General features: G+C 37.6%; 3 protein-coding genes and 1 pseudogene across 8 annotated transcripts; 2 read left to right on the forward strand and 2 right to left on the reverse strand.

Annotated features, from left to right (window-relative positions):
- The first annotated feature begins 3353 nt into the window (after positions 1 to 3353).
- LOC127511046 (sodium- and chloride-dependent GABA transporter 2-like) lies at positions 3354 to 51000 on the forward strand. 3 transcript variants are annotated; one of them, XM_051891374.1, is made up of 19 exons: positions 4045 to 4341; positions 4418 to 4478; positions 15969 to 16095; positions 23079 to 23208; positions 23562 to 23781; positions 24575 to 24709; positions 26271 to 26411; positions 27850 to 27958; positions 28545 to 28607; positions 29476 to 29605; positions 32235 to 32369; positions 41080 to 41183; positions 41286 to 41410; positions 42571 to 42683; positions 42873 to 43004; positions 43130 to 43232; positions 45572 to 45672; positions 46232 to 46375; positions 49076 to 51000. In XM_051891374.1, exons 5-19 carry the CDS (start codon positions 23583 to 23585, stop codon positions 49235 to 49237), a joined length of 1896 nt encoding a protein of 631 aa, XP_051747334.1. In that variant the 5' UTR covers positions 4045 to 4341; positions 4418 to 4478; positions 15969 to 16095; positions 23079 to 23208; positions 23562 to 23582; the 3' UTR covers positions 49238 to 51000. The 3 variants fall into 3 exon arrangements, 2 of the variants coding, with proteins under 2 accessions (XP_051747334.1, XP_051747335.1); XR_007929825.1 differs by lacking the exon at positions 49076 to 51000 and having other exon boundaries at positions 3354 to 4341; positions 44637 to 45672; positions 46232 to 46280; XM_051891375.1 differs by lacking the exons at positions 4045 to 4341; positions 4418 to 4478 and having other exon boundaries at positions 15689 to 16095.
- LOC127511410 (zinc finger and SCAN domain-containing protein 29-like) lies at positions 9069 to 12514 on the reverse strand (annotated as a pseudogene).
- A 10595-nt stretch (positions 51001 to 61595) lies between the features above and the next one.
- On the forward strand, positions 61596 to 87655 carry slc6a1l (solute carrier family 6 member 1, like). The gene is made up of 16 exons (XM_051891108.1): positions 61596 to 61781; positions 61861 to 61919; positions 63512 to 63896; positions 65769 to 65900; positions 67628 to 67728; positions 69033 to 69142; positions 69655 to 69787; positions 70656 to 70790; positions 74365 to 74468; positions 74639 to 74763; positions 75966 to 76078; positions 77023 to 77154; positions 77268 to 77370; positions 78080 to 78180; positions 78591 to 78758; positions 79297 to 87655. Exons 3-16 carry the CDS (start codon positions 63659 to 63661, stop codon positions 79399 to 79401), a joined length of 1800 nt encoding a protein of 599 aa, XP_051747068.1. The 5' UTR covers positions 61596 to 61781; positions 61861 to 61919; positions 63512 to 63658; the 3' UTR covers positions 79402 to 87655.
- iqsec3a (IQ motif and Sec7 domain ArfGEF 3a) lies at positions 81412 to 239481 on the reverse strand. Of its 4 annotated transcripts, none has more exons than XM_051891104.1 (14): positions 238493 to 239477; positions 206172 to 206249; positions 171202 to 171661; positions 160106 to 161325; positions 145080 to 145241; positions 125805 to 125927; positions 123055 to 123221; positions 113167 to 113306; positions 106017 to 106142; positions 104500 to 104599; positions 101651 to 101812; positions 97948 to 98040; positions 95426 to 95472; positions 81412 to 88727 (listed from the first exon to the last, which is right to left on the reverse strand). In XM_051891104.1, exons 1-14 carry the CDS (start codon positions 238993 to 238995, stop codon positions 88260 to 88262), a joined length of 3849 nt encoding a protein of 1282 aa, XP_051747064.1. In that variant the 5' UTR covers positions 238996 to 239477; the 3' UTR covers positions 81412 to 88259. The 4 variants fall into 4 exon arrangements, with proteins under 4 accessions (XP_051747064.1, XP_051747067.1, XP_051747065.1 ...); XM_051891105.1 differs by having other exon boundaries at positions 88517 to 88710; positions 238493 to 239478; XM_051891106.1 differs by lacking the exon at positions 81412 to 88727 and adding an exon at positions 94235 to 94423 and having other exon boundaries at positions 238493 to 239481.
- Between the last annotated feature and the right edge of the window lie 29964 nt (positions 239482 to 269445).

Genomic DNA, 269445 nt, shown 5'->3' on the forward strand with positions numbered 1-269445 from the left:
GTTTTCCCATGACTGACAGCGCTAGTCAAAGCATTTGTCAGTTGCGTCTTGTTCCGTGTTCACGACAGTTCAGTCTTTTCAATGTAAAAGTCTTCGCTACTGACTGACACACTCATAAAGACAGTCTTTGCTGGCATCTAATGGTGTAATAATGTAACTTCTGTTGCTGTTCATGGTCAGGGACTATTTTTTTCCGGCGGAAGGAAGGCTTTAATGAAAGTTTACTTCATGAAAGTTGCATTGTTACATATTTTTGGCTTTAATATTTGTATTGTGTGGTAACCGTTTTATAAAAGCAATAAGGTACTCGAGGCTAGTGCTGTATCGTGAATAAGTCATAGCTGAAGGGGTTGCACCTAACAACGCCCTTCAGCCGTGACTTATTCACGATACAGCACAGCCTCTTGTACCTTATTGCTTACACTAAGCTGTTGGTCTGGACGGCGAGACAGATTCATGGAAAATAGCGTTGCTCTTGACAGTTGCTGGAAATAAGGCAATTGAAGTATACAATACTTTTACGTTCGCGGCCGCTGCCGACAGAGAAAAATATGATGAAGTCATGAAGAAATTTGACGAGCACTGCTCACCAAAGAAAAATGAAACATATGAGAGGTATGTGTTTCGCTCACGCTTTCAATCACAGGTTGAAGGTTTTGACTCATTTTTGACTGATTTGAAACTAAAGGCAAAAACATGCAACTTCAGCACCTTAACTGAATCAATGACCAGAGATCAAATTGTTTTTGGAATTCATGACAAGAAAATTAGAGAAAGACCGCTCAGAGAAACGGAGCTGACATTAGACGGTGCTGTCAAGATTTGTCATGCGAGCGAACTTGCTTTGTTGCATTCTAGAACTTTCAGTGATAAAGAGGGCACCATTGTTGCTAACAGTCCAGTAGTCGGCGCTGTTACTCATAAAATGAAAAGACAGCGTCAAAAAGCTGCACCAAAGGCAGTCGCAGATTCATTCTGCTGTAAAAGATGTGGCTCAAAGCATCAGCCTAAATAATGCCCAGCATATGGAAAGCAATGTGCAAAATGCAAAGACATGAACCACTTCGCTAAGCAGTGTTTTTTCAAAGAATAAAACAAAGCATCAACAAATGTGCATGTTGTGGAAGAGACAGAATTGTCAGACACTTTCTTTGTGGGCATGATCAATGGTGACACAGAAAGTATTCAGCAAGAATACAAAACAAATGAAAGAAATGACTCTGATGTGAACTGTGTGTCTAAAGATAAATGGATTGCATCACTACAAGTCAATGGAGTTATTGTGCCGCTTAAACTTGATACAGGAGCGAAGGCCAATCTCATAAGCACAAGTGACTTAAAGGAAATGAAAATCAAGCCCCGGATAAACAGAAACCCTGTGTCACCCAAAACCTACAACGGACAGGAAATAAAGACTCAAGGTGTGTGCAGACTCAGAGTATGTGTCAAGAAAAAAACTCATCACCTGCTCTTTGTTGTAGTCCCAGATGATCATCAGTCTCTCCTTGGTGACAAAGCCTGCGAGGAATTAGGACTGGTAAAAAGAGTGTACTGCATCAATAGTCATGATGTAACAGTAACACAACAGGAAACTACAGATAACTTTGTTCGCAGATTTGATGATGTTTTCAAAGGACTGGGAGCTCTACCATTCATTTACCAAATTCAGCTCAAAGAAGATGCTCACCCTGTAGTACATGCTCCAAGAAGGGTTTCCGCGCCACTGAAAGAAAAACAAAAAAAGGAACTTGATAAAATGACAGCTCTAGGAGTAATTAAGAAAGTGGAGGAGCCTACAGACTGGGTAAACTCAATGGTCTGTGTTAAAAAGAAAAATGGTGATCTGAGAGTATGCATGGATCCACGAAACTTGAATGCAAACATAAAAAGGGAGCACTACCAGATTCCAAAGCGTGAGGAGATCACAAGTGAAATGAATGGTGCACGGTTCTTCAGCAAGTTGGATGCTTCGCAGGGATTCTGGCAATTGAAGCTTCATGAAGACAGTACCAAATACTGCACGTTCAATACACCTTTTGGACGGTATTCATTTCTACGTCTACCATTTGGAATAATTTCAGCCTCAGAAATCTTTCATTGTGCCATGGAGCACATCATAGAAGGACTGGACATAGTGGTTTGGGGATCTTCATTGCAGGAACACAATCAGAGACTTTTCCAGCTACTTCAAAGAGTTCGGAAATATGGACTTAAGTTAAACAGAGCTAAATGTCTGTTTGGTGTTACTGAAATTACCTTTCTAGGTGACAAGTTATCTGGACGTGGTGTTGAACCTGACAGAAGCAAAATTCAGGCAATTCTGGATATGCCGAGTCCAGTGGACAAAAAAGGTGTGCTGAGGATAATGGGAATGGTAAACTTCATCAGTAAATTCATTCCAAACCTCTCCGCAAAAACGGCAAGCCTCAGAGAACTGTTGAATCACAGAAACTAGTTCAAGTGGACAAGTAAATATGAGCAAGAATGGAAAATGCTCAAGTCAACACTGACAAAAGAACCAGTTCTCACCTACTTTGACTCCTCTAAGAGTATCAAAATCTCTACGGACGCGTCAAAGGATGGTCTAGGTGCAGCCTTACTCCAAGCAGATGCTGACGGCTGGAAACCGATAGCCTATGTCTCTAGGATGATGACTCAATCTGAGTGCAGAAATGCTCAGATCGAAAAAGAATGCCTCGGACTTGTCTTTGGATTTGAGAAATTTCACAGCTATGTCTATGGTTTACCATCATTCATTGCAGAAACAGATCATAAGCCTTCAATTGCAATCATCAGAAAAAATCTGAATGAGATGTCTCCACGCATTCAGTGTCTAATGATGAGACTGCAACGGTATGACTTTGAATTAGTCTACACTCCAGGGAAATACATAGTCCTAGCTGATGATGATCTCGTGCACCATTAACACGCAAATCTTCAGATGTGAGTTCCACGGAAGATGATGTGAAAGTGCATGTAAATCTTGTTGTTGAATCTCTTCCAGTGTCTGATCAGAAGCTCAAGCAAATAGCTGAGGAGACAGCGAAAGATCCAGTTCTCCAGGCTGTAATTGAAAATCTGAACAATGACTGGGTCAAAAGTTCCTGCTCACAATTTTACAATGTCAGAGCTGAGCTCAGTGTGGCAGATGGTATTCTTCTGAGAGGAGACAGAATTGTTGTTCCACAAGTGCTGAGAGAAGAGATGCTTTCCAGGATACATGAAGGACATCTTGGAATGGAGAAATGTAAAAGGAGATTCACGACTTTGCTGCTCATTATGATTTCAAACACGTGACTTCGAGTCCCCATCATGCTCAGTCTTACGGGAAGGCAGAGAAAGGAGTGCATATTGTGAAGCGGTTACTCAAGAAAGCATCAGAAGGCAAGTCAGATCCATATCTAGCTCTTCTGAGCTATCGAGCTATCCTTTGGAACCTTTGGAACATGGTGCATCTCCTGCAGAGCTCCTAATGAATCGTGAAATAAGAACAATGCTTCCCTACAGGATTGACACAAAACAAGACCTGATCAGTGCGACAATTAGGCAGAAACAGAAAGCTCTCCAAAACAGACAAAAGACAAACTATGACAAACAAACCAAAATGCTGAAAGTGCTATCAAGGGATGACATTGTGAGAGTGGAAGATACCAACTGCTGGGACAAGAAAGCTGTTGTTTTGGAAGAAGTGAGTCCAAGATCATATGTCATCAGAACAGAGAGTGGTCAGATTCTTAAGAGAAATCGCAGAAGTCTCCTTAAGACACAAGAAACAAGCCAAACACTGACTGACAAGAAAGAAGAAGTTCTGGTCTCACCTGGAGATGTAGCACCACCAAGCATTCAGTCCTCTTCGTCTTCTTCCACTTCCCTGGACAATGATCATTCTGCAGAAACAAATGACCTTTCTATACTAAGAAGATCATCATGTATCATAAAACCTGATCGACTTAATTTGTAAATGACTCTGCTCAGTTACATTTGAAATGTACTAAACAAAGGCATTGTTTTGAAATTTCTGTTTAGTGTTAAATGGATAATTTTGTGTTATATTGCCTCTGTTGTTTTATGCACTTCAATTTATATTTTCTAAAGGAAAGAGGATGTGGTGATTAGTTGTTGTTATCAATTGTTGTTCTTATTATTGTCCTCTAGATGGCAGTAGTACCAAACATACAATTGGCAGATACCCAAGAGCATAGAGCTAGAACAAGAAAGTAATAGAGAGGTCAGCACATGTGAAAGTTCGGTGCTGAAGAAATAAACAGGCTACACGCCAGTTCATTAATTATTTTTCAGAGTGTTTATTTAATGAACACCAAATCTGCAGCCCATTCACAGGTAGGAACGCATTGTCTGGGGCGTCTGTCCTTCCGGTATTGGGTGGGTTGATTAAATCAACATAGTTTGTGTTCAGTTTACAGCGTGCACGTTGATTTCTCTCTGGTTTGTCGTGACTGGGATTCCTCGCACCCTAGGTATGTAGCTTCCTTGTGTTTGTGTATCATGGGTTTTATACAATATTTGTTTAATTATGTGTGTGTTATTTCAGACGTGTGGTATATACCGTTGAATTAGCGAGGAGGATTGTTGCCGGGGCTACCAGTCTCTCATTTGTTCACTGACCTGCGGAGTACTGCTGTTTTGCTGCTGGCTCGACGTAGATAATAGTGAAGTTTAGTTGATGGACATCTTTCATGATTATTTTGTTTGTTTTATTTAGTATTGATATTATTTTTATCTTTGTGTATTTATTGATTTCAATGTATATTTTGTTTTGTTAGTTTTGCCTTTTGTTAGGAGATGAGGGTCCAAGAGCAAGGGGGCGGGGTTGACTCATGGGTTATTTTGTGAAGTGCTGTGTATGTGCACTGGTGTGTGATTTGATAGGGTTATTTATTTATTTTTGTTTTACTTAATGAGTGTGCTGGTGTTTGAGTCTCCCCCTGCTGGTCACCCTCAGTCCTAGAGTGAATTGTTTTTGTTTTGGGTCCTACCCTTGTGGTGATGTTTTTTTTTTTTTTGATTATTTTGAGTACGTGAAGTGTTTAAGGAAATTGTACTAGTCAGTGCTGAACTAATCTTTTAGGGTGCTTTCACATCTGTAGTTTGGTTCATTTGTTCCGAACCAAGGGCAAACAATTATACATTGTAGCATTTTTCAGCTTTTTTGGTTCCTTTTCACACCACACTGATTGCTTTGGTCGAACCAAAATGCAGTCACATGACAACATCTACATCACTCATTGGCCATGGCGTATTTCCTAAACTGCTTTTCGATTGGTCAGAATTTACTTGCGGGAAAAATCCAACAGAAGAGGAAAAGCCAGCAAATAACAAGGAGACAACACAACTATGGAGAGACAACTGCGCGGGCTGGTTTTGTCCCTGGCCATTATCTATTACATTGTTTGTATACACCACAATATGCAAACAATACAATTCTATAATGAAGCGTGGAAACGGCTTGAAAATAACGTTCTAATGCACTGCAAACGACGAGAGCGCATCGCAAGTCACTTCAAGCGGAGGCGTGCATTAATTCTTCTTAACTCTGACATGCTCATCTTCTGAAAATATTACTAACGATCTATCAGGTAATGTCATGCCCTCTCTTTCTCTTTGAAATAGTTTTCTGTGAGTTCTCATTAACATTCTCACTATGCTGTGTTGGTGCCTGGAAGTCCTTAAATTTGATGTTGTGTGGTAACCTTACCCATGTTTCTGCTTGCTTGTCAAAAAACGGTTTGATACTGATCCATATTACAGGCCTATGTTAAAGCATTTCGAAATTAATAGCAAAAATGACATTGCCCTAATTCATATAACAATATTAATGATATCAGTTTACATATGATAATAACAATGTAAAATAAGAGAGAATTTCCTGAAAGTTGTCATAATGACAGGAGGATTTGGACATGCCCACAAAGTGATAGTTGGTGGCCCCACATCAACGCCACCTGGACAGACGAAGACTGGCTGGAAAACTTCCGAATGCGAAGAGGCAGCTTCAGACTACTTTGTGACATCCTCCGGCCTTGGCTGACCCGACCAAAACACTAAATATAGACAGGCAGTGCCTGTAGAGGCTCGAGTTGCAATTTGTGTTTGGAGGTTAGCCACAAACCTGGTCTGTCTCACAACTGTTTGGTGTTGGGTTATCAACATGTTGCACTATCACCCAGGAGGTTGTGACTGCCATAAATGTGGTAATGAAGCCTCTGTATATCAAGCATCCCTCAGCAGCAGAGTTCTGGCAGATAATACAGGGTTTTCGAGACAAATGGAGATTCCCTCAGGTGGCAGGTGCGATAGATGGAACCCATATTAAGATCAGAGCTCCACCTGACAACTCATCTTGTTATTACAACCAGAAGGGAGACTATTCCATCATTCTGCAAGGTGTGGTGGACCATAGGATGACATTTTGGGATATTAATGTTGGGCGACCAGGCAAGATACACGATGCCCGTTTTTTCTCCCTATCGTCATTGTATGAATGTGGCAGTGCAGGCACTCTTTTACCTCATTGGACAAGCATTTGAGGGGGTGGATGTGCCTCTTTTTCTTACCCTCTACTAACTTGGCTCATGTAAGGTTTCATAGAAGGAGGAGCAGTAACACCACAGCAGCTCAACTTCAACCACAGATTAAGCCAAGTCCGTATGACCGTTGAGCGTGCCTTTGGGTGCCTCAAAGGACGCTGGCATTGCCGCCTTAAATAAAATGAGGCCCACATAACTTTTGTAAGCTGCATTGTGTCTGCTTGCTGTGTGCTGCATAATTTCTGCGAGGTACAGGAGGAGGAATTTCTGGAGGGAGAAAGAGTTGCAGAGGAAGAGGGACCTGTATGAGCAGGGGCATGCACAGCAGCAACACAACGTTAGAAATGTACTGTGTAGCTACCTTGCTACAATATGAATGACCAAAGCCTGCAAATACTCTGTGTTCAGTATTCAGTATGTTTAAAAAAAAAAAAAAAAAAAGTTATGCTGTCTTATCTCTTGATGAGTTCATCTTCAGTTATTCATATGTGCTAGTATAGGGAACCACCATATACTAAACTTATTTTGTCTGATTTAAAATGGATGGAATGGAAACACTTTTGCTTTCAAATGTACAGGTGCTGGTCATATAATTAGAATATCGTAAAAAAAGTTCATTTTTTTTATTGTAAATTATTTTTAATAAAATGAAACTTTCATAATCTAGATTCCCTACATGTAAAGTAAAACATTTCAAAAGGTTTTTTTTTTTTTTTTTTAATTTGTTGATTAGAGCGTACAGCTAATGAAAGTCCAAAATCCAGTATCTCAAAATATTAGAATATTTACATTTGAGTTTCATTAAATGACCATCCCTACAGTATAACCGGAATTTATCTTTTGTTCTTTGAAACCACACTAATGGGGAAGACTGCTGACTTGGCAATGGTCCGGGAGACAATCATTGACACCCTCCACAAAGAGAGTAAGTCACAGAAGGTCATTACTGAATGGGGTGGCTGTTTACAGAGTGATGTATCAAAGCATATTAAATGCAAAGTTGACTGGAAGGAAGAAATTGGGTAGGCAAAGGTGCACAAGCAACAGGGATGACTGCAAGCTTGAGAATACTGTCAAGTAAAGCCGATTCAAACACTTGGGAGAGCTTCACAATGAGTAGAATGAAGCCGGAGTCAGCGCATCAAGAGTCACCACACTCAGACATCTTCAGGAAAAGGACTACCAAGCCACTTCTGAACCAGAGACAACGTCAGAAGCATCTTACCTGGGCTAAGGAGAAAAAGAACTGGACAGTGAACAGTGGTCGAAAGTCCTCTTTTCAGATAAAAGTAAATTTTGCATTTCATGTTGAAATCATGGTCCCAGAGTCTGAAGGAAGACTGGAGAGGCACAGAATCCAAGCTGCTTGAAGTCTAGTGTGAAGTTTCTGAAGTCAATAATGATTTGGGGGGCCGTGACGTCTGCTGGTGTTGGTCCATTGTGTTTTATCAAGTGCAAAGTCAATGCAGCCATCTTCCAGGAGATTTTGGAGCACTTTATGCTTCCATCTGCTGACAAGCTTTATGGAGATGCTGATTTCCTTTTCCAGCAGGACTTTAGCACCTGCCCACAGTGCAAAAACCACTTCCAAGTGGTTTGCTGACCATGATATTACTGTGCTTTATTGGCCAGCCAATATGCCTGACCTGAATCTATGGGATATTTTCAAGAGAAAGATGAGAAACAGTCAATCCAACAATATACAGATGATCTGAAGGCTCAATAGTGCCTCAGCAGTGCCACAGGCTGATCACTTCCATGCCACACTTCACTGATGCAGTAATTTGTGCTAGGAGCAAGTCATTTGCTGTAATATGTCCTGCCGATCAAGTATTGAGTGCACAAAAGAACATACTTTAAAATACTTGAACTTTTCTGTTTTGCAAATCCATTTTTTGATTGATCTTAGGAAATATTCTAATATTTTGAAATACTGGATTTTGGACTTTCATGAGCTATACGCTCTAATCATCAAAATTTAAAAAAAAAAACTTTTGAAATGTTTTACTTTACATGTAGGGAATCTAGAATATATGAAAGTTTCATTTTTAAAAATAATTTATAATAAAAAAAATGAACTTTTTGATGATATTCTAATTATATGACCAGCACCTGTATTATTTTCCGTTTAATTTGTAACAAATGTAAAGTTGACACATCTGAACATCTTTTTCTCCATTTTGAAAGTAAAATGTATTTTTTTTTTTTCAACAGTGCTATGTACATTGTCTGAAATTACAATAAAAGTAAAGGTTTTTGAAAAGAAAACCTTGAAAATTAGGTAACATAGTGCTTGTAATTTGAACCTTGATCTCCCATGCGAAAGACACGGAAGCTAAAGGCACTACACCATTATTTCAGTGCGTAAGTGGTGGTCTTAGGGAGCTTTGCCTCCAGCTAGTCCTTCAACTGCCTGCTAACAGTTGCTAGGCCAATGGACTAGCCATGTTACACTTGTAAACACAATCACAGTTCTTATAAAAAATATAAAAGAACATTCTTAACACCAAACTTGCCTGTTTAACTTCAGACAAATGTAACTTTGCCATAAATGTTGGCTACAAAAACCATTATGATTAGAAAATAAACATGTTTTACAGTTAAACAACATTTAAGCTATTTATTTAAAAAAAATGCTAAATATTAAATTAAGTACAATGTGTGTTGTGCCAAAAAAACAAACGGTCCTCTTTTTACTTTATATTATATATCCTCCTTGTGTAGTCCAGAAGTTAAAAAAAATAAATAGTGAAAATGAGGTAGCATATTTCTGGGAAATGTAAACACACACAGGGTAGTCATTTCTGCTTAAGTATATTCTTCAGAACACTAAACAGAAAACAATTTCTTCCATAATTCAAAAAACAAAATGACTGTGCACATTAAAGGCCTACACAAACAAAGCCTTTCCTAGATTGCAAAAACTAAACAAAAAAAACTACATGTTGTAGTAGTGTGTACTATTGATGTCATGTATAATGGATGAAGTGCTAGGATGTTCATCTTGGGTGGATGGAGATTCTGATTGCTGGTGGTTATGTGGATTATTCATTAGCAGCAGGGCAGTTGGCAGAAACAGGTGGGACAAGGACCAAGCACTAGGTATTGATGTTGGTGGGGGTGTCGTGGTTCAGGCTGGCATTGTTGAGGAATGAGGTGGAGGCTGACCAGGATTCAGCGCACTTGCTAGAATGCCCATTAGTTGCAGAAACGTCTGGTTAGTGGCCTGTTGCTGTGCCTGCATCACCTGGAATCTTCTCTCCTCAGCCTCCTGTTGTGCCTTCAATATTCTCTCAAAACAGGCAGCCTCTTGAGCCACCTGGCTCTGTTCAGCTCTATGCAAGCTCAGCTCAGCTCTCTGTCAGCATCATTCTGTTGTCCATCATGTATGCCTGGGTGTCAACATCAGCTTTGCAAGACTTTCTTTCTTTTTTGAGCTTTGGCTCCAGGAATGGGCAGTCTCCCTCCTATGATGCCTACTTCATTGGCACTGCTCTCTGTACTTGGATCATCAGACACTCCTGCATCTGCAACAACGTTTGTGACATCTGCATGAGATGATATGTTGCTTGAATCTCCCACTGTTTATTGAAAAACACAATTTCTTTGTCATTTTAATGCAGATAAAAATATATTTCAATGCATATTGCAATGTAAACAATGCAGTGTGTGTGTGTGAAACAAAGAATATCACATAAAAATAAATGACTGCTTCTGGTTAATGTGAAGTAACATAAATTGCCATTATATTTGGCATGGCAAAGTATAATCTATGCCTAAAGTTACACCATAACTTCTGAAATAAGTGCTTTGTATTGGTAAGTGCAAAAACGAAATAAACTCACCGTCAACATCGGTATCAGATGCGGTAGCTTGGTCAACTGTGTTAGCATCAGTAGCATCATTGGAAGCGGACGATGTTGAACTTTCATGGGACTCAACAACATCCACCGGATCGACGTCTGGTTTTGTCCCAAGTATATTATCGAGGTCATCATATCAGGGGAACTTGTCTTTCTCCTTACCCGAGCTGCCTGTTTTATTAAGTGCATCACGCACTTGGATGTACTGCTGGCGGAGCTTCTTTGCCTTAACCCGGCACTGTTCCACAGATCTATCAAACCCCCTTTCCCTGTGTTGTTTGCTAAACAATGAGAAGATTGTGCTGTTCTTGTGAATTTTCTAAAGTTGGGACCTACAGTGCGTACGGAAAGTATTCAGACCCCCTTAAATTTTTCACTCTTTGTTATATTGCAGCCATAATGTGCACACAGCACCCCATATTGACAGAAAAACACGGAATTGTTGACATTTTTGCAGATTTATTTAAAAAGAAAGGACCATGTGATATTTCAGTTTAAGTATTCAGACCCTTTGCTCAGTATTTAGTAGAAGCACCCTTTTGATCTAATACAGCCATGAGTCTTTTTAGGAAAGATGCAAGTTTTTCACACCTGGATTTGGGGATCCTCTGCCATTCCTCCTTGCAGATCCTCTCCAGTTCTGTCAGGTTGGATGGTAAACGTTGGTGGACAGCCATTTTAGGGTCTCTCCAGAGATGCTCAATTGGGTTTAAGTCAGGGCTCTGGCTGGGCCATTCAAGAACAGTCACGGAGTTGTTGTGAAGCCACCCCTTCGTTATTTTAGCTGTGTGCTTAGGGTCATTGTCTTGTTGGAAGGTAAACCTTCGGCCCAGTCTGAGGTCCTGAGCACTCTGGAGAAGGTTTTCGTCCAGGATATCCCTGTACTTGGCCGCATTCATCTTTCCCTCGATTGCAACCAGTCGTCCTGTCCCTGCAGCTGAAAAACACCCCCATAGCATGATGCTGCCACCACCATGCTTCACTGTTGAGACTGTATTGGACAGGTGATGAGCAGTGCCTGGTTTTCTCCGCACATACCGCTTAGAATTAAGGCCAAAATGTTCTATCTTGGTCTCATCAGACCAGAGAATCTTATTTCTCACCATCTTAGCAAACTCCATGCTGGCTTTCATGTGTCTTGCACTGAGGAGAGGCTTCCGTCGGGCCACTCTGCCATAAAGCCCCGACTGGTGGAGGTTCTGCAGTGATGGTTGACTTTCTACAACTTTCTCCCATCTCCCGACTGCATCTCTGGAGCTCAGCCACAGTGATCTTTGGGTTCTTCTTTACCTCTCTCACCAAGGCTCTTCTCCCCCGATAGCTCAGTTTGGCCGGACGGCCAGCTCTAGGAAGGGTTCTGGTCGTCCCAAACGTATTCCATTTAAGGATTATGGAGGCCACTGTGCTCTTAGGAACCTTAAGTGCAGCAGAAATTTTTTTGTAACCTTGGCCAGATCTGTGTCTTGCCACAATTCTGTCTCTGAGCTCTTCAGGCAGTTCCTTTGACCTCATGATTCTCATTTGCTCTGACATGCACTGTGAGCTGTAAGGTCTTATATAGACAGGTGTGTGGCTTTCCTAATCAAGTCCAATCAGTATAATCAAACACAGCTGGACTCAAATGAAGGTGTAGAACCATCTCAAGGATGATCAGAAGAAATGGACAGCACCTGAGTTAAATATATGAGTGTCACAGCAAAGGGTCTGAATACTTAGGACCATGTGATATTTCAGTTTTTCTTTTTTAATAAATCTGCAAAAATGTCAACAATTCTGTGTTTTTCTGTCAATATGGGGTGCTGTGTGTACATTAATGAGAAAAAAAAAAAAAGAACTTAAATGATTTTAGCAAATGGCTGCAATATAACAAAGAGTGAAAAATTTAAGGGGGTCTGAATACTTTCCGTACCCACTGTAATATGGTTATCAGACCAAATTTCTATGAGGCTCTGCACCTCCTCACAACTCCAAGTTTGTCCGCGAGCTGCCATGCTAAAGTGCAAACTGTCAACAAACACTTCCTCATCCCATAATGCACAGCGCAGCTGACTATGGCAGCCGGTTTTGTCCAAAAATGATCAGTACTTTTTGCAATTGGGTCTGTTTGAGGTCAGATCACGTTCTCATCACAAACGAACCGCTCCAGAGTTCGCTTAGTACGCTTGTTTGGTCCACTTTTGGTGCGCACCCGAGTGCGATTGCTGCTTTCACACCTGCCCAAACGAACCGCACCAAAGGGGAAAACGAACTCTAGTACAATTCAACCGAATTAAATGAGGCAGGTGTGAAAGCACCCTTAAATGCATTAATTTTTTTGTTTGTTTCAGAGGAGTGTTTTTGAATTATTAACTATTCTTGTCATTAAATAAAAATGTATATTTTTTCATCCACGTCTCCTGTCCTGTAAGGGAAAAATCTGTGAAGCCTGTTTAGTGGGTTCATTGAGTCCTGGGTTGGGAGTTCCCAGGTGGTGAAGTCATTTTACTGTGATCTTTTTGTAATTCCTCTCTTTCTGCCACATTTGGTGGCGTCGGCAGGGTTCCCATACTTGAGACAGAGACGTGGGTGTTTATTTTGTATGTGAATTGTCTTTTTTGGGTGGTTTCTTTTTCTCTTTTCTAGAAGAACAGCAAAACAGCAGTACCCAGTGGGATTCAGTCTCCTGGTTTTCGTGCCTTCTCTAGGTGGGTCTTTGTTTTGGGTAAGTGGTAAGTAGTAAAATTATGGAGGAGGAACTCAATGAGCTTAGGGAGTTGGTTGCGCAGTTGCGAGCTGACAATGAAAAGTTGCGTCAGGAGCGCGCTTTCGTTGCTTCACCTGGGTTGAGCATAGACCCCGGTGACGCAAGTGCTTTGCCTGTAGCCCCCCCGGTCCAATCTGTTGGTGCTAATGCCGGTCCGGCTGAACGATTTTTTTTGTACCAAGGGACAGGAAGTGCCCTAAATTCAATGGCCGATCAGGCATTGGCATTAGCAAGTGGATTGAGGAGGCTCAGGCCTGTATTCGAATTCGTCATTTATCTATTCCGGATCAGGCTTTCTTTCTATTTGATCACCTGGAGGGGGAGGCATGAGAGGAGATTCGTTACCGTTCTGTTAGCGAGCATAGTGACCCAGAGAAAATCTTTGCCGCATTGTGCGAGGTATACGGGTGTTCTGAGTCCCATATGGCCTTGCAGGAGGCTTTCTTTTCGAGGAAGCAACAGCAAGGGGAGACCCTGTTAGAGTTTTCCCTTGCATTGATGAGTCTTATGGAAAAGGTCAAACAACATTCGGCCAACAACATACCGTTCTGGGAAGAGCAATCGTAATGCCGATGCCCTTTCCAGACAGCCTCCATTGAATACCGAGGAGGTCCTTGGGGTGCTCCCATTTACTGCAGTTCCTGGTATAGTAAGGCAAGCAGTAGAGGCACAGTTGGCCTCTTCAGCTTCCCAAACCCTGGTTGTTCAATCTGCGGTGACCACTCTTCCCAGTTGCCCATTGGCGGATATTAAGGGCTTGCAGGCATCTGATCCAGTAATTGGGAAAATACTCCCATTCTGAAGTTCCTAGCTCTCAGGAGCGTAAATTGCTGTCAAAAGATTCGGTGACCCTTCTCCGCCAATGGGATCGTCTGGTTGAACAGGAAGACGTTTTGTATCGGCGTGTTTTCCGGCCAGATGGGAGGGAAGAGATTCTTCAGTTAATCTTGCCCTCTGTTTTGAAAGGTGAGGTTTTAAGAGGATTGCATCAGGAACATGGACACCAAGGGGTCGAGCGGACCACTGAACTGGTAAAGCAGAGGTGTTATTGGCCAGGAATGGCGAGGGACGTGGCCCTTTGGTGCCAAGAGTGTGAGCGGTGTCAGCTCAGTAAAGACGTACAATCAAGGGCCTCTAGCAGCCAGGGATTTCTGATCAGCCCTGTGAAGTCGATGTAGCTGGTCAACCTCAACCGGGGTTAGTGTCTACAGCACCTCCATTGGAGGAGGGTGTGTTACGGTGCTCACAGCGGGCCACGGCTGGCAAACACTCTAATGTCTATCGCCTCCCACGATCACTTGGGGAGAACACAGTGGGGACTGCAACTCAAGCTAGGTCTACCTCCAATTCTGTCTCTGTAATTTTTAGGCCCTGGGATTAAAGCATATTAGTTTAGGATGTATCTTCGGGGCGACAATACAAGAACAGGGGATAGAATGTAGGGATTGTAAGGAACCCTGCATCGGCCCAAAAACGGAATCCGACGGCCCGGGCGAAGGTTAACGCGTGTATGCCTTTTCAGCGCATCTGTGAAGTTCACTTAATTTCACTCGTTTAATCTGACTCCAATTTTAAATGATTATTCTTCTCAGGTTTTGTTCCCAATTGGAAATTAATCATTTGTTATGTATTAATTTTGATTTTTGATTATTCTGGGTATCTCATAATTTCAATTATTCGTTCATTATGGTCTCATCATCGCTTAGAGAAATTCACATCGGCCGACTGCGTTCTCACGGACATAAATTCGCCAGTTTATGATCTAGTCAGAGGATGCAGAGTTAACTAATGCATTTGAGTCGAACCGCCACATGCTTGTTCATACAAAAATATTTCTTAGTCACGATACTGCAACTTGCTAATTCAATAACAGACAAACTCAAAAAGCCCCATGATGTGCCAATATGCTCCTTTCATGGGGCTCTCTGGCTTGGCCTGTCCTGACGCAGATTTACGGAAATGACGGACTCCATAATCTACTGGTCATAATGATTTCAGAAGAATCCAGAGCAAATCAAATATAACATTTTATTTGTCAAGTAAAAATGTATCATGTCAATTTCATAGTTGGACAATTAGAAGCCAATTCAGAAATAATAAATGCATAACATCAACTGAAATGCACATGCACACAGTGGTGGATTAGTGTTTGAAGACACTTGTCCACCACTGTGTGGGGGCTTCTGGCTACAGAAAATCCCCCCTGACTGCTTTGCACTTTACCTTATATACCAAGACCAGAACAAAAGGATTGTAAATTTTTATTACACCAACACCTGTTTTGGGGGGAGAGGAGTGGGTTTTCAGAAGTGACACCACCCAAAAGGAGGACAGAATTCTCCTTAGTTTTTAATCTTCTTCATAATACCAGTGACTGTTGTGAAATTGAGACCATTTTACCAGTTGCACTGAGACATTTAAAATGATATCAAACATGAAAGGAATAAACAACAGATACACCAGATACATTATATTTCTTGGAGAACTTTCAGTGACTTGAGTCAGGGGGAAAGGAAGGAGGGTGTGTGTGTTTTGGGGGGAGGGCTATAGCATCCTGTAGATGTGTGAGGGCAAGGCGTTGTCCTATGCTCTTTCTTTGAGATCTTCTCTCTAGATAAGCTTTATTGCTTTATTGCAGGGTGCTTGATCTCAGTTTTTGTCTTAGCAGGAAAATCAAGTCTTACAGGATGCACTGATACCATTTTTTAAGGACCGAGTACCGATACTTTTTTTCCTAGTACTTGCCAATACCGATGCCTATACATTTATTAATTTCTCTCTTTTTTTTTTTTTTTATGTTTTTTTTTGATGCAGTTTTCCAAGCACAACACAGTGAGACTAATGCATGTAGGACAGCTGGAATGTTATCCAGCTGGAAGTAGCCATCAGAAGATGGTAATGTGGTCATAAAGGGATGGACATGGTCAGCAACAATACTCAGGTAGGCTGTGGTGTTTAAATGATCCTCAATTGTTACTTTCTGGTTGCAGTTTGGCCATTTCCGGTGAACTGTTAGCAGTCATTCTGTACTCGCTGTACATCGACACAAAACCATCATCAATGGTTGCCTTTTTTAATGTTGCATTTATATTTTAGAGCAGTTATCACACTTCCCTAATTTGCAATAAACAAGTTTTATTGATTGCAATAAAGATGAAGCTAATGGGAACGTTTGAATAAGAAACATGGCGTCTGTATTTGGACACGCACACGCAACATTTTTCCAGCACTTCAAATGTTATTTTTAAATGTGATGACCAAAAATATTTGTTCACCCATCTGAGACTGTCCCTATTTGTAAAACCAAACGTTTCAAGATGTAAAAAATCCAACATTTGATAAAAAAAAAACACTATCATTTAAAAATAAAGAGCACATTAATTACCACTATAACCAGCAGATGGCGGCAGAGGAGCATTTATTGGCTCATATTAGACATTTCCTGTAATAGTTTTTCCACAGGTTTCACTTTTGAATAAATATTAAACATTATAAAATTTATAGGTTTAAAAATAAATGTTGTCAAGGTGAAGTATAAAGTACTCACAAAGTCTCATGAAAAACAATAACTTTTCTTGTGCTAGAATTGCACAGAAAACTGCGCTCTCCCTCCCTTACTGAAGCTGTTAGTCAGTGCAGCACAAGCTCTCATTTTGTTTAATGAATCCAAGTGCACAATAAATCCTTAAGTTACAGTGTGTTAACGGTGTGTTTTTTTTTTTTTTTTTTTTTTTTTTTTTTTTTTACAAGTGTGAATACAGATGGTCGACTTGAATTTTGCTGAGGAGGAACACTGAGTGACGCATCTTTTTAATGTTGTCTTACGTTTGAATAACTAGCCTAAATTAATGCTAAGCCTGACTATTTAAGTGACTGTATTCTGATTATAAACTAAGTATTACACTATTGATATTGTTAAAGCTACCTCAGTACATTGAATATACCGACACACCAACAAGTGACATTTCACCGGAAGTTTTCCAGCGGAAGTTCTAAAGAACGCTCCGTGAATATGGTCCATTGGTACTAAAGCAAAGAATATACACTAACAAGAAGCGTCACTCAATAGAACGTTCCATTGCAACACCGGCGCGCAGCAGCAGCCCTGCGTTTCCGCCATTTTGGGGTGAAAGCGAGTCGGCAGTCCACTAGTTTCTATGGTAATAACTGCTTTGTTAAAAAAAAAAAAGTACATTAAAGCTGAAATCCAACCTGAATGATGACAACACAGAATAAAATACTATCACTGGTGATAATCAAATCCTTTTTACAGTTCATTTTACACACATTGTGTTTAAGTCTTCCACTTTTTTCACAAATACTTTGCTCTCTAGAAACCCAGTCCGTTTTGGGTTAAAATTCTTTGAAGTTCTAGAAGTTGTAGAAGTATTAGCATTATAAACACTGAATTAATACAACATATGAAATTGAATTAAGGACATGCATCAGAAAAATTGGGAATGTTGGACAATAAATATGAATATAACAGCTTGATTTAGCAGTGTTGTCTAATGTCCGTTAAAGCAAAAGTGTCCAAAAGTGGGAATTATGCGATAACGGACACAATCAATAAGATGCATCATGTATTATAAGATCATTATGTTTGTAGCGTGATCCATTAAAACGTACAATATATATATATATTTCAATTCAGAGATACTATTATTACTATTACTCCACTAGGTCTAAAATATATTGTTCGCTGCAAACATGATGATCTTAAATTTATTAATTATTAATTTACTATTAATAAATACAGTTGCATAAAATAGACATACTCAATAAAGTAGGCTAACTACGTTACCTCAGATGGTTGAATGGTTGGATTCCACAACTGGTAAAATAAAACATATAAGACAATACAACATTTACTGTAGGAGCCATACAATTTACTGGTGACAATTAAAAAAAAAAACTGTTCTATTGCGCTTCTGATTTGGCAGTGAAATTCGCCGATTTTGGGTGCGTAAGATGTGAAGGATTCTATGGTCCAGTTAGTATTTTCACCCCATAATGGCCGCTGCGCTACCGGCGCGCCATCTAGTGGCTGTTGCCCAAAAAGTATCAAAGTGTCGCCTCTTGGGTTCTAAGCTCTTTGACTAAAGGGCCTAAAGTGTGCCAAGAAAATATCCTCCACACCATCACACCACCAGCACCTGTTCACATCAGACCAAAGTGCTTTCTAAGATGTGAAAGATGGGGTTAGACATCAACCAGAGTTATTTTTTGGGAACAAAATTATTATCATTATTATTATTAGGCTATAAATAACACTCATTAGCATCCATATTGACTACACATCGTTTTATTAATAGGCCTATAAATGATGCATAAACAATAATCAGAACGATAAAAAGAGATAAAACATACAAGATAAAAACATACAACCATACTGATAGAGCAAGCAATAATATCGGACAGCTTGTCTAAGATTATTTCTATGAGTAAGTAACCTGTTGTAAAGCACCGCTCATTCGACGCGTCTGTTTCAGCACTTTTCAGACACGCGAGCGCGCTCACCTCACGATAAGGTGCACGAGCGCCAGGCAACGCACCTTATCGTGAGGTGAGCTACGAGTCGTCCTAACCATAACTCTGCTTCTAATAACGTACTGGTTCTATGACTGACGGACGCGCATAACCTTCAGGAACATTTCTCTGTTCTTGCTCAGCTGTATCTGCCAGTTTATGCCTCGCTCTTCTTGGCTCTGCTGCCGCCATGTTTACAACACCTGGCCCCGCCTTGACGCATTAAAATAAAGCATTAAATATAAAGCATTAAAAATATATGTTTAAATTATATGTTAAAACTATAGGAAACAGCAAGTGTAGCCTAAATTATATTTTTGAATTTGAATGATCATTTTGCTCCAAACATTGCATATATATAGTATGGAAAATGTAAATTTAAATACATTGCCATTTTACACATTGCATTGCCATATTGCATATTACAATTTAAATTGAATATTGCTACACATGTGCTTCCATATGTCTGAGCCACATTCCCGACACATTCGCATTAAATATAAATATGAAACCAAATACGTTTTCTTTAATGGCTTCAACATGTATAGTATACAGAGAAATTGAAATTAAAATGATTGATATGATTTGACCAGCAGCTGATTGGACAGATGTGACCCAAATGTCACATCTTTCCAATCACATTTTATTTAATAAATAAATATAATAATAAAATAATATAATAATAAAATAAATAAATAAATAAAATAATAATAATAAAAAAAAAGTTTCAATGAGGGCCTTTTTTCACGCTTAAGTAAATTTGAAATAATACTAATAACAATAATAATAGTCGGCCCAATCTGGGCCCCTGCACACTGCAGCCCAATCTGCGCCTCACTGCTGCATTCGCATTCGTTTCTATAGAGTTGGCATGAACGCGTTCCTCAGTTCATTTTATGCCCGACTGACAATCAACACTGCTCAAACATTCTAAACCTCTACCAAACCAGTCGAAACAAACATCACAATATTCATAACTTGACAAGATGGACACATCGAGAGATTTATCCTGAATGGACCTTTGCCTGCTCTTTAAGTTAAAAAAAAAACGTACCATCGGCTGGCTGTCCGACACTCTCCATATGAAAGAGCACGATTCACACCTCTATTGTTCTGCACCCCCAAGATGAAGCTACTGAACTGCCTCTCCCAACCCCCCAGACTATCTGTTATAGGAGAGGAGCGTCTCTGACTACTAAAAACAGAGAACTCGCAATTCAGACTTAAATCGCTATTAGACATTAGGCTAGCATTATTGTTGATTATGAACAGTGTTGGGCACATTACTTTAAAAAAGTAATTAGTTACTAGTTACTTCTCACAAATAGTAGCTAACTGAGTTAGTAACCGAGTTACATCATTATAAAAGTAACTAATTACCGGGGAAGTAACTATTGCGTTACTTTTTCATTTTTCCCCCCCAAATATGTCAAATAACTTGGATGCCCCCAATATTAAATATGTTGAATGAATGAAATGGACACTAAATAGAATAAATTATTAATATAGAACATTGTACACTAATCTACACTATTTTTTATTTTGCTGTGGGACAATGTGAGACACCTATATTATTGTAAATATTATCATTATAGTGGATCCGACTCGACTCATGATCCGCTCTTGCTCACGACATGACATTTCTCTACTGTACTGTAATAAACTCAGCCGCCACTAGGGGACGCTGGTGAGCTTTCTTGTTGTGGGCTTGCACTTACGCTGCCACCACTTTTAATTTTAACCCGGTAAGGTCCGGGGGAGGACTCAATGCACACTCACGAGCCAATTTATCAACAAAGAATATAAATTTTATTAACAATAATATCAGCCTTGTGGCATAGTCACATTTTTGGTATCCTGATTACAGGCTGCACTGGTTATTTAATTTCAGTCTACAGTGCACACACTCTAAAAAAGAAACCCAATACACGTTCAAACCTCACAGCAACCAATAAATAAATAGTGTAAGATACCATATACACAGCACACTTCATTAGGAACCTCTAAGCATAAATCCCTTGTTCTCTACGTGATAACCAGTACAAACAATCAGTACACAGCATTTAAAGGGACATAAGCACACGCGACTGAGCATAAAGACAATACACAAATAGATAAATGAATAAAACAGTTTCGGACTTCCCTGTCCGTGTCCGACAACACCCTGCCGTCACTGCGAAGACACAAACTTCCCCTCCGCGGAACTATTAGAGGAAGTTTTCCCAAGATGAAGCCTGCCGGTGTCCACCTATGTTCCTTTCCTCTCTAACTAGATGTTACCCACTATCTACCTCCGGGCCAAGAAGTGGTACCCCGGTTTTCTTCGGCGCCGGTGGTGCTAGCCAGCCACGAACGCCACAAAACGACCCCTTTTTCCCCCGTGGACCCTGCAGGCTCCAATACAGCTCAAACGTGTCTTCAACAAATCATTCTCAGAAAGACCCCCTATTATTCTTCCCCTCCCCCTTTTTAAAACCATCCAAAATGTATCTATTGTCCACAGGTGTGCTCACCCAACATGTCACTCCTTCCATGTTTGTCGCTATGGGTGACGTCACACAGCGTCCATTCAATATGAATCATTACAGTATTATAGCCTACGCGTTGGTAGCCATTAAAGAAAACGTATTAGTTTCATATTTATGTTTAAATAGACCTATTATAATGATTTTATTATTATTATTATTATTTCATCTATTTGATTATGAAAAGTGAACAGCATGAGTAAGATAGGATACATCATAAGATGCGCAATATATCGGGAGACATGGAGTGGGTCAGACATGATTTTGACCACTTCATTAAGTCTTGTTTTGTAGAAAGTCTTTCTTTAAAGTGAATTTCGTTTTGTAAAAAAAATTTATCTTAATTTTAATCAGTGTTTCATCTACCAATTGCCTGGATTTAATAAATAAGAAGCAAATATAATCATGCATGGAGGCGCCGGCGCGATCACTTGCACATGAACTGGAGCGCGTATAGGCTGCTTGCTTCACAGACATGAGAAATATATCTATAGAAAGCTTGAAATGTCTACTTTTAAACGAAATAATTCAAAACGAAAAAAGGGCACTCTCTGATTATGTAATCCGAATGAGAGTATTCTCTCTCTAAGCGCGTCCATTATGCGGAGATGATGAGAGTCAGCAATGTCAATTTCATCTTCTCAGCCGAGACTGATTCAGAAAACATTAGTTTATTAATAAACAACTAAAATGTCTCCTTGCTGTTTTTTGTCACATTCATTATCATTATTTTTGCCGGTTCTTTATGGCAAACTTTATGCGTGCGCTTGAGTGCTATATGCTAGCAATTACTTAAACGCTCATTATTATGGTTTATTCTCTCCAGTATTTAAGAAATAAAATTAATATAAATATTATTAGTCAATGGCTTAAATGAACAATTAGTCGAACGTTATTTCACATATTTTCGATGTTTGCCTTACAGACATGAGAAATATGTGCAGTGAAAGCTTGAAATGTCTACTTTTAAATGAACCAATTCATATCGAAATCAAATATGCAACTGTCTGATTATGTAATCCATATATGAAAGTTGCATTTCTCTGTAAAGGCGCATCCACTGTTCTGTGCAGTCAACGTCCTCAACTTCATCTTTACAGCCGACACTGACTCAGAAAACATTAATAAAAAATTAAAATGTCTATTTTTTCCCTACACATTCATAATCATTAGGCTACTTTTGCTGGTGCTTTAGCGCGCAGACTAAATTAGTAGTAGTATTGTGTATTTCCCTCATCTAAAATGTAAAGATTGATATATTTTTTTCTGACGTCTGGACTATATTTTCAGGTGTTTTGAAAAATATAAACAGATGATTCAATATATTAGTAATGAATAGGCTTCATATGAGAATTAATATTTCAAGTTCAGATTTCAAATGTCAAGCCCATAACGGTGGAATTGCGCAAACAAGTTTATTTATTTATTTGCTAGTAGGTATTTTAATATCAGAAACATGAATAAACCTTATATGACTGTAAACACTGAACAGTTGTGATCTTTGGTTGAGATAAATGATAAATGAGCGCATGGCAGCCTTTGAATCAGCGCAAGCCTACAGCGAACGAATTTAGCAGCTGTTGAAATTTGTATATCAATACATATATATTAATGTTTGTCTTTTTTAGGCTGCAGTGCATTTAAATTTAATTTGTGGTAATAAATCTGAGAGGGCACGTGCCTCCTCGGTTTGACTATATATAACAGTGACCTTATATAACCTTATATAACATAACTGTTGCGTTTTTATTATTGTTGATTTATGACTACAGCTCTAACGTTACTTACATTTCAAAATGTAAGTAATTGTCTGTGCTATAGACAGCAGATATGCTGGCAAGAAGCAAGTTTCACATATCTTGTACTCCAGATTGTAATGCTACAGGACACCCCTGCACGTCACGCCCTCTCCCTCTCCTTATTGCGTGCAGCACTCAAGAATACTGCACTCTGCACTGACACTCTGTGCATGCATGTTAGGGAACGGTCCACAAACTTCGGTAAGTCCAAGGATTTTTTTGTCTGGATTTTTAATTATTATCCATTTTAAACTGTTTCTGTTATGTATCATTTCTCTTTGGAGAGTGAGATTCATTTAATAATTCCATGTAAACATTCATTCACTGTTATTTCTTGAAAAACAGTTTATATATACAAGTACAAAATATTAAATTTGAAAATATTAAGTTGTAAATGTTAGTTCCATTACTGAATGTAAGTATGCTTATATGATCATTAGTTCAAAGCAAAAAAACAAAGAATACTTTGCAAAAACTTATCCACAAAAAAGCAGGCTCACTGTTCTGCATGCTGATGTACTTTTAATAACTCATAATAAACTGAATGCTTACAGAGAGGTAAATAGAAAAGGGCCATGGAGGAGACTAGAGATGGAGGCATTGCTGATGGGGAAGCTATGGAGCCTGAGGCTCAGAAAGGGAGCACAGAAAGCATACCCGAGGTCAGGGAGAAATGGGCCAACAAGACTGAGTTCCTGCTTTCCATGGCTGGGGAGATTATCGGCCTGGGGAACGTGTGGCGCTTCCCTTACCTGTGCTACAAAAATGGAGGCGGTAAGAGAAAGTTTGTGGTAGAGTGAAGGTTGTGAAGTAGGGCTGTTGAAGAAGTGTATCATGGAAATAAAAAGAGGCGTTTTGAAAGCCTGCACCATGAGATGGATATGACCTTTAAATTCCAGCACATCAGAGCTGAAGCCCATGCTTCATAAGATAATCAATAGACCTCTGTGTTCTTCAGCAATGCTCAGAACGAATTTTTGTTACACATCATGGACTGTTCCCCCCGAGCACATGCTGATACGACCCCATACCCCTTTTTTGGTTTATTTTTATTTTTTGCTTTTTATTGGTGCTTACAAACATCACTATTACAGTGTTTAAACCCAATATTCTTACTCAATAAATTAAACATTTGTGCTATGAATATTATTATTATATTTGTATATTCATACATATATTTTAGCCACCTAGATTGCAGCTCTGCACACTCTGGGCTTCTCTCAACTAATTAATAAAAAGAAACAATCAACAAAAAAATAAATACAATTTAACAGTATTCTTATTAATAAAAACAATTGTGTAAATAAGTAGGCAAAAGTGATATTAGTTAAAAAAACTAATCTAATGTTTTTTAAGATCTTGATAAACAAATGATGTCAAAGTTAATGAGTTTTCTTCCATTTACCCTTAAGCTCCTTATTCACATGTGATCCAGAGAAGCTACAGTTTGGTGAACATTGTATATTTGATGACATTTGGGATGTTCTGTTACAACCATTAAAGATAATGGCAACAAGACTTTTGAGCCTATTTAGGGCAAATAACTAACTCATTTTTGTCTCTCCAGGTGTTTTCTTCATTCCTTATTTCATCTTTCTCTTCTTTTGTGGAATCCCAGTATTCTTCCTTGAGACAGCGTTAGGTCAATACACCAGTGAAGGGGGCATCACTGCTTGGAGAAAAATCTGCCCCATGTTTGAAGGTGACTTATGCTTCCATAAATGGATCTACAAAATAAAGTACATGTCTTTAAAGGGTTAGTTTACCCCAAAATGAAAATTCTGTCATTAATTACTCACCCTCATGTCGTTCCACACCCGTAAGTCTTTTGTTCATCTTCGGAACACAAATGAAGATCTTTTTGATGACAGAATGCTGTCAGATTTCATTACTTTGACTGCCTTTGCAACTACCACTTTGATGCTTCAAAGAGATCGGAAAACTAATCCATATGAATCGAGCGGTTTAGTCCAAATTTTCTGAAGAAAATCAATGGCTTGTTATGATCTGGCTTGGCAAACCTCTTCCAGAAGCTCAGACATGCTGCGTAACACATAAGAATGAACCTCATTGGTTACACAGCACGTTTGAGCTTCCGGAAGAGGTTTGTTCTTGTGCGTTATTCAGGTTCGGTTGAGCTTCTGCTTATGTTCGCTGATCAGTGTTTACATGCGAGTAAAAGCCTAAATGAAATCGACAAATTGGAAGTTACAAATGCAGTCAATGGAGGGAAATCTGACAGCATTCTGTCATCAAAAAGATCTTCATTTGTGTTCTGAAGATGAACAAAAGTCTTACGGGTGTGGAACGACATGAGGATGAGTAATTAATGACAGAATTTTCATTTTGGGTTAAACTAATCATTACTTCCAGGAATTAAAGGATTAGTTCACTTTCAAATGAAAATTACCCCAAGCTTTACTCACCCTCAAGCCATCATGACTTTCTTCTTTCTGATGAACACAATCGGAGATATATTAATAAATATTCTGACGCATTCAAGCTTTATAATGGCAGTGAGAGGTACCAACGAGTATGAAGCTGAAGAAAGGCCTCCATCCACATCCATCCATCATAAACGTGTACTCCACATGGCTCTGGGGGGGCCTTAATAAAGGCCTTCTTAAGCGAAGCGATGCGTTTGTGAAAAAAAAAAACAAAAATCCATATTTAATAAGTTATGAAGTAAAATATCTAGCTTCCGCCAGACCTCCTTCTGTATTCAACTTACAAAGAAAATGTAAAACTCTCGCAGTTCAAAAAGCTTATGCTACGTCCTATCCGTTCTCTATTCAACTTACGGAAAAAGCTTAACTGATGCAACGGCAGTTAAATTTTTTTTCCATAAGTTGAATACAGAAGGCGGTTAAATATGGATTTTTTTTTTTTTTTTTTTTTTTTTTTTTTACATAAACACATCGCTTCGCTTCAGAAGGCCTTTATTAACCCCCCGGAGCCGTATGGAGTACATTTATGATAGATGGATGTGGATGGAAGCACTTTCCTCAGCTACATACTCGTTGGTCCCGCTCACTGCTATTATAAAGCTTGGATGCGTCAGGATATTTATTGATATATCTCCGATTGTGTTCATCAGAAAGAAGAAAGTCATATACACCTAAGATGGCTTGAGGGTGAGTAAAGCTTGGGGTAATTTTCATTTGAAAGTGAACTAATAATTTAAATGAAGTTAATTTATGGTGAAGAGTGTGTATTATTTTGCACATGTGGATTTTCTCACACAAACTAGTTTTTGTTCACAGGTGTAGGTGTTGCGTCCCAAGTTATAGTGATTTATCTAAATATATATTACATTGTGGTCCTGGCCTGGGCTCTGTTTTATCTATTCAACTGTTTCTGGAGCACTCTACCTTGGACTTCCTGTGACAACTATTGGAACACAGGTGTGGTTCATTGTATTATGTAATGCATTTATAAACTCTATTCATGTGGGCTTAAGACATTTGAATAACTGTCAAGCAGTTTCAGGCTTGCCCAATGGCACACAAATATTTCAGCTTTGAATACAACAATATCAACTGCTTTTTGCTTCATGCTGCAGAATTTTCAAACTTTTGGTTTGTAGCTCGTCCCGCACAGTTTGTGCTCTCATGAATGATACTTCACATTGTGTGGTTCGTTGAGGAAAATTAGCACTTTTCTAAATTTGTGTGTGTGTGTGTATATATATATATATATAAAGATGCAATTATGTAATAATTATGTAATACATTTAAATTTAAACAATTATGTAATAAATGTGCAATTATGAAATAAGTCACATTGTAAGACAAAGTCACATTTCAAGAAATAAAGTCACAACTATGAGAAATAATGTTTCAATCATGAGAAATAAAGTCACAATTACAAGAAATAGTCACAATTATGTGAAAGTTGTAATTGTGAGATAAAAAGTTGCAATTGCAAAAAATAAAGTCACATTGTAAGATGAAGTTGCAGTTGTGAGACTTGAAGTCACATTGTAAGATAAAGTTTTCAATTACAAGAAATAGTTAAAATAGTTAAAGTTACAACTATGAGAAATAATGTTGCAATTACAAGAAAGTGTCGCAATTACAAGAAAAAATTCACAATCATAATAGTCACAGTTACATGAAATAAAGTTGTAATTGTGGGATAAAAAATGCAATTACAAAAAAATAAAGTCTTAATGAAAAATAGTTACAATTACAAGAAATAGTCACAATTTCGAGAAGTAAAATTGCAATTGTCAGACATATTGTCACAATTACAAGAAATAAAATTGCAATGAGTAATGAAGTTGCTATTATGAGAAATACATTTACAGTTGAGATATAAAGTCACAGTTACAAGAAATAAAGTTACAATTACAAGAACTAAAGCCGCAGTTATGTGAAATAAAGTTACAATTCTGTGGTATAAAATCGTAATTACAAGAAATAAAGAAATCACGGTTTCACTTTATTTTGATGGTCCCTTTAACACATTCTGTTGACTATAAGTAATGTTGCACCTACAAGTCTACTAACTCTCATTAGAGTGTTAATAGAGTATTAGTAGACTGGTAGGGTTAGGGTTAGAAAAAGTTGACATGTATTGCAAATTTACTTATAGCATGTATGTTGGGGAACCATCACAATACAGAGTTAGCAGATATTAAGCAGACAGTTTACTAATACTCTAATAACAGTTAGTTGACTTGTAGTTGCAAAGTTACTTATAGTCAACAGAATGTTCAGAAGGGACCATCAAAATAAAGTGTTACTGAAATCACAATTACTTATTACTGATTTATTACAATTACATATTACTGACCCATATAAATTTAGAGTAAATTTTGATCTCCCATTTTATCAACAGTGAACTGCCAAAATATAAGTGCTACATACACAGGTGTGCACAGACCTGATGCTGACTGGTCATTCCTGTACAATAAGACGGATCAATTTGGTGACAACTACAGCATGAGGTAACCTCACTTAACAACAGAGTACAAAATAAAACCTTGCACTGCCTGTTGTTCTCCCAGATGTTTGCATGGTCATGGAAGATGTTCTTTGGATTCAGGCTTTAGATGACTGAAAACACACTTGTAGTTAATACTCCCTAAACAAAGTCCCTTTTGTAATGCATTTAGAAAGAATTATTTATTCTTTGTTTGGACTTGCCTAACAGGTAAATGAAAAGAACCCACAGATAGATCCAGGTGTATTTGAATATGGCCTAGAGAGTTTTAACATTTCACTGAAACCAATATTGTATGTTTTGTACTTGATAATATAAAGCTCTTTGTGTTTTTCTGTTAATGCGCTGCTGAAAGAAAATAGCTTAAAATTTGGAGACCAACTAGATCATCCTAAACCAGTAAATAACAGAAAACCAAATTAGGCTGGGTTAAGATGTTTTTGTCAGCAGAGGGTTTTTTAAAATAGAAATATTTTTTAGTGTAGATAACTTATCTTAATTCAGAAACAGAAACAGTTGTTTTTGTTTGAAAAGACTGCCCTTGAAAAACTTTGGTGAACTCAACTCTCTTTATGTCTTTCTTTCATCAGTTTCCAAAATGAATCCGAATGGCCACCTTTTAAAGTGACCTCCTCCGAACAAGAGTACTGGCTGTAAGATAAATAATTTCCTACCTAAACATTTCAAATACTGTATATGCATTACTGCCACAAATTTCTTTGGCTCTCAGCAACCTATATCTATCTTTGGGATTTATGCATTTAATTGTAAGCTATTATTTAAACATTACTTAATGAAATTAATATCCTACATTCATAGTACATAATAATATACTACATATTTTTTGTAATGATATTGTATCTTTTTAAGGAGGAAATTATTATTTAATTATTTTTATTATGAAACCTATATAATCATTTTGTTATTTTTTATTTTATTTTATTTTTTAACAAAACCAAAAATAAAATAAAAATAACATTATACAATTATTTATATTTATTACCAGTTTCAGGTAGCAATAACTCCTTATGGAAATAACTACATATTTTTCATTTTAACAATGTGAAACTTGCTTTAGTGTCAGTCAGTTACTTTTGAAACTTTTTGGTAATGTCAGAAAATTCACATAATTTACTGTTAGTTCTCTCCCAAGTCCTGGACTATGAGAGAGATAACCCCTACCCTTATAAAGGGTGGGAAAAAATGAAAAACATCTAACATCTGTGAGACAAAGACATTTAGTGTTTCATCATGCAGACACGGGATATTGAGAAATCTGGGCTGAAGCACAGAGCCAGAGAACTCAATGAAAACAACATGTTTATAGTTTGTGCAGTTTCCTAAACTAACCCCCACAAAACTAAATCACGGGAAAGATACATCTATATCTAGCAGATTTGTATTTAATGCCCTAGGTTTATCCTAAAACTAGAAATCTAAAACTTTGAGTCTTGACATGCATGGAAATAAAATGAAAATGTTTTGTTTATAATCTGTGTGTGTGTATCTGTGTACCCTCAGCCATCGTATGTTGCGGATGACAGACAGTGGTGGTTTGGGGAGCGTAAATGCTGATCTTGCCATGTGTCTTCTGTTGGCTTGGGTCATCTGTTATTTCTGCATTTTTAAAGGAGTAAAGACCACAGGCAAGGTCAGCTGATGCTCATGTGTGTCCAACTGTTTGCTAATGAAATAATCAAGAAAAAACATTTAGAAAACATGTCATATTTTGTGCTCATCATAAACAAAAACTATGAAAAGCCATAGACTTACATTGAAGAAGCTGAAACTTATCTAGGGACCAAAAGCTATGGAGTGTTTTGAGCAACCATTCATAACACACTAGCAATCACTTAATCACTGATAACACACTTACAACCAAATAGTAGCATGCTAACAGTCATTCAAATCATTTTAGCAACAGCATAGCAACCACTCAAACCACCCAATGATGTATACTATAGTATCAAACTAAAAACAGCCCAAAATACCTCAACAACCACATAAAAACACCCTAGAAACCCCTCAGAACAACCTACAGTAGCAACCACATAGCAGCATGCTATAAAAAAAAAAAAAAAAAAAACAGAACACCTTAGCAAACAACTCGCAACCACCTAATACAGTGGGTACGGAAAGTATTCAGACCCCCTTAAATTTTTCACTCTTTGTTATATTGCAGCCATTTGCTAAAATCATTTAAGTTCATTTTTTTCCTCATTAATGTGCACACAGCACCCCATATTGACAGAAAAACACAGAATTGTTGACATTTTTGCAGATTTATTAAAAAAGAAAAACTGAAATATCACATGGTCCTAAGTATTCAGACCCTTTGCTCAGTATTTAGTAGAAGCACCCTTTTGATCTAATACAGTCATGAGTCTTTTTGGGAAAGATGCAACAAGTTTTTCACACCTGGATTTGGGGATCCTCTGCCATTCCTCCTTGCAGATCCTCTCCAGTTCTGTCAGGTTGGATGGTAAACGTTGGTGGACAGCCATTTTTAGGTCTCTCCAGAGATGCTCAATTGGGTTTAAGTCAGGGCTCTGGCTGGGCCATTCAAGAACAGTCACGGAGTTGTTGTGAAGCCACTCCTTCGTTATTTTAGCTGTGTGCTTAGGGTCATTGTCTTGTTGGAAGGTAAACCTTCGGCCCAGTCTGAGGTCCTGAGCACTCTGGAGAAGGTTTTCGTCCAGGATATCCCTGTACTTGGCCGCATTCATCGTTCCCTCGATTGCAACCAGTCGTCCTGTCCCTGCAGCTGAAAAACACCCCCACAGCATGATGCTGCCACCACCATGTTTCACTGTTGGGACTGTATTGGACAGGTGATGAGCAGTGCCTGGTTTTCTCCACACATACCGCTTAGAATTAAGGCCAAAATGTTCTATCTTGGTCTCATCAGACCAGAGAATCTTATTTCTCACCATCTTGGAGTCCTTCAGGTGTTTTTTTTAGCAAACTCCATGCGGGCTTTCATGTGTCTTGCACTGAGGAGAGGCTTCCGTAGGGCCACTCTGCCATAAAGCCCCGACTGGTGGAGGGCTGCAGTGATGGTTGACTTTCTATAACTTTCTCCCATCTCCCGACTGCATCTCTGGAGCTCAACCACAGTGATCTTTGGGTTCTTCTTTACCTCTCTCACCAAGGCTCTTCTCCCCCGATAGCTCAGTTTGGCCGGACGGCCAGCTCTAGGAAGGGTTCTGGTCGTCCCAAACGTCTTCCATTTAAGGATTATGGAGGCCACTGTGCTCTTAGGAACCTTAAGTGCAGCAGAATTTTTTTTGTAACCTTGGGCAGATCTGTGCCTTGCCACAATTCTGTCTCTGAGCTCTTCAGGCAGTTCCTTTGACCTCATGATTCTCATTTGCTCTGACATGCACTGTGAGCTGTGAGGTCTTATATAGACAGGTGTGTGGCTTTCCTAATCAAGTCCAATCAGTATAATCAAACACAGCTGGACTCAAATGAAGGTGTAGAACCATCTCAAGGATGATCAGAAGAAATGGACAGCACCTGAGTTAAATATATGAGTGTCACAGCAAAGGGTCTGAATACTTAGGACCATGTGATATTTCAGTTTTTCTTTTTTAATAAATCTGCAAAAATGTCAACAATTCTGTGTTTTTCTGTCAATATGGGGTGCTGTGTGTACATTAATGAGAAAAAAAAATGAACTTAAATGATTTTAGCAAATGGCTGCAATATAACAAAGAGTGAAAAATTTAAGGGGGTCTGAATACTTTCCGTACCCACTGTATCTTAGAATGCACATACTGAAACAACATTCTAGATAGCAGATAGATATTTCCAAGATGTCTTTTAAAGAGTGTGTTTCATCTGGAAAGCCTCTGTTGTGGACAAACATCTGATAAAAATCACAAGTAAGCTGTTTTACATACATTTTAAATCATAAACATTTTCTAAATTACCAATAACATCTGACAGGAAATGTTTTAGAGATGTATTGCAGATTGCACTCTGAAAAATACATTTTCACAGCATGTCTCTGCAATGTAGGTGTGCTATCAGGTTAAAACCTCAGTATAAACTCAGTATACCTTAGAAATGGCAAAGCAATGTATTGGCAATCACCCACAAAGGCAGCCTCAAGCTGCAACAACGGCCGTGCCCAGTGTAGACACGGTGTTAGATTCATAGCTGATCTTTAAATGAATTTAGCACTGCAGAAAGATCACTAGAAGATCATACAATGAGATTAGAGTATTATAGAAAAGTCTCTTAATTAACTTGATATGTGTGTCAATGTTTCATAGGTTGTGTACTTCACTGCTACATTCCCCTACTTAATGCTGTTCATCCTTTGCATCAGAGGAGTGACTCTGCCAGGGGCTGCAACTGGGATTTCTTATTACCTGTATCCTGACATCAGTAAACTCTCCAGTCCTGATGTAAGTGGATCACAATTTCTGCATCCCAATTCACATGCTATCCACCCTAAATAGTATCTGAGATTAGAATTAGTATATGTCCCATACTATGATATGTTGAAATTAGTATCCCAAAGACACCCGGATGGTTTTCGAAGTGCAGATCCATGCACACTCTAATGCAGGACTTGGCAACTCCATTTTCCTTCAGAGTTTAGCTCCAACCCTGATCAAACTCACCTGTCTGTAGCTTTCTTGTAATCCTGAAGACCTTGCTTAACTTGTTCAGGTATGTTTGATTAGAGTTGGAGCTAAGCTCTTCAGGAAAATTGGTTTTGAGGGCCAGAGTTGCCCACCCCTGCTCTAACTTGAAGCAAGCTGGTCTCAACTACAACACTGATTGATACATTTGGCCATTAACTATTAAATGCATCTTTATGCAAAATAAACAGGAACAGAATTCTGTGCATAAAAGACCCACAACTGGCAGATCAATGTGTCATCATCTTTATTTGGTAGGAAGAAATTTGTTGAGTAGTGTAAATGAAATGAGGAGTCTGTATGAAGATGTTTATTGTGACAAGATGACTGACAGCTGGATGGACGTAGCTATGCGACAAAGCGCTCCCAATTTTATGACGTGTAGTATGTCCCAAAACTTGCCTACTCTTGCCTTTTCTTCTGCTACACACAATTTCAATGCACATTGGAAAAATGTGGCTGAGGCGGCATTTCTGCAAAATTATATTGCATTGGTTCTTGCACATTTCACAGCACTTTCAAAATTAAATGTCCAGTAAGTGGCGCTAAAATTGCATTCTCTTTGGAGCTAAACTCTACCTAGGAAGCTGATTGAGATGCAGCCCTAACTTCTTGCAGAGTTTGATTTCAACACACCTGTCCTGTAACCCTGTTTAGTGCTCCTGAAGATCTTAATTGGCGGCTTCAGGTGTGTTTAATTAGGGTTGGAGCTGAACTTTGCATGAAGGTAGATCTCCAGGAAGAGGATTGAGCACCCTACTATACGTCATACTGCCAGACCAGTGTTTCCCCACACTGTTCCTGGAGGCAACTCAACAATACACAATTTTGGACATCTCCCTTATCTGACACATTCATTTCAGCTCTTGAGCTGTGTTCGAAGTCACCCCATACCCTCATTCACTATTCCCTACATTATTCCACTAATATAGTCCACTTGAAGGAGTGAAGTGTTTATACACTGAACAAAATTATAAACGCAACACTTTTGGTTTTGCCCCCATTTTTCATGAGCTGAACTCAAAGATCTAAGACTTTTTCTATGTACACAAAAGGCCTATTTCTCTCAAATATTGTTCACAAATCTGTCTAAATCTGTGTTAGTGAGCATTTCTCCTTTGCCGAGATATCCATCCATCTCACAGGTGTGGCATATCAAGATGCTGATTAGACAGCATGATTATTGCACAGGTGTGCCTTAGGCTGGCCACAATAAAAGGCCACTCTAAAATGTGCAGTTTTATCACACAGCACAATGCCACAGATGTCGCAAGTTTTGAGGGAGCGTGCAATTGGCATGCTGACTGCAGGAATGTCCACCAGAGCTGTTGTCCGTGAATTGAATGTTCATTTCTCTACCATAAGTCGTCTCCAAAGGCGTTTCAGAGAATTTGGCAGTACATCCAACTGGCCTCACAACCGCAGACCTCGTGTAACCACACCAGCCCAAGACCTCCACATCCAGCATCTTCACCTCCAAGATCTTCTGAGACCAGCCACCAGCCATGGGGTTATGATATGGGCAGGCGTATATTATGGACAACGAACACAAGTGCATTGTATTGATGGCATTTTGAATGCACAGAGATACCGTGACAAGATCCTGAGGCCCACTGTTGTGCCATTCATCCACGACTATCACCTCATGTTGCAGCATGATAATGCACGGCCCCATGTTGCAAGGATCTGTACACAATTCCTGGAAGCTGAAAACATCCCAGTTCTTGCATGGCAAGCATACTCACCGGACATGTCACCCATTGAGCATGTTTGGGATGCTCTGGATCAGCGTATACAACAGCGTGTTCCAGTTCCTGCCAATATCCAGCAACTTCGCACAGCCATTAGCCGCTTTTTCCACTGTCAGGCCAGTGCGAGCCGGGGCTTTCAACGTGCCAGGCTAGGCTAATAGTCCCGGACTTGTAGCACCGAGCCCAAAATCACACTGCATTTTCACTGTCGTAAACACAAACCGTGTGCCACACAAAACACAACACATGCGGACAGAAGTACACACGGCTCAAGCGTACTCAAAACTGTACACTTACACAATGACACCAGAGAGCACAGAGCGAACTCGGAACTGTAAACACTCCTATTGTCACTGTGACAATAGGTCAGAGCTCTGTCACCAAACCAAGAATAAACTGACCAAAGTGACAGAACTCTGACACAAAAGTGAAATTGTATAGATAAATTTGTCATATGCAGTCATGTGCCTTTCATGGAACAGTACACTGCTATGTTGACTTGTAAGACAGTGAATATTTCATTGATGTATCATGTGTAGAAAAGTCCAAATGTGTAAATCTGGCCCATGAGGGTGGTTTGGTTGGATCAGAATCCATGGAATTCATTCAGTGCAAATGACCTATTAATGGTTTTAAGAACTTCTTGACTGTGATGATTTTATAATGGTTTCAAACAGGGAGGTTTAATTCTGTGAGCCTCAGGCAAAGTCTGTATACAGAACTAGAAGGGAAAACAGATGCGCATGAGACCAAAATATGTAACTTTGTTTTCTGAAAGAGTTTCTACAGTAGTAACAGATTTACAGTAGTAATTCTTTTCTCAATGCAAGTGACAACATTATTATTATGAATAATTATTATCTTAGAGAGGGATTTTCTTTGCTTTCACCGCAACACAAAATAAAGTTTGATGAGAAAATGAAGCAAAAAAGCGATGGAATGCGTGGGAGGTGTGCTTTTGGTTGTGGAGGGGAGCCATGTTTGTCTCGTGGGGTTTGTCCTGGATATGCAGTACAGTAGGGAGGTGTAAAAGAATATGTTTGTTGAATTTAGACTGAAGGCATTTGGAAAAGTGAAGTAGGGAAGCAGCAGACAACAAATATTGGATTGTGGGTTATGTAACAGTCAAAGAGTTGTTTTAGGTTGTCCTCCATTCAGTATTACTTCTGCCACTCGCAACAGTTATGCCTGGTGGACAATGGAAATGAAGAAGCAGAGTCCATGCTCATTTTTGAGTGTAAAATGAATTTTTGTTCATTCTATTTAATGTTTTAGCAGTTGGGCACAAATATTAATTTTAGGAATAAGAATAGGATTAGAACACACACACAAAAGAATAATGAAAAGATTATCAAGTATATAACCATTCTTTACATTGTTTCAAAAATAATAATTACAATAATATAGTTGTCAGGGGTACATCCCAGGAATGATGATGCATGACGCAGAATGAATGATGAAATAGACTTTAGTAAAACACAAAGGGTAATAACACTACACATAAACCATAAACGTTAGTGCGGAACAAAAAACTAAGGGCTTAAATACACAAGGGAAGATCATTAACAGAACAGGGAACAGGTGAGACAGAAACCATGACAACTAATAATTAACTAGAACACAGGCAAAACAAAGACAAAGAAAACCATGACTAGAAATTAAACAATAGCTCAATAAAACTAACAAAGACATGACTGTGACAATAGCAAGAATAAGAACACTTTATTTTACAGTATATTTGTTACAAGTTATGGTAACACTTTACAATATGGGTGCACTAATACTGTATGCATTAATTCATGTTTAACTAATGCACAGATAATCACATGTTAATGTATGACTCATGAAGAACTAAACCATTAATGAATGATTCCTGCATCAGCAACTAATAAAGAGTCTATATGCTTAATAGATTAAGTAATATATGAATTGCTAATAATTAAATGTCATAATGTATTGATTCTTTAATAACATAGTATTAACTAATAGTGTAAATTAACGTGTTAATTACCACAATTGCTCAAAGCCATGTACTTCAACTTCCAGTTGTCTAGTTTAATTAATCATTAGCTAATGATTTGCAAAGGTATCATTATGTTATGATTTTACTTGTTGAGGCACATGACTAGTAACTAATTGTTTAGTAATATGTCATTATGGTTATGGGTTTTGACATCCCCTGTAAAGGTCTGTGGGGCAGTTGCACATGCAGTGAATGTAATGTCAGGGAATGCGTTTGAAGGATGGGTAAGTTGGACTGCACACAAATATCAGCACACCAGAATCTGAACTACTGACAGCTGTTAGACCAGATTTAAAATGGACGCAACCATTATCGTAGCTTGCTGCATCAGCTGTCTACACTGGATATGACAGACCATTGCAAGTCCATTTGTCCTTTGTAACAGAAGTAGCGCAAGAGCTTGGAGTACATCAAAAATAGAATGTAGCATCAGTTTTCTGTCAGGGTGTTTTGTCGTGTAGCATCGCGCCACATCCAGTGATTATAATGGGTACTATTGACTTTGTACAGTCTAGACCAGGGGCAGTTTCTTCTTTAGGGCGATAGAGTGACACACCAACAAAGTGTGAAAGGGACGGATTTTTTCAATCACATTCTACCACAGAGTTATGCTAGCTGTCACTGTTCTATACTGTTTATTCTGCCTCTGGATATATAGTCCAGTCAGCATCAAGTCACGTTCTGTGAAGTATCACCCCTTTTTGGGCCCAGAGTGTTCTTATAGACCTCCATACTAATACGTTTTTTCTTTTTTTTTTTTTTTTTCAAACTGCAGGCACTGCAATATAATCTCTTTGGGTTCCGGGAGGGCTAGCACTAACGTGCTTTTGTCATTATACGTAACCTTAACTTGTGCAGCGATTGATGGGAACAAACATATCTCTATTAATAATCTTTAAACTGAAGTTACATCCATTACTTTCCAAATATTTCCATTTTGCTGTTAGGAGTGGACGAGACTTCTGCAAGCACTAACTTCTGCGAAGGAGCGCGCCAAACAGACGGAGTGCAATAGAATAGGAGCGCAATAATTCTGACTAAAATATACTTTTGCTAAAATATTTGTTGTTGAATATTTGTTGTTGTTGCCATATGTAGAATTTTAAACCTACAAGTAAGTGTATTTTTTATCATAGCAGTAACTGTATATTATTAGTATATTAGAATATTAGTGCACTGGTTTTGTAAAGTGTTGTATAGTCAAGGCTACGGTTTTCCCAGTAGTAACGTATGGCTGTGAGAGTTAGATCATAAGGAAGGCTGAGCGTGGAAGAATTGATGCTTTTGAACTGTGGTGCTGGAGAAGACTTTTGAGAGTCCCTTGGACTGCAAGGAGATCAAATCAGTCAGTCCTAAAGGAAATCAACCCTGACTGTTCATTAGAAGGACAGGTACTGAAGCTAAAGCTCAAATACTTCGGCCACCTAATGAGAAGAGGGGACTCATTAGAAAAGACCTTGATGCTAGGATTGATTGAAGGCAAAAGGAGAAGGGGAAGGCAGAGGAGGAGATGGTTAGATAGCATCACAGAAGCAATACACATTAATTTGGGCAGACTCAAGGAGATTGTGGAAGACAGGGAGGCCTGGCATGCTGTACTTCATGGGGTCGCAAAGAGTCGGGCACGACTGGGTGACTAAACAACAACAATTGTAAAGTGTTACGAGAATATTTTGTTTAATATCTTTATTTCCACAAATTATTATCATTAACAACAACAACAACACCTAAAAATATGTATGTTCTAGTCCGTTTTTTGTTTGACCCAGTACACACATTTCATATCCATTTAGCAATTGTCCTCAATCAAAAAGTTCAGTGGTTTTTAGAACGGGGTGCCGCGCCCCCCTTCAAAGCTTTTTTTGGAAGAAGATCAGGGTAACACTTTACAATAAGGTTCATTAGTTACCTACATTAGTTAACATGAACTAATAATGAACTGCACTTATAGAGCATTTATTAACCTTTGTTAATGTTAATTTCAACATTTACTAATACATTATTAAAATCTTGTTAACATTAGTTAATGCACTGTGAACTAACATGAACAAACAATGAACAGCTGTATTTTCATTAACTAACATTAACGAAGATTGGTAAATACAGTAGCAAATGTATTGCTCATGGTTAGTTCATGTTAGTTAACACATTAACTAATGTTTAACTAATGAACCTTATTGTAAAGTGTTACCAAGATCAGGATACACCAGAATCACAGCCAGATTTCAGAGTTCTTCTACCTTCGAAATTACAGTCTCATCCCTGTTTTGGATCTCAAAGAGAACACAATGAGCATAAAGAAGGCATTAAAGATGATGTCTTCCTTTGAAACTTCATCCACTGGTGTCACTGTAGGACAGAATAATGTTATGAAAATGAATGATTAGTTAAAAACTTTTGAATATTTAGCAATATTTGCTGTTTTATTTTCCTTCTTTTTTTCCCCCTTGCCTCCTCAGAGACAATGCAGACACACTGGAAGTGTGTATAAATATATAGGCGGAGAGGGTATCGTGTATACAGTCTTGGAAAAGTTAATAAACACTAGCATTACGAAACTGAATTGGAGGATGTCAACCCTGTAACCCTGCTTATAGTAACCAGATGTGCAGCAGACTAGAGGCCCATTCAAGGAGTTCCTTGCTCAAACTGGTGCAAACAAAACTGGATATCTACAGTAAATGTCTGATGTAAATATCATAAAGAAATGTCTGGGTCAAATTTCACCCCAAAATCTAAATTAAAAACAATAAATTATATTTTGCGTACATAAAATTAAGCTTAATTACCAAGTACACAGCCCCTTCCACATTCTTATTACTATAATGGGGGGAAAAAAAAGAAAAAAAAAAGGAGCAAAAAAATCTCAGTCCAATTCTAAACATATCCTGACCCAAAATGTACCCTAACAATACTACTGCAAGGGCTTTTTCCCCTTTGTATTAGAATTATACAGTATATTTATTTCTTCTTTTGGTTTTGGGATTAAACTGGGAAGAAAAATCTTCCTGCTTGATTAATTTACTTAATTAAAATGAGCTAATGCAACATGGTTCTTGATAATTTCATCACAAACTTTATGTCACTGCATGCACATCCATTTAAATTTGAAAAAAAAGGATTGTCATGGGACTACACGACTCATTTTACTGAAATTGGGCAGTTCCCAGCACACTTTTAATAGAACTTGATGGGTAGAATAAATGTTTTGTGTTTTTGAGTGAGGGAAAAATGAGCTCTGGTATTGTTTATTGACACATATATAATTACATTGAGGTTACTTAAGTGCAGTTTAATTTCCATATATTATGTGTTACTTGGTTATAACTATAACTGTAGTGTTATTCGATATTACATTTAAAGTTTATAGATTTTAAATGTACTGAAGTGCAACTTCATTAAACACATGAAATACAAGTTTGAACAGAAATGACATTAAAGTATATTTTAGTCTATACCATAAATGTTTTTTTCAGTACATTTGGCAGCACATTTTAACCATATTTCAAAGACAACAGAATAATGAAATTGCAAGATGTTAGAACCAAGAACCAAGATGTTTATGTCTTTCTTTCTTCAGTCGAAAAGAAATTAATGTTTTTGAGGAAAACATTCCTGGCTTTTTCTCCATATAATGAACTTCAACAGGGTACAACAGGTTGAAGGTCCAAATTGCAGTTTCAATGCAGCTTCAAAGGGCTCTACAGGATCCCAGTTGAGGAATAAGGGTCTTAACTAACGAAATGATCATTATTTTCTAAAAAAAAAAAAAAATTATATACTTTTTAACCACAAATGGTCATCTTGCGTGGCGCATCGCAGAGCTAGTGCATTACGCAATCACGTTGGAAAAGTCACGCGTGACGTAGGCGGAAGTACCGAGCAACAAAGTAAATGTGCAAAGACTAAGTCAAACAGCCTTTACAAAAAAAGGTAAATCAACAATGTCGGACGATTTTGAAGCTGGAGGAGAAAATGAGATGATTTTCGCCCTACCGTGATACTTCAAGTATCTGAAAGCATACTGGTTACCTGATGGAGGGAACGGAGATGTTATGTCGACTGACAAATCGGGGACCCCAATCCCCTCTGAGTTTGAGAAAAATGGCCAATGGAATTGGCAAGTGGAATTTGCATGCCGAACCACTCAAATGTTTGACCCAAGTATAGCACATAGCGCCCAGGGGAATTTCACTGCACTTAACTGTGCACTGCGAAACCCGCTGAATGCACCCTCTCCACCAGAAAGGACGATCTCCATAGCACTCGTCTTTCTTTTGTTGCTTTGGTGATTGGAAAAGTGATCGCTGTGCAACTACTCAACTCCGAAGCAAAAATATGCATGAGTGGATGCGTGTCACCATCTTATATACCCGTATGTACAGGGGAGTGGCTCGCCAATTCCATTGCCTGTTTTTCTAAAACTCAGAGGTGATTGGGGCTCCCAAAAGTGAGACCCCATTTGTCAGTTGACATAACGTTGTAAATCTGTGACTGACAGATGGGGAACAGTACATTCAGTTCACACTATATTCTTTAAAGTGTATTATTTCCACAAAAATGACACTTTTAAAGTATGCTAAAGTGTACTACTTTTTCTACAAAGGGCAGCTAAATTGGAAGAAAAAAAATGTTGATTTGTGTGTAAATCATGTAAATTTGTTTGAACTTATGTTCTTCATGTCTTTTTCTGTAGGTATGGTGTGATGCAGGCACTCAGGTGTTTTTCTCATATGCTGTGTGTCAAGGAGTCCTCACAGCGCTGGCCAGTTATAACAAATACAACAATGACTGCTATAAGTCAGTAACCTTCTGCATTAATGTTCAGCACCCCACCCATTTTACTCCCTGATACATATAACAGTCATCATTTATCACTTTTCTGTATTCTGTGTTCCACAGGGACTGTATAGCACTCTGTCTTTTGAACAGCTGCACTAGCATCTTTGCTGGGTTTGTGGTCTTTTCTATTCTGGGGTTCATGGCCCATCAGCTAGATCTACCAATGGAAGATATTGTATCATCAGGTAGATATTGTTATTACGAGACTATATTAGCTGTCGAGATATAATACAGTATGTGTATGGAGCCCCTAATGGGACATGGTGATGGAAGAAAATGTGAAATGTGAGGAAAAATTTTATTTAAATGTTTTTGTGTTCATTTACAAAACGTTTGTGTTCTCTCAAAAGAAAAAAAATGTATTGTATTCCCCAGAGAAACTTGCCATTCTCTCACAAAACATTTGTGTTCCCTGAGAAACTTCACTTTATGGAGCCCCTAAAGGGACATGGTGATGAAAAAAAATATGAGCTGGGAAGAAGAAATATATGTCAATGTTTTTGCGTTCTCTCTCAAATGTTTTGCGTTCTTCTGAGAAACTTTGGCTTCACTCACAACACTTTTGAGTTCTTTGTGAGCGAACACAAAAGTTTCTTGGGGGAACACAAACGTTTCTCAGGGGAAGCAAAGGTTTTGCGAGTGAACAATATATATGTATATGTATATATATATATATATATGTATATATATATATATATATATGTATATATATATATATATATATATATATATATATATATATATATATATATCACCATGTCCCTTTAAGGACTCTGTACTGTTCACTCGCAAAAGTACTGAAATGTACATAATATTCTCACCTCATATCTTTTCCATCACAAAACTTTCAAATGTTTACAGTGCAATGGGGTGTATCAAAGGGCACAGTGACTTTTATGCCCCTATGCATATTTTGAGGAAAAAAAAAAAAAAGGGAAAAAAAGTATTTACTGATTGTAGTGGGAAAGACCTGCACAAATCTCAGATCTGAACCTCACTGAACACTGCAAGCGAGGCCCTGTAGTGTATTATGGTCTCTTGCTATGTTGCTGATGGCCACAAGAGAGCATCTCAGACCAACACTTGTGGCTTGTATAGTCTGAATATTATTTAAGACACAAAATATTGATGTCATTTATTAATAAAATTAGCTAAAAAAAAAAAAAAAAAAAATTAGATAAAAAATAAATCAATTGGAAAATTTGAATTTTTTTTTTTTTTTAATAATTTGATGATTTTTTTTTTTTTTTAAATAAAGCATGCATTAATAGTCAATGTTATGTAACATTAATTTAAAAAAAGATTTTTTTTTTTATTTTTTATTATTATGATTATTTTATTGCAGGTGTTGGATTAGCTTTCATAGCATATCCTCGAGCCCTCTCTCTGTTACCTGGACCTCAGTTCTGGTCTGTTCTTTTCTTTCTTATGGTACTCCTGCTGGGCCTTGACAGTCAGGTACAGTTATTCAACATCACTTATGCACGTATATTATATATAACTTATGATATTTTATATAATACCTCATACATGCGGTCAACCATAAAGAATAAATATATATATATATATATTTTTTTTTTTTTTTTTTTTTTTTGAGTCTTTATGGTTGACCGCATGTATGAGGTATTATATTTATGTCTTTTAAAGTTTGTGTGTGTGGAGAGTTTAGCCACAGCTCTCACAGACCTGTTTCCTGGAGTTCTAAGAAAGCGGCGAGAAGTTTTGGTGTTGGGAATAGCCATCATCTGCTTCTTACTGGGACTGCCATTCATCACAAAGGTATAAAGAAGACAGACAGACAGATAGATAGATAGATAGATAGATAGATAGATAGATAGATAGATAGATATTATTTAGATGATAGGTTTAGATATTATCTAACTTTTATTTATGCAATATTTTAGGGAGGAATCCATCTGTTCACTGTGATGGACACCTACGGCCCAAGTGGAATTAACTTGCTCTTTATCGCCTGCTTTGAGACGATTGTTGTCGCATGGGTCTATGGTATGAGACATTAACACTTTCCTGTGAAATTCCTAGTATCTGACATACAGTACAATACACTAAAGTATGAAAATCTTTTTTTATTATTCTTATTGAACATCTTATTTCTCTACATCACATTATGGAAGTAAAATGGTTTGTAAATGCTGTTTCACAAAAAACAACATTCTTTACATTATACAGTTGCAAGAAAAAGTATGTGAACCACTTGCAGAATTTGTGAAAATGTGAAAAATTTTAACAAAATAAGAGAGATCATACAAAATGCATGTTATTTTTCATTTAGTACTGTCCCGAGTAAGATATTTTACATAAAAGATGTTTGCATATAATCCATAAGACAAAAAATAGCTGAATTTATTAAAATGACCCCATTCAAAAGTTTGTGAACCATTGATTCTTACCTGAATGATCTACGACTGTTTTTTTTTTTGTTTTGTGATGGTTGTTCATAAGTCTCTTGTTTGTTCTGAGCAGTTAAACTGAGCTCTGTTCTTCAGAAAAATCCTCCAGGTCCTGCAGATTCTTCAGTTTTCAAGGATTTTTTGCATATTTGAACCCTTTACAGCAGTGACTGAATGATTTTGATATCCATCTTTTCACACTGAGGACAATTGAGGGACACAAACACAACTAATAAAAAAGGTTCAAACATTCACTGATACTCCAGAAGGAAACACGATGCATTAAGAGTCAGGGGGTGAAAACTTTTGAACAGGATGAAGATGTACAAATTTTTCTTATTTCGTTTAAATATCTTTTTTTTTTTTCCATTTAGTACTGCCCTTCGAAAGCAACAGAAGATGCTTACATGTTTCCCAGAAGACAAATTAAGTATAATTTACCTTGATCTTCAAATTCAAAGTTTTCACCCCCAGGCTCTTAATGCATTGTGTTTCCTTCTGGAGCATCAGTGAATGTTTGAACCTTTTTTATTAGTTTTGTAATGATCTCTCTTATTTTGTTAAAATTATTCACATTTTCACAGATTCTACAAGCGGTTCACATACTTTTTCTTGCAACTGTATATCAAAAATAACTTTTCTAAACTTGCAGCAAATGCATAATTATCATGTACTAAATAATTATTACTATGTAATTACATTGCAATATGACTACTCATTATGTGTGACATTTGTGAGTGTTTATTGAACATTCACATATTCCTAAACTAGTTTACAGAGTAGTTTAAGTTGAGTAAGCATATCTTTTAGCCCTATGCTAAATAAAACAAATAAAACTCTCTCTGCAATTTAAAGACCCCACCCCCACAACCCACAAACAAACACACAAATACACACGTTGGGTTTCCATGTTTTATCAGGACTTTCCATAGACATAATGATTTTTATACTGTATAAACTGTATATCGTATATCCCCTAACCCTAACATACCCCTTAAAGCCCAGGACACACCAAGCCGATGTCAAAGAACAAGCAGTGACAAACGACGAATGCTGACTGTGTTGTCGTCTCTCGTTGGCTGCGTCTCAGCCAAAAAGCTGCACTTGAACATACCAAAAGTACTAAAGGTGACTCTCAACTAGCACATGCGCTCTGTGCCTGCGTGTAATAAATATCTGTCTATATCAGCAGGTATCACTAGTCTATTTTCATCATTCAATAAGGGAAACCGAAACTAGGACTGCAGATATACAAACCATAAATAAATCAGCGCTTGCTTATCATTTTGAATATAAATCACGCTGATCACTTTCTTCATTCCAGTTGGCTCATGTTATTATGAAAATATTTGTGCATTCAAACGTAAGATGAATAAATGATTGATGATTAAAATTATAACAGCCTTCTGTCTGTACGTTTTTTTCTTCTTTGCTCGCTTTCAGCACTTTCGCTTTTATTCTCGTGCACTGACTCGTTCGCTAAGCTGAACAGCCAATCAGAGTTCTCTCTCTCACTGATGGCCTGACGCTGATTTAACATGCTGAATTGGCCCAAAAAACCCTGACAGTGTCAGATTCAATGGTGTGGGATACCCCGAAAAAACTAAGCTGACAAACGTTCAAGAATGGCCCGACATTGCCCGACGGCCTACCGTCTGCTTGGTGTGTCCCGGCCTTAAACCTACCCATCACAGAAGACTTTCTGCATTTTATAAGCTGTTTTCCTCATGGGGACCAAAAAATATCACCACAAGGATTTTGGATATTTCCATCTTTGTGGAGACATTTTGTCCTCATAATGTAGGGTTTAACAGGACTACACACACACACACACTCCCACACTCAAAACTAATACTGTGCAATAACTGCAATAAGAAATCTTCAAAATGGGTATAAGATAAACAAGAAAAAAAAAGTCACAAGACTGGTTTTCAGGTGCAAACCGTTTCTACGACAACATTGAAGATATGATAGGATACGCACCATTCCCTGTGCTGAAGTACTGCTGGCTCTTCATTACCCCTCTCATCTGTGCCGTGAGTTCACATTTTGTCTCTAGCACTGTCACACTGTAACTGTTTTGGTTTATTGTCCAATCTGCGTAGTTTTCTCATTAGTTTACCATTGATTATTTCACGTTTTATTGGCCATCCAGCTATGCATCAATTCCTTCAATACATCAATATGTGCAGTATGTCTGTCCCAGTTTGAAGCTTCCAGTCGTCTGTCTCTTTTATTTTTATTGATCTGTTTTACACACTTTAAAATGACTAGTGGCAATCTATAACTACTTAAAATTTAGATTTACCCATTTCGCAGACACTTTTATCGAAAGCTATTTTCAAATGAAAAAAATATAATGATTGAGTGATCATTTTGAAGCTGGTATTGCAGAGCTCAGGTTGTTCAAGGTCTTTAAGGTACATTAACTTTATAGTATGTTCAGGATGTTAATATATATTTTGTGCAGTTTATACTATGCACATATATATTCTTATTGTAAAACATATTTCGTTAACCATTGTGAAATAAGTTCTTTATTGAATCCAGTATAAATTTTGAAAGTACAGGAATTTATTTATTTTTTCCCCTCAGGCTACTCTGCTGTATAGCCTGTTGGGTAGTAAATCTGTGTCTTCAGTTCAGTCTGTGCCAGACTGGAGTTACAAGTTTGCACCTCTGCTCACAGTCATTCCTATGATCTGCATCCCAATCTTCCTGTTCGTCTCTTTAAGAAGGGTAAGAGAAACCCATCAATTAATCAACCCATTCGTTCATTATCCAGTCATGCATTCATTCATCTTTCCATGTATCTTAGTCAATTCCATCTGTCACAGCATCTGCTTTCCATTCTTTAGTACTGATATTGACTTTTTCAACACATTCTTACTCCCAAATCGTCACTTATGGAACTTATGGACTCTTTGCCGTCCCTTATTTATGCAGGGTACTCCGTTGCTTTGATTGAGAAACCTATTAACATATTAACATTTATAAAATGGTTAGTTCCTATTCTTGATTCTGATTGGTCAATAGCTGTGTTTTATTCACGATAAAACACGGCTATGACCGCTTCACCCAACGGTTCTGTGTATCACTAAACAACACCCTTAGCAACCACTCTTAGCAACGTAAACTGTTTGTTCTCAGTTGATATTGAATATTGAAGCTAACTATATTATGTAGACCTAGAAGATGTGAGAAAGAGATTGATTGAGTGAGTTTATTACCTGCATTCAGATTAAGCATTTTCCTTCAGGTCAGTCCTATGTTCATAATAAAAAATCTGTTTAAATGTCCGATGTATTATCTTGTCCTTTTAACAGTTAAGGGGTTTTCCCATGAGTGACAGCACTAGTCAAGACATTTGTCAGTTGCGTCTTGTTCCGTGTTCACAACAATTCAGTCTTTTCAATGTAAAAGTCTTCGCTACTGACTGACACACTCATAAAGACAGTTTTTGCAGCCATCTAATGGCGTAATAATGTAACTTCTGTTGCTGTTCATGGTCAGGGACTATTTTTTTTCCGGCGGAAGGAAGGCTTTTAGTGAAAGTTTACTTCATGAAATTTGCATTGATACATATTTTTGGCTTTAATATTTGTGTTGTGTGGTAACCGTTTTATAAAAGCAATAAGGTACTCGAGGCTAGTGAATTGCTTACATATGTACATGACATATGTAAATCATTTTCAATTTAAACATCCACAATAATGTTTTTATTTACATTACACTATTTAGACATTTTTGAGCACGTAACCCAACCCTACCCCTAAACCTAACCCTTTGCATATTAAATAATATAAAACACAGGATATAACTGTCAGGGTTATGTTACGTTTCATTGTGTTTTTGTTCATTTTCCATGTTTGGTTCTTGTTTCTATAGTTACTAAGTTCTCTTTTTTTGTCACCTAGGTTACTAATTAATCCCACATGTATCTAGTTAAGTTCACTGTGAATAAGTACTCCCTGCTTTGTTCATTAGTTTGTCGGTTCTTGTTGTTATTATGGGTGGTACGAGTTTCTGTCCCTTGTGTATTCTCTGCGATTATTAGTGTTTATCTTGGATTACCTGCGTCATGCAACTTCTTAGTACCACCATATACGTGACAATTACAGGCAGATACAACTACTGTCACAATTTATATTCCAAGTGTTTTGAGGCCAAACAATTGATTTGTGTGAGAAACAGACCCACAAGCTATATGATCGTCTCCATCCGTCATAAAGCTCAGATCCTGTGCATACATTCAAAAATTGCCGAGAAGCATTACGTCAGCTTTGATTGTGAAATACCATTGGCTCTCATGTGTCTCGTGACCGATTGTGTCATGCTAAAGTTTGGTATCTTTTGAATGAGATATAACTGTGTGTGTTCTCGGAGCAGGATCACTTTCAGCAATTAAATCCTTATGTATTCTTTACATAAAGATATCTTCTGAAGACTTGGAATGCAGCACAAGTTGTTTGTACTACTTTTATACTATCTTTTGGTCAGTCTTTGTAATAAATACCTCTGACTGTACAATTATTTGCCTGTTACATGTTTTATATTGTTGATAGGTGGTAGATTTAGAGTAGAGGTGGAGTTAGGTGCTCCAAAATATCTATAAAAGTATAAATATTTATACAATCATTTCTACTTTTACAAATGCATACAAAGAATTAAATGTTTCTTGATCTGACACATAAGGAAAAAGTACACTATATGTTTAAAAATGTGACGAGCTGGGAGTGAGAATGTGTTGTTCTACTATGTTGTTTTACCATTTAACACATAATGGTGCGTGCAGATATATTAAAATAAAATTTATAAATAAAATACCAGGATTTAATATCTAGGTCAAGGTTAAGGTCAAGTTTATTTATGTAGCCCTTTAAAACAACATAAATGCTGACCAAAGACAAAACATCCTACCTAATACTCAACAGTGATCACCTACTTTTTCAGCTGTCTTGGTTCTGATAGTATTTTCCCCCATTCATTTCTCAATAGGGAAATTATCATTAGGTGATTGAACAGGTTCATTAGTTCATTAGTTTATATTTCCTTGGTAAAAGAGACTTTTCTGATTGGTGGATCTTTCTTCAGAATTGTGGGTAATGTAGTCCTTCATGTGAATTGGGCTAATGAACATGATTTTATAAAAATGCACTAAAAATCACATTGACTTATGGTTTCTACAGAAGCTTAAATTATCACTATCCTCAGAAATAATGGTAATTTATGTATATATATATATATATATATATATATATATTATATATTATACATAGTGTACTTAATTGTTAATAATCGCTTTATTTATTAAGAAAATGAATGGGATTTTTACTTTGGGAACCCTACTGATGTGAACTATAACAACCCATAACTTCAAACACACATTTAATGTAATTTAAAGAAATTAATGTAACAGTCTCCTTTCTATCCCCTCAGGGTCAAGACATCATCACCCCCTCTAGTGACCTGAAGCAGCTCCGACCAAACAGTCCACGCCTCACACTGTTTAATCGTGTAATCATTAAACCACAGAGAACTCGACACATTCAGGAAGATGGAGCAGAGAAAGCAAACACAGAACACAGTAGTGGAGTTTGAGAAGGCAGAATGATGATTTTATTTTAGGTTATTATAGATAGAACTTTAGATACTATAAAAAGCGATAACCTATTAGTCATATTTAATAAAATTAGTTAATTTAAATATAAACTATAAATTAGATTACCTTACAAACCATTTTATTACAGTATATTAGGTTGTTAATAAATATCACTCAGGATGTCAAATGAACACAATTAGGTTCAGCTGGAAATATGACTGTTAATATGCATAATTAAGGGTATTTAGTTTGTTTTATTATTTATGCTGATGTTCTCAGGAGAACTAGAACTGTTTTTATGAGTTCAAATTTAGGGTTACTGCAGCTGAGGCAATTTAAAACCATTAAATATATATTTTGGGTTGGGGGGTGGGGTTGAAGAAACACTAAAACATAGTATCCTTTGGGGTTTGACTATTGAAGCAAAATGACTATATTTCAAGCTTCAAAATTACCATTTTATGCAGTAAACTTTTTAGTTATTAGCAACTTTATATATGAAATTTCATATGACATAATAGCATGGATCTCAGAATTAATTTTAGTCTAAATATGTTAATTTGCCTGGTTTACATCTGTTTACATTGTTATCTTGTTTTTCTATTTTAAAAATTGTAATTTGTATTTTAGTTTTAACCATTTGTCAAAAAAAGAAGTCTCTGTAATTAAATTGGTGACTGAAACACTAAAACTTTTCTATCCCATTTCTATAAGGAATGTAATATTTGACATATTTGAAATATTTCCTTTAATTTAAATTTATTTCATTCTGTCGCACTAAACATACTATTATTTCCATTTTTTTTTTTTTTTTTTTTTACTTTAATGGACAAATAGGCTAATTTGTTTGGGAGGAGTACAGAGACGGCCGTAAGGTCGTCAGGACACTTTATGCTTTCCGTAGTCTGCTGAACCCATCATTCATAGCAGACCACAAGATTTTTGTGTTGATTGTAGCCAAAGAAGTGGATGCAACTAAAATTCCCATGTTTTGAATATCATATATTGAATATCAAGATTGGTTAAATACAGGGACTTGTCTAAGAAAAAACACGCAACATGTCGTCCTTGTCATCACAGAATCTGACCAATGAGAATGAAGTGTGTCGTCACCAAGGCTTTCGCAGCCGATTTTGAGCAACTGTAGCGCCTGACCTACGCGGCTGGTCTTGTTTTGCTCTCGCGGTACTTTGATGGCACATGTGATCGTAAGGCGGCTGCAGCACTGATCAAAGTTGGACAAATGTTCTAACCAGAATGCATTGATTTTGCCAGGCGGCAGCTGAACCAGAGATCGTATTATTATGGGGAGATAAGAGGGTCTGTATCTCTTACCATTGGAGAAAGCATAACGGCTAACTTAATCACATGCGGCACCTCTCAGCCTATCGTGTCGCCGTTCAAAACTCCTTCCTGCGTACCGCCAATGCGTACCGCCAGTTAGCATTAGCCGTTACGCTTTTTTGGCTAAAGGTTGCAGGCTTGCCTTCCAGTGGCTTTGGCTGAACTTCGTGGCACTGCATGAAGTCGAACAAGCCTAAAAGCGGCTGCACGAGCACTGATGACGAAAGCTGTTCCATGATTGGCCGGATTCACGTATATTTACTCTCACACCTTCAGTTCCACTAATGCTCACAAATCTGTATAGATCCCACTTCATTGGTATTTAAATAGTATAGGCTTATATTATGTTGAACTTTATTCTTGTGTAAACAGACACTGTATTAAACAGTAGCCTACATAAAATATTGAATGAAAAATATCTCTGAAACATTTGTGTATTTGAGAAATATTGCATTTATTTCACTTCAGCTGTGTTAAAGCAGCGTTTCCCAACTGGGGTGCCATCTGTCAAGAGCATGATTTCATTCCTGTGCTTCATTTCCAGTGCGTACACATAAAGCCACCTCTTTTTCATGGCTTATTGCCCTTATGGTCAAATACATACGAAAATATTGTCACAATGTCCATCTTGCTTCATATTCATATAAACACATCAGTTATGTCCTATGTAGTGCTGTCAACGTTAATGCGTTAATGCATGTGATTAATGTTTTTCAGTTTAACACTATTTAACACGATTGACCAGCAACCGTTTTTTCTGACATCCTGTGGCTAGCGTCACATTATATGATCACGCTCTTCTTTTAGTTATTTTGTCATAACATTCAGTGTAACACATGTGGAAATAGTTTTTGAGGCAATTATTTTAGTATACTATGATGTCATAATGCTTGCAGTGCTATTATTAGTATATACACACAAATACATGACTTGTTTTTCACTTTGAAAAACTGTACTTTTAAGAGTATTTTACTGTAAAATTGTCCCATTATGAAATGTCCCATTAGATCTATTATGATTTTTAAGTAAGGGTAATTCCTTTTGTTTACTGTAGCAGTTTTACAGTTTTTTTTTACCATCAAAGTTACGATAATTTTTTACAGTGTACACAATAGTTAAAGACACCTAATATACAGTTGGAACGATAAGACTATAAATTGCACTGATCGCTCTGGATCATTGTCCGAATCCTCTGTAATCTCTGAGTATTGTGCACCTAATGCAATTTTTATGACCTAAATCTGCAGTGAACAATTCGTTTTGTTTAAACTACACTTGGGGGCATCATTCTCTTTCCACATAGCATACATTTTCTACAAAAGCACTGATCTCAAAGTGCAGCAAGAAATTGAAATTCCACTCAATGAGGCTCTTAGGAGGGACAGTTTGCTGAAGGTGCAAAATTGCTGCAGGGATTGTGGCAAATCACACCACACTGTCATCTGAGCATCTCTCATTCCCGCCTTCTTGTCTCTCAAATACACACGCTCTCTTTCTCTCCGCAGGTCCTGTGATGTAGATTTATGTCCCCTGTCACAGTATTAAAAGATGAAATTCCTCAATGTTACCCTGCTATCTGTGCATGCCAGGGACCCATGCAGCTCAATAACTTCTATACTTCTAACTTCAATAACATCTGCAGGCGTGAACTGCATTGCCACACATGCACAATGAGAAGCTCTACACAACCTCTAACAAAAAAAAAATCTTATTCTTAATGAGTATTTTTGTCTATAATTAGACAAGAATTAGTTAAAATATCTAAAAATCCTTGAAACGAGATAAACATACTAGACACAGACCCATTGGAAATACTGGTACATGTCTCTACTGTAGGTACATACAGTATACCTATATTCAATTCACTGCATTTCAGCTGAAATGAACACCAGTGGGAGTAAAACACCAATTTTTTTTTCCCCTTTTCTTTTTTTCAAAAAAATAATGATTACAGGACCAGATTATTGATTAATAGACTTATTTTCGCAGTTCCTTGTGCAATCCTACTATGTTATTGTTACGGCATTTGTGGTAAGCAGCCCTCACAAACAGAAAAATACTAGAATAAATCTTTAATAGAGATCGCTGGAGATCAAAATAAATGCAAACAACACCGAACCAAAACCTGTGAGAACACAAGGCTGAAATACACAAGGGACGCTAATTAACAGAAAGTGAAACAGGTGTGCAATCAGTACTACTCAGTACTTACTAATCAGTAACCAAGGGAACTAACAAGGGAATACAGACGGGTAAACAGACAGAGGCCCAGTTTCACAGACAGGGCTTAGATTAAGCCAGGATTAAGCCTTATTTCAATTAGGGTATTTAAGTAGCTTTTATAAACATAGCCTAGAAAAAAACATTACTGGTGTGCATCTTGAGACAAAACAATGACTCTGCCATATTTTAAGATATGTCAGTGCAAGTCACTTTCAGTTAAAACAGCTCAAACATGCATTTTAGTCTAGGACTAGCTTAAGCCTTGTCTGTGAAACCGGGTGAGGGAAAACCAAAACTAAAACACAAACAAACTGAACATAAACCTGACAGTTATGACCTCAAAACACTTTTACCATAGTCTATGATTTGTAAAATAATATACATTTTTATGTTTACATCACATAATCAGCTCCATATGGTTTTTCTTACATACTTATCTTGCTCAGTATAGCTCACCTGGTACAGCAGAGGTCTCCAAACTTGGTCCTGGAGGGCCACTGTCCTGCAGAGTTTAGCTCCAACCAGCTCCAACACACCTGCTTGAAAGTTTCTTCTAGTGCAGTGGTTCCCAATCCTGGTCCTGTCTCCTTTCTCTGACACACTCTTTTCAGGTCTTGGAGTCTCTACTAATGAGCTGAAGACCTGGATCAGGTGTGTTTGATTAAGGAGACATGCAAAATGTGCAGTGTTGGGGTGCCTCCAGGACCAGGATTGGGAACCACGGTTCTAGTGAGTTAATTGTTGTTGGAGCTAAACTTTGCAGGACAGCGGCCCTTCACGACCGAGTTTGGAGACCTCTGTTGTCAGGATCCTCCTCTGACAGTCTTGTCAGTTTTGTCCTTGTTTAATGTATCCTTGTTTGTCTTGTGCTTGAGCACATGGGTCTGTCTTTGTGTTGGCCATATGCTCCTCTCATCCCGCCTTCTTGTTTTCAGTCTAATTGTGTTCACCTGTTCCTCATGTGATCTGCTCCCTTTATATTGTGCTCTTTTCCCTCATTCTCCATTTTTGCTTTCTCCATTTTTGTTTCTCCATTTTTGTCGCCTGTTGGTTACCTAATGTCACCTGTTGGAGTTTGGGTTCGTTGCCGCTGTTGCCTTTGCCTTGCTTAGTTGGGGACACGTGATATTCAACAATGTTTTCGATCTGCCTGCATTGACACCATTGTATGCGAATAGAACTGAGCTGAACAATGACATCACTGTTTTCTCCAGTGCTGATATATAGATAAATTACCTAAATTAATATCTATTGATTTTTACAATGGAATGAATCAATACTGAATTTAAGCTAAACAATGACACCATTTTCTTTAAGAGCTGCTGTGCAGCCAAAATTATTTAGCAGTTATCACTGTAAAGCTGCTTTGACACAATCTGCATTGTAAAAAGCACTATATTAAAGGTGACTTGACTTGACTTGACATGTCTTTGCATGTGTTCTTTGTGTGCGTTGTGTTTTGCCAAGCCTAGTTTTGAATTTATTCTCTTGATAGTTTTTGCTCAAGTCAAGTTTCAGTTTTTTGTTCTATTTTTACCTATATTTATTTTTTGAGGATCTCTCTAGTTTTTGCTTTTGTTTCTCTAGTTTAAGTTCCTACTTTTCTCTTTAGTTTTCTTGCAAAGTTGCAGTCTAGTTTTATATTCTTTTGTTTTAGGTCTTGTCATTTATTCCTAGAATTTATTTCTTTTGTTCATCTCTTGTTTACTGGTCAAGGTTACTTTTTGAATTTCTATGTCTTTTATTTCTTCTGTTTCCTTTTCTATTGCAGTTATAGAGTTAGTTTGCATTTTTTCCTAGTCATAGTTTTGACAGTTTTTATTGTGCTCTTGTTTCTGTTATCTCTTTGTCTTGTCTCGAGTCTGTCTAGTTTTTGTCTTGTGTTGGTTCCTGCCCTGCTCCCTGTATCCTCCCTGATAGCTTGCGTTCCTGACCTGGCAGCCTACTCTGGTTCTTCAGTTACATCTCCCAACCTCATCCAAACCTCTGGTTCCTTGAGCTGCTGCCTCGCTGCAGTTGAGTTTGGAGCTATTTCATCTCTGACCAGCCTGTTCTCCTTCCTATTGTTTGGACTGTGTTCCTGCCTCACCTGTCTTGTGTCTTTTGTTAATAAATATCACCCCCACTCATTCTGTGTCTGAGTCCTCCCTTCTCAAAAACTTGACAACTGTGTTACAGAATTGCACTTGCGGTGTGGAGCGCCTGGGTACAAGCCCTGTGAAACACAAGTCACAAAAAAGAGCTCAAAAACTTGTAGAAGCAAGCTGAAATAGCATGGTTGCTTCAGTAAACTCGTTTTTACCTCACGTTTGCTTTTGTTAACACCATCTGTTAGGTTTAGGGCAGGGTTTGGTGTATGTACATTAATTTCAAATGCTATAGAGCATTAACTTTTTTGTGTTAATCACTGGACATTTCATTTCTGAACTGTCATGATATGTAATAAAACATTGCCAGATTGACATTCATCTACATCAGATAAACCTTTTAGGACATTTCACTTTGAAGGTTTTGTGCAACCTGCAAGAAGAAACTTAATTTTCCAACTATCATTCTGCAGAAATGGTGCAACATGCACATTCTTCTCTGTTTTCAGAGAATGCATCTTTAATAAAAGTGTATTTGTTCTGATGGCGGCGCTCTGACATGTCTGGAGCGGTCGAATGTGGAATCTACGTATGCATATCTATGGCTTTCCACACTACAACGTAACACATGAGTTCTGGGGGGAAAAAAAGAAAAAAAAAAATCTTACAATTTTAAGTTAATTTTTTGTACTTCTCAAACCTTTCAGACCAAATAAGAACTTGGGCCAAGAGGTAAAGCTGTGATGTTTAGATCCCTATTTGTCAGTAGTCTTTCTGTCCCACAAATCAGAGTTCAGAAATCAGTGTCTCTCTCTTTATTCTCAGGGAAGTGAACAGAACACAAAAAGTTTAAAGTGTGAATGCAATTGTAACAAATATAAAGGCAAATAGAATCGTCACAGTGGCCGTTTCATGCATTACATGAAGAGAACAAGCAAACTGAACATGTAGTGCACCATGTTTGTTAGTAAAGTTTCCTGTTTTGTCGTCACCATGAGCCACGGAGGTTCATTGTGGGGTGTAATTAGCCTTTATTGATTTGAGGGCAGCATACAACAAAGTGATGAAAACCAACTCTGACAACTCCAATTCTGTGCCTGTCGCTTAACGATTGCAGGCAATGACAAACCTAATGTGAGTAACCTCTGATTTACTGTTGACATTGTGGCTGCATTTGGATATAAGTCTTTTCATTCCCAAGAAAATTGACGAACAGTGCGTCATCCAAAATATCTATTGCCACTCGCATTTGCTTTGTTAAATTGTCTACTGGCAATGAAATTTCCTAAGTCATGCTTGTCTTGGCAGCCATTGTTAATAGAGATATAGAAACTACTAAAATATGCCCTTGAAGTGTCTTGGCTAGCTCTATGATATATGAATATTCAATTACAAATACATTGATGTAACAGTCTTGATAGCTTTTCCCTGTCCTCACACAATGCATAATGCTCCCATTTTTAAGCCAACCAGAAGAACCTCTTTAACCTGTAAAGATTTTATGTTCATATGCAGGCAGTTTGACGTAAAATCGTAGTGGTTAGCAATATTATATATAAGATATATTATAGTGCAATAATGGGCTAATAGAAAAAAAATTCTCACACCAAAAGATTTCAGACTCATGCAGTTCTTTTAAAGTTCAAAACACACATTACCTTCTCATTTTAATGGTTATTCGATGAAAATCACTTGGCCTTTAATCCATCGACTGTATGAGCCATTTTTTACTGTCATGACCTAAAAAAATGGAACACATTTTTACACATTCCAAAACCATATGCCATTTGCCCAGTGAGTGATTGTAGAGGGTTGTGCTTCACACAACATAGACACAAACGAAGTGGCTAAGGTTCATAGCAGTGTTCTTGGTTAGTTTCCCAGTTATTACTCATAGAAGAGGTGCTTTTGTGAAGCTAACTTCTTTTATGAGAGCTGTCCAATTCTGTTAACAGGACACATGGAAATCTGAGGTTACTCACTCAGCATTAGATCGAGACTGGAAAGAGAACAGATAGTCCTGCATAGGGGAGAGTGGGGTAAGATGAACCAGTGGGTAAGCTGACCCACCCCCTGTATCTTGGCAACCGTATAATTTTATTGTCATGTGACCATATATTTTAGAACCACTCATCATTTCTGCCAGACTGTGAAAAGGAGAAGCACATGGGAGGAGTGGGAGTTGCTTATTTACTTTAAAAACTGTTTTTGGCTTGTCAAAGTAAAATTTTAACATAACAGATGTAATGGCTATTTCATCAAAGCAAATTTGTCCAGGTCTAAAAATATTTATGATGCATAATGGTGATTTAGCAATGTATAAAACCATGCAAGTCATTTAGCTAAATATTATTCTGAATTGGTAAGCTTTTCCTAAAATGGTAGCTATGGGGCAAAGTGAGCCAAATGCAGTGGAATAAATTGAGCCAGCATTTAACTTACCCCACCATAAGGCGCTCATTTTTTTAAGTTAAATCTGAAGTATAAACTGATGTCATTTCAATGTAATATTACACAACTGGTTTAGTTTATCTTTATTTTCGAGTTTATTTGATAGGAACAGTGTACAAGTACACCAAATCATTCTCTGATACGAACCAGAGGATGTTTAATCATATAAATCTTTCCACCTGTAGTCTCTAATGGCCTAGCATGGTCGACATTGCAGAAAAACTATCATGTCAAGAACCTTTTGACTAACCTTGTGACATTTATTCATTCTTATTTAGTTTTTATTTAATTTTACTCAACAAACTCTCTGTTTAGTCTGTTTATGGGAAGGTTACAACTTTGATGTTCAACACATTGTTTCAGATATGCAAACAATTAAACATACTGAAATTTCAACTTCATTTGGTTGGTTTTATGTTGTTTAAGTTAGCTTTAAAAAAAGAAATATGAATATTTGTAAAAGGAAATGTGATTATTAAATTAGTTTTTAAAATAGGTACATTATCTTTAAAATTTCACATGGGTTGGATTCAGATTCAGTTAGATGGTCAGTTTACACCTACCTACTGACTCGGATCAACCTACCTCTAACCTGGGGTAAATTGAGCCACGGGAACACTTTTTTATAAGGAGCTATATTTTTAGAACCCTTTGTCATAGATGTATTCTGATCACTTAAAATTTCATTGTACTTCTGCCTCATTTTCCCTTATCTTGAGGACCACATAAGTAAAAAATAGCTCATCTTACCCCACTACTGCAAAATTAAGTTTTTGGTTAATGTTGCTGTGTCAGGTTAATTGCTTAAACAAACAAATCAATGTTTTGTTGCAAATTTAATTTAATTTAATTATGTGAAAAAAATTGCATATAGCATAAAATATTTGTGAATAAATCACTGTTTTCATACCATGTGTTCAAGAGATAGAGAAAAAAGTTGCTTCCTGGGAAACTGGCGCAAAGTATCGATAATAAAAATGGAGGTTGCTGAAACCAGGGAAACCACTGTGGCTCTTTATTCTTACATAATAAATTATTTGCGCTTCAGAGCACACAGATGAAATGCAATATGACATTGTTTGGAAGCGGATGTCTGATGTTTGGGAATGCAATCGTGTGAAACAGTTCTAGGAGGTAATTATACCAAATCATTTTGATTACAAACTTTGGTTCAGGCATTTCAGAATGACTAAAACAACATTTCATATGGTGTGCAAAAAGATTGATCCGCTGGTTAGTCCAGTTATGCTGTTCCACCATCCCCCAGTTCTGACATAAACATTTATTGCCATTGCGCTGTATAAGTTAGCAACATGCGCCAAATGAGTTGTGGGGGAAACATTTGGCGCCAGCAAAACCAGTTTTCTGAGCAATTTTTCTAAAACAATTATCCAATCACATGACCTGTTGAGGCAGTCACATCCAAATGTTTGTTTCCAATGTAGTTTATGTGCATGTCTTCTTATGTCTTCAGTCCCTGATCAGTGTCCTGACTACTGAACTAGGGAGCTGATTGAGATGCACGCATTGTCTGTAGGGAGTAAGGCTAAGAATAGGGTTAAGAGTATTATAACATAAAACTATTTTAAATTTGTGGAAAATTATACTCATCTACTGTAAATTTTGATCACTCACAAAACTGCATAATTCCCTTATACAAAATACACTAATAGAAAGCAATATTCCCAAAGCATAAAGCTATTATCACCATACATTACCCCAATGTTCCCATTGAGAGGTGCTGTAAGGTTTGGACCTGATGCTTAGCAATTCTTGTTTTATCAGACAACACAACAGAATCCAACAGACACGATTGTTTGGTGTCTAACATGGCTTCAGGCAAACTCCAGCTTGGATGCAGGATGTTTCTTCTTTCCACCCAGCCAGATTTATAAGGTGTGCATCTCACACACTGTCATATTTCATCTTGCCAGAGTTGCTATATAGGGTATTATGACCTCTCTTGCTAGAAATGGACCAGATATGGACTGACAGTTCTGGACAGATTCACAGTTTCCCCAGATTTTCCCACATTTTAAATAAGACTATTGCTCAACAAAACTTTAACTCTAGATTTAAGCTTTGGTGGTAACTCATCTCATCCCCTTTGTGCTATCATGTTTGTGTTTTTTTTTTTTTTTGCCCATCACCCAACATCAGTGCATGACCTCACTGATGCGCTTGTGTCTGAATGGGATCAAATCCCTGCAGCCATGTTCCACCAACTACTGTAGTGGAAAGTCTTCCCAGAAGAGTGTTGGAAGCTGTTGTTGCAGCAAAGGAAGGACACACTTTTTATTAATGCACATGATTTTATAATTAAATGTGCAACAAGCAAATAAAAGTGTGGTGTCTGGGTATCCGCATACTCTTGCCCGTGATCTTTGGCCCTTCAGGAGCAGGATTGGGCACCCCTCCTCTAAACCAATCAAAAGGAACAATGCCACAACAGGGATTGTGCATCCCAAGGATGTAGAGGAAAACTCAGGGTTTGTCTAAGAGCCACTCATCGTCATGCGACCAAGAGCAAAGCACTCTGACTTGGGCATCAGTCAATGAGAATTTCAGACATGGTGGCAGTTGTCTTTTAGAAAATCCAATTTCTCCTTGATTTCAAACTCACATGGCACTTTCCACACCCTCGAAATGCATTGTACATATTCCTTATAACGCTCATTCAGAGTATTCTTTACTGTTTAACCCCTGGTTTCACAGACAAGGCTTATGCTAGTCCTAGACTAAAATGCATGTTTGAGCTGTTTTAACTGAAAGCAACTTGCACTGACATGTCTTAAAATTTGTCAGTGCCATTGTTTTGTCTAAAGATACACATCAGTAATGTTTTTTTTTTTTCTAGGGTATGTTTATAAAAGCAACTTAAATACCCTAATTGAAATAAGGCCTAATCTTGGCTTAGTCTAAGCCCTGTCTGTAAAACCGGGCCTAAGTGTCCTATAAAAGAGACTAATTGGGACAGATGTGTTGCTACAGCAAATTATACTTTTACACCTTACTCAAAAGACTTATCATCTTACTTTAAAATAAAAGAGTTCATTATCAATATTATTATTTGGTAATGTGAGATTTAGTAGATGTAGATGCAGCTTATTACTCAATGTATTGCTATGTAATTACTATGTTATTACTACAACAGTGCATCTTGGAATTTTACATTATTGTCTTCATTAATATTTTATTTAACATCTTTAAGCAAATGTATCCTCCTCTAATAAGTTTTTGTAAACCACACATGATATGGTCATGCATTTAAACTGTTGCATTCAGACTGTCCGACCCTATAGGTCGTTTTTCAAGCACCTTATTACGACCTATATTTACGTTTTAAAGTCATGCACTAGCTGGCATAAAAATAATGACAATGTCGTGTCGTGTCATGAAATGATGCATGACTGTCGTTAACAATCAAAATGCGTGTTCATTTAAATGCAATGTGTGGACTTTTTACACCATTTGTCCTATTTCCATTTAGCAAAACTCTTTTTTTTTTTTTTTTAATCAACGACTACACCCACCCCACCCACTCCTCCCACCCCTAAACCTAACCTTAGTTATTTATAGTGAATATACACTTTATGAGCACATGCGTTCCCTGGGATCGAACCCACGATCGCATGATCACATGATTGCATATTGTTATATATTGCAATGCTCTGCCAATTGAGCTACGCGAAAACCGAAATATGACGCAGATAAAAGGGAAGTGTCCTGTTGTCGATAGGGGCGCAACTTTAGCAAACGCTCCTATGGGTCGTATTTCATGAATTAAAATAAAAGTGTCCTGTTGTCGATAGGGGCACAACTTCAGTAAACGCTCCTATGGGTCGTATTTCAGGGAAGTGACAAATGACCTATATAGGCGTATTGGTTGCATTACATTATAGGCCTATCAAATATTTATTGATTTTCAAATCTATTTTACTCACCTTAATATCTTTTACAAGACAACTATTTACCACCCTATAAATGTATCAGTCATACATAGGGGCCTTAACTGATAAAGTCATGCCTTAGAGGTCATTTTTTTGAGAGACATCATGCTGTCTGTATTTTAGGCACTATGCCTGCTTCATTTTCAAATCCTTACAAGCTCTTTCAATGTTAGAACGGAGCACTTTTCTAAGAGGATATCCCATGGCAACCAAACTGGCACAAGAATCGTTGCACACAAAAAAACACACACTGACACACAACTAATACACACACACACGCACAAAATACTGGAACACGGCAATCGACTCTTATTTGGTAGCCTCGGGCTCTCAGGGTGGTAAAGTGATAATCCTATCAAACAACAGGTCGAAGTTTATTATCTGCAGCTCAATACCAGCCACAGGAACACCAGGGCATAGAAGGCTCCCCCCAGATACATAGAGAGAGAGAGAGAAAGGGAAACTTTTTGCCCTAGCCGGGACACTGGGTCAGTTTCTTTTGGTTCTGTTGTGAATGAAGGCACTGGATAGTTGGCACTGTCTAACAGACTTGTGGATACGTTTCAGTTCACCTCTAGCTGGTGGCATCTCCACTCACCTGACTGCAAAATAAAGACTTCTCAGAGGTATAGTTTTTTCCCTTCTGTTATAGTGTGGTAAAAGTTTAATGAGCTGGGAACTCTATTGTCTATTGATGCAAACCTTGTGCAATAAGATGTATTCAATTTCCTCTGTAGCTTGTAGCCACTTAAAAGCTGTTGAAGGATGCAGAGGAAATGTTGGAGATATTTCAAATACACTGAGAGCCTGAAGCAAACTTGACTCACATTGAATTGCTTACTGTGAATTACCATGGTTTAATGATACTGTTTCCAAATGCATAATGACTGTTCTTTAAACGAAAACAATGAGGCATCTGAGGGTGGTTTTGTTATGTATTGGCATGCAGGTTGGAGACTTTCAAGGCAGTTAATCACAAATAAAGTTGATGAATTCAACACATTAGTAGGACATGGATAAGAATTAGTATCTCCATTAAGTCAATCTGATAATCAGCACGTCTGTCAGGAAAGTTAATGATTCTCTTGAACTGCCCTTTCTCTGTAGAAGGAATATGGTTTAATTGGCTTTAAAGTCAAATTACAAGGTTGAGTAGAACAAGGGCATTTTATACAGATGCTCTATAGCTAAAACACATGCAAAAAACAAAGACATACAAAAACATGTAGTTTTTAATTCTGTAACTTGTATTGATCACAAAGCAGTTGTGTTGCCAGTATATGAAATTGTAAATATTAAACTAATCAACCTATACACCCTTATGTAATCCTTGTACAAAACTATGAGTCTTTATTTTATTGTGTACATGAAAACATACATAGACTATTATTCTACACTATAAAAATTGTGAATTTACAGTATATTTGTGGGTAATATTTCCTACACTTTTACAATTGTAATTTTTGACAACTGTCATCACAGTGAAGAATAGCGAGACATGATGATTAATGTAGCACCACTGTGCTGTGGAATCACAATGATTATCCATGTCTTCATTGCAATTATCTCATATATTTAAACATTAACTTTAATAGTGTGATAACATAACTAAGTTATAACCCCATTTTTTTTATTTTTATAAAACATTATACTATTTCTTTACTATAATGTACAACAACATTACCACTTGCAGTGATCAATGGTTCACTGCAGAAAAAAAAAAAAAAAAAAAAAAGATCTAGCCCGCATAGATTGCACAGTAAAATTCTGAATGCTGTACAACGTGTGCAGAATTAAAATGCCTAATATTCACCCATTGAGCGTTTTGCTGTCCATTGGTCATGCCTTAACTTTGCAATTTCTAGTATTGCATTAGTATTGCATTCTTCTCTTGAGCATTTAATAATTATTGACTTTTCAGTCTGAGTTAAATCTCTTTTTTGGCTCATTTTGCCTGTAAAAGAAAACCTGCCTAATAATTATGCACACCTGAATATAAGGGGTTTTTCATTTCCGTGAACAATTATATATCCCTTGAATGAAAAATCATTAAATACAAAATGAATAGTAGTTATTAAGATTGATGTGGTTTAGAATTGGTCAACTGTGCTTGGAAAAAAAAATATGATCAGAAAATCAACTTGCCTAATAATTCTGCACACGGTGTATTATTACTGTTAATATTTTAAAATCTTGGCTTTTTTTTTTTTTTTTACAGTGTAACATCATTTTTCCCAGAAATCCCATTTGAAGTGTTGTGTTTGATCAAGCAAACATTCAGAGTCAGTAGCCCTGCACTGGACAACTCAATAATACAATACTGAGGTGGAGTATTACCTGACTGTGGTGTGACGGTATTCCTGTGATGGGGAAGACTGGCCAGAGCACGGTGGACCTCAACTCACCCTCAGACGTGAAGCAGGCAGTCCCATTTGAGGACCTTCCTCACAACAGTGTTCCCGTAGAAGAGGAGAAGGAGAATAAAGTACCAGACAGAGGAGCGTGGAAGGGAAAATTTGACTTTCTGCTGTCCTGCGTTGGATACGCCATTGGGCTGGGAAATGTGTGGAGGTTCCCATATCTTTGCGGAAAGAATGGTGGAGGTAAGAGAAGACTGATAAAGCTATTATGGTTAGGCTGCTGAGAAGATATGCCTGGTTGGATCAATACGCTTTCCACATTTTTACCATGAAGGAAATACTCCTGCCAACATTCCTTTCAATCAATCAAATTTTAGGAGTAGGTTTAGGGCTGGGGTTGGTTTGAACAACAATCTTGTCAATTAATCAATCATTTGCCTCTGATGTACATAAGGGTTATTAAGTTTGGGATAGGAATAAGACTAAGTTTGAGAAGAATATTGTGCCAGGACCAAGAAATGTTGTTCATAGAGAAACATGTCCTACTTGGTAAATAAAAGCTCAAAACACTGATACCATGACCCAGAAACAGTTTGAGTGAGAATTGCAGAAACTAGATGGGCATGTGTAATTTACATTGTAGAATATCCACCCAGCCTTCACTACTGAAAAGACCATGCAGTGTGTTTCCCAAAAGCAAGAAATTTTGTTCATAGAGAAAATGTCATTCATGATATTGTTCAACTATGGCCGCAAGTTAGTTAGTGTGTTTCCTGAAATCATAGTTCCAACAAACATTCGCAAACAGCGTAGCAAATTGGTTATAAACATAGTTTCTTGTTAGTATGACGTGGAGATAATACTCTTGAGCAAAGAAAGCAAGCTAATGTATGTTTCATTCCGTATATATAAAATTTTCATTATACATATTTTATTTGTCAAATGAAAGTAGTGTTTTTGAAGAGTGCACATTTGCTTTAGTACCCTGGGGAAATTTGGAGTAAGAATAAACCCACAATTGAATTAAATATCTGGAAATTAAGCAAAACAGCTGAGAACAAAAATAGTAAAATTCTGGTGTAGGAATATTCCCCAGATGCCAAGTTTGTTATTTACAGCATTAATCTGACATTAACTCGATTTCAAAAAGATAAAGTAGCAGAAGTTATTACTCCACCGCCTGCACGACATTGTCATTAATGCCAATTCTATATTGTTGAACCAGTGTGGTTTGAAAAATGGATATGTTACAAAGGCACTAACGTTTTTGTGAAACAGTTGTGACAGGCTAGTTAATTTCTCCATGCATCATGATAGCTAATAGTGAGTTACTTTGTTGTATGGGAAACGCATTTCTGCAGGGATGATCACTAGCATATGTCACATTTATGGTGCTGGTCCTTACAATTGGATGTTAGTGTGCCTTGGTTCTCACCAGATTTTTTACTAGCTTGACCAGTAAGTCAACCAGCTTAAAAGTGCTGACATTCTAGGACATATAATTAAGAGGAATGATTTCAAAGTTTTCTACTGTAGAGCATATAACCCAATGACTACTGTACCAACACCAAAATACATTTCAGCTATACAAAAGATGATTGACCGAATGGCACATAGAATTGTGCTCCAGAATTTTTTTTATTTTCTTCTACATGCAAGTCTAGAAACTCTAGTGAGGACACATTTGATGTGAATCTGCAGCATTAGGATTCTAGGCACTATGTTTTTAAAGGGAAAATCTAGATCAATCCAAAATGAATGTTTAATGGCAAACATGTTCAAGATTATAGCAGACAGACTGTCGATTCAGTAAGTGATATGCAGTTTCCTCTCAAAAGCAGTTTATCTAGCATACTGAAACCGCTCTTCCATTCACTTCCAATAAAAAATGTGCTTTGCCTTGGAGACTCTCTTTAAAGTGGCTCTGATGAGACTGTTCACATGTCTAATGTGAGCAATCTCAGAATTCAGTGGAAGAGCTGGTGGGAGACCATTTCAAAGTTGGCTTAGATCTTACTGCAGATGTTATGCAATTTCAAGACTACAGAGAAGTCAAGTCTGAAAAAAAAGAAGAAAAAAACCTTTGCAAGTAAATTTTGTATTACTTGTCTTTAGGAGCTTTTCTCATCCCCTACTTCACTACTCTGGTGTTTGCTGGTATCCCGCTGTTTCTGCTAGAGACGGCATTAGGACAGTACACATCAGTAGGGGGGTTGGGAGTATGGAAATTAATACCCATGATGAAAGGTGAGAAATATTTACATACACACTAGCTATTTGGGGAGTTGTTACTGTGAGTTTTGTACTGTCATCAAATTACAATCTGTTTGAGCAGCCTGACTGTGTTATACATAATAACATTAAACAAATGTCCATTGGTGTGAGTTTAAGGCAGAACCACCTGTTTGTTCAACCAATGGCAGATGGGGGGTGTGTTTGAAACTTTTTTGAGTCACTAAATTTGTAGTTCTATTATGAACTTTATCAAAGTCTTTATTTTGTTTTTTTGGGTCTACTAGAATAGGTTTTCATGCTTTAATATTCAAAAAACATAATTTTTTAACATATTTTACATTTTACATATTGCACCACCTCTCTTCCCAGTCTGTCTGTAATGCTCTGTTTAGTTCCGGTCTCTATGAAGGCCCTCCTTCCGAAAAGGTTGTCAGTTGTTGCCAAAATTGTTGTCAATTCTAGGAATGCACGAACCTGTAGGATTTACAAGAACGCATATTGAGAAACAGCCACTAGCTAAATCATGAATTGCATACTATTCTTACTATTTCTGCAAACAGCAGTGTTATTTAATTTAAAAGCCGCGTTTCCACCGCAGGAACTTTCCCCAGGAACTAGGAACTTTGGGGTGGTACTCTGTGTGTTTCGACCACAGGAACCAGGGTCTAAATGAAGTTCCGGGTAAAAAATTCCCCCTCTGAAAGTACCTGCTTGCTAGGTAGTGCTTTTTTTTTGGGACTTGCGCGCTGAACATGCTGAATGGTTGAGTTTACCCAGAATTTTGATTGGTTAACTCCATGCAGAATTTTATTTGAACCATCTGTTTTTTTAAAGTCTGTTGCGTTGCGTGCAGTAAGAGTTGTTTGCTATTCGAATCAACAATGGAGTTTAAAAAATACGACCGATGGACTGACGATGAGGTTCAGGCTTTATTAAGCTTTTATGTGGAGGACGAAATCCAGCAGGAACTAGAAAGTTGAGGAAAGTTGGGGGTGGAGTTCCTGGGAAAAAAGTTCCTGGGACAAATTGTTCTGGGTAATTTTGGTGGAAACGCGGCTAAAGATAGTGGCTGCTATTGTCAGTTATGTCTAGATGGTTCTCCGAAAGTCTCATGCAACATTCATAGGCCTACACTGTGTTTATCCTGCAAGAATTTTTGCAGAGTGAGTTTTACCTTCTACAATCTATGGGCCAGATTTACTAAACAGGGCAAATTAATGTGAGAGCACAATTCCACAAAAAAAAAAAAAAAAAAAAAACGCAGATGGGAGTGGAAAGTTCAGCGTGTGATCAACTGACGACGTGCAAATTAAAGAACACAGACGCCACTGGATCACTTCAGTAATCTACCAAGAGCAACACAAATTAGCGTCTGGTTTAAGACATGGGCGGTAAATAATGGTGCAAATACCAGTAAATTGACTAGAGCAAAACAATCACCTTATTTAAATACTCTCCTCCCATTAATTTTGCATCTGAAAGGGAATCCTATCCTACAAATGCATATGCAAAAAGGTCAGCCGCAAATATTACCCTGTCCACGCCTTTTAAGCACTAATTTTTTATTGCGTGACTTTAGTAAATCCTCATAGTTTTGCAATGCCAAAAGAGGGTTTGCGCTGGCGCAAGTTGTAAATAAATCTGACCCAATGTGTCTTGGCATGATTTTTTTTTTTTTTTTTTCTGGTTATTTGTGGTTTATTATCTGAGGTTTCACTAATAAGCTCCTCTTGTGTCAGGTGTGGGTCTGGCTGCTGTGGTTTTGTCTTTCTGGCTCAACATTTATTACATCATCATCATTGCCTGGGCTCTCTACTACCTCTTCAGCTCTTTCAAAGCAGTGAGTGACTATCAAAAAGCACAAATAGACCAATACACATTCTCATACTCTCTCTCTCTCTCTCTCTTCTTTAAAAAACATTCAAAATGCTCCAACAACAGTCAGTTCAGTCAGTTCATACATTACATCAGAACGTATAGAACATTAAATAATAAAAAGTAAGTAATAACATTTTGTCAAATTATTTAATTAGTGATTCATATTATGAATATGCGCCATGCTTAATATTGTGTGGTGTTTACAGAATGACTGACTGTAATTTGTATTGTCCTACAATAACTTAGCCTTAAAAATGGTTCATCAACAATTTGCATAAGAATAATGTTTGTTTTATGATATCCTTTGATCTCGAAATTATAACTTGATCACTTAATGAAATAATGTTAGGCTATCACAAAGATTTCTTCATTGCATTCATTAGTTTAAAAGGTTTTGTGGTGTTCATTTTCACCATCCGTGTCTTTATCTGCCCCTGTGAATTCAGCTACACTTGTCTTGAATTTTCACAGACTTCTCAGAATTGTTCCTTCTTTCAAGTTCTCTCTTCCTCTCTTTTCTCTGTATCTCTCTCCGCCTCCTTGACCCCCTTAAGCTCTCTGTGGCTCTTTGCTCTAGAGAGTGTTTTAAAGGCTCCACAGAAATAATAACTGCCTCTATTTTGTGGAAATCGAAGTGCAGTTTCTGCCATGGGAATAAGAGATTGTCTCTAAAGCAGTGCAGAGGGAATGGGGAAAAAACAGGCCTTTGTTTTCTGAATGCATTGTGCTATTTTTTTCATTTGTCATTTATTGCTTTACTCATTTTGCTTTATTCTTTAACTAGTATAGTGGTGTTTGCCAAAGCTACTACTGCTCAAATAATAATAATAATAATTGCAACTAAATAAAAATGTATTATCGTTTATTTATCGTTTTATATTAAATGCAGTTAGCTGAACCACTTAAATAGGACTAAGTACATTTTTATATGTAATCTCATAATTCTATTGTCTATAAAATACAGTTAAAGTGTAATATCAAATGTACTGACAAGCATTTATGGTATACTTTTAGTTTGACATTATTAGTGTACATTTTAAAAATGTATGTAAATATATTAAGAAACATGAAAGTGTACCCTCTTTAAGTATGCTTAAGTGGTCTTTTATTCCATTAATATTTTATTATCTGCAAGTACAGTTTGTTTAAGTATTTGTTTAATTATTGAAATAGACTACAAGTGCATGTTGAATACAGCGAAGCTCACTTCCTTTTTACAAGGGTATTCCGAATCTTCACCCATTTTAATACTCTCTCTCTCTTTAGGAGTTACCATGGCAAACTTGTGATAACCCTTGGAACACTGATCGTTGCTTTTCCAACTACAGTCTGTTGGACACCACCAACCTGACCAGTGCCGTCACTGAGTTCTGGGAGTGAGTCAACACAGTAGTGATATTAACACTTTTGTAAAAAGTTTAATGAAGTTGTATTGTAAGTTAACTGATCAAATAGTTATTTTCCTGTCTGAGCTGTGCTTAGTGGTTAGCACATGTGCTTGGATCTGTGTGGAGTTTGTATCTGACTTTTTCTGATCGAGAATAACTTTCCTGTTTTGGTATCATTTACTTGACCTAAACCCATATGACTTTCATCTCTGGAACACAATAATTAGAATAATGTTCGCAATCACACTGATTTTTTAAGTCTTGATCTTCTCCACAGCACTTATAATCTCATGTTTGGTCTTGTACAAGTAGGCCTATACACAAATTTGATTGTTTAGTATATGTCATGCACAAGAACGAGATGAAGTTTGGAATCATTAACATCAAACCCTGATGTGTATGTTTGAATGTGCGCAAATGTTAAACTATTTCTTTCTTTTCTGTTCAAGACATTGACCAACAAAAGCATAATCAGACTAACTAACAGATATTTGTTATAGGAGGAACATGCACCAGTTAACAAATGGTTTGGAGGAACCAGGGGAATTGCGCTGGCCGTTGGTTGGAACTTTGGCGTTGTCTTGGATTCTTGTCTATTTCTCAATCTGGAAAGGTGTGGAGTGGACGGGGAAGGTGTGATATTCTTTCTATTCCTCATACAACAACCCAGAAAGTTGTATTTCCTGCATCTTACCTATCCTCACCCCCTTTGTGCATACTTGCCTTCTCTTTCATCTCATTTTTTCACATGCTTACTTTTGGTTTCTTCTTTTTCTTCTATTTCAGGGCAATCTCATATGAAAGCTTAACTGATCTTTTTTCAAAGCCCAGTAGACTTCATGGAGTTTTAAATTTGTTTTATGTCATTTTGTTATTTATTTCTACAAATCTATAGGAGAACTAAAAAAAAAAAAAGTCTTGGAAGCATTTGATGAGAAATCTCTGACTATTAATTGCAGACTTTCCTCAGGAAAAAGAAGCAGGAATCTCAAATGAGGAAGCTCAGTTTGATCTCATTACTTTCTAGATATAAAAGATGTCTTTATTCTGCATATTATACATTCTTGTTGCAAGTCCATTTTGTAACATGTGTAGCAGAATAGTGTAGCAGAAATTGCACAGTTTAAGCACTATGATGAGTAGCCAAAAGACATCAAATTGTAAGCAATTTTAATTATTATTATTTATTTTTTTCCTGGAGAGAAGGGAAAATTGCTTTCTTTATCTGCCCTTTCTCTGAGGATAATTGAATTTTAATGTGATCTCCACTCTGGGGAAGAAGAAATACATTTTCCGGCAGTCTATAACCTTGATGGACATCACTAATTAAGAACAATCATTATCCTACACAGCAAAAACTTGTTCCTACCCATCATCAAACAGAAGCCAGTGAAAGCATTACACTAATAAGTTAATAATGTTGTCCTCTACACCTACTTTAAATTATTCACTTTATAACGTGCTCTCTCTCTCTCTCTCTCCCCATTTATCTCTCGACAAGGTGGTGTATTTCTCAGCCACATATCCCTACTTCATGCTCTTTATTCTGTTTTTCCGTGGAGTCACTCTCCCTGGGGCGATAGATGGTGTTCGCTTTTATGTCACCCCGGACTTCAACAAGCTTTTAAAATCTGAGGTAAAATCCTGAAATTTATTTTATATTTGAAATGATATTTGATATATTAAATTATGAAATCTTGAATTTGAGTACTTAAAACATATGTACACCATTTCAGAACATTCCTGTTTAAAAGTGCTGGGGAATAACGTTTTTCAGCAGCTTGAAAGTAGTTCACACTAAACGTGAACTTGACCGAACAGAGAATGCATGTGAGAGTACAACTTAAGAAGTACACAAATGAGACTAATTAATCAAACACAGCTGAAACCAATGAAAACAAATGAGAAGTGGGAAAACTGAACAAAGGAAATGGGAAACTGATGAAAACATACTAAAAGTCCGTGAATAATAAAACATCTCAAGTTACTCATGTAATCATGGTTCCCCGAGAGGGGAACGAGATGCTATGTCCCAGCTGACTCTTTGGGGAATACCTTCAGCGTCTGAAACACGTGTACAACTAGTCCAATCCTGATTGGTGCGGCGTCACCTCGTGATGTGTGCCGGCGTAAGGCAGAAGCTATAAAGGGAAGCCGGCAACACAACAGCCTCAGCTTTTGATAGGCTGAAGCGAGCCGCTCCCAGGCATGCAGGAAGTATGGCAAGAGGACGTAGCATCTCATTCCCCTCTCAGGGAACTATGGTTACATGAGTAACCTGAACTCAAGAGCTCTGACAGGGCAAAGTAAATGTAGCTTCTCTTGTTCTGCCAACACATGAGGAGGAGGATAGAAAGCATGAAGGACTGTATACCGGGCCACATTAGTGGGTTCTATAGGTACATGACCTGGCCTTGGAGAATAACCTTCACCCTACCCGGGCGAACTCAATGCAGTAGGAGGCCACTGACAGGGCCTGCAGATGTCCTACTCTTTTAAGTGATGTAATTGCCAACAGAAATGCCATCTTTAGAGCAATACACTTAATTGTCACCGATTCCAAAGGCTCAAAGGGTGCCAAGGACAACCCTTCCAAGGTGATGGCTAGATCCGAGGATGGGTCTCTAACCTGAGCAGGCCTCATCCTCAAGGTACCACGAAGGAAATGAGACAGTAAATGGTGCTTCCCCAAAGATCCACCACCCTCAGGTGCGTGGAAAGCTAAAATTGCTGCCACATAAACTTTAAGTGTAGATGGGAAAAGGCCGGAAGAAAACCGGTCCTGCAGAAACTCCAGCACTGAAGCCACTGGGCAGTTAACTGGGTACACATTGTGCTCTCTGCACCACAAAGTGAAAACTCTCCACTTTAAAATATAAAGTTTCCTCATGGACGGAGCTCAAGAATTGAGAATGGTTTCTACCACCTCGGTGGAGAAACCTGCATTTAGGAACTGATCCCCCTCAGAGGCCAGACCAACAGATTTCACATCTCTGGCCGGGGGTGAAATATTGTGCGCCCAGCCTGTGTTAGAAGGTCCCTCCTGACTGAAATTTCCCAAGGGAGACTAAGAGCGCTGACAGGTCCGAAAACCATACTCAGGCTGGCCAGAATGGGGCTAAAAGAAGTCACACCCATCCTGGCGCACTCTTTCTAGATCTCCCGGGAGCAGAGCGATCGGGGGAAAAGCATACAGACGTAGCGAACAGATCCACTTCCGCTTGTCCGAACCTCCTCCAAATTAACTCCACCATCTCGGGGCGAAGTCTCCATTCCCGGGCCTCAGCCCCTGCCTCAACAGTATGTCTGCTCCCAAATTCAGGTGCCCAGGGATGTACAGTGCTCTGAGATACAACAGTTTTCCCTGATGCGCCAGTTTGCATTGAGGGCGAGACCTCAGACCCCTTTGATGGTTGATATAAGAGACCACCGACGCATTGTCCTTCCTTACTAAAACATGGTGGCCTCTGAGCTCTGGAAGAAAATACCATAAGGCTAACATTACTGCTTCTCTCCAGAGGACCTGGGCTGAGCGGCCCTCCATGATCGCTCCTCAGCCCGTGAGAGGTGCATCTGTTGACAAAATCTTTCAATGACAGGATGTCCCTAGGACTGGGCCCAGGGACAGGTTTCTTCGATATAATCAAGGAACAAAGGCATCTGTGCGTAACCTTGATCATGCGAAAAGGATTGCCCCTCAGGGAAAACCCCCTGGTCCTGAGCCACCACTGTAAAGGTCTCATGTACAACAGGCCAAAAGGTATTACATTGGACGCTGCTGCCAAGAGTCCTAGTCTCTGAAACTGTTTCACAGTGATTAGCTGGCCTAGCTTGATTCTGGACACCTGTAACAGAATCGACTTGATACGTGAGGGAGACAATTGTACCCGCATCGCAACCGAGTTCCAAACGACTCCCAGAAAAGTTGTTCTCTGTATTGAAGAAAGCATACTCTTCTTGCTGTTGAGTCTCAACTCCAAGCGCTTGATGTTGTCGAGCACGACATCTCGATGCCAAGCCGTCATTTCTCAGAGACTATTTATAGTCTCAGAGGAACCAGTGCCGCATCCATACATTTTGTAAATGTACGAGGGGATAATGCTAGGCTGAATGGAAAAACCAGATACTGGTATGCTTGACCCCAGAAAGTGAACCTCAGGAACGTCCTGTGTTGTTGAAGGATGGATATGTGGAAGTATGCATCTCTCAGATTGATTGTTACAAACTAGTCCTCGGACCTGATTTGAGACGTGATAAGAGAAATCATTAACATCTTCAACCTGTATCTCCTCAGAGACTGGTTCAGGTACCTCAGATCTATAATGGGATGCAACCCATGATAAGTCCCGACGTGGAGGTTGTGACTGTGGACTGCAGGAAGCGCTCATCCAGCTTACTTTTCCTAAGCGCTTCCTGCTTCTCGGCTGGCCATTCAGTATTTAATTTGGACACAGCACGAGAAACAACCTCCATGAGCTCCTCATTCTGCGGGGATATCGCTGGCAAATCACCAATATCACCTGCATCAATGCTTGGAACGTCTAGTTCCTCAGAACTAGACAATCCCAACATAATGCTCTCACTTGGGGCAGAAAAAGCCACAGAGCGGGCTTCCATATCCCGAGCTTGAGCAAAGGAACCAGCAGGTGAGGGCTGAGAAGGGGCCGCAGCCATCTGCAAACCCCCTGAATGAAGCTGCTGCTCTACCTCAGCAGAAGCGGGACCCGATCCGAGGGGAACGCGAGCCTGGCCGCTCTCTCAAACATGGCCAAGCGAGAGCAGTTCTGAGAGGGAGTGTCTCACAGTGTACACAGCCAGCTCCTTCGGGAGCTGACCATGCATAGACAGTCACAAAGAACACTTCACTGAAGACACAAAGCAGAGGCTAATGTGTTGCTTTCTGTAAATTTCACAGACAAGCTTTTGCTCTTTTCTATGTATGCAATTTTAGAGAAAGTTTATTGAAAGCTTCAGTATTTTACAGAAATTATTCAAAAATATGGTATCCTCAATTATTCCTTTTCTCTCATACCTTGTTACTTGACAAGCTACACTTTGTGCATTTACAGAAATAAGTGTATTTAAGTGCAGTTTACAGAAATCTGCTGTTTTGCTAAATCATTAGAAAATGCATGTTACTAACAAAAATAGTAATATGCAATGACAGTCGCTGATACTATTAATATTTCTCAATTTTCATTTCTTCTCAGGTGTGGTTAGATGCTGCCACTCAGATCTTCTTCTCTTATGGTCTGGGTTTAGGTTCTCTCATTGCTCTGGGCAGTTACAACTCCTTCAACAACAATGTCTACAAGTAAGAACTACTAGTCTCTGTCCAAATGTACAGAAATTATGTACATATGGTGTGTACTTGTCATGCAATCTGATGTGCAGAATTGCCTTTTCTGTAAAGTTCTATTTAGTTTATGCTGTACCATTGTTTCACTTTTGATTCAGTTGACCTGATTCTTGTTCCTTCTATAGAGATTCTATCATTGTGTGCTGTATAAACTCCTGCACCAGTATGTTTGCGGGGATCGTCATATTTTCCATTGTGGGCTTTATGTCACACATCACAAAGAGACCCATTGAAGAACTGGCTGCGTCAGGTCATTATGTCTCTTATACATTTTCAGTCCATTATTGCAAACCTTTGTGAAAAAGACGTACACTTTAGCATACTTTTAAAAAGAGTTATTACAAAAAATAAATAAATAAATAAATAAATTAAAGTAAAACTTTAAAAGAATACACTTGAGTGGGAATTGAATGTATTTTTTTTTTTATTTGGTGGGGGGGGGGGGGGGGCAATTAACATACAATTTAATTGTATGTTAATTGCAATTAAATTAAAAGTATGTAGTTTAAATATAAACATTGATTAAACATTGAAAAAAGTATCCAAGCAGGCAGGCAAACCAAATACCACCTCTAACATGTGGGAAGCATGTCTAGCATGTGTAACATGTGAAGTGACCAGACAACTAGGAAATGAAAAGACTGCAACTTAAATACAAAGCAAATGAGGATAACAATGATTAACACCTGTGCAGATTAAATGAATCTCCATGACAACTAAAGAATGGCGGGAAACTGAACAAAGGAACACATGTGTCTAAAAAAAACAAACTAAAAGTCCATGAAAATGAAACTAACAAGACATTACCGAAACAAAAAGACTTTAAAGTTGACATTTTTACTAAGTGCAATTTTTAAACTTTTTGGTGTATTAACAAACAGTCATGAAAGTGTACTCTCAAGTCAAGTCACCTTTATTTATATAGCGCTTTTTACAATGTAGATTGTGTCAAAGCAGCTTTACATTGATAAATGGTACATTATTTGGCTGCACAGCAGCTCTTAAAAGAATAGTGTCAATGCAGGCAGATCAAAGCACTGTTGAATATCAAATGTCAAGTCAAATGTCAAGTGTCCCCAACTAAGCAAGCCAAAGGTGACAGCGGCAAGGAACCCAAACTCCATCAGGTGACATCAGGTGGCAGACAAGTGGCAAATAGCTGTTTAAACTCTCTTAAAGTGGACATTATTACAAGCAACAATTATACAGTATTTCATTAATATATTATCTGCAAGTACAGTTTTAAAAAATATTCTTTTAAGACTTGAAGTACACTACAAGTACACATACAATTACTTTTTTATTTTTTTATTATTTTTATTTTTTTTACAAGATGAGTCACTGCAGTAACATGACTTTTGGAATTTTTGTTGTTGTAATGTTTGAAATGGTGAAATTGGGCTCATCTTTACACTTATGCTGTTTGATGCATGGTTTGTGGTTCAACATCAGGTCCTGGTTTGGCATTTCTGGCCTATCCACAAGCCGTCACACAGCTTCCCATGTCTTCACTCTGGGCTATTCTCTTCTTCTCAATGCTCATGATGCTGGGATTGGACAGTCAGGTACCACACACACACACACACACACACACACACACATACGATATAGGTGATTCTTATTTGACTTCAAAATCAGCTGAGAAAATGTGATTTGAGTTATTATTATTTTACAATCTATTTGATGAATCTAAATAATGTATTATTTGTAGTAGTTGACATGCCACAGACACTGTCGCTAGAGCTTAAGATGTATTAAACCCACAATACTACATTTAGCAGCATTGCACCATTATTCTTCTATAGATTTCAGAGCTTAATGATTTTTTAATGATTAAAACTAAACAATTTATAAATTATTCATGTGGTGTTACTTTAGTTTTGTTGTGTTAGGTGTGTGAAAGTTATGCCAAAGAAGATCACAAGAGAATTCAGCACATTAAAATGACTCTCTTCACATAGCCATTTTTGCTACATTGTTAGATAACATATAAAAACATAAAATATAGCAACAATTATATTTTCGTGTTTACTTTCTATTAATAATAAGTAACTCCAAGAATACCATAGGCATTAACTCTTTGAAACTTAAAACAAACTTAAACAATGTTATCATATAGATTCTTACTTGAAAATAATAATGAATAGACAATACTTAATTAGTTTTAGAGTTTATTTGGCCAAAATTTAGAAACGTATTTACTTTTTCTTTTTTTTTAAAAAAAAAAAAAGAAAAAAAGTAAGTTTAAAGTTACTCTAAAAGCTTTGCTGCAGAAATTCAGTCTATAAGGTATAAGGTGTTTTTATTTCCAAGTTCTGAAATAACTTGCTACTAAAAAATACTAATAATTTAATTTATAATGTTGATGTATATTAGGTAATTTATTAAGTGAAATTGCTCAAACATGATTTCCAATACTTTTTAGAAAAGTTCTAAACCATCATTAAAGCACTGTTTCAGTGCATGACGTGAGTGAAATAATGTGTACATGCACACTTGTCTGTGATAGTTTTGTACAGTGGAAGGCTTCATAACAGCTCTAATGGATGAATATCCCACAGTCCTGAGGAAGAGAAAGAAACTCTTCATCCTCATTGTCTGCATTGTATCCTTCATTATCGGCTTCTCTAACATCACCCAGGTATAGATGATCGCCCGAAAACTTCTGTTTTATTACTGTTTTATAACTGACTGTTCTCTTCAGCACCCAACTGCAAGTTTGGTTCTTATAGTAATGAGAGTGTTCTTTTTTAGGGTGGCTTATACGTGTTCAAATTGTTTGACTACTACTCGGCCAGTGGAATGTGTCTTCTGTTCTTGGTCTTCTTTGAGACAATCTCCATTTCTTGGTTTTATGGTACATCTCCTACAAACAGACTACACAGGATTGAGACAGTTTTAGTGTGACAAATATAAGTGATGGAAAGTTTCTTAAAAATGAACAGTTCAAGCTAACCTCTGTACAATTATGTTAAAGGGATATTCTGGGTTAAATACAGTCTAAGCTCAAGGTGCGGTCACATTTATCCTTGTTTGGTGAATTTTCACAGGCATTTCAATTGCGATTGGGAATTTCACATGAGGGCAAAAGATTTCCCCAAGTAGATTTTGCAATGGATTTGAGTTGATCACGCAGATTTGCCACACTGACCACCAGAAAGCTGCTTGATTTGAAAGTGGCTTCTGTGTAAGCAGTGCTTCATACATCATTGCACTATTGATTGACAATAGACAATAGAGCCTTTTGCTCGCAAATTTTCACCAAAATTCTGCTAATATGACTACACCTTCAGTTTGGAATAAAAAGGTATGAGTAGTCTTTACAGATATGTGTAAAGTAATTGTTAAAATTTTCTGTATGAAGTTATATCTTTTGATGTATTGATTTCCACTGCAAGTGCATTATTGCAAATACTGTTTAAATTTATAAACTTAAGATACAAGCCAAAATGACTTGAGAATCCTTACAGTACCTGAGAACAGGAGGGAGTCATATATGAAAGTTTATAGACTATAGGTCCCTGAACCCTTATACATACATATATGCATCTCTTCTCTCTCTTTAGGTGCAGAGAAATTTTATAAAAATATTGAAGAAATGATTGGTTATCGGCCTTGTGGCTTTTGGAAACAATGCTGGATTTACTTTACTCCAATAATTTGTTTGGTAAGTTCTTCACTTGCAACATCTCTGACATGTTTTCAAAGTTGAACTACTTTAAACTAGACAGGGTTGCAACTGAAAGATGCAACTATGGGTGTGTTCACACTTTTTATTTGGTTCTCTTGGTTCTTTTGGTCTGGACCCAAAAAAAAAAAAAAAAAAAAAAAAAAAAGAATTAGTCCTGGTTTGCTTAGCGTTCACCCTGTCATTTTTAACACCAAGCTTAAAGATACCAAAAAAAAAACAAAACGTTTTTATGTTTTCGAACCAAACATGCCAAGTGTGAACAAAACCTATGATTTAAATGATTTCATTAAACTGTATGATGAATTGAGTAATTTTATTATCCAGTTAAACGCTCATGTCCTTAATGAACTGAAGATTAATTTGACTTCTGTGTTTCGTGATTGTAGGGTGTTTTCACATTTAGTGCCATAGAAATGACTCCTCTGACATTAGGGAAGTATGTGTACCCGGCCTGGGGACAGGGCATCGGCTGGCTAATGTCCCTTTCCTCCATGATTCTGATACCCGGATATATCATCTATATGTTCTTCACGACCAAAGGCAGCATCCGACAGGCAAGAACTCTGATGGATTTAGTGCACTCTCAGATAAAAATGTATAAAACTTGTATGTTTTGGAGTACACCAGCCTGTCACTGGGGCAGTACGATGATGCATGTCGTACCCAAGTTTAGTAGATCCATGTCGCACAGTGTGATAAAGTAATGATCTTATAGGATTGCTAAAATCGTGCAGTGTATCCCGGGCTTTAGGTAGGATATGTAGAATATGGTCATGCAGAATAAGACATTAATAATATGTGCATTATAAGTACTAATAAACAGCCAATATCCTAGTAATATGCATGCTAATAAGCAACTACTTAATAGTGAGAACTGGACCCTAACTTGCTAACTAGCTTACTTCACTCTGAACGTTTTTTTTTTTTTTTTTTTTTTTTTAGAACTTTCATATCTTTCCTCTGAACCTCAAAAAAAAAAAAAAGAAAAAAATCCAAATCCTTCCTTTCTACAAATTCAACTATTTTTTTTTTCTTTAGCAATGCACAATAATGATGATTATTATTATTATTATTATTATTTTTCCTTCTCAGCGCTGGCACAAGATGACTAAACCAACAGAGCTTAAAATCTCGGACACAAATGATCTCACACAACAATCCTCACAGACAGGAAGTATGGATGAAGCTTCAGTCTGACGTCATTTCCTCTTTCCTGTACAATGGTCATTAAACCTATGGCAAAATAACTATTCCTCCATTCCATTCTTTTTTTTCTGTCGGAGAAACTACAACAGATTGAAGCGGACTACGCACATGTTCATCTGTTTTTCTTTGATTTCTTTCTCTACATCCCTCTCTTGTATCATGTAATATGAGGAGGCTGCAGTCTGTCTTCAGTGGAGAAAGCAATTTCAGTGACTATCAGTATAAAACTAGAAATAATCCAGGCAGTTGACAGGCCATTGAAAAGGCCTACATAACCATTGCATTCCTGTTATTTACAGTTCAATTTCTCACAGTATTTACCTCAAGTTGACGAGTGAATGCAAGTGTTTAGTGTTCTGTTTCTCTAGAATAACAGAATGAAAATGATACAAGGTAGTTGACACATAACACATATACACTATTTTTTTTTTATTTATTTTTTTTATCACCATTAAGATTTTAGGTTCAAATTCATATGAATGTATGAGGGAGAGTGTATATCTTAGGCCCCGTAACTGTCCACCATTTATTTTTTCACCATTTTGATAACCTTTTACCTTTACAAGCTCATTTTATATGGTGTTGCAGTGTGGTAAATTTTGCAGTAAACCTAGTCCCTCAGTTAATATCAGGTGAAAAAGGCTGCATGCATAATGATAATAGAAAAGTATTAGCTTCTGTTTAAAATGGATTCAGATGGAGATTTGTATGTCATACTGCAAGATATGTCAACTTTACAAAACTATTTAAGGTTAAGGTCTAATGAAACCTATATGAGATATCATAAAATAGACTAAAAAATGTATTAATTGACAGCTAATTAAATTAGTTTGAAAAACTTAACTCAAAAATAAGTTGTGTAAATTAGAGTTTTGTGCGAAACATTATGATTTGTTCATGTAAAAGGTAATTTTCTCATCTAATTCATTATTAAAACCGCTCCTTCAACAGGTTTTACATCATAAAATGTCTTTTCTGTGAACCTTGAAGATTTTCTGGGTTTTGTGCATCAGTTGTGGGATGGCATTATTGTTTTAATCAAATGAAAAACAAAAGGAAAACAATGCACGGCTTGCACAATCTTTTTGTTATATTAAAGTTCACCATTTCCATTACAGCATTCATGTTACAGTGTAGTAAGTACTAAGTGATGCTAATGAACATACTTAATATAACTTTTTTGAGCATGCTTGTAAATACATGTTAGTATTATTACTATTGTAATTAATTCTATTTACATATAATATGTGTAAGCATACACTGTAATAGACAATATGTTGGAGTAGAAAACATTTAATTTGAAAAAATGAAAACAAGGCTATGAGAAATAGAACAATCTGTACAATCCACTCAACTGTCAATCATTTAGGGTACGTTTACATGACAGCGATGTACTAAAAACAGAAACGGTTTTCCTTTGCATTTTTCATGTACAGGCGACAATGTCAAAACAATCCCCGTTAACATGGATCCGTGAAAACTAGTAAAAACGTTGTATAATGCATGTGTAACAGAAGTAAGCTAGTAATAGCTGTGTGGGTAAACCTCACTCCCCTGGCCACATGAGGCACACTAGCAAATGACACTAAAGACTATGGTCTTTAGCATCCTTGTTAGCGCACCCGCCTCCCATGCCGGAGACACCGGTTCGAATCCTGCTCAGAGTTGAAACAGGAAATTTGGGCGGGACATATCGAAGGGCTCATAGCTTTCATAGACATGAACTAAGACACTGATTTCATAAGTCTTTAACACTGTACAGGATATTGAATTTATTCAATATAGTCTCTTTTTCATTTTTCATCAAATTAAATATACCATCCGCTCTGATCAAGGTCTATGTGAAGTGTTACCAAAGGTACAAAGAGAACTTTTATTGTGATGACTGTATTTGTTTTTATCGTCATTTGCTGATTAATTTCAAATTCAATAAAGGCAAAAACAGAACTGAACTTAGTGATTTAAAAAAAAAAAAACGTCAGTAATTAAACAATAAGAATGTCTTGAGAGGGAACTATTGTCTTACTTTATTCTCGCATACATACATTAACAATCCAGTAGAGCACAGCAGCAGTATAAATGCCAAAAGCAATATGCACAGTGATATTTTATTACTGCCTTCCATTTTAGCAGCAGCTCTGACAGAAAAAATAAACATTATTAGTTAGCTGACCTCCGTTAGTGACCTTTGACCTGTGTTGATCCATGGCTCTACATTACAGATGCAAAAAGGTGCCCATCATTTGCTGATACAACAAACCACTCATGTCAAAAGGACAGTAAAGAAAAAACCAGACCACACATGTAGGCCTGGAATAGACAAGAAAACATGTTTAATAGAATGTAAATCTATCATATAGACAGAGTAAAACAAACAATTGTATAATGTGACGCCTTTCAAACACACTCTTAAATAACTTGCTAACACACAATAACTTGCTGTCAAAATTAGTGCTAATAAACATTTATGCTATGCTGCCTTCAAGTTCTCCTGGGATGTTTTAATGAGATGTAAAATCATCAGTACAACATGATGTGCATTCAAGCGATTTTGTTTTGGAATAAAATGTGCGCTTTAAGCAATTTTTTCTTCCTGTCTTTACTTCCGAACAAAGACAGTAAGCTTTTTAGCTCTACTGCTACAAAACAAAGGAGAAAGGATGCACATTAGTGTATAATTAATACCATGTCTATGTATTTTATAATTCTTGTGCTGCCACTAAGAATGATGAGAAACATGGTTTTATCACACAAGAGTGTCACCTCAAAAAACAGCTAAATGAGAGGAATTTCATCAACAATATGCTAACTAGCTTAACATACAAGCTAATGATGATTACGACATTATGGTGTTGCTCATGTGCATTCATCTCATAAACACTATCATTCTGATGACTTGAAGGCTGCATAGCACACCAGTGCAATAGCCCTTCTGCAGGCAAAACCAAGGTTAGCATTAGCATCATAGCCTTTGGTTGTGTGAAGGATTTAATTCAACACTCATCTGTTGGGTTAGATCACATCTTATTTGCTAGCCAGGGCACATTCGCTCAAGCATAATAAACTCCTCAAAACCAGGGTCATGCACAATTCATCTGGCTCCCCGTTTCCATCACCTCCACGCCAACTCCCTCAGGGGCCAAATGCAAGGCTACGAAAAGAGAAAGACAAAAAGTGAACTCCTGTCACTCAGTATTTCTTAGAAATTAAACTAGGACTGACTCTTTCTCCATTTTTCAAGCAGGTTGTGCAGTTCTCCTACGCACTTATTTTCCAGACTAAGCTGCTGTTGAAATGTTTGATCAACTCTTAGAGAATGCTGTCTGTTACTCTAAGGCTGGGATCTGTAAAGTATTCTGTCATTATTTACATACGCTTATGTTGTTCCAAACGTGTATGTTATTATTTTGTATGCAGTGAATATTTTGAAGAATATTCACACTGCTTTTTTGATACAATAGTGACATCTATGAATCCAACACTCTAAAAAATGCTGAGTTAACACCAACCCAAGTTAGGTTGAAAATAGACAAACCCAGCGATTGGGTTGTTTTAACCCAGTGGTTGGGTTAAATGTTTGTTTTATTTAACCCTATTGTTTAAAAATTACTACATGGCTGGCTTAAAATGAACCCAATATAGGTTGTAAATTAAAAATCAGACACATAATTACTAGAGGCAACAATAATAATCAAAAGGTGAACATTTATCAATAATAAATTTAATAAATGTTTGTTTAATTATTCATTAAATATTAATAAATGTTCATTTATTAAACATATTAATGTTAATTTCCAACATACTTTGGGTTCATTTTAAGCAAGCAATACAGTAATTTTAAACAATAGTTGAGTTAAATAAAATTACCCAGCAGGTTGGGTAAACATTTAACCCAACCGCTGAGTTAAAACAACCCAATTTCAATCCAACTTGGGTTATTTTTAACCCAGCATTTTTTTAGAGTGAACAAAGGCTCATTGGAAAAATATGCTTCAATTTAGCAAAACTCCAAAAACATAACTAAACATAAAATGCACTGCAGTTTCTAGCTGAAATTACCACTAGTGGCAATAAAATACCAACAACTTTTATTCCTTTTCTCAAAAACTTGCTTGGTTGCTCAGCAGGTACAGAATTGCACTTGCGATGTGTGAAACACAAGTCATGACACTCAATAAAAGAGCTCAAGGAATTGTAGAAGCAAGATAAAATGGCAATGGATTCTTTCAGGAAATGCATTTTTATCTCACTTTTGCTTCTATTAACACAATCGGTTAGGTTTAGGGTATGATTTAATATAGGTGGTACATTATTTTCAAATGCAATAGAGCATTAACCTTTTATTGACACTCACATTTCATTTCCAAACTGCAAACAACCAACGTAATAAAATGTTGCCACATTCTTGTACATTGATTTCAGAAAAAAAATGGAATGCGCTTTTAGTGCCACCCACTGAACATTTCATGTTCATAGTGCCGCAATGTGCAAGAAGCAACATTATATAATTTTGCAGAAATGTCACCACATGCATGTTTTTCCAATGAGTCTGAGTTGATGAAAGCAGTAATAAAGTCACAATTATTGCAGTTGTGAGATAAGAAGTCATAATTCTGTGACATAAAGTCACAATTACCTTTTTATTTTATTTATTTATTTATTTTTTAAAACTCTGACACAACAACAGGCTTTGATATGAAGAAGATTAAATAATGACAGAATTTCCATTTTGGAATGAACTATACCTTAAATGTGTGAGAAACAAAGGATGCAGCGTTCATTCATTAAAGTTAAGAAGAGAGGGATAGACAATTTGCTGATGTCCAGGTTATACAAAAAACTCATGTGTTGAGTTTCTCACCAATATATATGAAGCACCTGGTGTTCATCACACAAATCATCACTGTACATGGAAATAAAGACACAATGAGAAGAGGAAACAAAGATACGATTGGGAGCTTCAAACAGCAGCAATATAATTATGAAACAAACGCCCAATCATATAAGAAAACAGAGAAAAAAGGACACACAGCTACCTATGACACATCAATGGTGTTACGATTACGAATACTACAGCTTAAAGTCAACATGAAATCAAATTAACACACATTCCTGCCTTATATGCCTCTGAAACAACTTTGTTTTTCTCAGGTGATATTGCAAATAGCTAAATAGCTAAATAGATTGCTATTTAGGCAATATTTACAGTATATTAGGCCGTGTAAAGCGTTTTTTTTTTTTTTTTTCCAGCGGCTAGCATACTTTTCCAATTGTTTTCAATGGGAGCCCCACATTTTTTAAACGGCAGGAGCGTAACGAGGCGCTGAGCGTCTTTTTCACGCTCAAGTGCTGAGCGCTCAGTGTTTTTTACTGGTTGCCTCGAGTTGAAGAATGTTCAGCTTTCAGTTTTTACTGCGCTGGCTCATCACTGTCACTTTTTAGCCAGCCGTCCAATCAGAGTGGAGGAGGGGCAGGACAAATACAACACGGCCTCAACAAGCAGAGAACAGAACAAAATGGATAAGAAATTAATATTGCAGATCTCCGAACATACATAGCAAGTACTCTACTAGCTCTCAAGCACTCACAGCTAGGGGTCAGCAAAGCATCTAATGTCAAATTTAAAAAAAAAGAAAAAGATTCACCAACAGGGGCTATCGAGCATGAATTTCTCCTTTAAGGTCTTTTTGCACACTGAGTCCGAAATTCACGTCCGAAATTTCCGCACGTTAAAAAATAAATACGACCTCACGTTGTGTCAATCACATTTACACACTGTCTCCGAAACTTTCATCCGTCATAAAAAAATTTGGATCAGGTTCCATTTTCTGCATTTTTCGCATCCGTGGCATGCATTTTGAGAGACGTTTTGACAATTCAGAGCCACCGTACAAACGAACGCAAAATCCCGAATACCATCTGACAAGTTGATACACGTCGTCTACAGCACAAAGCAGTAGCACTGTATGACAAAGTGCGGAACACAAAGAGACAGAATATAAAGACAGACTGTGCCAGTATCGCTAGCAAAGCATCAAACTGAGCCACTGACATCCTGAAGTAAACTTAGAAATGCTCAGGATAATCACGCAACTCCTTGATGAGGTGGAACACTCTTTCCTCTCTACGCAATCTCTGGTTTGGATGGACCCAATATTTCCTCTTTCTTTTTCGCTTTTTAAGAAGAGAGAGGACAACTAAATCATGCTCACTGCTTGAAGACTCCATTTTGTATTGTTTTGCAATTTTTTTCACAACAGAGTCATTAATACGCATCGGACTCAGTGTCCAAGGTCTCTGTGGATCATGAATGCGAAAAAAAGCATACGAAAATTTCGGACTTCAGCCTCCACGTTCCTTAACATAAATTTATGTCTGGATCTATTATGGAAACACCCACTTTTTATGGTCCAATCAAAATTGTATCTAAATATCACGTATCACTTCACACATCATTAACACATTACATGGTGGAAGCAAAAAAGGTGGTGAATTCAGTTTCATGTTGACTTTGTGTTATAATGACAGCTTTTATCAGAAATGGTTGGACTGTGGGTAGTTAACATTTATCATAGCTAATTCTTTGCTGCTTTATATGCTGATATATGATAGCTACATACAAGCAAAACAAAAATAAACCATTGGACTGTTTTCCATTTAGCTGATAAAATCAGATCAAAACCAGACAAACATTTAGGTTAAAGTGTTCTGTGCCAACAATGTGCATCTCATTTGATGTTTCAAGTGTCACTTGGCTCTCGAAAATCTTCAAACAAGAGTTTTAGGAGTCAAACAGCAGATATAGATAGTGCTGATGGTGTGTCTCTTGGGCGTTTTATGTAGTTGTGAGTATTGATGAAGGAATATCACAATGAAACCATGTTACATTGTCTGAGTCATGTGACAACAGTGATGCAGAATTCTGTCATCTTTCACAGAATGTCAGACAAACATACAACGTGTCCAAAGATGGTTGCTGGGATTGAATGGCCTTTTCACAAGGGCCTTATACGTTCCAAGTTGCTACATAAAGTTCAAGTACAAGCATTAAAAGATCTCAGTCTTCTTTCAGGTACTCTCTGAAATTCCTGAGCGTGAGAACTATAGCCGTTGCAAACAGGGTTCGCTGGCTGTGATTGGCTCTTTTTTTCCCATCTTTGAGCCGGGATACATTGCCATACACTAAAAGCCCTTTCACATGACTCGGGCTTTAACACAGCCCTCTGCATGCTTTGACGTTCACAAAGGCAATTTTACGAAGTTGCTAGGTAGTAAATGGTGAACATAGTGAAAGCCAATGGAAGAGGTAACACGTATTTGTGTTTAAAAGAGGAAAAAAGTCCAACGCCAATATTTCAGCCTAAAAACCTAAAAACCATTTTATTCACTAACCATCCACAATCCAGTTTAAAAGCACTGTATGAGCTGGTATAGTGCTGCGCCATGTTTTTAAATTTTAAATTAAGTCAATGTAATTATTTTTTTTTTTTATCCAAATAAGACTTATTATAGGAAGTAATTCAACTAAAGATTCATGCTATTTGCATGCACTTGTACATATTTTTAGAGATCATAGCAGATATAATTCATCAAATGATGATCAAACAATGGAGACGAGTGTCATAAATGGCCATTAATACTTGTTCAGTCCACTGGAGCAATGCTGTACTGTCCTAGAAAAGCATATCAGATTGTAGTAGTCCGCTGGGATTGTGACATGAAAAATGTGTTTAATAATATTTTTGGCAATGTTTGTGCCAAGATTTGCGTGTCAGGTGCTAAAACAAGAACATGCAAATTAATGGTGATATAGGTTGATGCAATTCATTAGCGAATTCCCCTGGAATATTAAAGATATGTTTTTGCTGTTGTAGCGTACAGCTTCTCTGATCTCATCTTGTTTGCTCACATAATGATAAGTCATGCAAATTGTCTGGTAATGTTTGGTTATACTTCAAAAGGTCAGCAGAAAATAAGGGTCAAAGTTGAAATTTTCTTAATTTTGAGTCGTGTACGTCAACACATTGGGGAACAATGGTGTGAGTCATGTGAAAGAGCCTTAATACTTCCTACATTCTTAATTTACACACATATATCAGTTAAAAGGAGTGACATAAAAGACATTTTCAAAGACAGGTGATAAGGAAGTAAATCACATTTTACAGGAATACAACATCAGCCACAAGTGAGGGAAGAAACAGTTTGTGGTTACCACTTAAAAGTAAAAAAAAAAAAAAAAAAAAAAGTGTACCTGGAGGGAATCTAAATGATCGATATAAGCACAAATGTTTACTCTAGCCCTAAGCGTTCAAGAGTGCAAAAAGTCCACGGTGGAGGGTGTCCTCATTTTGGCACGTTTATCATTTTCCAGTCAAAAACATACACACACAATAAATAGACACATCAGTAGGATAATAAAAGCCAAAAGGGTGATTTTACACGTAAAACCAGCTCTCACACAAAAGCAAGTGTCAGTGGAATTGAAACGAATATTGTCGGGTATCACATTTTTCCGTGAAATCATTTTGTCTATAACAAAATGCACCAGAGAAATCCTGTCAAGGACAAGTACTCAACAATATAATCTCAGAGAGTGTCCAGAAAGACGAAAACCGTTAAGAAATTTGTTAAAACTACATAACGTTTCAAAATACACAGCAATTAAGTAAATCATATTTTTCTTATTAGTTGTTTCACATATCTGCAAAGTCAATAAAGTCTTCATATCTTCATGTCTGTTACCTTAAATATATGTATATAGATAGCTTTTTTCATTATATTTCTTTCATGTATATACATATGTAGATAAATACTGTAAAAGTGTGCCTGCAGTTTTGTTGGTTTGAACTCTACATTAGACTACGAGAGCCACTTGGGGTCCTCTGCAGTGCAAGGCGGGGATCTGGGGGTATATACTGGTGAGGGTGGTTATATGGTGGTGGTGGTGGAGGCAATGGAGGTTGTGAGCCATCGTTGCCCCCCTGGTTGCCTCCGCTGTCAGGTGAACGCACTGGTGTGGAGACCACAGACTGGATGAGCTGGTGATGAGTGGGGCTCTGGCTGAGGAACGCCTCCATGCGGCCGTGTGCGCCTTTGTCCAAGACGATGACCTTGACAATTTGCTGGCACTGGATGAGCGTGTCGGGTCGTATCTCGGTCAGGGCCACGGGCTGGTAGGAGTGCGAAGGTGTGGGGCTGGCGCGTTGCAATGGAGGCTGCTGGAAGAGCTCCCTCTGGTGGTTGAGAAGGGCAGCGTTCTCAGGGCTCGGCGGTGCCGCGTTGAGCTGGTACGTCTGAAGCCTGTTGTGAATTGACACCTAGTTTAGAAAACAGTCAGAGATAGCATCATATGTTATAAGACTGTTCTCCTACCGCCATCAGCCCTCCGGTGAACACACATCACAAAAGACATGCGTAAAGTGTTGCGTGGCACAAGGGGTTTGCTCGGTGTCTTGCAACTCGGACAGAGGGTGGGAAGCTGGAATCGGGGATGCAGATGTGGAGGGTTTTGGGGGCCGTGTGTTTGTGTCTCTAAGGTGCATGGTGGTTATTAAGAGGACACTGAGGGCCCCGGTGTCTCCCTTGGAAACCACTTGAGCATTTTAGGAATAGAGGATGAAGAACGATCAGGGAAGAAGGGGGACACGAAAGAGTGGGTCAGGTTAAACAATGGGAAGGGTGTAATTGGACAACTACAGACGACACACATCCGAACGCATGCCATCACTATTTCTTACACTTAAGGTTTGGGACTTGAGTTTGCCCGGACTTGTAAACAACTCTCTCTCTCACTCTTTCTAATGATCTCCTGTGCTCTAATAATGACATGTCTCCACAATTGTCAGTTTAGGTAAAAACCATGTTGGTGAACAGACGATTCTAGTATGATGATTAGAAGGTTTTAGCTAGTTTTAGGTATTTTAGATTTAGTATGTTAGGGCTGCCAAAGATCTGCACTAAAATACTACAAATGTTTGACGGCATTTTATTATTATTATTTTAGTTAAATGGATTTGAATTTGCATATTCTAAATCTGACATGCTGCAAACTGCCATTAAATTATGAAATATAAATCCATTCTGTATAAATGTGACTATACTGAAGTTCAGCAACCCTCCAACACACTTTAGCTTCCATTTTTGTCTCTCTTCTCAAATGTTTGTGTCCATCTTAGCACACTTTTCAGGTCATGTCCATCTTGGCCTTACATCCCTGTCCAGCTATCATGTGTCAATCACTGCCATCCATAACAGCTAGAGCATGTTTTAAAATGTATTATGGCAGTACTGCCATGTCTAAATTGGCAGATGGCTCAACTAGTCTATAGTGGTTGGACACCTTGTTTCTCTCTTTTTTCTCTTTCCCTCTCTCCTCCAGGAAATGGCTGGCGTTTCCTCTGACCCCTCTGCTGCCTGCGATGTGTTCTGACAGCCGGTGCCCTTCAGAGGTTCGCGGGGTGCTGACATTTACATGTGGCATGATTAAGGCGAGGGTTTTCAGTGCCAGACAGGAAGTTGCTGCCACTCTGATCATGTTCAGGCTAATAGCAGCCCACTAATATGCTACGGCGCCATCGGTGTGAGCGAGAACTCTGATTGGCTGTTCAGCTTAGAGTGCATGAGAATAAAAGCGAGCAAAGAAGCCAAGATGGCAGACAGAACGTTATCCTAATTTTATGTCATCTTATCTGAGCATTCCAATGTGTGAATATTTTTATAACAACACGAGCCGCCTGGAATGAAGAAAGTATTTTATAGTACATTTTAATCTGTTTTTAATCTGAAATATGTCAGATTATGTCAGCAAAATGAGGTATGGATACTGTTTTTAAATAAATAAATCAAAAATTAGTGTAATTTTAGTAGTACCGCTGTAGCGTTTTAGAATATTTGGTCCCACTTTATAGTAGGTGGCCTTAACTACTAAGTACTTACATAAAAAAATTAAATAAATAAGTACAATGTACTTATTGTGTTCATATTGTATTGCAAAACACATTTGCTGCTATTGAGGTAGGATACGGGTAAAGTTAGGGACAGGTTTGGTGGTATTGGTAGGTTTAAGAGTGGGTTAAGGTGTAAGGGATGGGTCAACAGTGTAATTATAAATGTAATTACAGAAATTAATTACAGATATAATTACATGCAGGTGTTTTTTAAAATATAAGTACAATGTAAAAACATGTATGTAAACAAAAAGTGCATTGTAACAAATTAATTTAAATGTAAGTACATAGTAGTTAAGGCCACCAAATATAAAGTGGGAGAGAATATTTTATTTTATATAATGCAGGTGTCACAAGATGAGGATGAAGGACTGGAGACAGGAATATCAACGTGGTTTATTCAAAGAAAAGGTAGACCGGCATAACAGTGTGCAGCAAAACACTAGCATACATGGACGTCAACCGACAAACACTGAGTGAACAGGGAGGAACTATATACATGGTGGTGATGAACTGAATGATGAGCAGCTGTGATGATGATTAGTGTCCATGGTTACTGATGAGTGGCGGAAAAAAAAAAAAAAAAAAAAAAAAAAAAAAAAAAAAAAAAAAATCAAACAAAGGAACACATGTGGTGAATGAAAAACTGAAAGTCCATGAAAACACTAGGGAAAAACACAACTAAATATTCGTGACAGAATGTGCCCCCCTCCTGGAAGGCACGACCTCGCGGCATGAAGAGGTGAAGGAGGAGGCTTAGGAGGAGGGAGTGAAGATGGTGGAGGGATGGCGACAGGAGCAGGTGAAGGGATGATGATAGCGCACGGGGGGATATGACAGACGGACGATGAGACCCCGGTGGCGATGATGGTGTAGGTCCGATGGCACAGACCCAGAGCACAGAGATGACAGCCCATGGTGGAGACAAGGGAGGGAGGAGCCAAGGTGGCGTGGAGGCTGACATCAACTGGGGGACGAGCGATGGAGACGGAGCCGATGGATCCCAGGGCGCAGACAGAGAGCCGATGGAGATGAGTAACATCACTGGCACAGGAGGCCTGGGTGATGCCACAGTGACGAGCATCTGAGGAGAAGCCAGATTACCCGAGGACTGAGGCCAGTGTGCCAGTGTGATGGAGGACCGAGGCATAGCTAAAGGGAAGGAGGAGCCCTCTGCAGCCATAGGGGTGGAGGAACAGAGCGTAGCTGAAGATCTGCAAGTCCGTGGTGGAGGTGGTGTGATGACTGACCAAAGGGGAGCTGATGGGATGAGGGAACCAGGTAGAGTAGAAAGGCCGAGGGTGTCTGGTGGAGCCAAGGTGGAGCGGAGAGGTCGACGGGCCGAGATGATCAGTGGCTGAATGCGGTGCTACAAGATCCATTCGCTCAGGAGCTGATGGTTGTTGGATGACCTGTGGCTTGACGTCACAGCATGTTATTGCAAGAGATGGCGAGGGGCTGCAAAGTTCCACCAGAGAAGGGGCTGGAGGACTGGCTGAGAAGGGCGGTGACGGAGGCAGATGGAGATTGACAGGGTTAAAAGTAATGGTGCATAGTCCACGCAGGTCTCTGTGCTGTTTAGATACAGCGATGACGGTTCAGAGGAAACAGGAAGAGAGTTCATACAGTCTATGGTGCTGTCTAGGAACAGCGATGAAAAAAGAGAAATGGGGTGGGAGACGATACCTCTGTATTGAAGTCCATCAGCCAGTCCTCAGTCTCCATTTCCACCAGTATACCCTCAGCCACAGATTCACACCCCTGGTCAGACTCACTGGGGGGCCCCCCTTCCCGGGGTGAGGGTCAGTGCTGTCCACTTGTCCTCGGGCTCTGGCTGGCGCATCACGGTGGGTGGTAGCTCTCCGTCCGTGGTGGGCTCACACGATACTTCCGTGGTTGCAGGTGGTGAAACAGGCTCTGGGTCCAGCTGTGTTCTGGACCAGGGGTAGACACCAGATGATGGCATCCCTCCAGTTTAATCCAGAGGTGTCTGGGAGGTGTATGGGATGGTGGTAGTTCGCCCCGATCCAGAACAATGACTTCAGGGTCTCGTCATCGAAGGTGCGGGTGACGGCAAGAAGACAGAAGTCTTTGGTGAAAAATAAAAAAAATCGTGGCTCTACTGAGCAACAGCAGCAAACCTGGATGCATATTCCATTTTTGATTGGTCGATCTGACACAAGATGAAGATGAGGATGAAGGACTCAAGACAGGATCAAAATATCAACGTGGTTTATTTAAACAAAAGGTAGACAGGCGTAACAGTGTGCAGCAAAACACTAGCATACACAAACATCGACCGACAAACACTGAGTAAACAGGGAGGAACTACAGTGCCCTCCACTAATATTGGCACCCATGGTAAATATGAGCAAAGGTGGCTGTGAAAATAAATCTGCATTGTTTATCCTTTTGATCATTCATTTAAAAAAATTCACAAAATTCTAACCTTTCATCAAAGTGAAACATTTGAAAGTGGGGGGAAAATCACATTATAAAGTAAATGTTTTTCTCCAATACATTTTGGCCACAATTATTGGCACCCCTAGAAATTCTTCTGAGTAAAATATCTCTTAAGTATATTCCCATTCATATTTAAATTTTTTTAGCACACCAGGGTGACTATGAGCATGAAATTGTCCAGCCATGACTTCCTGTTCCACAGGAGTATAAATATGAGGAAACACAAAGACCAAATTCCCTTAATCATTCATCACAATGAGTAAAACCAAAGAATATAGTTCTGATGTGCAGCAAAAGATTGTTGAGCTTCACAAAATAGATGGCTATAAGACAAAGTTAACGCATTGAAAATCCCCATTTCCACTATCAGGGCAATAATTAAGAAGTTCCAATCAACTAAAGATGTTACAAATCTGACTGGAAGAGGACGTGTGTCTAAATCATCCTAATGCGCAGTGAGGAGGAAAGTTTGAGTGGCCAAAGACTCTCCAAGGATCACAGCTGGTGAATTGCAGAGATTAGTTGAGTCTTGAGTCTCAGAAAGCCTAAAAAAATGATCAAACAACACCTACATCCTTACAAGTTGTTCGGGAGGGTTTCAAGAAAAATCCTCCTTGCTCATCCAAAAACAAACTCCAGCATATTCAGTAGTCAGACAAGACTGGAACTTCAAACGGGACCGGCTTCTATGGTCAGATGAAACTAAAAAAAGAGCTTTTTGGCAGCAAACTCACCAGATGGGTTTGGTGCACACATGGATAAAAAGTACCCCATGCCCACAGTTAAATATACTGCTGGATCTTTAATGTTGTGGGCCTATTTTTCTGCTGGAGGTCCTGGACATCTTGTTCAGATACATGGTTTCATGGATTATATCAAATACCAACAGATTAAAAATCAAAACCTGACTGCTTCTGCTAGAAATCCAATAATGGGCCGTGGGTGGATTTTCCATCAGGACAATGATCCAAAACAAACATCAAAACCAACACAAAAATTAAGCTTCTGCCATGGCCATCCCAGTCCCCTGACCTGAACCCTAAAGAAAATGAGTGGAGTGAACTGAAGAGAAGAAGCACCAATATGGAACTGGGAATCTGAAGGATCTGTAGAGATTCTGCATGAAGGAATGGTCTCTGATCTCTTGTCAGGTGTTCTCCAAACTCATCAGGCATTATAGAAGAAGACTCAGAGCTGTTATCTTGGGAAAAGGACATTGCAATAATTGGGTGCCAATAATTGCGGCCAACATGAACTAGAGAAAAACATTTATTTCATAGTGAGCTTTTTCCCCCATTTTCAATTGTTTTTACTTAAATGAAAGCTTAGAATTTTGTGAATTTCTTTTAATGAAAGATCAAAAGGATAAACAATGCAGATTTATTTTCACATCCACCTTTGCTCATATTTACCAAGGGTGCCAATATTAGTGGAGGGCACTGTATATACATGGTGGAGATGAACTGAATGATTAGCAGCTGTGATGATGATTAATGTCCATGGTTCCGTCTGACAGCAGGAGTTTCAAGACATATTTTTTTAACTACTTTTAAACTTAATACGGTGACTTAAAAACATGCCACTCACAGCACAGCAAGCGTACCCTAGTGAAAAAACAAAACAAAAACATATATACTAAAATGTATTTGAAATACAACTAAAGATATATATAAACAACTAAAGATATATATGTATATTTGATTGTGCTAAAGTGGATACTTTAGGTACACTTTAAATATCTTGAATTTAAAGACTGATATTGTACAAAGATCATACAATCCTTATATTTGTGATTTTAAAACACTTTTTAGGCATAATATTAAGAAATGTACATTGTACAATAAAGAAATACACCAAATAAAGTTGAATTAAAATTAAGTGATATGCCAATAAATATGTTAATGGATTTGAAGTATACTTAGTATGAAATAAAACATTTTTTAAATAGATTTTGGTATAGTTATTTTTATTTATTTTTTTTACTATTGTATGTACATAGACTAACAAGTGTCGCAACTTGATTTTTTCAAATAATAAAATTTAAACTTAAAGTAACTCATTTACATGCATTCACACAGACATACAGTTATGTTTGAATGAGAGTTTAGTTAGCTGTTTGCGTAGTTTTGACTTCATTCAAATAATAGTCCTTTTCTAAGCGCTACTACAATGATGGAAACTTGTATAATGTGCATTGAAACACTCTCTTCTATCCATTTTCTCCAGAACAGTTTGGTTCTGCTGAACTATTTTCTTCATACGTGTATAAAGCTGTGACTCTGTTGGAAATGCTCTTGAAATTCTCCTCCACACTGCAGTGTTAATTTAACAGGAGGGGGCAGTAGTGCACAGATGAGTTTTACCTCCAGGGGGCTGCTGTTGACTTTGGGTTTGGCGGTGATAACATTTAAAATGGCTTGAGGGGAAGTGGAAGGTTGTCTAGTTGAGGACACTGCATTTTCACTCCAACAGGAACATATGGCTGTTGTAACTTGTTAATTCCTGTCCACTAACTTAATGTGTTCTACGCGCTTTAAGGTACTGACGTTTGACGGATGCTTCTAGGGGTCTGTAGGGACTTACCTGTGAGAACACTGAGCTCTTACCTCTACTGCATTGTGTCCGCTCTGTGATGTGTTCATTTCCTGTTTGCCTGTAAGAAAAGGATCAGATCAGACTAAAGATTAAAGAATGGTTGAATATATACTGTACAAGATGATAATTTGTGTAAACATGCTTGAAAATAGGTTTAATCGCTACAACAAAATGTTCTTTGTTTTTTTTTTCTTATTCCCAAATGTGATTCTAATCAGATTCCAATTATTGTAATACAATTTTAAAAATGGACAACATTATTTTTGAAATTATTATTTAAATCAGCATAAATTAAACAAACAAATAATTTCCAAAAATTAATTTTGTGAAATACACACTGATTATTATGGAAAGCGATAATAATAGATAATCCTTTCTTAAATAAAAATATCATATAGCCTACACGTTGTACTATAAAGTTTACTCTGTTCTTTTCCCAGTTCACCGGCCCATTACTTTTATGTATTTCAGGAGAAATTTGTAAATTTAGGCTTTAATCCGATAGATCCTATTCTCTGAACTGTGGTGGCAGTACTCATCGCGCGTTATAGATCAATTGACATGATTTAAATGAGAAAACACATTAAAATATTTGACAATAGGCGCTGATTTATGTTTCTGCCAGTCGGTGTCCACATTCCATAACCAAGCGCACACACGTAATATCTGAGCCAGAGTAGAGCCATGAGGACACTATTGAGAGCACGCGAGTTTTGTGGAGAGATTCGTGCTGCACATTACATATGCTCTTGTGTTAATATTATAGTATTATATTGATGCATACTCGTAAGTAGTCATTAAAAAATGCCATAGTAACTGCCTCAAGTGAACTCTAAAAATGAAAAGAATGTCGCGTCTGAAAGCTGCAGTCATTTTTTATTGGTTAAAATCAATGGAGAATGGAGAAGGAAAAACTAAATAAAAGTGATACATCTGTCATACACTATTGTGCCTGCTTGACGCGTCACCCCCCACATTAATAATAAATGTGCACATATTGTGAATTAATTTAATAAACTTAGTAACCTAGATCTTTTGGTAGCCTTCGGTAAATTAACTTCTGTAAGAAAATGATTCATAAAACAAAAAGTTGACCATATGTTTACTTTCAATTTCATATTTCCATATTGATTAAAAAAAAAAAAAAATCAATAAATAAAAAAAATCAAGATATAGTTCACCCAAAAAATAAAATTCAGTCATCATTTACTCAACCTCACGGTCCAAAAGATTGTGTAATAAATTCTACATTGAATCAAATATTTCTTTCTGAATCTACTTTTTGTAATGTCTATTTGATGCTTTACACAGTAATGACTTAATTATATAATTTAATAATACTTGATAATTTATTAAATGATATATTTTATTTATATGACAGAATTTTAGCACTGTGACATTATTTTATGCCACTTAAGTACATATTCCACCTCAAATTATTATTGTGACTTTACTATTTTTTTTTATTATTATTACTTTACTTTTTTGTAAGTATTTTTTTTTTTTATTATTCTAAAATATGATTCTCATTATTGTAATGCAATTAAAAAATAACAAAAATACAAAAATGCCTGCTTTTTAAGTTGGAATTAAACCTTTTTGAGTTTTTGGAACCTGATTTTTCTGTCTTCTTCGGTTACCTGCATACATTGTGACACTACTAGGTAGGTATAAGTACTTTACAATTTAAATATCTCTATTTAAATCACATTACAGTAATTTTGAATGTAATGGGGAAAAAAACGGAAAAAGTAAAATGGAAAAAGTGCTTTATTGTCCAAAATATAGGCTTCTTTTTCATTTTTCTTTCTTTTTTTATATATCAAGTCAAGTCACCTTTATTTATGTAGCGCTTTAAACAATACAGATTGTTTCAAAGCAGCTTTACAGTGATAACAAGAAAATGGTTCATTTTGGCTATACAGCAGCTCTAAAAGAAGTGTCATTGTGTCATTGTTCAACTTCATAATTCTTGAGGGGGTCATCACGTACCGGGCAAATTGAAACTGATGGGGCACAAATCAGATCTGAGGGGGCAATTCTCTTTTTTTTTTATACCTCGTGGCGCCGGGCCTGTGTAATCTAGGTAAGCTAGCTAGTTATACTGCTAAAGCAGTAGGCCAACCAATGGAACTTTTCAAGTGACTAATCTGAAACACTGTAGACAGACAGCAACTTTGTACAGCAAACAAATAGTGTATACACAAGAAAAGTTTGGTGTCAGCAAGTTGCTAGGCTAATGAAGCCTAAGCATATAAAACAATGCACACAAAAATTTAGTAAAATATTCAATGTCTGAGCTATTTTATGTTCATGCTTTTTAGTTTGGGATGAAATGCAAGTATATTCATTTAATCCTTCATGCATATTTAATGATTTTATTGGCTATCTTATTGCAGTAGTTTCTGGGATTGCTTTATCTGCAGAGATTACATATGATTTTGCTCTCTTTGATTTCTGGGGGGAACATGAATTCAAGCAACTTTACTCAAATTCTCTATTGTCAGTTCCTGAACTTAGTTTTTTTTAGTACCTGAAAGAGAACCTTGTCTACCCCTCAACTCAAGCTGAGTCCCGTTGTTCTTGATGGAGTGAGTTTTGGCTCCCTGTTGTTTCTCCAACTCCCCTAAAAAGATAGTAAAAAAGAGAAAAGAGAGTTGTAGGTCTATGCCACAAACACATTAATACACACGCTCTCTATACGGACCAACAAATAGGCACAAAACAACTACACATATACAACAGCATGCTCACATGCTCTAAACCTCGTCCAGCCCTGAACAGCAGAGCTCCAATTCACCATACTTACACCCAGGGCTTGATGATAATTGCCTGTCATTTCTAATCAGGCTACAAAAGAGATTTTCCCTTCTCCGACAGAACTGTAAGAAAGCTCTGCCTCTACATTAGGACTTTTTTAGGGGAAATATGCCTTCTGATTTAATGAAGCCATTAGAAAGGAACAAGCCTTGATAAAACCTGTGAGTGCACAAAGAATAGCTGACAACCAATCATCTGGATACTAAAACAGCATATGCTACCTAATTAAACATTACAGTAAGTTGAAGGATAAAAGGAGAATAGAGAAATAACTGAGAATAGAGAAGGTATGCAGACAACAATTGAAAGAAAATACTGTATATGAATAATAATAATAATAATAATAATAATAATGAACAATGTAAAAAATCTAGTTTTAGTTTTGTTTTCATGTTGATTTATGTGTTTTTGAAAAAAGAGCATTAGACCAAGTCAAAAGTAATTATATCAGGTCTGTCAATTTAACTGTCAGGGGTTATGTTCAGTTTAGTTCTCGTCTCATTCTTGTGTTTTTGTTTCTTGTGTTTTCTTTCCTTCTCGTGTTACCCTTGTTAGTTACCATGGTTACCAATTAGTATCACCTGTATCTAGTTTTGTTGCCTTTGTTCTCCCTTTTTATATGTATCCCTGAGTTTCAGTTGTTCCTTGTTGGTTCTTATCTTTAAGGGTACTTTACACGACAACGACATACTAAAAACACTGTATTCATGCCAGACCAGTAGTTGGCGATGTAACTTTGTAAAGAAACACTACACGCCTATAGACTGAACACGTAATACACATGCACACGACATCACTGTTTTCACAAATTCACATTTTTTGTAGTTTACATGAAGACAATAACGCTGTAATATTAAAACATTTGAGCTTTGAAAGCCGTTTTCAGGCCGCCAAAACGCTGTTTTCGTGTAAATGAACGGCCAAAAATATAAAATGTTTCCCAAGTAAACCCATGTTTGTGTGGTTTATCTCCACACAAATGGTTATTTATTAAAAGCTATTTATTCCCTTACAATTCTTTGAAATATTCTCCTTGAAACCCCAGTTTATTTTTCTATTTTTTTTGTCATTTCAAAATAGTACGATTTAGAGAAGCTATTGTATAGCAATAGCTCTAGAATGAAGCCTCTTTGGATAACAGGACAGTAGATTACCTGCCTCAGTTCACCACAAATTAACTGCAAATAAAGGTTGTCTTTATTGCTATGCTAAAATAAAGACAAAGACATGAAATGCAAGTAAAAGTGCATTTATTCATGCTTAGGTTGTAAAGAGAAGTTCCTTTATGTAGAAAAGAAAAGATGTGTAGCTGTGTAGATGACAGCTCTCAGTTCAACTACAGCTATATTCCTGAAAGAGAGTAAAGGTGCTTATCTCTCTGTTCCCAGTGAAACTGCTGACACAGATACACAAACAGCACAAGACTTCCCATGGACCCTTGCTCTCTCTAGCACAGGATGTAATGAAAACCAACCGGCCTCAGCAGAATACATGCTTTGATGTCCACTAGCACTCAGCCCTTTCTCTTTCTCACTCTCTTTTTGTCTCTTTCCCTCATGGAAACCAAAAGACATTTTCTCTGTTCCTGCTTCCCTATCTTTCCTTCTCAATTCCTTCTGAGGATATTTGAAAGCCTGACTGCAAAGTACAAATGAAACATTTCATTTATTATAGAACATCAAAACAGCTCAGTGAGAGTCCTAAAGGACAAACGCACAAGGAAAGCAAATTTACACACCATATTTAAAAAAAAATGTAGTGTAAATAAACAGTAGAAGAGCTAAGACTGCAAAATGAAGAAAAAATATATATAAATAAACACATTTGCCGCAGATGATATCACACAGAAATGTGGTCCAATAAGCAGCCTTCACATTTGTACACAGAAATATTTGTAAATTAAATAATAAGTATATTTAAACACTACTGTTCAAACGTGTGGGGTCAGTAAGATTTTTTAATGTTTTTGAAAGAAGTTATGCTCACCAAGATTGTATTTATTTGATCAGAAATACAGAAAACAGCAATATTGAGAAATATTATGAACATTTTAAATATTTTAAGTTTTTGATTTTGATATATGTTTAAATGTAATTTAGTCTTTAGTGTCACATGACCCTTCAGAAATCATTCTAATATGCTGAATTGGAGCTTAAAAAATATTTTATTATTGTCAATGTTGAAAACAGTTGTGCTGCTCAATATTTTTGTTGAAACTGAAACTTTTTTTTTCAGGATTCTTTAATGAATTGAAAGTTAAAAAAATAAACTTTTTTTTTTTTTTAATAGATTTTGTTTGGTAACAGTGTAAATGTCTTTACTGCCACTTTTGATGAATTTAATGCATTCTTGCTGAATAAAAGTATATTGATTTATTAAAAAATAATAAAAATGAAATACTGACCCCAAACTTTGAATGGTAGTATGTAAATATTTATTAAGGAACTATATGTAAAATTAATAAAGAATAGTATATATATAAAAGAATATAATTAACACTACAAAAAAAGCTTTTTTAAATATATATTTTTGTGTTTTTCAGTGTTGTGTTATATAATTTTCTCTTAAAATGTAAATAGTATATAAACATCATTTTGCAGTATATGTTTAAATGACTAAAGTTTGTAAGGTAAACAATTAACTCCTTAATGTAATATTTAGTTCATTTCAAGTTTAATGGTGCAATGCTAAAATATTTAGAAGTGCATAAATTGTGACTTAGAGCCCATTAATGTTGCACTCTGAGCAACTTTCCTGTAGCTAGCTAACAGTAGTGCATGGCGTTAGCAACATGAAGGTCTTGGGTTCGATTCCCAGGGAATGCATTAACTGTATGCCTTAAATGCATTGCAAGTTGCTGTAGATAAAAGGGTATGTCAAATGCATAAATATTAATGTAAATTCCATGCAAATGCACTGACCTTGTGGTGGTGAGATTTTCACGAGCAACTCACATTTTCTTCAGGACATGTGAAAATTTTGTTTTATTAATCATAAGTTTCTCAGCATCTGTTTCAATGCTACTGCAAACAACTGGGTTACTTCTGTAAACCCAACAAATGGACAGCATTATCCAGTGCTACCATGGAAACACTGTCCAGTATTCAAGAGAAGACTGCTGATTCACATCACGAAGCAAGAAAAAATGAAAAAAGTATCTATTCACATGACTGATTAATAGCCCCAGTCAAAAGAGCCCACCGGCAAGTCTATGATACTCTAGTCCCTATATGGCTCAGGTCCTTCCTTTAAGATAAATCTTTCTATAAAGAAAAGGGTTTTGTCAGTCAGACGGAAACCATTTGCTTAGAAATTTAACGACTTTTCCTAAACAAGCACAAATGATGTGGAATGAGGTACACAATAAAAATCTCTCGCACACATGCACTCGATATTTTGACACACAGCCCACTCACATTCAATACGTATCTGTTCCATTTCTGAGACCTCGGCGATGGACTCCTTCAGGTCCTCTACGAACTTGAGGAGCTCCTCTGCACTCTGAGCACAGAAATTCAACACCTGCTTCTTATCAGAGCCCGAACACGGAGACACAATAGTGATGGCGTGAGGATAGTCTGATACAGGAAAAAAGAAAAAAATGAGACAAAATAGAGGCATTATATTAGCAAAAATGTAGGTTGTTATTCACTGACAATCTTAGCCTCTGCTGAAGGTAGAACACAGTTCCACCGGTCTAGAATGTTTTCACATTCAACCTACTGTATATTACTTTTTACTGTGACATTTTTCCCAAGTAAAACAGGACATTCCGTGAGAAAAAATAATGTACATGACTGACTTTGACTCATATTCAGGACTTGAGGATGGTCACGTTTACCCTTAACTCAAAGTATTCCAGGGGTAATGCTTCTTTTTAAAGTCAATTGTTATTGGTTATTATAATAATTTCCATAACCTTCATCATGAAATTGGCAAGATTTTAGAAAGAATTACCCACAACAGTAACCTAAAAGTCACAGTTATTTGGTTGTTAGATAATATTGACTAATAGCCCACACAGCCTAAGTGATGTTAACGTAACCGTCAGTTGATTAAAGATGCCACTATGATGTTTTATTAAACATCAACTATGTTCTGACTGGCTTGGAAACTTCTTACATCATTACAGGTTAAGAAATACGTTTATTATGCACTTATAATACCTTTATAACACATTTATAATACAATTTCTAATTTCTTGCACTATTACCATTTATAAACCATACAAACTCCATCATTACAGTGACTGGCCACTCAGCAATCATTCCGTGTCTTTTATTGTCTGCTTGTGGCTGGAAACATGTTTGTTTATTTGTTGATTTACTAATTTGTGTCTCTCCTATCGTGTCCAGTCTGTTCAGTCAATCATTACAGATTCGAGAGGGGCGAAATATGAGCGTGAGCCTTAACACTCTCATCTCGTTTAATTATAGCCCAGCTGCCATGAATGTTTGTGTGTGTGTGAAAGCGAAAGAGTAAGAGGAAGAGAGAAATGCTTGTGGCCACCTAATTGGAAAATGAGAGGGTGCCTGTCATCCTCATTTATCATGTGGTATTCTTTTTGTTGGAAGTAAATCAGTGAAGTGGGCGTTTGAAAGGTACATAATTGTCTGGATCTCACATTAAGCTTTTCTTCACTCCATAGTGACCAGGTTACTTACACTGCCCTACAAAGGTAAAACACAGTACTACACAATTCTAAAACTGAGAAAAATTGCTTTTAAATTGAATTTTGATCTTATAAAAATTTTAACAGTCCATTTTCTCTGAATCTGAATATAGTTGAGTCAAACCTAAATCCAAGGAGACTACGAGTTACTGCATTTGCATGGCAGTATGATGGGGTCCAAAAGTCTGAGAGTTCCGGTGAAATGATCCGATCCTTTTTTTAATTCATTTTGATATATTATACTTACTACACATTACATATAATATAATATTGTGTTACACTTTAAGTGACAGTTGAATTAAAATTAATTGACTGAATTAAATGAATAATAAATTTCAGAATTTCTTCGATATTATAATAGTTTTGTTTCTCCTTTTTTTCTTTAATGACAACAGAACTTTTTCACAAGTTTCCATTTTTCACAAGTTTATGCTAAACCCAACAATCCATTTTATCCAGTATGATGAATCAATCAGAGTTGATGAAAAAGAAACATTTAAAATTCTGCAAGAATTCTAGGTCACTAATGAAAGACAAATTTGTGACATCAACCAATTATCTTCTACAAAAGGTCATTTATCCCTACTGTTGCACACAAGATGCTCTTTTAAACATTCTAAAATCATTCTGAATAACATGGATCATCAGGTTCACAAACATTTGCAACATCAGAAGTGTGTGGCTGTGTATCTATGAATCTTAGAGAGAATACTGGCTCTCAGACCTTTGGACCCCTGTACATGATATACAGAGTTACTCCCTCTCTCTCTCTAATTTACCCAACCCAGGCTTATTGGACAAACATGCCTGTGGCAACATTTTCGCAAAATAATATTACATTGCTTCTTGCAGGTTTCACAACACTTTGAAAAGGAAATGTCCAATGAGTGGCACTAAAAGCGCATTTAGCTTTATCTGAAACAGAAGAATGATAATCTGGCAATGTTTTATTATGTTGGTTGCTGTACATATCATGGCAGTTCGGAAATGAAATGTATGATGAGTGACACTAAAAGGTTAATGCTCCATAGCATTTGAAATTAGCGTACCACGTATATTAAACCCTACCCTAAACCTAACCGTTAGTGTTACCAAGAGCAAATGTTGACAAAAACCCATTTGCTGAATGTCATTTAGCAAGTATTTGAGCTGTTTTATTGTGATTAATGTTTAATGGAACTTGTACCTAAGTACTCTGCCTTGTAAGGGCAATGCTATACCAGGTGAGCTTTCGAGCAAGTTTACTACATCAGAAAAGTCATACAAACTGTGTGGAGCTGGTTATGTGATGCAAATGTCAGAATACATTAGTTTACAAATGCACTATGGTAAAAGTGTTTAGAAGTCATAACATAGTATTGGGAAAATAAGTCTTAATTAATAAATAATCTATACGATTAATAAAAAATGTAATCATAATTTCAGTAAAAGGAATAAAAGTTGGAGTTTTACTGTCACTAGTGTTCATTTCAGCTGTAAACTGCAGTGAATTGTACGTATAGACACGTTTTTGGAGTTTTGCAAAAATGCAGGTAGAGGCACGTTTTACCAATGAGCCTGGCTGGATTTACCACATGAGCTGTAGGATCTTACATTCATTCTCAAACAGGTGGAACTGCATGCCCAGTAGCCCCATGGCCTTGCAGAAGGTATAGGCAGCAGAACTCTTTTTCTTTGGACACAATTTCAAAATCTGCAAAGGAAAGAGGTAGAGATGTTAATTAGGTTCACTATCACAAACTACCAAAAGAGTAAGAATGGTAAACACAAGCTTTGTTCTAAAACCTAGTGAGCTGCCTTGCTACTGTCGACATACAGTATATACCTTCTAAGGCAGTTTGTTAACTGAAATGTGCCTCATAGAATGCACTATATAGGCAAAATGCCACACAAATAGCACTCCTCAAGTCAAACACATCTATCTGTCTAGTTAAAATGAGTTATATGAATTTTCAGCTCATTTTATTTCTACTTCATTACATTAAAATTGCAATTATTTACTAGCTTAATTCAAATTCAATTCAAATCCAGGAATTAAATCCAATTAAATTCTGAATAGTCAGTAACTCTGCTATCTATCTGTCTGTCAGTGTTAGATGTAAGTGTTTGAGTGTACGTGAGAAATAGAAGGCCACACAGATTAGTGCTGAGAGTCTACTTACCAGACTCCCTACTGGTTTACTCACAATAACACAATATTGAACCTATATTTCATTCTGCCACAAATCTACAGGTGACAGGAGACCCTCTTGAAGAAGAAGAAGAATCACTGAGCCAACTCACATCTCAACACAATTAATGCCAAAACTTCTCTGAGTGAAGTTAGAAAAGCAGTTATGAAAATCAATATTGCCCCAAAGCTTAAAGTGTGATGGCCTGATATTGACTGGATATTTGGATTTTATATATCTCCTTTTCTATTTCTCAGTTTTCCATTTCACATACAATGTATAGAGAGTTCGCAAATGTCATCTGTATTTTAGAAAAATCCTGATTTCACCTAGTTTCACCTATGATTGTAATGGGAAAAATGTGTTTTGTGGTTTTCTCTTCTCTTTTTTTTAATGGCCAGATTAAAATGAGCTCTTGTAATTATGAGAACAGTTTAATACATTGCTACGATATCCTTTCAGTCAGTCTAATGCCCTCCATTAATTATAACAGACATTTAATCTTTGATTAATTTCAAGGGCTGTACTTTGTGGCTTTGACCAAATTATTTGAGCAGTTGTGAGAGAGAGATGACTTTTATATTAGATTTGCTTTTACACAAATCTGTAGTGCAAAATTGGAAATGGAAGATCATGTTGAGTGCATTGCATATAGTTGGATACAGAATTCCACTGTAATTGTGAATGCAAATGTAGTAGACCGTAAAGATATGGAAAATGCATATGGAAAATTAGTAGTTTGGCAGTATGTTATTACAAACATAATTGAAAAGATATTTTTCCATATATTTCTGTTTTTTGACTAAAATGCCTTAGTCTTATACCTGAACTTGTCATCTTCTCTTTTTCCTTGTCATCATCAATAACAATCAATATCAATAAAGGACAAGAAATGACAAAATTAAAAATTCTACATAATGAAATGTGTCTTGTAGTTACCACAAGTAGGTCGTTGAAGAGGAAGACCTCTCTCTGGTGAGCAGCTTGCTTCTGGGCTTTGTTGATGTCAGTCACTTCAAACAGCCGACTGCAGCACACCAGCCTCCTGTGAGGCACTGACAGGACCTGAGGGTGGACACATGTAAAATGACTTCACTAACAGAAAATATACACCTGAGTGACATTTCTTTATTTGTTATATCAAATTACATCTAAAACTGTGGTTCTTAATCTCAGGCTTTTTGAATCAAAGACTCAACATATATATTTAAAATAATTAATAATAATGTATTAATTTAAATACTCTTAAATCATTCTGAGGCCCCCTAGTGTTTCCCTCATTGAGAATGACTGATATTAAATAATGCTGAAATCTATTTCTCAGCACACAATATTTAATGAAGTTTCATGAACAGTCATAGTACATTCTTTAGTTAATTGTATTTCTTTCATGACAACTCTCGGAGTGTTTGGCATGGTAATGGAGATGACAACGTTGATATGTTTGATATTGATACTCTGCTGCTGCAGAATAAATAAGGGACATGCTACTGCTAATACAAACACAACACATTGCTGTGAGCAAGTAAGACATGTTGCTTCTGTACAATATAGCTGGTGTGTGGTGAGTACACTGGCGCCGTTGTACTGTGGCTGCCATCGCATCATCCAAGTGGATGCTGCACACTGGTGGTGGTTGAGGAGAGACCCCCTGATATGATTGTAAAGCGCTTTGTGTGTACAGTAGTACATACGAAAGTGCTATATAAATTCCTCATTCATTCATTCAGATCTACACAGGTGGAGCTGGGGAAGGTGGAGGGTTTCTGAAAGCGTGCTGCAACTTCTACAGCAAATGTTGACCAAGTATTTGAAGGCTGAGCAGCGAGCTCATTGGCTACTGATAGAGCAGGAACCAATCAGCTGTGGCCTATAGAAAATGATGTGATTGCAAGCAGATCGAGTTAAGCACCAGCCTGCGACATCTAGAGTTTCATGACAGAACTTTGTATTTTAGCAAACATGTATATTAGCTGTTTTCCAATAGCTGTATTCCAATGAGCTGCCTTACTATCTTGCTACACGGCAGCACCTAAAGTCTGAAAAAATAAAATAAATTATTTTAAAGATTATTTTTTGATGCCTCAAGTGGGAGGCTCGATTTTCAAGAGGAGTTTGCATGTTGCTAAGCTAATCAATGGAAAAGAGATTAGCAAGAAAAGTGATTAGAACCAGTCTGCATAAAAATAAAAAGATTATTTACATTAACAGCATGCAAATGTTTGCATTAGTCTCAACAGATGCATTAAAAGTCATTGATTCAAATTTTTAAAAAGTAAATAAAAAAATCTTGGTTTGGCATTATGCTCCGCTAACGACAGAATAGGTTGCTCTAATAAACATAAAATTAAATATCAAATAGACACTGGGTAAAATAAATGTGGGGAATGTGCCAGTGATGCCTTTGTAGGCAGGGTTTTTCGAACAGAGTTTGTTATTCTGTGGAAATGTGGACAACATTAATCATGAATATTATATAAATGTTATTTAAGACCTTCTGACGAAAACAGTGACATTGCATTTGATGCATTTTCACACCCTAGCAAGCAAAAAAGTTCTGGGACAACATCAGAATCAGCAGGTATGCCTCACATTTGCCCTTCTGCAAACTTGGGACATGACCTGCAAAAACCCCAACGGCAGCAAAACCAGAAAAGCCCAACCATGGAGAAGTTGGGAAAAGAAGAGAGAGGTGATGAATACAATGTGAGGGGAAAAGAGACACCAGAGAGTTTTAGCAACATCTTTCTCATCTCTAAGAAGTAGTAAGGGTATGATTACAGACAGAACTCGATTTCCATACATAATTTGGGTCAGTTGAATCCTGCACAAACTGCGGCAGAAATCAAATTAGCTATGACAATACAAAAAAAAAAAAAATTGTGAAAAATGAAGTATAAAAAATATGACATATAAGAAGTTTATTACTATTTGATACAGAAATCACACTTGTGAGAACATGAGACTGCAAAGTTAACCCTTTAAGACCTGAAGGCTTTTTTAGAGTTTTTTTTTTCTGAGCGACATACACAAAAGTAAAGACTCATAACTCCAAAACTGTAGCAAGGAGAGTCAAAAGGTAGGTATCATTTGATAGAACATTACATTTGGACATTTTCATGCTGAGAAACCGCTGATAAAAGACAAAAAATATCTATATTTTTTTTTTATAATTTTTTTTTTTATTTTTTATTTGACATGGAATAACTCAGGAAGGCAATAAGATTGGAGAAAAAATCTATTTTGGTGATGCTCTCCTATATGTGAGCTGCATCTGGTTCAAATTTTGTAGTGATAGCATAAAAAATAAAGTTGAATAAAGTGTTATTCATTTTGTCGCAGCCAGATGGCGCCCACGGGCAGTAAACTCCGGTTTAGAGCCACTTCTCAGCACTCGTTAGGAGTTTTTCAAAATGATTAGATGCATTAAAAAGCTGAGTTTCTAAGCTTTAAAATGATATCTATTTTGTGTTATTCCACGTTGGAAAACGAACATGGATGGTTCAGGGAACATTGGATACACAGATCATGCATACCGGAAAGATGAGAGACATGTTTTTAGCCAAGTGTTACATCATTCCATGAGTAATATCTCGTGATCAACGCAATATATTATGTTGATTTTGGGTTCATTTTTATCGTGAGAATCTGCTTTAAATAATGATGTGCCATTTTCTATGATCTGTGCATTTTTCATAAAGTTATGAGCACGTGAAATCTACATATTTGTATTCGGGCGCTCCATCCGGTCTTAAAGGGTTAATAGAAAGTGTAAGGAGACTTTTATTATATTTACCAAAGTGTGGGCCGCAAGTTTAATGAAAATGCAAAGGTTTCATATTCAAGACATTGAAATTTTATTAAGAATACATTTTCTTTTATTTTATATAGATACTTCATGGATACTGATACTTTCACTTCAGATCTCATATTATAAATTAAATAATAATAATAATAATAATAATAATAATAATAAAAACAACAATTTTATTTTGTTAAATGCAACAAATTATTACCAAGAGTTGATTATAAATAGTAATAAAAGCTGCTGGTAGCAATTTAATTATTCCCAATTTCTTAGAAAGCTGCAGGATTAATACCAAAAATTATACTACTAAATTTATTCTGATAATCCATTCATGTCTAGGAAATAAAAATGTCCTATTTAAATCAGTTTTGTTTTCTGTTTGCTTTTCAGTGTAAGGTAAATAAATATGACTGCAAGATATGAGAGACTGAAACATTTTTTGTAAGCCAGGTAAGTTGTGCCGGAGGTGAATATGAAATGATTTTAATAAATCAAAGTCCTTGATTTCTATGATCACTAAGTTGCTAAGCACTAGAAAAAAGACTGCATTGCAGCAAATAGAGACCATCTTCAGCAGCAGAACCTTGGGGAGACTGACTAGAAACAGCATTCATTCTACATTGACTTTGCTTATATACTACAGGAATATGTTTGCCAGAAAAATGATGCATCTTGTAAAAAGGTTTCAAATGATCAGTTGCCGTACAATGACTATGATGAGCATTAGAGCATGATTTGCAATCGATTTCAATACAGTTTGTAAAACAGACCATAGTTAAAAAGTATTTTATAGTCAACATTTCTCTCAAGCAGCCACCATGTTGATTTTTTATTTATTTATTTTTTTTGTTGTCACAATGACACGCACGATGCCTAAAATAGTCATTCAGGGTATGTTTACACAACAACAATATGCTTAAGATAGAGAAGTTTTTCCTTTGAGTTTTCTGCGTACATACAACACCAGTGTCAAAATGATCCCTATTCACTCGGATCCGCGAAACCAACTAAAAACGCTGTATTCTGCTGCCAGGCCATTAGATGCCGATGAAACACTATAGACTGAGCATGTAATACGCATGTGCATGACGTCATCCTTTCCACAGATTAGCATTTTTGTTGTTTAGACGGAGACTGTTTTCAAAAACTTGCACTTTGAAACCCGTTTTCAAAAGTTTGCATTTTTAGGCACCCAAAATGCCATTGTTGTGTAAACGAATGGCCAAAACGCATTAACAGTTTTAAGTTTTCAGTTGAAAATGGTGTTGTGTAAATGGCCCCCTAGTAAGCTGCTCACTGCGTTTTGGAAAACCAATGGTCCAGAACCTATGGTCTTTACAATCTACTTAGGCTTACAATGCTTTTGGGAACCACAGTCATGAGCAACATCAGCAGCAAACCCAGTAAATATCTAAACATCTTTAAAACACACGTGGTTAAGTGTCATCCATGTTACTGAATTACATAACCTGATTCAAAACAAAGAGAAAGATCTACAATTACAGCATTTTAAAGTTTTCTGAGAACAAAATCCTCATTTTAGTTGATCATTTAATCTTACCACAAACACACACACACACACACACACACACACACTCACACACACACACAAAATGCATTACTGCACATATTTCTGGATTATAGCATTGTCCTCTCAGACATTAAGAGAACAAAACAATAAAGACATTAAAATGCTTTTTAATGACAGCAGCAGGTGTTCTCATAAATCTGTGTGAAAAAAAAAAAGATAAATCTGAACAGAGGCATAGAGTGATTTAAATGACCTATAGAGAAATAGCTTTTTCGTTAAGCCAGTACTGATGAATAGGGCAGAAATAATGATGATGATGATGATTGTCATGGGTGATCTGTTCTTGTGTTTGTTTTGGGTGGGTTTAGCATGTGTTTTGGTTCAGTTTCATGTGGTTGAGTTTTGTTTATTTTCATTTGATTGATTATGTTGGACACCTGTTGATCGTTTTATTGATTAGCTTGTTTGGATATTTAAGCCCTGTGTTTCTTTCAGTTCATTGTCTGTTCTCGCAAGTATATATCAGTTGTTCTGTTCATGTTTTGCCAGTCTTAGTATCCTGAGTGTTTTGTTTTGAGTTTGAGTTTAATAAAATCAACTGCCTGCATTTAGATCCAGCTTTTTTATTTCTTTGTATCAACTGTGAGTGTGACAGAAGAACAGACCCAGCACAATGGATCTAGCAGCAATTGAGATCCTCCTCCTCTCACAGGCAGATTTGTCCAAAGAAGAACACATGTAGAGGTTTTTGGATCTGCAACATCTCTTCCACTATGATGATTGCAGATCCCATTTTAACATAGATGAGATGGAGGAGGATCACAAAGCTACAATCCACGCTACACCCATCGCGCCTTCAACCACGCCCTCAGTGGAATTCAAGCCTGAGCCCACCGCAGACACAGAGCCTGAGCTGGCCATGATGCCAGCGCCAGTGCCGATGCCTGAGCCCGAAAACCTGTCTGACCAGGTGCGTGAGCCAGCATCATTATTCATTGCAGTGGGCATGTTGGTAGAATATGAGGGAATGTTGGTAAAATACAAGGGAGTGGAGCCCAGCCCCTTCTGCCACGGCTGACGTGAGTGTGCTGACTCAAAACCCTTTTAGTGATAAGTTTGCAAGGATAAACACCATGCCTGTTTTGTCGCCCAGCATCATGCCTGTTTTATCACCTGTCTGTGATGTCCCCACCCTGCCTCCCACTCCCACCTCCTCTACCCGTTCCGTGTCAGACAAGGAGGACGTTTTGGAACTCTCTGCCTGCCCTGTATTGGCCAAGGATGTTGTTTTGTAAACCCCTGCCTGTGCTTTCCAGTTCTTTGGCCGACATGTTACTTTTCTCTTTGTCTTCGCTTGCTCCTTCTAGGCCTTTGGCTCCTCCTAAGCTGTCTGTACCTAGTATCCAGGATCCACCTGGGGCTTCCAGCTTGGCCTTGGAGTGTCGACCCTCTGGCTCTGCTTAGAACCTCCAAACCTGTCAATCCACCTCGCCCTGTCGACCACTTGGCTCCACCTTGGCTCATCGCCTCATTGGATCTGCCTGGGACTGTCATCCCTGTGGCTCTGTCGGGCTCCTCCTTTGCTCTGTCTTCACCTCAGTCCTCGGTCGTTCTGGCTCCACCTCAATCCTCCAGCACCCTGGCTCCACCTTGGCCGCTTGTTGCTACGGCTCTGCCCTGCTTTCCAGATTCTTCAATGTTGCCTGGTCTCTCCGGCTCTTCGGCTCCAACGACACCAGCTCTGTCTCAGTCAGGTGTCCCCCTGGTCCCGCCTGGTACTTCCACCATGGCTCCTCCCTCCCTCGACTCCACCATGAGCCTGCATCCAGGCTCTCTTGCTGGGGGATACTCTCTGGCTCCTCCTGCCTTCGTCTCCGCCCTGGCTATCTAGCCTTCATCTTCACCTTGGCTCCTCCCTACTCTGGGAGGTTCTGTCCTGTTTACCCTGTGACTATTATGTTGGGGGGTGCAATGAAAAAAGCATCTAAACATTCTTAAACAACATACATTAACTTGAGGGGCAAAGTTCTATGAGATATTAAGTGTTTTCTGAGAATAGTTCATTTTTCTTACCCCACTGGCAAATAATGTATTCTTTTAAATTTATGTTTTTAAGCACATTTTAGAAAAAAAAGTAAAAAAAAAAAAGCTGGCAAAAAATATACTCTAAAATGTAGAAATATGCTGTACAATCTTAATATGTAATTTCCATTTGCAAATAAACTTAGCTTAAGATGGTTTACTGGCAAAAAAAAAAAAAAAAGAGAGATAGAATTAGTGTAGCATAGTTATGGTGTTGGGAAACAGCTTACAGCGAAGGGTAAATCTGAAGTAAGGTAGTGAAAAAAAAACTGGGAGGTTATTCAATGCCACAGTTCTTCTGTTGCAGTAATGAGGAATGGCAGCAATGCTACAGGCATGAGCTTCAATGAATCACCAACTGCCCAATGAATTATTATATTATGCCACTCCATGCATGCAGCATTTAGAGATGGTAGAGGTGAAACCGCAGGACACCTATGGTATAAAGATACCATGAATTCGTATTTTAAAATGCTCCCAGAGTGGTATACTGTATGCGTATTAAAATAATTGCTTGTAATATTCAGTTATGACAGAGGAATGGTGAAAAATTTGCACAACTGTGACTGTTTAGCTAATTGTGAAAATTCAAGAGTCATGTAGAATATATTTGGATGCAGTCTGATACAGATATTACCTGCAAAGAAAATCCCAAACTGAAAACTTACCGTTTTCATTCCCACAATGCTTTGCTCAACCTTGGTGACATAAGTGACATGGTCTTCATTCGATCGTAATTCCCTCAGCTGAATACGCTCATATATTCCCACTACCATGTCCCGTGGAATATCTGCACCATCATCAACCCCTAAGTAAAAACACACAAATTATATAAAATAAGATTATAAAACGCATTATAAAAGTATGGAATAGTATAAATTTGGAATAGTATAGATAGAATTTTTTTTTTTTTTTTTTTTTTTTTACATAATATAATATATACTGCCATTAGACAACAACCTTTAACACAACAAAATGAATGCATCTTTTAGGCACATTTAATTGTATTTCAATCTCATATACCATTTCTACAAGCAAGCAAGAAACAAACAAATATAATCCCATGGTTCTTTGTCCACAACATTTCTGTGTTTTTCATCAACTTATCTGCATTATGTGCTGCATGCTCTGTCAACAAAGTTTAAGTTCTATTAAATTTCAACAAGATATGCTTTTGTAAATAAGTATTGATTTGTTTACACTGAGTCTAGAAGAATAGTCAAGGTTTTTTACAAACTGTGTAAAAACTGTGTTGCTATTTTCCATTGTATGAATTTGTCTGAAGAGAAAGTGGTTTATCTAATTACTAGGCTATCTGCATTATGAACATTATATACAGCAAAACAGATTAAGCCTAATGAAATAATAGGGAGACTCGAGCAGTCACGAAACCATCAGGGGATGTTATGCAAAATCAGATGATGAGATAGATGAAGAAGTTGAATTTGAAATATACATTTTTTCCCTTGCCCTACGGGAGAAGGCAGCAGAGTAGAGCAAGTGGTAAGTGTCAAAAAGTTGAAACATGCTTGACTTTATGCAAATGAGAGACAAAATATGCAGAGCTGCAGCCAGAAAATGAAGTTTAGATGATATCAAAATATTGTAATATTGGTTACACTTTTCAATAAGGTCCCTTTAGTTAACATTAGTTAATGCATTAACTACCATTAACTAACAATGAACAATACATCTGTTAGAGTATTTATTAATCTTTGTTAACATTAGTTAACCTGTTCATACCTGTTCACTGTTAGCCATGTTAGCTCAGGCCCATTAACAACAGATTGGAACAATGTTTTAATAAATGTTGAAATTAATATTAACTAAGATTAATAAATGCTTCAGAAGTGTTTTTTTCATTGTTAGTTCATGTTAACTAATGTAGTTAACCACTGTCAACAAATAGAACATTATTGTAAAGTGTTAGCATAATATTGTTCTTTTTTTTTTCTTTTTGTATATAGCATGTTACTTTTCTCCTGTCGAGTTTTTACAGTAAAGTTTTTTATGTTTAAAGGAAAAAAGCACAATTGAGATCTGCTAATGTACAGAGAGTTTTTGTGTCACAGAGTAATGGAAAATGAAAGTTTACACTATAAGATTAACAGAGTGCTGATGTCACTCGGCTGTTTTCATTAAATTAATGTGCTGTAGGGCACTTTCAATAGCATTATATTTTGATGCTTAATTAGGTTTCGCCCACTCATTTAGTCATGAGAAATGATCCTGACCCAACTTATGATGAAGAGAAAGTGGAAGCGTATGTGCTTTATACCAATTGGAAAACTATATTTGCATTTACAAAAGGTAATGCAGAAAAAAAAGAATAGTGAACATTTTTTATTTAGTTTTTAGGTTTTCAATGCAAAGCATGAGAAATGACACTTTAGCATACTTTTAAAAATAATAATTATTATGGAATTAATATAGGCCTAATTTAAAAGAATATACTTAAGTGTCACTGTTATGGTGCAATCCAACATGAATGACTCAGAATGACAGTGTAAATAGTCTTTAATCCTCAAAACCAAAATACTCCGAAGAATCCTCGGAGAAAATATATACATGCATCTAACACTGACAATAACTTACAAGAGACTGAACTAAACAGGGAGTATATGTGAAAATCTATGGTTATAGCACCACTTAGCAGTCAAAACCAGAAATGAATTTCCCGCCGCAAACCACAACGGTACCCGTGGCGACAAAAAACGCATTCTGTTTGAGTACCATCTGTATATACAGGAAGAACTAAAAGAGTCACAGGTGGGGCTAATCGGTAACCAAGGCAACTAACATGGAGTAATTAAAGGGTTAATTCACCCAAAAATGAAATTTATGTCATTTATTATTCACCCTCATGTTGTTCTACACCCGTAAGACCTTCGTTCATCTTCAGAACAGAAATTAAGATATTTTTGATGAAATCCGATGGCTCAGTGAGGCCTCTATTGCCAGCAATGTCACTGAACCTCTCAAGATCCAGAAAGGTATGAGGACGTGAGAACGACATGAGGGTGTGTAATAAATGACATTATTTTCATTTTGGGTGAACTAACCCTAAGTTCAAACTTAACAGAAACAAAAGACACAGGAACGAAAGCACAATAACACAGAACATAAATCTGCAGTATTCCCCACTCCCACAAGGCGTGTCCTTGCGCCATAACCTAAAGTCTAAAGGTGGAGGGAGAGGGTTTAGGAGGAGGGTGAAGAGCTGGCGATGGACAGGGAACTGGAGGAGTTTGCAGAGGGGAACACCAGGGCAGAGCCGACGGAGGAAGGAGCCAAGGCGGAGCCCAGATGAACCTCCTGTCTGCAGCCTGGGGGCCAACCGACTGAGGCAGAGCTGGACAGGGTGGAGACCACAGTGAAACCATGAGGACGATGGCCACGGGCAACATTGCAGGCCAGGAAGTCCGAGGTGGACCTGTCAGCTTGAGGAAGGCGAAGACAGCAGAACGGGAGTGAGGACAACGGAGGAGCTGGAGCAGAAGGGCTGATAGGCCAAGTTGGAGAAATGGGCCTGAGTAACCAAGGTGTAGCCAGAAGATCCGCCTCATAGAGCATGCTAGTGGTGAAGGGGCCCAAGGCAGATTTGGAGAGCTGGAGGGAGCCAGCAGATGGAGCTGAGGAGCTGCAAGGCACCCACAGGGCAGGTGAGTCCAGATGAATGGAAGTAGCCAGCGAGGAGGATTGGGAACAAAGGGGTGGAGAAGTTACAGGGTGGGACAAGGTCATGCACAAAATTACTAGGGGAAGGCTGAGGAATATTGAGTTTAGGACTGGAGATAGGGGTGGGAGCTGTCTCTGTCTCAAACTCAATAAGCCAGTGCTCCTCCACTGTCTCAGGTGTGGATTGTCCCAATGCTGTGGACTCTGGGGTGGACCTAATGATGGCCTCCAGCCTCGGGAAGGATGTGGCTCTGGGCTCCAGGATGGATGCAGTGGCTGGCTCTGTGGCTGGAGGTGGCTCAAGCTTGTGGTTCATGGCGGGCACTGGCTCAGTCTCTGGTTCCGTGGCAGGCTCAGGTGTCAGCACTGAATCCTTGGTGGAAGATATTCCGTTTGAGGCTTCCGGTCTGGACCAGGCAGGGAGATGGCTGCTGGCAATGGTACAGGCACTTAGGGGTTGGAGTTGATGGTGTCTTCCTTGATGACTCCCATTGAAGGGGAGGGTGGTCCTCCTCCACAAGCAGCATTTGGACTAAGATGTCGTCCATCCCACTCCAAAAGCTGTACTTGAGAGCCTTGTCATCCCAGCAAGCCTCATGAAGTCCAGGATCTCCTCTGCAGACTCCTGCACAGTTCATCCTTTCTGGAATGGGCTATTTATTTTACAATACTTGGGGTGGGTTCTTCTGTCACCATTATGGTGCAGTCCAACACAGATGACTCAGAACAAGTTATGAAGTAAAATATCTAGCTTCCACCAGACCGCCTTCCGTATTCTACTTACGAAGAAAGTGTAAAACTCTCGCAGTTCAAAACGCTTAAGCTATGTCCTATGCCTTCCCTACTCAACTTACGGAAAAAGCTTAACTGACGTGACACCAGTTCAAACTTTCTTCGTAACTTGAATGCGGAAAGTGGTCTGGCGACAGCTAGATATTTTACTTCATAACTTGTTAAATATGGATTTTTTTTTGTTTTTTACACAAATGCATCGCTTCGCTTCAGAAGGCCTTTATTAACCCCCCAGAGCCGCGTGGAGTATGTTTTTGATAGATGGATGTGGATGGAGACACTTTCTTCAGCTCATACTCGTTGATCCTCGCTCACTGCCATTATAAAGCTCGGATGCATCAAGATATTTATTCATATTTCTCCGACTGTGTTCATCAGAAAGAAGAAAGTAATATCACCTAGGATAACTTTAGGGTGAGTAAAGCTTGGGGTAATTTTCATTTGAAAGTGAACTAATCCTTTAAGTGGCCTTCATTAAAGGGGTGGTTGATTATGATTTCACTTTTCTTTTAACTTTAGTCAGTGTGTAATGTTGCTGTTAGAGCATAAACAACACCTGCAAAGTTACGACGCTCAAAGTTCAATGCAAAGAGAGATATTTTCTTTTAAAGAATTCGCTGTTTAAGGACTACAACAAACAGCTGATAGGAACTACAACAAGCTTCTTCCCAGGTTAGTGATATCACTAACCCTAAAATTTCCATAAACCCTGCCCCCGGGAACATGCAACAAACATGACGAGGCCATGTTGGGCTGCTTTAGTGAAGAGGAAGAGTTGTTGTAGTAGAGTGTTGTTGCCATGCCGTCATTTTACATCGGACTGCTTCACAAACGAGGGTCACTTCAATGCTGGATTTGCACAAAAGATTGCACATGCTAGTCGATGAGTTGAATCAACTCCACAGCGACTACAAAAATGTATCCACTAACCATTCAGAAATGTCCAGTTGCATTCTAAAAGTTGTAATTTCTTCCTGAGTCTCTCCAGTGTCCGACTCCGGTTTGAACAATGTAAGGCTGAACATCGTCACTGACAATCGTCATTTTGGCTGCGTGAGATTCTCCAGCTTTGTTGTTGTTAAGCAACCGAAGCGTGAGCTGTTAAAGCTCATTTGCATTTAAAGGGACACACACAAAAATGGCGTGTTCTTGCTCACACTCAAATAGGGGCAAATTTGACAAGCTATAATAAATTATCTGTGGGATATTTTTAGCTGACACTTCACATACACATTCTGGGGACACCAGAGGCTTTTATTACATCTTGTAAAAGGGGTATTTTACAGGTCCACTTTAATATTATAATATCTGCATGTGCAGTTTTTATATACTTTTAAGACTAGACTACAAGTGCACTACACATTCAATACAATTATGCACACTTTTTCACAAAGTAACACATAATGCAACACCAGCTTTAGTGTGTAAAATGCAAAGGTGATGAAAAAAATAAAATAAAAAAAAATTACAATTCTCTATGCAGAAATGAAAGAAAGACGACCAATCAAAATCCCTCGCAAAGATATTTGCATTCCCTCGCAAAACTTTTGTGCTCACTTGCAAAGATATTTGCATTCCCTCACAAAAATTTTGCATTCTCTCGCAAAAAAACTGTTATGTTCTCTTGCTAAATAGGCCTTCTTGGGAGAGACTTCTGCTCCATGATCCATGCTAGCATTTGCACAGTATTTGCTCTTTCAATAAAGTATTCATATCTTGAAGTTCATGTGGTTGTACGTTTTGTGTGCTTGTTTTGATATATATATATATATATATATATATATACACACACACACACAGGTGCTGGTCATATAATTAGAATATCATCAAAAAGTTGATTTATTTCACCAATTCCATTCAAAAAGTGAAACTTCTATATATTATATTCATTCATTACACACAGACTGATATATTTCAAATGTTTATTTCTTTTAATTTTGATGATTATAACTGACAACTAAGGAAAATCCCAAATTCAGTATCTCAGAAAATTAGAATATTACTTAAGACCAATACAAAGAAAGGATTTTTAGAAATCTTGGCCAACTGAAAAGTATGAACATGAAAAGTATGAGCATGTACAGCACTCAATACTTAGTTGGGGCTCCTTTTGCCTGAATTACTGCAGCAATGCGGCGTGGCATGGAGTCGATCAGTCTGTGGCACTGCTCAGGTGTTATAAGAGCCCAGGTTGCTCTGATAGTGGCTTTCAGCTCTTCTGCATTGTTGGGTCTGCCATATCGCATCTTCCTCTTCACAATACCCCATAGATTTTCTATGGGGTTAAGGTCAGGCGAGTTTGCTGGCCAATTAAGAACAGGGATACCATGGTCCTTAAACCAGGTACTGGTAGCTTTGGCACTGTGTGCAGGTGCCAAGTCCTGTTGGAAAATGAAATCTGCATCTCCATAAAGTTGGTCAGCAGCAGGAAGCATGAAGTGCTCTAAAACTTCCTGGTATACGGCTGCGTTGACCTTGGATCTCAGAAAACACAGTGGACCAACACCAGCAGATGACATGGCACCCCAAACCATCACTGACTGTGGAAACTTTACACTGGACCTCAAGTAACATGGATTGTGTGTCTCTCCTCTGTTCCTCCAGACTCTGGGACCCTGATTTCCAAAGGAAATGCAAAATTTACTTTCATCAGAGAACATAACTTTGGACCACTCAGCAGCAGTCCAGTCCTTTTTGTCTTTAGCCCAGGCGAGACGCTTCTGACACTATCTGTTGTTCAAGAGTGGCTTGACACAAGGAATGCGACAGCTGAAACCCATGTCTTGTATACGTCTGTGCGTAGTGGTTCTTGAAGCACTGACTCCAGCTGCAGTCCACTCTTTGTGAATCTCCCCCACATTTTTGAATGGGTTTTGTTTCACAATCCTCTTCAGGGTGCGGTTATTCCTATTGCTTGTACACTTTTTTCTACCACATCTTTTCCTTCCCTTCGCCTCTCTATTAATGTGCTTGGACACAGAGCTCCTTTTGTGTCTTGCCCTCCTTGTGCAAGGTGTCAATGGTCGTCTTTTGGACAACTGTCAAGTCAGCAGTCTTCCCCATGATTGTGTAGCCTACAGAACTAGACTGAGAGACCATTTAAAGGCCTTTGCAGGTGTTTTGAGTTAATTAGCTGATTAGAGTGTGGCACCAGGTGTCTTCAATATTGAACCTTTTCACAATATTCTAATTTTTTGAGATACTGAATTTGGGATTTTTCCTTAGTTGTCAGTTATAATCATCAAAATTAAAAGGAATAAACATTTGAAATATATCAGTCTGTGTGTAATGAATGAATATAATATACAAGTTTCACTTTTTGAATGGAATTAGTGAAATAAATCAACTTTTTGATGATATTCTAATTATATGACCAGCACCTGTATATATATATATATATATATATATATATATATATATATACACAGTGCTCAGCGTAAATGAGTACACCCCCTTTGAAAAGTAACATTTTAAACAATATCTCAATGAACACAAAAACAATTTCCAAAATGTTGACAAGACTAACTTTTATATAGCATCTGTTTAACTTATAACATGAAAGTAAGGTTAATAATATAACTTAGAGAACAAATTTTTTTTTTACTCAAATTAGGGTGATGCAAATATGAGTACACCCCACTGAAAATCTCTGGAGCAAAGCTAAATTTTAGACTACAAATGTCTAATTTAACAAGAATTCAACCACAGGTGAGTCTAATTATTCATTACACAGGTGTCCAGCAGACAGTTGACTATAAAAGGGTGTTAAAACCCCTTCCCATTTCATGCTGTCAGCAATGGCACCACATGGAAGAGAAATGTCACAAGACCTGAGAAAGAAAATAATTTTTTTACACCAGAAAGGTGAAGGCTACAAAAAGATCAGCTAAGCTACAGTATTCTGACTGATAAGTCAGAATACTGTAGCAAAATGGTACAACAATTTAAAAAAGATGGAACTGCAACCATCTCAAGTCCATGTCATCCACGGAAGTTAACACCTCGATAGGAGCGTCTTCTGATGAGAAGGGTTGAAGAAAATCGGCATGCAAGTTCACTGCAGTTATCTAAAGAAGTAGAAAGCCAAACTGGGGTGACTATCTCTTGTGACACAATATGGCGTACACTGCAGAGGAATGACATGCATGGGTGCCGTCCACGAAAGAAGCCTTTCCTAAAGCCCAGGCACAAAAAAGCCCGCCTAGAGTTTGCCAGGGCCCATGCTGACAAAGATGAAGGCTACTGGGACTCTATACTCTGGAGTGATGAGATCAAGATAAATGTTTTTGGAACTGATGGCCTCAAAACTGTATGGTGTCGCAAAGGTAAGGAATACAAAGAAAAATGCATGATGCCTACAGTGAAACATGGTGGTGGCAGTGTCCTTATGTGGGGCTGCATGAGTGCTGCTGGTGTCGGGGAGCTGCATTTCATTGATGGCATCATGACTTCACAGATGTACTGCTCTATACTGAAAGAGAAGATGCTACAATCACTCCGTGCCCTCGGTCGTTGTGCACTTTTCCAACATGACAATGATCCTAAACACACATCTAAGGCTACTGTTGGATTTCTGAAGAAGAACAGGGTGAAAGTGATTCAGTGGCTCCTGATCTGAACCCAATCGAACACCTATGGGGAATTCTGAAGAGACAAGTTGAGCATCACTCTCCATCCAGTATCCAGTCTCTAAAAGAGGTCATTCTTGAAGAATGGAAAAGATAGATGTTGCAAAATGTTGCCAACTTGTTCATTCCATGCCTAGAAGACTTGGTGCTGTCATTAAAAATCATGGAGGCCATACAAAGTACTAGATGTAGTACATATATATGTATATGTATGTATGTGTGTGTGTGTGTGTGTGTGTGTGTGTTAAGACTAAATATACCACCATAGTAAATTTCTCAAATGTGTCATAATATCATAAAATTATATTTTATGGATTTAGTAGTGACTTGTAACTGTCCCTGTTATAGAGAAGAGTACCATTAAAATTAATAATAAAATAAAATCTGGCTAAAATCAGAACTGGAAATAAAAGCTGGATAAAAACACTCCCAATAAATGTCCAAAAAGTGATATGCATCTTGTGCATATCATCAGGTTCATCATGTTACTTCTGAGGACTAGTACAAACATGACATACAAAAATACATAGGCTATAGACCCATATGTATGTACAATTAATCATTACATGATTGTGATCTTGATTCAAACTCATACGCAATCTTATTTATAAAATGACAGTGATTTTACCTAAAATTATGATCAAACTGGGATATTTAAACTTGCGCTGCTTCTGATCCAGAGAGTGCAGCAGGCTATGTCTAAAACAGCTTCAAAACCAGTGTTTTCAACCTCACAGTATTGTTATTTCTGTGTTGCAAAAATCAAATATCAACGAAAGTATGGGGATAAAGTCTATAGTTTGGATATAACCACTGATGTTGCGGCAGCCGCGATCAAAATGAGTAAATAACCTTTGAAACTAACGTTACGCTTCAAATAAAGATTGTATCTATTACATTATATTACACCAGTAGGTAGGACCAGAGGCTGTTAAAATGTATTTGATTCATTAATTTCATCAATTCATTTCTTTAACATAACAAATTCATTTAAATGAATATTCTTTTTTAAATATAGACGCATTTATAACGTTTTAGATATTTATAAAATGACTCATTTACAACATTAAATAGAACGTTTTGACAGAACCCTCAAGTAAATTACATGTTATTTTGTTTTATAATGTTTTGTTTTCAGAATTGTGTTTTGAGAACAGTGATATCTATTTTAAAGCATTTCTTTATATTTGAGTCCAAGTTCAAAATAAAACAAACTGCTGCATTGTGAACGTGTGCTGTCTGAACAACTGCCAGCGTGGAATTAAACAGGAAGTGTTTGTCAGATCTTACAACAGGTTTTGTGAGAGACCGTAAATAGCTTTGCGAGAGAACGCAAAAGTTTTGCAAGGGAACACAAATATCTATGTTTTATCTATTTGTTTGGTCAACCTTTGATTAATTTTAATGAATTTGCTCTTGTTTTAAGTCATCTTCCTTTACTATCTCCTCCTGTCTCACCTCTTAGGTTGCGGATGAAGTCTTCCAGCATCATCTTACGGTCAGGTTTGATGTTGGGACTGTACATGTCCGTGTTCAGGAGGATGATGGCAAATGCAAGGATGAAGATTGTGTCAGGATTGTGGAACTGCTGCACCACGTCTGGGTTACACATACAGTAACGCTGACTGAGAACAACATGAAACAATAAAGAGACAAACAACAGCTAAGTTTATTTTGAACACTTTTGCAAATAGACCCTTCTGTTGCTTAGCTTTCATAGTCATGAATTATAGTCATAGTCAAACTTCTGAACAACAGTGTAGGTACGTTTTTGCACAAGTTTTGTAAAAATGTAGTTATAAGCACATTTGTTCAATGTTTCCAATAAGTGTTAGCAATAGTAATATTAATACTTATTTATAATAGTGAACTACAGTAATGAGGAATTCCTTTTATTCATTAAAAAGTGGTATTGTTCTTTATAAATGTTATATTTCACATCCATTTACTCTTCTCATTCTTCTTTTAGATTTGGGAAATATCAAAGGCAACGCAGGAGAGACAGCCGGGAACAGGCTGGATTGTGTTATGCAACCACAGTTATTTATAAACCAGTGTCTCGCAGACAGATGCAGACGTGTGCAACACTCTCGCACACACACGTAAGCATAAGGATCATCAGCAGACTTGTTATTTCCAGTGCTGAAAACAAAAGCATATTTGGCTATCACCCCAGAAACGTTGATAGCTGCAACTGCAATATGATTCAAAATCGCAATAAGAGCCTCTGCTGCATATGAATGGAAAGTAATTGTTCTAGCAAGATGATTATTTGGATTATCAGATCATCATTGTCAAGGAAACCCACGCTACCATCTGTGGTAAAGGAGAAACATTCTACACTTGCACAGATCAAAGTGATACCACTTATATAGTGTTGTTATTGTTAACTACAACTAAAACTATTAAAAGTTGTTTTAATTGAAATACAGATGAAATAAAATATATTTATTAGATGAAAAATAAAAATCTGAAATGTTGCATTGGCAACTTTCTGAAATAAAATGTTTAAATTGAAGTTATAAAATTACTAAAACCATAAAAAAAAAGAAAAAAAGCTAAATAGAAACTAGTAAAAATGGCAAAAGCACATAACGCAAAATGACTAAAACTAAAGTAAAATTAAACTAAAATTAAAATGAAAGCTAATTTGAAATATGGGTTAAGGTGAATTATATTCATTTTTAAGGGAAATATATATAATTTAAGTGTTGTAACCTTAATACTTATAGAATAATTAGCAAAATGTTATTTAAAACATTGTCCCCTAGTTTCACAGACAAGGCTTAAGCTAGTCCTAGACTAAAACGCATGTTTGAGCTGTTTTAACTGAAAATAACTTGCACTGACATATCTTAAAATTAGTCAGTGCCATTGTTTTGTCTCAAGATGCACATGTTTTCTTTCTAGTGAATGTTTATAAAAGTACTTAAATGCCCTAACTGAACTAAGGCCTAATCCTGACTTAGGCTAAGCCCTGTCTGTGAAACCGGGCTATGTTACACTGACTGCAAATAAACCTCCCAAAAATGCCAATTACTCAATTTCTTTCCAGTCTAAACAGAAAGTAACTATTGCAGCAGTGCAAAGCTTTTACTTTAAAGCTGTTGTCCGTAACTTTTTTGGGTTAAAAAATATCCAAAATCAATTTTTGAGCAAGTACATAACCAGCCAATGTTCAAAACTATCTCCTTACCTTAGCCCGATTCACAACGGTAAGCTTGTAATAATGTTTTCTAATGCAAATGGTACTGGTGGGTTTCCGCAGTAAATTTGAGCATGCAGCCATTTGCCGTCTGTTTGTATGTGACGTCTGTTTACATGAAGGAGTCCCAGCTAGTAGGCTATAAAGTCTTTTCTCACAGCAGCTGTAATAATTAAATTTATCATTTTGATGGTGGATTGTAATCCAGAAAGGTCCAAATGACAATCATCAGTGACAACTGGAGATTCGCCCTTAGTCAAAAGCAAGACATTGGACTGCGAAGTGGCTACAGAAATTGAAATCTACAGGTAACGCTAATACACACTAAATACACATAGTCATGCAATGCTGATGTTGTTAACATTGACAATTTGAGAACAAAGTATAACAATAATAATAATTTGCATGGTTTGAGATGATCTGAGCTAAGCGATTGTTAGATAACCACCATTGACAACGCAATTTATTGAAATGCTTTTTTTCTCAGTTGGTCAGAACAAAAGTGGCAGACATGTTACTTACTTGTTCAGATGACATTTTCTAGTGAAAATTCTTATTTTGGTCATACTTCCAAGACACAGAATCTGTGATTCCGAAGTACATTATCCACACCAATGTAGTGACTGACAGCAAACATTAGATTCATCCGCGCTAAGGAACCGTGTCGAAGCACAACCCACGTAAAGATGATAATTCTGCAAACAACTGCAATTGCTGGTTTCAAACAGAGATGTCAACAAAGCGGCAAAACTTACAGACTGCAGCTTTAATGTAACAGTGCCATATTCCTTGAGAATGCGATTGATTTATGGAGAGCATTCAGCGTGCATTTTTATCCTTCAGTACTACAGCGATGAAAAAAATTCATAAGCACAGGTATCCCATCACCCTCTGCTCTTATCTTCCCCTCACACATGAAGGTGGCTAGAGCGTTAATGTGTGTGTGTGTGTGTGTGTGTGTGTGTGTGTGTGTTTAAGAGTGTAACAGTGTCTGGAGTCTCACCTGAATGCCTCTATCAGTCTCTCCACTTTCTGCGCTTCACCCTGGACACGGATATGAGCCTGAAACTTCCTCAGAGCCTCATCCAACTCCATCCCAGAGAAATCCATCTCATCCACGACACAGCTATCAAAAATGAAGGAACAGACAGAAACTGTGTGAGAGAGAGATAGTGTAAGTAAAGACAAGGTATTAAAAAGAGGTGGTTCATTGCGATTTCACTTTTTTACTTTAGTTAGTGTGTAATATTGCTGCTTGAGCATAAACAGTATCTGCAAAGATACAGCGCTGAAAGTTCAATGCAAACAGAGATATTGTCTTTTAAAGTTATGGCAGTTCAATGCCTACAAAAACGACCGGTTTGGACTACAACGAGCTTGTTCCCGGTTTGGTGACATCATAAACCCTGCAATTACCATAAACACTGTCCCCGGGAACACACAAAAAAGTGGGCGAGGCCATTCTTCCTAGGGACACTGGACATCAGGAACAATGTTTAAAATTTATGTTTAATTCTGTTCCTGACAATTATAATGCTAATTTAGCTGTCTGTGCTGCACATTTTACGGAAGACAGCTTTCAGAATCTACACGAGTTCAATGCTGGATTTGCACAAAGGCTATTACTGAAAGATGGAGCAGTTCCCACTTTAAAAGCAGAAGCTGCTGTTTATGGGCCCCAACCTGTAAGTATGTTTTATTTTTTTATAAAGTTATATAGTTTCTGGGACGTAAACAAAGACCAATGCGGTTTGGCTTCGCTAGCCAGTTAGCTAAATTCTATTTCATACTTCTCCAACAAACGCCTACAAACACCAACAAACTTCTATGTAATCACACCAGCGAACTTCCGTTGGTGTTTGTTGGCATTTCTTTTATCAGTGTACAGCATTGTTTCATTAAGGCTTTTATGTTGTGTTTACCCACATGCTCGTTCATGCTATAAATTAAACAATACCTTTACAAAAATGCTACTACTCAGTCATGTATTCAGCTACAGTAAAGCTTTAATCAGAACACTATGGGGCAGCAGTAACATTTACAAATGACAGCATATCTTTTGACGTCATCAACATAGAACGCAAACAAAATGCCGCAGCCCATTGTCCAAATATGTCATGGATTTTTTAAATAACGTAAATCTTTCATGGGTTTTCTACTACATATTTCAGTAAGAGACATCATTTACGTTATATTAAGCCATACAAGTCTTAACACCAGGGGTTCCCTTTAAATCTACATAACGTTACTGTTATAAATAAAAGAATAACAGACAAACAAGCGTAATCACAATAATTTATTTATAGGCCCTTTTCACAATGACGTCAGTTAACTTCCGCCTATCCGCAAAGCAGTGGATCTGTTATTCCGTCTTACCTTCGCACTGGCGACGTCTCGGGGAAAATGCTTTAATAACTTTAAACACAAACTGTTTATGTCAAGAATTTACACAGTCGGCTTCTTTTGGTAACGTTATTTATTATTTCCTTTCTGTCCTTGAATTGCTGTCAGAGTTTTATCACAATGATTGTGCGTCCACACAAATCTGTTAGCCTATTTGGAATAACAAGAATATTGTCTTTAAAAACAAATCTTTATTTTTAGAAATTGGTAGGCTATGATAACGGTATATGTTTCTTGTGAATTTTATTCATGAGAAATGGACACCTGAAAGTAGCACATCCACATATAATACTCCGAAGAATTAATGGTGGGAATATTTTAGATCATTTTACATCATACCAGTTTAAACTGAGCTGGTGCAATATATTAAGACTGTATAATTTGTAAGAAGTGTATAAAATACAAAACGGAAGTATGTGTTCATTTAATGTTATTCCCTGGAGAAATAATTTTATTTAATTCATTTAATGCTGCTATAACAATGAGTACTGTTGTAAATCCTCGCATACAAAAAGTCTTGTTCTACAATAAAAAGATGAATGATGACGATGTTTTTTTTACTAATAAAAATACCATGTACAGGAGTCAGTTTTTACAACATTAACAGTCTTCATGTAGAAATAGTATTATAGTAAACACAATTTTTATTATTATGTATGTCATATTTATCGAAATAAAACTGAAAAAATAGACTTTGATATTTAAAAAGAATAAGCTTATGTTGATCTTCATTGTACATACAGGCACGGAAATACGTAGTACATTAAACATTGAATAAAAAAGTTTTTTTTGCACGTAAATGTCGGAAACGTGCGTTTATTTCACAAATACTGACAAATACATATAAACAGCTTCATCTGCAATAAAGACAGCAAAGTTTGCACGTTACTACGGGCAGCATAAAGTGTACGGTTCAGTGCTCCGTATTCAACTCCTCCGACTTAAAGCAGCAAATCTCGCCGATCGGTAAGTTCGTTTGAGATCTGCCAAACACATTGCCTTGAATTTACATGAAATTAGGCGACTACAGTCATCCTCTAACCACATTTGTGGCATATGTACAACTATTGGGTGCACTTCATTCAAGTGGCGCTAGTATTCCACTATGCTGACAGAAGTGAGGATGCACTGCTTCGAATCCAAACGGAAGCTGTGTGACGTCATGTGAAAAGGGTCTATTGTGGAAATGTCAAAAGTGGTACCAAAAGTAGTTCAAATGATGATGAGTAGAAGTCGCAGTCCTCTCTGGCGGTAAGTTTTTTAAATTTTTAAAAAAAAATTTTTTTTTTTATAGGGTACCAAAGAACTATACTCTTTGGGTGTACAGAGCAGAATTTCTCAGTGAAAGCACACACTCATTTCAAATGTCAATTAGTGATGTCCGGTTCGCAAACGAATCGTTCTTTTTAACCGGTTCTTTTCAGTGAACCGGTCGAACCAGTTCACCAAATCGGTCTGAATCGTTCCAAACAGTTCGCATCTCCAGTAAGCAAACACTAATCCACAAATTACTAAAGTTACTCACTTTTTGACGTGCCTGACACTACCTCTCGAAATAAACCAACATCCCGGAGTTATTCAGTTACTCCAACAGTAGGCTACACTGACTTAACCTGCTGTAAAGAGAGAAATGATGATGAGCACAAGCAGCAGAGCAGCTGATATGAGTGAGCATGCGCGGCGTACACGAATGAACGTACACGGCCTGTCACCGTTCTCGTTCTCGAGTCAAGAATCAGTTGCAACGGTTTTCGGATTATCAGTAGACAACCGAGAACCGCTTCTTTCAGACATGTCTGGTTTGAGAACCGATGAGCTGATGATACTGCGCATGCGTGTAATTTTTCAAGAGAACGAAAAGTACATCGGAAAGTGTGATAATATAAAACATACTGGAAATATTTATGACTCAATTTAAAATACAAAAAGTTTATTGTGCTTTTCCAAATACACCATAACAGATTAATAACAAACAAAATACTGTACATACTGTACATAATAAACTACATGCCAACATGAACATAATATTTTGTACACCGATCAATTATAATGTTCAGAAATAGTTCTACAAAATTATTTTTCTATATTAATGTTATTTAAAAAGCAATATAGTAAAAGTTGTGCAGTTGTGCTTTCAAGTTATTTTTTTTAAAGATTGGAAACAATTAATTGTTTGTAAAACTATCAAACTAAACATTTATTTGTTTCATAAATAATCCATGTACAGCTTATTTAATTTCTAAACAAGGTGATATAAAGATAAAAAAAAATGACGTAATCGAACTACAGCGAGCAAACAAGCGACTCCTTTTGAATCGCTCTCGCGGTTCTCGAATCTCAATCTCGTTCTCGAGTAGAATCGGTTGCAACGGTTTTCGGATCACCAGTACACAACCGAGAACCGCTTCTTTCGGACGTGTCCGATTTGAGAATCGATGATCTGATGATACTGCGCATGCGTGATTCAGCGTGTGATCTGAAGCTACAGAACAGTAATGACTGTCATAGCACCGGTTAACTAGGACAACTGATGCTATGAGATGACTCGAATGAGGGGCCAATCTGGCGAAACCTAAGTTTATGTAATTACAAATAAATCGTAATGTAAGGGGATCATGGTTTCTGCGCTGATGAAGACTAATTTATTCACTTTATAACTGTAAAACTTCGTTTGCACATCACTACCTGTATATGGATGCTTTAGATGCAAAATTAAATGGTAAGAAACGTTTCAGATTATAATGATGTTTTAGTTGACTGATGTTATGATTACTGACTTTATATATTTGAATGTGTTAAGTGTTTTTTCATCTCGGCCGTCATTACGTCGGCGCGTAAAAGAACCGGTGAACCGTTTTTTTCAACCGGTTTATTGAATCGAACTGTCCGAAAGAACCGGTTCGCGGAAAAGAACCGAACTTCCCATCACTAATGTCAATATACTAAAACACGGCATGTGGCAGTTTAGTGCCGTAAACCTGTATCGCTTTTCGAGGGAGCAAATTTCAAATATGAATCAACAAGCACGGGCTTTGACGGTGACGGTCACTGCTGAGAATGAAGATCAAGATCGCCGGATAAAGGGCTGAGTTTGGCTCATTTACTTGCAAATATATGGATTCTGAAGATCTGGAGATCTGGATCTGGAACATTACATAATCCTCCGAAACAAGTTTGCAGCACAAGTCACGAACAGAAATGTTATTTCATATTAAGTAGATTAGTAGATTAAATAAATGTGACTAAAAACATGTGACATATGACAATTGAATACAACAAATTCAAAACAGTAATGCCACGATTTTAATATTAATACATGGGAATTCATACACATTCACACTTGGATTTGCACTAAGTGCAAACAGCAATAGATGCTATTTACACTAAGTGAAAAAGGCATATTTTCTTAGCGATAGATGCTATTTACACTAAGTGAAAATTTACATTTAATGGCAAAACTGTTTCAGTTCCCAGCCTCAGAAGTACAACTGAAGCCTCCACTCTACATTGACTAATTCGGAACCACAGAAATGTTTATTCCATAAAATTTGTATGAAATCTGTATTAAAGCGATAAATAAACAGGAATTATTTTTACTTCCAACCATGCTTGTGTGTTTATTATGCTGAGCTGCCAGCTGGAGGTTTCAGAAAGAGAAACGGCTGTCAATCTGTACAGTACATAGAGCAGGTGCACAGGGGGAGAGAGAGAGTAAGGCATTTCTACAGGGAAATAAATATCCAAGAACAGTGAGACAATCTGTTCCTCTCTCACTTTTGGTAATGTTTGCTGAAGAGCATCCTGTCCAAATGAGAAACAAAGCTGAATAAAGGAATGGACAATAGTGTACAATTTACACACAAAAGATCACATAACATATAAGCATAAACATTTTACACAGGTACACGTCATTATTTGCCTTGAAATATACTTATATTTCTACTATAGTCCATAATTTACATCACTTTAATGTGCATGTACATAGTCACTTTTTTTTAACTTTAGTCCACCCTACTTTGTGAAGAAAAACAAATTTTACCCTCAATACGGTATACCCTAAGGTTCAGACCCACAGAAAGTCACTGCTAGTCAGTTCCCTCAGCACCAAAGATGTAAACAAATGTATGAATGGTTGAGTGAATTTTCAGCAGCCATTTCTTCAGTATCACAAGTCCTTAAGAAATAATTCTAATATGCTAATTTGGTGCTCAATAAACATTTCGTATTATTATCAACATTGAAAACAGTTGTGATGCTTAATATTTTTATGGAAAATTGATCAGTTTTTTTTTAGAATTATTTAATAAATAGAAATTATGTAAAGAACAGCTTTTATTTAAAATGTGCTTTTTGATGTTTTGCTGTCAATTCATCTTTACTGTGAATTTTGATTATTTAAATGTGTCGTTGCTGAATAAAAGTATTCTTTAAAAAAATCATACTGAACCTAAAATTGTGTATATAGATGTGCATTTACTTTATAATGTATACATATCGACATACTTTTCAACCTTTCATGACCACTCCTTCATCTCTTTCTCAACTTCATCACTGCATGGCATACAAGGTAAGTATGCACTCTATAGTGAATAATACTCACTCATAAAGTGACAACCATATAACATTCCCCATTATGTAAAAAGCCCAAGCGTTCTCCCTCACAATGTAGCTAAAAGGGATATCTCCGTATCAAACCCACAGAGGGCAATTTACCAAACACACTGGGGCAAATCCAATACAAACCATGGGTTTGTATCACAATTATGCTATTATCAATTAAAATTTTTTGTGAAAACAAATCCAGAGATTAAAAAAATTAAAAATTATGTCTCATGAAAAGCAAATACAATTCAAACATCAGAAAGAATCTTTTATTGAGAGCTTTTCAATTTTCTTTTCCACTCAAAGGCCATGTGTTCTTTATATTTCTCCTCAAAGAGAGATAGAAAAACTAACAACAGGAGAGAAAGGCTTAAAAGTGATGTCCATCCCGTCTGACCTGTTATCTTTCCACTGATGGGACTCGGATCATAAAAGAATCAGAAAATCTTCCCATCGACTACCTCATTTGTTAAAAACACTGAAAATTCACTGAAAAGTAGTTCTCCACTACAGTGAAATCTGCCTGTGAAAAACCTATTGGGAAAAATATATTGTTCCCATTCAGTCTAGTGATAGAGGCAGTCTCCTTCATTTGTGTGTTCAAGTGCTTGGTCTCACTTGAGCTGGTGTTGCTCTAGCAGACCCAAGAGTAGAAAAAAAATCATGAAAGATTACTAGCAGAAACACACTGGAACATCTTCTCTAAAAGCCTGTTCACAATGATGCTTTGAATAGTAAGGACTGCACTGAACATTAATACTAATTTGATCTTCTCCCATCTGTCTGGACATTGTAGAAATAGAAATTGAAACCAGAATCTACTGTTTCTGCATCAAAAGCAGAACAATCCTTAAAGCTTTTTTTTTCAGGTAGACAAGCATACAGATACTTACTTTCAGGGCAAAGAGAAAAAAAAAATATATAGTGCATTTTTGCCAATCTCATTTTTTTTTTCTTCTTCTTCTTTTCAGCATGCAGCTTCAGAATGGTCAAAATGTACTTGAATATCGCATTGCAGAAGTATAAATGTAAAGTATCACAGACAAATTATTGTACAGAGATCAGAAATCCATCCATTTTCCAAACTGCTGTCCTATGTAGGGTAGTGGGGATAATGGAGCCTATCCCAGTGTTTTAGGCCAAAAGCAAGGAAACACCATAGATGGATGGCGAGTTCATCACAGGGCTAACACACAAATTAATTTACACCTACAAGCACTGTTTAGTAGCTATATTTCACCTATCCTGCATGCCTAGGAGGAGCCAAAAGGTCGTATAGCTCAGCCAGGACTCGAAACAGGGACCTTCTTTCATAAGGCAACAGTGCTACCCACTGAGCCATTGTATTGTAAATTGCCACAGTAGTATTGTGGTACCAGAGTTTTAAAACCCTTTGGATTAACCGATTAGTCACTTGCTGAACGTGGAGCTAAAGATGGTCTAAAGATGGTATGCTTTCCTCTGGAGTGTTCACATACAAAATTAATGCAAACATCGCCAATCAAATGATGCCCAGAGATCTTTATAACAGAGATGGGCACTCGAGTTAGTGACTTGGACTCGAGTCGCACTTGAGTCGCATTTTAATAGACTTCAGACTTGACTCGGACTCGACCTGAAATGACTTCAGACTTAACTCGACTTGACACAAAAGACTCAAGTCTTTTACCCTTAACTACTGATATAATAAATAAAGAATTTGTGTTGTGTTCAAATGGTTTTATACGGAGCCCCGCACATGACATGCAAGAAAAACAATTTAATTGTGCGCACGATTTACTAATTCGTTCCCTCGATTTACTAAATCGTGCGCACGTTTTAGTAAATCGAGGGAACGAAATATAAATCATGCGCACGTTTTAGTAAATCGAGGGAACGAATTAATAAATCGTGCGCACAATTTAGCCTACTATTTTTTTCCTGCATGTCATGTCCGGGGCTCCGTAGTTTTATAATATCTGCGTCACATATATTTCCTTACGTGTCGTGGTAGATCGGACTCTTGTCATAGAACTTGATTATGTATGTCCGTGTATTTCGCGTAAACTCCAAAATGTTATAAGAGTCCCATGAAACATGACGGGAGCCACTGTGCTATATGTTCTTTCGTTTGGGTTTATTATCATGTCAGATCAGCTGGATGGCATCTACTTTCAGAGCCCCCCAACACTGTGTTTGCCCGAAAAAGCCTCCTATACCCTTATAAAGTGCACTATTTGATGGTACTACCTGTTGTAATGGTGTCCAAAACTATAGTGGACGATATCAAATTTAAGAGTGTACAACCAGTGTACATTCACCTAGAGAATATTCAAGCACTGTGAGGGTCTCTCAAAATGAATTCCCATGTCTTGACAGATGGAATCTGTCTGAAATTCTCTCACTCATTTTCAGACACTCATTCAAGTGGACTACAGTAAATGACTGATTCAATTCTTGAGCTAGTTAGTAGAAACTTCAATACCTGAAATGGGTATGCCTGATAAAGAAAACACTGTACTGTTGGAGGTACTCCAAGATAAAGGTTGGGAAACACTTGTCTAATTGATTAGGAACAACTACCCAAAGGTCTTTAAAACTGTTTTATGGTCCTTACGGGTGCTGCGCTGCCCTTTCTTTGGTACAACAACTGCAACAGATTTAGCAGAGCTAACGGATCATCAGGCTTGGTGAGAGAGAGAAGAGGTGGTGAACATCCCCAAAGAGCTGGTGGCCTATGGCCGATTACAAAAGACTCTGGAGCCATGCCTGCAGCATGCACTTATTAGAGAGACAATACAATTGGAGCAACTTTGGGTTAAATGCCTTGTTCAAGGGTACTAAGGGAATACTGCAAATCATGGCTAGCTCCTTACAGACTCATTTTAGCCCCTGTGCCACACCATCTAAAGTGAAAGTGGACTTGAGCAGCAAGAGACATTCCTTTCCAGCACACTAAACCTTATGGTGATAGGGGAATGTTTCACCTCATTAGGCTTGTCCAAGTTTCCCTGTACTGCATTACTATAATGTGGTACTACCACTGCACATCTCCTGCATGATATTCTGCTGAATTTTACATCACAGCATGTTACTAAGAATGCATTATGTCCTGGGCCAATGGGACCAGTTCCTGAAGCTTGCAGGCACTTTAGAAATTTTAGTATGCAGCATACATATCTTGGTATTTAGTGTTTTCTTTACATTATGATCATAGTATCGATATCAACCATCCACAAATTACATCTTAAGGCCGGCCACAACAGACTTCAGACACTGCAGCAAAAAAACATTGCTAACATGTAGAAGGGCTTCCTTGTGTATCATTTCAGTTTCAAGGGTCAATGTTTAGGGTTAGGTTCAGGGTTAATACTGTATGTCTTAGTTATTATAGTAAGTATATAGCACATAACATACAGTACATGTAGAACAGGACTACATACAAGAGCACTGTGAAAATCCTGCCGGTCCCACTTTATTTTAAGTATCTTTAACTATTATGTACTAAAATTTAAATTAATCATTTGATAATAATGCAATTATTGTGTACATCAGGGTGTCCAAACTTTTTTTTTTTAAAGGGGACCACACCTGGGGGCCAGATCCTTATATATATAATACATTTAATACATGTCTACATTATAATATAATATAACTCAATATGATTATCCCACATTTCTGCCACAATACCACCGTTACAGTTAGTGTTACTACAGTAAATCCATGGCAAATATTGGTGATTTGTGGATTGAAAAGTAACTGGACTGTTGTCACACAAAGTTTCTTATGTTTTCCAGTATTGTTGAGAATGTCAGCATTGTTTCATCTGACTTCAAACTAGTATAAATCACAGAGACATTGACATTGTGAAACTGCATGATTTGCAAATTATGCGTGGCAAGCCACATAAATTTAAATGAACAATCTGCGGGCTATTTGAAATTCATCCCCTGGCAGTAATTGGCCCGCAAGCCAGACTTTGGACACCCCTGGTACATACATGTTTTTACATCGTACTTACATTTAAAAAAATACCTGTGTAATTACAGCTATAATTCATTTCTGTAAATACACTATTGACTGTTCCCTCACACTTTAGCCCATCCTTAAACCTAACCATATCACTAAACCTGTTTCAATTTTTAACTTTTTTTTTTTTTTTTTTGTGACTCTTTTGTCTTTTCATGAATGACTTACTGTAGTAATAAAGGGAATTTCTTGCCTGGCTTTGGATGACCTTGTCAAGGAGCTATGGCATCTACCCTCAATATTGTTTCTCCCCTTCTGGAAAGAGGTTCATACAAGCATGGAGTGATTGCTCTGTTTTAATGTGGGGATATTGCGAAAAATTGCTCTGCCTGTCCAAATAAAGAGCGAGCCACTGAAGAACAAAGCTTGTCTGCTGGAAAACATTAGGGGTTAAAGGACAGGTCAGTCAGGAGATCCCAAGAAGGAATCTAGATTGATGGTTTATTTCATGCTTTTTTGAAAGCATTGGGTGCTTTTCTTCCTTTCCCTTTTATATGTGTGTTCTGGAGCAATTTTAATAGCAATGCCATTTGTTTTAATATGCAACGGAAGCCCATCTACACCGCAAACAAGCACCACAACAGCTTCTGTGCAGAGCTCTCAATAAGCTTGCACTGGATTGAGTCCCAAAAAGTCACATGAACTTCAGGGAAATGAAAATATGAAAGTCCATTTATTATATCAGCATGAAATATTCATCATATTCTGTTTTTGGCTACAGCAGAAGTCTTTAATTTGTTGTGCTGCATGTCATATCTCATATTTTAAAGCGGAATATAGCAGGTCTGTAATTAAAATGAGCTAAACCATTACTTTTTTAATGCCTAACTTAACATTAATGTTTGGTTGAAATGGTTTATTAAAGATACTAATGTTGTCCAGCCAAGGGCAGTGCATGTTTTATTAGTTTTCTTGGTAGTATTGTTGTTAATACTCCCTAATTACCAATTTTGCATGTATATGTAAAGCTCTCTGGTGAGTGAGAATTAAATACCATATGCTCCCTTTTGTTTCACACAATATTAGTTACTAAAGCAGCATAAGTTTGATTTTAGACTTTATTAACTCCAGAAAAGTGTTTGTTGTGCATGAAAGTGTAAAGACGCTGAGGCGGCATTAGAATCCATGTGCAGTGTTTAATGTATCCACAGCAAACAAATCCAAAACAGCAGGCAAATAATCGTAAACGTGAGGCAGGCAGAGGTACAAACACAATAAGGCAGTCCAATCCAGGCAACAGAACAGTGGGCAATCCAAAAGGCAGTAAACAGCTGAAACAGGCAATGATCATACACAATAAGGCAAAATAATAGCAATGGGAAAACGCTCGGTAAGGCAGACAGGCTGGCAATACTTCGCAAAGTACAAGGAGCAAGGCCATGCTTAAATGTCCACCAAACAGGAAGTAACCAGTGAAGCAGAGGGATCGGCAACAGTCAGTACTCGGGAGAGGGCTTCCTCTGCTGGCGTGGCGTTACAGAATCCCCCCCCCTAGGAGCGACTCCTGGCGCTCTACGTGGACGTCCCCGTGGTCGCGGTGCTGGACGATCGGGTCTGGCTCGATGAAATTCCTCAATTAGCGATGGATCCAGAATGTCGTGAGCGGCTACCCAGGATCTCTCTTCAGGTCCGTATCCCTCCCAGTCAACCAAGTATTGGAGCTGACCCCCTCTCCGTCTGGAGTCCAACAACTCCTTTACCGCATATGCCAGGGTTCCATCAATGTCCAGCGGTGGAGGTGGCTCTCGGTTCTCGACGTTGGGGTCAGCATCCGGGTGGACCGGTTTCAGGAGGGAAACATGGAAGGAGGGAGAGATGCGATAATTAACAGGAAGCTCTAACTCATAAGTGACCGCATTAATCTGTCTCAAGATCTTGAATGGGCCTACGTACCTTGGGCTGAGCTTCCTGCTGGGTAGCCGAAGCTTGAGGTCCCGTGTAGAGAGCCAGACCCTTTGTCCAGGTTGGTAGGGAGGATGTGGGCGACGTCGTCGATTGGCTTGAATCTCCTGATTCCTGACAGCTCTTTGTAGACGTACGTGAGCGCTGTCCCACACCCTCTCGCTACGGCGAATCCAGTCATCGACTGCAGGTACAAGGGACGGTTCTCCAGACCACGGGAACATAGGGGGTTGGTATCCTAGGACACACTGGAATGGTGTAAGACCAGTGGATGAGTGCCTCAATGAGTTCTGTGCATACTCTGCCCATGGTAGAAACTCTGACCACCGATGCTGTTCACGCCCACAGTATGATCTGAGGTATCTGCCGATCTCTTGGTTCAGCCTCTCCACTTGCCCGTTGGATTCCGGATGGTAGCCTGAAGTTAGACTGACATTAATATCAAGTTGTTTGCAGAATGCTTTCCATACCCGAGACGTGAACTGGGTTCCTCGGTCAGAAACAATATCCTCGGGTATATCGTAAACCCTGAAGACGTGGTGGAACATCGCTTGAGCAGTTTCCATAGCTGTGGGAAGACCCTTTAAAGGAATGAGTCTGCAAGCTTTAGAGAAGCGGTCAATGATTACTAGGATCGTGGTAAACCCATTAGATGGGGGCAAGTCAGTGACAAAGTCTACTGAAAGGTGTGACCAAGGTCTTTGAGGTATGGGCAATGGTTGTAATAGACCAGATGGAAGTTCTTTGGGGGTTTTAGACTGTGCACACACTGAACATGACTTGACGTAATTTGTTATATCCTTAACCATAGATGGCCACCAGAAGGAATTTTGCGTGAGGTGTAGTGTTCGTGAGATACCTGGATGCCCAGAGCAAAGTGACGTGTGGACCCATTGCATGACTCGGAGTCGAAGCCTGGAAGGAACATAATGTTTGTTAGCAGGACAGCCTTGTGGTTTGGGTTCATTGCTCTGTTCTCTTTGGATTTCATCCATCAGATCCCAAGTGATTGGTGCGATGATGATGGATGGCGGCAAGATGGATTCAGGTTGGTTCTCTGCCTGTGGGTGATCATGTCTCCTGGAGAGAGCGTCAGCTTTGCTGTTCTTACTACCAGGACGGTAGGTCACGGTGAACTGGAATCTGGTAAAGAACAAGGACCAACGAGCCTGGCGAGGATTTAATCTTTTTGCACTTTTTATGTACTCAAGGTTTTTGTGATCTGTGATTACCTGGAAGGGGTGAGTGGAACCTTCCAACCAATGTCTCCATTCTTCGATGGCTGCCTTCATAGCTAGAAGCTCCTTGTTGCCAACATCGTAGTTTCACTCAGCGTCCGTGAGTTTTCTAGAAAAGTAAGCACAGGGGAAAAGCTTGCCTGGTTGTCCGTGGCGTTGGGAGAGCACTGCACCTGTTCCACAGTCGGATGTGTCGACTTCCAGGACGAATGGTAAATTGGGATCGGGATGCTTTAGGATTGGTGCAGTCGTAAAGCTGTGCTTGAGGTTGGCAAATGCTTGTGTAGCGTGATCTGTCCATTTCAACTTTGACGGTTTACCTTTCAGTAGGGATGTTAGTGGTGCTGCTGTGATGCTGTAGTTGCGTATAAAGCGTCGGTAGAAATTGGCAAACCCCAGAAAGTGCTGAAGCTCCTTGACTGTAGTGGGTTGGGGCCATTCAGTGACTGCCATGATCTTGGAGTTGTCCATTTCCACACCTTGATGACTGACGTTGTATCCAAGGAAAGATGTTCGTTGGACATGGAACTCACATTTTTCTGCCTTGACATAGTTGATTCTCTAACAGTCCGGTGAGTACAGTTCTGACATGACCCTTGTGTTCCTCCTCAGATTTGGAATAAATCAAGATGTCGTCTATGTAGGCCACAACATATTGGTTCAGAATGTCCTTGAAGATCTCGTTAATGAAGGACTGGAAGACCGCAGGTGCATTGGCTAGCCCATACGGCATGACCTGGTATTCATAGTGCCCCCTAGTGGTCAAAAATGCAGTCTTCCACTCGTCACCTTCCTTGATTCTAATGAGGTTATAAGCACTTCTAAGATCTAGCTTGGTGTATATTTTAGCTTCTCTGAGTTGTTCAAGTGCTGCAGGAACTAGTGGTAGAGGATAGCGAAACATAACTGTGACATTGTTCAAACCTCGATAATCAATGCATGGACGAAGTCCTCCATCCTTCTTCTCGACGAAAAAGAAGCCTGCAGCTGCTGGGGAAGTGGATGGACGAATGAAACCAGAATTGAGAGCTTCCTCTATGTATTCTTCCATAGCTTGACTTTCTGGACGTGACAGAGGATATACTTTACTTTTCTGTGGTATGGCATTTGGTAGGAGATCTATGGCACAGTCCCATGGACGATGAGGTGGCAGTTGAGTGGCTCTGGTTTTGCTGAAGACTTCCTGAAGTTCTTGGTAGCATGATGGTATGGTGACCGGCTTACATTCTGGACTCTCTATGCTGGTGGTAAAACAAGACTTGGTAATGGTGTTACTCAGGCAATTAGAAAAACAGAATTGTGACCAATGTATGATCTCACCATGTTGCCAAGAGATGACTGGGTCGTGAACAGATAGCCATGGATATCCAAGGATGATTTCATAGCACGGAGAATCAAGGACGTAGAAGGTGATGGTTTCTTGGTGAAATAGTCCTACTTGCATTTTCATGGGCAGAGTTAGTTGAGTGATGCCATCTCCAATGGGTTTGTTGTTAACGGTGTTTACCTTGAGTGGAGGTTCACAGTGTTGGACGGGAATGTTGAATGTTGTAATGAGGTCCTGATGAATTAGGTTTAATGCTGAGCCAGAGTCAATCAGCGCTGTGAATTCAAAGGAGCCATTTTCAGCAGTAATCGTGACAGTAGTAGTGAGAGATTTGGCGTTGGTAACTGAAATATTTCCCACACTTACTTGGCTGTTGTCAGCGTAGTTTCTCCAGGCTTTGAGAGGACAGACTGCGTTGCGGTGGCCTGCATTACCGCAGTAGAAACATAGATTCTGAATCAATCGTCTTGATCTCTCATCAGTAGATAATCTCGTGACCCCTAGCTGCATGGGCTCAGGACTGGCATGATCATTGGCGTGGCTTGAGTCGGAAGTCTGTGTAGTTTGCGAGGTATGCATGGGTCTCGTTGACCTGCTTTGAGGGCGATGAGTACGCATGAGATTGTCAATCTTGATGGCTAATGTGACATACTCAGAAAAGGAGTGCTCTTCACCCTTACATGCAAGCTCTGCCTGTAACTCCATATTCAAACTGCGACGAAACAGGGCCTTGAGTGACACATCGTTCCAACCACTCTGAGCAGCAAGCGTTCTGAACTCAATAGCATATTCAGCGGCGGATTTGCGGCCTTGAGTTAGCTGCATTAAACGAGTGGAAACATCCTTGCCCCCTGCTGGGTATTCAAACACATCTCCAAGTTGTTTTATGAAGTACGGGTAGGATGTTTGGAACAAGCGATCAGTTTCCCAAACTGCAGCGGCCCACTCGATCGCTTTGCCCGTTAGCAATGACATGAGGAATGCACACTTCTTCTCATCAGAATCAAAGTCACTTCCCTGATGCATGAAAAAGATTTCTACTTGGCGGATGAAACCTTTACATTGCTCAGCAGAACCATTAAACTTGTCAGGTAATGCATATAGCTTACCTTTCTGGGCATAGGCGGTGGTAGCGATCGCAAATACTGAGTGAACTAGTCATTAGCCACTTGAGCTTTAGCCAGTTGATCACGGTACTCCTTGAGAACGTCGCTCTGATAAGCGAACGCGGCCTGTAGATTCGTAACATCTGCTGGATTCTTCGGTGGCGAAGTATTATGTAAGGACGCTGAGGCGGCATTAGAATCCATGTGCAGTGTTTAATGTATCCACAGCAAACAAATCCAAAACAGCAGGCAAATAATCGTAAACGTGAGGCAGGCAGAGGTACAAACACAATAAGGCAGTCCAATCCAGGCAACAGAACAGTGGGCAATCCAAAAGGCAGTAAACAGCTGAAACAGGCAATGATCATACACAATAAGGCAAAATAATAGCAATGGGAAAGCGCTCGGTAAGGCAGACAGGCTGGCAATACTTCGCAAAGTACAAGGAGCAAGGCCATGCTTAAATGTCCACCAAACAGGAAGTAACCAGTGAAGCAGAGGGATCGGCAACAGTCAGTACTCGGGAGAGGGCTCCCTCTGCTGGCGTGGCGTTACAGAAAGTTATAATTAGCCTGCACTTTTGTCAAATTTTATTGCAGCCTACCGAAGGTGATGAATGCATTTTTAGATGAAACAAAGAGAAAGACCGCTGGAAAATTAGGGAGACCTGATGGAATTTGTATAAAACACACATAAGGAAAGCAGCCTAAAACTGCTGTCACAGCAAAAACATAGGCTAAAGAAATATATAATGGCAATTAGACAAGGAGCAAAAGCTGTCAAGATAAAATGCTAGTCTACAAGAGGTAATTTAAAATAAATGCTGACTTGGATCTGGCTTTTTCTCTGCTGTTTCCTAACACCGGTGTATTTTTCTAACACCACTTTCTGTTTTACTACGTATATGTCCTGGGGTACTTACAGTATGTCTAAATGGAGATTGAGTTGGAATGTATTACATTTAACCCCTTTACGTTCACCGACGGCCCCAGATTATTGCTGCTCAAAATTCACTGCATGTTAAAACATCACACTCTTACTTGATCTGGACAAACTGAGTATCATTAGAAAGATTAAAGACTCCAGCTTCAATATTTGACCACTGTTTATGATAAAACTAGGTTGCAGTGACATTATTTTCTTAATTTGCAAAATAATCAGTCTGTATTAATAATCAATCTGTATCAATTTTTGCTATTTTGAATAGAATAATTTAGTTTATTCATATTCCCTCACGTCTGCTCCGGTTTATCTGTGCTCACATAGCTTCGCTGAACAGTGTCCGTTAGGGTTCTTAGTCCAAAAGTGTGCATATTTGGAGAAATATTGATTAATTCTTACATGGTTGCAATATATTTCATCATACAGAATACCATTTCTATTCATTTCTCACTGAATTATGAGATCTGAAAGAGCTGAAAGAGCGTTCAGAGTATGCTCCATGTCTCCTGTTCCTGGTTTGTGTCAGCTATGATCTTAGCGCTCTCTCTATTCGAAATACGGCTTTCAATCATCTTACGTGAGTCACCGTGACCATAAATCCTGCCCTTCTGGATGACGCTGTCCTGTACACTTCCTTGTTCTGAGCTCCGTGAAAATCAAAGCCAAAGAAACGTTTCTACACATCAAAAACGAAGAGAATAAACACACAATTATGATAGTGTATGGTCTGTGTGTGATTTTCATGCAATTTGGGGTATATTCATATGAATAAGGAATGTTTACAGTATACATGCTAAGCAGGTGTAGCTCTTACCTCCATATAAAATGCTAAATATCACAGATTTCAACAACATTATATGACAAATATCCATATTAGATCACAATCGGAAGTTATTACAAACACTCATTGGTAGTTTAAAGTGAGTTTTGTGTAAAAGCTTAATATTGATCTTTTAAATTGTGTTATGTAGCTTGTTGCTAATTGTAGCTCTAATGCACCTGTCGTACCAGGTGCTATATCTATTTCAAGATCTATTTTGTTACACGAATTCACATAAGGTCCCAAGAATATATTTTTAGAAAGACTTAAGGTAATAGATTAATGAAAGTGTTGATGGGCAGTCCATGTAATGCCAGAAAAAAAGGCTAATAATGGCTGAATAAAAACAAAAGAATAATGATAAAAGAATAATGAAGATTAAGTCTCATAACTGCAGAGTTGCTAACATTTGTCGAGAGAAGACAATAGAGTCATGAATGGACAGTTCTCCGCTTCAGACATTAGAGTGCATGGGAGTTATAGGGGCCATAAATAATTTCATTAGCATTTTTATTAGCCTTCTCTAAAAACACACATGACATGATCTCAGGAAATGATTAATAAAATGCATAGTTTTATAGCTATAATCCTCAGATTTGAAATGAAGCATGACCTCACTTGTGGCTTCACTTTAATAGTGGTTATAAGTTCTTATACCACATTTATATAATATTTTGTACATTTAAAAAATATGTTCTTTGTTTTTATGTATGAGCTTATATATATATATATATCCATATTATCAGTGATCATCACTGCACAAATAACTTTAAAAACTCTTTTCTTCTACTGACATTTTAATACTAAGCCTACACCTTGACCTTTGCAAAAAAAATCAAGCTTTTGTGGAGATGTTGGGAGGAGCAGAAAAAAAAAATTATAAGCACCAGGGACTGATGGATTACCAGAGCATTGCAAAGCTTTCTGGGGAGTATTTGAAAAAGACCTTTCTAGGGTTCTATGGGAAAATAATAAAGCTCCCAAATACTCTAAAAAAATCTATCAATGTGAAATTCTTTCCTCACTTGCAAAGATGGAAGACCTTTGCAGGCTTTTGGTCTCTCTCTCTCTCTCTCTCTCTCTCTCTCTCTCTCTCTTTCTGAACTGCAAACATAACATTCTTCTTGACTTCTTGTATTCAACGGAAAATTATGATCTAGTATTTTTCATTCTAAGTCTTTTAATGGTCAGTGATTTAATATCATTTATATACTACTATAGTATTTATAGTATTTATTATTTCAGTTTATCTTTTATGTATGCATTTTCAGTCTTCATTTCAGTTTTGTGTATAATATTTCTTTTTATCTTATATTTATTTCCATTTTAGTCATTTTAGTACTTCAAGTTTTTCATCTAATACTCATATTTAAACAATTTTTAATTGTTAACAATAACAACAATGGCATGCACCAAAAGAAAACATATATTGGTAGTAGTCTGTGATGAAATTAAGTTTATATTTCTTAGTTTATTGTGTTTTGTCTGCTTTCTGGACTTTAAAAGCCAACACTTTAAAGACTTACCTTTAAGATTTCCTTAAAAGATACCTTAAAGTTTACACAGGGTAGATACATTTACTCATACAGAGTGGATACATTTAAGGCTAGAAGAAGAATCACTTCAGAAACCTCACATGTACTGCACTGTATATTTGCACACACACACACACACACACACACACACACTGAATCTGCTAAGAGGTCTCAAGAGTGCATATTTTCCAAGTGCAAAGCTCTGCAGTTTGACTGTGAGAGCTCAGCAGCCAAGGGAGATCTCATTAAAAAATGCCACAACTCTCCAAATCCACAGAGAAAAAACAAATGCTTCCATTTAAAAGTGTAAATATTCTCTTTTTTACGATATTTTTGTAGATTCTCATTTATCTTTTTTTGAGCTATGGATTATGGTAGAATTTTCATATACTCACTCTAACACATCTCTGTTAAATGGCTTCTTGCTGTTGCCAAGAAACTCGCCAATCATCTGTCGGCTCAGCCCCTTCCTCTGGAGCAGGAAGTGCGCCACACCTATAGGCGTATCCGGAATGAAACCACGAGAGATGAGAAACTGGAGGCCCTTGTCTGGATTTCTGTTTGATTCACAGATAAAGAGGTAGATAGTGAAAGGGAGTTAGGGGACAAAGAGAGAGAGAGAGAGAGAGAGAGAGAGAGAGAGAGAGAGAGAGAGAGAGAGAGAGAGACATTAGGATCGTTAACACTAGATAACATAACCATCATATTGACATGAATGGTCATCCAATAACTTAACTTCCAACATTAATAGTATAAAATTACAACATTACTTTTCTAAGAGGACCAAAAAATATTAAATATAATTATTTTTTGTCTCTCTTATAAAAATGATGTTGTAATATTGCACTATTAATATTGGAAGTTAATGCATTGACTCATACAGCAAATAAATAAATAAATAAATATTCACTAAATCTACAAACTGATTAAAAAAAAAAAAAACTATAAAATGTTAAACATGAGGTGGATAGGTAACCACTTCACAACCACCCAAAATACCCTAGAAACCATAAGCAACTACATAGCAACCACTCAGAATACCTTAGCAACCTAGCTTATTTTTGTCATTTTTAAACAATTTGTAAAATTTGGTATTTTTTTATTTTTTAGTGAACGATTCCATAAAGAAATATAAAATGTTTTGTTATTTTTAGATAGATGTAGATCTATGTACATGCCAAGATAAAGTAGGTTTGTGAAGCACTCTTGAAAGGACTTACAATCTCATGCAATTCCTCAGACACCTTCCCATTCCACAGAAGCCAAATGGGCATTAATAACCTCTATTTTTCCATTCAGTGGCTTATCAATAACCAGAATGTCAACGCTTCCCTGCCTTCAGACAATAAAAGTGACAACGAGGAACAGAAAGAAGCTTCTCAGCTGTACTTTATAGAGTTGCTTTATTTCTTTGGTCAGCATTCTCATCGCTAAGTCTAAGTCTGCCCTGGGAAAAAGCAGTACATGGATTTATAGAGGGTCCAGAAAACTTTCATTCATCCACATTCTGAGAGAACCATGTTTGCCTGACTGCATTCTACAATCTCCCTATTTCACTTTTCTTCCCTATTCATTATAATGATTTACTCCTCATAATAAATGTACGACCCTTGCCGACACAGTCTAGCTTTACTGAGGGGAACATGATGTAGTTTATGAACAGCCTGTTTGTCAGTTACAATAAAAAGCCTGTCAGTGTTTTATTTTAAGGGCATTGAAATGATATGCAATTGAATAATATGTGATTCTGGAAGGGTTTTGCTGTTTTTATTTGTCTGTTTATTGTGATGGAAAAAACAGTGAAAAATGAGCTCTGGTGATTCATTAAACAAGTTAAATGGCCCATACATCTCTAGTGTGCATCTGTTTATCTCAACTTTCTATTAAGTAAAAATAGTTGTAATAGAAAACTATTATACAAATACTACAGCAAAAACTTAATTAGTTAACTGTATGTTATAATTATATTTGATTAGATGCATGTAAATTTTATTTAGAAAGTTTAGCTCCTTCCACTGAGAAGTGTCCTGTGTTTAAATCGCAGATGAATTTATTTGATTTTTTTTTTAATAAAGCGTCAGTGGCGATTACAACGTATTTTAAGTTACAATTCTTATTACCTGACGTCTGTGATTTCATGTACCAATTCAGACGGGACTAACATCTACGTTTATTATAGTGGTGGGAATGTGTGTTTTGTTTTGTTTTTTTAATTACTTATTGATGTAACGTTTATTTATTATTAAAACCCTAGTTAAATAAACCTCATATAGCCTAAGTTTATAGAAGTGGCTGTTATAATAAAACCACATGAGTGAGCAGAGACATCTAGACAAGTACCTTACTGACACTGACATTAAAATGGGCAGTCTTCACAGTTGCCATGGTTTAGCACTATTTATTAATTTTATAATTGTATTTTTTCGTCGGATACCATCCATGTTGAAATGACAGGAAAGCATGTGGAAGATTGGTGCGCAAACGGTAGCTCAGGTAGGTCAAAAAACACATGAGGAGAAGCGTTAGTGTAATACAAAAGTGATGTTTGACTGTTGAACGAATCGTTCTTTTGTTCTTTTGTTAGAAATGTATAGTGATTTATGACATCAGAAACCTATGAATCGGCTTTTTGAATCAGTTCATTGAGCTGAACTGTCTGAAAAGAACAAGTTCCCAGAAATGAATCAGATTTTGCATTACTATAATACATTATCAGCAATCACAGACATTCACATTTGGACTGGATTCGATTTTTCAGAGTTTGCCAAAAAAAAAAAAATTTTCTGAGGTTGCATGAGAAAAACACAGACATGCCAGATTTCGACAGGATTATAATTGCAAAGTACATCTGTGAAACAAATTTCACTAATGTCCTCCATGAAAACTATTCCCTTCTGAATACGGTAAAGACTGAACAAAAACGGCTATAAATACACTGGGACTAAACAAGGTAATTAAAAAGACACAGGTGAGATACATGAGGGCAAATCAAAAAATATGGTAACAGATGAGCATGAACAGGAAAACTGAACTGAGAACAGTGCAAAACTGACTCAAAGTCAAAATGAAACAAAACACAAACACAGACCAGACGTGACAATTTAATAATTTAATGTCACTTTAATTTACAATTTCATTGACTTTATTAACTTGACCTTTTGTTATACGGTGCTATTAATATTAACATTCATCCCTTTTTCACTTCTGGCTTATAGCAGGTGAGAAATTTTCCTTATGGGCAGCAGAAATCAAAGGGAAGTGCAGTGCAGGCAGCTGCACAGAAAAAGTTACAGGACTCTAGGACAAAATTAATTTTCAAGAAGCGGTGCAATACCTTAAAACTGCTGCAAATGAGTGATAGAATAATCAAGAGCACATCTGAGAACATTGTGTGGAGGTTGAAGTTGCCCATACCAGGATCCTCCACTGCTTTCAACAAAACACCCATACTGTCTTTAATAATAATCTAGGAGGCTAAAAGGAATGAATGGAGGAAATTGTAATCTTTAATGCTGTAGGAATGCTGTATGTTTTTCTTTCTTTCTTTTTTAAAATGTAAGACAGTGTTATTGGATGAAAATCTTAAACTGCTGCCTTAGCACCTAAATGAAAGATTATACAATAAACTATACACACACATATAATTTTTCAGTGATTTTAGAAGGCTATTTGCACTTAGTGTGAATTAAATGATTAATTAAACTAGTGAGAAGGGGTAAAGTGTGTTTTTTGGGCAGTGTTGTGCAAGTTACTTCCAAACTGTAATACATTATAGATTACTTGTTACTGTTATTTAAAAGTAATTCTTTACCTTACAATATTACTGTCTCAGAATTGTAATGCATTACATTACTCCTGTATTACTTTTGAGTTACTTTCACCAAAATAACTACAGAAGTATAACTTAACATTCTAAAATGACAAAATGTACTGCAGAGCATTTTACATCCAGTAGAGGGTGATATGATGTAGCAAAATGACTGTGGGTTATCCAGGCTACTAACAATATAGCTTATAATTGGCAAAGTGAAGGCTCAAGACAATGCAAGAAAGGATGACAGACAGAATCACAAACTATCCAAGTCTGTTAAAAGTATGGTAGAGGTATAAAGTGATTATCTGACAAACTCGAAGTAATGCGCATACGTCCATCTCGCGAATGTACAGTCTTCTTCTGCCATCTTCACCCATTAGCCGCTTTTCCACTGGCCTGCGCGAGCACAGAGGCCGAAATCATGCCGCGTTTCCACTGTCGGGCCAGTAGCCTCACGGCACTCCTGTTAAACCCGCCCTAAACACGCCTTCACTGGACTACGTCATACAATACAAAGTTACACCAGCGAGAGGGAGATGAATGTAATAAATCGCTAAACAAATATATCAGAAGCTGTCATTTAGTCTTTATTTACAAACTTGGACACCACACGCGGCTATTGACTGACCACGAACAGGCAATAGAACTTACTTGCAGCATTTTTCATTCGTTAAAGTCCACTTACTAATAAAAATTTCCTGATAATTTACTCACCCCCATGTCATACAAGATGTCCATGTCCTTATAGTGGACTTCAGTTGGCCCCAAATGGTTGAAGGTCAAAATTACAGTTTCAGTGCAGCTTCAAGGGGCTTTATCTAGCGAAACGATCGGTCGTATTCTTCAAAAAGCTTACGCTGAATGTCCTACACCTTCCCAATTCAACTTACAGAAGGAACACGGCACCAGTTCTGTTTTTTCTGTAAGTTTAATGATGCGCTCATTTGTGTCTATAAGGCATATACATTTTCATTTTTTATAGAAAATGACAGATCGTTTCGCTAGATAAAACCCTTATTCCTCGTCTGGTATCGTTTAAAGCCCTTTGAAGCTGCACTGAAAGCTGCAATTTTGACCTTCAACCGTTTGGGGCCAATCGAAATCCACTATAATGAGAATAACCCTGGAATGTTTTCATCAAAAACCTTCATTTCTTTTCGACTGAAGAAAGAAGGACATGGACATCTTGGATGACATGGGGGTGAGTAAATTATCAGGACATTTTTATTAGAAAGTGGACTAATCCTTTAATGTCTCACAGTCCTGCTGTTTTTTTTTTTTTTTTTTTTTTTTTTTGTTTTAAAAAAATTTAGGGCTAAAAGTGTGTTGTAACGCAAGCGTTACTGAACATGTACCGAGTAAAATATTACTGAAAATTGATTAGTAATGCCTTACACTACTGCGTTACAGCAAAAAGTAATGTTACTGCAATGTATTACTTTTGTAATGCGTTACTCCCAAAACTGGTTTTGGGGAGTGTATTTTCTAAAAGTACACAGGGCCAAAAGTGCTTCCATTAGAAGAAACTGTATCAGGTTATGACTGTAACCATTGTTCCCTGAGAAGGGAAAGAGACACTTCGTCATAGTAGCAATGCTGTGGGAATGCCTCTGTGTGATTGTGTCTTTGAAGCACGTGTGAAATCAGTCCAATGGAATGGCGGGAACGTCACAGGCTGTGTGACGTCATGACCAGGAAGCCATAAAGAGTGCCCAAACCAAACAATGTCAGCTTCTGATAGGCCAAAGCCTATCAGAAAAGTCGAATCACAGGCACGCAGGAAGTATGGCAGGGTGACGCAGCATCTCGTTCCCTTCTCATGGAACAATGGTTATTGTAACCTGAGACATTCCCTTTCAAGGGAACTAGTGCTGTGTAATAGTAGAGACGTTAATACCCACTTTGCCATACTCAAAAGTGCCTGTCTAGCGTGCATCCACAAGCACAACTAAGACATAAGCATCTGGGAACCTGGTGCAGAGCCCAAGTTCACATCATAAAACCTTACAAATGTTAGTGGAGAGGACCAGCCTGCTGCATCACACACATCTTGAAGGGATACTCCTGACAATAAGGCTTTAGAAGCTGCCACACTTCTAGTCTAATAAGCTCTAACAGCCATTGGTGAAGGTTGTCCAGAAGCCTCGTAAGCAAGTGAAATAGCCTTGACTATCCACTTGCTCAGAGTCTGCTTGATTGCGGGAAAACCTTTCTTGGGCGAACCAAAGCATTCAAATAACTGATCCGAATTTCTCCACAGGGCAGCTATGTGGACATGTGTCAAGTGTCCTAACTGGACACGCTAAATTTAGCTTTTCCTGATCTGAGTTTGAAAAGGGAGGAGGACAGAGAGCCTGCAAAACTATAGGCCGTGGCACATTAGTTGGCACTTTAGGCACATAACCCAGTCTTGGGTGTAAGAATGCTTTCACCATTCCTGGTGCAAATTCTAAGCACAATGGGGCAACCGTAAGGTGGGCTTTCTTTCTTGAGTGGGATAGCCCTGTGGAGAACCGTTCCTGCAGGAACTCTAGCACTGTACCAACTTGGCAGTTGAGTCCAGCTGATGATTCTGGCACCACAAAGTGAATACTCTTCAAAGCGTAAAATTTCCTAGTGTAGGGAGCTCTGGAGTGAAGTATGGTCTCCACAACCTCTGTTGAGAGATGCGAGTCTATGAGTTGTGCCCCCTGAGAGGATAAACCCACAGCTCTGGGCGGGGGTGAAAGACCTTCTGTCCCCCCTGAGATAGAAGGTCCCTCCTAATTGGAATCTCCCAAGGGGAGCCATCAAGGAGGGACATAAGGTCCGAGAACCAAATTCGGCCAGCCAGAATGGGGATACTAGCAACAGATGGGCCCCAGGCCCCAAGTGCCACAAAAGATGATAGTCCCTCCATAGACCTTGTGCTGAGCGACCACTCATGATCGCTCCCCAGCCCGTGAGAGATGCATCTGTCTTAAGCGTCACATGAACTTTATCCGGTTCCACCCCCTCGCCTTCATCCAGGTCTCGAAGCAGGTCGGCCTGGTATGCCTGCAAAAAAAAAAAAAAAAAAACTCGGCGTACTATGCAGATGTGCACCGGATTGACCTGCTGCCATATAAGCTTTACTCACCAAAGCCAAAGTTGTTATGCATGGCTTAGTGGCTTAGTAGTAATGTCGGGGCCTTGAGGGACGATGCCATATTAGGAGACAGATAGCTTGTAAGCGTCTGTTCCACTTCAGGCATTGCCCCATACCTTTCAGTCCCCTTATGTTAGATTAACTGGGGCTGTAAAGCCGGGCTGAGAAGGGTTTCTTCCACGATTTCGACACCTCAGTGTCTAACTTGGCCATGGCATGAGTTATAAACTCCACAAGCTCCTTGTAGGCAGGAGAGTGAGGTGGCAAATCCTCAACTTTTCCTGCATCAGTACTGAGCACATCCAACTCCTCAGAGCTGGATAGCTGCAGCATCAAGCTCTCACTCTGGGGGGAAGAAACCACAGCGCGTGTCTCCAACCCCTCCACTAGATCCACTTGCGATCCCCATGATCTGAGTTGCTACTGTTCCTCGGCAACAGCAGGACCTGAACCACGGGGGCCGCAAGCTTGGTTGCTTTCCTTGAAGAGCACCCGTCGGGAGTGTAGAGAACCCAGCGGCAGCTGCTCACAAACAAACAATGCACAAATCGTGTGCATTCCCACCTGTGATGTAGCGAGTGCAGGGAGGAACACACAATTGAAACTGTTGTTTTCTTGCCATACTCCTGCCTAAATTATATATATATATATATATATATATATATATATATATATATATTTAGTGCTTGGAGAGACAACAATAAATAGACAAGGACAATTCAAACAGAGCGCTTGCTGAAGGCACAGAAGCTGACATTGTTTGGTCTGGGCGCTCTTTATAGCTTCCTGTTCATGACGTCACCCTGCCTGTGATGTCCCACCATTCCATTGGACTGATTTCACATGTGCTTCAAGACGCAATCACATAGAGTTGTTACCACAGCGTCGCTACTATGACGCAGAGCGAGTTCCCTCATAAGGGAACTACATATCTTCACATCCAGAGAGACAGAACAAGCTACATAAGCTACATTCACCTAATACTCAACTAACATCTGTTCTCTGATTCTATTCTGGTATTTTTAAGAAAACAGGGGGCAGGTGAACTGTAGGGACAAGCCCTGCATAAAACATGACACTTACAAGACAGAAAGAGCACAGCTTTTTGAGTCGATCATGGCCAGTCTCCTTTCTTTAGACATAAACACATATAAACAATCAAACATCTATGTTTAAACCCACATGCTCCTCGTTTTCCTTTCTCCCCTCTCCTGCTGTTTTCCTCTCTTTTGAGGAAAATAAATATTCCCATTCCGTTCACAAGGCAAGTGAAAACTCAATTTAGAGCGGTATATTCACTCCGCTTACTAACGTCCCTTGTTCACACATAAATGTCCTCTATATGTCCTTTACATGTTCTTTCCAACATATACACACTCACTGAGCCCCCATAATCCTTCTCCTTTCTTAATGATCTGTTTAGGGAAAGCACATTCCAGTTCCCAAATCTCTCTGTTAATCCAAACTCAGATTTCAGCGTCTCGTCCCAGAGCACACACACACCTACCTGCTTTAGATTCAGTGTGAGCTGTCACAGGTATTAGGCTACCCTGCAGAAAATGAACTGCTGGAACTAATGACAACCCCTCTCTCTTTTCATTCACTCTCTTGGAGCAAAACCTCCATTTGATTAAAAATTGGCTTATCCTTATCTGTCGGGGTGTTTGAGGTGATGACGTGTGGGTAAGGGAGAGACTGGTTTATTTTTATTTTGTTTTCTTTGATATGTTTGATATCTTTGAATGTTGAAAGTAGGGCTGTCAATCGATTAAGAGATTTAATCAAATTATTGCATAAACTGGAAATTAATCAAATAAATCGCATTTATCAGTATTTGCTGAGTATTGTATTGTGCGCATCTCAGAAATCCAAAGTAGAGTGATTTTAAACTTAGATACTATATCATACATGTATAAAATGTCTGTATTAATGTTGTAAAGCTTCTGAGTGAGATATACTGTATGATACCATTTCTGCCGGCTGCATGCAGTAATAGTGTCTTGTTTTTGAAAGAAATCTTTTTTTTCTTTTTTTCTTTTTTTTTCTTTGCAGGATGTTTAAACACTTTCTTTGGAGTCTTTAAGTAGATTTGTATATACACACATTTTATTAAATTATATAAAGACTTGGTTTGGTCATGAATTAATGTTTTTTTTTTTTAATTGGTTAAGTGAATAATTCAAATGACTCACTCACGCTATAAGTCAGTTGTCACAAACTACTGGCCTAAATATATAACCTGTAGAAAGGGTCAGTGGACAAATCTGAACGGATTCAAAAGTAAAACCTTAGCTTCATTTTAGGGGGTGTTTACACAACACCATTTTCAACTAAAAACTAAATTTTGAGTTAAAAGAGTTTTGGCTGTTCATTTACATGACAACAGCGTATTGGGGGCCTGAAATTGCAAACTTTTGAAAACGGGTTTGAAAGTGCAAGCTTTTGAAAATGATTATTACGATGTTAAACAATGTTATCGTCTCTATGTAAGCTACAAAAATGCAAATTCGTGAAAACGGTGACATGCGAATGCATATAATGTGTCCAGTCTATAGGTGAGCAGTGTTTCTTTACAAAGTGACACCGGCAAGTACTGGACTGGCATGAATAACACAGCGTTTTTAGTCGTTTTTGCAAGATCCGTGTGAACGGGGATAGTTTTGACAACATTGGCGTCTGTACGCCTAACTTTTCAAAAACTTTTTTTTTTTGTTTTAAGTACATCATTGTTGTGTAAACATACCCTCAAATAAACACTTTTTTCCCACAAAATATTATTCAAAATTGATGAAAAAAAAAAAAAACTGCAAACATAAACCATTTATTATTCATTGATAAAACTGTTCCAAAGGAGAAATAAATTATATGGGTTTTGAAGAACAGAAGGGTAGATAAGAGTAAATGACAACATGAGAGTAAATGATGACACAATTTTTATTTTTGGGCGAACTAATCCTTGAATGACAGATGAAGCTGAGTTATTTGAGGGATTTAGCCATATGTTCAAAATTATCACTGTACTTTCCTTTATTTAAAAGAAATCTGATGAGCGGGTGGAAAATAAACAGCCTCCCACTCAACTTGGCAGCTAGTATATAGCCCTCCCAGCTGATTCATAATCAAGTGCACACATACATTCACTCACCCATAAAGCAGATGAATCCCTTCTGTTACTTTCTACCGTGAATATTGTCACCATCAATGCAGGGCAAAGAAGGTTTCACGTGGTGAAGGTAGAGAATAAATGAGTAGATTATGCACCTTTCGCAAGATGGATACAGATCCACTGTGCATAGATGCAAGCCTATTTGTCAGTTATGTAAGTTACCACATCAGGAACACTGTTAGATGCTGTCTGGAAATGTCATTTTAAAGATTTTTTTTTTTAAAAAACGTTCACTCATGAACCTCGTCACTCAAGAGATTCTTGTATCTACTCCTTTATTTGCCTGTGCATTACATGCACACAATTAATTTCAGTCATGAAAAGGTAGGAACAATGCGTTTCACCTTGGACACTGAGACAGCAATGAAAGGAAAAACATGGAGATCTTGGATGGTTTAATGTACTAAAGAAAAGCACTGCTTCATCTGAATAAGCTTTTAACTTTTAAAAGCCACATTCCCCCAGTGACTTTTTATAGCTGATGAAGAACTTTTAATTAGGCCCTCTATCTTCAGATTATGGCTATGCTTTAAAGAAACTACAAATGACACTGAAGTGCCACTGCAAGGTCATGGGGTAATAAATGCTGAAGTAAGGGTAAAAGTCATCCATTTCTTCAGTTATTGGAGAGGGATCTTCAATTTTCTTTTAAAATAGATGGTAAAACAGAAAAGAGGAGGCAGAACAGTGAACCCACTTTATATTAAGTGCCTTTAACCACTATGTGCCAACATGTAAATTAATCTAAAGAATGCAATTAATTTGATAAAATGCAGTTATTATGCACATACATGTTTTTACATTGTAATAATATTTTTTTTAAAAATACCTGCACGTAATTATATCTGTAATTAAACCCAACCATACCATGAAACTTGTCCCCAACCTTACCCATATCCCAACTCAATAGCATCAACGTAATACATTAACGCAAGAGCGCATCAATGTAAAGCATGAATGTCTCCACAAAACTTGCGCGCTCTCAAATATAGTGTCCTCATGGCTCTGCTCTGGCTCCGATATTACATGTGCGCGCTCGGTTATGGAGCGTGGGCACCAACTGACAGAAACATAAATTGGCACCTATTGTCAAATATTATGTTTTGTCGTTTAAATCATGTCAATTGATCTATAACACACGATGGGTGCTATCACCGCAGTTCAGAGAATCGGATCTGTCCTGAATGAAACGTCCCCATCTGACTGACAGGGAACCATATGGGAACGTTCTGTTAACGTCCAAAGTGTCCTCTTTGTAATTTTGCTATGTGACCATAGAATAACCAATATGGAACGTCCCCCTAAAGTCATATCGGGAATGTTATTATATGACCAACAGAGGACCATGTGGGAACGTTCTGTTAATGTCCCAAATGTCCTCTTTGTAACGTTGCTATGTGACAACAGAATAACCAATATGGAGCATCCCCTACAAGTCATATCGGGAGTATTATATGACCAACAGAGGACCAAGTGGGAATGTTCTGTTAACATCTCAAATGTCCTCTTTTTTTGGGGTAGTATATGTGTCAAAACACAATTCAACATTTTGCATTCTCAGCATTGCCACAAGGGGCACCATTTTGTGAAATAGTGCAGTCTGTCATCTACAGTGAGTTTTGTCTTTCAAGAAATTACTATCATAATAATCTTGCTGACTCACATTCCTATAAACTGTCAACATGTTTAGCTATAGCTATGTGTGAACACAGACACTTAAAAAAAGTACCTCTATGAACCCCTTAAGTGTTGAGGTTTGCTGCCACCAACTATGTACAAAGGGACCAGATGCTTACAGCATTCACATCTGCATTTGTGTAGAATATGTTTCGGACCTTAATGTTTTACATTTATGGCCACAGTCCAGCACAGTCCTGATTCAACCTTTCCCATCATGCACCTCTGTGATGTTTTGCGTACAGAGAGCTCTTATCAAACTCTGCCTCAGTCACTCTTGGCTGAACATAGAGAATACACAGGCAGGAGCAGAATTTTAATTGGCAGCGATGTGACACTGCAGAAATAAAGCCAATAGGATTTGTAAAGTGGAGCTGCATTTCTCCAGCTTTGAATAAAAGATGTCCTTGTTGGAAAGGTGTATGTGGATGATACGACAGTTACAAGAGCGGACAGTTCCTCGGCATGTTAATATAACTGAAATTAATAGGAGTAAATAGAAAAAGAAAATGAGACGTCTCTTTTGAATACGCAAATTAGTAGATAATGAAGTAGCCTAAAACAATACAAAATTAATAAACAGCTATAAAATATATTTTATAGCTATATTTTTATAAGAATTGTTGTGAAAATATTTAAAATATATATATATTTGTGTTTACATATCACATTCATCTTAGAAATTGTGCCATTTTATTTGAATTTACTCTATACACAAGTTACACAAGCTTTATAATTTCTAATCAGAAACTACTTATTGTAGCATCTGACTTCTGGGACTGCAGCAAAATAACATTTAAATGCCTTCAGGGAGATTGCCATATTGCAGTCATGCATGAATTTCAGAAATTATGTTCCTTGCTAGTAAACCAACATAATCTTGATGTTATCTAAGCCTTATAAAATCCATTATGTATGAATAAAAGAACAAACTGGTCCTGTATTAAAAAATAAAATCTGAACAAAACATGTTCAATTAGGTGAAATGAGCTTGAGGAAATTAGCCAGAACTTATTTGGGTTAAAAAATGCATACACAGCGGAGAGAATTCATATATATTATTAGGTATAACAGTTGGGAATGCAGGAAACAGGACAGAGAAGAGATCTTACCCTAAATAATAAAATAATAGAATATTAAACATAGCTGCAAACAGCAATTACACTTTATAACTTTTGAATAATTGGTGGTCACCATTTACAATTATGTGAAAAAGAAAGTACACCCTTTTGAATTCTATCATTTTAAGTATCAGGACATAATAAAAAATCATCTGGTCCTAGGCAGGTCTTAAAATCAGGTCAATACAACCTCAGATGATCAACAACACATGACACCATGTGATGGTTTTTGTTTTACAAAAACTAGGCCAAAATGGAGAAGCCATGTGTGACAATCTATGTACACCCATACTTCTGTATTTGAGAGGGTAAGTAGCAGTCAGGTGCTGCTAATCAAATTCCTTTGATTAACTGATCATCAGCAAGCATGATTAACTCTATAAAAGCAGAAGTTTTGGCAGTTTGCTGATATGGAGCATTCAGGTGTGTGTTAACACAATGTCAAGGAGGAAAAAACTATTTGAAGTCAATCATTCTACAGTGAGGAAGATTATTGACAAGTGGCAATGTTCCCAGGAGTGGACATCCCAGAAAATTCGCCCCAAGGTTAAACTGTGCACTGCTCACAGAAACTGCAAAAAAACCATATCAGCTACATCTCAGACTCTACAGGCCTCAGTTAAATGTTGAAGTTCATGACAATTAGAAAAACACTGAATAAGTATGGCTTGTTTGGAAGGGTTGCCAGGAGAAAACCTCTTCTCTCTAAAAAGAACATGGCAGCACAGATTAAGTTTGCTAAGTTGCATCTGAACAAACCACTAAACTTCTGTTTGGCCATAATGCACAGTGCCACATTTGACGAAAACCAAACACAGCATATCCGCACAAACACGGTGGTGGAGGGGTGATGATTTGGGCTTGTTTTGCAGCCACAGGACCTGAGCACCTTGCAGTAATTGAGTCAGCCATGAACTTCTCTGTATACCTCTGTATATATATAATACTCTGTATTTTAGACTCAAATGTGAGGCTATCTGTCCAACAGCTAAAGCTTGGCCGAAATTGGGTCATGCAACAGGACAATGATCCCAACCACACAAGCAAATCTTCAACAGAATGGCTGAAAAAAAAAAAGAATCACTGGCCCAGTCAAAGTCAACCAGATTGAAATGCTTTGGCAGGACCTTAAGAAAGCTGTGCATAAACAGATGCCCACAAACCTTAATGAACTGAAGCAACGTTATAAAGAATAGTGGGCCAAAACTTCCATAATGATGTGAGAGACTGATAAAGTCAAAATGATTACTTCAAGTTATTGCTGCTAAAGGTGGTTCTACAAGCAATTAAATCATAGGGTGTCACACATGGCTTCTCCATTTTGACTAATTTTTGTTAAATAAACCATGACACAGTGTAATATCATGTGTTGTTGTTCATCATGTGTAGAGGTTGTATTGTCCTTATTTTAAGACCTGCTAAAGACCAGATTATTTTTACTATGTCCTGATATGTAAAACCATAGAAGTCAAAAGGGTGTACTTTCTTTTTCACATGACTGTATGTGGTATTCTTGGGACATTATGATGATACCTACAAAACAGCGTTTCCCAAACTTGTACTGGAGGACCCCCAACACTATACATTTTGTTTGTCCCCCTCATCTGACACACCTGATTCAACTCATCAGCTCATTAGAAAAGAGTACAAGACCTAAATTGAGTGCATCTGAAAAGGATGACACCCAAATTGGGGCCTCCAGGAAAGGTTTGGAAGGCACTGCTATAAAGTTTAGTGTCAGTATGCTAAAACGTTGTTGAGATGGTGTTTACGCCTATGACTTCATTAAGGTATATCTGAAGAGTGATGCTGAACACCAAAAGGCAAAATATTTCTTGCCCAGAACAGAACTATACTGCCAATCCAAACTGTATTATAATTGTCAATCATCTTTGACGATAGTGGTCCTGACAGAACTTACAGATATAAAATGTGCCTACACCTACAGTGCTTGGCTGCTAAATATTTTTTCCCTTCACATTTGCCCTTCATTTTCCTTATATATCTCTTGCTTCCTTGTGCACACAAAAAAACATAATCCAGATAAACCCAGTAGTCTCATTATTGTACTGTGCTATAAAATGATTAGACAAAGTCTAACTTTTAAAATGTCTTCATGTTTTCAATGGAGCGAGATGAGATTAGGGTAAAGAGTAGTGAGACAGCACTTTGAATAAAAGCGGTGCTATTAATAGGGTCAGACAAACCCAAGGTGACAGGCATCAGGGAGGGGGTGTTAGCCACAGCTGGAGACAGAACTGGATGACATGAGTGAGACAGGGAAGTGAGACAGAGAGAGACTGGGATGTAGTGAGGTTTTGAATAGCAGCTATATTAGTGGCAGGAGAGGGCAGCTTGATATATTGAGAGAGAAAATGGTTTTATAGCCTAAAGCATCTGGCATTAGTCACTTTAAGCAAGTGTGATGTAAAGAGTTCTGTGACCATAACAATCAACTCCTCCCCCACACTCAAGTGCTCTTATGATTGGAGATAAAAGGTTCTCAGGGTACTCACATGTTGAAGAGGTTGAGACCAATACGATATAGGCGTTTTCGCATGACGTCAGTGGAGAGGGTAGGAGATTTGCAACTGGTTGGGTTTTCGCAGTGGTATCGGGGCAAGCTAAGAATCATGGCCTGTAAAGCTTCTTTGGACGAGACCTCTGAAGTCGACCGGGCCGACGTGGATGTACTGCTGCTACTCATCTGCTCTGAGCTGTTGTCCGCTGTATCTGACTCAATACGTTTAGCTTCCAAAACTTCTACAATTGGGGTGACTGGTGTCTCTGCAACCTCTGGTGGAGACAAGGTTTCAGAGGTTATTGCTGTCTGTGCTGGAATTGCTGGTTCTGGAACTTCCTGTGTGTCCAGCACCAGAGGTGGTAGATCCTCCCCAAGTTCCTCCTCACTTGGTGGAGGGGCTGGGAAGTCGCCATCTGGTATTTCCTCAGCATCCAGCTCTAGAGATGGAGGAGCTGGATCCTGGGGAGATGGTGGTGGCTGTCCTTGTTGAGGTTGTTCATTTGCATCATTAACCGGAGGTTGCTGTGGGCTCTCAGTAACTATGGCCCCCTGCTGGACACAATTACCAAGAGAAACAGAAGTGGAGGACTCCATAACGGAAGAGGACATGCGGAAGTTCTGGCTATCAATTTGAACTGTCACATCCCGGAAGGCCATCATTAGCTTGCTGGCACTCCGGGCCACATTCTCAGAGTTGTCTACTTGTCCTGTTCCACTATGGAATGTGGCAGGGTCCATGGGGCCACCTTCTCTGACTGTCCCTGCCAATCCAGATTTGTCACCAGCGGTACTAAATGCCTCTGAGCTAAACTGGTAGGTGCCACTTTCTTGGAGTGAACACATGGTCTTCATGCTCCAATTGCTAAGTGCATCATCAATGGATTTGGCAAGAGACTGGACTTGCTCATTGAAAGAATCTTCAAGATCAGTGAGGGTGCCACCTACTGTAGTTGGCAGGGATGGGGACCGGACGAGGGGGATACTTGCTAGATTACAGCCTTCAGCCAGTGCCCGTTCAGCTGAGATACCCTCTGTGTTTTGCACCCGCACTTTTCGCAGGGAGATACGGCGTGGCAAACGACTTTCAAGGAGGGAGTTTCGGATTTTTTCAAAGTTTTTGCTGAGCTGATACTGGCGAAAGGCCGTCTGAATCTTGCAAGCGGCACGCCGTGAGATGAGGTGGCCCCCATATTTGTGCTCTAACATTTCGATCTGAAAAGAAAGAGATGAGAAATGATGTCAGATAAGACAACGTTATGACAATCACATAAAAATATCTACAGTAAGAGATAACAGCATGAAATTAAATCAATAACAAGACTTACTACAGATTGCTGAATATCATGACATGCTGAGACAAACCAATTTTCCAGTCTACGACTTGCCTGTCATGCAAAAACGCTTAAAATTTCCAACATATGCCAATACACGATATACTGTACAACAAACAAAGCAATTACCTCACCATGAATTAAGATCTTGAAGCTGTGCATTTCCAGTTGGGTTAATTAGACTACGTTATATGGTTTGGGCATTAAAAACTGCTTCACTCACTCCAAACATTAATTTTTAAATGAACTTTTGATTAAATAATTTGTGAAGGTGAAAAGATAGTCAAGACAGTCAAACTGTGATTTGACCTTGCAGGACAAGAAGAACTTGTATAGTAGTACATGAGAATTTTGTCTAGACATTTACACAGCCAAAACTTTGATACAGCTACACAGATTCTTTAGATTTTTTTTTCCAGCTTGTGTCCCTTGAAAAAGGACATACTGTGGGAACTGTTTGGCGATTTCAGAACACTTTCAGAAATTATTACATTTAGAGAACCCATGTGGTCAGAACAGATATGCCACTTTCTATCCATCCATCTATTTTCCAAATCGCTTGTCCTATGTAGGGTCAAGAGGATGCTGGAGCTAATCCCACTGTCTCATGCCATAGGCAGTGAAACACCATAGGCAGTGGCCAGTCCATCACAGGGCTTATTAAGCTTAAATGACAGTGCGGCATACAATGTTTTCTAATAGACTGTGGTATCTAAAGCATATTTCAGTTATATTTCATGACCTTATTTTGAGAAGAAATTAAATGATCTTATTTGTCACATATATTTTTTTATTAGATCGACAGATTTGTGCTACATGCTCCAGCCTTTCATAGATTTCACTTTAAATGTTCCAGAAGGGGAGCCTTAAAATTGACAAGATGAAAATCGAAATTAAGTTTGGAACTTTAGATATGGCTGCTAAAGTAGATACAAATTTCACATTTGTTCATTACAGCAAGATTAGGGCATTACTGTATAACCAGACAGTGACTCTGACTTGATAGGATTCCATTTGTAGCCCCAACATTACTTTTCAAGCTGATGTTAAGAGTATTCATTTGTTCCAGTAATCATAGATTTTTTCTAGAATGACTGGGAAGTGAATTCAAGACCCTAACTGATATCTAAAGCTGGATTTCACCTGCTAGTCTCCTTTTGTGCTTCCATCAGCTGTCAGTGGTCTTGTCCTTTCCTGGGTGAGCTCAGATTAGAGGTCATTCAAGTCCTGCCGTTTCAAAACGGTCTGATAAGAGTGAGCTGATGCAATCAGTCATTGTTACGGATTCAAACTCCCTGAGAGAAGTTTGAATAACACCAGAAAGCCATCTTATCTTAGCAATCTACATTTGTCTCAGACTAGGATAGAAAGGAGACATATGTCTGGGGAATATTAAGTTCTGAATAGGGCCTGGGCTCTGAGCTACAGAGTTTCTTATCTATAAAAAGGTAGTTCATAACCTGCCTTTAATATTCATTATTTTACCCATAATGTTCTATTGGTGCAAATGTACAATGGATCCTCTCTTCATGAGTAAATTTCAACCTTAAAACAAAGATTTGCTACAACAAATCAGGCTGTACACAAAGCCTCACATCTGGAACTTTATTGAAAGCAAGGGATGAAATAGCAGTTGTGGCCTTGGAAAAGAATGCCACCATTGCCAAGGATGTCTTTTTTTATTTTCATATGCTGCATGTGCTTTGAAATATGATGGTGAATAAATCAAAGATGGCACCAGTTTTTCACAGAGCAGATATCTCTGACATTCAGTGCTATTCATTTTTTAGAGCTCTTGGAAAGGAAAGTGAAAGAAATGACAGAATTGTTGAAATACAATGAGATGACAAAAAGAGAGAGAGGAAACAGAGACAAATTTGGTTGCTGGGATCACAAAAAAAAAAAAAAAAAAAAAAAAACTGATCGCCATAACCCTAAGGTGTGGTAAGAACACCATGGAAAAACAAGTCTGTAACAGAGCAGGGGCATGAAAGAGGGTGTGAGCAAAAGACAAAGAGACAAGAAGGCGTGTAACGAATGCAGTCCTGCTGCAAATCCACCCATTAGCCAGCTGTCAGGTCCGTTTCCGATCACTTCACTAAGCGGCGCCGGGGAGAGAGATCATTCCGGAACCACTGTGGCCGTAAAGGAAGGGGGTATAGCAATGACACTGCTCCCTATCAACTCAGCCCAGGCAAATCAGACTTGACAGCTGGATCAGCACTCTGTCCAAGCTTACTTCTTCACCATCCCAGCAGAAAATGACATATCATACATATCCAAACAAGACAGGCCTACATAAACTACACAAGAAAGGTGATAGAGGCGGGTGTTAAACAGAAATCCTATGATAACGTTAAAATCCTACCCCAACTAGACCCCTATGCGATTCCCCTGGTTGAAAGAACTTTTGGGGGTATTCCATTAGTTTTCTAATTATACCAAAAATATACCAATAATTCATCAATGCTACAAAATGTGTGAAATTAAACATTTTGTCAATTTGTTTTGATTATAGTTTACAATTAGTAAGCCGGCTAAGTTAGCCAGCTAAGCTAGCATACACTATGCAAGATATTGATAGTATAATATTAAATGGTACCCGCTAGAAAAGGCTCAATTGGTCTTAGCTGCTTTCTGTCACATATCTGTTCATATTTTGGTGCTTGACATTAGTCTCTCATTTGCATTGATTTGTGTCTCAAGGATACATGTATATTTATGAGGCCATCAGCATAAGACAGGATAATCAAAGGTCTCATTGGGAGGTTAGGCATACCTTCATTAGCATAAAGAGGCAATCACACAGAAGAGGTGCTGTAGTAGTTATCTATGGAATCATCAGCCTCTGAGAGATCGTGTCTAGAGTCACTAAAGCCAGATTATCAGCACTCAGACACCCTCTGAAGGAGCTGACTTTGCTGACAGTGGATCATGGCTCAAAGCATTTAACTCAGCATTTCAGCCTTGTCAGTCAGGATAGTTCTTAAAAGATTGAAAGCCATTGTAAAATAGCTATATATGCACACCTGTGACTGCACATCATTGGAATTCCTAATAGATGTTGCTACATAGCTTGTTGGCATTACTATAATTACAAGTTTTTTGTTTTTTTATAAGCATCCATATCCAGTGTTGGGGGTAACACATTAAAAGTAACTTGAGTTACGTAATCAGATTACTGTGCGCTGTGTAAACATGATGATTATTGTAGTTCTATACTAAATGTGAGCATGCATTTATTCATCTCACTCGCACAAAAACAATTAGTATTCCTCAGAATGAATAAAAACAGTGAAATGCCATCTCATGAATTCTACGCAAACCTGTAATAATTCAAAATATTAAATTACACAAATATACGTTATGTATTTAATCTCACTTTATCAAACAATGTCTTTGCTGCTGACCTTCAATGATCTAATTCTGTCATACTAATAAGCAAAAATTACTTTGCTTATTAGATTTAGAAATAAGAATGTTGAACTTCCTTCTCCTGTATCCTATTCTTCTTTAATCCAGAATGGCAGCACAACTCAAAGGTTTGTCTACTATACAGGCGTAAATATGCATTTCCTTCACCCTTGGGCTTATTCATTTCACTTTTGGTGTGAAAGAGCCCCAACATTTGCCAAAGAGCTTTTTTGTTGTTGGTAAAAAAAACAATCAAGCAAGCCCAGCTTAGGTAAGAAAAAGTAATGCAAAAGTAATGTAAAGCATTACTTTTCATAAAAAGTAACTACGTAACACAATTAGTTACTTTTTTAGGGAGTAACGCAATATTGTAATGCATTACTTTCAAAAGTAACTTTCCCCAACACTGTCCATGTCTTTGCAGAATTTGTAAGCATAATTTGTATATTCGGAGAGTCATCATGTCATAATGATAATCCTATTTTGAGGTGAATAAGGCTATTGAACAGAATTCTTTGATTTAGATAATAAAAATTATTTTTATTAAGTAATAATTATATTGTGTTAAAATATGTATATTTATTTACTGTATTGCTGTTACCACCTACACCTGCTGTAAACACCGATACACTTTTGGTATTATATCTAATAATCATTGTGAGAAATGACAAAAATGTGACAAAAATGTGACCAAAAAAAAAAAAAAAAATTGCTAGAAATAAATAACTATATTTTTGTCTTGTTTTACTTACTTGTATTATTGTTTTTTTCGCTTATTTATTTTTTCAGAAATAAAGGTCGAAATTTTTATCTAATAACAGACTTCATCTGTTAGTCTGTTTTGTGTGACCTGAGGGGGAAAAAGTAATAGCTTAAGATGCATGTCATGAAAATTCTACTTGAAAGTGAAAATTATACACATACCAAAAATTACTAAAGATGATCCCGAATGGGCTTTACTGTGCCCACTTCTCAAAATATTAACCTCAGACTGGTAAAAAAAAAAGTCAGAAAACAATGTAACCAAGATAGGAGAGGGAACACAGGACAATATCTATTTTGTTTTCAGCACCCATGTCATCAAATTTGCTAATCCACCTTTTTATTTATTTATTTATTTTTCAAACAGCAGTTCAGCGACAAGACTGCAAGTAAACACCTCAAACTTTCCTGTGTGTCACTGCTTGGAAAGTCTGTCAGAGAGTTTTGCAGAGGGGATTCAGATTAGTTCTATTTATAAAACAGCAGGCTGAGATATGGACCTATTTCTCATGAATATCCATTTTTCATTAGCCTGGTTCCTCTGAGTGATTATAGTAAGAGGAAGTTCAAACTAATGCATCACATGCTAAAGATTATCTGCAATACTGTGTGTGTGTGGGGTGTGGGGGGTGGGTGGTGGGGGGTGTAAACAGTGTTTGATTCATACTCTAAGACCGATGCCCTGGCTTTCATGGAAGTCTGGAGCACTTGTGAAAACAAATTACTCTAAGAGAACACAGGAATTATCCAGAAGGGGTTGTGAAGATGACCAGTCATTAATGTTCTAATCCTGAGTGGCATTGGACATGAAATGAAGTTCTGGCAAGCTGACTAATGTGTGTCAATGAACACCTGGAGTAAAGCGCTCTACTGACTAGACTTGCTCAACAGCCAGCTGACTGTATTTCTAAAAAACATGACATTTGATGGTAATACAGATAATCACTAACTAAACAATACTACTTTCAGTCATTTTGACAGAATTTTTCAGTATATATCTGTACAAGCATACGTGTCAAAATGCCAGCAGCCTCAGCTCCAATAATTTGTCAGCATTTTGTGAACAAAGCTATAACAGTAACACTTTGAGCATGTGCAAGCATAAGACCCTCTGATACAAGTCTAATGTCAAAAAGATTGAGAATATCCAAGCTGGTTCTGCTGGTTAGGTAATTTCTCCCAAATGACATATTGGTGGAGAAGTGTGAATAGCACAGCTGTGGCTTTCTGACTCCAATTTTCACAATATGGTTTAAAATTCACTGGTAATACTTTATTTCGATAGTCCACTTCAGACATTCTACTAACTATAAGCAACTTTGCAACCACATGTCAAATAGCAAGTCATTACAGTATTAGTAGACTGTCTGCTTAATATCTGCTAACACTTTATTTTGATGCTCCCCAACAGACATTCTACTGACTATAAGCAACTTTGTTCAACTTATTCTACTAACCAAAAATCTAAACTAACACTCTATTAATACTCTAATGAGAGTAAAGTTTATATGTAGTTGCAAATGAATGAGAGTTAGCTGACATGTAGTTGCAAAGTGACTTAGTCAAAGTTACTTAGTCGAATGTCTAAAGTGTAAATGTTACTCAAGCTTTGTCAATGTTAGAATTATGTAATGCTAGTCTTTTTAATATGCCAGTAAAAATACTGTAGGCTTTCTCCAGGTCTATATTAAAATTTAGCAAAACAAAACAACAAATGTTTACTTTCGCAATCCATCACATATTTGTGAGCTTGCAGTGGGAATCTCTTAAGTGAGAATGAGAAGTTTAAAGCTTACAGACCATCTTCTGGGATTTCAAATGGTTCTCTCAAGTCTGTGTTTGACGCATCCTCGATATCAAGAACACATCCGAGTACTTTCATGCATCCTCTGTACTTGGTTCTTGATATTGGAATTGAACTTCGACGGTTGAACACAAGAATGCATGAAACGGCCATTTTTTATTTTCATTTTCATGGACTTTTAGTTTGTTTCTCATTGTTTCCTGTTTTTCCTTACTGTTTCTTAGGTTATCATGGTTTCGAAGGATGTTTTCATTTGTTGTCATAGTTACTCATTGTTTGATTGATTAGCCCCACCTCTTGTTTCCTTCCTCAGTTATTCTGTGTATATATAGTCCTCAGTTTCACTTGTTCTTTGTCCATTCTCGTTAGTTGTTTAGTGTTTTCATTTTGGGTATTAAAAGTTACTGCTGTCCTTAGATCCTGCCTCAACTCTTCATTCCTGCAAGCACTGCTGACATTAAGCAAGATAAAGGTGCATTTAAGTTACAGATAAATCTGTGTACCTGTACGAGTGTGTGTGTCTCAGAGTGTGAGAGAGATACTAGTATTCTACTAATCCGCAGTGTCAGACTCTGCACTGTTATCTGCCTTCAGGAGAGATTTCACACCTCTACAGACAGAAGATCAATGCAGACACACAAAGAGCCGTACAAGTGAATGCATATACTCAACTTCTCAAGCACAAATGCTGGTACACACACACACACACACACACGTCTGTACATAACACAGTCTTATACTGCAACTACATTCATATCAACACATTGATTTCAGTACATTCACATGCCACTCATTATGACTATATTGCCGAGCCCTCTATGCTATTACATGAAATTATATAATCATTTTACTCATAATCAGCTTACTTATAATTATGATCGGCTTACTGCCATGACAAAGAATTGCATCATTGCATTACCATGGCTACTGGTATACGACTGTAGACGGTTGTGGTTTGTGATTGGCTCACTCAACAGACAAAGCCGTAGCTTTGTGTCTCTGTGATGTTTTACCTGATCTCGATCCTACATGATTCAGATTTGAACCTATGACTTACAATATATAATATAATGATGTGTATAATGCCCAAATTACAACTATACATCAATAACATGTTGATACATATTAAATAATGCATCAGTGAGATACTCAGAATCCAGATATTTTAACTTAATAACATACATTGAAATCTTTATGTGCTATATGATGACAGTGAAATTTTGGCATCATACACTAAAAGAAGACATTCACTAGCTTCTAGGTTACAACAACAACTTTAAAATATATAAGCATAAACTAATTTGTGTTGCTTAGATGAGGGTTTAGAAAGCAGTGGATGTTGTGTGGATGGTGCTAACCAATTTTATATTGGATATTGATATGTTCCAACAGTGTCTGAGCACTTCATCAACCTAAAAAAAAAAAAAGGCAAATGTATTTTTCAGGTAGGCTGAGGTGTCACGGAACAGGAACAAATCTTTCTGCTGGAAAAATAAATAAATAAAAACCTGCCCAATTACAAAAAAATTGACAAATTTCTTGAATTAAAACATGACAATTTCAACCTGGAATTTCATTAATTTTTCAATTTTTACAGCACGTTTAACCAACAACTATTATAAAAAATACATGTTTGTATACTAGAAATTATTATAATTTAAGATTATTTTAAACTTGGTGTTTCGGCATACTAAAACAACTGCTGGAGAAAACAAGCACTTCATTGTAATTGGACTTCTGCCTCAAAACCTTAGCAATACTAAGATATAGCTCTTGTGACTTCCAGTGTGACAATTAGCCCCAGCATTAGCTAAATGTAATCATGTTTATTTTTATGCTAAATTATCTGTAACACTACCCTTTTATAATTAATTTTTATTTAAATATGATTTGATTTTGTACTGATATTAAAATCAGAATGAATCACTGTCAGTCATTTTGTAATGCAAACATAATTCTATTAGATCATTCTCAGCAAAAACAATGGGGGATGGGGAATGCAATTCGCAATATGAACACTCAGCAAGAAAATAACAACAAATGAAGGATGGGGTTTTTAAGGGCGCCTCTGTGTTACCATGACAACACAACCTTCTCATCCTCTCCTCCCATCCATCTCCCTTGCTGTCGCTTTTGCACTCTCTATCTCTGTCATCTCAATCTACTCTCTCCCATGTACCATTCCAGGAAACTCTGATAGTCCCTGAATGAGGCTGCCTTGGTGTTTTCTGTTCAGTCAAAGTACCGTAAAGAAACATGTCTGTGCTCTAATTAAGCCACAGTATAGGTATAACTCTGTTCCAAAACATAGTGAGCTGCCATTCAGTCTACTGTCTACATAGGATGTATCCTAACCATCCTGGAACTTCACAAGTGTGTAATTTGGAACACCGTACATAGGCAGCAACTTCACACACTATTCGAAAAGTACTGTTTACGTAATCACACAGGAGACTCAACTCGCAATTGATTCCAATAAAGTTTAACATTAGCATGCTGCTAAGCTAACAATGTGATGCTCTAAGAAGCATAAAAAACAGAGCCCACATAAAAATTGGGGAAAATAGTGAATATTTTATTAGATCAAACTATTTTTGATTACTGAATTAGATAGATTTGTAATCAACATTTTACTCGACTCATCCACCATCTTGAAATGGATTTTTCACTGAGCTTTTTGCAATGAATTTTTGGTATTCAGCCAAATGAGGTTATCATAATACGAGCATAATCATGCTGCCCACCTTGTGGAACAGCTGTTGCATCTTGTGTGTACCTATGATTTCTTAAAATGCTGTGTAGGTAGGTAGTTCACTGGGTTTTGGAACAGAACTAGAGATGCTGCATCTACTCTGTCCCCAAACAATACAATAAGAATGACAGGTAGGTCTGCACAAAATCTGTGAATCTTGCAGAAAGCCCCACAGAATTTTCTTGTCACTTGCGTTTATAAAATATTGTTAGCTAATTTGAAGTGTATGGGGCCATTTACAAAGAATGTGTTCTTGCATTCCATCTGTGCTGTTTTTTTTTTTTCATTGTTGACTTATGTAAACATGCGCTGTGTCAAATTAAAAGTAGTTTAAATACTTAATAGTTTTAATAACCTTTTCGGCCTGTTTTCACAGAGTAGTCTTAGATTAAACCAGAATTAGGCCTTCGTTTAATTAGGACATTTAAGTAGCTTTTATAAATGTGCCTTCGAAAAAAAACATTACTGGTGTGCATCTTTAAACAAAACAATGGCACTGACATATTTTAAGATATGTCAGTGCAAGTTGCTTTCAGTAAAACACCTCAAACAAGCATTTTAGTCTAGGACTAGGCTTAAGTCTTGTCTGTGAAACCGGGCACAAATGTATTGGATTATTTTAAAAGTGTATGGTAGTTAATCTGTCTATACACTTTCTGTTCAATTTTGTTTAGCAGTTTATAATGCAAGAACACATATTGAGTGAAAGGCCTCAAATAATCTTCAGTTCCATTTAACACATTTTCCCATACAACCACATAATTCAATGCAGATTCCATGTGGGCTTTGAGATAAGTTAGAAAGCTGATGGAGATAGTAATGGATGTGTATGAGATGAGGATGGATGATCAACCTGTAAACATCCAACTCCAATAAGGCCTAGCACCCTGTACCAACTTCAACACACTCCAACACACTCAGCCACTAAAAGCAACCATCGGATGCACAACAGCCAATCCTCAAGAGCCTGAAGCATACATTCACACGTCCTCAAGACTGAAATCCCACAGTGCCTTGCTCCCTACCTGCTTGTTTTTGAGGTCGAGTGAGAGTTCATAGTCGGAGGTGGTGGAGTGGCTGCATGCTCCATTCCTCTGTACTCTGATTGGTGAAGCAGTGTGATGCAAGCTTGGCCTCCTTCCTGTGCCTCCCGTACTTGCTGCTTCCCTCTCCTGCTCCTCTGTCTCCTTTTTCAGCTCCTCCTGTATTGGTTGTTGCAGTTGCACCTGGGGTTGTTCTTCCTCCTGCTCTATCTCTTGTGCCCTCACCTCTTCCTTCTCCACTTCTGCACTCCCTCTCTCTTGTGGTTCACCTCCATCTCGATCCCCATCTCCCCCTCCTTCATCGACAGATGTCACAGTGCTCCCTGCAACCTGAGGTGCCACCTGGACCTCGGGCTGGGAGGCATTGGTGGTGGTCACCCCGGGTGATGGCGATGTGGCAGGTGATGGTGTTGCAGTGGGAACAGGGGAGGGTGGCTCTTCACTGCGGAAAGGAGGAGAAAACGAAGAGTCAGCCTGCAGCCCAGGCACCATTTGACCTTGTCCTCCAGCTCAGGGGGGCGTGGCCTGGATGGGTCAATGTCAATCTCTCCCTCCCTTTTCTCTCATCAACTGTGCCCTTCGGGGCAAAGAGAAAGAGAGATGAAGCGATTGTCTTGGGGTTGTAGCCCCTACTGTCCATTCCAGGATGGACTCGAGAGTTACCAGACAACCAGAGGGGGAGGATGGGACACACAGTGACTTTGCAACACCCAACATGACACACACAGACATGACAGACACAGTCATGCAGCTATCAGTGCGGTACATTTACTGCTCTTCTGTGGTGTTGTTCTGTGACCTGTTGTAGCTATGGAATTTTTCAGGCTAACTCAGTGGCACCCCACAAATCTTCCGGACTCTCACGGAGTGGGAGCCCCACCCACAAACTAGAGTCAATTTAGTGTCAACTTTACAATAACAGTGAGAAGCTTTTGAGTCCTCTGAATGGTCCTGTCAGAGAAGGCAACAGTCAGCTGACTATAGATGTTAGGAAACTCAGCATGACACCTCATAATTGTCGCATTTGCCTTTCTAGCATGTCTAAAGAATATGCCAAGAAAGCTTTCAAATGATTAGGCTGCATGTTATTGTAGATATTGTAAATGCATTAAAAAGTCTATGTGCCCCTTTGTGTGGTGTCATGCTAGTTAAGATGTAGCTTCCTTTGCAGTGTAAAGATGACAAATTTTACCAGAATTTAATGGGCTTGTTCTCCCATGAAGTGTTGTGAGGTTGTCCCATACATCAGTGGCCTACCTAAAGCCCTGGTTATGTCTCTACAAGCCATTTGGTTGAATCTATTGGAATGTAGATGACAGTAGGGGCTTTTATTTTGCTTTTGAAGTGGGACCGTGGATCTCTCGCCTTTCATCGCCCTCTCTGTTTTAACTCCCCCCATTCTCCATGTCACATTAGATCACTCTCTCCATTTATATCCACCCCTGTTTTCCTTTCTGGGTTCTACCCTTTTAGTCCCTTGCGCCCTCACATGGTTCTTTCTTTTAGCATGAGCGAGTGTGACTGCATATGTGTGGTGTGTGAAGCACTGAGAGGCATTAGGAGCACTCAGGGCCTGTATGCATTTGTCTAAGCACAGTCTAATATCACAGAGTGCTAGTGGTCCAGGACAGGTCACAGTCAGAGTTCTGCACGCAGACAGGCTTTTAAAAGGCTCTGCTGGCATCAATGTATGCATGAAGCAGCAAAACTCAATTATCTTTCCATCCATGACACGGCAATGGGGGCGACAAAGCAAAAAAGCTGCTGATTGTAAATGGAATTGGATTAGATGTTTGATAGGCAATACTTTCCTAAAGAACAGCAAGCAAGGATGGCACAGAGATTTAAAGGGGGGATATGTGCCCCCTACAAAGTTTGGAAGGGAGAGAAACTGAAAAGAATTTAGTATGAATTAGTGGACAAAGAAAAATGGCAATAACTCCAAAACCTAGCGAGATGCTTGTATACCTAGACAACATTTTAAGGCATCATGAACCCGCACCTAACATGAAGGCCAAAAGGTAGGATCTTCTAAGATACTTTTGTTAGGCCAAAATCTAAGGGAGCACTGCATGTATGACAGGCCAATCCCAGAATGCATTGCAATTAGCACTGGAGGGTTGTTCCAAGTTGGCATAAATTTTAGAGAAATTTTGAGATTATAAATCTACTTACCCTTTGCCATTTGATACCAAACAAATATTAAATGAACCAAAAATGACTATTTTAACCAATATTTGTGGGTAGCACGCATTTTTAAGCTTATTACAGTGTTGTTATTAGAGATGCAAGATGCTAGCATGTCTCCCATGCTTGTTCTTCAAATTACTCCTTATTTGAAGCACAAAGCATTGGAGACATGGTAGGATCTTGACTATTTGTCCGATGCCCAGAGATGTTGCCAAGTAGAGTGTTTGAAACCTTATTAGGTTCCACTGAATTCAAAAGTAGCTGCCTATGTAGGCTGTACTGTAGATACCAAGGCAATTCACTAGGTTTTAGAACAGAGATGGGTTTCGAAAACAGAACTGAGTTGTCACTATTTCAAAATATGATAAATTTTCTTGCTGGTATGGTGGACGCCAATGCATTTACAATATAAGGAGGTCCAAACTAAAACCTCCGTCTAACTAATAAACCAACATATCCAAACATGACAGGGGTTTAAAAGCTTTTATCCAGGAATCAACCTAAAAATACTGTGAAAATAAGACTCACAAGACATATGTCTGCGGACCATAATGGTTTGAGGAGTATAGTGCCTGTATCTTATTTCAACACACGTTTGTGGCATCGCTGGCGGGATTGAAAGGGGCGATAAAAATCAACTCCTTCCAGAAATGGCTAAGGCGATAAGACAGGAGTCAGTGAGCACGAAATCAGAACATTACAGGCAGCGTATGCAGCGTGGCACACACACACACACAGGATATCCCCAAGGGGGGAAAGGATTGGAGGAATAAAAGTGAAAAGCGGAGAGCTTGTTCAGGGAGAAAATACTGCTAATCCATTCATCCTCTGAATATGAGAAAAAAACCACTTGTTCAGGCTCAGCAATGGATAATACTTCATATAAGTTACATATTAGAAGATGTAGGCTTATAAAACAGACAGTACAAATGTTTCTCCATTTTTTTTCAACTATAAAGAAGATAGACATCAACCAGGGGCACTGCTGGACGATTGGTTGCCCTATGCAGGAAATTTGCGTTCCATCCTTTTAGATCCCGTTTACAACAAATTAAATAGCACTTCAGCTACTTTTGAATGGCAATCAATGAATGTTTCTTGCTCACATAATGGTGTAGTAACAATAGGATTCTGGACCAATAAGATTTTAATGCAGGTGGGGATACCCAGAAATACAGAAATACAAAAGTGACTAACAAATTTCGTGTAGAGTGTCACTTCTCATTATCTTATTTAGGACAAAATCTAAGACTGACATGGAGGCCACAGGATTTTTTGCTTGTCATTTTATTAGGTTAGCACAAAGTGTAAAACATCAATAAATCACACACAAAAATACTAATTTAATAAAAAAAAATATAGGTTCATTTAATTTAATTTGTGAACTGTATAAAAGCGGAACTATGTAGTTTTCTATCTTATCCAAGATTAATTTACAGAGACTATAAGTACGCCATTTGTACATTGAGTTCTACAAAAAGTATAAACACTGTGGTACTTTTTAAAACATTGTTCTGTTTGTTTGAGCATCCCAACCAGCCAAACACACCAATATTATCTCAATTAATGCCATAAGTCTGGGGCAAGGCTACATGTTTGTCCAACCAATGACATTTCTGCAATTCTGTTTCGTTCCACTAGAGGCACAGAAACACACTTAGGGTGTTCGCACTTGTAGTTCTGTTCTCTTGGTTCTTTTGGTTCTGACCAAAAAAGAAAATTATAAATTTAGCCCTGGTTTGGTTAGTAATTTTTAACACAGAACCTAAAGACACACACACACAAACAAAAAAAAGGGGTTTTATGACGTATATTTTGTGACGGAACTTACCAAACATACAAAACCATGCTGTGCACTGGGCTAAATGTGCTCATTGTATGTGTGTACATATGGTACCACCTGAGTTCTTTGTGCAAAGGAGTCAAAACAGTGCCAGAAATTCCTCTGTCACACTCACAAATTAAGATCTGCCGCAAGGAGACAGCAATTTGGACACCTGTACCAATCTTTAATGGGCAAAGTAACTCCTATGATGAGAAAAACAGGGTATGCCTGAGCATTCTGTTTTCTTTAGGGTCATATCTTGTGACATCACGTCCTCTTGTTGGTTTGTTTAGATGTCTTTGGTCCGTGTTGTGTTCAAATTTCAGTCAAACTGAAATTGAAATTTGGAAGTGGGTTCCACACTTTTTCAGGGGTCTCAGTCTACTTGTTTGGTGCACACCAGGATTTGGATGGCAGCGTTCACACTTATTCAATTGAACTGCACTAACAGAGCAATCACACCAGAGTTCATTTTAATCGAACCAAACCTGCCAAGTGTGAACACACCCTTAATGTTTAAAGAGAAAGTGCTCCATATTTCACGATTCATAGGCACTTAGAGTCAGTCCAGTGGACTGAAGAAGAATTATATAAGTTGAATCCATTCTATCTGAAAGTTCCTAAGAAGTGGAAGCTGTGAATAATAGATGTTGAAATAAAGCTTCCTCTCAGCAGGTGGCACAGCTAGGGAACAAAAATTGACAGTGCTAAAAACACAGAGTGCTCATTGTCTGATAAAACGTCTGTTTTTCTTTTTCTTTTCTTTTTTTTTTTCCTTGACGGTTTCATGTTTGCAACTTGTAAATAGACCAGCCTGAGCAACTGGTTAATAATGTTTCTTTTTTGCTTTATTTATTTATTTATTTATTTCGTTGAATGTAGCCACTTTGTTCTCTTGAGGACAGACTGAGAGCAAACAAAATGAAGGAGTGAGAGGATGTAAAAGCAGGTCTACAGAGATGAGGAGTCATAGGGCTGCTGAGACATCAAAACACAAAGTGTGTAAACTACACAACACACAAACATACATTCCAAGTGAGACCATACAGAAAGGCTGGTGCCATGCCAAACATCCACGAACACACTTACAATGCTATAGACAATGTGTATGTGAGTTTGTGTGTACAATGGCAGTAAAACCAAGTGAAGTACTGTCTATTTATATTTATAAAACAAATAGTTCAGATTGGTTGAGCCGTAAACCATGGCTTCTTGGGGCTTATTGCTTTAATAAGGTGAAGCTTTGGGTAACATTAGATGAACTCTCTCTCTCTCTCTCTCTCTCTCTCTCTCTCTCTCTCTCTCTCTCTCTCTCTCCCCTTTTCTATTTTTATGTCTTTTTTTCTGTCATCAACTTCATCGTATTTTATTTATTTAATACAAAACAAAACAAGAAACACTGAGACAAAGTTTTTTTTTTCTTTTGTTTCCGCTGACAGCTGTTATTTTGATCCTTAGGAGAGGAAATATGATTTGAGAGTTGAGTAACCATTTTCAAAATGAATGATAAAGGATTCAAAATAAATAATAAAATATAATTATATAAGTATACAAATAATAATAGATACAACAATATTACGTATTAAAAATGTGAACAATAAAAAATTTGTGTGTGTGTGTGTATGTGAAATTTTCTAGCTGAAATGGCACCATTTCCTAAGAATAACAACAGAGCAGATTAACTTTGAGGAGATACACAAACTGAAGCTTAAAACTGTCAAAGCACCCAGAATTTCCTCTGTTTGCTCGAAACACGGCAGAGGCTGTAGCAGCGACTCACCACTCTGATAGATATGAATTGTGCACACTGCACCAACTACTGCTGGCTTTACTACTGCGACACAGTGCAAGCATTAGTGAGCATGTGGGGGATGAATCCGTGCTCCTGTAGTTCTGAGGGGTGAGCGTGTGTTTTGCTTGTGTGTGTGTTTCTGCGCGTATGTGACTCCCTGCTGCTCCTGCCCCCGCACTGTCACAGATTCAGCTCAAGTGCCTGCGGAGAGAAAGAGCCTTTTTTTTTTTTTAACAATCCCCTATCCACCCACAATATGTATGACTCCAACTACATCTGCACTCTTGGCAGCCTTAAAAAAAATATTATGAGACTTAGGGTGCTGTTTTTATTATCCTAAATAGGCACCAACTCATCTAGTTTGTAATTCCTTACAAATCCACACAAAAGAGTTCAGGTGTAATTTTGGGAGACAATTTGTAACATGTATATGACAAGTCATTTCCGAAGCTGTATCATGCACTTTTAACAACCTCAAATTTATCCTAAAAACAGTTATTGGCCTTATATGTGGCCTTATATGTTTCTAAAAATGTTGCAATCTGTGGCACATGGCCTGGGGCCCAGAATTCCCAGGGGCCCCAAGTACTACCGGAATGGAGGGCCCTATCTCTTAGTTTAGAACAACATTAGGGTGAGTAAATTATTATATTTTTTTGATTATTATGTTAGGTGAACTATTTATTAAGGGTTTTTGTTGCAGTTGTCAGCTGGTGTATTGTTCCTGAAGGAGGGAAATATTATTTCACTTTCAACAGCTTTAAATTTATACTAAAAACTGCTCAACACATTTATTGGCACCATATATTTCTGAAAATGTTGCAATTTGTGGCACATAGCTTGGGGCCCTGGATTCCCAGGGGCCCCAAGTAGAAACCACCCTCTAGGACACGGGCCCCTATTTATTTTATCTGGAGCAGAAACATTGTTAAGGAGGGAAAGGTAGGAATGATTTCTGGGGGCCCTTGAGGCCCGGAATGGAGGGTCCTATCTTTGAGTTACAACCTTCACTTCTGGAACTGCACATGGAACAGCAATTGTTCTTTTATGATCACATATGAATCAAATAGAAGCTCTGATCCTTTTTTTTTTTTTTTTGTCTCAACAATATGTATGGAGGGGCCTTTACTCCAGGGTGCCAATAACAAGGGCCTTTTAACATCCACTGTTTTTAACATCACCCTTTACAGAGATGTAAATTCTATGAAGGCCTAAATAATCACACAAAGGTTACATGTTTGCACTCCATTGCAAAATCGTGATATGGCCTTGTGTGATTATTAAACTGCAAAAGAGACTCTTGCGGTAAAAAAATAATAGTGGCTTTTCATAGTACAATGTGACTTATAGTTAAATTGAGTTAATAGCAACCTAACAATAAATAAAATAATAATTGTATTTTTTATTTTTTTATTTCTTAGGCTTTTACTGTTTGTTTGGGATATTCCAAAATGTGACATTTTCTCATATTATTTCCCCTAATTCCCTGTCATTACTATAACTTACTTATTCCTTTCCAAACGTGCATGACCTTATGCAGCTTTCTCATCTTTCTCTCTAGTCATCCTCGTTGATTAGCAACCAAAAGTCTGCAGCTTATTCGGGCCAAGAACTGCTACTATGTGAAATGTAGTCAAACTATCTTAGGATGCACTACCACAAGTTTGGGTTTGCCGAATAAGTGCCAATAAGCACCCAAAAATGCAGGTACCATTTGCTAGCACATATTTATTCACCAAATTGAGTAACAAATGTTTTCCACATGATTTGTTTTAGTTCTTGTGACAAAGTCAGTTACAACCAATCAATCAATCAATCAATCAATCAATCAAGTGTTAATAATAGGGACAATGGCATATAAGAGTGTCCATGATGAAAAATCTTTTTGTAAAAAAAAAAAAAATGAAAAAAGTGTAAATGAATGTCAAATTCTCTGGACTCTTTATATTCATGTTGGCTTAAAATTGTTTTGAAAAACTTTTATACCACTAAAAAAACAAAAAAACAAAAAAAACAACAAAAAAACAACTTTAAAATATAACGTTGTAACTATCATTTGAATATTATTTAACGTTTTTGTTTGTTTGTTTGTTTGTTTATTTGTTTTGTAATATTCTGCATATTGGTCTCACAGAATACCTTTACGTTCGTGGACAAAAGTTTGGTAACACTTTACTTAAAGCCTTTATGTATAATGCATAATAAAATTTTTATTTTTAATGCATTAATTATGCTTTGTAATGCACCTTATAATGCATTGTATGGTCTCATTAATAATTGTAACCAAAGTTATAATACATTATAATACTTGTCTAATCACTGAACACACCTTTAAAAAGTATAATGCATTAAAACACATGACAAACAACCAATTTCAGAATCTGCAAATAGTATAATGCATTTTAACTTTGAACAATTATTTATGAAAAGATATAATGGCTTTAGATAAAGTGTTACCAAAAGTTTTTTTCTAAAATTAATAAGCAGTTTGTTATTTTTTTCCTCTAAGATTATGCCAAACTACTTAAGAATAAATATAATATAATATAATATAATATAATATATAATATAATATAATATAATTTTTTTTAAATAAAAAATAAATAAATAACAATAAAAAAAAGCATTATAGGTGCATTCAAGTCACTGTATGTTTGAAATTAATTTTTTAATGTTTATTTCTAATTATTAGATAAAACCAAATATTGAGTGTCACATTGACTCGAGTTATGTAATCCTGCATACATCCTTTAGATACTATAGTGTATATATTTACTGTGACATTGGTTTCGGATCACAAATTCACAATATCATTTCTATAACCTTAAAACATAAATAAACATAAAGAAAATGGCCAGAGGTCATGAGACTGCAGAAGGATTAACATGTTGACATCCTTCCTCCAGAAGTGACATCCAGAGAGTTTCTCAGTGCTGTTGTTAGCGAAAAGGGTTGATGTCATCAGCAATTCATCTTTTAGATAGATTACTTTTGAACATCATCAATTACATCTAGGCATCTAGATACATTTTTTAAAGCCATGATCCAATGGGATGAATATTGACTAAGCGATAACATGGCTCAAAGTGAATTCATTCACCAGCCATCCCTGAGGGAAATCTGTTGAAATGTGAATGTGGAATGTGTTTTTTAAAGTGTTTATTCTTTATTATGCTACACATTGGTTAACCATCACAATATTTGTAATTCTCTGTAATTCCCTAATTCTTTGAACAACAATACGACATGACTGAAGATCTGACATCTCTGTTATATTATAACACCTCTGCAGTCGCTCATGTTTGATAATTCCATCAACAAAGTGAATTCTGTCTATGTAATAAAATATAAAATAACCAGACTTTTGACAAGATTGCAAAGTCTGGTATATACTGAAGCTTATCAGTCACAGTTTGTAGAGCTCTTATATGTGCTCATACTAGTCTTCATTAAAACTGAAAAACTAATTTAAATAATGCTGTGTGATTCTTAAACAAAACCCTGACAAATCTTTCAAAGATTTGATGTTGCTAACCTTGCAAATTCATCCTCAATAGTACTCATTGTATCATCCCGCCTGCTAGTAAGTCTAATTTTGTTTCCAGACAGACTGAAAATAAGTGTTCTTACTCATAAAAGTTGTGTAAAATCAGCTAAATATATGAGAGTTTACTGTTTTCTAAGTCACTATGTCAAGTATAATATTTAATAATATACGACCCAATCTCATAAGAAAATGTAACTATTTTAAGAGGTGACCAAATCATATAAATTCGTACAATGTTATTCCTACGAAAACTTACAATAAAAAAAAAAAAAAAGTGAACATGAAGGTCTTCCACTAAAACCACCCCTAAAACTAACCTTCAGTGGGGTGTAAGCAAAAACTTATGAATGAGGTTGTGTTGACGAAATGTCAAAATGTTAAATGGTTATGAATTTCATTGAGATTGTGTTGTAATTTGTAATGAACATGCTCTGCTTTAAGATATTTAATGGATTAGATGTTGCTAAAAGTGCTTGTGTAGAGTAAAACGTGCCATTGCAATGTTAAATTCTTTCTTTTGGTTAGATGTGGATGTTTTATTGAAAATAATTGTTTGATTTGATGTCACCATTGTGGTGATGCGTGTTTGATTTAGTTGACTCTTGAATTTTTAATGTTAGTTTTTCTCTGGCTGCTGTAACTGTTATGCCAAAAACAGCAAGAAAAAATTATGTTGGCTACTTAATGATAATAATAATGTGTAATCATCATGTAGTGATCTGATCAATTGATCTCATCCAGAGTTTATGTTATTAATTTCATATTATTGATTATACTAATGTGTTTCTACAGCAAGAAATCCAGCAGTGTTTTAATCAGAGATTTTAAACTGCTGCATCCCTAAGACACACAGAGACATCAAGAATCAACGTTTGACTTGAATCAACAATGGTGACCTTCTTCATGCCGCAATGCATTCTGGGAGCCATGGATGAGTTTTGTACGATGCACCCAGCATGAAGCATGTCACCATTGTTGAGATTCATACGCTGATTCTTGATGTTTGTGTGTGTCTTAATGGCAGTGGAGTTTAAAACTTTATGTGCACAGTGTTATTTTAATTATTCAGATTATCTGATTAAAACACTGCTGGATCTCATGCTGTAGAATCACAGGGTTGCTATAATCAGTAATATGAAATTAATACCATATATTAGACTCTGGATGAAATCAGATAATCAGACCACTACATGATGATTATATCTTTATAATCAACAAGTAGCCAACATTTTCTGATCACATTTACTCTTGCTGTTCTTGCCATAACAAACAGTTACAGCAGCCAGAGGAAAACTAATGTTAAAAAGTCAAGAGTCAAACTGCCCAACTAAAGCAAACACTGATCACCATAATAGTGACTTAAAACCAAACTATTATTTTCAATACAATATCAACATCTAAACATCTTTTAATCTCAAAAAGAACTTTTATACATGTATGACAGAAATAAAGTAAATCTGGTTTATAATAAGTGAAGCTTGTAATGCTGTTTTTGGAGTTGTTTAATGATGTTGGAGCTTGATGTCAATCAAACGTTGGGTTTAGACGACAACCCAATTTTTATTTTCGATCTAAATTTGATATATGAGCAATGTTGGAGTCAATGTCCAGTGCCCGCTGGGAAACTTCCTGCTAAAAACTTCATAAGAATGTTAGGGGATAATGTTATAACATTAACAAGAAGCCGTGGTTTACAGTGAATTTATAACAGCTAAGGGGCGTTGTAACCCACGACGCAGGGCAGGAAAACCCCCTTAGCTGTTATAAATTCACTGTAAACCACGGCTTCACTGGGCTTATTGCTTTTATAAAATGGTTACCACACAATACAAATATTAAAGCCAAAAAATATGTATCAATGCAACTTTCATGAAGTAAAAGTCTTCCTTCCACTGGAAAAAATAGTCCCTGACCGTGAACAGCAACAGAAGTTACATTTATTACGCCATTAGATGGCGGCAAAGATTGTCTTTATGAGTGAGTCACTCAGTTGTAAAGACTTTTATATTGAAACTTGTTGTGAACATGGAACAAGACGCAAATGACAAATGCTTCATGATTAGCGCTGTCAGTGTCAGCCGGGCACAGGAAAACCCATTAAATGTTAATAGGACAGGATCGCAGCAGACATTCAAACTGATTTTTTATTATGAACATAGGGCTGACCTGAAGGAAAATGCTAAATTTAAATGCAGGTAATACACTCGGTCACTGCATATCTCTCTTACAATACTCTTCTACATAATGCAGTAAGCTTCAATGAACAAAATCAATAGAGAACAAACATATGTTTACATTGCCAAGAGTGGTTGCTAAGACAGACGTAACAACATACACATTCAGTGGCGCAGCGATACTTATGTAATGCGGTCAGCAGTATGTTTTCAGGAATTTTACAATGGCTTCAAACGTGGCTCAACCAATTAGAATCAAGGGCCGGAACTATCCGTTTTATAATTTTTTTTAGAGAATGTTATCCTACATTTTAGGAGAACATTCTGGAAAAAAAAAAAAAAAAAAAAAAACTTGCCACTGAAAACATTACCAGAACATAGCTTAATGTTCTCAGAACATTCTTAGAATAATACAATTTCTGGCTGGGCTGCCTGAACTTTCTCTGTGTTCAGTGTAAAACGCAACATTTGAAAATACTAAAACTTTACGTTTAAGCTTCTTCAATATTTCATCACCCATTTCCACTATTATAAAGGTTATAAAGCATAAAACTGTTAAACTCTCAATGTGATGCTAATAGTCAAAGACAAGACAAATGTATAGAAACTATCTTCTTGCCTTTACCTTCATATAGCATGAGATAGCATAGTGTCAAATATGTGTAAAAGATCAATAAAAAAAGAAAGAGCATAGAGGATAGATGAATGGGGATCAAGCCCTTGACCTGACTGATGGCACATGATGTGTGAATGAGACGAACTGCATCAGTAATGAGCATGCTGAAGTGTGGGTATCAGCACTATGGTAATGGATGGGTACGGCAAGCTGCCAGGGGCAAAAACAGCAAATAAAGGATTGCGGAAAATAAAATAAATAACCTCTCTTCATAAAAGCAAGAACAGGACGCTGTTATTTACAGACTAGTGACATTTCACTGGAGTACATTACATGTTATTTATGTTCTTCACACATAGATAAGTAACTATATGCAGACACATAACATACAGGATATTCATATAAAAATACACGTTTTCTTGAAGTGACAAAGTATAATCAAGCTCATACAATACTTCACATCAGCACTCTCACACAAAAGCGTTGGGCTCCACAATTTTTGACACAAATGGAGCAATGCTGCAAGTCTAATTTTTTCTTCTTTTTATAGCCACTTCTGTTCTCTTATAAATATAGCACTGCATTATTTTACACCAATAGTCTGTATCTAGTACTCCTGAAAAGCCCAATTTTTATATAAGGCATATACGATTCAAATCAGGCTCATAGTGCAGAGAACTCTGGGATTGATATATTATTTGGCCGAATAACATAGATTTGGGCAATATCATATTTCAGAAAAGGACTCTCTCACTCTTTTGCTAAAATTAATGTCCATTTAATTTATTTTTTTATGGGTGAATTGGTGGCAAAGCATTCAAAGCAACCACAAATGAGGAAAAACATGAGCAATTTCACAAACAAATATATAATACGGACTTAGATTTTACATTTACATTTTTGCAATTGGCAGATGCTTTTATCCAAAGCGACATACATTGCATTCAAGGTACATTCAACTTTCAGTGAAAACATTAACAGAATTTTTTTTCATACAATATAGTGTTGTTGTTTTTTTTTTTTTTTTTCTAATAGAAACTGTAATACAGCACATTTAATTTAAATAATTAAATCTGGCCACCATAAGCCATTCAACTGTTTGGTTTTTGGACAGATTTGGCCAGTCTTGGCACAATGATGGTCGAGTTGAGCCAGAGCAGGTGCAGTCCAGGCTCAATGGAACAGCGGGGACTTATTACTTTATAATTTACATGTGAGCCCATTTGTAAATAACACAAGATGTGCATGCAGCTAAAGGGGCTATTTCTGGGTTATGAGCTAAAATATAATAAATGATCCAAAAAATAATGGTGCAACCTCTACTATTGAGTTTACTGAGAACTGAAAGCCATCAATACTTGAGTGAGTAAACTATATAAATATAAATTATGTCAAAATTTTCATATTTGGGTGAACGATCACTAATCACATTAAAGAGATTGAGCTTTGTTTTGAAACTATCAGTACTCAAGAAGAGCCATTATTAATCAACCTTTGTTAATTCAATTCTCAGTAAACACAACTGCGCTAGGCTATTTTTTGCTTTTCCACACACTAAGGGAGGGAATTGTCTGCTTCTGCGTGGGAGAGCAAAAGACAGGAAATGAGATTTGACAGTCTGATTGTAAGTCAGGAAGAAAGGATGGAGGAAAAGCATCAGTTCATACCTCAGATATTCAACATGTGAAAAAAATGGTGTAGGATTTACTTTGAACAAATTTCACTCAGAAAGTGTTAGTAAATTTCACAATAAAATACCAACTTTTATTCTTCTTCGCATAAATTATCATTACAGGGGCAGATGATTGATTAATAAAGACTTATTTACTTATTATGGTTCCTTGCACAATACTATGTTATGACCTCGAAACACTTTTACTATAGTGCATGATTTGTAAAATAATATATTTTGATGTTTGCATCACATAACCAGCTCCATACATGTATGTATGGATTTTCTGATGTAGTAAACTTGCTCAGTAGCTCACCTGGTACAGCACTGCATTTGCGATATGTAACACTTGAGTGGTGTTCTGAAATGAGGAGGCAAAGTCCTCATAGTTTTTTATTTATATATAAATCAAATGTAAATTTATATCTGTTACTCTTAACGTTGTCACATTTTCCTCGTTAAATGGACATTACTTTATATTACATCAAAAAAGAAAATTTTTTATAAATAGTCAACTTAGGCTATTTCGGATCATCAGTCATGCTTGGTAAACACCGTCTGTCACAGATATGAAGGTGTATCTTTAATTTCACCAAGCTGATGATATCTAAGTGGCTGAGCTGTTTACTTACTTTACAATTTGTCTTCCCAATGACGCCATCATTTTGTTCATTCAGACTGACGCACGGAATGGCCACGTAAACAAGAGGTGGGATTTATCGCACAAACCAATCATATCCAATCATAACTAATCACTTTCAATCTTAGCATGATGGAGACATTGCCTCCTCTCATGTGACATTCTCAATTACCCCCCACAAAACGCACCGCACGCTTTAGGGGGTCTGTTGATTCTCTATTAGGGGAGAGGAGGCATGCCTCCCTCTGTAACTTTACCTGCGGGAGTTGCAGGTATTCCCTATACAGAAGAGCTTGTTGAATTTTATGGATTTTTGACATTTTTTATGCATGGAAAGGGTGTATTCAACACCATTTATTCTATTATCAGTGTTTATTTAATTCTTTTTTTTTTTTTTTTCTTTTTTTTTGTAGTTTCAAGGTCCAATTATTGCATTTTACATTACAATTTCAGTTTGTTCTATCAGGTGTGTAAGTACTGTCTGCTGTCATAGTAAATACACTGGCAGGTAGCACGTTCCAAAGACACACACAGGTGGTACACTCAACTGAGAGCACATAAAACACAATCCAATCAGCTCTGCCTCTATCGCTGCAAACCACAAATCACGGTGAGATCAGCCATGTGGGGTCAGTGGGAAAAGGAGAAAGAAACCGCAAGAAATGATGTAGTAGTGAGTAAAAAAAGCCATAGCGAGTGCAAAGAGCTGGGAATTAGGGAAGATACAAATAGTAAATTGAAAAACATTGGGGGAAAAAGGATAAGAAATGCAAAAAAAAAAAAAGTTAAAAAGGGTCCTGGTAAACCCTATGTTATGGCAATATCCGAAATCCTTGTCTTTGCGAGGACATTTTTGGTGTCCATGAGGAAAACAGCTTATAAATAAACTTAGAATGATGTATTTTGAAAATATATGCAGAAATTTTTCTGTGACGGATAGGTTTAGGGGTTAGGTAAGGGTTATGGTTAGAGGATAGAATATACAGTTTGTAAAGTATAAAATCATTACGTCTATGGAATATCCCCATAAAATATGGAAACAGCATTTTACACTTTCCACTTGCAATAATCGCACAAGAACAAAATAATGGGCACGTGGCCGCCCGTACTGCATGAGAATACAAACACACTATAAATTTATCTAAGTAATTACATTTTGCTGGAACAAAAACTTCGTTTTTGTCACAGGTGATTTTCTGCATTTTCCTATTTACTGGGGTTCTTAAAAAAAGGCAAAAAAAAAGAGAAAATAATTACATTCATACCAGAATGTGTTTAAAAACCAAAGTACCCAAGTGAAATGAAATTCCTAGCCAGTGAAAAACATCTTGAAAAACTAAATTTCATTACTGTAAATTACTTAATTCATCCTTCTTACTTACAGGCATTCAGAGCTATTTTCTGAACAAACACTCCTTCTACAATATAAAAAACACATTTCAAGTCTCTCAGCTGGCGTATTCAATCTTGTAACGTCTTGTCACATCTTGACAACCGTCTCCTTGTGACAGGACAGGAAGTGACATGTTTAAACAACTGACATGAATATCCAACAAAGGCATGGCCCAGTGAGAAAGTGACATCACATCAGCACATGTTGGAACATCTTTGATGAAGACTGAATCATGATTTAGTTGACAATCAGCTGCTCTCTGTATCTAGTGAAGCAGATGCATTTGGCAGACTGTGACTCAACAATTTATTAGTGGGTTTCAAATGCAGTTGGTGTGTCATACTGGGAAAAAAGGGGCATGCAAAATCTGTGAGAGCTGAGCGACCATAAAAAGCAGCACAGTGACTCACAGTATCATTAGCATAGCTGTTGTCTCTATCTAAATTATACTTGAATGTACAGTATAGAGATGATCTACCCTAGCCTGGCACTGCCAAATTTACAGATATATTACACAATTCATCTGCGCATCTTTGCAACCACGGAGGTACCTGTAGAGAGCTGTCAGTAAGCATTCCCATTTATTCATTTCAGTGGCAGTTGCTCAATGCTGGATATATCACATTAACCCAAAAATAAGCAGTTATAATAGAATTTGATGAGATGGTAAAATAGCACTAGACAATAGTGTTGAATATACATGACCTTTTTAGACATAATTACTGTGAAACAATTAGTTGTATAAAAGTGCGACCCCCAAGACTGCCAAATCGTGCTGATGTAAAACAGATTTTTGAATGTATAGATGAACCCTTTTTTTATTTTCTCAATAACTGTTACGCATTCCCGTTTTTTTTTTTGTGTGCATGACTTCCAGTGCATGTTTTTGAAAGGCAAGAAAAAAGTTGTTTTTGTAATCTTTTAGCAAAATATAGTAACTGATTAATAAGCTGATATCAGCTATGGTGCGGAAAGGTAAAATAGAGTTAACTAATAGCCAAATACCTATTAACGAATATGTTTGGCTATACTGTTGTAGCTAATGCATGCTGCAATAGAGGTCTGCGTGGGACTGTTTTTTTCGTCCCGCTCCCACCCACTCCCGCAAGGTCCTCTTCCGCACGCACCCGCTCCCGCCTAAAATTCACTCTGTGAATTAACATAACAGATATAAAATGTTGCATAGCATATACAAGATTTTTATTTGTTATTTGTCTTATGATGCTGTCAACACCCAAAAAAATGTCAGAGGAAAAATGTCTCAAAGAATATTAGGCTAAATATCACAGAGAAAAAATAGGCTAAATTAAATAGCCTACAACATGGACCTCAAAACTATAGGCTAAGCCAAAAATACATATAAACGAAAACTGTTGGCTTACTAGCTATACTGCAAAATGAAATCTTTTTTTAACATCCACGCAAGAACAGAATGACGCTGACTGACGACCGTTTCAGAACGTCTCTCCTCCAAAATCCGATCACAAAGGTTGAATGTTCTCTGAAGGTGCACACGCACAGACCTCTTATGCAAAGAACATATCTTGCCAGGTTTCTCAGGACAGGGAACTGGGGACCGTGTGAACGCCACCACTGCAGAGTGTTTTGTTCACTTCAAGTTCAAGCACAGATGCGCTGATGTCAAAGCATCTCGGGAGCGACCGGGTTATTGTCAGACCGCCCGCTCCCGCCTAAATTACACTATAATTACCGACCACAATCCACCTTTCATTCAAAATTTAATCCCACGCAGCAAGAAATGTTATCGGGTCCCGCGGTTCCCGCGGGAGAGCCGCGGGAATGCAGACCTTTAGCAGCATGTCCTTTTAGCAGGACTCACAGAACAGTTAATTTATGGACTGCTGCGATACATAGATCTACCAACATATGATGCCATGTTCATCTGTTTCAGAGAACATTGAACGTGCTTTCAGCACAACTTAATAGACATTTCACTTTGAAAGTGAATCATTTAGCAGAAATTATGCCATTTTTTTCTAGTAAGCCTGACTGTTTCTCTGACTATCCCCATGTTCTTGTGGTGCTAACAGTCAGTTAATGCTGTTGTAGCCCCTCCAGTTTGCACCGCCCTCTCCAAGCGGGACGCGAACCTGGGCCCGTCCGCATGGGAGGTGAGCGCTCCAACAAGGAGGCTAAAGACCGCAGTCTCTAGAGCACCTCTTGAGATCAGGGGAGTAAGGTTTACACGCACAGCTCTTACCGGCCTACGTCCGTTACACTCACCCCCATAAACCTCACTCCCATCCGGGTCACGGCACCAATATAACCCCTCCAGTTCGCACCGCCCGCTCCAAGCGGGACGCAAACCCGTGCCTGTCCACATGGGAGGTGGGCGCTCTAACAAGGAGGCTAAAGAGCGCAGTCTCTAGCATCATTCGCGTCTCTTGAGATCAGGGGAGTGAGGTTTACACGCACAGCTATTACCGGCCTACATCTGTTACACTGTCATGACATAATTTTTCTGTGACTCCAGAATGATTAGTCACATGGCATTTACTGGCTTAAAACCATCCATGTCCAGAAGGAATTTTTGCCCATAAGCAGGCAGATCACATACAGAGAGTCCTGCGTCAACCAAGCAACTGACATTGAAATTAATGGGAATAGCTCTCTCCTAATATAGCTCCTTGGTTGACTCTGTCAGAACATGAAAATAAAGAGTTACATGAAGCAGACTGAAGCCATGCAGAACACTTTTTCAATTGTACTCCAGTGTGGTAAAGTGTATCTTATGCCATTTCCCCTTCTCTTTTTGATTGATGGTACCATAGCAGCTCTTGACTGGCACATTTACACACTATCCATGTCAGCTCTACTTCCTTGTCTATCAGTTTTTCCTCTGAGGATACTTTCTCATTTCTTTTTAAATTTGAATTTGCATAGGGTTCCACAATACTTGCTGCTGGATTATAGACGTCTGTTGTTTGCAGAGACTTTGAGGATTTCAGTTATTATTCACTGCCTGTTTCTGGATCACATCCTAACAGGAAATGTGCAGACAAGCCCAAGTGAATCCATCTCTCATGTATTAGCATGGCACAATCTGGCTTGAGTTGGCAAACACAAGGGCAAGGACCACTGCACTACTCCAAAGAGCTTGCAAATGTGCCACACATACTGTGGGGCAGGTGGCAAACATGCCTGACAAATTGTGATTAACATATGCCATTCGCAGTTGAGAGGCTGCAACAAGCAATAGCCTATAATGCAGCAATATAAAACACCCAAATCAGGCTCATTGGAAAAACGTGCTTGTGGCGACATTTCTGCAAATATATTATATTACGTTGCTTTTTGCATGTTTTTGACACTTTCAAAATGAAATGTCCATTGAGTGGCGCTAAAGGCATGTTCAGTTTTATCCAAAACAGATTAATGTGAATCTGGCAACATTTTATTTTATTGTGTATGTATCGCAGCAGTTAAAAATGTTACACTAACCCCTACTGATAGTGTTAACAAAAGCGGATATAAAGAAGGTGATATAAAAACTAATTTGCTGGAGCAACCATGGGATTTTAGCTTGTTTTTACAAGTCATTGAGCTCTTTTATCATCTTTTTATCATCTTAAAGGGTTAGTAAAACAATTTAATGACGACTTTCAAGGTCCAGAAAGGTACTAAAGACATTGTTAAAATAGTCCATGTGACTGCAGTTGTTCAAACTTAAAGGATTAGTTCAAGTTCAAATTAAAATTTCCTGATAATTTACTCACCCCCACGTCCTCCAAAATGTTCATGTCTTTCAAAAAGAAATCAAGGATTTTTGTCCATATGGTGGACTTCAACAGTTACCACCGGGTTGAAGATCCAAACTGCAGTTTCAATGCAGCTTCAAATGGCTCTACATGATCCCAGATGAGGAATAAGGATCTTATCTAGTGAAACGATTTGTCATTTTCGAAAAAAAAAAAATTTAAAATGATATAATTTTTTACCGCAAATGCTCGTCTTGCACTAGCTCTCTTCTTCCTCTTGTAGAATTCTGGCAGTGTAGATGCTGCTAAGTGTATTACTGCCCTCCACAGGTCAAAGTTTGAACTAAATTCTTATACTATATGCTAGTGCAAGTATATAAGAATTAGTTCAAACTTTAATTTCTTTTTGACTGAAGAAAGAAAGACATGAACATCTTGGATGACATGGGGGTAAGTAAATTATCAGGAAATTTTAATTTGAAAGTGAACTAATCCTTTAATTTTATGAAGCGACTAGAAATTTATTGAATTGCTGTCTATGGAGGAGTCAGATACCTCTCGGATTTCATCAAAAATATCTTAATTTGTGTTCTGAAGATGAACAAAGGTCTTACGGGTTTGGAACGACATGAGGGTGAGTAATTAATGACAGAAATTTTATATTTGGGTGAACTAACCCTTTAAAGGAACTGCAAAACAACAACCTCTGACCAATACATTTTTCCTTTGGGCAGTTACATTCAGCTCTACTACCACTTGCAAAATCAGCGACTAAATCAATCTTCATTAAGTTCATATTGATATATTCTTGGTGAGGTGCTTGGTCACAGAGGGTCGAAACCACCACTGCTCTCTTCAGTGTTCAACATTAACCATTAGACTCAGCAGTGGGATGGTTTATCGACTCACAGCTTTCTCTCTGCTCCTTTAGCCATGAGCTATCTCACAACAGGCCATTAGTAGGTAAGAAGGAAGTGTAACAGATAAAGTGTAAACCTGCAGTTGAATCAAGCAGCGTGGTGACTGGGGAGATTGAGCTTTATTTGGAGGACACTTCACTGCGGTAAAAGTGCCCTGCTCATTATCTTCACTTTCTCTCATGAGAACTCTCAGGGGCCCAATTTGAGACAGAGAAATGGCAAGATTTTAGGACATCTCTCTTTTTTAAATATTTCTTTTTCTGTCTGCCTTGTTCTTTTTCATTTCTCACCACTATTTATCAGCTATCTGGACTTGTTACAAAGTACCACTTAAATACCACAGTAATTTAGCTAAAAATAGCTCAGTGCTAAAATAGCCCAGCCAGACAGTATCCAGGGTGAAGAAATGGAGAGGGGTTACATGCTACTTATTGTAAATATTGACAGATACAATTTGCCCCTCAGGGTGTTGTAGTACATTATAAAACAGTGTGCAATAATAACAACTAATTCACTGTATATTTATTAAAATCATGATTGGATGCTGCCTTATTGGAACCCAATCTTATGGGGAAATGTTACCAGGTGGCAAAAAGGTCCACCCCTAACCTCACACTTAAACATAACTGCCACTGAAGTGTAAACAGAAATGTACAAATAAGATCATACAAATTATCCACCAATTCACCAAAACCTAACCAGTTACGAATTGCCACGAGATTGTTATTTTCGGATATATTCTTCATTTTTTTATTTAAAGCTGCTGACCGTAACTTTTTTTGGTTAAAAATTAACCAAAATCAATTTTTGAGTAAGTACATAACCAGCCAGTGTTCAAAACTATCGCCTTACCTTAGCCCGATTCACAATGGTAAGCTCTAAATAATGTTTTATAATAAAATTGGTACTGGTGGGTTTCCGTGGGAAATTCAAGCATGTAGCCATTTATCTTTGCGTCATTACGTCATGTCTGTAAACAGAAAGAACGAGTCCCAGCTAGTAGGCTATATGTGAGGATGCTACTGGTAGCGGATCATTTATAGCATTTTTTCACAGTATCTGGAATAATTAAACATATCATTTTGATGGCGGATTATAATCCAGAAAGGTCCAAATGACAATCATCAGTGACAGGATTCACCCGTAGTCAAAAGCAAAAGACTTCAGACTGCGGAGTGACTACTGAAATTGAAATCTACAGATAACGCTAATACACACTAAATACACAGTACAATTTGAGAACAAAGTATAACAATAATAATCATTTGCACAGTTTGACGTGCTCCGAGCTAAGCGATCGTTAGATTTAATCACCATTGGCAGCGCTAATTATGCTTTTTTCTCAGTTGGTCAGAACAAAAGTGGCAGATTTGTTACTCCTTCAAATGGCATTTTCCAGTGAAAATTCTTATTTTGGTCATACTTCCAAGAAGTAGAATCTGTGATTCTGAAGTACAGTATCCACACCGATGTGGTGACTGACAGCAAACATTAGATTCATCCGCGCTAAGGAGGCGTGCCGATCCACAACCCACGTAAAAATGATAATTCTGCAAATAACTGCAATTGCAGGTTTCAAAGAGGAAAAACTTACGGACTGCAGCTTTAAAAGAATCAACTCTCTGAGTTGATATGTGATTAGAAAAGGGAGAAAAAATGGGACTGGAAAAGGACGGATTCGAACTCAGGTCAATTGCATCAAAAAGTAAATCCAGTGTTTTTATTCTCTACACAATGTTCCAACTAATAGCTTGATTTATTTTGTAACTTTGTCTGGCTCAACAATATATTCTTTATTTAACCATTACTCCAAACTATAAAAATGTTTCTTTTGAAAAAATGGATCTATGAATTAATCTATAATTTAAAAAAGTAATATAATTATATATAATGATATCATCATAATTTAATTATATACATTTTTGATTATGATTTCAGGTCAGTCTTTATTTTGTATTATTTTATTTTTTTTTTTTTTTTATGTAAAACCTGAGCCAGATCTAGAGATTTGGAGGTGAGCCAGTAAGTGATCTTGAATGTGCCGCATTAGCTGCAATAAACACTTATACTTTTGTACACACCATCTGCATCAGAATGGCAGTTGAAGTGCTTCCAAACACTGCACTGCATTGCAGGTGAGCATCTGCCCTCTCTCCATTTAACAGTCATTCACTTTTCAATTGGCTCCCAAATCTCTAGACACTATGTGAATGAAAGATTTATTCAGAAGAAATGGCTATTGCTTCCCAGGTGCATTCTTCCATCAGTGAAAGCTTATGAATAGCATTAATATGGATTGGTTCACCACATCAGACAAGTATGTTGGTAAACTAACTTCCTTATTCATACAACCTGGCCCATAAGTGTGTTTCAGGGAGTTGTCTAATAACACATCAAACTAGTATGACAGCATGATGAAAAAAACCCCACAAAAGACAACATTTCTGAGTGGATCTCGTTCTAGAGTTTTCAAGCTGCATCTACTAAACTCTGCATAGTAAGGCAATTTTTAGGGTTATTTCAATGCTTTGTCAAGTCAACATTCAAAGTCTTTATGAACTTTTGTAGTTTATAATGATCTTTCTTAAATATTATTTATTTATTTCAAATGTGAATGAAGGGATAGTTCACCCAAAAATGAAAATTGTGTCATCATTTACCAACCCGATGTCATAAGAAAACGCAAGTATTCAATTCATCAATTCAATTCATACCAATTCACCAAAACCTAAAATAGTTACGCATTTTCATGTGTGTTCTCATGAAATGTACTTGCCCTCATGTCATTCCAAACCTGTATGACTTTTATTTATTCTGCTGAACACAATAAAGATATTTTTTCGAAAGTTCTCAAACTGTGAAAGTCAGTGGGGTTGCACAAACATAAGCATTATTTCTTTTAAGATTAGATAGATTATGTTCTATCATGTTCTCAAGTTCAAGATGATAACTGATTATCTGCATACACTCTTTATCTGCATTGTTGTTATTAAAGTACAGAGAACATTTTGATATTGCTTTAAATGGGTCACATCATACTATTTTTTGTTTTTTGTTTGTTTGTTTTTTCCTCACTGACATCCAATTATAATGTTAGTGGAGTTTTAAATGTCAAAAACAGTCCTATTTTACTTTTTTTTTTATCATTTTTGTTCACCCCTTCTTTGAGTTTTACAATCCACCCAAGTAATAAGCACTAGCGAGTCTATATGGAAAATGAAATGAGTTCTGGGTTACTTCACTGGGCCATTCAAAATGATTAAATAAATTATCATTATGAAATCTAATTAATATTAGGAGGGGGATTACATTTACATCCAAATGGTAATTAAAGTAAACGGAACTCATGCAAATTTTAGCCATAGAGGCCGCATTTATACTGCAGGTCTTGATGCCTAGTTCCGATTTGTTGACTATATCCAATTTTTTTTTGATGACCAGCTTCTTTTAAAAGTGCCCCATATCCGATATCTGCATTTACACTATACACTTGGCGAAACAACCCAAGGTAGACATACTGACCGAGAAAAGCTTAGGCCGAAAAGGAAGTAAATACTGTGCAATTTGCAATGGAGGCAGACAAAATGATAATACAAGCTTTTGCTTTCCACACCATCAAAGAGTCATGTGATCGCATTTGGTGTCCACCTGAGTTGACGTCATTTGCCACTGTTGCTTTTCAATGACGTACAACTCACATTGACAGGAAATATCCGATCTGTCCGCTTACATGGAAGATGCAAATGCACATATCCGATTCATATCAGATTTATTTCCCCATATGAATGAGGCCTGAAACTGATCTGAGAATATTGAAATCCATGTGCTGTTTTCCTGCTTACACGTTCATGGGTCATATCCAATCTGTGCCACATGGAAGGAAAAAAATCAGAATTGGGTCACTTGAACCATGTAATGTAAATGCGGCCAGAGTGATCATCTTAATTTGGTCAGATTAACTGAAAATGTTGTTTGTTTGCCTGTCACTGTATTGTACTTAATATATATATATATATATATATATATATATATATATATATATATATATATATATATATATATATACATATATATTAATTGTTCTATCCTTCATTAAAAGCCATTTTGCAAAGTAACACAGACTTTGCAAAATGGCTTTTAATGAAGGATGGAACAATTAATATATATTAATTGTTCCATCCTTCATTAAAAGCCATTTTGCAAAGTCTGTGTTACAATAGGTGTGTTTACATGCACTTCATGCATTTTCTCTGATCGGATAGCTATCTGATCGTGAAAAGGTGTAAATGCCCTCCGAAATGCATTTGACACTGATTTAAATCTGATCACTCAGACCATTTTAGGAGGTGTGTAAATGCATCTGGTTGTTGAAGCAACATGAAGATTTTATAGGCTATGACAGCGCTACTGTAACACCCGCCGCAGATTAGAAGCTGAGCATCTCTTCAGCAAGCCAACATGTGAATTGCCACAAATGAAACTGAAAGTTTGGCGTCACATCCTGAAACTCAACACACAATCATCTTCATTAAAAAAAGTGAGACTAAATTATCTTACCAGTGCTGATGCTGCGTTCTCTCCTAATGCGGTCTTTGATCTTGAAATTGAAAGCTGATGATAAATAAAATGCAGCACATATCTGTTGCTTTCAATGACGTGAATTTGCATATAGTGAGAGAATTGAAATGAAAATTCTGTCTTTAATTACTCGTAAGACCTTTGTTCATTTTCGGAACACAAATTAAAATATTTTTGATAAAATGGTTCAACCTTAATGTTATGAAGTGACGCGAATACTTGTGCGCCAAAAAAACAAAATAACTTTATTCAACAATATCTAGTGAAGGGCAATTTCAAAACACTGCTTCATGAAGCCTCAAAGCTTTACGAATCTTTTGTTTCGAATCAGTGGTTCAGAGCACGTATCAAACTGCCAAAGTCACGTGAACCATTGAAATTTCGAAATGCTTATGATGTAACGAAGCCACGTTTACTAAAATCACGTGACTTTGGCAGTTTGAGATTGTTTGATACAGGCTCTGAACCACTGATTCGAAACAAAAGATTTGTAAAGCTTCGAAGCTTCATGATGCAGTGTTTTGAAATCGCCCATCACTAGATATTGTTGAATAAAGTCGTTATTTAGTTTTTTTGGCGCACAAAAAGTATTCTCGTCACTTTCTGGGCGTTTGAAAGTGTAAATTAACTTGCTCTCACTGCAGGCCTCACGAGCCATCAGATTTTATCAAAAATATCTTGATTTGTGTTCCGAAGATGAACGAAGGTCTTACGGGTGAGTAATTAATGACAGAAATTTCATTTTTGGGTGAACTAACCCTTTAAGATCAGATTTATATTTTGAATTTATATTTCCTGTTTAATAGATTAAGATCTACACCACCCCTTTCATCTTTCAATCGATATGAAATTTAATTTGGATCAAGCTCAGACGGATCTGATTTTAAACAGATTATAAACTCCTCACTAGCCAGCTCAAAATAACTCAATTTTGGCTGCTGGCTGTTTTGGCTGAAATCTCGCCCTTGAATAAATCATTCTGTACTGTAAATATTTTTATGAATCTTTGTGCATATGTGTGTGTTTTCAATACACAAGAACAAGGTGGAAAGGCAAATCATTTATAAAGAGGTTGTGGTGACTCCTGAACCAGGAAAAAGTGGGCAGATGTTTTCACATTTCGAAGCATGACTCAGGAAGTCTTTTTCTCACTTTCTAAACACATTTAGCCACACACACACACCTGAGATTGTGTTTCTTTTTAAAGCCTGCCTGCGAAAGCGGGCATGTCTGCACGTCTTCCTGCTGTGGCCTCTGTTCCCATGACAACAGCACGACAAGCCAGCAAGGTCACAGGTAGCGGCAACACATGAAATCATTTTGAGACTATGTGTCAAATGAAAAGAAGGTCGACAGAGAAATTAAAGTTTAAAAAAAAAAACTGTGATTGCGAAAAATTAACATGTGGGGTTCTAATTACTAGTGCATTTGTGTGTTCATTAACCTCTATGTCTTGAGTGGGCATTTCACAGCACCTGAAAGATGACCTTTACCTCTGTGTAATTGCTCTGTTTCAATCGAACACCTGACCATATCATTACGAAAGACAAACTGTTTTAATTTTAGATGGTCTCGTCAGAATGCATTAGTGACTGTATGGTTGGATGTCTGTATAAATGTATTATTACTATGGACTGCATTGGCCTATTGGTTCAACAATCTGCACAATTATTTACATGACATAAGCCAAATGAGAAAATTATTAATTTTGCGTTTTAATTTTGCATGTTTCTTTTGGATTTTCTTTTATGTTCCATAGTTTTTTTTAATCAAGTGAAGAAAGTTAAGAAAATTCTTAAGATGAATTCTAAGAGGTGCAATTATTGAAAAATTCCTAAGAAGTTTTAAGAACATTTTCTTAAGAACTTAAGATCTATTTTCTTCCTAAGAAAAAAGATCTTAACAGGCTTTGATGTTTTCTGATTGTATGACGGTTTTTAAGAACATTCTTTTCAGGAACCAGGAACTCAGTTTCTTGTTAAGTTTTTCTTTAAAACAATCTTAAGAAAAAAGTCAAGAACAGTCTTAAGAAATGTTTTTGTGAACACAAAGTATTATTCAGTTAGAAAATAAAAAGAAAACAGCAGTGACAAAGAATTGTATTCTTAAGAATGTTCTTTAACAGTAACAATTAACAACAATTAACTTAACTCTTAATTGTTTTACCGGCGGCATAAATACAATATAAGAGCTGGACATATCTGTATATTAAATAAAAACACACACAAAAAAAAAAAGAAAGAAAAAAAGTGGCAACACATTTCATTCATTTATTCATTTAACCAGTTCATAAGAGTTATTTGTTTGGGAATCGTATATACTATGCTAGTGGTGTCATATTTTTTTCATTCGAGATTCATTTGTCAAATTTGTAAATAAGAACCAATTCTCAGTTCCCAATCAGCTTACATCTTATTAAGATGCATTTTGGTCAATCGGATCACAAGTGGACAACGCTAAATACAGGATTAAACTAGTCTAAAGTGTTTTGAGCTTGTCCACTTTCAAGCACTTCCAGAGGTAATCGAAAATGCATTCGACCAAATTGCTTTCGTAGACGCTCGTGTGGTCAAATGCATTCGAACAGCCACAAAAGACCACCTGCTCTTTGCCTACTGACATGATGCGTAATATTTATGGGAAGCACGCTAGCCAGACGGGATTTAAACTGTGTTGGCTGAAGCCCCAAGTTTGGTTTGAAGACAAAAAAACATACCAAGCACAATGTTCTCTCACTATTCCTGATTTCTAACATGCACTCACCGCAATTAGAGTGGTCCTGTCTTGCGGCTATCAGAGCAGAAATGAAAGCTGCTGTTCTCTGTATGTTTTTTACATCTTCTCCGGTCGCATTCATAATATGTAAATTGCGTGAACTTATTTTGTCCTTTAGATTGAAAGATCTGAAATATGTTTACCTGCCCATAGACCCTCCCTTATCAGGACAGAAGTGGTTGAAAGTGGACAAAAGAGATGGATTAAAAACACTAGGTGTAAATGGGTATATGTCTCCCTCGTCTACTCCGATCGACCTAAACACATCTTAATACTAGGTGTGAACAGGACCTTAGTCACAACCCAGCAATTAACCATTGATTTATATGATAATGTCCTCCTAAATGTTGACAAATTCTCTCTTTAATACCTCCTCAACTGTTTCAACAGGAAGTACATTAACACAGGAAAGAAAACAGCACTTGCATTTCATGGGGACTTCAAAACACTTCTTCCTGGTATAATTTTGTGATGGTATAGAGTATGCGAGATCTGTTGCAAACACATGACTTTTGTAACCAAAGTAGTGTAAATTCTGTGCAAAGTAGTTGAACTGGTTTAATTTTTTAGCACCCAGCATGGTTATACTAATTAATGACTTGTTAATTTCATTAATTAATAACACTCTGCAAACCCAGCACATTAAGTGAACCAACTGTCATAGACAGCAGGAACAAATGTGTTGGGATTATAATCAGTCTGTGCTAAAAACCAGGAGCATTTGACGATGTGAATCACTAATTCTAATGAGTTTCTTCTGCCGTTAACATTGCTAAAACGGAGGCACACTGGCAAAGGAAAAGATCTGTTGAAATGTGTGATGTGTGATACTTATTTTTTAAAATAGACTATACACTACTAAATCAGATGAATCCATGGGAACAATAAACAAGAGCTTAGCGGTGTCTTCCTACTTTTTTTGTGAATGATTTTTGCAATTGTTTATTTGTATAAATTTGATTTATTTTTTTATAAATGTGAAACATATAGCATTTTATTTTTATAATCAATAAATATATTCAGTAGTCTTATTTTGTATTGTTGTTGTCACCTGTTCTTAATATTCACTGATGTTACTGCGAGTTGAATGACTGATTATCTGTTCAGTTACTTGGATCATTATGCTAGAATGTGCAAACTAATTAGCATACTACATCTCATTAAAGCGTGCCTAAGTGCCGAGAGGAAGTGGTATTCAATTGAGAAAGTCAAGAATATAAATACTGTCATGCTTTTCAACAGTAATGAAGTTCCATAAAGAACTTGTACCTAATTTACAAGTTGAAAAGCAATATATTTTAAATTTTAAACATGATAGGCCTAATATTCATAGTTAGCTCCAGTCCTATGCATAAAGTGTATTCTAGCAAACTGTCTCTGTGTATAATTTTATTCTTTGTGGCACAATATTTAGTGAAATGCTGTTGTTTGTTAAATTTAAACTTGAATTATGCTGTGTTGAGGTTTATTTGTTGTTTTTAGTGTAAATTGCCCAGAATTTTAATGATTCCATCATAACTGAGATCCTCACTCTACACATTCCTTGAGTTTGTTTGGCTAATTTTCTGATACATTTAGTTACTTTTAAGAGAACACTGTTGTTGGTATATATACATTTGACCATGTTTGAATTTTTCACCCAGATTTAGAGAAAAAAAAATCTGCAGATTCCTTCTGGATCTGTTAATGAAATCACATTGTTGTTTTAGATCAAGGCCCGCTTGGGGTTAATGTGTGCTTTGTTTGCAAGTATGGGTATTAATACATCAAATTGTTAAATAGTGTTAACATCTCCCTCTCTATAAGATTTGTTCTCTTAAAGACAAAAGTCACTAGTGACTCTAAATAAAATGGCTGTGTATTTATAGGAGGGCCGCAGCTGCTGCTTGTCATGGTGCATTTTCTTGAAGCAGTTTTCTATTTGAACACTGATTCTATTAAACTAAAAAACTAACAATACATCTCCCAGCAATCCCAGGCCAAAGGGAAAAGCTGCAGACAGTATCTCAGATGCAACAGTGGAAAGAACATTATCTGTATCTCAGTAAATAATATATATATATATATATATATATATATATATATATATATACACACACACAAAACATTTTTAAATAGAGTGCAAAGCAGAAGATTTTCTAACACGTGATTCGTCCTTGATTTACACTTTAAAGATAAAATAACACTGTTGCAATACACATCCCAAGTAAAGATTGCAATGAGATTAAAAAAAAATGTAAGGCACCATAATGAAGTCTTTTAAGACAAATGAGAAGCACGTTTTCAACATTATGATTACCGTATAAACACAACCTCCCCACCAAGCAAACCCCAAATTCACTTTAATGACATTCCTTTCTTCTTCATGTTAAATAAAATGCACAATTGTTGGCAGGGCTGCACGATTAATCATATTTTAATCATGATAACGGTTTCTGCTTCTCTTGATTAGTTAAAAATAATCATCGCAATATTTGCCCCACTGATTATTTGTCCTGAAAATGAGACATTTCTGTTATCTTGCATTAGTAACAAGCATCCACTATCTTTCCTGCTTTGGGGTTGCCAGATGTCAAGAAAATAAATCCCCCAAACTGAGCTTTTTTTCTTAAAAGGATACATTTTCTGCCCAGTGTTTTACTTAATCTTCTCAATCTGGCAACCATGCGCACACGCTCTCTCTCTCTCTCTGCACTGTAAAAAAGCACTGATGATCTGACAACATGACAAACATGTATGTTGGAGGGAGTCTAGTGATGTTCATTGTGAAATTCTGCCTGAATGAAATTGTCACACAGCCATTCTGTTCCTTTACAAATATGTGTGATTTGCTGCTACTAAATCTCCAAGTGAAACTTCTCTATGATGAACTGTCATAAATCCAAACATGTTTCTTGACCATATTATCTGCCATCATGGTTGTTCAATAAATTCAGTCTGTGCAACTTCTGTTGTATAATACAAAGTAAAAATTGAACAATTTGGAATTATTGGAATATTAGGAATTTCATTGTTTCACGATTTAGTTTTTGAGAGAAGCTTCTTAAGTTTTTACCAGTTTTCATAATGTAAAGCAGTTGAAAACTACATAGCCGCTGTCTGTTTGCAGCGTTTAGCCATTTCAAAAATGAAAATGGCTATAAAAAAAAGATGACGAGGATTGTTCGTTGTAGTCTTTCTGTACGAATCTGCATTTGTGGAGCAATCTGAATCTGTGGTTTGTCTCATTTGCAACTGAATTGCTTACTGAATATCTAATGTGAAGACAAATTACAAAGCACTCACCAAATCCATGCATTACCAGAAGTCGTATTAATGGTAAGTATTGTTCAATTTATTCTTATCAATACAATTCTAATCAATAATAATAATAAAGCATGTATTGATTTCCCATGTGATGAAGCTATCATAGTTGTTTAAATGAAGTCCATGTGCCACCTACAGACACACCTATAGTTTTGGAGCAAAATAATCATGATTATCAGTTAGTTTAACCATTATCGTGCAGCCCTATTTTTTGGTGATTATTTGCTAGAGTGTGTAGCAAATTACAATTTCAAGAGTGTGTATAAAAAGCAGACACACAAACACAACAAGGAGCCGCTATTCTACACCATTAACATGCAGCAACACCATAGCTGGTTTCCCTCAAAGCTGGCTATGAATAATGAAACATGATATTATGATATGTAAAATGACTTCAATGGAAATCAATGATGTTTTTTGCTAATATGCTATTATTGTAACATTTCAGGTTATTAAGGTTTTTTTTTTACAGTATTTCAGATTGTTCTAACTTAACAGCTTTATTTTTTTAACAGTTTTCCTGTATGTCTGTCTGTCTGTCTGTCTGTCTGTCTGTCTATCTATCTATCTATCTATCTATCTATCTATCTATCTATCTATCTATCTATCACCCTTGAGGTTTAACAAGCTATATCAGAATGAGCCTTGGGAGAGAGTTCTGAGTTATTCTGTTTTATATCATACAATAATGCTGTTATTACATTGTAATAACAACATGGTGAATTGGTGAACTATGAGTAAGCAGAACATGACATGAATGATTTGGTGCTTGTCGACGCAGCGGTGTGATGAGGAGAGAAACATGAACACTGACTCATTGACAAACAGTCAAAAGTGACAGACAACAGAAAACAAGGACTAATTTTCTCTCAAAGCATCCAGCAACTCAAGGACTGCCATCAGTGCCCTGTCTGAAGTGGTTTGCTTATGCCCGCAAGCTCTTGTGTTTGGACATTCAGCATTCTTATATTGCAAGAACATATATATATATATATATATATATATATATATATATATATATATATATATATATATATATATATATATATATATATATTTAAATGTAATATTAACATTCGGTAATTGGGTATAGCTACAATTTTATTATTATTATTATTATTATTATTATTATTATTATTATTTTCAAAATGGCCAACATACTATCACATAGAAATTTCGGTCCCACTTTATATTAGGTGTCTTTCACTATGTACAAACATTTAAATTAATAATTTGCAATGCATTTATTGTGTACATATATATTTTTTTTTACATTGTTTTTACAAAATACCTGCATATAATTACAGCTATAATTAATATCTATAATTACATCTATAAGTACACTGTTAACCACTCCCTTATACCTTAACCCACCCTTAAACCTAACCATAACACCAAACCTGTCCCTAACCTTACCCATATCATTATCAGGGGCCGTATTCACAAAACATCTTAAGGCTAAAAGTAGCTCCTAACTTGCAGATTTAGGAGAAACTCTTAAAAATAATGGGCGTGTCAGTCCTAAATTTAGGACTCCTAAATTTTTGCTCTAAGAGTATTTCACAAAGCATTTTAATGCTAAAACTAGCTCCTAAATCTGTGAAACGTTAGAAGTAGTCAAGAGGACTCCTAAGTCACTAAAACCAAATCACAAACAATCCTAATCCACCCAAAGACACTGTACACCATTGAGGCAATAGAGCCTTGGGTGCTTAACCTTTTCTTCATAAATGCAATACATATTTTGATTTATAGATTTGAATACAATAAAATGGCAAAAATAAATCTTTAATAAATAAATAAATAAATAATGTACTATTACCTGTGGCAGTTGTTTCACGAGTTCACACTTACAAATGATTGAATAGAGTAAAATATATATATATATATATATAGCTTGGAATTTATTTAGCCCAAACCCAGAGTTCGCCCTGTATCCCAGCTGAGCGTGAGGAAAGTGGTGGCAGAGGGATGCAGAAAACTGTAACTATGTGAGTCGGCTCTCGTCTGTATACCTCCACTCGAGCTGATTAGATAGACCGTTTGAACGCGGTCCTCCAAAACCTTTGTTTATAAATCATTTGTCACTTGAATTCTGCAATCTCTTGAGACACAGATATGTAAGAGGCTGACAATTAACTGAACATATACTAGTTTAATTAGTGACACTTAGCCTACATTTTAAAATCTTTATTTCAATATGGCAACATTTTTATTAAAAAAAATCTTTCTTTGAATATGGCAACATTTGTATTTTAAAACCTTTATTTGAATATGGAAACATGATATCTCGATCTACAATATTTCTATGATTAAATCGCTGACAGAGACTCCTCCCCCATCAGCTAATCACTGTGGGCATAGTTAGTAAGTGTGTTGACATCATCCATAGCAACGAGGTCAACCCCGCCCTTACTCTTAGCTTAAAACTTCTCTCTATTCCTTAGTAAAAGTTTGTCTCAGCAGCTTTGTGAATAGGTTTTAAGAGAAAACTTTTACCGCTATTTAGGAGAACTCTTAGTGGTAAGATAAAATGTTTTGTGAATATGGCCCCAGATCATTATATTTCAGTTGAATATGAAGCAATACTGTTCCATCAACAAAATTAATTTCTAAGTTTCAGATCAGGTAGAAATAGATCCTTAAGCTAATAGTTTGTGCAGCTGGAATCATTGAATCCTCTTTCTCAGCTGACGCCCATGAGTGGTGGAGGATTTGAAACTCGTACAAACACGTTCCAGTGGATAAATGCCATGTTATTTCTAAATCTGCAGTACACAGTGTCAAGACAAACCTAAGGGAGATGTGCGATTACATTTTTCTTCTGTTCTCCATTCTGGCAATCTTCTAGTTCTAATTCAATAACTTGTGCCCTCTGTGGCGTTTACAGTGTGATTTATAGGCGTCTCAGTGGGCGACTGCACTATTCCAACCAAGCTAACAATGGCCAGTGCTACAGGAGAGAAAGGTATTTATCAATACCAGTTTGCTTTAGTTGCTGTGCTCATCCCTTTTTTGATCCTTCCCTTTCTAAAGAAGCTTTCCAAACACTCAAGATCTACAGAATATGGAGTGCTTTCCTTAATGACTATTAACGCCTTCCCACCAATTCAAGACAATTTGTAAAGCTGCACAACAACAGGAATTTGGGGGGTATAATGTTTTATATAAAAAAACAGAATGGGCTATATTACAAGATAATAATATAATAATGTTGACTAATCTGACAATGGTTTTAATACTAAAACTCGTTGTAGATGATCAATGTTGAATACATAATAATGTTTCATACTAGACAGCACCAATACTTGTTGTTTTTGTCCTAAATATCATGTTTTGTTTGTTGCTCTTAGTTTTGTTGCTAAAGAGGCCAGAGATGGGGATCTCCAGTTGATTGATATGGGCAATCATCACAAAGCAAGATACTTATCGTGATACTTGTGTAAACACGGATATGCTAACAGAATGGGAAATCACACTGACCAAGGTTTTTTTTAGCTTCTAGCTAAGCCATCTGAGCAGAACTTATGCCTGCTGACAAACATGGCAGTTATACATTAGATACACATGTTTTTCTTTTGGCCTGATTTAGAGGTAAATCATATCAGTGTTTGCTCTGTCAAGGTCACAGCTAACTGTGATGATAAGGGCTGAATTTACTGTAGGGAGACAAGGCATGAAAAGACTCACAACCACTTCAGGACGGGTATAACTAGGGCAGATGTGTTGCCTAGCACCATCAGAAACACAGTCTTTACTGTGGCAATGGAGTTTTTGGTCAGGAGGCACCAACCAACCCACCTACCTGGGTACACAGGCCTGAGAGTCAGACTCGGGGGCTTCCGGAGCAGGACAGCAGAACTGGTGTAGAACTGTCTGGTTCCTGAAAGAAAAGAGATAGGAAAATGGTCACGCTAAAGAGTAAAGGCTTTTTCCCAAACTAGCTCTTGTTCATTATAAAGTAGAATGAAAGTGGGTCATTACAGAAGCAGTGAGGGAATGAACTGCCAGAACTTTTGCCAATACCTCAATCCCCAGCAAGAAAATAGTGTGAAAATACTGTCAAACATGGTAATTGTGATATATTGTCAAGGTGCTGAAAGTTATAAGCAATAAATGTCATACTTTAGCTGCTAGTTATGCACCTACATAACATTTAAGCCAACATAGGCTTGTTCCTCTGTCTACTTTTTTGCAGGACTCCAAAAACCTATTCGCTGCACTTTCCAGATGAATTAAACACTAGTGGGAGAAAAACACCAACAACTTTGGTAACACTTTATTTTACAGTGACGTAGTTACACGTTACTACATGTACTTACTATAGTAATAACATGTAAATTATGCATAATTACAAGTAACTAACCCTAACCCTAACTGTAACTCTATAGTAAGTACATGTAGTTAAATAATAGTACTCAGTACTTATTTGAGTAATTACAATGTAACTACGGCACTGTAAAATAAAGTGTAACCACAACTTTTATTCCATTTCACACATTTTGATTACATAGGCAGATTATTGATTATTAAAGACTTATTTTGGCTCATTTGTTCCTTGCGCAATACTATGCTATGACCTTTAAACACTTTTATCATAGTGGATGTGTAAACTAATACATTTTCACATTTGCATCATATGATTAGCTCCATATTTATGGCCCATCTGGAACAGCATTGCAATTGTAGTGCAAATGATCATATTCTGAAGTTTTAGAAAATTAAACACAATGCAATCACCTGATTACAGACTACACTTAGTGGTCTGCTACTGTGACACAAATAGGCTTGAAGCTGACCTAGAAGAGCTTTCCACACATGGAAACTTGTGCATCTATCTTCACACTGTCACAGTTGACTGTCCTGTTTACTGTGCAGTGTTAAATTAAAGTTAATGTTGTAAGGCAACATATTTGGCTTCATAGAAGACATCTGTTACAAATTAGCTGTGTAGGAATACACACGACGCGGAATATAGAATAAAGAGTCAGACTTTACTAGGCAATCCAATGGAACATACAGGAACAGAGGTTACACAACACTAACAATGTAAGATAACGGACAACAGTGGTGAGGAAGGTGACTGTCTATAAAGGGAGTCCAGATGAGTGATAATGATGATGAGTGACTTCAGATGTGGGTGATGATGATGACGTGCAGGTGCAGGACAGAAGGGATGCTGGGAAATGTAGTGCTGGAACTGGTGACTGTGACAACATCATTATAGGCCACATATAAGATTTTATTGTGCTATATTAAATTAACCTCTAAAGTTGTGATTATTATTATTATTATTATTATTATATATGTTGCTCTGCCCAAAATGACAGTTGTCTTCAACTTATTCTAGTGGCATGGATGTAGCTGACACATTGATCAACTCAATGTAAAATAAAATTATTTTAATAGTTTAATTTGAGTTGTTTTCTCATGTGAATGTATGTACAGTGCTCAGCGTAAATGAGTACACCCCCTTTGAAAAGTAACATTTTAAACAATATCTCAATAAACACAAAAACAATTTCCAAAATTTTGACAAAACTAAGTTTTATATAGCATCTGTTTAACTTGAAAGTAACATGAAAGTAAGGTTAATAATATAACTTAGATTACACATTTTTCAGTTTTACTTAAATTAGGGTGATGCAAAAATGAGTACACCCCACAACAAAAAGTAGTACATCTAGTACTTTGAATGGCCTCCATGATTTTTAATGACAGCACCAAGTGTTCTAGGCATGGAATGAACAAGTTGGCGACATTTTGCAACATGTATCTTTTTCCATTCTTCAAGAATGACCTCTTTTAGAGACTGGATGCTGGATGGAGAGTGATGCTCAACTTGTCTCTTCAGAATTCCCCATAGGTGTTCGATTGGGTTCAGATCAGGAGCCACTGAATCACTTTCACCTTGTTCTTCTTCAGAAATCCAACAGTGGCCTTAGATGTGTGTTTAGGATCATTGTCATGTTGGAAAAGTGCATGACGACCAAGGGCACAGAGTGATGGTTGTATCTTCTCTTTCAGTATAGAGCAGTACATCTGTGAATTCATGATGCCATCAATGAAATGCAGCTCCCCGACACCAGCAGCACTCATGCAGCCCCACATAAGGACACTGCCACCACCATGTTTCACTGTAGGCACCATGCATTTTTCTTTGTATTACTCACCTTTGCGAAGCCATACAGTTTTGAAGCCATCAGCTCCAAAAACATTTATCTTGGTCTCATCACTCCAGAGTATAGAGTCCCAGTAGTATTCATCTTTGTCAGCATGGGCCCTGGCAAACTCTAGGCAGGCTTTTTTGTGCCTGGGCTTTAGGAGAGGCTTCTTTTGTGGACGGCACCCATGCATGCCATTCCTCTGCAGTGTACGCCGTATTGTGTTACGGGAAATAGTTACCCCAGTTTGGCTTTTTACTTCTTTAGATAACTGCAGTGAACTTGCATGCCGATTTTCTTCAACGCTTCTCATCAGAAGACGCTCCTGTTGAGGTGTTAACTTCCGTGGACGACCTGGGCATCTCTGTAAGATGGTTGCAGTTCCATCTTTTTTACATTTTTGTACCACTTTTGCTACAGCATTCGGACTGATAAGTAAAGCTTTGCTGATCTTCTTGTAGCCTTCACCTTTCCAGTGTAAATAAATTATTTTCTTTCTCAGGTGACATTTCTCTTCCATGTGGTGCCATTGCTGACAGCATGAAATGGGAAGGGGTTTTAACACCCTTTTATAGTCAACTGTCTACTGGACACCTGTGTAATGAATAATTAGACTCACCTGTGGTTGAATTCTTGTTAAATTAGACATTTGTAGTCTAAAATTTAGCTTTGCTCCAGAGACTTTCAGTGGGGTGTACTCATTTTTGCATCACCCTAATTTGAGTAAAACTGAAAATTTTGTTCTCTAAGTTATATTATTAACCTTGCTTTCATGTTATAAGTTAAACAGATGCTATATAAAACTTACTCTTGTCAACATTTTGGAAATTGTTTTTGTGTTCATTGAGATATTGTTTAAAATGTTACTTTTCAAAGGGGGTGTACTCATTTACGCTGAGGACTGTACATGATTTTAAACATTTTTCAAAAGTAATTATTCCTTTTTGTAAAACTGTGTAAAATATTCTGCATTAAAATTACTGATTGCACCTTAAAAATTGTGAAATTCTTCTGAAATATTGGTCCTGAAATATAGATAATAATAATAAATATTAGGTAATTTGCATTACATTGCAGGGGTGTTTCCTCCGAGGAGGCAAGGGAGGCAGTGCCTCCTCAAAAAAAAATAGGATGAGAAATTAATCCATATTACATATAAAACAACGCAAATATTACAAATTATAACATTAAAAAGAGTGCAAGTCACTCGTATTTCTAAAGGAACACTGCCCAACAGCAACACCCGCAGGTAAAGTTACTGCAGGAGTCATGCCTCCCTTTCCACTCATAGAAAACCATTAGACCTCTATAGCGTGCAGGTGGGTTTTGTGGGGGGTAATTGAGAATGAATGGGGGAAAGTCACACGAGAGGAGGCAATGTCTCCATCGCGCTAAGATTGGATGTAATTGGTTATGATTGGATATGATTGGTTTGTGTGATAAATCCCACCTCTTGTTTACGTGCACGTTCCGTGACGTTCCGTCACCCAGTTAGATATTACCGCTTTATGTCACGTCAAAATCAAACTTGAAGTGGTTTGAAAACATGATGACTGCAGGAGTTTTTAGTGCAATCAGCTTGGTGAAATTAAAAATACTTCTTCGTGTCTGTGACAGACGGTGTTTACGGAGCATGACTGATGATCCTAAGTTGACTAACACTAACACTAACTTGATGAGATTGACTTGGTTTTGATAAATAGAACATTTATTACAATACATTGTTAATGTAAAATTACAAAATAGAATTGTATTTGGTTTCTTTTTTTCTTTTTTGATGTAATGTAATGTTCATTTAACAAGGAAGATGTGTCAACGTTAAGAGTAATGCACATGAATTTACCTTTGATTCATAAAAAATTAAAAAATGTGCCTCCTCATTTCAGAACACCACTGCACGCCACTGCAACGTTGTCACAAGGTACTTCATACAGGCAGGAAACTGAAAGGGGCCTGAGATTGTGGTTCCCCAGTTTTCATGACAAGTCTAGAACATTAAATGTCTTCAGCTGAGCAAACTGCTGTCTGGTTCTCCAATAATATCTTAACTGTTCGAGTAATTTTCCTGAATTTCTCACATAAGAGAATCTTTACAATAAAACATAATGGGCAACAATAAAGTTTAATGAGCAAACACAGATGTAATAATGCAGCGAAATAATAGTGGAGACGGTCTATAAAATCACAATAGCAAAGAGGTGATTTTGAATGTGTTTCTTTATTTTTTTTGGAAACCTGACTGATATTACTATTTAAACTTGTCTATGAACTAATTGTCTATTACAAGCCATTTCTACAAAACATAAAAAAAAAAAAAAAAAACATTCTTTGCCAGTTTTATAACTCTTTAATTTTGCAATATCATAATTTAACCAAATATTGCAGCCATAAGTTGCATTACTGTAGTTAAAATAGGAGTTTACCGTTTTTACGGTGGGTGAATATGGGTGATTTGATGAACTGTGTGTTTACTCTATACTTATTATTTTGATTATTGATTTCTTAATGATGGTATCTGAGATCATTGTAGAAAAGATTATTTAAAAAAAGTAAGAAAGAAAGAAAAAAAGGGTTGGTGGCTTGGCTTAGAAGTTTACATGCCTACATCTGTGCCCTGGTGCTTATGCTGAAAAATTGTGATCGAGTCTGGTTTGCGTCATGTCCTTATCCAAGTCATGTTTTAAAAAATGGACTTTTAAAAGAAAATTGTCAAGATCATTTTGAAATCATTTGAGATTAAAAACACAAACATTCAAACACAAGCTTGGATTTTCACCTTTGATTAGGTCTCAAGTCATAGTATTTTCATGGTCTTGGTCTTATCATGGACTCAACTCAGGTCTCGGCCTGAACTCAGGTGAGCTGGTCTCGACCACAACACTGAGCCCAAACTACTATATGAGTTGTAAAGTAGTATTTTGGCTGGTCTTGAAATTACATGGTAGATGTAATTTCACCATTATGTGTGCAAAAAGCAATTAAAAGTAGCTGATGGATAGCTTTCTCCAGGTATTATTGTCATATTTTATACTTAAAATAGAGATTATAATTTTTATTTTTACATTTTCTTGTGAATGACTGCAGTCCACTCACAGGACAAAAGCTGTTCACCCTACAATGCAAAATGGTACATGCAGATGGACAGCAAAAGGAAAATCTGCTATGAGAGAGAGAGAGAGAGAGAGAGAGAGAGAGAGAGAGAGAGAGAGAGAGAGAGAGAGAGAGAGAATTAAGGGACAGTCATTCTGAAAGAGAGATGTTATCCTTGCAACTCCCACCTCAAAACCCTCTAATCAGGACACCAGACCAGCTGACCCTCTCACGAAGGACAATTGGCCATGTCAATTTAAACGCCATCTCATGCCCCTCTTTCCTCTTCCTAATACAAAACACAAAGCGTCTGCCACTCAGACTGCTTACTGCTTTCATCTCCAGATAAGAGGGAGCCATCATAAACAACATGCCCATAAACACCACCTCATCCACACCAAAGCCTCTGCCCCCTTCAATGCTGCTGGTCCTCCAGTCAGTCAGAGCAGATAAAAGAGGATTTGGCACAAAGAGGGTAAGCAGTATTACTCAAAATGTCATATGGCTGAGTTAATAAAAGTTATGCTGTTATTTTAGCCCTACGGACTTTAGACATGTAGGGGGCAGAAATCCCATTTGCTAAGACAGATCATCTCTCTTTCTCCTTCAACCTCTATTTCAACCCTTTAACTCTTCTCTGCAATTACTTGAAGAGTAATTCAGAGTGATTCATTCGTGTCCCTGTTGGAGAAGTACTACTGGATTTAGTGTCAACTCAAGGACATAGCAGCAGGCGGTCATCAGGCAATGAAAGTATCTACCTACTAGACTAGAGGCCAGAAACCATTTTGGAATTAAGTGCCATTTTTTTAAATTTCTCATGTTAATCACTGTGTGATTATCAATTCAGTTCCAGTTTATTATAGATTACACTTTATTTCAAGGTTTCCTTGTTACAGTGTAATTATACATTTAAGTACTGAGCAATTAACTACATGTACTTACTATGGGATTAGGGTTAGGATTAGGGTTTGCTTTAGGGTTATCTGCATGTAATTCTGCATAATTTATAGTTAATACTATAGTAACTACATGTAACATGTAACAAGCATACTGTAAAATTGTAACACTGATCCAAAGATGACAAAGATGAAGGCAGGTTACAAGAATAAAATGATTTATTTAACAAGAAACTCCAACAATAAGAAACACTGTGCTGTGCACAAATAACAACCAACAATGAACTGAGGACCCAACGGAACTTAAGTAGTGGTACAAACAAGGTTAATTAATGAGACACAGCTGAACTGTCATATCAGTAACCATGACAACTCATAAGTGAATGGAAACTAGACAAAGGAAACGCATGTGACTGAAAATAACAAACTAAAAGTCCATGAAAATGAAACTAACTAAACAGAACCGTGACATAATGCCCCCTCCCGGAAGGTGCAACTTCGCACCATAACTGAAGAGATAAAGGAGGGATGGTGGGGGCTTGGGAGGTGGACGAGGAGTTGGCAAAGGGCTGGTGAGAAGGGTAGGGGAAGGGCTGGTAAGAGCATTCAGCAGACACCAGGAAGGAGCAAATGGAGGAAGCAGCCAAGGTAGAAATGATGGGTGAAGTGGCCAGGTGGTGTTAACCCAAAGATTAGCAGGGATGACATCCAACGGCGGAGTCTAGCTGATGACATACAGGGGACGACTGACGGAGACAAGATCAATGGATCCAAGCGTGCAGACTGAGAGCTGATGGAGCTGAGTGACATTACTTGCACAGGAGGCCTAGGCGATGCCACGGCGATGAACGTCTGAGGCGGGGCCAGAGTGCCCGAATACTGAGGCAGAGCCGGTGTGACTGAGGACAGAGGAAGAAGCCGAAGGGAGGAGGAACCAGCTGACCAAGGGGGAGCCGGTGGGATGAGGTAACCCGGTGGAGCGCAAGGCTGAGGGTGTCTGGTGGAGCCGAAGGTGGGAGGAGCCAAGGTGGAGCCAACAGGTCGACAGGTTGAGACGGAGTGAGGTGATCAGAGGGTGGAGTCAGAGCCACAAGATCCAGTCGCTCAGGCGATGATGGTGGTTGCTCGACCTGAGGCAACCTGAGGCTCAATGTCACGGCAAGGCATTCCTCGAGAGAGCGAAGGGCAGCAAGCATCCACAAGAGGCAGAGTCGGAGTACTGGCTGAGATATGCAGTGATGGTGACCGAGGTAAGTTTGAAGAGATCAATGCCGGTAAATCCGATTCCCAACAGGTTAGTCTCTGTGCTGTCTTGAAACAGCGAGGATTGGGAACAGACAGATAATACCGGGTGGGATAGGGTGGGAGGCAGACCCTCCGTGTCAAAATTCATCAGCCAGTCCTCAGAGTCCAGTTCCACCAGTATCCCCTCTGTTGCAGGATCACACCCCTGGTCAGACGCACTCTGGGATACCGGCTCCGGGGCGATGGTCGGCACTGTCCCTTCGGGTTCTGGATCACGCATCACGGCGGGTGGTCGCTCTCCATCTCCGCGAAATCTCTGCGTCGAGGATGGTGGTGGGCTGGGATCTGGGTCTGGCCGTGTCCTGGGTCTTTGTATTCGTTGCCATACAAAAAGCCAATTGCGTTGTTGGAACATAATTTTTCTATATGTAATTAGTGACATGACATTTTCAACTCATGGGGTTGACTTAAAGAAAACTGTAGATCACATAGGCCTATACTGCTATGCCAACTGAGCAACTTTTATTATGAATGGCAATGCAAACAAACAGGACATCTTGCTCCAACCACCTGGGTTTATAACAACAAAATTTCATAATCCAACATTTAAATTATGAGTTTGTGGCTTGGGAAATAACCTTCCCTTACAGAGGAACATTCCTCTATACAGTGCCTTTCATGTTGGTACATTATAAGGTTATGGGTACAAAAAAGCGTAATAAGGCTGTCAATTTAAACTGTTAATTCAGCATGATTATTACAATAACTTTAGCACAATTGTTACCAAGTGGCGCTGGGGATGAAAGTGTGGTAGCTAATTAATTACTATTGTTAATGGTCCTGCTAATTGTGTTTTTGTTAACAGGTGTGACACTGGATTGTTAATTGGTTATGCACTATAGGCCTCAAAAGGGAGCAGATTACTAGAGAAAGACTTACTGCTGTTGACACGGATAATGACTCTTTGAATAGAGGCGACATAAACGTGGATTTGGTCAATATGCTCAGTGAATTAACAGCTGTGCAAATGAAACTTAAGCAAGTATTAAAATCAATGACCTTGAAAAACACACCTGGCTGTTATTTAACAATCCAAAGTAAATGTTAAAATTCAAAAGGATAGCCAAGGTATGCTTGAAAGAAATAAACATTAACTTTTGACAGGATGATTCTGTTTAAAAGGGAAAGACATGCTAGAATTGATCAAGAGTGCTGTAATCTGATTCAGAATAAAATTATATATTTCAAAAGACCCTCTACTCATAGGCTGCCCAAGGGCTTTTGAAAAGATGAAAGTCATGTTTCTGACAGCAGAGGAAGAACTGTATCATTTTAAAATGCATAAACACAACATTAGATCCAAGTTTGCACGGTTGAGGTTTTATCACTTTAAAGTTTAAATTGTGTTTTTGAGCAAAATGCAATATGTTTTCATGTTTCACTGAATGCCCTCTAGTGCCCCCAGGCAATTTCTGCTATACCATATCTTGTGTGTTTGCGGTCATGTTAAAACAAAATGTACCTACAAAGATGGCAATTTCTGAAATCCTTGTCTTTGTGGGGACATTTTTGGTGCCCATGAGGAAAACAACTTATAAATTATACTAGTGATTTATACTAGTATGGCCCACAACAACCACACAGCAATGTGCTAAAATCACTTAGAACACCTTAAAAAGAAAGCTTTCCAAAAAAGAGGTTTATTCAACTGTGCTATTAGTATTTTAAACTAAAGCTAAGAGAGTATTCTGCACTTTCAGTCTACTTTTTATGTACTTATATGTACTTAAGTATTCTTGGCTTATACTGACAAGTACACAGAAAAATCTAAGCGCCAATGGGAGTGGAAAGTTCTGTGGGTGATCTACTGATGACATGCAAATTAAAGAACACAGACGCAGCTGGTCATTTCCATAATGACCAACACAATCTACCAAGAGTAGGGCAAATTAGCGTCTAGTTTAAGACATGCTTTTTTGGGGTGGTAAATAATGCCGCAAATACCAGTAAATTGACTAGTGCAAACCTTAGTAAATCACCTTGCATGATTTATTTAAATACTCTCCTCCCATAAACTTTGCGTCTGAAAGGGAAACTCCTACAAATGCATATGCAATAAGGTCAGTCGCAAAAACATCCATCCACGCCTTTTCAGAGCTAATTTTTCACTGCATGTCTTGCGTGTAAATCCTGACAGTAGTTTTTTAACGCAAAAGAGCGCTTCAATTCTTGCCATTGAACTTTAAGTATAATTCTTTTTTGTAAGGCAAATGCTAAGCAATGCCCAAGAAAACACCAGGAACACCCAAACAACCACGTAGCAACATGCAAAAACCACTGAGAACACCTTAGCAACCGCATTGCAATGCCCTGACAACACCCACCAAGTTTTGCACTAGAAATCACCACCCATTTTCTCTATAAAATATAAAAGTGCATTAATATGAGTCGTTATGGTGATGTCATGCACTAAAAGCACCAAAATTACTTCTATAATATATTGTATTATATTTCTTTTAAAGGCTTTAAACTCTAAAAGCTTCTTTTCGACATAAACATGTCTGTGATGAGGTCATCGCCCTGTGAGCTCATCAGAATACGAGACCTAATGACCATACAGGCAAGCATTAGTATTCCAGGTTATACCAAGATAGTACACCGAGTGCACACTATCTGATCTCCAAAACGTTCTGCCCCACCTTCTAAGGTTAAACATCTAATTTCTCACATAACAATTGTATAAAGCTCCAGCTGGTTAGTACAAATTCTTCAGAGCCTTAATCTTCCCACAGCTCCATATGGCATGTCTTCATGTATTCATTCTTTGCTGATGAATCATTCTTTTGAATTTGTTCTTCTCAAAGAACCAGGTGAACTAGGGTATAAAATGGAATTCAGAATTTGTTCACAAATCAGACTGATGCAGTGAGATCGGTTCTCGATTTCCAGCTCAAAATGTTCCCAAAACCATTCACTAATATATAGATGATTTATCCATAGTTATATTGACAGCTATTTGTCTATGTAAATGATAATTAAAAATCTTAACAGCATGTGAAATGTCTCAGAATGTCTTGTAATTACATTGTAATAACATAATTGTAATCTTGCAATAACATAATTTTGTTAGTAATTTTCTTTTGTCAGGCTAGTTAAAACAAAATTTTCAAAAAGATCCAATGCAGCAATGATTTAGTCTTTCCAACACTAGTAAACAACCAGTTGTTGCAATTTTATTTACAATAGACATCCATTTAGAATAACATGTGGCCAAAACAAAGAGGTCCATAATACCTAGACAAAGCTATCCATTAGCAATCCTTGTAGAGACCTACAAAAATTGTCAATTGGTACAACATCATAAAATATCATTAAATTTAAATATGTTCTATTTGGAACCGATCGTTTTGAATGACTATCAATGGAGCAAGATGCTGTTAAAAGGAGTTAACTAGAACAATGGCATTTGTGGGTCAATATGCTGTTAACAGACAGTTTGCAAAACCTAAATAAAATGGAAAGGAATGATTGTCCCCATTAAATCATATGTAATTAATGTATTTGAAATAAAAGAAAGTAAGAGAGAGTCAGATTGTGTTAAATTAGCTTTGGCCTTTATCTCTTGTTCCTGCTAACTATGATAGTTTGTTATGCATTTGCATGACTCTTATAAACTGATTGAGTATTTTACATGGTGACTACAGGGCAAGTATGGAAAATCACAGAGTCATCTTGTGAAGGCGTCTTGTATCAAATCAAGCTCCACTGTTGTGGAAAAATTATCTCTTTTTTTTGCATCACTTTTGACTGTAATAGGAATCCAATTATTAAGCTATGCCAGAAGATTCTTCAGAACACCAAAGAAGCGAGACCTATCAAGATGACATTTAAATTGTGTCCTAACCAGACACAATGCGACAAGTAATTTGTCTCTCCACAATGAAAACAGAACAGCTGTGCGGCTTGACACATTGACAGCCAATAAGAATATATTTGATATGTAACACAGAGGATTTTGGACCAATGAGATTTTGAAGACAAAAACTTGGATAATGACTTCAAAACGAACTCTGCTGAATAATAGAAAAAAAAAAATAGACTAACAAGCACAAGGTTAAAGCAATACTTTTAATGAACTTATCTAAAATTACAACACAACTCAAACGGAAATCAAATCCTGAAGCCAATATGACTAAAGTGTGAACTTCATAAATGAAAATGGTTGGTAAATCTCTGCTTTTACTGCACAGTCAGAAATCTGAACTTGTTAAGAGTAACCTTAAACAAAGATATTACAGTATAACCTAAATATTTTCTATTTAATTTTTACTTTTTCAAATGTCTATGTTAGTGAGATATACAATAATATGTTTCAGGATCTCACTCACTCCTCAAGTTATTTCTAAAGCAGAGCAAACAGAGTAACTTGCAAAGAAAAAGCACAGCTTGTGACAACTATTTCCCCTTTTTTTTAGATTTTTTAGCTACTTTTTACATAAGGAAATACAAAATTGAGAATAAACTGAACAATTTATACAAGGCAAATTTGCTATATGGAACCTATAAATAGAAAAGAGTTGTAATTATCAGTTAGTTTCAATGAGCATCTGGTTTATCCAAATACAGATAAAGATAATTTTTCACTGTAACAGATAAAGATACATTTACAGGTGACTTCACTGCACAGATCAGTTGCTTGGTTGGAACCAAATTATCTATCAACAATAGCAGTTAGCTTTGGTAAGTTTGGTAAGTTAAACCAGACTTTGTTCATCCTAGCTAACAGGGAGCATTAAAAGAACTTTGGTTAACGTTCTGTACAAATTTATCAAATCAAATTTATTGAGTTATGATGTTCCCAATTTTAAGTAATCAGAACTATCAAGTTTTGAGTTTGTGGTACTCATGCATGTTAATTGCTCCTGACTTGAAGTACTGAGTTAGCTAACTCATACATTTTGATAGCAATTAACATAAAATTTAGTTAATTAACTTTTTTATTTTGAGTTCTTGCAAATCAAATGAGTTATTTACTTCACTGTAAACCCCAATAAGAAAATTCAGAAAATGGCAACTTGCTGATGTTCTAACATGTTAACAATAGCATGGTATAGCACTTACTGAATGAGTACAGCAACTTAAAACATGTAACTTGCCTGTTCTCAAACCAAGCAGCATGTTCCCCTTGTCACCATGATGATAACTCTCCAAAAACCCACATTAACAGAAACTCTTCTAAATTAGCATAACAAAACATTAATCGCTACTAAATCTCCCTTACCATTAATCTTGCACAAAAAACATTATGTAACACTTAATTTTAGCATTTACTCTCCCTTTCGAGTGCTATGGGCAAAGAATGCTGGGAAATAGAAATCCCAGCTTTCATTTAAACTTAAGTTAGTCTAAATTAAAAGAAGTGAGTTCATAAAACTCAAAACAATGAAACAGTTCAGTTTACTTGAAATATGTCAGTGCTGTTAACTCAAAAAAAAAAGAAAGTTCTAAACACTTATAACAGTTAATTTAACTGAACTAATTTGTTCAATTTAAGTTTGTCCTACTCAAACCAATTAAGTATTTTGAGCATTAGGGTTTACAGTGACATTCTGTAAAAAAAATAACAATAGTCAATTTTAATGCCATGGTGACTTTGATTGGAATGTTAGCAAAATGTTCTTATAACATACTGTATAGCCTATTTGTTTATTTGTTAGCTGCATACTAAAAGTGGCCCACTGGATTTCACATGAAAAACAGCCCAACCAAACAAACAACCCAAACTAGAACAAATAGACATCAGACTCTAGCATGAAAGCGTTCTTAAATGTACCATCTGCCACGGCTCACATTCTCAGCTGAATTTGTCCTGTTGAACAGAATATGATGCATAAATCATGTTACTCTGTCCATAAGGTGGATTAATCGTTAAAAATAGACAAGAATAGCATGTGGATAGTCCTGTGGAGATCAGCTTTTAAAAATAGACTTAGTCCTATCTCTCAAATTCACAAACGTACAAACACATACACTCATTCAGTATTAAAGCACTAAGCCTCCTTGAAAGGTTTGCATCAGCAGGAAGGCAAGAGCAGTCTCGCAAGGTTCTGCATTCTCCCCACAACACAAGCCAAATAGGGCAGGGGTGAGAAAGGAACGGAAAGAGTTGGGACGTTAATACTTTAAGAATTCAGGAGATGGTTTAGCAAACCAAAAGTTTGCGCCTTTACACCACTGTGCCGTGATGTAGGTTTTCTAAGCACAGTTTGGAAACATCTTCTTAGGTGAACACATACTGTAAACACTTGGATGTTTCTAGATCACATTTTGTTGCTTTTAAAACAGCATTCCTGTCAACTAAACATAGGCCCTAAACTCTAAACCCAACTCTACCACTAAAATCAGAAGGTAAATAAGAGGTTTAAGGGAATGAATTTTTAAAAAATTTAGACTTTTTAATGCAAATTTTAACAAAAGTAGAATAAAATAAAATAAAGTGTTACCTTATTTTATTCTAAATTAGAAAAAGAAATACAAGTAGAGTTTTACCAGAGACCCTCCCTATCTTAACTCTTTCAGACTCAAGATCTACTACTACTCTGGTGTTCAACAGCGATTCACATTTGAATCAATTTGAAAATGACCTACTGGCATCTTTACAATGCAAAAACAACATAGAATCTGCTTTGGCCTACATGCCATAAAATTACACAGACTTTCTAATACATGTTCACACACTCTAAAGTTGACCGCTGATTCTCGTGCAAGAAGTCTGAGTTTGTTTGTAAATATTTAATTCTTTTTAAGAATGTTTGTTTGAGCTTCATCCCTAAAACTATAAGCTGATCGGTTGATAGGCATGTTGCGCCAGGACCCACAAAGATGTTGATCCATGCACATGTCCTACTTGGCAAAATAACTCTAAGCCCTAAGCACTACATTCACAAAAGACCAGAACACCCACATAGACTGAGACCAACCACACGCAATATCGACACAATGTATGATGTTATGGTTGTGGATGCGTGGGTTTCCTATTGATGCCACTGGTTCACCCTTCTGTCAAGCATGCGGGATGCACACAGCTCATTACATTTGTCTGTCGCTTCTATTTTTTCCTGCTAACAGCTGTGAGACTGCAGAATTCAACCTTTTCTAGTGCAAAACAACAACAACTTTCAGCCAGGAGAGGTTGGAGTTGGAACATTGCATTAACAAGAAATAATGAAAATAGTTGTTGACAAAGGTTTTTTTTGTTTGTTTGTTTGTTTGTTTGTTTTATTTCATTAACACATGTAAAGGTAAATAATGTATCGTGATGAAAAATGTATATTTTTTTTAATTAACCCATATTAAAGGGTTAGTTCACCCAAAAATGAAAATTCTGTCATTAATTACTCACCCTCATGTCGTTCCACACCTGTAAGACCTACGTTCATCTTCAGAACACAAATCAATATATTTTTGATAAAATCCAATGGCTCAGTGAGGCCTCCATTGCCAGCAAGATAATTAACACTTTCAGATGCCCAGAAAGCTACTAAAGACATATTTAAAACAGTTCATGTGACTACAGTGGTTCAACCTTAATGTTATGAAGCGACGAGAATACTTTTTGTGCACCAAAAAAACTAAATAACGACTTTATTCAACAATATCTAGCGATGGGCGATTTCAAAACACTGCTTCATGAAGCTTCGAAGCTTTACGAATCTTTTGTTTCAAATCAGTGGTTCGGAGCGTGTATCAAACTGCCAAAAGTCACGTGATTTCAGTAAACGAGGCTTCGTTACGTCATAAGTGTTTTGAAATTTCAATGGTTTACCACTGGGGGGTATGACTTTGGCAGTTTGATACAGGCTCCTAACTTTTTCATCATCATGATCTCAAGATTATACCTGCCACAAATTTAGAGAAGGTTTGATAAACACTGTAGTGTGAAAAAGCATGTTGATAAAAATCAATAAAAAACTTTTAAAAAATGGTGGAAAAATCTAGAACCTGAAGTTGACCAAATTCAAAACGGTGGAATAATGTCGAAATTTAAAGAGAATATTAAATAGGAATTTAAAATTTAGCAGAAATTAAAACAAAAGGAATCACGGGGGAAAAAATGGGGAAATGTTTTGCTTCAATGCCACACAGTTCAATAGTTATAAGCTAAAACATACGTGAAATTTGAACTATAGGTACAACTATAGGGTTTGAAATAAGAAGCCCAAAATTACCATAATATAAGTTGAGCCTCTCCCATATGAGTGTGTCAAATTATATAACTAACAGATCCAGTAGGCACTTTCATAATATTAGTAAGTTGTAATTCTGAGAACTGTGCTAATTTCTTCAAATGCCTGCAGGCTCGTTAAAACAACATTCCAATAAAGCAAATTGTGTTTTACAGAAAGGACATGTTCAGACATGCACCGTTGCAGTTTAAGTCCTGAGTCATCACCACATGAACTGATGATGTAACAAAAAAGAGTTCTGTAAGGTCAGTGCACTGAGAGCGATTAGCACTGCACAACTGCACTGCAGCACTGACCACATGTGCATGCAGTCCACAGCTGCAGTTGCTCTCAGACATCAACAGAGATGTTTTGCTTTAATGAAGAGATTTTTTTCTCAAAACTAATTTCCATTCTCATAAGATAACATTAAAGTTAATGTTACGAAATTATATTTTTCTCAAAGAAAACTCAACCATTAACATTTTTTGAAAGGTAGTCGAGTGTCTTATTATGATTAAACAAAGACTATACAACAACACAAGACGCTTCACTCATATTGTTTTGAATGGGAGAAAGTGCTACGCACAATATGGCAGAATAAGTCCCGCCTTCTAAATAAGAGCCAATCGCCAATTGGTAAAGTCATCGCGTCACTGCAGCGGCCGTTAGAAGCTCCGGTTCCTATAGAAACAGTCAGACGCGCTCTTCCTACATAGACACGCATTCAGGACTGCGTATGCACATTAACATGATCCAGCCTGGAAAACAGTTTTTTGTCATGATTTGAACGTTTAGAAACAAAATTTACGAGACAGTTTTCATTGGTGATTTCAAATATGAAATTTAATCGAATGCTTGGCAAACAACTTTGGAGAATTTGATGTTTCCCTGTTCAAAGAGACAGGAGCTGCACTTGCATGCCCAAGAGGCATTTCAAAGATGGCCGCCGAGTGAAATGACTTGTCTTAAAGGAACTTTGGATTAAGTCAGTCTGGATAACCTATGTCAGGTTCAGACTACATGATATCAGCCTGATTTGGCACGATCCGTTTGACGAGGTTCTCAAGAATCAATCGTTTCATCTTGTATAGTGTGTCATAGTGGATGACAACCGACGCCGTGTATGTGATGCTTCACAATGTCATGACAGAAAGACATTGTGAAGGCATGTTTAATTTTTATTAGTCCTCCGCGACGGGTTCCGTCAAATCTAGTTGACCAATAGGAGCGTACACAGTTTTCAAATATGGCGAAATGCGAGAGAGCCTATGGTATTGGCACTGCAGGGTGGAATTATGCAATGGAGGAAAGGTTCGTGGTACTATGGCAACAATACTCCTGCCTTTATGAAATTTCCTTAAGTGACTACCACGACAGAGTGAAAAAAGTTAAATGCTGACAAATGATAGCGGAGGTGCTTCAGCAACCCAGGGAGAACTGGAATTAGCATTAAGCTAACACGTCACTTCAGTAATTTGTTTACGCTCTTTCACGTCCTGCGGCACGTTGTTTAAATAGCAAATGCATTTGCGCCCATTTGTGCGCCCATGGGCGTGTTGGTCTGAAAACGAGGTGTCTTCAGGCGCATTGTTGGCGTGTTTCTATTTTGAGGCAACAGAAATAGACTGCGCCATTGACCAACTGAAACCTGGTCTAAAGTCAATGGCGCAATATTTGTTTTGTTATTTAAAGAGCGCGTTAGTAATATGCACCTATATGTGGGTGCACAATGCGTGTACACTCTGCTTATTACACACACAGGGATGCGCAGCAGCATACAAACATGCCAAATATTAAAAATAAAAGGATTACAATCTAAAAGATTATTACTGTGTGCATAAAGGTAAAAATGCTTTCCCGTAGATGGTCTGCTAAATGGCACACTTCACCTTTAAATAGTCTCTAATTAATTCATTGAAATGAATTAAACTGAATTTGTTCTTTTGTTGTACTAGTAAGCTTACATAAAAAAATGCATGTAAAAAGATGAGAAAAATGGAGACAGAAAGATTATCTAAAAGTTATGAAACATTCTTTCCTATTGCAAGCACTGTAAATATGTTTTTTGTTTGTTTTTTTGACAACTTTGACCTTCCAGATAATAATAAATTTTATGGCATACCAAATCAGTCATTTGGACAAAACAACTGTAATTTTTTACTAATTAGACATTCCACAAGTGAAAAGGTGCTGCCAACTTCCTGGTGCCCATGCTGGGAAATGATTGCGCTGTCAACATTCCGGCATAGCAGTGATTATTGAGAGCTCTCGGATATCCATAAAACACTGGCTAAATGCAAATATATTTCATCTTTTTCCACTGAAACATTATTTGAAAAGGAATATTAATCCTATGAAACACAGATTATCATCTGCATGTTGTCAAAGAATTAGCTAAGGGGAGGTTGTGCAATATGTGTAATACACAGTGGTGGTATTTTTGTCTGTCAGTATACTTACTGTCAGTGGTGTTGCTATCAATGGTGTAACCATCAATCTGTCAATGGCAATGCTTTCAGTGTACTGTCAGTGTTATTGCTGTCAGTACTGTTACTTTGATATTGTTAGTGGCATTACTGTCAGTAACATTGCTGTCAATTGCATTTCTGTAAATGTCATTGTTGTCAGCAGTGTTGGGGAAAGTTACTTTTAAAAGTAATGCATTACAATATTGCGTTACTCCCTAAAAAAGTAACTAATTACGTTACTTTGTTACTTTCTATGAAAAGTAATGTGTTGCATTACTTTTGCGTAACTTTTTCTCACCTGGGTTTGTTTGTTTTTTAATAACAACAAAAAAGTTATATTTTTGGCAAATGTTAAGGCCCACTTTTGCGATATTTTCTAAATATCGATTGCGAAATGATGGCATTTCCATGAACTGATGTTATGCGACTAAAGCGTTTTTTTTATGATAAGTCATTCAAAAAATCTTGGCAACGGATGTTGGTAGGTTTACGTATATCCTAGCCTCTGTTTCTCCCTCCTATCTGCTTCGAGGTCTTGATAAATTCAAATTGTGGCATTTCTTTGTTGTTTAGAATCCAGTAGTCCCGTAATACTTTTGTCTTTTATAGGTGTCAGTGGTGTAGCTGTCAGTAACATTACTGTCATATAAATTGCTGTTAAATAGCTTTAATTTTATGTAAGTCCACTGACAACAAAGAAATAACATCCAAATAGTAAATTATTAATATTGCATGGTAGGTTTAACGTGGGATTATTTGATTAAAAAAAAAAAAAAAAATTAAATGGAAGAAGCACACAATGTAGCATGAGCCTTCTTATGTATGAGTGAGAGAGTGTGGTCACTTTACAAACATCTGACCTCACTGCCTTTTAGAATTCCACTGCTGTGCGACCTTTCCCAATCGCCATCTCTCTCTGTCCATTGGATGCAGCAGGGAGTGCTGCAAATGTTTGAAAGTCACCTTTGCATAGTCACCTTTTCACACCCTTCCCCCCACATTCCCGTCTCTGAGCACGTACGGCTCTGACTAATGATGTGCAAGGCTTTTTCAGATGCTGCTGATGCTGACTGCACAGACACAGAAAAAAGGAAAAAGAAAAATGAAGCAATCTAAAAGCACTCAATAGAAAATGTGATATTCATGATTTGGGTTTCTGCCATGCAAAAAGGGAGAGCCAGTCACCCTGTCATAACCATACAGACGTGCCTAGCATCCACACTGAGAAAATTCTAGCACCATCGCCAGGGTTGAGATTTGAGAACCGATTCTTATTCAGAACCAGTTCCATTTTGAGGTAAAAATACTGAAACCTAATGATTTTCATGACATTTGGTTCTTGAGCGTCTGAGTTTTTTTCCGCTGGTGTGAACAGAACACTATACTAAAACACTCTGACAGTGTTTTCTACACCACCTACACCACTACTGACTCTACGTTCATCACCTCGGCAAAATGAATCATGTTTTAGCTTAGCGAACCAGTCTGAATTACACGTGATGAGAGAGAAACAATACAACAACAACAAAAACACTGCATCTTCCTATTACAATATGCCACAAACAAACCAGTCAATAAGAATAATAAATTAATCACTCACTGAATCAGTCTGAGCAGTTACTGAATTACCATGTGACTCACTCAGTGAAGTCTTACTTCTGACCATATGTGACTCAAAATAATCCAAAAACTTAATAAATAAGTTAATAACTGTCTGGTTGTTCATATGACGTTTTGTATACAATATGTATAGAATATTAAAGGATTAGTCCACTTTCAAATAAAAATTCCCTGATAATTTACTCACCCCCATGTCATCCAAGATGTCCATGTCCTTCTTTCTTCAGTCGAAAAGAAATTAAGGTTTTTGATGAAAACATTCCAGGATTATTCTCCTTACAGTGGACTTCAGTTGGCCCCAAACGGTTGAAGGTCAAAATGACAGTTTCAGTGCAGCTTCAAAGGGCTTTAAACGATACCAGACGAGGAATAAGGGTCTTTATCTAGCGAAACGATTGGTCATTTTCTAAAAAAAATTAAAAATTATATACGTTTTAACCATAGACGCTCGTCTTGAACTAGCTCTCTTCTTCTTCTTCTCTATTAGAATTCCGGCAGTGTAGACGCTGTTAAGTGTATTACTGCCCTCCATAGGTCAAAGTTTGAACTAAATTGTCATATACAATATGCTAGTGCAAATATATAACAATTAGTTCAAACTTTGACCTTTAGACTGAAGAAAGAAGGACATGGACATCTTGGATGACATGGGGGTGAGTAAATTATCAGGAAATTTTTATTTGAAAGTTGACTAATCCTTTAAATAAATATTTAAAGGTAACACTTTATTTTACAGTGTCCTTGTTACACGTTGCATGTATTTACTATAGTAATAACTATACATTTTGCATAATTACATGCAACAAGCCCTAAACCAAACCCAAATCCTATACTAAGTACATGTAGTTAAACAATATTACTCAGTACTTAAATGTATAATTACACTGTAAAAAGGACACCTTAAAATAAAGTGTATCCATACTGAATGTATAAAATATTTAATAATGTAAACATTTAAATGTTACAAAAATAACAGTTCTTTTGTTTAGTATTAGTGTTTATAATAAACATATTCAATATAGTACATAGTATAATGTAGTTAGAATCAATTATCTGGTACTTCCTCAAAAGTACTATGTAATAAATAATGTATACAATATTTAATAAATATATAACATAAAATACAAGTGTTTTTTGTATAGTAATAAACAAATTCAATTTAGTACATTGTAAAATATAGTTGGAAACAATTATCTGATGCTTCCTCAAAAGTACTAAAATAAGTGCTTCCATAAAAGTACTATGTAATAATATATATGATATTTAATAAATCTACAATAATGTATAAAATATTTGTTACAAAAACAATGGTGTTTTTGTTTAGTATTATTGTTTATAATGAACATTAATTCAGTATAGTGCGTACATGGTATAATATGGTTAGGATCAATTATCTGGTGCTTCCTCAAAAGTACTTAAAGAATCATTACTGAAATTTGTTAAGTTGAATCTGAATCGCTCAGCTACATCTTTTCTTTACATTTCCATCTAGCCTCACAGGCCACGGCACACAGTGATATCCTGTAGCTCCTCAGCTGCGGACAAATATGGAGAGAAACGGGGAGCCACATAGAAGCCAAGGAGCAGACAGGGAGTTAGTGTATGCCAGGCAGAATACGTGAGTGTGTGTGTTTGCAGTAGATGTCAATGTGTGTGCTCATAAGTGTAAGTCAGATCACTTGGGCGAACACCTGTGTGTTCTAATTGAAGAACTGCCTCAGGTGCGGCCCACAACTTCGCCAACTCTCACCTCAGAGCCAGAGGGATGCCCAAAAGCAACCTGTCCCACAAGAGCCCACTCCACACACACACACACACACACACACACACAATCAAACGGTAATTAGAATGGGAAGCAGTGACAGAAATGGCAAATTGGAACTGCTGAACTTTCAAAAAAATTCACAAATCTACAAATGTATATCTACAAAATGAAATAGCCCAAGTCAAGTCAAGTCACCTTTTATATAGCGCTTTTCACAATGCAGATTGTGTCAAAGCAGCTTTACATGATAACTGGCAAACAATTTTGGCTGCACAGCAGCTCTAGAAGAAAATAGTGTCATTGTCCAGCTTAAGTAAATTCAGTATTGATTCATTCCTTTTTTTAAAAAAATCAATAGTTATTAATTTAGTTAATTCATCTATACATCGGCCCTGGAGAAAACAGTGATGTCATCGTCCAGCTTAATTCAGTTTGCATACAATGGTGTCAATGCAGGCAGATCAAAAACATTGTTGAATATCAAGTGTCCCCAACTAAGCAAACCAAAAGGCGACAGCGACAAGGAACCCTATCTCCAACAGGTGACAAAAATGAAGAAATAAAACCTTGGGAGAAACCAGGTTCAGTCGGGGGGGCCAGTTCTCTTCTGGCCAAGTCTATTTTCACATATCTTGTCCAGAATTGGACAAGGTAATATTTTACCACAAAAGGAATTATATTATTATTTTATAAAAAGAAAATTAAGTTTATTTTTAGGATTATTAAGATATTTTGCATTACCATATTATTTTCATATCATATGGAAGCTTGTTTCTGCCACGAAATAAAACAAATTAAAAGTTAATTGTGACTTTTTTATCTCACAATTCTGACTTTTTTCTCACAATTGCGAGACAAAGTCAGAATTGCAAATTTATATCTCACAATTCTGACTTTATAAAATATAAATAATATATGTCATGTCTGTTGATGGTTTTGTTCATGCTTTCATGTCTTTTATTTTGAAATTTTCCATTCATGTGTTCATGTTCATTTGTACTTCTGTCCATGGCCTTTGTAGCTCTTTTGCTCTTTGTAATTAGCTCCAGGTGTTCCTTATTATCATTGTTTCAGTTAGCTACTTAACCTTGTGTCTAGCCTTGGCCTGGGTGGATTATTGCATGTATGTTTGCTTGCCTCTTCAGAGGGTCATGGTTTATGTAACTATTTCCAAGGATTATGTTTCATGTGATGATGACCATTGTCAAGTCATGGATTGTTTCGTGCTGGAGCCACATCTTTTATTTGCATTTAGATCCAGTATTCTTTTCTTGACTTAATAGGCTATGTTACAATATATAAATATATATCTTTTTTATTATTCATCTTTGTTAATGTTAGTTATTAAAAATACATCTGTTCATTGTTGTACAACAGCGCATGTTGGCTTAGGTTCATTAAATCTTTTGATTACTCCTCTCTGGAATACTGGATTCTGATTGGTCAGATAGACATTACTAGATGTGTTATTCCCCGATAACAACCGTCGTCAATTGCAACACTGAATAACATACTGCCTATCCAGTTATATTTATCAATTAAATTGAAAATGAAATTGGAGGACTTCAGTATTAATAGTACTGTAATATTTTTGATGGGTTTGTCTTCTTGCCAGGATGATTGTTTTGTACACCTGTTTATAAGATAATAAACAGGTAAGATTTATCTTGTCCCCACAATTATTTATGTGGAGAAAAGCCGATGAAGGATTGATCCTGACCCATACCATGTTCTTATCCAATTCTTTCTTCCCAATAATTTTGCATTAAAAAATGGGGTAAAAATGAAATGAGTCCCATAAAATCAAATTACCATACTAATGATTAAATTAAGTCAGATTAGTACAAACTTTCATCTCCTGGCTGTCATCACTGATCAGGAACATTTCTGAAAACCAGGCATCCTCCACCTTCCCTCATGCCATCACATCAATCCCATTTCAAGTAGAAACCTTTCCTCCCTCCCTGCAGGGACATGTGTTCTGAGCAGTACAGCCAAATTAGACGAACAACTTGTCCTTCTTTGAGACAAACTTAAAAGTGGATTTGTGACCCTGTGTCCCTGGCAGAAAGCAAAGACAAGAACCTGTCTGGAGTTCATTCAAATGCAGCTTTCAAAGCTTGTACCCTTCGATGCCACTCGTAAAGAGAAGAGAACAAACTTTGAGGACATCTTTAAATATTCAGTAAGGAGAATCTGGAACTGACTGTGCTTTTTTTTTAACCCGTATAAACATTTAGGAGAAAAGTAATTCCTGCACCACTATTGACACCAAACAAAATGGCAAAAATATTGACTATAAGACCATAAGTATAAGAAATAATGACAAAAAGGTTTTCTGAATGTTATGAACTGGCAGCCTCTGTCACTATTTATTTTCACTGCATCTTTTTTTTTTTTTTTCTCCATGAAAAAAATCATGGAAAGTGAAAATGAATGTGGAAGGTGACTAGGGCTATCAATCTGATAACCCTGTGAAACAGAAGTGCACTTAATTGTATTTAATGTGCATCAGTAGTGTACTTCAAATCAAAGTATATTTTCAAAAAACTGTACTTGAAGATATTAATGAAATAAAACGCCACTTAAGTGTATTTTCATGGCTATATGTTTCCTAACACACAAATACACTTTTGTAAAAGTTCACTTTGTAATAATGTCAAATTAAATGTTTAACCTAAAGTACATTTAAATCATGATGATGATATGATAATGATATTTTATCACACTTTAAAGAACACTTATTTTGATACATTATTTGATACGTGTAAAATACTACATTATAATCTGAACTGTAGTGGGATGTTAATTTTAAAGGGTTAGTTCACCCAAAAATGAAAATTCTGTCATTAATTAATCACCCTCATGTCGTTCCACACACGTAAGACCTCATCTTCAGAACACAAATTAAGATATTTTTGGTAAAATCCGATGGCTCAGTGAGGCCTCCATTGACAGCAAGTTAATTTACTCTTTCAAACGCCCAGAAAGGTATTAAAGACATATTTAAAACAGTTCATGTGACTACAGTGGTTCAACCTTAATGTCATGAAGCGACGAGAATACTTTTTGTGCGGCAAAAAAACCAAAATAACTTTATTCAACAATATCTAGTGATGGGCGATTTCAAAACTGCTTCTTTAAGCTTCGAAGCTTTACGAATCTTTTGTTTCGGTTCTGAGCGTGTATAAAACTGCCAAAGTCACTTGATTTCAGTAAACAAGGCTTTGTTACATCATAAGTGTTTCGAAATTTCAATGCTTCATGAAGCAGTGTTTTGAAATCGCCCATCACTAGATATTGTTGAATAAAGTCTTTTGGCGCACAAAAAGTATTCTCATCACTTCATAACATTAAGGTTGAACCACTGTAGTCACATTAACTGTTTTAAATATGTCTTTAGTACCTTTCTGGGCATTTAAAAGTGTAAATTAACTTGCTGGCAATGGAGGCCTCACTGAGTCATCGGATTTTATCAAAATTATCTTAATTTGTGTTCCGAAGATGAACGAAGGTCTTACAGGTGTGGAACAACATGAGGGTGTGTAATTAATGACAGAATTTTCATTTTTGGGTGAAAAATTGCATTTAAGTTTACCGTAAATGCTTGTCAGTACATTCAGCAGTACACTTTAATCATATTTCAGAGAAAATATAAGTAATTATGAAATTACATATGAAGATGTACTTAGGTCCTAGTTAAGTGGATCAAAAAAAAAAAAAATCAGCTAATTGCATTTAATATTGATTTAAAACTATAATACATTTAAAAAAATATGCTATGTGATCTGTTTCACAAGGGTAACATATTTTCTATTCCGCAGAAGGAAAGTCATGTCGGTTTGGAACAACAATCTCAAATCACCAGTTTAATAACAGGAAATTACAGTGTCTTCTCTGGTTGCATAGCAAAGATGCATAAATGATACATTTGTGGTGCTTATTTTGGACAACAGATGTTTCAAGAAAATGCGTTATAGCCACAGAAGTTGTCCGTTTAGAACGGTTACTGATTTTAGATTCAATTTTATGGTATTCAATGGCAAAAATCTTAGCAGCATATTCTTAGCATTCCAATCATTCTGTGTTTCTGGATATTTCAGTGAGCACAGATGCCAAATACAACAGATGGCGTTCAAACCTGAGCGTGTGTGTGCTTCGAGGTCTGTGACATCAGCTGAGAAATACATTAAGCCGCTGAGCTGAAAATATTGGCCTAGAGATATGTAGGCCTCAAATTGTGTTTTTTTTTTTAACAATTAACATATGCATTATTCAAATTAAGTATTCATCTAATCCAAGTCCTCTAAACGCACTATTACAATCAATATGATAAAAAATAAAAAGAACACTGTCGTATAAAAAGGTACTATGGCCAAAAGATGTAAAACAACATATGGATATTAGTTTTTTTGGACATGTATTCAGAAAAATCACATCTTTCTGAAGTTTGCCATCTGTCATTTACTGTGTAGTGCATGAAAATCACATCTGCCCAGCAGTTACACCAGACTCTCACTGAGATCTTAAACAGTTTTGGCCTTCAATAGGTCTAACATGTCATGAAAAAGCTGGTGATGCCAAAAATGATGGTAGAAATTGAGGACTAGTTTGGCCATCTCATTAAAATTGATTTCATGTTGACGTTGGATGCCAAAATGCAAGTAAATCTTGACAAGCAAGTTTCTTGAAGACTTTGAAGATTTTTTCATCAAAAGTATATGGTTAAATGAGGTATAAGAGTGTTATGATAAAGAAAAGGAAAATACATGTGAGGGTACACATCTTAATCTTTACTTAAAGGGTTAGTTCACACAAAAATGAAAATTCTGTCATTAATTACTCACCCTCATGTCATTCCACACCCGTAAGACCTTCGTTCATCTTCGGAACACAAATTAAGATATTTTTGATAAAATCAGTGAGGCCTGCATAGCCAGCAAGACAATTAACACTTTCAATGCCCAGAAAGCTACTAAAGATGTATTTAAAACAGTTCATGTGACTACAGTGGTTCAACCTTAATGTTCTGAAGCGACGAGAATACTTTTTGTGCGCTAAAAAAAACAAAATAATGACTTTATTCAACAATATCTAGTGATGGGCGATCTCAAAACACTGCTTCATGAAGCTTTGAAGCTTAATGAATCTTTTGTTTCGAATCAGTGGTTCGGAGCGCGTATCAAACTACCAAAGTCACGCCCCCCAGTGGTGAACCACTGAAATTTTGAAACACTTGTAAGGAAGCCTCGTTTACTGAAATCACGTGACTTTGGCAGTTTGATACACGCTCCAAACCACTGATTCAAAACAAAAGATTCATAAAGCTTCAAAGCTTCATGAAGCAGCACTAGATATTGTTGAATAAAGTCGTTATTTTGTTTTTTTTTGGCACACAAAAAGTATTCTCGTTGCTTCATGACATTAAGGTTGAACCACTGTAGTCACATGAACTGTTTTAAATATGTCTTTAGTGGCTTTCTGGGCATTGAAAGTGTTAATTGTCTTGCTGGCAATGCAGGCCTCACTGAGCCATCGGATTTTATCAAAAATATCTTCATTTGTGTTCCAAAGATGAACGAAGGTCTTACGGGTGTGGAACGACATGAGGGTGAGTAATTAATGGCAGAATTTTCATTTTTGGGTGAACAAACCATTTAAAGGGGTAACTATTTAAATAAATAGTTTCTTTTTAAATATCATAAATGATTAATTCATATATGTCATAAAAAGGTCAAATGATCTGATGTTTTAAGAGACTTGTTGACCTTGACACCATTTTGTATATATCATTTACTCAACAAAGTTTCCATTTCAAACATGTAATTATTTTAATGAGATTTTCTCTTTATTATGACATCATAAAATTAACAATATAGTAGTACTTTCCATTAGTGAAACTGCAAAATTAAGATGTACTGTATATATAAACAGGTTGTGGAAAAGTCAATTCCCTGGAAACCAACATTCTAACCAACATTCTGGTGAATTATTTATTTAATCCTTCCATTTTAACCTTCGAGTGTGATTTATGACTGCCATTAATCTTAGCCTGCACATTAATTCCACAGCACGCAGGTTCATCTGACCTGTGCCCTTTCAGATCCCAGCTGTGGTGACTCACTGTGTCATCTGGTATATGCAAATGTATTCCATATCCTTCTTAAGTGGATGGTTTTTAAGGAGATAAAGCCTTAAAATCAGAGATAGAGCCTAACTCAAATAAACTCAAATGTGTCAGTCAGACCACAAATCATAATGCAATGCAAGTATGTGTTGCATTCTCCCTGCTGCTGAAAGAGCAAAACTGTGTTTATCACCATAGACTGCATCAGAAGTCACAAATAAGCGATATATTCCAAAAGACATGACACAAATGCAAATCATCTTAGAGCGATATTCCTTAAAAAACAACAACAACCATGTTAACGGTGATGGACAACCCAGGCTCATTGGAAAACCTTGCCTGTGGTGACATTTCTTGGACGTTTTGCGACACTTTCAATGTAGAATGTCCAGTGAGTGTCGCTAAAAGTGAGTTCAATTTCATCCGAAACAGATGAACATGAATCTGTCAAGGTTTTATTACACAGGTCGTATCGCAGCAGATTGAAAATAAAATGCCCGTGAGCGGTGCTAAAATGTTAATGCTCTATTGTGTTTGAAAATAACATACCCCCTACACTAAACTTAACCAATAAGCAAATGTGAAGATAAAAAAGCATTTGCTGAAGCAACCTTGACATTTAAGCTTGCTTTTACAAGTCTTTGAACTCTTTTATTGTCACTCTAAGTTTATATTCATCCTGTAAACATAATTTGTGTAAAAAAAGAAATAAAAGTTGTTGGTGTTTAATTGCCACTAGTGGTCATTTCAGCTGGAAACTGGGGTGAGTTTTATTTATGTGCGTTTTTGGAGTTCTGTCATGACAACTCTCGGATTGTTTGGCATGGTAATGGATATGACAGTGTTGATACTGTATGTTTGGTCTCGGTGGAATAGATCTGCTACGCTGCTGCTGCTGCAGAGCAAGTACGGAACTTGCTACTGCCAATACATACACGACACACTGCTGTGAGCAAGTAGAACATGCTGCTGCTGTACAATATAGCGTACATAAACTACCCATAGCAGATCTACACAGGTGGAGCTGGGGAAGTTGGAGGGTTTCTGAAAGCTCGCTGCAACTTCTACAGCAAATGCTGACCAAGCTCATTGGTTACGGATACAGCAAGAACAAATCAGCTGTTGTGCCCAAATTGAGTTAAAGACCTATCAGCCTGCACCATCTAGAGATTCATGACAGAACTTTGTATTTTTGCAAACAACAAAAAAAAAAAAAAAGTCCAATGAGCCTATTTTGAATAGAAGTAAAATGGAATTTTTTGAGGGAAGAAAGCAAAAATGTGAATTTTATAAAAGCTCTTATGTTTCGTAGCCTACTACGAAGGCTCATTATAAAAACGTACCTGTGTCAACATTTTTGCAAAACACAAAATACGTTGCGTTGTGCATGTTTCGCAACAGTTTCAAAGTGAAATGTCCGGTGAGTGGCGCTAAAAGTGTGTTTAGTTTTTCCAGAACAGATGAGCGTAAATATGGCAACGTTTTATTATGTTGCCATTTGTACGTATCTCCGCAGTTCTGAATCGGAATGTCTGGTGAGTGGACACGCCCTTCAGCCATGACTTATTCACGATACAGCACTGGCCTCGAGTACCTTATTGCTTTTATAAAACGGTTAGCACACAATACAAATATTAAAGTCAGAAATATGTATCAATGCAACTTTCATGAAGTAAACTTTTTTTAAAAGCCTTCCTTCCACCGGAAAAAATAGTCCCTGACCGTGAAGAGCAACAGAAGTTCCATTTTCACGTCATCAGACAGCGGAAAAGACTGTCTTTATGAGTGTGTAAGTCAGTAGCAAGTACTTTTATATTGAAAAGACTGAATTGTTTTTGAAAATGGAACAACACACAACTGACAAATGCTTTGACTAGTGCTGTAAGTCACGTGAAAACCCCTTAAATGTTAAAAGGATAAGATAATACATCGGACATTTAAACAGATTTTTTATTATGAACATAGGACTGACCTGAAGGAAAATGCTAAATCTGAATGCAGGTAATAAACTCGCTCACTCTATCTTTTTCTCACAATACTCTTCTACATAATACAGTCAGCTTCAATGAACAATATCAACTGAGAACATACAGTTTACATTGCTACGAGTGGTTGCTAAGGGTGTTGTGTAGTGATACACAGAATCGTTGGGTGAAGCGGTCATAGCCGTGTTTTATCTTGAATAAAACACAGCTATTGACCAATCAAAATCAAGGACAGGAACTAACTGTTTTATAATAATCCATAATCTGTAATCATAATTGTGTGTGAAAACAATTAAAAGTGCTTGCTGTTTTACAGCCTCTAGTGTTCATTTCTGTTAGAAACTTCAGGGATATGTGCACATATTGGTGGGTATTTTGCGTTTTGAAAAATTGTTGACACAGGTAAGTTTTTCCAATGAGCCTGTGTGGGGAAAAATTTATATCGTGGCCAAGAATTAAGAATTTGTTTCCATGATTTTTGATTTAACTAAAACAAGAGAATGAATTAGTACAGCATGGCCACGATTTAGTAAATCGAGGAAACAAATTTTCTCACACGATTTACTTAAATTAAGGGAAGGAATTAGTGAAACGTACTGACAAAGTAAGTAAGTAGTAAAATTGTAAAAAGTAGTAAGTAGTAAAATTGTTAATAGGTGGCCATGATAAACATATTTTTATTCTGGCATTTCATGCGCGGGGCTCCGTAGTACGTCATCATTTTTACGTTCATTTTAGGGTTTTAGTATTATGTCGTCATGGCAACAAAGTTGTAATGGATATAACATAGAATAAATTAGTAAGAGATTTTGTTGCATGTTACGATGCATATTGTTTACATCTTGTGGCTATACTATTGAAACTAAATATTTTACAGTTTATGGACTGGCCTCATTCACACTGTAAGCCAGATTTTTGCTTGGATATTTTTAAGAAAAGGAGCTACAAGTTAAAATTAATTTTTGTGGTAATTAACATTATGCAGCAACAAGTGCTGTCAGCTTATACTGAACTCCCTTTAATATCATTTATTACTCAACTGATTTGGTTTAATAACTTTCTACAGTATTTACTTTCGTCCTAGATTTTATCTTAATCAGGTTGCGCATTAATACCTAAAGACAATTATTTCACTGTCTCACTTTCAGATTGTAAGTGTCATCAGTCCAGTTACACCACAACACCACAGAAGGATAAAGCCGGATATTATTTTGTTCAGCAGATTTCGTAGAAAGAGCCCAAAAATAAGCCTTTGATATTAAAGAGGATTTGCTGAGGCAATCAGCATGAGTTGGTTTTCTGTGAGCTGGGTTGACAACAGCCAGTCAGTGTGTTAAAAGATCCAGAAAATCTATAGAGTACACTCGCGTCCAGTGTATCATTAATATTAATCATTCTGCAGAAGCTTATAAAGCAATCAAATCAAATGAAAGGCTTCAAGGTCTTTGTTCTAGGGTACATTAAAGTGTCCCTCTGTGTAATTGCACATAAATACTGAATAATAATGAGCACAATGTACTTAAAATGTGATTATTTTGTAGAAAAGTTTATAATGACACATTGTTAGTGTTATGTCATCTATATAAATCCAGTAGGAATTTAGGAGTAATCTTTAAAATCCTACAAGTTGCCCTGCTACAGGAAATCACAGGTATGTTTTGGATGGAAGTTGTAAATATTCAGATTAAATAATTAAAGATTAAAATTTCATTTGATGTTCTGCAAAACATTTGTGATCATAATTGTCATATTAGTTCTAAAAATTCTAGTTTTTTTCCTGGGGTTATGTTAAATTCCTATAAATTCCTATAAATTCATCATAATAGTGATTGATAGAATGTTCCGATGGATTCCTATTCCTATTCTGCACATTTTGCTAACATTTCCACACTCTACAAATGTTTTGTCAGGTAGGCCTATAGCTGATGCTAATGCTTCATATGGTATATATTTTCCTTATTGAATTAGTATAATCACCAGGTTACCCTATGTTCAACAAAAAGACATCAGGTAAAAATACTGACCTATTTTTCAATACATGAAGTCTGTATATAATGCTTTATAAAAGGTATTTATGATGTTATTCTTAATACTGTAGTAGCCTATTGCATATAACACTTTAATTGTTTGTAATTAGTTTTTATTAAAACACTTTTTAATTCTTAATTTTTATACTTTTTATTTTCTAATATCTGAAGCATTTTTAGCTGCATTTGAGGTTTAAAAAGGTGCTATAAAAAATAAATTAAATTACTATTATTTATTAGGCCTTAATATCATTTTCTAGCGTGTATCCATGAAACTGTGGTTATAGTTATATTATAATTAGACTGTGTTGTTATTATTATTAATAATAATAAGTCATTGTTAATCTTTATAGCCTATATACACATAGGCTAGCCTACTTTTAAAAGGGATATCGTTTCATTCCCTTTTTGGCGTAGACACTGTAATGTAGCGATTTCTGAATGCTTACAAATGCCGCATGATCACAGGGTTATAGAGTGTGTGATGTACTGTGTGATTTTTACTCACTCCGGTTTCCTGGCGAGTCCAACGGACCGGCACAGTGTTGAAGGTGTTTGCGGAACCAGAGACTTGCAGGACGGGCTTCTCTTCTCGTCCTCTGCGGACTCCGGGCTGGACTGGGTTGCTTTGAGAGTCGGTGGGGATGTAGGAACCAGCTGCAAATGCTGCGGGTGATGGATGGGAGCTGCCGGAGGATGCTGCGGTTGTTTGGACGGATGCTGCTGCGGCTGGGCTTGACCGAGACTCGCCGAATGCTGGTGCGGGTGAGCGGCCGGCTGAGGGCTGCTGGTCCGCGGGGGTGGGTGGTGGTGGTGGTGCGGATGATGGTGATGGTATTGATGCGGATCTCTCAGCTGACGATTCTCGCCGATCAGATCCTCAACCTTCCTCTCCAGCTCGTCAATCCGCTGCCGCTGGGTTTGAATCAGACTCTGCTGGTTTTGTACAATAGTGGTCAGTTCTTTGAGATAAAGCACGGCTTTCATTGGGTTATCCAGCAAGCTCTCCATTACTCTAATGTCAAAGCTTCAAGCTTCTGCTGTATCAGGATGGAGCTGGAGTCTTCTGGATGCAGAGAATGTGCTGTGGCGTGCTGACGCTCTAAGGATACGAGTGATGGTCCTGAAGCAGGAGAGAGTGGGGGAGGAGCTGCGGAGGATGATGAGGTCAACGCTGTGGCCAATCACAGAGATGCGTGTTTGCATGCAGTACACATTTTCCAATAGTGACATTAATTTAAAGGTGCACTAAGAAAGTTTTTCCACCTTAAAAGCTTTATGGGCCGTACCTCTTATGCAGTGCATTTTTATGTCCCCATTATATTTACCTTAATTTACCCTTGTGAAAAAAGTAACATAATTTTTAAAAGACTAGCTAGTTTTTACAGAAATAAATATACTTTAAAAGAATATACTTAAGTGCGAACTGAATGTAATAATTTCGGACCCTTAATTGCATATTATTTTCAATTTACTGAAAATATATTTAAATTTATATTAAATGCAATTAGCTTAAAGGGTTAGTTCACACAAAAGTTAAATTTATGTCATTAATTACTGTAAGACCTTCGTTCATCTTCGGAACACAAATTAAGATATTTTTGATAAAATCCGATGGCTCAGTGAGGCCTCCATTGACAGCAAGACAATTAACACTTTCAAATGCCCAGAAAGTTACTAAAGACATATTTAAAACAGTTCATGTGACTACAGTGGTTCAACCTTAATGTTATGAAGCGACGAGAATACATTTTGTGCGCCAAAAAAACAAAATAACGACTTTATTCAACAATATCTAGTGATGGGCGATTTCAAAACACTGCTTCATGAAGCTTCGAAGCTTTACGAATCTTTTGTTTCGAATCAGTGGTTCGGAGTGTGTATCAACTGCCAAAGTTGTGTGATTTCAGTAAACAAGGCTTCGTTACGTCATAAACATTTCGAAATTTCAATGGTTCACGTGACTTTGGCAGTTTGATACACGCTCAATGCAAGCTTTACTGAGCCATCGGATTTTATCAAAATTATCTTAATTTGTGTTCCGAAGATGAACAAAGGTCTTGCGGTTGTGGAACGCCATGAGGATCAGTAATTAATGACAGAATTTTCATTTTTGGGTGAACTAACCCTTTAAGAGTACTTTTTGATGGTCAAAGAATAGCATTTATGGTACACTAAAATATAATTTAAAGTAATTTCTATTGAAACTTGTATGCCATGTATTTATATATATTTATAATTACATATTTGTAATGAAGTTGCAATTCAGTACATTTAAAATGTATTACCTTTAAATGTAATATCAAATAACACACTACAGTTAAAATGATAGCTAATCAAGTACTTTACATGTGATTAAGTAGGCCTATGTTTCCCAACACATCAAAATAAGTGTCATATTTTCAATGCACGGCAAAAGATTATTAAAACAAAATTATTTAAATTGTACTTTAAAAGGGTCTAATGCCAAGTCTCTGATGTCCCCAGAGTGTGTATGTAAAGTTTTAGCTCAAAATACCCCACAGTTTTTTTATTTTTTTATAGCATGTTAAATTTGTCACTTTTTGAGGGTGAGCAAAAACGCTGTTTTTTGTGTGTCCCTTTAAATGCAAATGAGCTGCTGCTTCCAAGAAGAGGGCAGAGTTTCAAGAGCTCAGCTCTGATTACCTCTCACAGACTCACTGAAAATGTCAGAAACTTGTTCAGACTTTTATGTTCAAACCGGAGTCGGGCAATGAGGGAGAGTCAAGAAGAAGTGACAACATGTAGAATGCAACAGGACGTTTCTGAATGGTTAGTTGATAAATTTATGTAGCTGATCTGGAGTTAACTATCTTAAAGTCATTGATTAGCATATTCTGTCATGATAATCTATAAATCGCTCATGTGGGAACTGTTGTAAGATGCCTACAGGGCCAGAGAATATATGCTGCATGAAGAACAGGTATAGTTTAGTTTAATATCGGTTATAACTTATATTGTCATCTTGCTTTTATGACATGCTATTGCATTTGTGTTATGTACTGTATTGCAATAACATGGCCTCACGATATAGATATGGAAATCAGTGGGGCCCATCAACTGTTTGGTTGATGACTGACATTCTTTAAAATATCTTTTGTGTTCTGCAGAAAAAAGAAATTCATAGATGTGGAACAACTTGAGGGTGAATAAATAGGCATAAATAGGTAAACATATGAGAGTACACTCCCCATCCCAGAATACATCAAAGGGGTGGGCGCCTTGGAGGCAGATCAGGGGGCCAGGGCGAAGCCAGCAGTTCAGGGGACCATGGCGGCTCTGGCAGCTCAGGAAGCCATGGAGATGCTGGCAAACCAGGAAACCAGGGCAGATCAGCCTCCGTGGCCTTGAGCCTGGAGCTTGGCCGAGGACGTATAGCCCCGAAATGTTCCAAATTTTTGGGGGTTATGAAGTGGAGCAGGCTCTTGGGCTGGAGTAGACTCTGGTACAGGCTCATGGGCTACAGCAGACTCTGGAGCGGACTCAGGGGCTGGAGCAGACACTGGAGCCGACTCAGGGGCTGGAGACGACTCTGGAGAACATACTGGACTGGACTCTGGAGAACATACTGGACTGAACTCTGGAGAACATACTGGACTGGACTCTGGAGAACATACTGGACCAGACTCTGTATCGTGCTCAAGGGCTGGAGCCATATCTGGGCTCCAAGACATCCCCTCATACACCAATACTCCTAGGGACACATGCGTGGCGGCCATGACAGGACGAGACTCTGGAATGGCGGCCAGGACAGGACAAGGCTCTGGAATGACGGCCATGTCAGGACGAGACTCTGGATTGACGGCCATATCAGGACAAGACTCTGGAATGGCTGTGACCATGTTGGGGCGAGACTCTGGAATGGCGGCCACATCAGGACGAGACTCTGGATTGACGGCCATGTCGGGACAAGACTCTGGAATGGCTGCGACCATGTTGGGGCAAGACTCTGGAATGGCGGCCATGACTCGAGACTTTCACTCACTGGAACTGATACTGTGATGATAAAGCTGAATCCTCTCTCAGTCATGATCTACATGAGGTAGTCAGTCAGGTCACGGCTGGCCAGGTCCATTGTTGAATCTTTGCTTAGGTCAAGTCACCTTTATTTATATAGCGCTTTTAACAATGCAGATTGTGTCAAAGCAGCTTTACAGTGATAGCTGGTATATAATTTTGGCTGCACAGCAGCTCTTAAAGAAAATGGTGTCATTATCCATCTTAAAGGTCCCATGACATGCTACTTTTTGGATGCTTTTATATAGGCCTAAGTGGTCCCTAGTACTGTATCTGAAGTCTTTTTCCCGAAATTCAGCCTTGGTGCAGAATTTCAGGCATTATGAGACAGTCCCACAATGAGCTTTCCTCAGGACGTGCCATTTCTGGGTCTGTAGCTTTAAATGCTAATGAGGAGGAGAGAGGCGGGGCAAGGTGGAGGGTGGGTGTGGTCTTAACCAGCTTGCAGCCACGGTACCATGCGCTAATGTTGACAGTGGATGTATCGCAATGGCTCATAGACCCGCAGTCGTTCAAGCGTTTCAGTTCGACCCAGAATCCAATCCGGATGGAGAAGCACCGGATGAAGAAGTTGCAACTCAGCGGCTACAGCAGGACGTCTCAGAGTGGTTAGTTTAAATTAAATATCATTAAATTTTAATTTAAAATGTATTATCATGTAGCTAATGCTAGCCTAAACAAACAAGCTTGATAAAAAAATAAATAAATAAAACTCATTTTAGAAGACGATTTCAGACGGCACTTAGAGGCTTTTGCATCTGAAGTCTTCAATTACATCAAGCTCTGCAATCTGTAAATGTGGATATCGCGTGCACCATAACACCAACAGCAGAACGGTTATCCAAAAAAAAAAAAGAAATGTACAATACTCGCATTACAGTGTGTGTATTGACACACATACTTGATGCTATCTACCTTTACATTAGCGACAGTAACTGGGCTGTTAGCGGCAGAGCTAATGTTACAGCTACATTCTAAGGATAACAAGCTAGGTAACCATATACAGTAAAGCAAAAGAATTGTATAGTGTTACTTGACTTACTTGTCCGAGGTTTGTAGTTGCGCCAAGAAGAGTTGGTACTGATCCAGACTTTATTTTCAGACGTTCAGAAAGGCCAGCACTGTATTGGCCCAAGTTGAGGAAACAGTCGTCCGTAAAATGTTTGGCGCAGACATACAAAACTTTGGGAAGTTGTGTCGGCGCATTGTTTTGGAAAATAAAATTAACCCACTGTTCCTTTTTATGCTCGGATGAAGGAACTGAAAATAGACTCCGGTGTTCATCTGTACATCCAAACACTGAGCAACTGCCATGCTTTGCTCGTTTACAAGCCATGATGTCCCGAGGGGAAAAAAAAATCGCGCCCCCTCGCACGGTAGTAGCTCATTTCCTCATGGGCGGGCAAAGCAGAGAAAGGGGAGGTAACCTTTCCCCTTATGACGACAAATGGGGAAGATTCCAGATTGGGTCGTCTGAGCTTTCATTTTCTCAAACGCGAAGCAAAACACCCAGGGCTCGGTTTACACCCATCGCCTTTTCTAGCCACTGGGCGACCATAAGCAGGCTAGGGGAACTCATATTAATGTTAAAAAAATCTCATAAAGTGAAATTTTCATGCCATGGGACCTTAAAGTAAATTCAGTATTGATTCATTTTGATGTAAGAATCAATAGTTATTAATTTAGTTTATTTATCTATATCAGCACTGGAGTAAACAGTGATGTCATCATCCAGCTCAATTCAGTTCGCATACAATGGTGTCAATGCAGGCAGATCAAAACACTGTTGAATATCAAATGTCAAGGTTTAGGTCTTGCGTTCTGTAATGGTGTGTAGCTGATAAGGAGCGCACAACAAAGAAAATCTTTAAAGAGAACTTTTAGTTCAGTAAACAACTCGAACAGGAGAAATTAACAGTCAAAACACCATAAACATTCATCAATGCAAGACAAGGGACTAACTGAAACAGAAGGCTTAAATAGAGCAAACAGAGGGAGATACTAACTAGATAATTAATACAGCACACCTGAAACAAGGAACCTAATCAATTAGTAACTATGGAGACAAACAGGGAAAGAACGAAGGGGAACTCAACTAATTAACGAAGTCAAAACAAACCTAGAAACTCAGACATGAACAGAACAAGAAAACAGATCAAAGAACAAACTCTAAACATGAACAAATAAACCAAACGTGACATTTTTTACAAGGGTAACTTTTAAAATGAAAACCTGAAAAAATGAATGTATTGGGTTTTTTGTCTTTTTTTTTTTAATTGGGGTGCTTGTACTCTGACACACTCGGGTGGACTTGTACTCAAACTTGACAGACTCGGACAATAAGTAACAACATAAAATTTAGATGGCAAGACATTAATATACATCTCCCACTCAAACTCAATTGGTTACGGACTTGAAATCGACTCAGGCTCGACAAGGTGGACTCGGACCCAACATTATGATTATCTTCCCTCTCCTTGTTAACAGTTTAAATATATGAATCAGGCTGTCCGCCACATTTCTGTTTTCTTCCACAGCTTAGATGTGAGTCACTGACTCTACCAGCTGCTGTTTGATAATGAGGTCCAGCATTATGAATCATGTTATTATCAGTGTGAATGACATTGCACGCATTATTACTGTAACATATGTCCTTATATTACATGGCTCTGAATACATAATTCTGATTGGCCAATTGCACCATTGAGTGGTTGATTACTTTTATAATAAGTACTAGATATTTCACCGTTGCCATTACGTTCACTTGATATCTCTTGTATTACACATCTACTGTATATTACATATACATTCTCTTTCTTGTCATATCAACATAAGAAGAGTTACAGTAGAAGTTAGCTAACTGGCTGTATTACAATTAAAAAATAGTTGCTATGACTACTGACAGAAAGTATTCATTTTAATAATTATAATTTAATAGATAGCAGGCAGCTACATCTATCAAAAACATATGATACCATGTTTCTGTGAGAAGAAAGTTTGAAAGTTTCCTAGTCAGAGCTAGAGCTCTACCAAATCAGACCTTGAAGAAGCTGTGTGTGTGTGCGTGTGTGTCAGAATCCATAATTACAGGTCCTGACTTTGTGAAAAACTGGCAATAGTTTATCTATTTCTTAACCAATCAGAATCATTCAACCTAAAGTAATGACGTAGCTTAGTGACCTGTTTAAAGTATAATTGCTGTGGTTTCGTGAATGTATGCAAATGCAGCCTACGAACTCCTTGTGAGTGTTGAAGCTGACTCCTGCTGATGAAACTGCAAACTATTCTCTTCAGTACATTTTTCTTCAATTTATTTTTTTAACTCTGACTCCGGTTCTTCATTCATCATATCTAGTCCTTGGGTCTTTAACTGTAAATTCCCATACAACATAAAAAACTGAGCAAGAAAATTCATTATTTACAGAGTATTCACAGAGTTATTTTGTCAACAAATACATTTCAATATAACATATGTCATGATGGTCTAAATAATAAGGCACAACTGAGAGAGAGAGAGAGAGAGAGAGAGAGAGAGAGAGAACACAGATTCCATGTGCCCCTTAACTAATTAAAATGTTCTTAACAGAAATATTTGCGTTCTACTATAGGGAATTGATACCTGCATACCTGCACAAACAACAGGCGAACTGTAGGAACCACAATTTAGTGCTTGAAATTAGATGTATATATTAATTTGTTTGTTTATTGCCTTTGTGAAAGAATAACAATTTGGGCTGACAATTTTATTTTAAAAAAAAGTAACATTCTTTATATGACACCCAAGAATTAAGATTATTAGGACCCTTTCTGTTGCAGGGTGGACAAAAAAAATACTGTAAGTAATTTTATTTCATTTTCTAAAATTTTACAAATACTTGTCAAGCTCAACTATTCAGCCCTGTTACCCAAGTAATTGTAAGAAAAGAAAAAAAAATATACATATAATTTCTTTATTTTTTTAAGAAATAGAAGTTAGTAGATGCAAACAAACATTTGGTCCCAAACTAGCTATATACTGTAGCCTTTACTAAGTACTAGCTAGATTTAGGCTATATTTTCAACCCTGTTACCTAATCTGACTTATTTAATGGTCTATTTGATATTGATGTTAATTTAATGTCCCAAATTTTGGTAACAGGATTGCAAAAATTGCAAACCACAAGGACACTAAAACAGCTCATAATATTTAGACTGATCTCCTGAAGTGGATAATCAGTATTTTCTGAAGGTTAAGAACCTCTTTTCTGGCCCTGTTTGGTACCCTATTCATTGAATGTGCCTCATACTCTTTTATGCGTCCTATGGAACTGTACAAATACTTACGAATACCTTGAAATACCCTCTTTTAATAGAACACTTGTTTTTGTTTTCCATGTCAGATCTCTGGAAATAATGGTAAACACTGTCTGACATCCAGGAGAGTTGAATCATAGATGCTCACCGACCTTGAAACTTGAAACTACCCAAGCCTGTTTCTCTATGTGATCATCGCTGCAGACTCATAAAGAGAAATTACAGAGTTGTCCAGCCAAAAGGCTATCATTTTTGAGCATATTGGGCCAAAAATGCTTTTTGCAGTGCCACTGGAGAATAGGGCATCTAACTGGACATGACAAATTACATCTAAATTGAGTTGTGATTAAGTTATGTCCACTCTCAGGCAATGACCATTTAAAATACACTTTGGCTTCAGTCACTAATGTTGCTTAAAGAAAACACTGTGAGCCAAGAGTAAACTACTGAAAAGAATACTAATGACTTAGCGCAGTGCTAATTTAGAGCACCTGGTTAAACCGGGCTCAAGTGGTCTGTAAATAAGATGCATTTTCATCAGGAATTTTTTTTTTTTCACGTCTTACAATTTTCTAGCATGTTTGGTTCTTTTTAGTTTGTGATACCACTTTTTGATCATTTGATCATAGTCACCGCTAACGCTCATATTGATAAATGCCAAATTTTCCATGGAAACGAGTGTATGCACAGTTTTCTGGTGTACGATCATTTGATAAATGAGGGCCAGAGTGTGTAGAACATGGCTAACATCTCAGTTGCTCAGTTGAACTTTCATCCTAATTTATGCACACAGAATTACGGTAAATTGTCGCTACTTAAATTTTTGGTAATGGTTGCAGTTGTGTTATGTTCCAGAGACACTTATTTTGACATTCAGTTCCATTATACCCGTTTTCTAATTTCCTGTGTTTAGTTCCTGTTTCCTTTGCTTTGATTTCTTAATATAAGTTTCACGACATGTCGGAATTACTGTAATAATGAGATTCCAACTTGTAAAAAGCGTTCAAGTCCTCATAGAACTCGTAATTGCAACTTGTAAACTCAGAATTTTCAGAACGTTACGGGTTCAGAACATCAGTGGTTGTCATCTCGTAATTACAGTAATGATGACATGGCGTGAACGCAGCATATGTCATGATTTGTTTCTGTAGAAACTGATTATGTTCACCTGTGTCTTGTTTAGTTCCTCATTTAGGGTATGTCTACAGGACAACAATATGGTTAAAACGGAGAAGTTTTTCCTTTGAGTTTTCAGCGTACAGACGACACCATTGTCAAAACAATCCCCATTCATACGAATCCGTGAAAATGACTAAAAACGCTGTATTCTGCTGGCAGGCCATTAGATGCCGATGAAACACTATAGACTGAACACGTAATGCGCATGTGCATGACGTCATCGTTTTCACAGATTGGCATTTTTGTTGTTTACATGGAGACCGTTTTCAAAAACTTGCACTTTGAAATCCGTTTTCAAAAGTTTGCGTTTTAAGTCCACCAAAACGCTGTTGTCGTGTAAATGACCCGCTGTTTTTAGTTGAAAACGGTGTCATGTAAACGGCCCCTTAGTCTGTGTATATCTAGCCCTCAGTTTCAGTTGTTATTTGTCCAATCTTGTTTACATATAGTTTGGTTGTCTGTGCTCCTTCGGTTTCCTGTGTTTCCTAATTCTAGAGTGTTTTTTCTCAATTAAATAAATACATCTTTTGCATAGATCCTTGCCTCATCTCTCCTTGCCTGCACCAAACCGTGACAGATGAACAAACCTTTCAAAAGGATATAGTAGCAGTGCAAATCCTCCTCCTCACCCAAAGGGGATCACTGAGCTCCCGGCTCATCCACTCTGCTGGTTCCACCATGGTCTTTTCCTTCACCGGCTCGTCCATGGAGGTCTCCAGCCAAAGACTTTATATATACAAAGACAGTGCACTCATATTACTATGAATGGGAGAAAATGCAGCTTTATTTTAAAGCTGGGACAATACATAGATTCTCGATTCACGACACGAAGAATCTGGAGCAATACTGATATTTTCTGATGAATCGCGATTCTCTCTCAAATCGATTCTGAGCTTAGTTTTTAACAGCAGATACGTGCTTTAGAAACACCCGTACTCTGTATGCTTCCAGTTCCTTTATACACACCACTTAAACCTAAAATAATCATTCATAAAGTTCGAAAAGGTTGAAGCGAATTACAAGGGTGTTCGCAGTGGGCTGTGTTTACATTAATCTCGTGTCATAAAAGCATTCTGAGCTGAGGTCCAAGTATAGTTAACCACCTACATGAATCTGATCTCTGTCCAGTACTCTTCTTCGTGAGCGTTTGAGTGTGTGGTTAAAAACTAGCCTAGAGCACCATCTGCTGTTAAAACTAAGCTCAGAATCGATTCGAGAGAGAAAATATCACAATCAATCCAGAATCATAGTATTGCGAATCAAGAAACAATGTATTGTCTCAGCCTTACTTTGTTTAATATTTTTCATATTGATTTTATTTACACATTCCAAGTTTTTCAGCTTAAAACAAGTAGTAAAATACCTTCTCTGGTCTCCTTTAATTTAGGTATTTTATTAAAAATGAGCATGAAATGAAAATCTCAAATGATATCTCAAATATCTTTTCATCTTACTAATAGATAGAATAATAGTTACCTCAAAATCTTAAACAAGTGTATATAAGTGCGCGCACACACACACACACACACACACACACTATAATGTTATGATGAATGAATGAATGAATGAATGAATGATAAAAGCTTCTTCCCTGTCCTTGCACACTCATCAATTTACGTCATTAATATCCATTTGCATGACAAGCTCAGATTCTACAAGCTCAGAGTCTATAGCCAACAAAGTAAGTTAGATGAGTAAATGCTGCCCCATTGTGGTCCTGAGTTTATAGCCATCTGTGAAAAGTCCTGAGCAACAAAGACATTTGGAAATATTGATTGGAGGCTGTCTCTGATCTCAGATCTCCAGAAGAGCTTAGAAGAGCCTTGTGATCATTTATTTTTACAACGTATGCAAATAATGAATATAAATTAGCCAAAATCATTTCATCTCACTTCAGTCAAGCAGTTTGTTTACAATGTGGTCAGCTGTCACCTGCTAAAAATGAACATTTTTGTTCAGCAAGGATGCATTGTTTAAAAGTGACGGTAAAGACACCTGTAATGTTACAAATAATTCAAAGAAATGTTGTTGTTTTTTTTGTTTGTTTTTTTTACTTTCTATTCATCAAAGAATCCTGAAAAAAAAAAAATACCAGTTTCAACAAAAAAGTTAAGCAGCACAGCTGTTTTCAACATGTTTCTTAAGCACCAAATCAGCATATTAGAATGATTTGTGAAGGAGCATGTGACACTAAAAACTGGAGAAATGGCTGCAGAAAATTCAGCATTGCCATCATAGGAATAATTGACATCTTATAATACACAGTGTACAGCAATATTTCGCAATGTTACAATATTAACACTGTTCTTTAAATTAATTTTCAGATTTGTATTATTTTAAATTATTTTATGGATATTTTTCAGTGCTTAACAAACAAATTATATTCATAATCAACAATTTCCATCATATCATTCTCACCTTGATTATTTTTCACTGAGCTTATCGCAGTGCATTATGAGAAAACAAGTGGAAAACAAAATCTTGGATGTCTGGTGTATATTTACATCACAAATCATATGCGCCATTTTAGGCAGCTCATATTGTAACAAAACTTCTTTCACATCCTATACCCTCCCTTTTTTCAACAATTACTAAAGCCACACCCATCTACTGTCACAGACACACCAGGCTCAACCATCACCCAATCACAGCGCACTCCTTCACCCAAATACTAAACACGCACACCTGCACCTCATCATCACAGCAATCACGGCACTTCAAAAGACACACGAACTCACACACTCACTGTCCGGACTTGTTAGCATCAAGACCTACCTTCATGCTCACCTTAAGGACTCCTTCAAGCTACTTACCTGTCTCCAGTGTGTTCCCAAGTCTCCTTTGTGATTCCTCCTCTCATGTGAGTTCTCCTGTGTCTCCTTCGTTCCAGCCAGTCTCTGCATCTGCTACCTCTGCAAAAGAAAAGGACAGTATCAGTTCCATTGCCATTACCAGTCACCTGCATTTACCTGTTCACCTACCTGCACTGTTGATGATCTCTTCTGGTTGTTCAATAAAACCCATTACCTGCATTCCAGTGCCTCTGTCCCTTCTGTTTGTAACAGAAGTCTGGACCGTAACCGCTGAACACCAGAATGAGCACCCCAGACCCGTTTCAGGAGCTTGTGGATGCTCTACGGTGAGCACTCCCCGCGAATCCACCAGCATCTCCACCACCGAACACATCCGTCAACACTGCCGCCTCTCCTTCACCACCTCCGTACGCCAGTCCCATGGCCAAACCGGTGCCCTTCTCTGGTTCGGCGGAGGATTGCAACGGATTCATCCTGCAATGTTCGCTGGTCCTGGAGATGCAACCGCACCTGTACCCCAACGACCGCACTAAGGTAGTGTTTATAATTTCCCAATTAGATGGCAAGGCGCTTCACTGGGCTGAAACTCTTTGGTCTCAGAATAATCCAATTACACAGTCATTCTCCAGTTTCATCTCCCACTTCCTTGAAGTTTTCGGGAAACCTGCCTGGGATTCATCAATCGGTGAGCAACTATACCATTTGAAATAAGGTTCAATGACTATGAATGAATATGCTCTTCAGTTCAGAACACTCGCTGCCGCCAGTGGATGGAACGAGCAGTCTCTGGTTCCTACATACCGTCAAGGATTGGATCCACGAGTGCGGTTGCATCTCGCTGCATACGAGGATACCATCGGGCTGGAACGCTTCATACAACTCTCCATTCGCTTCTGCACTCGTATGCAGTCATGTCTCAAAGAGCACAGGGCCAGCCATTCTATACATCACCCCTCCGCCGTCCAGAATCCGTCAGCCCTCCAGAACCAGCCAACGAACCCATGCAACTTGAGAATACTCATCTGTCACCCACTGAATGGCAGAGGCGGCTGACCCAGAATCTGTGTCTGTACTGTGGTCTATCTGGGCATTTCATCTCTGAATGCCCCATTCGTCCTTCTCGTCCCATGGTGAGTGTCATTATTCCTTCGATAAATAAAATGAAACCACTCCCCACTATTGTAAACCTTACTGCTACCGGTGTCTCCATTCTTGCCATCAAGCTTGCCCTGAAGGAGTGGAGGCACTGGTTGGAGGGCTCACAGCATCCGTTCATAGTTTTGACTGATCACAAAAACCTGGAGTATCTAAGAGATGCTAAACGACTAAACCCACGACAAGCACGGTAGGCCCTTTGTGTTTTTTTGTTTTGTTTTACCCGCTTCAATTTCACTATTTCCTATCGACCTGGATCCAAGAATGTTAAGGTGGATGCCTTATCTCGTCTCCACAGCCCTGACGAAAATGCTGAAGAACCTGAACCCATCCTGCCCGAGAAGATTTTTGTCAATCCTATCGTCTGGTCTGAAGAAACCCTGCCCTCCTTCAATGTCTCCACCAACACTCTGCCGGGTTGTCCCCCAGGTTTGCTATACATCACCCGGACACGGCGCACTCCTCTCATTCACTCCTCCCACACGTCACTGGGCACTGGCCACCCAGGGGTCAATGAAACCCTCTCGCTGCTAAAAGAGCGCTTCTGGTGGCCGAACATGGCAGCTGACGTCAGAAGGTACGTGCAGGGATGCAAGGAATGCGCCATCTCTAAGAGTCCCCGGCATCTTCCCTCCAGAAAACTCCATCCTCTGCCTGTTCCCAATCGACCCTGGTCACACCTAGGAGTGGATTTCATCACCGACCTCCCTCCTTCTGATAATTGTACTTGCATATTTGTGGTGATTGACAGATTCTCCAAGTCATGTCATCTGATTCCTCTAAGGGGACTGCCCACAGCCATGGAAACTGCTGAATTGATGTTCAACCACATCTTCAGATATTATGGAATTCCAGAGGATATTGTATCGGATCGAGGTCCACAATTCATCTCAAGGGTATGGAAATCCTTCTTTTCACTCCTAGGTGTGACCGTCAGCCTCTCCTCAGGATACCCTCAGTCGAATGGGCAGACGAAGAGGAAGATCCAAGAGATCGGCCGCTTCCTCCGTACCTTCTGTCACGGCCACCAGGACTCTTGGAACCAATTCCTGGGTTGGGCCGAGTACGCACAGAATTCCCTGCAACAACCTACCACCAGACTCTTTCCCCCCCCCCCCACGAACTCACACACTCACTGTCTGGACTCATTAGCATCAAGACCTACCTTTATGCTCACCTTAAGGACTCCAAGCTACTTGCCTGTCTCCTTCGTGATTCCTCCTCTCGTGTGAGTTCTCTTGTGTCTCCTTCGTTCCAGCCAGTCTCTGCATCCGCTACCTTTGCAAAAGAAAAGGACCATATCAGTTCCATTGCCATTACCAGTCACCTGCATTTACCTGTTCACTTACCTGCACTGTTGATGATCTCTTCTGGTTGTTCAATAAAACCCGTTACCTGCATTCCAGTGCCTCTGTCCCTTCTGTTTGTAACATCTACGTTACCATATCCATTTTATGCATGACATATAAACACAAATCTCCACTCCAAAGATATGTTTTACTGTTTTGTTTGCTGTGCAAGATGATACATTTGTAATTAATCCCACTCCCAACACAAACCAGTCTGCTTTGCTTTGAATTTGACAAGAAATAGGAAATATGATATGCTTGCCATGATAATGGAGCATTGTTTTATAACATTTTAAAAGAAGCTGTTTCATGTATACAGTTTGTTTGCTTTTCTGATCCTTTTTGCTGCTATACTTTGAATACTTGTGAAAAAAAGTGCACAGAATTGTAGTAACTGTACTTGAAATCCTAAAAGTGTTTTTTTTTTTTTTTTTTTTTTTTTTTTTATATAATTTCATATAAGTATATTTGAATTAAAGGCACAATATGTACGATTTTTATATTAAAATATCCAAAAACCACTTGCACAGTGTTATATATTTCGTTCAGCTGTGTACTTGATCCTAAATGTTTCCAAGAATTTGTAAATTCAGAAAAATTCACAATTTTAAATAGTGCCCGGCCCTCACTTATTACTTGTCGCCTGTCAGTGACGTAATATCTGCGTTATCCCTGGTTTCCTTGTACTGCATAGTAAACATGGCAACAGATGCAGACAGCTGCGCTGTTATTTCGTTCAAACATTATAGACCATGGCAAGCAAACTTTGGGACAAAAGAAGAAATAAAATGAGGATTAATATAGGTGTGTTTTCGAGATGGTGGGAGCTCTGCGACAACTCTAACTTGACAGAGCTCGACACCGCTCTTGCACGTTATTAGACAAGGTACTGTAAGCAAATGTAAGCTACATAAGACTAATCAATGTTATATAGCTCAACACGATGAAATGTTAGAATATTATCAGTATGATATTCTAATGTTGATTTAGCTTACTGTTAGTCTCATACAGCCAACACACTAATACATAATAACAATACAACTTTCAACGCACTCAAATGCAGTTTAGTATGATAGTGTAACGTGAGACCAAGTGTTGCGTTACCTCACAATTTTAATTCAAATAAACTGACCTGTATTAGTAGTATTTCAGCTTTGCGAGTAGTTCGGTAGAATGAAATATCCTCATTCCTTTATATCCCCTGGGACTCGCGTGTGGCACAGATATCTGTCTCTCATCTCTCCCGCGATCCTCGGCCACGCCCTGCTTTATACCACAGTCATGTTAAAAACATGAATGCAATCACTCATCCATAAACATTATTTCACCATAAACATTATTAGACATTATGACGACAAGTTCCATGAGTCCACGCAAAGTCCCTTTAAGACAAGTCATTTCACTCGGCGGCCATCTTTGAAACGCCTCTCAGGCATCCAAGTGCAGCTCCTATCTCTTTGAATGGGGAAACATCAAATTCTCTAAAGCTGTTTGCCAAGCTTTCGATTAAATTTCTTATTTGAAATCACCAATGAAATCAGACAATAACTGTCTCATAAATTTTGTTTCTAAACGCTCGAATCATGACAAAAAACTGTATTTTTCAGGCTGGATCAACCTAATGTGCATGCGCAGTCCTAAATGCGCGTCTCTTGTGCCTTATTTCGGAGGCGCCCGTCTTACTGTTTCTATAGAAAGCAGAGCTTCTAACGGCCGCTGAAGTGACGCGATGTCTTTACCAATCGGCTATTGGCTCTTATTTAGACGGCGGGATTGCGCATTGCACTTTCTCGCGGCTCTGCTTTCTCCCATTCATAATAATACGAGTGATAATTAACAGTTAACCAAACCCAGGCACACACAAAAGAATGATGATGTGGCTGTCATACTGCTGTGTAAACCTCTCATTTTTCATTACATGCTGGTGACTCCAAGGGTGAAATGAACTGAGGCAACACAAAGAGATGCTACTGTCAGGCCCCTCTTCCTCCCTTCGTAGATCTCAGATGAAATTTACGTTTTCCAGGCTGTCTCGGGAACACCAAAGAAAAATGACTGCCTTATCACTTGCAGCTCCTCTGAAGTTTTGTAGTTACAGATCATGCATTCGTCCTTTTATTATTATTATTATTATTATTATTATTATTATTACTATTTATTAATTGTTAATTTAGTATCAGTCAGGCTCATTTGTAACTAGGGTCCAGATCACAAAAATGAAAAGGATGCTCTGAAGCAGGCTTTCCCAAACCATCTCTCTTGTTTCCATGGAGATAGCTTGGCAAATGGCAACATCCTTTTGTTTAGCTGTGTGATTGGAGGAAAAAGAAAACAATGATTAGATAGGAATGATGAGAAGGGTTGAGCTGGCAATATCTCTCTCTGCTCAAGACTAAAACACAAAAAACATGTGTTTCTTGTCTTTAGAGCTTGAATTAGCTATTCAAACAACTGCATAAAAATGAATTTATCTGATTATAAACAACAATTCAATGACAATAAAAAGGATGCTGTGCATGGAATAAGCAGATTCACTTTGCTTCTTAAATTTTGAATATATATTGTAGTAAACTGTAATAAGGTTTATTGGCCCCTAGATGGGCCCAGTAGGAAATCTAACTAGCATCTACAGTAGTGGTTTATATACTTATATAGGTAGTCTTGTATTTCTTATCAAAACACAAGCCCCCCAATAAATACATATAAAGACAGTATAAAGACAGATTTATACTTTAAATAATAATAATAAAAACAAAATAAAATAAAATTGGGAATTATTATCATGATTTCTGACCAGTCTTTAGAAACAAACTAAAAAGTAAACAGTGACTTTGTTTTTCAGTTCATGACTTGAGTTGTTTAGGATGTAGAGCTGAAAATTGAATAGGAATGGGAAGATGAATTTACTGAATTCCCATTCAAAATACTAAGGGATTTTTACCTTGCTTGTTGTGACCTAGTTTACTGTTTAAAGGCCTACAAAGCCTGTATAATTTTCCTTTGTAACCAATTCAGTCATATAATATGACAACACTGTCCCCGTTTTTGCCACAAAAGGTGATCGAGTTCTTTAACTATATCTTGTTTCCTGGAAATGGTGGAAATGTCTAAAGACTTTAAGGTGTGTCTATACTGAAATTGAAAATTGGGAAATCAGTTGCTTATAATTAATTTATATAACAAACTATTCTCTTAACTCTGATAGTACTGGTTCATACATGTGCAGGACCTGCATGGTTTTTAAACTAAACAACTATTTTGAGTCCCTCAGTTCTCCAAAAGTGTGGTTTTCTTTTAAATGAAGAACACATTTGTAAAAATTTGACTATGGGTTAACTTCCATTTGATGATACAGATAATCAAGCTGTATAATGCTGTTGTCATGTTCAGTACTGTTTAGTTTCAGTTTGATTTTTAACTGTCACCAGAGATGTAAATAATAGGGAGATAAGAGGGTCTGTATCTCTTACCATTGTAGAAAGCGTAACGGCTAACTTAATCACGTGCGGCACCTCTCAGCCTATCGTGTAATGGCAGTGACATCAGTTGCAACATTCCCTAGTCTGCCTTCTCTTGAAAAAATACATTTTTATAAATCTAAAATCTACATATAGTTCCCAAAGAAAGTATTGTTTAGTGTAAAACATGCTGAAGATTAGCAAACAGGCTGTTGATTAATTAAATGATTAGCTATTTCCCCACAAAAGCCGTTTAGTGAAGCCTCTCATCCATTGACATCCATTCAAAAAACAGCCTCTGGTCTCCTTCCCTGCGTACCACCAGAGGCGGAGCATTAGCATTAGCCGTTACGGTTTTTTGGCTAAAGGTTGCAGGCTTGCCTTCCAGTGGCTTTGCTGTCACACGTTCCTTTGCTCTGTTTCCCGCCACTCGTCTGTCTCCCCGGTTACCATTGTTATTAGTTCATATGTGTCAGGTGTGTGTTAGTCATTATCCTCATTATGTCCACTACTTAAGTTGTCAATAATCTTCACATTCAGTCTCTGTCCGTTCTACGTTACAATCAAGCGCAGCGTTAGTTCAGTCAGGCCACGTAGTCAGTGATGGGCAAATGAAGCCTCATGAAGCACTGAGGCTTTCCCCTCATTGTTCCAAAGATTCAAAGCTTCCAGAGTGTTGAAAACAGAGCCATCTGATGTATAAACGTTGCGTACGCACAAAAAAAGGCACTCTTTTACTGGAGTGAGCGAAGTAATGAAGAAAACAATGATTTTAAACTCTGTTTTTCATTTGTGTTCCACATTTAGATTAAAAATGTGCCACTCTCCTTAATGGCATGCTGTGTTTTAATATTTTAACTACAGCGAGGATTGCCTGGTGCATGATAAAGCTTTAAATTGTGTTCTAAATAGCAGAACTCATGTAGAACTCAATAGCAGACACAGAAAATATTTTCGCGCGAATAATGATCAATGATACGCACTTCATCGAAGCAGATGGCTTAGCAACATAATGGCATAATGACAGACACTGAATCGCTCTGTGATCGTCCGACGAGTAGCTACTGTACACAGTATTGTACTACTGTACAACCTCTGCTGAATGCAGTTGTGCTGTTGGTGTCGTGCACAGACAGACAGTTTCCTAAAGATAACACCTTTTGTGGTCTTCCCAATATTATGAAAAATACCTTTTGTATTTGAAGGATAGATTTGGAAGGAAACGGTAAGATATGCACGTTTTATTTTTAAAATGTTTTGTCAGTGACACAGTGAAAGGGATTTATGCGCAGTTTCTGGCGTACGCATGGATTTATAAATCTGAAAACTTTTGTGCGTATGGAAAATTTTATGCATATGCACACTTTTAGGATAAAATTTACGGAAAGTTTTATACACGAGGCACCTGGTGTTTAGTAAAAAAAAAAAAAAAAAAAAAAAATGCCAAAACCCTGTGAAAGAAGCTTCGTCGGACGAATTATGTACACATATGAATTGCATATGGCAAATATTTTATTTTCCTGAAATAAGTTGCATTCTTCATATTACATGTATTTAAAAAATGTAATTGAATAAGTCTGAATGAAAACCTATTCGTAAAGTAAGATCTGGGTGTTTGAACATTCCGACACGCAAAGTGAATCGCGCACGTGATTGGAGAGAAAGTGAGGCTTCGTTTGTCATTGGTCACGTGATTTCTATGTTACCAACACAAGCCTCGAATCGAGGCTTCATCTGGCACGCCCATTTATGATCAGCACAAGCTCCGAAGCCTCGGTTCACATCGCATCACTAGCTCAAACTGCTCGCAACCCTCCCTTCCTCCCCACTATAAGCATCGGCATATTATTGTGCACCTTCTGGCTGTCGTCTTCTTTTTGTTTCAGATTACCAAGGCTTTCAAGTCCGAGCCGGTGTTGTGCCGAATTCCTACCCCCGCCAAATTATTACCCCCCTAGTATTGGTAGGTTTAGGATTAGGTGTGGAGGAGGGGTTAGGATTAGGGGTGGGGTTAGGATTAGGCAATCAGGTAGCGACTTCAACGAGGGGGGCAATAATTTGGCAGGGAGTCAAAATTCAGCACAACACCGGCATGGACCTCACTGCTAAGAGACACTCATCCTCATAGCCAAGCTACAGTATAGATGTCCCACTGCCACGTTTACATGTTACCACTGTTTCGCTTTTAAAGATATTACTAAGTGTCTTAATCGTCTGTATATTTCCCAAGCTGATGGTTCCACGGGGGGTTAATGCTAAAGCCCTTGTATGATCAATTAATTTCGGAGCAAGAATTCCCATAAGGAACCATACCGCCAAAGATAACTTGTGTTTCAATAAACTCAAAGTAACTTGCCAAAGTGGTCCTGTCTGAATTGTTTATACTGCCTGTCTGCCTGTTTGTATTATTGTAATTAAACTTGGAGTATTGAGATCTATTCGTATGCCATCATCTTCCTGCCTGAACACAAGTGTTACATCTATATAGTACAGTAGTCAACATTTGAAGTGGATCAAAACCTTTCATCAAATTGTCCTAAAACCTTCTTCTTAGGACAACTTAGTTCTTTGGACAACTTTTGTTAACTTTTTTGATCCACTTCAAATGTTGACTACTATATATATCACTTTACATGAGTGTACTGTATGTATTTCCCACTCAATTATGTTCAAATTGACTGTAATTGTCAATAAAAAGTTTAGAGCTATTGAAATCTTTTTTTTTTTTTTTTTTTTTTTTTTTTGACAATAAGAGCTTTCTACAATAGCAGCTTTAAAACTGCATTTTTAAATTGCCCTTACTAATTTTACTCTTCTCTCTTGTCTATGTTTGTTTATATTAAACATTTGTTTACCTTTAACATATTTTTACATATATTTTAAACTATTATTTTTCCTAACAAACTTGCACTTGTATTTCCTTGAAAATTCCAGTCTTGTTTAAAGTGTTTAGAAGATCATGCTTCAAAAGGTATCACTGTACCACAAATGTTTTTTTTTTTTTTTTCACTCTCTGTTCCCTATATAGTGCACTATACAGGTTCCTGAAACAATACTCTAATCAACCTACATTTGAGGGGTAATTTTATAGTTAATGAACATGGGTTTGAGGTTAAGGATTATGTTTTTGGACAGAAATGTTGCTCCAGGATCAACAAACAATTTTGATCCAGGAGTGTACAGAAGTGTAAATATAATTTCCATTGGGACAAGAAAGTCTGGTTTCATGTCAGTGTCAGGCAAAGAGCCAAAGATTGTGCTTCAGTCTGGTGCAAGATAGGACAGAGCAGAACATGCACGAGTTGGCGCAGACCACAACACCTATCAGACCATTTGAATTATGCAACATATTATGTAAATCTATAGGGAAATTATTAGACATCATTTTTTTAATGCAACTGTGGATGTCATAAGATGCCAAATGCAGATTTGCCAGGCTGTTGTATACACAAAATGCTCTGGACAAGCGGTTTACTTAACTGTGATATTATATTAACCCTTTCGTGCATGAATTATGACAACCTCAGTCAGGATTTTTAATACATTTAAATGTCTTAAATATAAATAGGAGAAAATATATTATATTTTTAAATGTAAATATATTTTCAAATATAATTTAAAAAATATATTTAAATATTCAATTTGGCCATTTTTTAAATATTTTTCACATATATTAAACGTGTAAATATATTTTTATTGGAAATATTTGCATATATTTATTTCCCTTATATGTAATGTTTAGATATCCATATATGTAAATACATTAATTTGCAATATATGTGCTTATATTAATTTCTAATATTTGTTAACATATTAGTGTTATATGTAAATCTATTTTGAAAATACATTCAAATATTCAGTTAATGCTCCTTTTTAGTATATTTCACATATATGGACTTGAGGGACTTCTCCCCACACCTGGTTTGCCTAAGTTTTTTGTCCAGTGCTGAGATCTGCACACTCAAATCTTCTCAAATCCATTGTACAGTCAGCTTAATCGATTAGAAGAACTTTGTGAGATCCCGATGAATTAAGATGAGTGACAGCTTAGTGGTTAAGGTAGCGCTTTTATCCACGCTTTCTAGGCGATCTATAATTCATTCAGAATTTGAACAACTTATCTTTTGCCGCATTAGGTAAGGCAATGGTTAGGCTATTTATTATTCGAACTGGCTGTCATGCCAAACCATGCTTGCCTGTTCAAATTATAATAGTTTGTAAACCACATTAATAACAAGAGCGTTAATGCTGGGATGTATAGGTTGCTGATAGGCGACACGTAACTATTTAATGACATTCTGTTTAAATGTGTTTTTATGGAGGAATGGCATCTATCCTTGGTTCACCCTCCGCCTATGTTGTCGGAGTAGTGAGGCGTCAACCTTTGCGTTTGCATTCACCTGAGGATATTTTGTGGGCATCTGGCACACCGGTTTAAACGGTCATAAAGTGCGAGATAAACTCGACATTTAATATTTCTCAGCTGTTTTACAATAGAAACGTTAAACGACTAACAGAAATATTTAGGGATGCAAACAATTTTGTTTAATTCGCTATTTTTAGTTGAAATAGGCAAAAGGAAATTCGTCGAGATAAGAAACATTAAGGCATAAGATTAATAAAGAATGCGTATGCGATTGCGCACTCTGAAACAAGCCCAACGAGGATGAGAAGCATGACAACGGAACAAATGAAGGAGACGCGCTGAATAAAAATGCACACAACATTCACACAGAGGTCTGCACACAGAGCATGGCAGCTGCTTTGTTTACAGGGTTACCTGGTAAGCTTGTAAACAAAGCAGCTGCCATACCTTCTGTTTCTCTATAGTTGCGTTCAGGGGCGTGGCCATCATTTCAAAAGTGAGGGGGACAGAAATGTTGGTTGTAATACCAGTTTTTATCTGACCATTGAATAATTGATCGGTTTTATTTATTTTATCTAATCTCTTGATTTTAATTTGAAATCAATTAGCTTTTAATAAGAAATCAAATACACTGCTGAACAAACAATATCGTACTCGGTTACTAACGTAACCTCGGTTCCCTTAGATACAGAACGAGTACTGCGTCGTTCGTCTTATTAATTAATATTGATAATAATTATTAATAAGACAAGACGCTACGGGGAAAACTCCTTTTTCTCCAATTCTGAAGCCTTTATACAATCACGCAGTGTGAACTGCACGGCCATTGGTTGGTGAAGTTAAAGAAAACAAACATATGATGGCGTGGAACGCGTGAGCCAATGGTGAGCGAGCCCGCTCGAGCCCGCCAAAAGGGGTGGGGTCTTGGGCTATATAAGCACCTGTCTCACCATGGCAAATCGATTAAATTCAAGACACGGGGGGCTCACAGAGAGCGCCTGTAAATCTCCCACACACTTAACTGATGCTAAAGCTAGCAGCAAGGCAGTTTTCAGCGACAGGGGTCGTAGGTCGGCAGTCTGGATTGGTTCAAAGGGTTTAATTGGTTCAAAGGTTCGAAGCCTTTAAGGCCTCTAAGAACCACAGAAAGATCCTAAGTAGGAACCGTGAGGGGACGAGGGGGATTCAACCTCCTGGATCCCTTAAGGAAGCGAACAACAAGGTCGTTTCTTCCTATCGACTGCCCCGCTATAGGAGCGTGAGAAGCTGCTATAGCTGCAACATAGACTTTAAGGGTAGAGGGAGTACGGCCTCTATCCATTATGTCTTGAAGGAAGGACAATATCTGGGATATGTCACAAGTCAATGGGTCCTCGCCCCGGGCTGTACACCAGGCTGCAAAGATGGCCCATTTCAGGGAGTAGAGACGTCTCTTAGATGGAGCTTTGGCCTGAGAGATAGTGTTTAAGACATTCTCGGGGAGGCTTGCAGGCTCCCATTGAGAAACCACACATGAAGGTCCCACAGCTCGGGTCTGGGGTGCCATATTGTCCCTCTCGCTTCGGAGAGGAGGTCCCATCTCAGAGGGATTGGCCATGGCTCCAGGGGCGATAGCCGAGATAGCTCCGAGAACCATGGTTGGGTCCTCCAAAGAGAAGCCACCAGAAGGACTTTGTGAGCACCTTCCCTGACTCGTCTGATTACTCAGCGTGATCGGGGGAAAAGCATAAAGGAGGAGGCTGGGCCAGTCGTGGGCCAGCACGTCCCTAGCTTTTGAGAAATATATTGGGCAGTGATGATTGTCTTCTGAGGCAAAGAGGTCAACCTCTGCCTTCCCGAAGACGCCCCAAATTCTCTGGACTGAGCGGGGGTGGAGTGACCATTCCTCTGAGGGAAGGTTGCTCCGGGACAACATGTCCGCCCCTATGTTCAGCACGCCCTGTATGTGTGCTGCTCACAACGAGAGGAGGTTGCACTGGGCCCACTCTAGGAGAGTTTTTGCTAGAGTGAAGAGGGGCTTTGAAAAGAGGCCACCCTGGTGATTTATGAAGGACACCACCATAATGCTGTCTGACCTGACCAAGACGTGGTGTCCCACCAGGAGAGGAAGGAAAACCTGGAGAGCTCGATATACCACCCTCGTGAGTCCCAGACAGCTGGCGTCAGGACTTTTTCTTTGAAGCCTTCCGGGAAATAATGACGGTCCTCAGATCCGCCCTACCCCCAGAAGGCTTCGCCTGTGCTGACCGCCCCGGTCCCCAAGCTCTCTGCGGGGGAGCACGGGTGGCCACACTGGCCTTCTGGTGCGCTCTATGCGCCGAGGAGCCGGCTATCGGCTGAGGCTGCTCCCGCTCAGCAGCCCCGGGGGGATGAACGCGGCGGGGAAGGAATCTCTGGAAGGCCGCTGATTGTTTACGCGTCTCCTGGAACCTATCGACGACAGATAACACTGCGTCGCCGAATAGGCCCACAGGAGACAGCGGCGCATCCATGAGGATGTTTTTATTTCTCTCCTTCATGTCCGACAAATTGAGCCACAGGTGTCTCTCCGTGGCCACCAAGGCTGCCATAGAGCGGCCGATTGATTTGGCCGTCTCCTTGGTGGCCCGGAGAGCTAGATCTGTCGCCCTTCTGAGCTCCTGTATTGACTCAAATGTCACTTCCCCGCTTTCATCTATCTCCCCCAGCAGGTCAGCCTGGTATGCTTGCAAAATGGACATAGTATGAAGGCAAGCTGCAGCCTGACCTGCAGCCGAATAAGCCTTGCCCACCAAGCCCGATGTTGTTTTTAAAGGCTTAGTGGGCAATGTCGGGGTCTTGAGGGACGATGCAGACTCGGGCGAGAGATAGCTCGCAAGCGTCTCTTCGACCCGAGGCATCGCCCCATAGCCATGGTGCTTCAGCCCCACGATGTTACTATATGTTGATGTTTGAGGGCTGAACACACAATATTGAACTGGTCTATTCCACGACCTCGACACCTCGGTGTGGAGGTCGGGAAAGAACAGCAGACCCCGACGCTGGGGTAATCACGCAGAGGGTTCCCATCACGTCATTCGACGTAGCGTCGATAGTTCCCACGAAAGGGAACAGTTATTTTAATATGTAATAATATTTCCCAATATTAATTTTTTCCCCATTTTTTTTTTTTTTATTATTATTATTTTTTTTTTGTATTAAATAAATGCAGCCTTGGCAAGCATAGAGACTTCTTTCAAAAACATTAAAAAAGTTGACATTTAGCACTGCATTATTCATATACTTTATTGTCAATAAATACCTTGAGATGGCTTGAAAAGCACACATAATAATCCCCATCTTGTCGCATTCGTGTGTTTATTGTCTTCACGTTTCATCAGTCAATTCGTGTCTGCATTTTATTCAGCTGCTGCTAGAGCGAATAGCTGAATTACTTTTCCTACATTTATTTGTATAGCGCTTTTCACAATACATATCGTTTCAAAGCAGCTTTACAGAGAATGCATGTCAACATTACAATTTGGAGAATGCAGTTAGCTAATAATGTAATAATTTAGGCAATTAATATACAATCACTGTTAGCAATTTAATTGAAGGTAGAAGCAAAGAGCTCCTGGAAAAATGAATTACATATTAACAATAATTAGGATATATAGAAATTTGCGAATGTGCGTGTTGATCCAGATGTTGCATCTTCTGAAGTCCTCGCAGGAGTTGGCGCCGTCTCTTCAAAAGTTTTAGTCATCTGAGGTCTTCTTAAGAGGCTGGATCCAAACTGAAACTGATGTACTCTCTAGTCACCTCGGGACGGGCGTCCCGAGGTAAAACGGAAAAGCAAATGGAGAATAATTAGCATAGCTGCTGTTCATAACATTAAGCAAAGATAGTCATGTGCAATTGATCTGATATGAGATGGATTATGTGAATGCTTGGCTAAAGAGATGTGTCTTTAATCTAGATTTAAACTGGGTGAGCGAGTCTGAGCCCCGAACATTATCAGGAAGGCTATTCCAGAGTTTAGGAGCCAAATGTGAAAACGCTCTCCCTCCTTTAGAGGACTTAGCTATCCTAGGTACAACCAGAAGTCCAGAGTTTTGTGATCTTAAAGAGCGTGAAGGATTGTAGGGCGATAGAAGATCGGTTAAGTACACAGGAGCTAAACCATTTAGAGCCTTATAGGTCATTAGCAGTACTTTATAATCGATATGGAACTTAATAGGTAACCAGTGTAGAGATGATAAAATTGGTGTTATATGATCATATTTTCTTGACCTGGTAAGAACTCTAGCAGCTGCATTTTGTACTAATTGTAGCTTGTTTATTGAGGAAGCAGGGCAACCAGCTAGTAATGCATTACAGTAATCTAGTCTAGACATCATGAAAGCATGAACTAACTTTTCTGCATCAGAAACAGATAACATATTCCGTATCTTAGCAATGTTTCTGAGGTGGAAGAAGGCTGTTTTTGTAACATATGAAATATGATTTTCAAAGGACAAGTTGCTGTCTAATATAACACCCAAGTCTTTAACTGTCGAGGATGGAGTAACAGTACATCCTTCTAAATGCAAATTGTAGTCTGAGAGATTCTGTGTACAGGTTTTTGGCCCAATAAGTAATACTTCAGTCTTATCTGAATTTAATAGAAGAAAATTACTAGTCATCCAATGTTTTACTTCTTTAACACACTCTGTCAGATTGGATAATTTAGAGTTTTCATCTGGTTGTGTTGAAATAAAACTGAGTATCATCGGCATAGCAGTGGAAACTAATTCCATGTCTTCTTATAATATTACCAAGTGGCAGCATGTATATTGAAAATAGCAGAGGGCCTAACACAGATCCTTGAGGCACTCCATAATTTACTATCGTTATCTTAGATTTTTCCCCGTTTAAATAAACAAAATTGTGACGGTCTGATAGATAGTATTTTATGATCTATAGTGTCGAACGCAGCACTGAGATCAAGTAACACTAGTATTGAGATACAGCCTTGGTCAGAAGCTAGAAGTAAGTCATTTGTAATTTTAACGAGCTCAGTTTCTGTGCTATGATGAGGCCTGAATCCTGACTGAAATTTTTCATAGATAGCATTATTTTGCAAGAAGGAGCACAATTGGACCGACACCACTTTTTCTAGTATTTTAGATATAAATGAAAGATTTGAAATGGGTCTGTAATTTGCCAATACATTTGGATCTAATTGTGGTTTCTTAATGAGAGGCTTAATAACTGCTAACTTGAACGGTCTTGGAACATGACCTAGAGATAAAGACGAGTTAATAATATTGAGAAGAGGCTCTTCTGCTACAGGTAACAATTCTTTCAGTAGTTTAGTGGGTATTGGATCTAATAAACATGTTGTTGGTTTAGATGCTGTGATAAGTTTATTTAGCTCTTCCTGTCCTATAGTTGTAAAGCACTGCAACTGTTCTTGAGGGACGATAATTGAGGCTGAATCATAAAACTCTGTCAAGGGTTGTACATTTACAATTGTATTTCTGATGCTTTCGATTTTTTCAGTAAAGAAATTCATAAAGTCATCGCTACTAAACTGTAATGAAATGTTTTGTTCTGGTGATGTCTGTTTATTTGTTAATCTAGCCACTGTACTAAACAAGAACCTTGGATTGTTTTGGTTATTTTCTATGAGTTTGCGGAGATGCTCGGCCCTGGCTGCTTTTAGAGTCTTTCTATAACGGGACGAGCTGTCTTTCCACGCGATTCTGAAGACCTCTAAACGAGTTTGTCTCCATTTGCGTTCTAGATTACGAGTTTCTCTTTTGATAGCGTGAGTAATACTGTTGTACCATGGTACAGTATTTTTCTCTCTAACCTTTTTTAATCTCATCGGTGCAACAGTATCTAATGTACTAGTGAAAGTGGTGCACATACTGCTAGTAATTTTCTCGAGATCATTTGTGTGTTTGGGTACAATGAGCAGCTGAGACAGATAAGGCAGTTTATTTGTGAATTTATCTTTAGTTGTCGGAAGAATTGTTCTACCTAGTCGATATCGTGGCACAATTTGACAAATATCAGCAGTATGCAGTACGCATGTTACAAGGTAATGATCAGTGATATCATCACTTTGCGGTAGAATTTCTATATCAGTAGGATTGATTCCATGAGTGGTGAGTGGATCCAGTGACGTTTTGTTTGACCCCAAACGAGTTTAGTAAATCTGTAAACGCAGCCCCTAACGCATCATTTGTATTGTCTACATGAATGTTAAAATCTCCAACAATCAGCACTTTATCAACGTTGACCAATAGGTCTGAGAGAAAGTCTGCAAACTCTTTTAGGAAATCAACATAAGGCCCTGGAGGTCTATAAACGGTAGCCAAAGCAAGAGATAGTAGCGACTTTTTACTTATATCTGAGAGTGTAACGGTTAGCACGAGAATTTCAAATGAATTAAACCTGTAGTTTGTTTTCTGGGTAACGTTAAGAATCTCTCTATAGATTATTGCAACACCACCGCCACGGCCAACCGGACGGCATTTATTTTTATAACAGTAGCCAGGTGGACAAGACTCATTAAGACCGAAATAATCATTTGGTTTAAGCCATGTTTCAGTAAGGCAAATTACATCAAGACTATTATCTGTGATCATTTCATTTATAATAACCGCCTTAGGTGTCAGCGATCTAATGTTTAGTAGCCCTAGCTTTAGAAATTGTTTTTGTTCAGTAATTTTGCGAATTTCTGGTTTGATCACGATCAGATTTTTTATTTTCATTGTTAAACCTCACTATTCGGGGAATAGACACAGTTTCTATAGACTGTACTACACTCACATTTCTATCAATTAAGTGGGTAGAACACAGACTGTGATTTGAGGTTTGACTTACTAGTCATACGGTGCGAAGCGTCTTGGAGATGTTCTCCGACAGAAGATCAGCTCCGATTCTGCTGGGGTGCAGGCCATCAGCACGGAAGAGCCTAGGTCGGTCCCAGAAAAGATTCCAATTATTTATAAAGAACAGCTTCTGTTCAGTACACCAAGACATTAACCATTCATTTAAAGCAAATAATCTACTGAACCTTTCATGTCCACGTCAGTACGTCGGAAGCGGTCCGGACACGATGATCCTCGTCGCGGGCGATGTGGCTCGTACAGTCTCGATCAGGCTCCTGAAGTCCTGCTTCAGCACCTCCGTCTGCCGCAGCCTGGTGTCGTTCACCCCCACGTGCAGAACAACAGCTCCGATGCTCTCAGCGCCATTCAGGATCGCGGGAACCTGCGCAGAGACATCGAGAACACGAGCACCAGGAAAACAGCGACTGCGCACCTTACCTTTGGTTGTGGTAGCGTGGACGTGATGGACGATGGAGTCTCTGATGACCACGGCGTCGCATTCTGCCTCGTGAAGAGGGGAGAAGCGGTTCCTCGTCGAGACCTCGAAGACCGGGGGCGGCGGAGGGGAAGGGGGAGAGGTCCTGGTCCGAGGCCTGGCTCGCGCCTTCCGTTGCTGAAGAACCCAAGGTCCCTGGTGTGACGGCGCCGGAGTAAACGAGGGCTGGGATGAACACGTTCTGGGTGCTCGGGCCCTGTGCAGAGAAGCACACGGCGTAGAGGAAGCAGGAATGTAAATATCGCACTGCAAACTTACCGAGGATTGGTGAGCGTCAGCACGGGATGTTTCCAGCGCTGTTCGCCGCTCCCGTAGCTCGGCCTGCTTCTCCAGAAGGGTCCGAATCTGTCGTTCCACGGCCTCCAGCTCCAACTGCACCGCATGCAGCTCAAACGTGTCCTCACCTGCACTCAAAGATAGAGACACATTCGATACACTCGCCATTAGTATAGATGAACAATAATATCGTGAGTGAGAAGAGTACAAACGCTAGTGTGACCACGCCGCTTTCGCTAACGGGCTAAAGCTAGTAGCGAATGTTCGGGAAGTCGGATAAAACTAGCGATATCAAGGCAATCCGAGTGTTTTTTATATAAAATAATGTCGGGGATGTGTTCCCCCGCCGTAAAAGAGAGAATGATAGGTTATAAATTTGATTTTAAGAGAAAAAAACAAGCAATTAGGAATCAACTCGACGGAGCTCTAACTCAAACAGCGTGGCAGCAACAATAGTATGAATGAAATATTACACGAGAGTGAGCGCTCCATAATGTTTAGAGCGCCTAATTTTAGTTAAGAATAAAACGACAGGTCATGCATAGACTATCTTGCCCAAAAAAGTGCGGGGGACGAATTTACGTATTATTACGTTTCTATGCCCATGGGTGCGTCCCAATTCACGTAGCCTACTTAACCACTATTCTATGACGTTTTAAGTATAAAGTAGTGTGTTCACACTGAAAATTCCAAAAAGAAAAAGTGCACTTTAAATATCCAGATGATGCACTAAACGAAAAAAACGAAGTGGGGAAGGTTGAGTTGTGTCCCAAATGACGCACTATACACTATACACTTATACACTATGTAGGCTACTTATGCACTATGTAGGCTACTCATCCATGTAGGGTGTATGAATTTTATAAGCTTATTTGGTCATTCAACATCGGAGTTTATCTTAGTTGCTGTTAATTTCAACATTTACTGCATTATTAAAAGTTAAAAGTTGTATTGGTTAATATTATTTAATGGACCTGAGCTGACACGAAATACAATGAACAGTTGCATTTTTATTAACTAATGTTAAAAAAGAATAATAACTACTACTGTAAAAATGGTTTGTGGATCATTCATTGCAACATGGTTTTAAAGCTATTATCATCAATTTTTTTGGCCCTCAAACGTCTTAAAATGCATATATTCATAGACGGAGGGTGAACCAACACTAGGGTAAGGCTAGATGCCATACCTCCATA

The sequence above is a fragment of the Ctenopharyngodon idella genome, chromosome 4 (assembly GCF_019924925.1).
Source record: "Ctenopharyngodon idella isolate HZGC_01 chromosome 4, HZGC01, whole genome shotgun sequence".
In the NCBI taxonomy this organism is placed as follows: domain Eukaryota; kingdom Metazoa; phylum Chordata; class Actinopteri; order Cypriniformes; family Xenocyprididae; genus Ctenopharyngodon; species Ctenopharyngodon idella.

What these genes read in the sequence shown, in the direction of transcription:
- slc6a1l (XM_051891108.1), top strand. Translation starts at nt 63,659, where the DNA reads ATGGGGAAGACTGGCCAGAGCACGGTGGACCTCAACTCACCCTCAGAC. An exon ending in ATTAATACCCATGATGAAAG is followed by an intron (nt 65,901 to 67,627) that starts GTGAGAAATATT and finishes CTCTTGTGTCAG; the next exon opens with GTGTGGGTCTGGCTGCTGTG. An exon ending in GCCGTCACTGAGTTCTGGGA is followed by an intron (nt 69,143 to 69,654) that starts GTGAGTCAACAC and finishes TATTTGTTATAG; the next exon opens with GAGGAACATGCACCAGTTAA.
- iqsec3a (XM_051891104.1), bottom strand. Translation starts at nt 238,995, where the DNA reads ATGGAGAGCTTGCTGGATAACCCAATGAAAGCCGTGCTTTATCTCAAA. An exon ending in GCATTGTGGGAATGAAAACG is followed by an intron (nt 106,143 to 113,166) that starts GTAAGTTTTCAG and finishes GTCCACCCTCAG; the next exon opens with GTCCTGTCAGTGCCTCACAG. An exon ending in TCTTCAACGACCTACTTGTG is followed by an intron (nt 104,600 to 106,016) that starts GTAACTACAAGA and finishes TTTCCTTTGCAG; the next exon opens with ATTTTGAAATTGTGTCCAAA.
- LOC127511046 (XM_051891374.1), top strand. Translation starts at nt 23,583, where the DNA reads ATGGAGGAGACTAGAGATGGAGGCATTGCTGATGGGGAAGCTATGGAG. An exon ending in GTGCTACAAAAATGGAGGCG is followed by an intron (nt 23,782 to 24,574) that starts GTAAGAGAAAGT and finishes TTGTCTCTCCAG; the next exon opens with GTGTTTTCTTCATTCCTTAT. An exon ending in TGCTGGGCCTTGACAGTCAG is followed by an intron (nt 42,684 to 42,872) that starts GTACAGTTATTC and finishes TGTCTTTTAAAG; the next exon opens with TTTGTGTGTGTGGAGAGTTT.